The sequence below is a fragment of the Aythya marila genome (genome assembly GCF_965140915.1).
Source record: "Aythya marila genome assembly, chromosome: 2".
Taxonomy (NCBI): Eukaryota; Metazoa; Chordata; class Aves; order Anseriformes; family Anatidae; genus Aythya; species Aythya marila.
The window spans coordinates 106,138,381-106,382,418 of NC_139043.1; the positions used below are offsets into that span (position 1 = coordinate 106,138,381).

General features: G+C 40.6%; 5 protein-coding genes across 14 annotated transcripts; 2 read left to right on the top strand and 3 right to left on the bottom strand.

Moving 5' to 3' along the window:
• Positions 1-16,056: 16,056 nt before the first annotated feature.
• On the bottom strand, positions 16,057-22,637 carry LOC309874230 (myosin regulatory light chain 2, smooth muscle minor isoform-like). The gene is made up of 4 exons (XM_082752241.1): positions 22,459-22,637; positions 21,070-21,268; positions 20,745-20,906; positions 16,057-16,970 (listed from the first exon to the last, which is right to left on the bottom strand). Exons 2-4 carry the CDS (start codon positions 21,251-21,253, stop codon positions 16,798-16,800), a joined length of 519 nt encoding a protein of 172 aa, XP_082608367.1. The 5' UTR covers positions 21,254-21,268; positions 22,459-22,637; the 3' UTR covers positions 16,057-16,797.
• A 10,599-nt stretch (positions 22,638-33,236) lies between these two features.
• LOC309874680 (myosin regulatory light chain 2, smooth muscle minor isoform) lies at positions 33,237-39,387 on the bottom strand. Of its 2 annotated transcripts, none has more exons than XM_082753109.1 (4): positions 39,234-39,387; positions 35,042-35,239; positions 34,717-34,878; positions 33,237-33,732 (listed from the first exon to the last, which is right to left on the bottom strand). In XM_082753109.1, the coding sequence occupies exons 2-4, from the start codon at positions 35,223-35,225 to the stop codon at positions 33,560-33,562; spliced, it is 519 nt and encodes a 172-aa protein (XP_082609235.1). In that variant the 5' UTR covers positions 35,226-35,239; positions 39,234-39,387; the 3' UTR covers positions 33,237-33,559. The 2 variants fall into 2 exon arrangements, with proteins under 2 accessions (XP_082609235.1, XP_082609234.1); XM_082753108.1 differs by lacking the exon at positions 39,234-39,387 and adding an exon at positions 36,825-36,984.
• Positions 39,388-56,498: 17,111 nt separating this feature from the next.
• Positions 56,499-135,378, top strand: MYOM1 (myomesin 1). Of its 3 annotated transcripts, none has more exons than XM_082752242.1 (40): positions 56,499-56,630; positions 60,092-60,578; positions 68,818-68,955; positions 74,179-74,389; positions 76,096-76,253; positions 79,765-79,857; positions 80,826-80,914; positions 81,048-81,110; positions 82,659-82,823; positions 83,362-83,523; positions 86,969-87,110; positions 89,355-89,554; positions 91,037-91,093; positions 91,451-91,575; positions 93,074-93,257; positions 94,290-94,464; positions 96,293-96,414; positions 97,364-97,690; positions 99,294-99,490; positions 100,695-100,821; positions 101,564-101,748; positions 102,753-102,867; positions 108,190-108,346; positions 109,400-109,506; positions 109,625-109,669; positions 113,063-113,199; positions 114,187-114,331; positions 114,961-115,020; positions 115,293-115,360; positions 116,276-116,389; positions 117,069-117,156; positions 117,909-117,947; positions 118,041-118,146; positions 119,759-119,922; positions 121,119-121,155; positions 121,471-121,493; positions 122,723-122,778; positions 127,698-127,913; positions 130,746-130,890; positions 132,105-135,378. In XM_082752242.1, the coding sequence occupies exons 2-40, from the start codon at positions 60,151-60,153 to the stop codon at positions 132,260-132,262; spliced, it is 5,328 nt and encodes a 1,775-aa protein (XP_082608368.1). In that variant the 5' UTR covers positions 56,499-56,630; positions 60,092-60,150; the 3' UTR covers positions 132,263-135,378. The 3 variants fall into 3 exon arrangements, with proteins under 3 accessions (XP_082608368.1, XP_082608369.1, XP_082608370.1); XM_082752243.1 differs by having other exon boundaries at positions 132,144-135,378; XM_082752244.1 differs by having other exon boundaries at positions 97,364-97,381.
• A 3,253-nt stretch (positions 135,379-138,631) lies between these two features.
• Positions 138,632-184,619, top strand: LPIN2 (lipin 2). 6 transcript variants are annotated; one of them, XM_082755012.1, is made up of 20 exons: positions 138,632-138,766; positions 153,462-153,662; positions 156,151-156,246; positions 158,529-158,827; positions 162,590-162,697; positions 167,694-167,817; positions 168,479-168,800; positions 169,024-169,123; positions 170,247-170,434; positions 171,347-171,440; positions 171,797-171,866; positions 171,971-172,060; positions 172,781-172,863; positions 174,004-174,145; positions 174,996-175,144; positions 175,598-175,684; positions 177,410-177,562; positions 178,583-178,697; positions 179,297-179,469; positions 179,808-184,619. In XM_082755012.1, exons 2-20 carry the CDS (start codon positions 153,471-153,473, stop codon positions 179,950-179,952), a joined length of 2,730 nt encoding a protein of 909 aa, XP_082611138.1. In that variant the 5' UTR covers positions 138,632-138,766; positions 153,462-153,470; the 3' UTR covers positions 179,953-184,619. The 6 variants fall into 6 exon arrangements, with proteins under 6 accessions (XP_082611138.1, XP_082611137.1, XP_082611133.1 ...); XM_082755011.1 differs by lacking the exon at positions 138,632-138,766 and adding an exon at positions 139,006-139,144; XM_082755007.1 differs by lacking the exon at positions 138,632-138,766 and adding an exon at positions 147,588-147,911.
• Positions 180,138-224,705, bottom strand: EMILIN2 (elastin microfibril interfacer 2). 2 transcript variants are annotated; one of them, XM_082755006.1, is made up of 9 exons: positions 224,541-224,705; positions 224,268-224,390; positions 208,013-208,188; positions 203,996-205,930; positions 197,461-197,793; positions 196,873-196,911; positions 191,614-191,748; positions 190,525-190,887; positions 180,138-189,092 (listed from the first exon to the last, which is right to left on the bottom strand). In XM_082755006.1, exons 1-8 carry the CDS (start codon positions 224,666-224,668, stop codon positions 190,550-190,552), a joined length of 3,207 nt encoding a protein of 1,068 aa, XP_082611132.1. In that variant the 5' UTR covers positions 224,669-224,705; the 3' UTR covers positions 180,138-189,092; positions 190,525-190,549. The 2 variants fall into 2 exon arrangements, with proteins under 2 accessions (XP_082611132.1, XP_082611131.1); XM_082755005.1 differs by having other exon boundaries at positions 180,138-190,887.
• Positions 224,706-244,038: the final 19,333 nt, after the last annotated feature.

Below are 244,038 nucleotides of genomic sequence, written 5' to 3' on the forward strand. Positions count from 1 at the left end.
GACCTGCTAACTTCACAGGAACAAGACAGGTGTTACAGGCATGGTGCCGTATCTGCTCCTACATTCAGTGTTTGGTCTGGTGAGCGTGAAGGTCTCACCTTCCCTGGTTGGGATGCTTTGCATGCAGTAGTGATGTGGGATGTTCCACCAAAGCAACAAATCCAGCAGCACCCGCTTGAGATGTGTGTTCCCTATACCCAGCTCCACCAGTGGAAGCCGTCTTGTTGGCAGTGCAGTTTGTTACAAGCCCAGTATCATGGCACTGGAGCAGATTCAAGAACTCAATTGCCTTGAGTTTCCTGCTTTGTACTTGGGTCTTCCCCATCACTGGGGGCAGCAGCCTTCAGGGTGCCAGGTGAAGTTTGTGACCAAAGTATTTCACCGGACTGCAGAAGGGACTGTGGTTTTGGCACAACAGGCCCCTGAAGCAGCACCAAGGGAGAGCTCAGTTTCCTCACGGAGTACCCTTTCTAATTTGGTATACCCTGACACGATGGGTGTGGGGCTGTCCTGGTTTCAGTTAGCACAGAATTAATTTTCTTCCTAGTAGCTGGTGGAATGCTGTGTTTTGGCTTAGAATGAGAAGAGTGCTGATAACACCCCGATGCTTTAATTGTTGCAGAGCAGTGCTTATACTAAGCCAAGGACATCTCAGCCTTTGCTCTGTCCTGCCAACGGGCAGGCTGGGGGGTGCAGTAAGAGCTGGGAGGGGACAGACCCAGGACAGGTGACCCAAACTAGCCAAAGGGGTATTCCATACCATCTGACGTCATGCTAAACAATATATAGGGGTGGCTAGCCGGGGGGAGGGGGCCGGACTGCTCGGGGTTAGGCTGGGCATCGGTCAGCGGGTGGTGAGCAATTGCATTGTGCATCACTTGTTTGTACATACTATTATTACTTTCGTATTATCACCATTGTATCATCATTATTATTATTGTTATTATTATTATTTTTGTTATTTTTTTTCCTGTCTTATTAAACTGTCTTTATCTCAACTCACGGGCTTCACTTTCCATTTCTCTCCCCCGTCCCAGAGAGGGAGGGGGGAGGGTGAGCGAACGGCTGCGTGGTGTTTAGCTGCCGGTCGGGTTAAACCACGACAGGGGCATTTTCCAGACAGAAGAATGGCACTCAGAAAATATGGGTTCCAGTTTAATCAGATGTGCTGCCCACATGGGTACCAGATCGATGTGTCTGGTTTAGTTTCCAGTTCTATGTGAAGAACACCTGCCTTGTATATTATTTGCTCTGTTTTGGAAATGAAAATATGTGCTCATAGCTTTAAGATCATGTTAATAATTTGATCAGGAGATCCAGTTAGCCAAACTGTTCAATTGCACTAGTGCCGTAGTCATGACTTAAATTGAAAGCAGAGATTTTGGCAACACCATGAAATAGGACTCCAGTGGGACTGGCCAAATACATACGAGATGAGACCTTGTACTGAAGAGTGAGAAGTCGGAGTAATATGCTGACATGTGCTTTGCATGGTGCCCATAGAATATGACTAACATGGAAACTCCCCTCTGAGTGTACAAATAAAATGAGAGAGCTCTGCTCATATCCTGACCAAATCAGTCAGTCCAAGAACGGGCCAGGTCCAGTGTTTGAGATCCCATTACGCCAGTCTTTCTTCTGATGTTGAGAGGTCTGCACCAAAATCGGTGCTGTTCTAAGGAAGGGTCCCTTCTGGCATGGCCTCCACTATATCCATGGATGAAAGGATGGCAGGAACAGTGGCAACAATGGACTATTTCCAGTCTGAGATACAAATAATTTCTAAACAAAAGGAAGATATTTCTCCTTTGGGCTTAGATGACAAGTGGGATGTCTCGAGTACGTGAAGTTTAAAATGGAGGTCTGTAAATAACTTCAGCACACATTCCAACCAGAGCACTCAGTGTAGCAGTAGTGCTGAGCAATGATTACTTGCAAAAGGAACCTCTCCCTGCTCACATTCATCATTAAAGGACTTCTGTGACATTAAATACAATTCTGCTGTTAAAGTGGTGGTTGTAATGAGAAAAGATACTGGCTAAACAGTTCGAGTAGACAGGAAGAGATGAGCCATGAGTGACTGATCCAGATTATTTGCACCTATCATTATGTTAATGTGCAAGTCAAAAGTAAAGAGAGAGGAGCACTGGGAGATGACTAAACTAGTAGTGACATGTCATTTTAATACGTGGCTAAGCAGAACAGTCCTATTTTAAGTTTGGAAGGGGATAGGTTAAATAGCAAACTATTTTGCTGCTACTGCTACATTCAGGCAAACTTTCAAAGTGTAATCAAAACCATATCCATCACATAGCATGTCTTTTCACTGTTCTTGCCAGAAATATTTCTATGTAATTCCAATGTTTTTCTTTCTAATCAAAAAGAGCTCTATGACCTCCAAAGGGCATGGCGCCAGAAGCTTCAGTTTTAATCTCAGTCCCTGTGTGGCTTTTTAGCTTCTTTGCCTTTCTCTGAAGGGCAGCAGTAGCTGCCCAAGTAACTTCTAATCTCTTAGGATTAGTCCTCGTTCTTGTCTGCATTGTGGAAGGGAGCAGGGAGCCAACAGACCCCGTTCGATCCAATATTTGATCAGCCATAGGGAAGGGAGGAAGAGCTGTTCTGCTGAAGTCCCACTGCGTCAGGTCCATTGCAAACGAATGCTCATAGGCAGTGCCTAATTCTGATCTCGGTATTACTGCATTCTGGACTTCATGTATTTTGTGAATGGGGGAGGATTTCTACCCCAGTGTCTCTACTGGGTATACTTGTCATCTGGGCCCTCAGCCACCCTGAGCCTTCACAGTAACATTTGTCCTCTCCTGAGCTCTGCTCGTTCGCTCAGGAGCTGTAGGCAGCCATCTGCTGTAGGACCCTCCTGGAGGTAGAGGTTTTTCTGCCTCTGAAAGTCCACGCAGCACAGCAAAACAGTCCAAACCAGCCCAAGGTCCTGGTCTTAGTCACCCAGTCCACACAGCATTTAGCAACAAAATGCATATACAAGGAACTACTCTGTGTAGCAAACATTCATTCTGCACATTGTGTTTACCCTTAAAGGCTCTGTGTAACACATTTCTTGTCTGTACAGTTAACGTCTGAATTGAAATCCATAGGGTCACTTCCAAGGTAAGAAGGAATCTCTATGAGTAATGATGACAATTGGCTCCGAAAGTTGGAGGCAAAGAGAGAGGCGGTTAGAAATAGGACAGTGCAGTCCCTGCCTGGTAAGTTTGTCACCTTTTCTCACACCAGTTGCTGCATTTTCCAGCTAGTTCCCAGCCCTCCTGTGCTGGCCACAGCCCACGTGCCTTTCTTCATGGCTGTTCCCTCTCCAGGACCAGCCGCTGTGCAGCCACTGCTGTTAGGCAGCCCTCCCATCTACAACTCTTTTTCCTCATTTGGTGGCACCCCTCGGTTGACAACCCCTCCACACACACCCCTGAAAACTTTTGCTTTTAGTTTTCCCATTCTCCATCATCGGTCCTGAGGGTAGCAGATGAAGGAAGCATTCTGCTGATTGGAAAAGAGGAGACGTTATTTATACACCTATATTCTAGGTAGAAAAACGGGTTGGGGGAGCAGAAGACTTAATACAATTTTAACTCAGTGACGGTGTTCTGCTATTTTTTTTGTGCATGTCAGTTGTATACGCATCTGAATGGGTTGTGCTAGCTGTATGGACAGCAAGACTTCTGCTTTCCTGGAAGTTTCTGACTTTTGCTTTAAAATGGCTGTTGGAGTTCTGGGGCTACATTCTTAAAACTCACCACAGAGGAGCGGAGTAACTGCAAATTCTTGATTTCCATGTGAAATATTAAGTAAACTCTTCAGTGAAGCAAATCAGCTGAACTGGCGTGTGTTTTGATCTGACTTTTTCTTTGTGGTTTCTTTTGTCTCACTCGGATTATGCTCCGTATAGTTGGTTCTGTTCTTGCTCTCACTGGGCATGATTCTTGTGATTTCTTTTTTTCCCAAGACTGGTCTTGGGCTTACACTGCTTGATGCTCCTTTGTTCTGTGTGGGTACTTTGTCCATCGTTTCACCACTCAGAAAATAAACAGCTAGTGCCCTTCTAAGCATACTGTTCCTATTTAGCCAGACTTCACTATTTTGTTCATCTCTTGCTAACCTCTCTGCCCAAACTGTTATGAACATGAACAGTTATATTTGGCCCATTGGTATCTCCTTTCAAGACCAGGAACTTTTTCCAGGCCTCAAGATGTGGCAGTATAAAGAGTAATTTGGGATTCTCAAGTAGAAAAGACAAAAGAATAGCTTTCCTCATCTGTCAGATATACTGATGCCATGCTATCCTGCAGCGCTCGCAGCAGCACACTAATTTCTGTCATTGGCTGCTATCAGAAGACACTAAGAATCGTGGTTCCCTTTTAAATACCAGTAACGCTCATCTCTCCAGTTTGTCTTTCCCAATCAGTCTTCTTCCTAAGCCACATGCAAATAATTTTGATCCTTGTATTAATCTAATTTCTCTCCTTTCTTCGCCACCCCTCCCCAGCAACTTACACTACTAGTTAGCCTCTTCCTGACGCACACCAGTAGGTTCCTCCTATGCCTTCTGACCATGTAAGAACCCCCCCATAACATTTAGTTGGGGCTGTTCGTCATTATTATTGTTGCCTATCACACAGATTTCCTGAGCTAGCTCTTTTTGCAGGAGCCCCTCTGCACTCGCCTCTGATCAATCGTTCCTTTCATGTTGACACTCTAACTGCTTCCTGTTCAATCTCAAAAGCTCCTTTTTCAGCAAAGAACTCATGAAAGCACCTTTGTTTAATCTTTTTAGGTTTCTTCACCAGATACATTTGAAACTAATTTTAACTTTTATTAATCTTTCTCAGGAGGTAACTAATTGAAGTAATACTAATGTTTTCCTTTCTCTTGGTAGTTTTTGCATGTTCTTGAACTTGGTACTGCCTTGTGTACTGATTAGTGCTTACATGCCAGTTCTGCAGGCATCTGCTTTGTTTTCCTGTTCAGATAACATACCTACTTCCCACAGTCTCTAGTGATTCCCTTTCCGTACCATGGCTTCTTTTCCATGGTAGCCCAGAAACTTTGTACCATGCTATAATGTTTGGTCTTAGTTCTTTCTCCTCTGCGATCCTGTCAGCTTGCACCAAAAGGTATTTCAGTTACATATATTCTGACAGTTTGGACTGAATCAGGAACTGTGAACAGATTATCGTGTGCTATTTTGTGTATTCACAGAACAGAGATAAACTGGGATGAGAAAGGCTTGGAATATGGCACAGACATCACCAAAATTGGCTTAAGACTCTGAGAAGAGACAGGTTTGGAGTCTAGCATGGGAACATGCTTAGTGCACAGCACCAAAGCTGGTATCAGGGCGTCTTGGGACACAGCAGATAGGCAGAGGGCCGTCTGGGTTAGCTGAAAGCAGACGTATCTGGGCTGTGGAATAGGCTCCGAGTACTGACTCCAAGGAACTTGAGGAGAACTGAGAACAAGCCTGGCTGTTGCATAACACAGACATACATCAGAGAATAAAATGCTGGATCCATGCCTTGCCACCAATGGAATGACAAATCTGGAGCCAGAACTAGCTTACTTTCATGACTTGCCATACCCATGCTACTTCTGCCAGGATCTGGAGTGGGGACAGATGAGTTCTCCCACAGCAAGCTCTAAAAACACGGACGTTGCTCCACAACTTGCTCCAGTCTTACAAACCGTAAGCACCACATCTGAAAAGAACGAACAGCATGACTGCGTGACTTCACTCACGCAGCCACTCGTACATCCCCCTTCCCCTTACACCCTGTGCTCCACCGTTGCTCTCTCATTCTCCTCCTTGGTAGCCCTGCACAATGGGAGTGCACTGAAGGGCGCCCTGTGGTGCCTCAAATTTAATCCTCTAACTGAGGGGCGCACTGCTGGGGATGCTGAGGGCAGGGAAAACCCTTGCGTGGAGCAGCAGCACGATTTAAAGGCATGCGGCCCTGCACGTTGGTACGTTTGGGCTGTGGCATAACTTACTTTGACATTAACCTGAGCAGAAGCAGGGGTAATGATTTGGTGTGTCCCTACGTCCCCCACTGCCACCACCTTTTCAAGTTACTTAGGCTTGACAAATGCTAGTCCTCTAAGTTGAGCTTAGAGCTTGAAACATCGCTTCAGGTGCTTTGGCACTGGAGATCATTCTGGGAATCTGAGGAGCTCTTCCATAGTTTTCCTTCCACGTGTAGGCCTAGGCTATACCTCCTGTACAGGGCTCCGGCTAGCCTTCTGTTGAATATTTAAGGACTGTTTGAAGAGGTCAAGAGAAGGAAAGCATAATACCTGTACATTTCAGTTGCTCTACCAGGAATGGCAGGTCCAGATTTGCCCTGTAACTTTTCCTCAGCTGGGGGGATTTTTCATCTGCAGTTGCTTACTGAGTTCTGTGGTGAAGGAATCCTTCCCTTGACTGCACCACGCCTCAGCCTCATCAGCTCTCCCATGAACTTGTGATGGAAATTGCGTTTATGGTCCACTGGAGGTATAGTGGAAGAGAGTAGACGAGGCAGGAAAGATTAATGTGGTGTATGAAGTGTCATCATACAGCTTGGGTCTGAAATTCACTAGTGTTATATCCAGTAAAAAATAGAATTTTGTATGTAAAAATGAGACTGATGTCAGCCATCATGCTAGGAAGGGAAACCCTTTTACTTGAATTGACAAGAAGAAATGCCAATAATGAGTATATATAAAGTAGAAAAGGAGATGAAAAAAAAATCCAAACCCACTTTTACAAGGATACTTGCTAGGAGAGAAGGCAGACCTAGGTTGTTCTAAGGAAGTCTTTGCTTTGAAGAAAATGCTCAAAATGTCTTGGACCTCACACTGAGGAAGCCCAATGTCAAATTCTTCGTGAACTTCCAAGTTACAGAGCCAGGCATATATATTGTTCCTTCGTGTCTTCTCTTCCACAGCCATGAATCTTAGCCTCCTGTCCAACTTCTGTGAGTCCTGCATTTACCTAAATGGACATAGACTAGGATATGGCCAGTACAGTTTCTGCCCATCCCAGGTATTGTAAAGGGTAATAACACGCGGTACTCTGGCTAGCGGTTGATGCAAGGTTTAAGGATGTCGTGGCATTACAGTCAGTAAAGTGTAGTTGGACTCACTTCCTAGGCATCTAAACCCATGCTTGCTGACATTTCAGCACAGCTTTCACCTATGTGATTCACGCTTACATAGCCACCTGCAGCTGTAATTACCTGGGTTAAGCGTGAGGCTTTCTGGAAACCTCTCTGAGGGCTCTTAGTGGCGAGCTAATTTGTGCTGCTCTAGGAATTGCTTCAGACATTGTTTCCTCTTTCTCTGCGTAGAAGGTCGTAGCCTGCTGACACATTTATCCAAGTCACCTCCAGCTGCAGGCACACGTTGGTTCTGGCCATTCAAGCAAGACCCCACCATAAAATGGGCTACTTTTGCACATGCAGTAGCAAGATATAATAAATGCTGCATGAGATGAGCTCGTTTAAGCCACAGTTTCTGACATCCAAATACAACATGAGGTTTCTAAGGGAGCATTAAAGCTGCAGATAATATCAGAGCACAGAGTGGTGTGCTGGGCAGGACTCCCGAGGTTAGCGGCTAGATTACTTGTTCTTGCATGCCTGGAAGGGTCAGCAGAAACTTCAGCACTTCCACAAGGAAACAAAACCCTTCATGGTACTTTATAAGGGGGTCTTCCCCATTCTTTTAATTCCATAGCAAACAAATGTGGAAGCCTTACTGCTGCTAAATACATAGCTACCGAGACTGGATGCTGGCTCTCTCACCTGGCTGCCTGGAGGCTGTGGCCAGACGCATGAAGGCCACAGGGTGCCCAGATGATGTATAATAGCACCTTCTTAGTGGCTTGGAGATCTGGTGTGCCACTGGCTGGCAAAAGGAACAGCTTCCCTCTTAACATCAGCGATCAACAGGTGCCAACGCACGCGTTTGCTCTTTTATGATACATTCCCAGGTACCGCAGCCACGAACCGCGTGGAGGAGCTGTGCAGACAGTGTCACAGGGCGATGATAAGCGACTTGACAGTGTAAGCCAAAATGCAAGATAAAGCACTGTATATAGTTAGCAAATGGGGTACAATCGTCTCCTTGTGTCATTAGGCTGTGGGATAAGAAAAGAGGTGGCCTTGGAGTATTTTGTTTGCCACTTGTTATCTAGGCTAGTGCTAACAGAAAGCTGTTAAATCAGCCCTTGCAGAGACATAAGAGGAAATGATGTTCTGATGAATTAGAAGTAGAAGCTGTTCAAACATCACATTTCTCACCTCTACTGAGAAAGTGCTTATTGTATTATGGAAATGCCATAAGACATTGCATCTTCTAGAGCCCCCCCCTTCCCTGTTAGACACCGTACAAACACAGAGCGAGGCCAGTCACCTCACTGAGGAGCTCGGTCTGAGAGCGCTGTGAGCACTGGCGTGGAAGTTGCTCTTCAGCTGACTTTTCACAGCACAATAAGAGGAACTATGCTCAGCCCAAGAGCAAAATATCTCCTAAAGTCACCTCCTGAGTCTGCATCTCTCTCCCAACAAAGATGTAATTTATTTTGGGGATCCAAACTGCTTTTGAGTATGGAATACTGGCTTTGCCCAAAGTTTTTATCTTAACCCTGCTCTTATTTATTACTTGACTACAGTATAGCGTATTGTATAAAATTATATAAACCAAGATTGTACTGCACAAAAGGCCCCAACGTATTTAATAAATATGTCTCATGGTGTCTGGATTATTACATACAAAATGCCAGGGGCAAAAAAGCAATAAAAGCAACAAGACAGTAGAAGTATTGTTCAGATAGCTGTGTAACAATCTTAAGCAATTTAATTCTCCATGTTGAAACTTAATTACTTACTTTTCCGAAAGACCAATTTAATGTCTTTAGTCAACTAAGTGGCCAAGATTCATTAAAAGGAACCCATATTACAAATACCCTCATGCCACATTGCTTTTATTTCCAGGGATAAAACTTTTCACCCCACCACCCCATCCAGCTACTGTTCTGAACAGATTTTATAGAGTCCTTTTCTCTGTAGCTTCTAGGGACAAAAGCTTGAAACAAGCCTTTGTGGATTGTGTAAGAACATGCCCAGATACGTGTCTGACGTCAGCCACATACAGCAGATAAATGCAAAGAGATTCACCAAATAGAAATTTCAACTGCCACAGAGATAAAACGAAGCAAATTGTATAGGAAAGTTAATAATGTACTATTGATTAGAGGCTGAAACTCAATAAAAATTGTAAAAACATAAAAGTGTGAGAACGGTCAGAAAGTTAGACAGAATTATACATCAGCCTGTAAAGATAAATACTGGAATTTTGCATAATGTTGCTGAAATGGCCTCTTGAAGTGATCCTTACTAAATTCAGTACAATTTACCTGTTGAAAGAAAGCCCATGAATAGGTTTACAGAGGCATGGAGGGATTAGAAGGAGAAGAAATAACTAAAATAAACACACCCTGACCTGTTCATAATAGCATCTCCCAGATGCTTTCCTTGCTTTTATAGTCACTTTTAAAACCACCAGTAGGTAACAGCATTCCTGCCAAGGGTGTGTGCGAGCACTAAATCTATCACAGGTAAGAATAATCCAGAGTCAGTCACATAGGTGTGAAGTATCCTAGTATAGAAATCGGTTGTGAAAATAAGCAGCTAGCACCCCCTTGTTTGATATTTGTTCTTTGTTAGCAATTCTTGAGATTGTTGGTGGAAAAGGCAAAATTACCAACCTTGACAATCTGGCATAGGATGAGGTCTCCCAGGCCTCGCTAATGAGAACATCAGCCAGAAGAGTTTTCCTAGCACATTTACCTACTGCCCCCAAATGTCACGTGTTTTTTTTTTTTTTTTTTCATGTGTTGCCCTGTTGTTGTGCATCCTCAGATGTGCACAAGAATCTGATTTCATCTTTCAGCCAAGAGTCTTAGATGTCTGACACACCATTTAGATACTGCCAGCGTTTTCAAAGCTGCCATTAATTTACTTCTTAATCCTGGAAGTGCTTGAATTTTTATTCACCAAAATTTGCAAAGCCTGCCCTACAGCGAATTAACTGCTTTGAATCTTATCTCAAGGTGAGGCCCAAGGTGTGGTACACAAAGCAGGGAAGGGAATGCCTTTCTTGCTTGTGGGCCTCAACCCTTAGGCATGTGTAAAGCTTTTAACAGAAGGGATGCAGGTCGTTGACATAAGGCATTTAAGTGCTTGCAAGAAGGGCAGAAATGCCAGGGAAGAAGGGGAGAGAAGAGAGAGAGACTCTGACACAGAAGCCTTGAAGAGCTGCTTTAGGTTGCTGAACTAAGGGGCTACCTAAGCAGTTGACAAGGCATTGGTGTCCAGCTTTTAGAGAAGGCTGGCTACTGGGATTTGACTAGAGAGTCATCTCTCTGACCAGCTGCATGAGGAAATACTTCTATGCATTACCTCTTATCTCCTCTCCTCTGCATGGTATTTTAATCTTTAGTTTATTTAGACAGCTATTCACTTGCCTAAATTCTGCATCCAGAGCTTGGGGCAGAAAATTAAAAGGGCAGCAGGCTGCTTGTATTGCAACAGGAACAGAGTAAAGGCTAAGTAAGGACTTCCTCAAACTCATCACTGTCTTCTGATTACTGTTCCATCCATATTGCAGCTAGCTAATATGTACAGTTTCTGCTAATCACGCGCTTATAACTAGCGCTTCATTTGGGGAGTTTATCCTCCTCTTTTGAAGTGCAGGTTGCCCACAGTCATCCTGCAGTAAATGAATCAGAATTCTGTGTTTTTGCAGTGTATCCCTTACTCATCCTTTTGTATGAGTTTGATGAGTCCTCCTTCCTCTTAGGTCTGTGTGTGGTAAGTCATCCTCAAATACAGTTGTAAACAGTGCTGCTGCTGTCCTCTGCCTCACACAAAGAGGCCATCAACAGATGGATGTGCTAAAAAGCACCAATAACAAACTATAGAATCACGGAGTATCCTGAATTGGAAGGGACCCACAAGGACCATTGAGTCCAACTCCTGGCTCCACACAGGGACACCCAAAAATCAAAATTTATGTCTGAGGTATTATCCAAATGCTTCTGGAACTCTGGCAGGTTCAGTGTCGTGACCACTGCCCTGGGCAGCCTGTCCCAGTGCCCGAGCACCCTCTGGGTGCAGAACCTTTTCCTAACACCACACCTGACCCTCCCCTGCCCCAGCTCCATGCCATTCCCTTGGGTCCTAAACACCAGAAAGACATGCAGTTTGCTCACCTATGTTTGTTACAGCACAGAAACTAGTTATTGTAGTTCAATTCTAAGATTATGTCCAATTAGTTACAAAGAAAAGTCAGAGAAAGTCCAAAAGAAATGCTGTCTTCGGACAATTGAAAATAGCATTGCTACCTTTTTATTTTTCTTGTAATTAGCAGAGGAGGGCAACAGGCAAAGTACAAGGGTTTAGATTCAGGCCAAGTTCCCCTTTTTGCCAACAGAATAGCAATAACAGTTAATCTTACAAATTGTTTTGCACAACATATGGCTCAAGTTCTAATAGATATAAAATACCTTATCCATGAAATCAGTAAAAGGACCAGGCAAGCACTGACTACAAGTAACTCTATTCCACTTAATTCTCTTCCAAAAAAGTAGCACGAGGTTCACAATTTTATCTTGCTAACATGAAACTTGTCAACTCCCCTTTCACCTGACTCCAGTCCCAGGGCTCTGAAGCTTGCTATGAGGCATAAAGCTGTGCCGATTGCTCAAGGAACTATTGTATGTGTGTGTGTGTGTGTGTTGGGGGGGCACATGCAATGACTGTGGGCTCTTTGTAGCTTTTTGCAACCATTTCAAATGTCACAGTGACCTGCAGTTCTTTGAAAAGGAAGTTCCCAGCTGCAAGTATCTTTAATTTGCAGCTCTCATCTACTCACTGAAAGAAGCCTGCTGGGACTGGTATGCATCCCTGTTAAACTTGTGTGAATACTTTTTTTTTCCTCCTTTTTAATACAGTTTTACATACTCGTTTTCTGTGACACTTCTGATCTCATGAGGCTTGTGTGGGAATTCTGGTTAGGTTTGCCTTTCACAGCTAATGAGTGCTACTAAACCAATTTTTATGCTCAAGCAATGGGATGCAGAGAGTGGAACCAGAGATGAGTCAGCAGTCAGCTGAGGTGATTTGAATAGCACTCCGAGCCATGCCTACCCGTAGGAGATAGTCCGCAAAGGTCATCCCAAGTGCCTAGTGTTTAGATTCAATCACCCTGATGATGTGAATTCCCCTAGGACTCTCGTGCTTTTCAGGCCAGTCATCACTCTGTGTGACATTTGGATGTTGTCGTACTAAATACCCGCTGCTTGGTAGCTGGATGACAGGGAAGAACGCCTGACATCATTTGTACTTTGCCTGCCAGCCTGACAGATGCTTCTCTCTCCCCGTCTAGGGGCGTTAGGCACTAAAATTAGTACCTATTAAAACAAGCACACTGAGTAAGGATCTGCTGAGTCTCATCAAGAAATGCTGAAGGGAAGGGAAAGAGCCACCATTGCTCTTCCTAGAGGAGTTAGGGCTGTAATTCACAAGCAGGGACAGCACAGCTACGGACAGCTTACAGAATTACTGTCCCTGGTCCACAGGTAGTTGAGTTGCTCAGAGATAATCAGGGGCTGAGCCACAGCAGCTTGCAGTGCCCAAATTAAAGCAGAGTAAGGTCAGTGACAAGCTTTAGGAGCTGTTAGATTCGCGGGGAGTGTGTTGGGGGTGTTAGGCCAGATACAGGATGTGTGAGCCGGTTCCCTGGTGAGGCTCAGCTTCTCACAAACAGTCCTGGAGAGGAAACGGTTTATAAGCTTCAACTCATTTAAGGTTCAGCTCCGTTGCCTGTGCAACCACAGGAAACAAGCACACCAGCCCCACTTATGAATCATACCTTTTGGGAACTTCACCTTGGAGAGCAGGAAAAAAGTCTGTCTTCAGGTAGAACTGATCTCTGTAATCCCTTCCCTTCTGCTGGGATCATTGCCTAAACTCCTTCATTGCCAAAAAAAAAAAAAAAAAAAAGGCACAATAAGAAACACAGCTTGTGATGGTTCCACCCTCCCTTATTCAATTGTTCAGCGGTTTAACATTCAGCCTGAATGTTGTAGACCTAGTTTTAATTCTCTTCTAACTGAGAGGATTCAAGGCCACATTTTTCTAGCCTTCCTCTTAAGTGGCTTAAGTACAAGCCAATTGAATTAACAAAAAAGATGGAGAAAGACATAAACACCTTCATCTTCTCTTGATCCCTTTCAGCAAGAAAGAAGACTTTGAGATTCTGCCTGGCTCTTACTGAGACTGATTTTGCCAGGGCTGAACACTACAGGTACTCTATAAAACCACTTACTGGTTCCAGACAGACAGGGACTTCAGCATCAGGGATGAGTCGGGGGTTAAAATTTGCCAGAGAAACCCCAGGTGCCTGAATTGTCCACCAAAAGCTCGTTTTATCAGGCTCTGGGACATGTTTTATCAGCGCAGTTAAGTGCCATAAAACCTGAGAGGGTAAAAACGCAGACTCTTTTAAAGGCGAGGCTACAAACAATAGCACCGGTGATTTACGGTCCATCATCCCAAAACCAAGCGGAATATTGGTGTTGCTTTGCAGCAACCGAATCCTAGCCCCCTGAGCAAGATCCAGGGCTTAACTGTTGGTGCTTACTGCTATAGAGAAGTAGCAGCTGCCTCACTCTAAGTCTCAATAGCACGGTTTGTGTCACAGATTTTAGTCTTTCGTATGTAAACAATATTATGCACGCAAATAAATTTGATTTTGGGGTAAAGCTAATCTTGCAAAACAGCACGGGCACTTGCTGAGATGCTCAACCAAGCAATGTGCCTGGGTTTAGTTAGGAAAGGTGACCCTAACTACACACGAAAAGCAATCTTCTTCAAGCATACACCACGTGTGTGTTTGTACATACAACAACGGCTTGACAACATCTCATTTCGCTCATCTCTGTAATGAATGAATTTGATGAAAGAGCCGAAATTCAGCGCCTACAAAAGCTGTAACATGAAAAAGCCCAGCAGCATTAGTCCTGGCTGCGCTAGCTTCTGTGGGAACCGACGCTATTTTTCCTCCGCACGCTGCATCAAACGAGCTCTTCGGGACTCAACAAACAAAACCCCAAGAGATAAAAACCCCACAGTCGCATCGGGAGCCGTCTGCCCTGCAGCCAAGCCGGAGCTGGGGCTGCACTGCCACCTGCCGATGGCTGCGGCTCCTCGCCCCGAGTCCGGGAGGGATCCCGGCCGCATCCCTGGGGCAAAGGGGGCAGCTCCCAGCTGCTGGGCTGGGGTACATCAGCATATATATATATATATGATATATATTCTATTTAAGATCCGCCCCTTCCAAATATAAATATTTTTGCAGGAAAAAAAAAAACAGCAACTAAGAGAACATTTATTATCGAAGCATTTAGATTTTTTCTTACATCTTCCCTGAAAGCGTTTTGAGCCCTTTTCCCCCCCTCTGTTTTCGGTGTCTTCCATATTTTTTTCCTTATAGGCCTGCAGTTAGTGTCCTGCGGTGCTTTATGTGTCCAGACAGGTCCCATTCTTTTGTGAAGGCAGAGGAGATGCACCAGAGCTGCTTCTGACAGGCAGCAAGAGCCATTAAAAATAAAGAAATCTGGCAAAATGAGCGTACCTCTGTCATACCCACAGAGGAGGAGGCACTCTCATCTCCATACAGATCAATAAATACCAAAAAGCAGGGTTTGTCCCAAACAGAACACAGCACATTTCCTAATGCAGTACCACGATGAACACCACGCTACTTCCAGGTCATAGTTAAGAGATTGAAAGATGATAGAGTGATAATAAATTGTTTTAAACCCACCCATTTGCAAATTTACACAGTTACTATCCTAAAAATGACAAGAAGATCCCATATCATAGCATTTTGTATGCCCCTTTACACCCAAACCTGTGTCAAGGACATGGTAATTCTTACTTTTTAAACTATCTACAGAAAAAGTTTTAAACTGGGTGATGGTTTGTACAATGTTCTCCTTGTGTTACGGATCTGAGTACCACCATTTAACATGACCAAGAGCATTAGCAAAGAGCTATCATTTAAATCACCGTACCATCTAATCCCACTTAAAATTCCTGCTGGTTTGAAAGTTTTGACTAGCTCAAGAAGTATTTACTGCAAGAACACACGTACATAAACACACTTTCGTACGGCTTAATAATGCCAGAGACATTTCCTAACAGCACTTACTGTGCTGGAAATGTGTTTGGAACTGGACGAGTAAATATCCTTGGTAAGCCCTAATGTATCAGACGTGCTGTGGAACAGCATTTCCATCAAACCTTTTACATTCATGGTTTCCCCAGGATAAGCTAAAAGGTGAATGGCTTTTATGGCATCGCCCTTCTCAAGAGTGCTGGTAGGTTATTCATGAAGCACTGCGTACCTCTAACACAGTCATCGGCCTCTATTGAGATGCAGTTTACGAAAGCAGCCTACCCAGAAGGAGCAAAACACTCCTAGCCAAAAGCCAGTTCTGGATTTTGTAACCTGAATTCCTAAAGGAGAGCACTGTAATTCCTAGAAGTGATGGAAGCAACTCCGATCACCATTTCTCTCCACCAAAAAAAGGAAAACAGTACCAAAGGTATTCAAATTATGCTGAAGATGCTGGAAGTGTGTGGCAGATCTGCCACACATTTCATACCACGTAACTAGAGGATATAATGATGAGAAATGGAACAGAAAAAGATGCCTTCTCCTCACACACCCGAAGCACTATAGACAGCAGAAGCTCTCAAAATATATTGTATATAGCTTCATTTGGATGGCAAGAATAATGTATTTTCAGATAGAAAACAAACAGCATAGAGGCAGCACACTTTCCTTCTTCCTCCAGCCCCATCCTCACTGTGTTTTCAGAAAAGATAGGATGAAAGAAAAAAACCTGATTGCAATGAAAGACAATGAATTCTGTATTGTTAGCGCTGAGATCTGGTGAAAGGCATCAGTCAAACACTTGGCTCATACACAGATTTCTTTTATTGTTATTATTTTAAAGAAAGCACTAGAATTAACCATGTAAGGTTAAAAAGCAGTATTAATATTGTATTCAGTGTCAAGAAATGGAGGAGTTAAGATGGTAAAATATCTCCTCAATTACACCCATAGGATTTTAACATGTTAATGTGCAAGTCTAAGACAAAAATCATTAATTTACAATGGATTAAAATTTGAAGGATGGGAATTTCTTCATCATGTATGCTCACAGTAGGAAGTGAAGTACTCAGTCAGTGAAGTACAAAATCAATATGCTTAAGTGATTCATGACTCATTTTTAAGGCAAAAATAGATAACATGGTTGTATACAGCTGCAAAAATATTTACAGATATGATTAGATAAACAGTCCACTTCTGGCATGAAAATGTTTAATGCCATACTTAACACAGCAGTGTCTTGTTTGAAAAAAAAATTATCATAAACTGCAAAAATCTAGCTAGGATGAGTAACACTGACATTTTTATCTGTGCCTCCCAAATCACTGATCCCTGTTCCTAAGCCTCTGCCACTCTAAGCTTTCCTTTCTCCCTGCCCATTTCCAGTCTTACTGCAAAGGTACAGGTGTGCCTGAGCAGCCTCCGAGTACACAGAGGCAAAAGCTGAAATACTAAAATGTATGCAAAAGGTCCCAAAAAGAAAAGAGGAAAACAAGCAGATCCAGAGGAAAAGGAAAAAAGCGTTATCTGCAGGTATCAAGGATTTGCTCAGTCATCCTTGTCTTTTGCTCCGTGTTTAAGGATGCGCGTGAACTCGATGTAGTTGAAATTCCCCTTCTTGTCGATCGGTGCCTCTCTGTAGAGCTCATCTACCTCCTCGTCTGTGAACCTGTCTCCCATTGTCGTCAGCAGCTCTCGCAGGTAGTCCTCTTGAATAAACCCTACAGGGTGAGGTATAGGGAAACACAAAAGGAAGTTGTTTCTTAGCAAGCCTTCAAAAGCAGCAGGATGAATGTGCGATGGCCCGACGACAGACATGCAATCACCTAACACAACACGTAGGATGTGCATTTGTACCAAAAGCCTAAAGTACTTCCTTAAACGAGTTGTAAAGAAATTTTTTGAATGCAAAGGGGAGGGAGAGAACTTTGATGCTTTTCATACAAATATTTTTAGAAGGCCTGATCTGCTGTGATCTAATAATATCTATTTCCTTACATGGATCTTCAGCAGCTCGAAGTCGAAAGACACGATCCTGAGCTACGAATATGGTCACTGCTAACCTTCATTATGAAAGCACTTCTCTTGATTGAATTCTATTTTTCTTGACTTAATTAGATACATGTGTGCATCCTCTATAAACGAGTTTCCTGTGGGGACTAAATAACCACTGGTTGGCTTTTCACCGCTGCACAGCGCCGTTGCTGGAGGGTTTATGTGGATGCAGTGAACTGCTGGCACGCATCCAGGGGTAGAGTTTATAATAGATCAGACTCTCAGACAGGATAGAGCAAGTTAGGAAGGAGCAAGAATGTTTACCATGGAGAGGTAGAGGCAGAAAAACTAGTCAAAAGAGGTAGGATATACAATGAGGTGTTTTGTTTTTTCTTTTTTAAATGATAAAATGTTAGCAGATTTTAGAAGAAACTAACAAAGATATAAAAAGGACCAGCTGATGATTTTATTACTGCAAAGAAAGCTCTGTCAATTCAATTTCAGTAGGTGGGCAGAACCACCAGCTGCCAAATAATTCCAGGAAAGTTTAGAGATTAAAAAAGGAATGTGCAAAAGAGACACAGACCTGAGAATGCAGGAACTGCTTACTGCTGAAGTAAGACCTATCATGCCTTTACATGCACAATAGTTGCTTCCTTGGAGAAAGAAAGCTGTTACTGAACTCGAGTTGGAGAAATACCAGCAACAGAATGGAGGTAGAAGTAGGTTCCAAAAAGAAATTTTTTACTGGGCAGAACAGCTGGAAATCATAAGTAGACACCAACAGTGACTGATGTAGAATTAGTTAGGATGTGATTTTTACAAAAAAAAGAATTCTGCTTTGAAAAGAGAGCTGTATAACTTGAGCAAACAGAGTTCATTAGAGAGAAAGCCAAGAAGGAAATCAGGGAACCAAAAGGCAGTCAATGAGCATGACAAATTACCCTGGGGTTGGTCTATGCTGCAGGGAAGGGGGAAAAAAAAAACACCAAAAAACACAACAAACACATGTTACAACATATGCTAATTGAAACAGCATCATATCCTAGTGCAGGCAAGTCCATGATTAATGACTCCGAATGAAGAAGGCTAACAGCAATGTTATCATTTGAAATCAGGAGGGGAATGTTCAATTAGCCAGGCCCTACTTAATTGGGTCAAATTTTGCAGTTGTCTCTTCGCAGGTGTGAGCAAAGGGGGGAGGGGGTGACACGACAGGACATGACACAGACAAAACAAACTAAATACAGAAGGCTTTTTCCTTCTGTAGCACTACAGAGACCAAATAGTGATGAGAGATGACATAAGGATTAGTATTCAAAGAATGCAAGGCCTTTCGTGGTACAAGTTTAGCCTCGAGGACTTAATCTCTTTTGTCTGAGTCGGTAGGTGTTTAAGCACCGAACTGGGTTGCCAGACGAGGCATACGCTAAAAGTTTTAGCAGCACAGATTATATAAAGCATAAAGTCTACCCACTATCCCTAAACCAATCTCACACACAATTTCAACGTAGACAGGGAGTAATAAATTAATGAAGCAAAATTTAAGATGCAGCCTTTGGCAGGCAGCACAAAACAGATGACAGCGCAGGATCAAACAGCAGACAAAAGTTACACCGATTTAGAAGACAGATATAAGCTTTTATACTAATTTCATAGTACTACTGGTTTATGTGACAGTAATGCTGAAGTAATATACCCAACTAGATGGACCATATAGGAAAAGTAAGTAAAAACAAGTACAACTGCTTTATCCTCATCAAGAGGATCTGATTTGGATTTATTCTCCTTCAAAAGAACTACACTAATGCTGAGTAGAAAATCAGGTCCGTAACACAGACACATGGAGATTATTAAGTGAAAAGAAGGAAAAAGGAAAAGAAAGTTCAAATCTGAGTATAAGATGAATAACAGACAAAGACAACATGGGTTCTACCTTACACTTCATTTTTTAAAGTGCGTTTTGATGATCATCATTCAAAAATCAATAAAACAGCATAAATATCTTAACATGTTTCCTGGTTAAAACTTCAGGATGGCACAAGACATAAAAGGGACTGTGAAATCGTTACCTTCAAGTTATCCTGGGACTAAACTAAAACATTTATCACGGAGAGTTTAAAGATGATAAAAATCAATCTTATCAGTACATGGGGGCCTGAACTAGTAACTTATTATTTACAGAGACACAGAAGGTCACTGTTTAAAAGAACAGGTAGCACAATCATTTTCTTTATATCCTAATTCACAGGTTCTTGTTTTCGTGCACACAAAAAAACCCTGTAGCACACTGAGTCAGACTACCTGTGGAGAGAAAATAATTAACCTACTAACAAAACTTCCTTCTCTAGGAGATGGTAAAGAGATTTCCCTTGAGAGGGAGGAAGTCAATTAACATTTGAAAAGGCCTTACCACCAGAAAGCCTGTTTACCTACATCCCAGCAGGAAGGGGATGCACTTTGAAAAGGCAAAAGGTGCTAAAAATACACAGACAGAAAATAGCTGTTTGAAACGGAATAATATCCTTTGAAAGAATCTAGAGCACACATCCACAGATTAGATTGAAATATTTCGGTAGGCAGCTGTGAGAAGAGTTACAGGTGTTGCCTACGCTCTCGATGTGACTGCATGATTTCTGCACGCACTAGCAGGGCAGCCCTGACACTCTGTGACTGCACAGAATGCCCTCAGGATCCATCCCTGGTCACTACCCAGTTCTGCAAAACCTCAGCCTACATGAGTAAATAAATAAAAGCCCAAACTCTAGCTTCATGATTGCAGACACAACCTTGAAAGTCTGATAAAGCAAAACTGAGCTCTGCATTCTTTCCCTCCCCCTTCCTTGCTACGCAAGTCAATTCAATGTCATTTCTGCCTTCTGGCCCCACCCTGTTTTATCTCAGCAGATCACCACGGCTACAGCCCTTGCTATGCCTTTAAAAGGACTGAGCCGGGCGTGATGGCATGACACAGAGGATTTGTCATCAAAGCCTAACACACACTAGGCAAGAGGAGGGGTAAGAAGAAAGAGTTTATGTACTCTGGATGGTCTGTCTTCAAGTATTAAATACATCAAACAGTCAGATGTATCTACTGCAGAGGGAGGACAAACTCTTGTCATACAGATTTCACATCTACTCCCTTTTAAGTGCCATAGAAAAAAACACAGCTTACTGATTTGAATTTCTTAACTTCTCTGAGCACATACGTCGTATTTTGTACTTTGAGGAACATGCACGCTGCCTAATCAAAGCACTCTTCTTCAAAGCCCCACAGAAGAATGTTACTACTAGTCCTCAGCGTGCAGCCAGAGAAGCCTGACAGCTTTCACTCTCACTTATTACTAGAGTCAAGTTCTCATACGTGGCAGATGATGCCATCTAGCATTACTGTGGAATACTTCATTGACAAAGGTGCAAAAGTCAGCCTACTAATTAGAAATCCAAATAAACAACATGTAAATACAACACCCCAAAGGAGCTGACTATCACCCACATACCTGTTGCTTCTTCATCAAAGCAAGCAAAAGCATTCCTGATTACATCTTCCGGATCGGTGCCGTTTAACTTCTCACCAAACATTGTGAGGAACATCGTGAAGTTTATGGGTCCTGGGGCCTCGTTCATCATGGCATCTAGGTATTCGTCTGTTGGATTCTTTCCTACAAAGAAAAACATTCAGCTTTGTTTGAGCTTTCAAACTAAACCCAACAAAAGTCACCTGAATAGTGCAATACAAAGTGAGACACTTATAAGCTATCCCAAATGCACTGTTTTAATTATAATAAATTTGCTTGGCAACTGTAAAGAGAAAAGGCACATTACCAAGGGAGGCAAGCATGTCGTGCAGGTCTTCCTTGTCAATGAAGCCATCCCTGTTCTGATCGATCATGTTGAAGGCCTCCTTGAATTCCTGTATCTGCGACTGATCAAACATCGCAAATACATTGGAAGTGGCGCGCTGAGGGCGCTTCTTGGTGGTCTTCGTCTTTGCTTTTTTGCTAGACATCTTGGCTGTTGGATACTAGGAGAGAAGTAAACAGAATAAGGTCAGAGTTAGGACATTAAAATAAAATGTACTAAGCTTAAATCTTTAAAGTTAGTGTTCAGAAACAGAACACACCTCTAACACCCTTACATTTCCTCTCAGCAGAGCCTATTTCCCTAACCAGGAAGTGCAAAAGAGAAGCAGGAAATACAAACATCAGTCAGACTGTTAACTAATAAAAGTGACTAAAACGAGATGTAAATTGCACTTCATTTTCACTGTTAAAAGAAACAGTTTTCATCTTGGTTTCCTTCTTACAACATGCATCTGCAAGAACGGAACTTTGGTCTCACGTTTAAAGGAGGAAAGCGAGGTTTTGAGCCTGTGAAGTAGCTTTGTATGGATACAGTGTAAGTGTGTGCAATATTAGAGTAAGGGGAAGAGAAACAGAACTCAGTTCACCTGAACAAACCCCGAAGTGCCTGTGCTTGGCAGTATAGGCACATATATTACAGCAGTTGGTTTTGTATGACAACGGGTCTCCATCTCTGCCTTGCATTCCCTTGTTTAAAAAAACAACCCCCTGACATTAGGAGAACCGTGCCAGCTGCTTTTCTGCTGTTATCTGACTTCAATTTACTTTTATCCACTTAATTTCACCTGTACCACAGGTTCGGCCTACCTGACAGCTACCTGAAAGCTTCCTGCCTACTCCTTTAAGCAAAAGGGGGGGGGAAAAAAACAACACCTCAGGGCTTTTGCTCCTCTCCCTAGCACCGGGCACCTTCACCTGTGGCAGGCTGAGCCGCAGGGCAATGTCACCCTGCGGTGGCTTCATCCTTCGTGCCGTCATTTACCTGTTGCTACGGCTCCTTTAGGGCCTGACGCCTTTATCCCTCAGGGCGAGCGGGGCCGGCAGGGGGCTGACAGCGCCACAGGGGCTGCGCCACGCCCGGGGAGCCGCCAGCAGCCGGCCGGCCGCGGAGAAACCCGCTCGGGGACAGCGCCCGGAATCTAAAATCGCTCCCAAGGCCTCTCGACGAAGCTCTAAGCTGTATATTTGCGGGTTATTTGCAGGTTATTTGCGGGTTATTTGCCCCCACAGGCAGCCCGGCCGCCCCCCGCCGCCTCCCCTCAGCAGCAGCCGCCCCCCAACGGCCGCCCCGCAATGGCCACCGCCCAACGCCCCCCTCCGGGGACCCCCCCCCGGTGCCCAACGGCCTCACCCCAGCGGCTGCCGCAGCGGATCGGGGCTGTGGAGGAACCGGCGGCGGTGGCGGCGCTTCCTGGACAAAACCACCGCCCCGCCGGGGGCGGGCAGCGGGCCGGGCAGCCGCCGGGCGGCCCCCGCTGAGGCGGGCGGCGGCCCCGCTCCGCGCCCTCCCCGCCGCCGCCTGCCCTCCCTCACGGCGGAGGCTCCGCGGGGCGGCCCCGCAGCCGCTCTTCTCTCCCTCTCCCCCCCCCCCCCTCCGGGAGAGTTGGTGCAGCCCGGGGGCAGCGCCGCCGCCCCTCAGCGGGTGCCCGGCGGCGGGACCATTGGTGGAGGCGGGGGGGGGAGCCGGTGGCCGGCCGCCATCTCAGCGCCGCCCCCTCCAAGCGGAGCCACCTCAGGCTTCAGAAAAACGTTGTTTAGTCCATAAAGGGGTGTGAATTGTTGCAAGTTTGGAGAGCTGCGCTGTCAGCTTGCTGTTCTTTCATCCCCTTTCCGACCTGTCACCGGTTTTGCTGGTGTACAGCATATTTATGGTACAATTTAGTAACTCTCAATAATGAAAGAGGAAAAAAAATCATAATTCTGCCAAAATTACCGCTTTTGGTGCTTCAGTACAGACCTTTACAGAAGTGTAGGCACTGCAAAACTGAAGTTAACGTATCCTCTAGAAGCAGAGTTGAAGGGGGACACGTTAATGGCTAAAAGGCCCAAATTTCCTTCCCCTTCCCACCCTAACACAGAAAACAGGTGTGAGAATGTGGCCTAAGACTGAAGAATTTTAATACTTTCTCCAGCTTGCCTGAAAACACAATGGCAAAAAGTAGCTGAACTTTGATGACACAGGAGCATGGCCCTAGAAGAAGTACTGGGGAAAAATCCCCAGTACCTGGGGAAAAATCCCCGTGCTTACTGCATACGGCGCATGGTTTCGTAAGAATACATGCACAGTGTGAGTGGGTGGAAGAGTGGCAGGGACACCGAGACAATAACAGAGTCATTAAAATACCCTGTGATAATCTCAAACAACCAAATCATGTGTTGAAATTTAATTACGAAAATAGCAATTTCATGTCTTGATCTAAAACCCTTCCACCAGTTACTTAAAATGGAACCAGTGTTGCACACACACTACTCTGTATTGTACTTTTTGTTCTATTAAAAAGGTGTTATATGAAACCTGTCAGGCTGTATGTTGCTCCCAGTGTTTAACTTTCAAATAGGTGAGAAGAGATAGGGTAACATTGCTTGCTCTGCATGAGATCAGCTTAGTGATGAAATAATGTCTGCTCCTTGCTCTCTCAAAGCTTTTGTTCTCCAGTTTACCGTATCACAGTGAAGCAAGAACCACTTCTTAAATGCAGACCATTTTCTGTGTGATGTAAATGTATATAATCCTTTTCCAAATGGTTCAGTCTTACGATACACACACTCACAATACAGCTTAAGAAATTTAAGGGGGGCGAAAATGGATGTATATTACGCCTCATAAAAAAAAGGCCTTTTATGTGTCTGCATTAGCTGGTGGTACAGATCTTGATATCTGCTGTGATGATCCCTCAGGTGAGCAGGGCTCCATGCTGTATAAAGCTCCCTCTGGAGAGGATACAGGTAGGACGATGGTTCCTGTGAGCAGTACTGTGACTGTGAGTGCCTGGCTGGTGCTGGAGGAGCACGAGCGGCTGTGATCTCCCTACCTGCTGCCACACAGCCTGTTTCTGAGGGTACAGGGAAGTCTCTTGAGTATGCAGCTCCTTTGTGCTCCGATCGTGCTCCCAGGTTGCACAGGGAGCTGTTCTGGCAGGTGATTATCTGATGGGACAGAGGGCCTGGTCTTGACAGCGGCTGTCGGGCTCTTCCAGAAGAGCAGTCTGGGCACATCCTAGGGAAAGCATGCTCTGGGAAGCCCATGCTTGCAATGGGCAGCTCTGCTAAGAGGTTCCTCCACCACCACGTACAGAGTCCTCACGTCCTGGCACTGCAGTGGCAGCGAAGCATTTCTACAGCTGCTCTGCACACAATGTGTCCTTCGTGGCTCACAGGAAGGGCGTTTGGGTCAGGGGCTGCTCAAGCAAGGGTGAAGGATGCCAATGTAGCCCTCCGTACTGCACCAAGCAGTGGGGCCATCTAGTGACGAGCATTGCTTTTATACAGCATTTGCCCTGTGGGCTGGAGAAAAATGCTTCCACCACCGCATCCAAGAATGTCTGCCAAAGGCTTGTTTATTTCTCAGTACCGCCTAATTTCCTGGAGAAACCATACACAACAGGAATTAATTTATCTATTCTGAAAACATGAGCTTTTTTAAATGCTGAGTTTTCAACTCTTTATGTTTTCTTCTAACTCCTTTTCCTTCATTACTCCCACCTTCTTCCTCATTTGTCAGACGTATTTGAGAAAACAAGCCTTTAAGCAAAACATGTAAAATTTTCCCATCCTGTCCATCTAAAATATTTTATTACTTTGGTGGAGTCGAAAAGTTTTCTTAGAGTTACTTTCCTTAGATTGCAGAAAAGTCTTCAAAATTAACTATTTCAATCTTAAGTTCTAAGGCTGTCACAGACAACAAGCAGTTTACAGTAAACTTTTTCCCCACTTTCATTTAATTCTCTCAATTTCCTGACCACGGCAGAGTTGTAATGACTGGGTGAATATTTGTGATTAACTTGGTTGCTTAATGAAGCAGGGTCGATCTGGGTTATTTGATGTTATTTCATAAATCTACGGAATGCAAGAGGAACAGCTGTGCTGCTTCACAGTAAAAGCCTGCCTAGGCCATTCATCCCTAGCTGTAAAGAGCTGCATGAGCTGGATGTGGAGAGCAGGGAGCAAAGTCTTGGCCCTCCTTTGGAGAGCTGCTGTTCCCTTGGCCATGTGTGCCCTGCCTGCTCTTTTGGCAAGTATAAACTGGCACTTAAAGCAGAGAAGGGGAAACCCAGCAACTGTCCCCTCCTTCCACTTCTTCTTGTATCTCTAAGAGGAGCTCCACTGGGATGCACTGGCTCCTTGAATGTCTTCAGCAACCAGACCTGAGGTCTTCCCCTGCCAGACCCATGGAAGGTCTTTTTTTGATTTGTGATTTTCACATTGAAATAAGGATTAAAAATATGTGAAAGTTGGATGGATGTTTTTGTAAATTAAGAGATTTTTCTGTGCATATTATCATTGTTCAAGAAAAATTGCAAATGCTAATTACAGAGGTTAAGTATTGACAGCACAATTAAAATCATACATGTCCGAATTTTGATCTGAGGTAGTTTTAGGTCAAAACAGTCATTTAGCAAAAGCATGTTGACTGTCAGTTCCTTCACCTAGTATTTTGTCTCATTACTCTCTGCCTTTCTATGCTTTCCCATTCCAGCTGTTATCTGTTGTCTCTGTAAAGCTATCCTAAGTGCAGTGCTGTATCGGTCAGAGTGACAGTAATTCTTGTGATACTTGGGAGCCGGAATTGTTCGGAATTCCTCCAAAAATAGCCACAGTGCTGTGATCCAAAGGGACGACATCTGAGAAGTTTTAAACCCAAGAAGGGATTCTGAATGCGTATCTTTGCTTGGATCTCTCCGGGAGCCTCAGAGCAAGACTTCCAGCCAACTTTCTGGATGTTCACTGTTTTGAAAGGCCTCATGAATAAAAATGGTAAGTAACTGCTTTCCCAGGTGATCCCTGCTTCAGTGCAGATACTGAGGCATACAAAATAAAGGCTCTCAGAGAATATGCCGTAGCCTATAGAAGAAAGACGTGTGTTTCTCCAACACGTAAAAGACAAATAACCCTGTTTTGACTTTCTGGTAACTTCCATTGTGCCCAGCTGAGGAAAATGTAAGCTCTCTAGAGCATCGTATGACAATGATATTCCAAGGCTAAGGACAAAGCAGAGAAATGTAATGCAACATAAATAAAATACAGTCAGTCTTTTTGAAGTGTTGTAAAACAGGAAAAAAAAAAAAAGCAAACAAGCAAAAACAAACAAAAAACATAGTTATTTAAGTCTGCAGTTTGATCACTGTATGAGTGGGGACTGAAACTGGCTGATTGACTGTGAAGGGGCTGGAGTCAGCAGAAAAGGTGCTCCTTGCCAGTCTTACATTCCCAAGTCCAAAGTCCTTTGTATAGAAGCAACACGCACATGCACACAAACACACAGTTGAAATGTACATCTTGGGCTGCTGATTCCTGCTACCTGTTCTCTATGATAAAGAAATCACGCTACTGCCACTTCCCTGCTTCTGCTGGATGTCCATCACTTGTTTTTAATTCCAGCTGGCAAGTTGTGATACTTGTAGTCAAATCGTTGTGTTCCCTCCTACCTCCTTTGCGCACTACTTTTAAACAGAAGTATTGTCAGACACCATGATTCTTCAATGTTTATACATAAAATGCAAAAATAAACAAGTTTTAATGTATTCTTAGTCAGAAGAGACTGAGCCCTCCAGTTTTTCAAACACATGTAATTAATTCTGCTAAGCCAGAGCCCATAGCACATGCTGAATTAGCGTGTGTATCTCTTTGACAGTGTGCTTGTACAAATAAGGAAGAAAATGAAATTTGTTCAATGCTTGGCCAAAGGCCTAAAAATGGTATTTTAAAACATATCCAGAAAACAGGAAGGAGCGTATTTAGTCAGGTGGTTGGCACAAAAAGTAAGCTCTTATCAGTTTTCTTGTTAGCTGATGCTTACAAAAGGTTTGTTGGCTGGTGAACCAATTTCAAAATCAACATGTTTCTTGTGGGCTGGTGATATGTTGACAGTATAAAACGTGTTGCTTTAGAGATGATTAGCTCACAGCTAAGGAAGAGGAATTTGACAGAGGGAAAAAAAAGTCAGTGCCTGTTAGATACAATGCTAAGTCAAGGCTCAAGTTACTTGCGTCTGATGCCAGCTCTATTTTAGCAAGTACTAAGACAGCGCTTGCAGTCCTTATTTTACACCCAGTCAATTGGCTATGTTAGACAAAGGCTGTAAATTATTGTGAAACGCTGCCTTTCAACTCCCAAGGAGATATACACACAACACTCACAGGCAAAACAAAAGAAAACTAAACTACCAAAAATGTATTTCAATATTTAGATTGTGCCAATCTGTTCTCTCTGGTGACCAGCAATAGGACACAAGGGAATGGAGTCAAGCTGCAACAGGGGAGATTCAGGCTGGATATCAGGAAGAAGTTCTTCACCCAGAGGGTGGTCACACACTGGAACAGGCTCCCCAGGGACACAGTCACGGCACCAAGCCTGTCAGAGTTTAAGAAGTGTTTGGACTGTGCTCTTAGTCTTATGGTCTGAATTTTTGGGTAGACCTGTGTGGTGCCAGGAGTTGGACTCGATGATCCTTGTGGGTCACTTCCATTTTGGGACATTCTGTGGTTCTATGATTCAGTGATTCTATTTATGGAGGTTTTACTCACTGATACCTTAAAACAGTCAAAGTGAGGAAATCAGAGATTAAAGATTAAATAAGCCTTGCAAAATTGAGCAGTGACAGCTGACAAAAATGCTAAAGTGAATGCTGCTGTCATGCACCGTCTGCTTCTGTAGGTGCACATATTCAAGTTTAACTTTACCTGCCTAATTCTGTACTGTTTATAACTGCTTTTCAAGCTTTGTCAAAGGACAAGACTGGTTTACAAAGGGAATAAATCACCACTATATGGTAAAGGAAACTGCATGAGCAAACTGTTGGGATTTTCCAGGAGGCATTTTGATTTCCTGTTCTCCTGTTAATCATGTGCTTCCAAAGAACATGTAAACATCTTCTGTTAGTGTTATTAGAGACACAGAATATCCCGAGCTGGAAGGGACCCACAAGGATCACTGAGTCCAACTCCTGGCTCCACACAGGACCACCCAAAAGTCAGAGCACGTGTCTGAGAGCATTATCCGAGCACTTCTTGAACTCTCCTAAAGGCTCGGTGCCGTTACCACTGTCCTGGGGACCCTGTCGCAGTGCCCGACCCCCCTCTGGGTGCAGACCCTTTCCCTAACCCCCAGGCTGACCCTCCCCTGTCCCAGCTCCATGCCGTTCCCTCGGGTCCTGTCACTGTCCCCAGAGAGCAGAGCTCAGCGCCTGCCCCTCCGCTCCCCTCGTGAGGGAGCTGCAGGCCGCCATGAGGCCTCCCCTCAGCCTGCTCTGCTCGGGGCTGAGCAAACCAAAGGGCCTCAGCCGCTCCGAGTATGTCTTCCCCCTCCAGATCTTTTACCATCTTTGTAGCCCCCCTTTGCACACTCTCTAATATTTTTATGCCCTTCTTATACTGTGGCACCCCAAACTGCACACAGCACTGGAGGTGAGGCTGCACCAGCACAGAGCAGAGCAGGACAATCCCTTCCCTCAGCCAGCTAGTAGTGCTGTGCCTGATGCATCCCACATATGGCCCATGGTGTGCCAGGGCACACTAGTGGCTCGTGTTCAACTTGCCACCAACCAGAACCCCCAGATCCCTTCCTGTGGGGCTGCCCTCCAGCCTCTTGTCCCCCAGTCTGTACACGCAGCCAGGGTTGCCCCATCCCAGCTGCAGAATCCGGCACTTGCTCTTGTTAAGATTTCACACAGTTGGCGATGCACTCTCATTTGTCAAGATCTTTCTGCAGGGCCTCTCTACCCTCCAGGGAGTCAATCGCTCCTCCTAATTTGGTGTCATCTGCAAACTTAGTGTACATCTGAATCCTGCATCCAAGTCATTTATGAGAACATTAAAGAGAACTGGCCCCAAAACGGAGCCCTGCAGAACCCCACTAATGACTGTCCACTAGCCTGATGCAACCCCATTTACGATAACCCTTTAAGCCTGACCCGGGCTCAAAGTTTGAATGACATTCATTCAGACTGCTTGACCCCTTAAGCCCTGTGATGCAACACCTATTATGTACAATCTGTTTTCTAGGGAACATTACACATTTTGGCCTGAAAACTTCCCTTGGCAATAACCATTTCTGTATTGCCAAAATTTGTAAAGCTAATTATTTTTTAGAAGGCCTAGCGTGGGTATTGCCAAAGGATGTGGTACCCCAGCAGCCTGCGTGTTCTGTCTGCCCTCAGCAACCAAGTTTGCTCCTGCAGGAAACTCCTGGTCCCAGGGAACTCCACGTACAGGCCCACGAACTGGAGGGAGAAAACAGGAAGCTCAGCCATGTGCTCCCACTTTTAGTCTTCATAACAAGTTTCCTAATCTAATATATCAAAAGTTTAGGAAAACAGTGATCTCTGAGTCACCAGCCATGAGCTGCGTGGAGTTGTTTTCCAGTATTCCTTTTCGACATTTTGTAATAACTTATTTGCAAGCTGCGTTTGCCGATTTCTCTTTTTTTCTGCATTGTTCCTGGCATTCATAATCCTGTTTTTGAGTTCATAGAGTTTGCTCCTGTCATACTGAATCATTTCTCCGTGAACTAGAAGGGTATCTAATAGCGACAGCAGTGTTTGAAAAATCAAGGGAGCAGACCAAAATAGGAGGACGGGTACACAGACAGCACCAACGGCAGATTAACTGCTGCTATCCAAAACGTTTCTGCCTCTATTTTAATTGTTACTCACCTGTTATTTGGACTTCCATAGTCTGAATGCCTTCAGTGGAGTAAAAGCTACTCATTGCTAGTTGAAACTCCCCAGGAACGTATCAGATAATATATTAGCATTATTGCCAACAAGAAAAAGCCATGGACATGAGAAACATTTGACAAGATTCAAGATATTTTCCATCTTTCAGAACAAATACTATGGGCAGGATACTAAGGCCCTGATGTCCTGTTCCAGGATGGGGCCCATTTCATTCCCTAACATACGCTGGTGATCTTAGAAACAAGTATGCAATCTAAAGATAGTTCTCAGCTCAGTAGCGAAACAGATCCTTACTTCCACGTCTATGGACACCACCTCTGTGACAGCAGTTAGTTGCTATGCTAAGTGTATTTGGCTGACTCCATTTTGTGAAACGCTTGTTAGGGGATCACTGCGTGAGAATGTTTTACTTGCTTAGGTGCAGATTAAAAGAACAGAAACAAGCACATCCTGAACAGTCAAAATGCTGCGTATGACGAGCATCACCAGCAACAGAGGGGAAAAATAAAAAAAAAAGGGGGGCAAATATACACTGGCAGCACTTCACGCAGACAGATTCCTCTCTGGATTTTTCTCATGCAGCTGCAGTCAGGCTTTGGCTTGAGTTTGACCCTTGTGGATGTAGCCTTAGAAGAGGGTAAATGGGTCACATAGGATAAATCACTCCTTTTCAATGGCGCTTTGCAGGGTGTTATATATCACTGCAGATTTAAGGCTATTAAATGTGTGCATCAGCCTGTGAAAATAGTCTTTCATCATAAGCCTACTCTAGCACAGTTTGAAGACCCATTATACATGAACCCCAAGGGAGAACAGATTGATTCCAAAAATTTGACTGCAAAATGCTAAGATTAAGTCATCAGGATCTTAAACTGTTTCAAAGACCAAAGTTATTTTTATTTTTGGAAGTGGATTATTGATGACACATCCCTCCAGCCCTCAGCATGCAACCTCAGCTGTCTGAACATTCCTAGCTGCAAAATGCATCTGATGCTCTTATATGGTCTCTTGGCAGGGCTTGTTATTGACCTTCCAGTGGTTAAGGATAAATCCTTAAGGATAAATCCAGTGGTTAAGGATAAATAAGGATAAAACAACATGCCCACGGTCAAGTGGACTAGTCTTCTATATTACAATACGGATAACAGGGAGACCTGGCCACATGGAAGATCAGCATTATTTGCACTTGAACATACTTGGAAATTCTTCCTCAGTAACATATCTTCCTTTATAGGTATCTTTACACTTCATACAGTTCTCCATGACCATCCCCTAATCAGCAAAAGTGGCCAACAGCATAATGTCCACACACAGCAACAAGAAACAAAACTGCTATGTTCCCCATTTCAGCTGGCTCTTGAAAAATTAAGGGCAGCAGCACAGAAGATTTGGAAATAATCTTCCTCTCGAGGATACCAGATTCTCTTTAGCATGATATTCAATTTAATAATCACTAATTCTAAACTTATTTCCAACATGGAAAAAACAGATGGTTTATCTGCTAATTATTCAGTGTAACATACCAGCACCTAAAATTTATTGAGAAGATTTACTAATCAGGAAGAGAATAGTTCAGAGGCCCAGTGTTTGTAAGAGAATAAAAGCTTAACCTCCCAGTCTTAGTCCATTTAGTTGTTCAAAGAAAAAAAGACTTAATGTTTATCCTTAGTGCAGGCTGCTTGCATATCCACACACAATACTGAATTGCAAAAATGCTACGAGAACAGCAAAGAAGTAGAGTGGAATTGCTCCTCAACTTAATGGTACATAGCGACACTTCACCGATTTCATGTGTCCTAGATATCAACAGTTCTGTGACAAGGGTGTTGTAGGTAAAGATTTTGACATGACCTGCCTTCTCAGAGTCATCTGCAGGTATTCCAGGGAAAGACTACCCTAGTAACCATACTCAAGAGCATAGAGAGTTTAAAAGCAATCTTTTGAGAATAGGAAGAGGTGTGGCAGTCTGAAGTACTACTGTGAAGAACACAGTCTGGGTAGGAGGGAAAAAAAAAAAAGGAAGAAAAATTGAGACAAAACAAAAATAGGAAAGTAATGGTTGAAAACCAATTTTAATTAAGCCCAGAAGTAGAAGAAACCACCAAGGAATGAACAAAGGATGCTTACTGTGTGTAAAATCAACTGATTTATGAAGCTAAAGACAGAACATGTGAACACAGGCAAGATTAAGAAACCAAGCCTTCCATGACTCTACACAGGAAGTTAGACAAACACTACTTTTTTGTAGAGTATTTGCATCCTGGGGCATTTCATGCTGGCCCAATCTTCTCACACCCTTTAGCTAAAGTAAGATTCCTATCCTTTTGGGTCTCATGTGAAATAGCTCAGGGAATGGTTTCTGGTTAAGAGGTCATCGCTTGAACAGACAAATACGTAGGCAAGATGGATTTCCCTTTACTTTTTTAGCTTGTAGGAGCTAGGAGCAGGAGACACATGGAAGGATGTAGTCAGTCTGAGAACTGAGTAGGAACTTTCTCTTCTCTTGGTATTCAGGAGAACAGCATCAACACAGCTGTTTTTGTGTGAACGGATTTTGTTTGTGCAAAAGCTACTTCATTAATATCAGGTAGATTAATAAAACATATGATCATTGAAGTAGTGAGAGTGGTTTTACCACACACAGGGCTTACCATGTTAATTCTCCCAACTTTCTTGCTGTCATTCTCCCATGCAAATGCTATTAGCTGCAGAACAAAATTTATGGAGGTTTTCTGGACAAGTATTGCTATTAATCACCGCCAGCACAGACGCTTTTACCCCATAGATGCCTTTGCATGAGCTTCCTCCAACAGAAGGAAAAAATATGCCTAATTCCCACTTATTGCCAGTAGTAAAAACAGGAATGCAAACTTGGGAACATAAACATTGATATAAAAATATTGCTGAAAAACTATCAACAGAAAGAGGAAATAAAAACTAGGCAAGAATCATAAATGCTCCCTGCTGGCAATTAGGCAATTCTAAGTCTTCCCTAAAGATTTCTTGGGCTAAGTACTTACACCAGTCATATTCCACTTGGAAAACTGATGTAGCAGATTTATGCAGCTTCATTTTTAAAGACACTAGCATATACTGCTAGGAGCATTTCGTAACTATGCAACAGAGAACAATACATTATGAGAATGAGTTTGAGCTTGATTTGCAACTGCAAATAAAATACAGTTAAGACCCGCATTCGTAAATGCATAATAGAAATTCCCCTCTCCACAAAAGAATGAGATTTTAATCTATATAGCAAACTTTATTTCAAAATGGCATTTGTTACAAAAAAGTGTAAAAATCCAGCTAAACCAGAAATATTGAGATTATTTCCATGGACTTCAAAGTCCACTGATCTTTGTCCCCATATGCTTTTCCTCAATATGTTCCCCACTTCCAGTCTGATTACACAGGTGCAGATGTGCCTAAATGGCCTGGAATAGATAAATACGTAAAGAAAGGCAAAAGCTGTAAAGCTAAATGCATGCAACAACTTCTACCCTCAAAAACAAACATAAGTGTGAAGTAGACATTAATCTGCAGGTATCCAAAGATTTGCTCAGTCATCCTTGTCTTTTGCTCCATGTTTAAGGATGCGCGTGAACTCAATGTAGTTGAAATTCCCCTTCTTGTCGATCGGTGCCTCCCTGTAGAGCTCATCTACCTCCTCATCTGTGAACCTGTCTCCCATTGTTGTCAGCAGCTCTCGCAGGTAGTCCTCTTGAATAAACCCTACAGTAAGCGGACAAGAAAAAACCTTTTACATTTATCTGCTAACTGCTGGATAATAATTTTAATTCTTTAATAAAAGAGCTAATCTTTTTCAGCACATGAAAAAGCCTATTACCATAACATACAAATAATTACAAGCAATCAATCAAGTCAAGCTTCTTAGTTAATTTGCATGGTCTCACTACTTCAAGTAAAGGTCACTGCATGACCTGCCTTTGTAAGAAGTTTGTCAGTGTCCATATGCTGTCGTCTTAATAGGACTGAACTCCCAGTAGCACTGAGAGCCTTTTAACAACTATGTATTTTATACAAAAGGGATCCATTTTTCTTAAACATTCCTAATGAAAACAATCACTTAAAATGGAACTTTATCATTGGTCAACATCTGTGTTAAGCACTGGGAAGTTCAAAATATTTTAAAGACTCAGAATTCATCTTAAATCATTGGCAAAACTCACATTTACCAGACTCATTGGAAAGAACACATTTTTTACCATTGTTTTATTAAACAGCCTTAAATAACCTGAAATTCCTTTCTTCTATCAGCAATCTAATTACTAGCTTTTTCTTGTATAGATTTTCTTCTCCTATAAGTGCAGCTGAACAAGTTGCTAACAAAAAAGGTTCTTCAAAAAAGCACACCAGCTTTGTAAACAAGGAGGATTCCCCTTACATATGTTGCCCCGACACTGAATTTAAAGTTAGAAAACAAAAAATAAGGCCATGGCTCCCAGTCAGTATCTTGTTCTCTTTTCCTGCCTTGAAAAAATAAATGAAGAGCTAGAAGTTTGGGATTCCGTTTTTCATTGTTAAAAAAAAAAGCAACGCTATTTTCAGCTGCTGAGGAAATACAGCATGATTTTTACCTTCCAGAAATCAGAATTCTCAGAGGTAACATTCATCACTACTTCCATGAATAGAAGTATTTATGGTTACAAAACCAAGTAAGAGCAATACACATACACTGTTATTTTACCCACATACCTGTTGCTTCTTCGTCAAAGCAAGCAAAAGCATTCCTGATTACATCTTCCGGATCGGTTCCATTTAACTTCTCACCAAACATTGTGAGGAACATCGTGAAGTTTATGGGTCCTGGGGCCTCGTTCATCATGGCATCTAGGTATTCGTCTGTTGGATTCTTTCCTACAAAGAAAAACATTCAGCTTTGTTTGAGCTTTCAAACTAAACCCAACAAAAGTCACCTGAATAGTGCAATATAAAGTGAGACACTTATAATTAAAATAGTGCTTTTGGGATAGCTTACAATAAATTTGCTTGACAACCTTAAAGAGAGAAGGCACATTACCAAGGGAGGCAAGCATGTCATGCAGGTCCTCCTTGTCGATGAAGCCATCTCTGTTCTGATCGATCATGTTGAAGGCCTCCTTGAATTCCTGTATCTGCGACTGATCAAACATGGCAAATACATTGGAAGTGGCGCGCTGAGGGCGCTTCTTGGTGGTCTTCGTCTTTGCCCTTTTGCTAGACATGTTGGCTGTTGGCTCTAGGAAAACAGAAACATATCCAAAATTTAGACTTATTAAACCAAATTGCAAGTACTTAAGGGGAGAGATGGATACAAAATTATCAAATTTCATGTTGTAGTCAAACACAACATACAGAGTTACTTTGTTTTCTTTTATGCAGACTTAACTGACTACTAAGCATAATCTCCTGCATGATTCAGAGAGAGAGAGTGCTGAAGGTCAACAGCATGCTACATTATAAAAACAAAACAAATCACAGCTCCTGAAGTGAAGCTCGCTCAGTGCTTGTATTTCTGATTCAGAACCCCAACTGCCTCATCCGAAAACCAAAGACAACCTGTTTAGCAGATCAGGAAGCACTGGTGACCTGGCATGTAGAAGGTTATCATCTGCCAACCTGTACAGTATTTAGCTGTTAAATAAACTTTAGCTTACTGCTTGATAACATCTGGGAGAAAAAAATATGTATTTTAGACTCTGAATAACAATGCTGAAGTAGCTGCTGTTCAAGGAGCTGACCCTGACAGGATCCTCATGTTTTTCTGAAGGTTTTTGAACAGTGCTGGGCTGGGGTGCTGGGAGATGGAGAGATTGGCCAAGCCAGCCCCTACTGGAGTTCTTTCAAAGCCAACTAGGGGATTGTGTGTTGGAAAGTGGAAACTGACTCTTGGGCCAAAAGCACTGCATTGCTACTCTCTTACACAGCTGAACTATTAACAGAATACATATGCAAATGCCAGCATACTCCGTTTATTTTGCAAGTGAATTAAAGTCACATAAGTATTCTTAGAAGTTGATAACTTGAAAGAAACGATCTTCAGATCATAGAACTGCTATTGTCATAGGCTCTTTACATAGCACATGTATATGAATTGCATTGTTTCCCTTGAGCTGCCAAAGAAGCTAACAAGTGGTAGTTCCCGTGGAAACATTAATACAATCTGGGTATAAGTGAGACTTTCAAGTTAGTGGCTTGTGTTTAGCTGAGAAGACAGACTTAACATTCAACAAATATGAAAATCTGGTGCGCTGACATGCAAACACGAAGACCTCAGCATAAGGCAGGACTTGTTCACCACTGTTTCTAGAACACTGTTGTAGTACACATCTAGGCATTAGTTTTATTTAATGCAAATACATGTAATCCACACTGCTCTAATCCTTTTTTATGCCCAACCAAGTGTTACCCAACCCAGATTCCTTCTATCCTTGGTTTTGGGTTTTACATTAAGCACATGCAGTAAGCGCCCTGAAAGAGGAGGACTTCAAGCTTCACTTGTCACAAGAATGCCAACATGCTGAAATTGACAGTATTAATTGGCAGCTCCAAGTATTAATTTTCTAACTTAGTTTTGTTCAATGATCTCATCACCAATGCAATTCTAATTAGAGTCACAGGTCTAATGGCTTCTCAACAGTTTGTTCACAAGTTACTCTATTTTGTTAGGCTCCTGAACATCAAGACTGAAGTCACCAACTTGGATTCCTCCTTTAAAAAAAAAGGAAAAGGCAGAGTTGCTCCCATAGATGATCAACTGAATACACAGGCAAAAAGCAGTTACCTTTCTTCTTTTGTTTTTAATTAGAGGAAACGCATTTTACCTTGCTTTGTGTCAGATACGTGGCACGCTGTACCAAGCATCTGGATCATGAAAGGATATTCCATAGTTCTGTCCTTCTCCTCCCGTCTACAAGCAGCGTTACTGATCTCCCCTGCTAATTCCACGCTTTTATAGCTTACGTTCATATACAACGTTCGCCTGACGTATAAAACCAACCATTATGCCCTGAACTAAAAATAGCCCCCGAAATGCAACTGTGCATCATTCGGCAACGCTGAAGTTCTCATCGTTACATTCACTGACCACAAGCTATCTGAAACCTCTGGCCTCCAACAACACTTCAGCAAACAAACCTGAACTCCTGACGCCCAGAAACCCATGAAGGCAGCCGACAAAACAGGAGTTGGCTTTCAGGCTGCAGTCAGGAGCTGCGCGTGACTTCGGTCTTCTTCTTACCTCAGTAGAAACCTGTTCAACTCTGAATTGCTGGTTAAAAGTTCCACTGCTCAAAATACGGCCAAATCGTACCCACTAAGAATCGTTCACTGAGGTAGTTCATAGCTTGAAGGATATTGGCTATTCAAAGTAAACCAAAACAAGTTTCCTTTGGATGCAGCACAGGACAGTGCTCCCAGAAGGCCAGGGAGCTGCTACCTCCAATTCCCTAATGTACAATTCAGTCCTAACTGAGAAGGTAACAGAAGCAGACTGCTGCTCACTGCAGCTACGCATGGTGGGAAGAGAACCATTTGTTTTTAACTCTGTTCAAGAGATTGCCACATCAGAGTATCACACTACAAGAGACAAAAAAAATGCCAACGGAACAGTATCTGTACTTGCATGGCTGCTTTCTAATGTTTCTCTAAACCAGCTTTGGGAAGCAGCCATACAGAGCACAGAAGGCACGACTCCTGCACTCAGACCTCTTGAGCATCAGCATGGAGAGAGACAGGAGCATTTAACTAGACTGTACTGCCTTTCAGCACAAGCTGGTGCAAGTAAGCCTGAGGTAGGTTGCACCCTGGAAAACTCCATTAGAAGGAGAGTGATAAATTGGAACATCCTCAGAAAAAAAACACACAAGGACATCAATCCATCCAGCCAAAGAGACCAATTTGTGATGGATAGAAGATCCAAGTGTTTATACATAAGTTATCCTGGTGCATGCAGCAATGAGCAAGAACTAGCTTCACTTGAGTCAAATACAGGACTCACTGATTTTGGAGAAAAAAGGATTTCATCTGAGATATCCACCAGAGAGACCATTTTGTTACAGAAGTCATGGCACTGGAATTGAATACATGAAGTGCAGGGTGAACACAGAAGAGTATCAGTAGATAAGCAAATGGAAACACTTCACATTGGATGGCCCAAATCCTGACAGAGAGGCTGGGTTTCCACCTAACATTATGACTCACAGAAAGGCTGGGGCCTTATTTCAGAAACCGTTCAGGAACTCCTCCTGTAAGGCTCATAGTACACCTCAAGTCCCACAACGCCTCCCCACAGAACCCTGGGCTGGATCTAACGCTGCTGCCATTACGTTGACACATAACAGCCACCTCTCCACACACACAGAATCACAGAACCATCCAGGTTGGAAGAGACCTCAAGATCATCAAGTCCAACCTCTGACCTAACACTAACAAGTCCTCCTCTAAACCATATCACTAAGCTCTACATCTAAATGTCTTTTAAAGACCTCCAGGGATGGTGACTCCACCACTTCCCTGGGCAGCCTGTTCCAATGCCTCACAACCCTTTCAGTAAAGAAGTTCTTCCTAACATCCAACCTAAAACTCCCCTGGCGCAACTTTAGCCCATTCCCCCTCGTCCTGTCACCAGGCACGTGGGAGAACAGACCAACCCCCACCTTGCTACAGCCTCCCTTGAGGTACCTAAAAAGAGCGATAAGGTCGCCCCTGAGCCTCCTCTTCTCCAGGCTGAACAAGCCCAGCTCCCTCAGCCGCTCCTCGTAGGACTTGTTCTCCAGGCCCCTCACCAGCTTCGTCGCCCTTCTCTGCACCCGCTCAAGCACCTCGATGTCCTTCTTGTAGCGAGGGGCCCAAAACTGAACACAGTACTCGAGGTGCGGCCTCACCAGAGCCGAGTACAGGGGGACGATCACCTCCCTAGCCCTGCTGGTCACACTGTTCCTAATACAAGCCAGGATGCCGTTGGCCTTCTTGGCCACCTGAGCACACTGCTGGCTCATATTCAGCCGACTGTCCACCATCACTCCCAGGTCCTTCTCTGCCTGGCAGCTCTCCAACCATTCCTCTCCCAGCCTGTAGCTCTGCTTGGGGTTATTGCGCCCCAGGTGCAGGACCCGGCACTTGGCCTTGTGGAACCTCACACAGCTGGCCCCAGCCCACCGGCCCAGCTCACCCAGCCCCCCCTACAGAGCCTTCCAACGAAGCGGCCCCGGCCCTACCCCCCCGCCACTGACCGGGCGTCGGCGGAGCTCCGGCGGCGACACGGACACGGAGAGGGACCAACGGCACCAACGGCTACAGCAGCAGCGGCGGCACTTCCGGGCAGCGCGCGGCCGCCGCCCAACCAGCGCACGGGAAAGGAAGCGTGGGCGAGACCATTCCTGAAGAAAACCCGGGGGGGGAAGGGCACGCGGCTCATCGCTCCTGACGGCACACGCCGCGACCCGAGCCCAGCTGACGGCACTATGGCGGCGACCGGGTTTGACCCTCCTCTCGGCCTCTTCTTGCCCTTATCAGTGGTTCTGTGAGGGCCACGCGCCCTTTCTCAGCCCGCTCCCCCCCCCTTATCTCACTGTTGGTACATCCCGGCGCGCTCTCCGCATTCCAGGCAGCGCCTGCCCTTATAAGGCAACGGCGGGAGTTTCCTGCCCGTCGTCCCGCCAGGCCCCGCCCCCCAGCCCCGCGGAGCCCCGCCCCCCACCGCGCCCAACGCCCCCTCCCCGGAGGAAAATGGCGGCCGGGGCCTCGCCCGGCGCCCAGGACAACCTCGGGGGGCGTGGGGGCGCTTGTGGCTGCTTCACGTGCAAACACTGAAACACGCAGTTTATGGTCTTAATTCATCTCACTGAGCCACCCCAGTCCCTCCCGTGGTATCTCCAATAATTTCTCAGCCCTTTTGTTTCCATCCCCCGTTACGTCACGGCTGCCACAGAATTACCTTAATTAGAGCTGAAATTGACTCAGAAGCATCGCAAAGCTCAACTGTTGCCATTTCCTGACAGAAAAAAAGAAATATTCTGGATATTCAGGGTAATGGGGTGTTGTGGTACAGCTGGCAACTGACCCTACACCTACCGGGAGTAAATATCCTACCAGGAATATAAGCACATATCTATATTTTTATGGTACTGCCCCGCCTTCTTGGGAAGTGTTCTGTTATAACAACCAGAGGAGCTGATGTGTCTGGAAGATTGCTTTTTACACTTGCTGATTGCCTTATCTACGTAATAGTCTCAACTACATTTTTTTTTAATCTTCATTTTTTATGTTTCTAGAGCTGGATACTTCTCCTGCTGGCATCATCAGGAAAATTAACATATAATTTAATAATGGGAACCTTTGCCTGTGTTAGAGACTGTATTTTTATCCAACAATGAAATAAATAATATTTCATAACCACTATTTATATTTTTTCATTCAAAAAATGATACTATGTTAACTCAATGACCTATATGCATTTTTGTGACTTTTTCTAAAATAATGCTTTACCTTACCTAGATAACTAACGAACAATGAAAAATGTAAGTATAAATGAACAATCAAAGGCTAAAATATGTATAATGAATATGTAGGAAAGTCTATCAGAACAAGTCTTCATACCTGTTTCTGTGTCTAAAGTGGATATGAGTAGTACTTATACAATGTAGTACTCATATTAAATATTAACATAATGAGCAATATGTAATAGACTAGCCACAGAGGACTTTAGCCTATAGTTGAAATCACCAGGGCCAGGCTTATGTCACTGCCCACTGACCTTTCAGAAGACTTTTTTTTTTTTTTTTTTTTCTGAATCCTTTTCTTAATGGGGAAATGTGTGTAATCTGCTATTTTGGAAATTAGGGTGGAATTTAGAGATTCACTAGATCCCAGGCATCTATAAGAAATACAGATGACAGTACTATTGACTCATGAAGAGCAATACTGTTTCCACAAACACTAATTAACCAATTATAAACAAATACATGATTTGTTTGTAACATTTTTCTCATTAGCTCTCATTCAGCTTCTTCAGACTGTATAAAAGCATCACAGGTTCCACCTTACAGATGATGAAACTGAAGCACAGGTGGATTAGACAACCAGCAATGCGTGAAGGCTAAAGATGCAGCCAGGAATGTACAAAGTCTCTCAATAAGTTTCGGAGTCTACCTTCAGTGGGATTTAGAAACTTGCACACTTCCAAAAGTCCTACGAGCTTCTGGACTTTGGACACTTCTCAATAACTTTAAAATCTACCTAAAAGTGACATGCCTACTACTTTGTCAGAGGCCAGATGCCCCTAATGGAGAGTTTTCCAGGCTGCTTGTAAACTTAGTCTTGAATATACTCAAGCTATTCCTTCTGGGTTAGTGTCACCTCTGTGTAAGTGAATAGCTTCACTGCAGTAGGTATACTATTAATGGGGCAGCTGGGTGAGTGCCTCTCTTGGGTAGTGGGCAGTGCTTGGGAGGTCCTGTGGTGGTTTTTTTGGGGGGAAGGGTCTGGCTTCCTAGACTTGCTTGTTCACTGATATTGTGTTTTGCATCTGCCTTGTCTTTTCATGCTCCACTGTTACAAGGATCTCCACTGTTGCTTTATATACGCTCTGGGAACTTCTCACACTGAATTACGCCTTGCTTTCCGTATAAATTGGTATATTCCACGTACAGGCAATACAGTTCCCCTCCATGGAAATGATCATACTGCATACCAACCTGGCAATGACATTCTAAAATGAATTCCATAAATTTATCAAAATTAGTTTGCAGCCAGCAAAATCCTGGCCATGTGAAACAAAAGGGACAGAATGTCACATCTCTTTATCCATGTGTTGAGGACTTTACTGGGAGAAACATACTTTAATGAAGCTCATGTTTCATAAAAATAAAAATAATTCAGAGGGATTCAGGGCATTCAAAGGAAGAGAATCTGAGCACCCTCCTGAAGCAGATGATTTACCTGCTCTAAGCATTTACCAACTCATCTAATGCTTTTCAAATGCATTCCTCTTTGTTTGTCTAGAAACAAAACAATTCCCAAATTAGTCAACTCAAAAAAAAAATAGCTTAATACTTTTGCAACATAGGTCAGGCGAACACATTCTTTTACAGTATTCAGTTATGTAAACAGCAGTATTGTAGGACTATTGGTACACACAAGGAAAATAAATCAAGGAAGCAGGACTATTGTTCCACCAACATTATGTCACCAATACTGACAGTCGGGAAAGAAGGCATATGCTCCAACCTGCTACAAGTTTCAGCAGATTGTAATAAATAAAGAGAAGTCTCAAGGCACTGCTGTTTGCTTTGTGCAAGCCGAATTGCTTTATCCTTGTTGTCTGCTTATTTCTTGCACAACTCAATTAAATGTCCTGCTCTTGTCCTGCTGGGACATCCCAGCTACTGTTCCACAGCTGAAGTGAAGAAACATTTTGAAAATGCAAGATGACGTCAATGTACTTGAGAACAGACCAAACAAAAAGCGCTACTGAACCCGAGCCACTGTTCTTAGACAACATGAGGCCATGAACAATAGTGCAGAAAAGAAAGAGAAATGGCCAAAGTGTCTGACGTGTTAAAAAAGAGCATTTCAGTGGGCTGTCCATGCTGAACAGCTGTGTCTATGCAGTGAGTTAGTCCTCTGGTGCTGCTGAACAGAAATAACTACAAAATAACGGATAATAATACAGCAATGCTTGTTTATGGTACACTGCATGACACCAGCTCCTATATTTATCTTTCTTGTTCTCTCCAGAGACTATGTGATTAGTATTTTTCCAGCCATGATCAATATTACGGGAACATTTTTAGTTTGACTAAGTGTTTGTTTCTTTTTAATCTTTCAAATGCAGCTCTTTCTCCTTTTGTCTTTTGCATTACGTCAATGAGATTTGTCCTGGCTGGGGACAAAACCTGGTTCTAGTGTTGAACCTAAGGAGTCAAGCCACGTACTGGGAACTGCAGGTACCTGGAAGTAAAAGGAATACCAGTCCTTCTATCCTCTAGGCCCATTCTGCTCTGTGACAACTTGGTGTGTACCAAGCACGGTGCACACCAACTACCTGGGCTCGGAGGACCTGCTCCTGGCAGTCTCCTTCTCACCATCGTGCAAGAACCCTGCTGAGGAGCTCAGTGCTTGCCTGCTTTCAAGCTGCAGGCTCACTGTGACTTAGAATTCAGACCCTGAGATGTGGCTCAGGCTCAGCATCAGGCATGTTTGTGTCGTCTAAGTCTAAAAGCATCATCGCAGCCCAGCCGATGGGGAGCAGCAGGTCCTCCCAGCAGGGCTCTTGCCCGCCTTGCGGAGCCCTTGCGGCCGATACCAGCTGCAGCCAGCAAGGGGAGCTCGTAATTTGGTTAGAAAGCCCGGAGACAGGCTGGGCGTGCTGTGTGGCACACGGCAAGGGATGTTGTCAAATTAAATTGATGTTGGGCGACATGCTCTTGTGATTCTCTTTCTCAGGAAAGAAAGTGGAAGAGACCTTACGTGGGCAGTGGGCTCCTGGAGGTGACCCTTGGGATGCTTCTGGGTTCTTCAATGAAGACCCTTCTGGGACAGGCATCTTCCCTACCAGTAGAAACTGCTGGATGTTTTACACAGTGGGAATCCTGCTTTACTACAGCAGGGCCTCTTTGCTCTGCTTCTGTGCTATTAATTACGTCTTAGTAAGAAACTTAAGGAGGTCTCCAAGCCTTAAATACATCAGAAACTTCTCCAAGAGCTTTGTTTTCATAGCTATTAACGCTATGCGAAACGAGACATCACGTTTTCACCTGTGACGAAACATTGAGCAGTTTCTCTGGTTTCGGTACAGCCTGGATGAATCAATGCCCGTTCACTTTATGGACAGCTCAGTATTTATTTATTTATTTTCCTGGGATGGAAAGCATTCTGTTTTATGGTACTGCAATCAAAGTGACAAGTGCAGTAACAGCAGCAACATCACAGCAATTAACAACATCTATGGTAAATACATTTTCTACTTGTTTAGCAAAATGAGACTAATTGTTTTCAGCAGGGGCACTTGCAGGAGCGTGATGCACCAGAGCTAACCTACAACATGAACAAGGTTTGCAAATCTTCCTGTGAGCCTGGATTGAATTTAGAACAAGCCAGAAGGAAATTTTGAATAAATCTGGGTTGAATAAAACATCCAAGTGCTTGGAAGGTATATGAAAACAGATGGTCTAGAGTAAGCCAAGAGCTGGAAAAATTGAGATCTGGGGTGAGTTTCATTCAAACCTGAAAGCCAACAGAGAAGTCGTAGTTTATGAACCTTTTTCAGCAAGCACTGATGAAATGAACACATGGACAGCACTGAGCAAATGAACAAACCACAATGAAAAAAACGAGCAAATGAACACCACAAACTAAACCCTGCTTCACAAAGCTCTAGGTTCACCTTCGTTCTGTAGCCATGCTTGCTAGTTCAAGTCTACCTCAATATCCCAAAAGAACACGTGAATGTTGGTGTTAGGGTTAGGAATATCTGCTTCTCTCCCTTGTGTAGCTCCAGAAAAGTAACACAGACTGTTCACACGGGATCCACCATGGCTTCTTGCTGCTTAAGCTGGCAGTGCCTTCACAGCCACTGCACTCACTGAAAAAGCCCTGGTCAGAGAGAACAGGCTTCTCATGTTAGGTGTGCCAGAGAGCTAGGCTTCTGTCAATTCAGTGTCCAGGTTAGGTAACAAATATTCCTGGGAGACTCAGTGAAAAACTGATAGAAGACTTAAATGCATTTAAACCCAAATATTTTTAATTTTTCCTCTGTGTAAGTCTATCCCACTGAGCATTATCTGGATGTTCTGCCTGTGTCCAGGACACTGGGCTTCCTGTAGCCAGGTATTGAAGGAAATACAATTTTTCCACTGATGAGCTAAGAGAACATCTCAGAAGCCCTTGTTGAGAGAGCCAGCTTTTGTGCCTTTCCAAAGGAAATCTCACCTCACAACACGAAGTATTAAGTCTCTGGCCATTTTATGCATGAATGCGGCCCCGAGCCCAGAAGCCAAATGATAAGGTGAAATGGCACCTGTAACGTGACCTGACTACTCCAGCTGAAGGTGGGGATAAGGGAAAGCACGATCCTTTTCCAAACACCCCACCCCAAACCGTAACCTGACACAGTGTGCCACGGCTCCGGGGTGATAGTGGAGAATGGGAGCTGGTTGCAAATGGTGGGTGGAATCGAAAAAATTGTTTTGCAGTGACTGTGGAAACTAAAATGTGAAAAGTTAGCACTGAGACACAGAGATATGTGCTTCATATCTCTGAACGTGAGTCAGCAGCACATTTCTGCAGCAATTAAGGCAAATCAGATCTGGGGCTGCATCCCTAGGGGCTTTAGTAGCTGATAGAAATGTGTTCGTCCCACTCTACTCAGTGCTTGTCAGGCTGCACGTGGAGTGCTGTGTTCAGTTCTGGCCCCCACTATTCAAAAAGGCACAGACAGATTGAAGAGGGTCTCAAGGTGGTCCGTAAAGATTATCAAAGGGCTGTGAGGAAACCTTGAAGGAGTTAGGTCTTTCCACCCTGGAGAAGAGAGGACTAAGGGGGACCTCACCACAGCACTCTGATACTTAAAGGGTGGCTACAAAGAGGATGGGGACTCTCTCTTCATAAGGAGTCACACAGGATAAGTGACAAGGGCTACAAGTTGCACATGAGGTTTTGTCTTGATATAAGAAAAAAAATATATATATTTTTACAGTGAGATTAGTCACTGGAACAACTTCTGCAGGGAGGTGGTGGAGTCCCTGTTACTGGAGGTTTTCAAGAAGTGTTTGGGCAGGCTCCTAGATGATCTCAGCTGGGTTCCCTTGTGCACAAAAGGTTGGACCTGATGGTTTTCTGAGCTCCCTGCTGACCTGGGCTGTTTGATGATGCTCTGCTATTGCAGAACAGCTGATGTTCTATGATGTTCCATGACTGTGTTCCCCCCCAAAAAAGGCTTCCTAGGGGTATCTGACAGATGTAATGAAATCCCTTTTTTTCCCCCTTTTCGTCCCCCTGTAACCATTTTGAGGAATAACACAGGCCAAGTTCCTATTTTCCCCTTTGGAAGTTTTGAAGCCTTGCCCAGCTCTTCCCACCAGACTCTGCTTGCCCAGCCCTCACCGCACAGCATGGAGCAGCTACAAGGAGGAACAAGGAGCTCTGCTCCCTTGCTGAAGATCAAACAGGCTGGTTTTCCCACTGCTCCTGGGCTGGACTGGAGAGATGCTGCCTTGCTAGGACAGGTAGTGGGTTCAGGAGACCAGAGGCTGCTCACTTCAGCCGTGCTAGCACGCAGACACGCTCCCCTCTTTATTAACAACCCAGCAGCAAAAAAATGAATTGCTCCACCAGGCGTTTCTGGGACTGATCATCAGCTGCTAGGAACCCTCCAGCAGTCATCACACAGCTGCAAGTCCCCATAAGCATTAGGGGAGGGAACATTTCCCCTGCGTTTCCCCTGGCAGCCACCATACCGGTCCCCGGAGGACAATTACAGAAGAGTGAAATTTTAAGCAGATGCAGGAGGGTAGCGGAAAATCCGCCCTGAATTGGGAAGCCACTAATATCTTTTGCAGGGCTATTCTTGGACATAACCAGAGCTTGCAGCCCGTGGCTGAGGATCCAGCTGCCTGCCTGTGATCATAGCACACATCCCTATACGGAGAAACCTCAAACACGGGATTTTAGGCAGAGTTTTTTTCTTTTTTTCTTTTTTTTTTTTTTTTTTTTTTGGTGGAAAATGTAAAATGCTGTGGTGTGCTTAATAAATTAACATTTTTCCATACACAAAATCAGAGAAATTTGATATTAGCTGAAAAAATATGCATTGTGTATTTTATTTTAACGACACTTTGAGACCTGCAGAGATAATGGTAAATAAATGAATTCCAAGGTGCCTCTGTCAGGCTTGATGAAAATTGCTTCTTCATGAAACATAGATAAATACAAGAAAAAAATGACAAAAATCTTTAAGGATATTATGCTTCTAGTCCCAAAATATTGCTGCTTTTCCCCTGGTGTGGATTAACTGCAAAGATCTTTTGCAAAATCCCATCAGAAACTGAAACTTTCAAGAAGTGCAGCCTCTGCAAGTTAAGCAACCCCAAACTTTAATTCCTAAACCCACAGAAGATGGAAATAGCCTTGAACTATTCAGTTTGATCTCTCCATGTAGCTAGCTTTAATTTTCTTTGGCATTTGGCCAGAGCTGAAGTGACGTCTAAATAAAAGAAATCTTTTATTTTTGCGAAAGCAAATACAGTAACTGTGGCTGAGCTTCAAAGGAGTGGTAGTAGGTGATGAATGGCCAACAGATGGGCTCCAGTTTGGACCATCTCACAGAAAATAAAACACATTGAGTGGAAAAACGCTTCCTCTCTGATTTTCCATGCGGCTATAAATAGCAAACAAAGATACACCCTATATTTCCTGCTGCGCACATTCAGCCCAGGGGCTGGCATCAGCTGTATAAAGCAGTGGATCATCTGAACAAAACCAGACTCCACGTTCTTCTAACTTTATCTAATAACCTCGAGTGCTGTGGGTCCCTGTCACTGTTCTAATTATTCCTACAAAGATTATGCTTTTATCTGTAAGGGTGTTCCTAATTAAGCTAAAGAGTGCCTGCATATTGAGATAATAATTCGAGAGCCTATCTCCCCTCCATTGTTTTTCTTAGGGGAGATATAAAGATTAGGAATTGTATCTGCTGGAGTTAGCAGCCTAGCAGGCCACGCAGAGGGGCATCTCTGCTGATGAAGAGATTGTGTTGCAGTTATGTGAGCAGGCATTTGAGGACCGTGCACTGGGCATGCCTACCGACAAAAGATGCAGCCCTCTGTGTGCATTCTCTGGAAGGGAATTACTCATCCAGCCTGTTTTAATTCACAGGATACGAGTGCTGGGGGAACAGTTATTATAAGCAGTTCAAAAGCAGAAAGCACTTGGGCAAAAGAGACTTTTCTGCCCCATTGCCAGCTCACTTCCAGCAACAGAAAGATCAAACAGTAAGAGCATATTCAGACAAAGGTTTTTATAATACATTCATCAGAACAATTCTGGGACTCAGAGACAAAAATCACAATGCTGGTATCTCTCCAGCTTCTCGAACTTGACACAGCTAATGCTAATCACAAAAGAAGTGCATGAGGACAATAGAATCAAGGACATTTTTTGTCAGAAAGGCAAAAATGCTCTAGCTGAGCAAAAGAAACCTATGCAAAGCAAGGAGGGTCCCAGCCTTCCAGTTGTTGCAGATAATTGCAACAGCTGCCTTGGCCAGTAAGGGTAAAACATTGGCATTGAGTGGGGGCAGACCTGCTCTATTGAGCAAGGTAGCAGAAAAACCCCTTCCAGAAGAAGAATTAGCTCTGCATTAGGAAGATGATTGTGACTTGAAAGCTTTCAATACCAGTTTGCAAATGTACTTTGGAAACACCTCCTTTTAATTGTGTGACAGGGAAAGCAGAGACAGAAGAAAGGAAAGATTACAAAACCAGTTACGTTGAAGGATTTTAAGGTTTGAAAATTTGACCTAGGCCAGATGACTGGAGTTTGAAATACATTTTCATCATTATATTCTCTAGTCAATCTTGCACATACTCGCCTCTTGCATTACATCTTCTTACCACCTTCCACTTCCATCAGCAAAAATGAAAGACAGAGGTAACAGCACAGAAAATCAGGGAGAGGTTAGCTGCCCTGTGCCCAGGCCCTCCTGGTGCCATTCTCTGGGACTGTGTCCCTGCAGTGTTGATTTCCCTTTAGATTTTTCAGCCCTACACTTGGCTGCCCAGGTTGTGGCAAAGGTGGATGAACCTTTAGTTCCCTGTTAACTTCACATCCACTGTTATTAAAAGCTGGCTGTTAATTATGTGTACATGCAGTTCACCCAGTGAGCAGCATTCACAAACATCCTGAATACTACATCTCAAATAATAGCACACTGAGGTATAGTTTTTCTTACCTGAAGCATTTTGTGATTCTTAAGAGTTGTCTTTTCCAGGCAATTGCTTCTCCTAGGTAAAATGAGTTGAATTCCAAGACATTGCAAGCTTGTTGTAAGCTTGGTGTAAGCTTGTTGTAACCAGAGCTGAGAAAGGACTGAAACTAAATGTCTCTGTACAGTTGGTTTCTCTTTGCTCATTACTCTAAAGTTATTTTCAGTGAAATAATGTTATCCTTGTATCTGATACTTGGAAAGAAAAACTGAAAAACAAATATGCCATCACTATGTTTGCTAAAGATTGTGAGTATCAATGTTGCTGTCAGCAGTTTTCACTGAGCTATGGTAAAAAATGTGGGCTTGATTAGCTAGTCCTAGCTTACATTCAGAATACTGCTTTATTAATTATACACACAGTTTGGAGATGCAGTACTCTGAAAATTAATGTTATTCAACAATTTTAGTGAGCTGATTCAAACTCAAAATGGCTATCATGACCACAGCCCTGTCTTCTCCCAGCTTGCTGTATCTGTGCTTCCAATGATAAATCAGATAAATACAGATTTGCTTTTCCCTAGCATTGATGACCATTATCAGTGACCTTCCCTTGGCATCACCCAGCATGAAGCTTCCTTCCTGTGGGTCATTAAGCTCCTGAAACCACTCCAGCTTCTTTGGATTAGTATCGAGCTCTTTCAGAACCTGTGGAAAGGTCACTGCTGCCTTCTCGTGTCCACATCCTCTATCTGGGCACGCAGCTGAAGACCTACCCATGTTTCTGGACATCATGTGCCTGCTAATATTCAACATTTGTAGCTCTGTGAGCCCTCATGACAGCCTATCAGGGGAGCAGTTGTAACCCTCCCCAGAGCTATCTGTACCCAGAGGCAGCCCAGATGTCAATTTTTACATTTTAGGAGAAACCTCCTGTCTGGCACGAGCAGCCAGGCTGAACTTCTATATTCACGGAAATTGCCCATTTCATTAACCAAAGATACAGTCAGCTAACACCTAGGGATGCTGCTCCTGTGTCTCAGCTGTTAGAAGAGCCAGGGACAAAGAGAGGTTGTGCATGGAGGTCGTGCAGGCACCACCACTGGAGGTATTCAAGACCCAGCTCAACAAAGCCCTGGACAACCTTGCAGCTGGCACTGCTTTGGTTCGACACGAGACCTCCCAGGTCCCTTCCAACCTGAATTCTTTTCTCTTCCTGCATTTCTCATTGTAGACTGAAATTGCCATTTGGATGTACTTTACTGTATGCAGAAGTGATGGGACACTTGTCATCTGTCTATTACTAGTGATCCTATCATACTAAAAAATATGACCAATTTCTCAGTCCTTCACTTCTAAATAGGCTTATTTTTTTCCAAGAGAGATTTTCTCTGTTTAAGACAAGCAATGACTTTCTTGGCAGTTTAATATTGTTCCAAACATGTAATTACAGTCCAAAAAAAAAGTAATAACCACTCTTATTCACACTCTTATGCAGTTCAGACATGCAGACTAGGCAGATTAGCTTAAAAGACTGGTCTTATGCTGCACACAGTTCAGACTCATTAGAGGCAAGTGTGATTGAAAACCACAACTGAAGCAGAGCTAGAATTAGAAATTGTGCTGCTGCTGGTGTATTGTTTTAAATAGCAATTGCCTATGGTGTAGGAGAAATTTAGAAATCAGTGTTTTGTGCAGTAGAGCAATACTAAGATCCTGTGAAGAGCAAAATACTCAAAGGAAATAGGGGAAAAATAGAGAAGAAAAAAGAATAAAGGAAGAGCACAGGATAACAAAGCAAAAACCATTATAAGGAAAGAAGAAATACAAACCAAAGTGTTTTGATTATAATGATGAATTGTAATGTGGTGGGTAACATGCTGGAGTGATGGTTACAGACTGGGAAAGTTTCCCAAATTCCTATGGTTTGGTAATGGGAGCAGTACTGAATTACCAAGTGGGCCAGCAAATTGTGTGGGGAGGGGTTGCACAGTCACTAGGTGAGTTTGTTTTTTCAGAAACCAGGAAAGATCAGGAAGTTAATCACATCCTCAAGGGTCTATTTTATTTTATTTTATTTTATTTTATTTTATTTTATTTTATTTTATTTTATTTTATTTTATTTTATTTTATTTTATTTTTTAATCCACTGCTCAGAATGGTTTTGCTTCAGCCTACCAACGACACTAAGCAGAGCTACTCATCTGTGGGAGCTGCCAGCAGGGTTCCTCCAACCCATGTTTACTTAGTACTTTGGAAAAGCTGGTGGCTGCAAGAACAGGACCCACAAGCACGAAGAATATCAGTTTTTCCTGTCGCAAACCATTATGTTGCAGCTGGGTTCTCTTTTAGGTTCCACATGAAATTGTTTTCTTTGTCTGCAAGACTGATCTTTGATGTTTTTGAAGAAAAGACTCTTTAAAATAAAAATGATTTAAAAGAAATGTAGTTTATATCTGTAGTCTTCCTTTCTGATTTTCTCTGTGGAAAAACAAAAAATCTTTATGGCCCAATTTTCAGAAAATTTTTATTTAAAAATTTACAAAATAAGTTAAAAAAAAAAAAAAAAAAAACACAAAAACAATAACACAAAAAAGACCACAAATTCTTCAAATGCAAAAGTCTTCAATTTAAAATATACAGTGCAAAGATTTTTAGATTTAGATTTAGAAATATTTTTATCCCAACTGAACAACAATTTGTTGCACAACAAAAATGGCTGGCGTGTAACTTGCTTGTGCCATATCATGATATATCTCAGCCTTTTAAGATCTTATTTAGTGTTTCAGAAATTGAGCCCCTGGGATACCACTTGCCTGTTTGACAGCATGTACATTGATAGCTTTTAACATAAATTTCTAGAAACAAATAATGCACGCCAAATATCATGGTTAAATAGTTTGCTTCAATTTGCAACCAGAAGCATGAGCATGTAGAATGGTGTTTTGAGGTCAAAATGTGGAGACGGAAAATAAACAAGAGTGGGGATTTTAAGAACAGCCCGAGAAGAAGCAAGGAGCAGCAGACCTAAATAATATGGATGTGCTGTGATAGGAAGAATAAATGTGCAGTCAGATAAAAGGGACAGAGATAAGGCTGTATAAGCACAGTGTCTTCACTTAATAGCAGCACTCTTTGTGCTAGGTCAGTAATCTTTTTTGTTGTTTTCAGCATGTGCAGTTGCAATATGACTCATTGTATAGCATCATCTGGGGTGTAATAGAGTCTTGATGTCCTTACGTTCTTGCACTGAAGAAATAGTTAAGGATATGTCCACATGGCCATCACATAGAGATATATATGTGAGCACTTTAGACTAACTAGTTCATTTCTGCTAGCTGTACACCTGCAGCAGCACAGAGATCAGGGCTGACTGGAATACTCACCCCAAACTGATCAGCTGTAAAGTTTGTAAAGAGTAAATAGCAGGTAAAAAGGTGTTTTGCTGAGCATTGTGTTGCCAGTGCTATACCATCACTGGTGCTGTATGTAGCTAGTTAAATCTGCCTTGGATAAATCTACATTTTGTCACAGCTGTTATCAGGAAAAAGAAATGTTCTGTTTTCTAAGCCAGCTGCTGGTGGAGGCAGAGGAGAAGAGCTGATGCCCTCCTTTCCTAGAGGCTTCTTTTGGCATCCTCTCTTAATTTCCAGTTACAGAAATTTGTTTCTTTGCAGTGAATTCACGGTCTCTTTCCCGTGGGAGCAGACAGTGGGGTTTGGATATGTCTGTTGTCCATACAGTGCATGTCTCTCACTGAACCTTACTGCAGCTCAGATGCTGGGAATAGTGCAAAGACGTGTAGGTAAAACATCCAGAAATAATTATTTTTCATCACAAGCACCGTATTTTGGGAGAGCACATTGGAAATTTGGTGCAACTAAATGACTTGGAAGAGTTGCTTTTTCTAGATGAGGATTCCTGTTGTGTCACTGTTGGTGGTTGATCTTATGGCTTGTTTCAATTATCAAATACTGAGTTCTGAATCCCAGTTGTTAGAAATGATGAAATAAGACTTTGGTTCTCTGCTCCTTTCCAAACAATTTTGGGGGAAGACTGCTGTCACCTGGCTGCCATGCCTTGCTGGAGGATTTCAGAGGAACAGGCACGTACGTGCTAATAGGACATTGACAGCTTCTGGTAGGCAGCCAGGATCAAGCTATAGCAAGAAAAACACAGATGGGAACTAGTAACTTTTGACAGCTTATTAAATAACCAAATTCAAATTGATTTTCAGAGAGCTAGTAAAATTATACTCACTTTAGGATTAGCATTATACCAAATTCAGAAGTTTTACTCTAAGCCGTGGACAGGTATTCCAAATCTTAACTTTTTTTAAACTACAGGACTTCATTAAGCAACCACAACTTCTCCTATAAGACATAGAATCATAGAATCCTGTAATCATCTAGCTTGGAAAAGATCTTCAAGATCATCAAGTCCAACCATCAACATGACGTACCAAGTCCCATCACTAAACCACATCCCAGGGTTATAAGATTATAAAATATCTGATAAACTACAAATGCTAAGGGGAAACATCCTCTTGGAAAGGATGCTGCAAAACTCTCCACTGTGTGGTTTCTTGCATATTTTCCTGAACTATCTGCTGCTAGCTACTGGAATAATCTTGTCTAGCAAATTTATATATTTTCCAATCTTTGAAGTATCTTTAGCTGTTGCAGTTCCATTTTGTTGAGTCTCCAAACCTGAGCTTGCTTTAAATGTAGGAAACTTGTCCTACAGCACGGATTGAGAAACAAGAGCACCAGGTCATCACACAAGAAAGCAGAATAAAATGAAACCGAGATTGACTTTAGTTGGAGACTAAGACCTCCTTTTTGGGGGAGAGGGGAATCCATTCAGAAAATTGGACCCAGGTTTGAAAATAAATTCCAGAAGACAATATACATGCTCAAAATCTCTGCCTTTCAAAAAATATTTTGGTAGTTTTATTTAGGACCCTTTCCTGTTGGAAGGGTCCTGGGATTGTTCAGCCTGGAGAAAAGGAGGCTCAGGGGCGACCTTATCGCTCTCTACAGGTACCTCAAAGGAGGCTGTAGCGAGGTGGGGGTTGGTCTGTTCTCCCACGTGCCTGGTGACAGGACGAGGGGGAATGGGCTTAAGTTGAGCCAGGGGAGTTTTAGGCTGGAGCTTAGAAAGAACTTCTTTACCGAAAGGGTTGTTAGGCATTGGAACAGGCTGCCCAGGGAAGTGGTGGAGTCACCATCCCTGGAAGTCTTTTAGACATTTAGAGCTTAGGGATATGGTTTAGTGGGGACTGTTAGTGTTAGGTCAGAGGTTGGACTCGATGATCTTGGAGGTCTCTTCCAACCTAGAAATTCTGTGATTCTGTTGAAAGAGATGAATTTGGATGTTGTGCAATTCTACTAGCGCTCACAGCTACAGCGTCCTGTAGCTCTTAAAACTTAATCAGACAAACAGCCTGGAAAGCTATTTTTTCTGCTGTGTCAAGTTCTAAATTTATCCCCCAGCTTTCCCATTCAGAAAAGCAAACAGGTCCCTGGCACTATGTAATTCTAATTAGATGAAGACTGAACTATAATTTCTGGAGTCTCTCTCCTAGGACCAGTGCGACTAAATAGATGTGGATACACAGTGCTGCAGGGATTCTAAGATTTACAGAGCTCCAAGTGCTTTGAAACATGCACTTTGATATTCAAATGGGAGTTAAGTGGTTTAAAATTAGCTATGGATATTATCTCATTTTATAGGCATATAAAAGTGCATAAATTTAAGTGCCAAAGTATTTCAAGAACCTAAAAGATTTTGCTGCCATACTCTATCTCAATTTTATTTACATAATAAACAAAATCAGCACAGAATCTAAAAAATGGCACTCGGTAATGTTGTTATACCTGGAAAAACACTGAAAATGTTACTCAGATTTTCATATCCCACCTGTGATCTATACAAATTCTATTGCAATGAAAGGAAAAAAACAGGATGCTTAATTGGTTTAATTTCTCTACATCTCTCTCTGAAAATTTCAAAAGAAATTAGTATGTCATTAAGTCTTTTAATGTGCCTTTGCAAATGACCCGCTGTGAAGGTGTGGAGTCTGTAACGCAATTCAGGAATCTCTCACCTTCCCTAATTAAAAGTATATATTACAGCTCAAACTCTGTAGATCAGTGGAGCTGCCATTGGTGCAGAAAACTGGGGAAGAAGAGTTTATATTAGAGTTCTAGTTCTCCATTCAGCCAGTTGCCTGAGCCAAGACAAAGTTCGTATGGCTGTACATCTTTTTTTTTTTTTTCTTTTTTTTTTTTCTGTCCATACCTTCTTAGGCTTTACAGTTGATTTAGGTAAGCAGCTCCCATGCAGAAGATGAAGAAGTGTATGAACTTACTCCATGGCATAGCACAAGGCAGGAGGTAGCAGCTGCCCAAGGAACTACTAGCTAGTAAGTTAAACTAACAGGTTTCAGGTGGATTTATGGTAGGTGAGGTAAGGAAGAGGATACCAGTGAACCATGGTTCAGAAAAGCTTGGGGCAGCTGGTCTCATCCAGACCTTCTGCCTGTGGTTCCATGTAAGAGACCACAGCAGAAGAGGAATATCTGAAAAGCTTTCAGCTGTGTTGTATGGTAGGTGTGGTGGAAGTGGCTACAGCTGAACTTTGGGTTAACATTCCTGACAATGCAAATGTGCAAGATAAACGTGGAATAACCATTTGTATTGAAAGCTAAATGTACTCTGCAGAGCAAAATACTTATTTACAATGAAGTCACAGCATAGTTTCACAAATTAAACCCTCTTCCAAATGACAAAAAGTGTTCTCATGCAATATTTAGCTATTACATTGGGTCACGTGCATTTCTGTGCCAAAATGTTGTGACCAAAGTGAAAGAAAAGCCCATTTCATTATCCCTAGAAATAACACTATTTCATTCAGAAACAAAAAGTTGGGTCTTAGAGTTACATTGGTTATACATGTATCTACTTAAATACCTCATGAGGTCATGTTCTTAATTTAGTCATCTTATCTTATCATGTTCTTAATTTATCATCTTATTTAAATAAGATGATAAAAATGTAACATCTTGTCAACAGAGCAAGGAAAGTACATTTTTATTGAACTGTAATGTGTTGTATGGCTTTATAGAGTTTTGCTGCTAATTACTTCAATAGGTTGTCTGTCATTAAGCTGTGAAATATCTGTTACATGCACTGTGGCATGGCATAAAAAAATTAAAAGAATCCGTAAAACTTTAATATTCTTGTACCATGGCAAAGGTCAATACAGAGACTGATATTTCCTACTCTCTGGATCATGACATGACACATTGTTTTGTTTCCTAAAGCTGACTTAACTAAGGAAAAAATTCTATAAATAATTTAAAATTGGCATGCTGATTTTATGGAAGATATTTAAAAGGGAGAATGCTCAGCCTGACACTGCTGTCATCATGTGTTTGCACAGAGATAGCACAGGGTATCGGTATCTGTCTCTGTCTCTCTCACTCTTTGCTGCTATATTTATCACCCTCCTGGCCATAAAAGGTCTGGACTGGGGCTCTGACATTCCACTGACTGCAGGCATTATTTTTGTTCTGGACCTTCAAGTCCAGTCCCTACCCCTGGTCCTGACTACCTCTCCCTTTGCTGCATTCATAGCTGCTGTGTTTTTCTGTTGTTCATCCATTTCAGAGCTATTCCAATTGCTGTTGTTCTTCTGGGCCCTGGTAAGTGTTCCTTTATGATGTAAGATTTTATGTGTTCAACTATTTTTAATTAGAGTCTGTACTACCAGGTTGATAGTAGCTCTCTTTAATCTTCTCAGCTCAACAGTTATTTGAGGGAGTTGTAGATGGGAGCTGAAGAACTCTAAAGGCTCAGCTGTGAAACAAAGCATAGCACAAGGGTTCGCTTAGCAACTCAACTGTCCCAGCATATTCTTGTCATACTCTCAAATGAAGCATGGATTACTGAGATACAGAAGGAATTTGTTGTGCTACTTCCTTTGGGATTAGAGATTAGGTAAATAATCAAAATATTTTCTAATTTCATAGGATGTCTCATTATTTGTAAAGTATATAAAACACCATTGACTGAACTGAAAGAAATCTTATAATTTTTGTAAGCTTATGTGTTTCAGTATTTTTTTTCTATTTCACTATTTTCATTGATGAAGTAGATCTTCAAAGAATAACAGATAATAAATAATGCAAGAGGCAATTCTAATAAAATCACTTCCTTTAGTGTGCATTTACAACCTACAGACAAGTACAGAACTGCCTGTTTGCTCAGATGCCATTTTGAAAATTCAGTTCAGCAGCTGCTAACATATAGATCCCAAATCTGCATATTCATCTAACTGTGGCCACTATATTTTTAGGCCAGGCTCTGCAGTTATAAAATCCTACACAGATCTTGAGAGGGGTTTTACCCTCATAATATAAGGGGCTGTTGAATGGACTCAAACTAAGGAGGTGCAGGTAATATGGATTTTATAAAACTCCAGAGATGGGAGTCAGTCAGATAAGCAGACAGTGCCCCAAGTTGGAGTAAAAGCCTTGTAAGGTTCAGAATTTCTTGTCATCCCCTAAAACATAGCACTACTGGTCAGACTGGTGTAACTAACTGACCCTTAACCTGTGAGTAATGCTTGATGTTTCAGAGGGAAAACAAAATACAACTCACAGGGTGATAAAACACCTATAAAAGGAGTTTCCTCTTAGATTACATGAGTAAGAGTTGGCCTTTGATTTGAACCAAGAGAGGTGACTTGTTCAGCTTGCCTTACTTAGTTCTTATGCCTAACATATACTCCTCCTTGTACTCTTGAGGATAATGAGGCCCACAGCTTTTGTGTTTGGAAGAAAAAGTTGCCTTTGACACTTTTTATATATACTGACTTAAATGGTTAAGCTTGTTCTTTTGCTCTGATAAGATGTAAATTGAAATGCCTCACTTAACTCTTTAATGGGCAATACATAAAGTGCTCTATATTTTTGGATCACCTTCCTTGCTTTGAATCCTGGAGAGCTGTGCAAATCCCTGAGCAATAGAACTGAATGAGTGTTAACGTTGTGGCTGTTGTAACCATGACAAAACTCACTAATGCTGCAAATAAGGCTGGTGAAGATGAAGGGAGGCAAATGTAATGCTCTACAAAAGGTACACAGGATGCTCTCATGCTCTTTCCTTTTCAGTGTCTAAAACATGACTCATCTGTACACCTTAACTTTGCTCAACAAAAATCACAGTGGCTTGCAAACCCTAAACTAGCTCTGTGGAGCTGGGAGAGAAAATAATGAAGAAAAATGAAGAAGAAATCTCTGAAGCCAACAAAGTGAAATAATCACAACAAAAAATATTGATAGGTATTAGAAATAAAGATAGTAAACAGGCTAATTGTGTTCATTAAACTTACATGAAAAAAAATAGCCAGCAGGAGAAATAAGGAAGTTAGCAAGGAACGTGAGTTTTTAATGTAGAGGACAATGGGCTAACACTCTTTCCCATTTCTCCCTTCCTCAGGTAGAAATAAAGTAAATGGACAAACTGGTCTCCTGGAAGTCATAGTTTCACTATGGTTATGAAATCAATTTCTTCTACATACTTAAAGACTTCTGAATGACTTTCTTAGTTTATTGTTGAATTTCTGCAAGTGAGTGATCCCTTCTGATATCATGCAAAGAGCAGTTCCCAGACCTTGAGTGAGCCCTGAAATACAATTACGTTGAAACTTTTTTTTCTTCATAATTAGCCTTAGTCCAGTTGAGTACCTGAGCAGTGACCAAAGAGAATAGTTTGCAATTTGTTGGCTTGCTATCAGAATGAATACTAAAGAAAAAGCCAAAGGCTGAAATCTTGAAAGCAAAAAGATCAGTGAAAAAATAATGATTTTCATGGAATCAAAATTACATTCCAGATTTGTAAGTTTATTTTATACAAAAACATCAGAGAAGTAGTTTCATTAACATGAACAAAAACAGAAGCAGAACAAGTTCCCCGTTGCTGTGATTGGTATAAAAAACAATAGCAAACACCTCTCTTGGTTTTGGATCTTCAAATTTTTCTCAACATTTTCCCACTGTAGCTCATTTCTATTCATAATGATGTACCTCTTCAGTGACAATCCTAGGCACATTGTAAGCCTAATGACCAATGATAAGAAAAAGAAAGGTTATCATGAGGGATTGATTGGTAGAGGCAACTTTGCATGCCAGAGAAGAAAATGTCAGTTTTAATAATAACAGCAAAACAAAACAAGATTGTATTGCCAGCTGAAAAAACAAAGGGAAATCCTTTCTGCACTCAACCCTCATCCCATTTTGAGAGGGGAACTACCTCTCTCCTGATCAAATTTCATACTATGAAAAACTGCCAGATAATCTATTGATGACTGTGCAAAGCAAAACTTAGATAGGAATACCATCTGGAAGAATTTTCATGATGATTTTCTACACAATATTTCTAGATTAAGAAGAGAGGCCATTCAGACTGATGAACATTATGTTATTTTAATTATTGGATGCAGACTGTATTCCTTATTAAACTGTAAAACTGTGATAAGCCCCTTTAAATGAAACTCTGTTAACACACACAAAATAATCAATGTAATGCATGTTTACAGAAAAAAGTGGCATCCTTCACAATCTTACTGCTCTTAATTGAGTATTAAAGTCTTAAGCCATAAATTAAATTGAATTTGAAAATTGGATTATGAAAATGAATGAAATGTTCACATATTTTTATCTCATATTATAAACTGAATAGCCCTCTTGAAATCTCTCATGCTTTTTAAAATAACTTAATAATTTATTCTGTCTTTTGTAATTTAACAAAGTATTTACAGTATCTCTGAAGAAGCTGAACACAAGATTTCAGTAGCTGGCAGTAATGACTGGAAAAGTTGAATACGTGAAACTTCAACAGTTTGCAGTAAGAACAGGGAAATCAACTACAAATGATCAGGCACAATAATGTAAAGATTTCTGTTCCCAACGAATGACATATGCACTTCCTGAAACTTAAATATGAGCCTACCTTAAAGTCCAAGAAACATCATAAATGATAGCCCCAAATGTATTACATTTATTTTTTAAAGGTTTAAGTTTCATGTTAGTTTGTTCTTTACTAATTGTATGCTAGCTCTTAAGTTTCTTTGGTGTGAGTCTTTATGTTTGATCTTTTTCAGACAGTCCTGTTATATCTACATTCAGAAGAGTGCAGCAAAAAAAAAATTAGAAGGCACTCATGATGTCTTTACCATTCTATCAAAGACACCATGACCATTATGACCGTGCATATCGCCATAAAGCACTGCAGTCAACTGTAAGCCAGTACCAAAAAGAAACCAAAAGCAAATCTGCTCTCTATGCTCAAGGATCTACAGCTTATGCTAGGGGTTCTGCAGCCTATCGCCATGCCTCTGCAGCAGACTTCAGCCTTGAGTCTTCAGCAGCATACAGCCGTGGCTCTTCAGCCTATGACCTTGAGTCAGCAGCCTACAGCTATGGATCTACAGCCTATGATCACTCTGCTGCACAAAGCAAAAGATCTGCTGCCTATAGTCTTGACTCTGAAGCCCTCAGCAAGAGCTCAGCTGCCTATAGTCATGGATCTGAATCAATCAACAAGCTGGCTGCAGCCTACAGACTGGGATCTGAAGCCTACAGTCTTGGGTAAGGCAAAAAGTACATCTACCTTTGAAACAGTATTCCAGAACAAAAATGTCTAACTGTCTCTTATTGAAATCAATGGTAAAACTCTCCAGTTCTTCAACACAAACAAGTTCTGTAACTTGTGTTAACATATTTTCCAGTTTTTCCTTGGCTTTGAGACTGGGAAGATCAGCTTAGTTTGCTGGGCTAACTCATGTGTGATGGTTGGATTGGCATGAGAATAGCACTTGCAATGCTGACGTGGCTGAATGATGACAGATACAAGTTGTACCTTCATTCTCCAAACTGGCTGGGCATGAGCCACCCAAAGTTTTTGCCATACTAAGAGAGCTGAAGTTAATCCGCATTGTTGAGATAGCTTTTGGGTTGGGGCTGGCTCTTACTTGGCCACATTGGAGCAGTAAAAGAACTTGGAGCTGTTCTCCTAAGTTTGAGCTGACATGCCCATATATCATTATTCCTTGGAATAAATGTTTCATTTTTGTGCTGAGTGAAATTGAACAAGAATTGTTCAAATTATTCAAGAAATTGAACATTTCACTGTGGAAATAGGTTGAGGTATACTATTTTCAAAGAGTACCATTATTTTTTTTGTTTATGAAAGTAAATATTGCTCAATCAATGCATTAGCAGAATGTTTTAGATACCATAGCCTCACATTATTTTAATGTATCTCAGAAATTAACAGAAATTAGGGGAGCATTAAAGTAAGATTAGATCAGTTGTTAGCAGTGGAGGAAATAACAAACAAATTATAGACCAAAACATCTGCTCTCCATTATGTTAATATAAAATCAGAGTATTACTAGCAGAACCAATCATGGCTTGTTCACCGGAAAACTTGAATTACGAAAACTAAATGGCCTCCAGGGATTTTGGATAAAGATGGACTCCTGGCCAAAGCCACTGAAGGAAAGGCTATTGTACCATAGTAAATAAGGCCTTGCGATTGCAGCCTTCACTTGGCTTTCAGGAAGTTCAGGGTCATGTCTCTATTTGCCAGAGTTTGTTCATGAATTTGAACCTCAGGCAATTAGAGCCCAAATGAATGACTGGAGTGCCTGACTATCTTGGGCTAGATTATATCCTGTTTTTCCTGTTGAAACCATTTCTGTTGTGTAAATAATTAATCGCCAAATGGAGTAGCAAAAGAGTCTCATATGTAATCTGCTGAAGAAGGGATGCAGACTGGAGGTGATGGGACTATGTTTCTAGAGAGAGTCGGGTAGGGGGAGGTATCCCAAATGGCTCCTGCACTGTAGTGACGCAGCTATGTGTTGCTGCTCACCCTAACCCAAAGCCTCCCTATTCTCATAGAAAACTTTGAATATTCCAGTAAATGGGAACACTGTTTGAAGTTACAAAAAAATAAAAATGGTTGTAAAAATAATTGCTGCCTAGCTTCATTTACAATCTCTTCAGTGACACAGGTTTGTCAGATGTTTCTTCTGAAACACAAGTCTTCTCACCAAGAACTCTAATGTCAGCAAAGCAATACTACAGGAAACTGAATTGTTTAATGTACTGAAATCGTACTGGGAGAGAGCTTAAAACATTTCTAGATTTCCTATATGTTTGAATAATAATAGTAATAATAGCTTTTGTTTTGAAACAGTATATTTGTTGCTATTTGCAAGCTACTCTGTAGTACAAGAGTTGCCAACAGACCTCATACTATCCTGGCAACCAGAGATAAGAATGTCTCAGCTGCAATGTCTCTCTGTGATCCTGTCTTTGTATTGGAGAAACTCAGTGCTGCTATGGGAGACAAGGACTTGGGAGATTAGATTGACCAATTTAAACCTTTCTTGAATGAAATTTAATACACAGGAGAATATGGTTCTGAATGGCAATGTTTAACATAATTTAATGGTTAATATATCCTCAACGTTGGTATTTATTTAGTTTTGGAAGCAACTGCTTTGTGGCCATTTTGTTGCAATTTGCAAGTGGTACAAGTAGAAGAATACCATGACTATATTGTTAATTGTGGTCCAATTTAAAGTAATTTTCCCCAAGTTCATGCTATTTTCCCCTGAAAGCCCAAAACACTTCAAGAGATAATGAGGAGACAAAAAGCGTTACTCAAAGAAATTGAGCAAATCAAAGATGTTCTGATTTCATCATTATGAAAGAAACGGTGTAACAGAAAAAAATGAATGCTTCAAACACTTTAAATTTTCAAAAAGTTCAAAAGGCCTTGAATCCAAATGCTGCATCTAGGTGACCTGGAGCACTGGTGGTTGCTTGAAACCTGAATGTGCACACGAATCCAAAATCAGATTAAATTGTTCAAGTAACAGTTGATTATTGCATATCACTGGATTTTAGTATCACATCTACATTTATGTTTAATGTGTTTAAAACTTTTTATGTTTTGAGGATATATTGTTTTGAGGATAAACCTTGCTAAGCCCAAGAGGAAAAATATACAATTCAAATACTGAGCTTATATTCAAGACACCTCTTATTTTTATCTGAAGTAACTTCTGCTAAACTTTACTATTCCTGCAAAATGTGTCTCAACCCTTCCTGTAGCCACTTCACAGAAATGAGTGTCCATAAAGAGGCAATGTTGATATGCAGGTAGTGCAATGTGAGGAATTTATCACAGGAAAGCACTGGCAAAGGACTTGGGGCTGGGTAACCTGCAAGACCTTGACTTGATCCCAGTTCTCTGATGTTGGAGACTAGACTCGCTTGAGTGGAAAATATGGACAGCTTGAAGGAGCTGCAGTGACAAAAAAGGTTCCATTTGGAGACGGGCTGTCTGTTCTTTGCATTTCAAGCTTCCTTCAAACCCATGACAGCTTGAAGAAGAGGAGAGAAGTGAAAGCTGGCAAAACTAAGAGCAAGTGCGAAGGCTTTCAGCTCTGTTGGTAACCACTTGCCAAAGCTGTAAAATCCTGGGCTCATAAAAGAAAGCAAGCCTCATCATGCAAGGACTGCCACTTCACATCAAGCCCTGCACCAAGCCAGGAGGAGTACGGCCTGCTGCTACCCCATGGATCCTGATGGGCCTGCAGGCCCAGCTGCACGCTGGCAGCTCTGTCCCAAAGCTGTGGTAGTGGCCACCCATCCTGCAGGGGTGTGCAGTGAGGTTTGTGTGCCCCCTATGTGGTTCTTCTGTCCACTCCCACAGCAGAGCTAGGCACCAGCCTTCTTCCACAGCTTCTCCATGTGCTTCTGAGAAGCTGAGTCAGGTCTGACAAATCTTGTAGCTGTCAAATTGGAGTGCTGGATTAAGTCCCTTACCTCTTCTTCATCTTCATTTTTCTTCTTTCTTTCTTTCTTTCTTTGGAAGCTCCTTGTTCAAACTTCCATTGCTTTTCCATGTGTAATTTTCCTGGCTGAGAGCATCAGATAATCCCAAGCAAAGGTAATTGTGTCACAGAGTGGTTATCTGCCACCAAACTTGCAATTAATGCAAGTGCCAGATAGTAAGAGTGAATGCTCTTCTGAGCAATAACGTAACTGGGAACAGGATAGGGCTGAATAAATATTACACTTTAAGAAACATGAGAAGACCATGATCTTGACCTCCCTGCTGGCACTGCTCATCCTTTGGTTTATTATAGGTGAGGGTTAAGGAGCAGGCTTCCAAACATCACAGCCAAGCATGGAAATTGATTTAATGCAACTTGCCATGTGGAAACAATTCCCCTTTAAAAAAACTTGTGGAAGCTGTGTGAGGGAACAGCATGATTATTGCCAGCAATATTGCCTGAGCCCATGACAAATCTGTCAGCAACTTAAAATGAATTTAGTCACCAAAGAGTGCTTCTCAATTTTAGAAGCTGTTTTTAAAGAGCTTTCTTATGAAAAACTGAAAAACTTTCTATTTATTTTTTTCCTGCTGTAACTACACCTTGAGAGATTCCTTTTGGCTAATGGAGCTCCTCTGCTACAGCTATGGTGTATACCACATGCATCCCTTTCTGCTGGTGGAATTAAGTGAAAGAGAGAAACATTTAAAGAAGCATGCTAAGGACAAGGTGCATGATTTACTAATGGTGTAAATGAGCTTACCAATGCCTTTTCATGCTGGGGTGGAATAACTGTGAAATAGGGTGTTGTGGTCCACTCCTAGGAAACATTTCTACCTCCACTGGGCTCAGGATCATTTTGTGCAGGGTGGGAAGCTTGTACCTTCAGGTGCAGAAACAAGGGCAGTGCCAACATACTGAAGTATATTCATATCTTGAAGGTATGAGAATATATATGGGAATAGGACATCAAAAAAAAACCCTCTGTTTGTGAGTTTCACAGGCCCTGTACAGTGTTGTATTTAGTTCCTCTGGTGGGCTAGAGGGAGCACTGTTAGAGGCTGTGCAGGACTATACCTGTGCCTTTAGCATTTACAGTCATCCAGCTCCCATTTCATTCCATAAATTCAGTGACTCTACTGAGAAACTAAGAAAATGTTGGCATTGATATTTTAACATGCTGAAAACTTATCAAGAAATGAGGACACTAATCTTGGGTCACCAACCTTGATAAGGCAGTACAGATAGCATCTGACCTGGAAAAAAATATATGTATGCTAGCTGGGCAGATCAAATGAGGCTGAAAGCTGCTAAAAGGTCATGGTACTGTTCCTCCCTGCGAAACTAGAGAGCACTGATATCCTGCTCCTTCTCCTCTGGGGAGATTCTGTTCCACATATCAGGTAAAAGGTTGGAACACTTTAAAATAAAGGGCAAGATTTTAGAATCTGGTTCAAGAAAGTGGAGTCCTCCCTTAGGCTACCTAAATAATGGTTGTAAGGCAGGGTTTGTTTTTTGTATTGCACAGGAAGAAACAGTAATAACAAGGAAGGAAAACATAGAATCAAACCTCATGATAGAAGTAATGACCAATTTGTTTTCACATGCAAAGGGGCCATTTGAATAAGCATTTCCACTAGACTCCATACAGCTCATCCTGAATAGATGCTAACATAAGGAGGGTTTGGAAAGGAGAAACATTTTCTACCATTTCAAATTTATTCATCTCAGCTTTTAGTTTATGCACTCCAGTTCTGAAAGATTTTGGAGTTACTCTGGATACTCCTCTGAAAACACCAGCTGGGTTCTCTGATGTGGACACAAACCAATTAGAAACTTAGGAACAGCTGTGGGAGAAAGTGAGAACAAAACAGACAGCGTATTCTGTCAGTGTGTTAATCCAAGGTATGCTTGAAGCTGAAATACTGGGTTCAGATCCTACCATCCCATCCTAAGAAGTAAACAGGAAAAGATCAGAGATCAACAAGAACAGTAGTGGGAGGATACTTAGAGAAGGTATAGGAATTGGGGCTCTTACCTTGGGAAGGTGGTAAACATGAGCATGTAACATCAATGTATAAAATAATGAAAGATCTGCAGAGAATGAACAAGGAACATAAGGAACATTTTTTCCACTATTCTTCACACAGAGAAGCAGGTAAGCAGCAAATATATATATATATATAATGTCACAATTTAAAACAGGCTCAAAAAAAAAAAAAAAAAGTGCCATTTACCTATATTGCTACAGCAATGATTTCAGCTCACTCATGACATCCCCAGATCTTTGTTTGAAACCAAAAAGATATATCGGGGAAAGTATTTCTCTATATGAACTTAAAAAAAACAAAACACCTGTTGTTGACTATTGTTGGAGTAGAAAACTGGCATAAAAGCACCCTTGACATTATGCAGTGTAACACTGCTCAGAGGGGTCTTGCTTAGTCCAGATCGAGTTGTTGGAAGAACAGCATCTGAAGTAAATTGATTGGTGTCAGAGAGCCTGAGTCCAGCAGACAACTGCAGGACCAATGTGGATCTGTTATTCAGTTTGCAGCTATCACCTGTGGCTTTGATAGCGGAGTGGTCTGTACCACCACAAAGTACCTGGAGGCAGCTCTTAGAAGACAGCACAAAGACTCTCACTGCAGCTGCCCCTTCAAGCTGAAGAAGAAGAAAGGAAAAAATATCCAGAAAGGTGCTCTTCTGGTCCTGAGCACATACAAATGAGGACTGTTCACTATGCCAGCCAAAGCATGCAGTAATATGAAAGACCCAGGAGTACTAATCCAGAAAATAACCAAGTGTCTGCAGTGGAAGGTGCCTTGATCAAGAGACATGCAGCTTAGAAAACTCTGGAGTTACTGGGAATCAGCTGTCCATGTATAGTATTTTTATCCTATTCATCATACCTCTGAGAAAGTCCTAATTCCAGCCCAGTTTTCTCAGGTTGTGGTGGAGATCTCTGGCATTAATCTGAAGGATTTTGGGGGCATATTTTAATTAATGCCAGCTGTAGTAGGCAGAAAAAATGAAGATGAGTTATTCAGCTTCAGCTACTTGCAGTGTTTGATTAAAAACAAACAAACAAGCAACAACAACAAACAGAGCCTAAGAAAGAAAAAAAACATGCAGAGGAGATCTCAACAAAAGACCTGGCAGAAAGTGATGAGAACTGCTATGCATACTGCCTGATGATTCCCTATATAGGTGCAGGATCTAGACCTGAACTGAAAACCAAACTGATAAGATAGCCAAATTCTGCTTTATGAACAATGAGCAGGTTTGGATGTAACAACTCTGAAAAAAACTGAGCTGAGATTTTCACCATATTTCGTCTACTTTCATGAAAATCAAAACATATTGACTTTTAAACTAAAGTCCAAAAGATACTGTGATTTTTTTCAAATTATCAGAAGCCAAGTGGTCTCCTTAAGGGTTCAGCGTAAAGCCTCCAGGCAATCTGATGACAGATTCACAATTCCAGGTTTGCCCCATCTTGAAATAGGACAGCTATAAAAGTCACCCAATAGGTAAAGGACTGCAGCTCCCTACAGATCACAGTTCATTAAAAACATTAAAAAAAAATGATTAAAAAAAATCAACCTTGGCTTTGCTTTTTCTCACCATTTATTTGACAATGAGTTGCCTCCATGCATTTGTGGTTGGCCATAGTGGTTGTACCATATCATCGCCAAACCCAAGAGGGGGGCAACCTTTTGCTTTACTCTGCCTGGGCTGTTCCCAAGTGATTTCTGCTTGGATTTCTCTCCCTAGAGCTGTGTCTGCCTCCTTTGGAGTCCCTCCCCAGCTGTCTGGGGCAGGGAAAAATTTATCTTCAATGTTATGTTCTACGTGCTTTACATTCTCAGGGGCCCAGTGCTGCTATGAGGTTTGGTTATTAGCCTACCAGCCTTACCCTGGGGACTGGGAGCAGGTTAGCACTGTGAGAATGGTCCAGGTCTGGACGCAGGAGCCTTGCTGAGAAACAGTGGCCTTAATTCTGCTCCTCTGTCTTGTGCCATGCAAACAAAGCTCCAGTCCAAAAGCAGGTTCATCTATGATTTCCCTTGGCAATGTTGAGACAGAGATGAATAGGCAATTCAGGGATTTGTAAAAGTCTGAGAGCTAATGGGGATATTCCATCTCTAAGATATAAATCTGGCAGCTTAGGATGGAGTATTGTATTTGGAGAAAAGGAGGGAGGTATTTGGAGTTCTGTTAATATTATTTGTAACCATGTTAAATATAAACCCAAATATGACTGCTTCAAATATGCTTCATACTCATCAGAAGTCCTCCCCTCTAGCTGGGGAGTCTTTCCCAGGTTTTCCAGAAGTCTTTCTTTTGGTTTGCTTTTCTTTCTTCCCACTCACTCTCCACTTATCTGGGCAAAGTGAAATGACATTACTTCACTCAGATCTGTGCTTTCAGTAGTTTGGGGTGGTGTGGGAGGCCAGTGGGAATGGAAAGAGCAGTTACCGGACAATTCACTGCCCTATATTTTCTCTAAAAAGACCTAAAAGCATCACGACTTTGAATGTATTTGCCCACTGACAATATTTTGTTAGGGGATCACACAATTTGGGAACCATAAATTTTGGGAAAGTAGAGGCCATCAGTTCAGACACAATCTCTAGAATTACTTGGTGGTCTCAGTGACCTCAAGACCTACCAAAACTATGTATATAAACTCTCCAAGTCTCAAACCAATCAATGAAATATGCAGGTATATTGTTTATTCTCTGTATTTAGATTTAATATCAAGGGGCATCAGTGTTATATTTGTAATGGTCCCTTTGTCAAAAGTGCATTTAGTTATGTGTTTAATAACTCTGAAGCCATGGTTATTAAAGACAATATTTTCTTTCTTACCAAATAGAGAGCAAAAATGTGTAGTACTTTAATATTATGTTGGAGTGTTTCTTAACAGCTTTTTTCCCCTGATTTTAACAATATGATTTTTATTGCAGACTGAAAGATTCCAATTTAATGATTGAAGATCAATCCTATAAGATGAGTCCCAAAGCAAAAAGAGCAAAACAGAATTTGATATCTGAGGACAAAGAAAATGAAGCCATAGACTACTCAGTGCCTATATTCTCAGGACGGTATGTCCATTTTCCTTTTTTTATGGTACCTTACTTCTGTCATTTTATTAGCTAATTATAAAATAAGAAATCCATTGATCTTTTTTTTACACTCCTGGATCTCAAGGTGATTGTTTGCACTTCGTATGGGTGATAAAAAGACCAAGAGAAGTTAACTGACTGGCAGAAAATCCATCATGGAGGTCAGTCATCCAGAACCAGGACAAATGAATCCAGGTGTCTGGTCTTTGTTTCAAGCACGTCACCAGGGCCACTTTCTATGAAACTATGATATAATTATAACACTGCTTACTGGGAACTGGACAAACATGTTGTCCGCATAATTTAGCTTACTCTTGTGGTTTAAAGGCTTGTAATCCAATGTCCCCTACCACACATTAACCGTAGAAACAATGAACCAATGTGCTAATGTTTTGTCCTGGCACAGAGAAAACCTGGAATGAAACCAAGCAATTTCTCAAATCCGTCATAATGATTCATACTGATCTCACGTGTTGTTGGTATTTATTGCATGGTTACTACTGATGTAATATGTTTTACTGCAGCACTGTCCTCAGTAAAGCTGAATGTGAACTTTGTGTGGAAGCCAGAAACCACACAAGCAAGGAGGCTCCCTTGCCCTTTTCTGGGTATGGCATGATGATTTTATTAGGAGTCTGCAACAGGTCAGGTGTAGCCATTTGTTCAGGTTGATCCATACCAGGGTGTGGTGTGGAAAGCAGACATGATGGGAGCCTGGGAGAAAAATTTCTTGCCCACCTGCAGCTGAAGAGAAACCTTTCTCCAACTTGGCTTTCTTCTGCCCAACACATCTTTTATGGGGCACATCAAAGCTGTTTTTGGGAGTCAGTGTGCTTGTGCCTGCTGCTTGGTCAGCACTCAGGAAAAAATGTCACTTCTGCCTTCATGTGAGACTGAATTCCACCTTGTCATTGGGAGACATCACTGCTTTTGCCTTCTGAGCATTCTTCTTTTGTGATGAGACCAGCAGTTTTGGTTTTTATTCCCCCCCTTCCACTATCCTGGAGTAATATTTACTCCCCCCTTATAGATTTATGTGCCAGATTCACTGCTCTTTGACCCCACCAAGCTTCAGAAGCGCACAGTCTTGCATTTTTTAAAGGATTTCTTTGGAGCTCCAGCTGTATCTGCTGTGATAGAAATACATAAATACGTCTCACACAAAGCTTGCTGTAACATATTTTCAAGGTTTCGCACTACCTATGTGCTTTACCCAGTGTTTCTGCCATCTGTCTCCCATGCCCATAAACACAAATATGCTCCCTTTTTATTGTGTCTGGAGTCTACAAAAGTAAAATTTATAGAGTTAGTCAATAGCTGGAAATCCCAACCGATGGCCTGCACTCCTGGACAATTATTTTAGATTTTATACAGACTCCTGTGGTCTTAACAAATCATGGCTTTTTTTTTTTTTTCTCTCCTTTTTTTTTTTTTTTTCTTCATTTCACTTTTTGTTCAGTGAATACCGTAATATCTAATTCAGTGTGATGGTGTGTTGCATCATTGAGTTGTGTCTGTCTGATGCTTTGAGATACCACACTAAAGCACACTGACAGATTTTTACATCATAGTCACTATTCTTCATCTTATTACTGTTGTTGGTATCAGTATCATTTTTTGTGCATGATGACTCAGAAAGTTTTCTGTGCTTTTGTGCCACTGAAATTACCCAAACAGATCTTTTGTAACTAGTTTAAAAGTATATAAAAAAAAGTCATATGAGTCATGTCAGGGTGCCCAACTCAACATGGCATGAAGCATTTCAGAGTGCCTGTTTTAGTCTTTTTTCTGTTGGCATCATGTTAATCAGTGCATGCCGAGGCTGCAGAAGTTGCATGCCACATTCCTGTCAGATACTTATTTTTGTTTGAAAGATAACAGCTGAAGCCTATCGAATCATGTGCATGTTAGATGTCATTCCCAAATTCCCCTTGTGAAACTGATGTGTGGCTTCCCATACGCAGATAGCTTTTACAAGGAATAGTTATTTATAAAGGTCAGCTCTCTGTGTGTCCATCGGAGCTGTTGCCCATGCTGCTGGATGACCTTCAGCACAGGGTCACCCTTTCCATGATTTGATTCTATTTCAGACCCTTGGATTCTGCTGTATAAACTTTTTTTCACTCAGATTATTCAGCTCATAACTCTTCCCCTTAAGCACCTAGCCTAATCCTTACAAGATAAAATTAGGGAGAGACAGCCAGTATTCCAGATAATAAAAATATCTGGACCTAGATTTAACACCATAGGTGCTAAAGATACTGGATATCTCTCATGGGACTCTTTGCAGCCACTAATAAGTCTAAGACAAAGGACTGCAGATGGCAGATACTCTTTAAATAATTGTTTATGTGTGCCATTTGAAGGTTGATTCTCTTGTTTCTGTTTGAAAAGTATTTCCTATTGAAACCCCCGAGACTTGGCTGCAGAATCAATTCTTAAATGGTACTCTGTGCTGCTTCTGATACATTCATCATTTCAGGGGACTTGTTTCTCTTTGATCTTGGAAGATTATAACAGGAAAAAACGATTAATGAATCTAAATATTTAATACTGTTGATCAAAAGTGTCTAGGGACCACTGCTGCAGACAGTTAGGCTGAGTCCTGTATTAAACTGAGGATATTCATGAGCTCACAGATTATGCTTTATGCCTTGAGGATTGGGTCCATATTGTGAAGTTGCTTAACCACTGTAATCAAGGAGAAAATAACGTCAGCTTGCCTTTGAAAGAAAATGTCACTGATTCATTTAAACTGAATGTAGATAGCTACGTTCATATGCATTAAACTGAGTTTTCAAAGACGTCTTTAGAAATCTCTGTGGTATCTCTGAAGCTTAGATGATATTTGTGTGGGGAGCTGATATGCACAAGTGAAGGGTATCATCCCATTGATACTTTTAAGGATCATCCTGTTAAAGCAGCCTGAGACTCAGAAAGTTCAAGGCAGAGTTTGAACAGGAGGGAAGTCAAAGCTTGAAGCTTTTAAGTACATTTTTAGCCTTTTGAGGAATTTTTATGAGTAATTATATTTACATCATATTCTACCGTTTGATTGTCTTGCATCTCAATGAACTGACATCATTCTCCAAAGATTAGGAGTTGGATAGTTAGTTATGGGCTTGAATCCATATTTTCCTGAGTGATGAGATGTCCTATCAAATACATAATATTAGCAATCTTAGAGAAAACAGAGAAAAATATTTTGATTTGTAGCAGTATTGTTTTATGATAAAACAATGAGGTTGTGTTTGAGTGCCTTCTGGAAATAAGAGGCTACTTTATAGTGTTTGCAAGATGGCACTTAACTAGTACTTACTCAGAGCCTCTTTTCATTATGTCATCTAATGTTAATCTAAAGTAACTAAACTCAGCAAAAGGATATCAATGCTTCTAATTAGGTCAAGGAATTCTCATTATGTATGCACTACTATAGGAACTATAATGTCCTGACAGTGCCAAAACAATATGACTGCACTCGTACTTCCACATATGCCTCTCAAAATAGGATAGAATCCATTGAGAGTACCACTTTGCATCCTGTTTTGTAGAAATCCTGAAGGAGATACTTCAAGGAAATCCTTAATTGTTTTTGTGAAGACTATCTTTGTGAAGAAAGGACTTCTGTAAGACCTTTGACACGGTCCCACATGACATCTCCAAACTGGAGAGGAATGAATTTGAAGGGTGGCCAATTCAGTGGATAAGGAATTGGCTGAAGGTGCACCCAGAGAGTGGTGCTCAATGGCTCCATGTCCAGGTGGAGGCCAGTGATGTGTGGTGTCCCACAGGGGTCTGTCCTGGGACTGGTGCTGTTTAGTATCTTTATCAGTGACACAGACAGCAGGATCAAGTGCACCCTCAGCAAGTTTGCAGATGACACCAAGCTGAGTGGTGCAGGTGATACAGCAGAAGGAAGGGATGCCATCCAAAGGGACCTGGACAAATTAGAAAAGTGAGCCCATGTGAACCTAATGAGGTTCAGCAAGTCCAAGAGCAAGGTGCTGCACCAGGGTTGGGGCAATCCCAGGCATGAGCACAGACTGGGAGAAGAACTCATTGAGAGCTGCCCTGCAGAGAAGGACTTGGTGGTTCTGGTGGATTAAAGGCTCGATAAGAGCCAGCAATGCATGCTTGCAGCCCAGAAGCCAACTGCATCCTGGGCTATTTGAGGCCCTGCTTGGAGTCTTGCATCCAGGTCTGGGGCCCCCAGCACAAGAGGGAAATGGACCTGTTAGAGCAGGTCCAGAGGAGGGCCATGAGGATGATCAGAGGGCTGAAGCACCTCTCCTATGAAGACAGGCTGAGAGAGCTTGGGCTATTCAGCCTGAAAAAGAGGAGAGGTCTGGGGAGACCTCACTGCGGTTTTACTATAGTTAAAAGGGACTTATAAAAAGGATGGAAAAGGATTCTTTACTCAGGTAGATAAAGACAGGACAAAGGGGAATGGTCTTAAACTAAAAGAAAGTAGAATTAGATTAGAAATTAGGAGGAAATTACTCACTGTAAGGGTAGTGAGGCACTGCAACAGGCTGCCCAGAGAGGTTGTGGATGCCCTAAGGTGTTCAAGGTCAAGCTGGATGGGGCCTTGGCCTACCTGATTTAGTGGGTGGCATCCCTGCCTATGACTAGATGATCTTTAAGGTCCCTTCCAACCCAAGCCATTTTATGATTCTAAGAAAATACATGGAAGATCAACCACACATTGAAGGATGGAATTCTCTCTTAACAAAGAGACCTTGTGTGATATGCAGTGATATTCAGTTTTTGTATAAATCACAAATATACAAAATATATACAAAATACAGCAAATTACAGCTACAATTATTCCCTGTCCCTTTGGTATTGTTGCTACAAATGCTCTAACTGATACTTAAGCCTGGCAGATCTGTGGATGTGCTTGACACTCATCACTATGGCAATGGAGATACAGGACCACAGCAGGATAGATGTCAAGTGGAAAGTGTACATGATGTGATTATACAGAGAGACACTGAAAATAGCTACAGCTTCAGACAGTGAAGCTTCTTCTTTGAATACATGTGATGGTTACAGAGATAATGGTCCTCAAAGCAGAAATGTGTTATGAAAGGCTGTTGGACATTTTACATCCACTGTGGTTGGTTAACTTGATAGAAAATATAAGTGGAATATGTTCTCAGCATTTTCCAATGGCATTCTATTTTTTACACCTTCTTTCAGTGAAGTGAGCATCAGTGGGATCACAGACACAGAAGAAGAAAGAATTAAAGAGAGTGCTGCATATGTTGCCAGGAGGAACCTTTTTGCAACCGGTGAAGGAGTTAGTGTCAGCAAAGTGGCCAAGTCATCTTCTGAAGAGGAACATCATGAGAAAAAATCAAGGAAAGTAGCGATCCGGGAGTCTGCTGAACGTGTGGCCCTGAAGAAAACGGTAAAAGAACAGAGATGAACACAAAGCTGTAAACTGCATGGGTCTTCTTTGTTTGGTGTTTGTCAAGTGCTTCACACATCAGAGCCCTGATTTACACCGTGGGCAATCTCAATAACGGCAGTAAAGACCAAAGTATTTGCAATTAATGTATTTTCAGTGACTTAAAGTCTTGTTATCTTGGTGTCAGGTGGATAAGAAAAGAGGCACCAGGAACTCTGCAGTAATGCTGGGAGACAGGGAGGGCTAATGGAGCAGGGGAATTCTCTTTTTTTTTTTTTTTTTTTTTGTACCCACACCTATTTGAATGGTGCAGCATCCCTTACCTGAACCACGAGGCAGTCTCTAGGCAACACTTGCTGATAAGAAAGTGATGGGGTAAATCTGGCATTTTATGGCCTGGGAACAAGCTTGTCCAAAGTGTTTACTCCTGGGTTTTAATCACAATGTGTAAATGATGGAGGCAACTGTCAAAGCATCTGGAACTATTTTATATAGCTTTGATATTGTTGCGCAAATTGTTAAAAAACAATATTCAGAGGGTATTTACAAATACATTATGACCAGACTGGGAGAATATCAAAAGAAAATCAGTTTTGTTTAGCTGATTTATTAATGTTCTGAGCAGAAGAATTGGCAGTATGCTTCTAAAATATCCTCATGAGATGAGGTTGGAAAGGGTGTAAACACTTTGAAGGACAAGGTTAAAAATGCAAAATCATCTTGAAAAATTGAGAAATAGTGAAGGTGAAATTTTATAACAAATGGAAATTACTACACATAGAAGAGTACAGTGGGGAATGCCTGTCTCGGTAGAGGTACTGAAGGATCTGGAAGTTATAATATTTATAATATAATGTCAGTCAAAATCAGGATTCTGTTGTATAAAAACAAATGTCCTTCTAGAATGCATTAACAAAAGTATTTTTATTAAAACATAGGAGACAGTAACTTAATTATGTTGGAAACTGTTAGACCCCTGATAATGAATACTTAGCATTTAATGAATGTCGAGGACAAGTAGAACATATTCAGAAGTGAGAAACAACAAATGTAGGCAATATTGGTATTGCACATTTTATTAAAGATTGAGAGGATTATAAAAGCTGTCTTCTTTTAACCGCCTTAATACAGGGAGCTGTAATTCTCCATATACATGAAAGTTAGGGCAGAAAGTTTAATTTGCAGAAAGCGGGATTTATAGTATATTAATAGCCTTTTTTTCCAGCTCTGTGAATAGTCAAGCAGTTGAAACAGTTACCCTGGGAGGGTGAAAGATTCCCCTCAGCAGGAAAGGTTTGAGAGCACATCTGTCAGAGATGCTGTAGGCATACCTGATTTTGCATTAGAAGAGTAAAGAAGACATCTAAGTTTCAGGCCTATTTCACCATTCATCATGTACACCAAAAAAACAAACAAACAAACAAAAACCAAACAAACTTAAATGTGGAAAATTATTTTACCTGTGATCATTTTAAGAGGAAAAAAATAGGAAAACCAAATCTAACTATTTTGGAAGGAGAACCTCTTGAAGATGAAAACATTGTTTTCCATGTCCAAGTGAGATAAGTGCATTAAGTACATATCCGGATTTTAGAATGAAATTTCCATACTATTTTACTGCTTTTAATAAATACAAAAATTCTTTTGAGAATTAATAGTTTGCACTTATAACTGCAGAAACCGATGATGAATTGTTTCTTTTCCAGCTAGAAGAAACTCAGGCATTCCACAAAAAGCTGAATCAAGATAAACTTTTACATCCTCCTGAGTTTATTATTGAGCCTCGTTCTCACACTGTCTGGGAAAAGCAAAATGTCAAATTTCACTGTACGGTGGCTGGCTGGCCAGAACCCCGTGTTACATGGTAAGTTTGTATCACTGAAAGTCACCACTTAAACAACATCTAAACTCACCTCAGTGAGTGTGGATTTTTTTCAGTAAAAATACAAGATCGGTAAAAATACAGGTAGAGAGGACACCCTTTTTATAACAAACACATTTCAAGTCATTGCACAAGAACAAAGCAAAATACCAAAAGGGAAATAATTTGTGTAACAACAGTACAAATACATAGATCTTCAGTACTATCCTTAAGAGAATGTTTTCCAAGTACTTCTGTGTAGTCTATAAATGCCATTAACCAAAAGCATTAACAAGAACTACCTGCTTGCCTGCTGAGCAGTTATACTGCTGAATCTCCGTAAAACTTAAATCTCAGGATGCAGGACGTTCATAGAAGACACATCATAATTATTTGAAATCAAAAGCTGCAGGTAGATCTAGGATCATCCAAATCTGAAATCTTTGGAGTCTGTTGGAGTCTTTTTATACACATGGTCTTTGAACCAAGTCATTATTGTAAGAACACCAAAATATACTCTTAGTCATAGCTGAAGGTCTGATTTGATTTGAATTAAGGTTTAACCTGAATGGAATTTAATTTAGCTTAATTAACACTGACTTGTGAAACTTTACAGTCTCACTATCTATTATGCTGATATTTCTTAACTCTTTCATGCTACACAAACACAGTCAAGTTGTTAAGGTAATAGGTAATAACTTTTTCAAACAAAATGAGTTTTGATACTCACTTTTTAATTTAAAAGATTCTTATAGAATGTGTATATAGAATGTATGAATGTGTATACAAAATGAAAAAAAAAAAAGCTCATGTTCAGCATTAAGCATTAATTAGCAATGAGTTCAATAGATACTCTATTGGCGGAGCCAATATAAAGCATCTATTATACCATGATGTAATACTCATATTTTGTATTTTACTTCTACTTCCCAAAACTGGATGTACTTAAACCAAGCCTTTAGTTATTTGATTTTGTTTTCACTGTGAACTGGCCTTTCATCTACTTGCTAAATGTGGATGGTGGAAGTTAATGCATTATTTTACAGTACATTTGAATTCCAAAGGGATTTCTGTTTGCCACGGGCTACTAATGGAAAAGATGATTTCATAGCCATTTCAGCAGGTGTCTTTGCTCAGAATTAGGGAATAGTTCTGACCTGGATTTGTCAGCTTTCATTCAGCATTTCTAAGTAAATGTCAGTTGTGTATTCCAAACAGACATTCTTTGTATAAGCAATGAAGACTTGTTCATGCTGTGCATGATAAATTATAAAGCTTTGTGGACTTTCTGTAGAGAAAATCTTGCTATGTGATGCAGCTGTCCTGACTCCCTTGGAAAAAGCATATGGAAAACCCAGGACATTTGAAACCAGTAGCAGAAAGCATAAACTATCAGTGCATAATGACAGTGGGAGGTTGCAGTCCAACATTAACTAATGACTTGGCTCTTCTGGAATTTGCGTTTCCAGAAATAACAAGTAGTCTTTCTTACATGAGTCCTATTCTTGCCATAGATTAATATAAATAAGTGAAAACTGAATCAATTATTGTTTAATAACCTGATAATGAAGACAAAATAAGTCTTCTCAGTGCTGGCTTGACTCACTTAAAACTTGTTTCTGCACAGCACTGCATGCCGTGAAATACCTTTGCTACCAACAGGATCCAAGGGATGCCCAGCCTTTTGGAGGAAAATTAGAGATCAGAGTCAAGTCCTGTTCCGTAGGATTTCATATGCCCTGGAAAACATTGGGAGCAAGTAGCATTATTCTATTTTCTAAACCATTTGACACAGTATATGGAATATAAAGATGCCCAGATGTTGCCAGCCAGGGGGACACCATTGTGCAGATGAGGTGAAGAGTGGTGGTGAATGGATTTACTCTTAGTGGACCCAGGCTGTAGGTCAAGATAATGTAGTAGGAGATCTGTAATGAGTTCAAGAAGATCTGCAAAGGTCTGAAGCCCAGAATAGAGAGTACTGTTCTGCATTAAGTCCCTTTCCATAGACGTTTTAGTGAGAGGAAGATTGGGATGAAAAGCATTAGGGTTTATGATCCTTGCTCACTTTGGCACTTGGACAAATCCCAGTGTATTACTGTGTCCAAATATTTGCAGTCAGGGAAATATATGTTATTGTATAACACAAAAAGTGCTGAAAGGCAGTGTTCAGATTTATTGCAGATATAGCTCAGTCCTGATATATAGCAAACTCCTAATATTCTTGGTAAAAATAAAATTGGATATTACTGACTCTTTTGGTGAAGTGGGACACGCCACTGGCAACAGACCAATTCCCTTTCCAGACTGATAACCAGGAGGGAAACTGATTTTTAAATTCAGAAATGAAGAAGCAAAGCCCTTTGGCTGGCTATCTGCTATGATTTATGTAGAGAAAGGTTTGTTTGGGCTACATCAAAGTGTGAGATGAAGATATTTTTATCTATCACCATTTGCATTCCCACTTCCCTCATATACACAGCACAGGGAAAGCTATACTAAAGCATTACACTATCCTAGGGAACACTTCTTCTTTATATACCTCAAATCAAACCTAGAAGTACTTAATACAATTCAGTATTTCATTTTATTAGACTCCTATTGCCAGCTTGTTCCATACTGCTCACTCAAGACAGGATTCACTTGAACAGTTATGCAGTTACACCATGTATTTTCCAGGATGAGTGACTGTTTTAGTGATGATTGGTGAGAAAGAACCTACCACTAAATTGTCCCTCTGCAAGTCTCACATAAATATTAATTTAAATTCTGCAATCAGCAGTGCCAGCTCACTACTGATCAGTACTGGTTCATTCCTTCAAGCTACTTACTGGGAATTTTGAACACTAAAATTTCCTACCTGACTCCCACTATTGAGGGTAACGCTCATAGTACGAGAATCAAGAACATACTCATAGTATACACTTGTAAAAGCTTTTTGATAACACAGTTTTCGCCAGGTGCCTCACTGCAATGCACTTTCTGACCAAGACAATTTTTTACCAGTCTAGCTCTATCTGCTTTGTGGTTTCCACCAACTTAATTATGCAAGTAAAAATAAAAATAAAGATAATTTCCTACATGGCATTTCTGTGAATATGCAGGTTTTAAAATTACATCAAAAATGCAAAACAAAACAATACCTTACCAAAGTAGGTAAGAATGTGACAAAATTTTTATTGTTTGCCATTCAGAAAACCATGAAATGTTGCTCATGAGAATCTTCCATTCCTTAACAAGTAGCAAGTTGAAGTTCATGGTAGTATAAGCTTATTTTCATCATGTTCAAGACTATTTTTCCTTTAGCTAGAAAATAAAATTCACCCGGGGCAGGAAAAAAAAAGAGAGAAGTTGAGCTTCCAAACATATATAATGCTTTCCCAAGATAAACTATATTTTATCTAAGAGAAACATGCAGAAATTGGTTTTATGTTTCAAACACCAAGCATTTTACCTTTTAAAGTATATAATTATGCTTCCATTTGTGATGTATTGTTTCTTTGCTTTTCCATAGGTACAAAAACAATGTGCCCATCGATGTACAAACTCACCCTGGCAAGTACACCATTGAAAACCGATATGGGCTGCACTCACTGGAGATTAGCACGTAAGGGAATATTAGATAATTTAACAAATAACTTAAGCTGAAATGTTACTGTAGACTGAGACCTGCAAAGCATAAACATATCTCTTGGGGATATAAAGATAAGAGACATCAAGTTTATACATCTGAGATGTATGGTATCTTCTAAATGTTGAAGTAGCTCTGGTTTTCCTCAGCAGAGTATATGCCATTTACTTAAGTGAGTAATTTATCTTTAATATTAATATCTGCATTATTATTTTATTTATGGTTGACTCAGAAACATATAGAACACTTGTGACTATTTTTCCATTTGTCTCCTTCATGAGTACAGTTAAATACCGAGAAATACCTAGTTCAGGGTAACAACATTTGAGTTAACCATTTTTTCAATATAGCAAGGTCCTGATTCTTACTGAAATGAGGAACAGAATGGAGGAGTCCTCACTTATACACACACACACACACAAAAAAAGATCTTTAACAGCATTCATCCTCCAACTGGGAAATTTTTGCAGTAAAATTTTGTCAAAAACCACTGAAATCCTGAGATGTAATCAACTACTTCAACCTTCAGCAACAATCTAGTTTTGACAATCTACGTACTATTAGGTGCCTTTTGAAAATATTTTATAAGTACCATTTCGACAGTTTCCGCATTAGGCATCTCTCCATAGGAGAAAATAAATTAGAAATAACTTAAATATTATCAGACTTTTTTTTCCTACTTCTGCTGTACTGTCAATTTCAAATCTGCATGCAAATTTTGAAGAGACATTTTTTTCAAACATGGATTTTTAATATTGAGAAAAGCTTAATGGCTACAACCAGTCCAGTGTCCTGTATATCTCCCACACTTTTACTGATTTATAGGTTTTACCCTGATTTATGAGTTTTTGTTGTTGTTGTTTGTTTGTTTGTTTTTTTAAAACATAGGATCGGGTATGCCAAGGATTAATGGGTGCCCTACCTAATAATTTCTCTAATTTTAGGTGTGATTTTGATGACACTGCTCAGTACCGGGCATCTGCTATGAATGTTAAAGGAGAAATTTCAGCTTATGCTTCCCTTGTGGTAAAGAGTAGGTTTGCAAAATATTTCCTTGTTTTTTCGTTTGTAAAATGCATGTTACCAATTTAATTTCTGTAACTCAGAGGCCTTTTACCTCTTGGCGATAGTGACTGGACTTGCTCTTTTTCTGTGTGTGCATCTAGGGTACAAAGGAGACCTTGATGCAAGTCTTTTGCATGCTGGAACAGTTTCCCAGCCTCTGAGCTGTAAGTTGCAATATATGTTTGTTTGACACATCCATTTACAGTTGTGACATGATGACAAATGACTAAGCAGAATATTTTGTAACATTATATATATTAAAAAAAAAAAAAAGAAGGAAAAAGCTAGTCATCTTTCAAAGGTACTGAACTCTCCAATTTCAGATAGCATTTAGCCTAACCTGCAGGGGACCATGTCTTCGCCCTCTAGGTGCATGGCTACTTGCTTATACAAGAAGCATCATTTTAATATTGCTCCTGAACATGAAATAAAATCGTCAAAGAGAGAGACACTTCATATCTTGCAATATGTAAAACATATCCTGGAAAAAAGCTAGAGGGTGTGTGTGCTTCAGTAGACTGGCTGACTTAATAGTTTTTGTCTGCTATGTGATTTCATGTGGTGCAAGAAGGCATAGAAAAAATGAAATTGTCAGAAGCAAATCTGAATATGTTGGCTGTATCAAGATAAAAATCATAGTTTGTTTTACCTGAGACCCTCATATTTTGAAGTAATTTACAACAGTGTGCATACTTTCTTGATCAGAAATGTTAAGAAAATCCAGTAGCATATGAGTGCTGAGTACCCTAGGCACCCTGTGCATGGAAGGCTTGACAGATGAGAAACAAAGACATTTATTTTAGCAGCACAGATAAGTTGGGATATGATGCAAAGGCATATGATATGTCATTTATGTACTGAAGCTCTGAAATTACAGAAATACAATTACACACTATTACAAAATGAAAGGCCATAAGTTTTTCATGTCATTTGGGATCTATCATTTGGTGATGGAGAAGGAAGATGACAATCTGTATATATGCATTGAACACAGGAAGACTGTGAGCTACCAGCATAGGGCATTGTGGAAAAGGAAAACGTGACCCTAGCTTTTATCAGCTGAGCTCTTTTCAAAAGAATGATGGAAGGACCTGTGCCATGTATGTGCAGCACAGGTATAAAGCACATACAGTATTCTGTGAATACTGAATCATTCAGGAATTACAATATCATGTAAGGTAAGTTCAGGAGCAGGTACAGGCTGCACGAATGCCCGAGGGAGTGGAGAGCTCCCTTCAAAAAGACTTAGGGTTTAAAAATGAATTCTGAGTGGTCACGACTGCCTTAAGATGAAGCAAAGAGTTAAACAGGGGAAGAAAAGAGACATCTAAGGCAAAGAGCAGCTTGACCTGAACAAATCAGTAGTCATAAATAGAAGAATGCTTAAGTTATATGCATGATAATAAAATGACAAAACACTCAGTCTGAAACTTTGGAAATTCTGGAATGAAATTCTGAAGGAGCTTTTCCCTGATAAAATAAACTAGAGTTATATGAATAGAGAAATAATTGATTCCTGGTGATAGTAAGTGTTTGCATTATGTGACTCTACAATTACTTCTGAATACAATTATTGAATACATGTTGTTTCTATTTATACCTCACAGTTTACCAGAGCTTGTATTCTTAATTGTTGAGCACTTTCACTAACTACTCTTATCTCAAAATGAAAGAAAAGGTAAAAACAGCCAATATTTTTTCCCCTTATACAGTTGGGGTTACCCCGCATGGCTATGCTTCCAGGTTTGAAATCAGCTTTGTCGACAAGTTTGATGTAGCCTTTGGGAGGGAAGGCGAGACGATGAGTCTGGGCTGCACAGTTGTCATCAGTCCTGATATCAAGCGCTTCAAACCAGACATCGAATGGTACAGAAATGGTGAGCTACACTTGTTGATGTAGATCTTTACTTCTTTCAGCATCTGTGAATGTCATGATTTGGTCAGTATTTTCTCAGCTTTCTAAGCAGTAATATTTCCTCTTTTTGATTCAAAGTTTTTCAAAATTTAGCATTCTGAACTGAAACCATGGTTAGAAAACAGAGGAATTGCTGTGAAAATGTCTTTTATCTTTCTTAAACAAATTTAAATACTAAAAGTTCTAACATCTCTGTGGCCCATCTACATAGCCCGCATAGCTTTTCCTACATATTACATTTTAAAAGTAATTACACAAAGCTGTAGTGCAATAGCTGACAAGAAGCTGTTCTTTTCTGAATGTAAACCTTGAAGATGAAGATAAAACTGACATGAGAGCAGAATTAGCTGTAATTTACGATTGTCTTTGAAGATAGAAAATTGTACAGCAGGAATGGTCTCTTATGCATTTCCAATCTTTTTCAAACTATTCACTGTATTCTCAATGCATTCCTTTAATGTTTTTGCCTAGTTCTCATCATGAAATTCTCTAATTTCTAGGTGTTCTTATTACACCATCCAAATGGGTCCAGATGCACTGGACTGGGGAGCGAGCTTCATTAACACTGACTCATGCAAACAAGGAAGATGAAGGTCTTTACACTCTACGTGTGGTGATGGGAGAATACTACGAAGAGTACAGTGGTTATGTCTTCGTTCGAGGTAGGATAATGGTTTATGAACTGAACTCATTGCAGAAATGAGGAAAATCTGCTGGCAAAATCCGTCTCTGTTTTAGGTGCTTTTGTCCAATAAAAAGATAAATATTTTTATAAATAATATAGTAATTTTTATATAAAATGAATTAAATTCATTTATGATAATACTTTATATTAATATATTCCAGCATTGTTGCTTCCAACTTTTATCTTTGGAAAAATTGAATGCGTACCTCAAGCTTTGGTGTCACATGCTAGAAAACTTCTAAACCACACTGGCATTCCAAGGAAAAAATTTGGGTTATTGATGTAAATTCCCAACTCCTTCTCAGTTTCAGCCTGTGAACAGCACCAAATGTAAAACATAAAGAGGAAAACTCTATAATTCAACTTAAAAATGTATTTTTGTAACTAACTCATGCTACCTAAACCACATTGTTTAGATCAAGATTTTTTTTTTATGCACCATTTGAGGAGTTCTCTCTAATGCACGATACAAAAAGAAAAAATATGATAAAAGGGAAACACAAAGATCTACACGTACACCTGGGGAAAAACAACCTCATGCATCAGTATGTGCTGGTGGCTGACTGGCTGGAAAGCAGCTTTGCAGAAAAGGCCATAAGGATCTAGGGGAACACAGGGTGAAGAGGAGCCAGCAACATGTCCTTGTGGCAAAAGTTAGGGACATCCTGGGCTGCATTAGGAAGAGGGTCACCAGCAGGTGGAGGGAGGTTAGCCTTCCTTTCTACTCAGCACAGGTGAGACACATCTGGAGTGCTGGCTCCAGTTCTGGGCTCCTCAGTGGTTCTGTAACGTAAAGCAGTAAAGCTGACACCATAATTTAAACAAAGAATTTAAATGTTGTTTTTCTGGATGTTATTTGCTTGTACCACTAAAAACTTCCTTGAGTTTCTATTAGAGTAAATATTTCTTTAAGAAGATCCATGACTATCAGGTTACGTGCTGAGTCTATATCTGTCCCAGCTGCTAAAAGCAGCTGAAGCATGTAATGCTAATTCAAAAGGCTCTGGAAATTTTTGGCTCTGAGAACATGCTTGGAGTGTCACTGCTTTCTCAACTGTAGCAAAGCTGTGTGAGATAACGTAACAGTCTGCTCAGAAAATATGACTGAAGTCAGATGTTTTCATCACCTGAAGAAAGAGTGGACTGAAATGTGAGTCTGTGACCAAGCAGCAAGGAGAATCAGTACTTGTTTTCTTGTTTAAAATTGGGTTGCCATACAAATAAATGATCTTGTTCCTGTTACGTCTTCTAGCACTTCCAGCAAGGCAGGTATGACCTGACAGTGAACCAGCTACCCCTTTCACAAGAGTATCTTACTAGCCAACTGGTGAGCTTGTCAAATTCAAATTAGTTTAATTATTTTCTACTTAAATGCTCCCCATGGTCCCCTTTGGCTAGTGTGTTTCTCACCACTCCTCCTAATTTGTGGCCAGGTTACTCCAAACTCTTAAATAATTGTTTAAGCACAAATAGATGTCCTGTGTCACATGTAGAAATACCCATGTGTATTGCTGGAAGTGAGTAGGGTGCCCATCAGGCTCATAACATCAGCTCTGTAGACAGGCTTAGAGAGAAGGGGTTACTCTTCTGCCATGGCTACAGGTCAGTATTTGTCAGCGAGCTGTCAAGGGTGAAATCCTAGCCCCACGGAGGCTGATGAGCAATGCTGATTGTCTCAGCTATTTCCCAGTCTGTCTTGGAAAGAAATTGTGGTGGCTCATGTTTTGTCAAGCAGGAGATACGGGCAATTAAACCTCTCATAGGCAGGTCATTGAAGATATCTTGTCTTTACCCTTAGTGTTGTTATTATTTTGCTATGTTAAATGGATTGCTTACCCTGTACATTATAGTTTCAAAAACTGGATCTAGTTAGCTGTAGTTAGAGCCTGCACTCAGTAACTTTGGCACAGCTTCAAAGCTTCCATATGATGCTACTGTGTCTAAAAGGGAAGATACAGAGTAAAGTTTTTTTTTTTTTTTTTTTTTTTTTTTTTTTTTTTAAGAATACCATTTTATTTAATGAAGAATATTAAATACTCTTATAAGGCTTTTTTTCTTTCTTTCTTTCTTTTTTTCTGAAAAACAAAAGCATAAAAATGGGAAACGACATACATTGTAATACAAAACCTTGTAATGCCCTGAAGCACCAAACATTTTAAAAAGTCTGTGTTTTAGATGGAATTCAAGAATAATATTTGTTAGCCAAACTTTGTTTTTCTTCAGGTATGTACAACTTAAGTCTTAAGTCAGGTCTTCCTTAGTAGTAGCTCACAACAGGGCCTGAAAAATGCTATATGTAATTGTACAAACTGATGCTGTTCCTGCAGAGAAACAGCCTCTTTTCTTTGAAAGTCTTCTAAATAATCTTCTTGCAAGAGTTATTTTTCCCTACAAGAAAATCACTCCATCTCAAAATTTGAACTCTGACTGTGTAAACAGTGTAATTCTCCAGTGCCCAGCACTGTGCATTACTATTTAAAGCTTTAGATAAAATTTGCCCAGAATCTGATGTTATTCAAGGCCCTTTGACACCAATAATCTCATATTTGTGATGAACACTTGAAAGGAACAATATGCTCATCCTTATAAAGGTTATATTCCAAAACGTGATATCATTAAACTTCAAAATGTTTTGGTACCTTTTCAGCTCATATCTAACCAAAATCAAACAATGAAGTACTATGTGTGAAGCTAAGACATTTAATTCATTTTAGAAACAGAACCATGTTCAGACTGGCATTTTCTTCAGCAGAGGTCTTTGTTCTGCGGCTGCATATCCAGCAAACAGTAGTTCAACAAAGTTGATCATTCCAGAGGATGACCTTGTAAGAAAGCAAAACAAAACAAAATAACAACAACAAAACAAGTATTTGAATAGAAGAGGTTTTGCCTCACAGCTCTCACTGTGGGGTCAGATGAGATCTGGTCAGGGAGCTATATGTAGCAGTATTGACCCCATCAGTGTTAGAGGTATGTGGCAGAAATCACAAAAGTGAAAAATGTGTTTCTTTTTAGACTGCAGTGTTGTGTATTCAGTAACTGAATCCTTTTGATTGAGCTATTGCCTGGCTGCAAGGCAAAATGTCAGCCTTATCTAAGTAACATAAGAGGTAAATAGAGAGTCTGCCAAGCTTTCACTTGTCTTGCCAGTGTCTCTGGCAGCTACCTCATCAGAATTCACGATACTAATATTTATTTAAAATGCCTAGATCTGTTATATTTACATTATGTTGTAACATGTTAAGTATTTGTAAATGTTGCGAAAAGCAAAACCTGGAAAGACACTGCCAATATAAAAGCAAATGATTTTTGAAGCCAGTAGTATAACTTTTTGGCTGAGAAAGAACAGAGTTTGGTCCTTAAAGATTAATTGTGAAAGAACTGTGGTTCACATTAGGAAATGTGTGTCTCCATCCTTGCAGATGCTGATGCTGAAATCCCAGGAGCCCCTGGAGCACCGCTGGATGTGCAGTGCTTAGATGCCAACAAAGATTATGTCATTGTTTCCTGGAAACAGCCAGCTGTTGATGGAGGAAACCCCATCCTTGGGTACTTCATTGACAGGTCAGCAAGCACACCAGTGTGAAAAACTGCTATGCATTCTAACTCAAAAACTTAAAAGCACGTTTAAATGACTGAGATAAAGTGGTCATTGTTATTTTCATTCTTCGTGCTTGCCAGAAAAAAAACAACTTTTTGTCTTAGGTTAGATTGGCTGGGCCTGATCTAAATTTCAGGGAAATAATTATGCCTTGGTTTGTTTCAATACACAGAAATGATCCTGCAAATCACTGCTGAGCTCTCACTGATTCTTGTGAGGCTCAAAAGGCCTCAGGATTTTACAGTGCTGGTACCTCACAGGGTCAGTTCCTTCAAGATCAGAGCTCTCCCTCCTGTTTCCAAATAGTTACCATGCCCCAGAAAGCAAAATCTTATTCCAAAGGGAGTTGGATTTCTTTATGTGCTGTTGTTTTTCAAGTTCTCATGTTCACAAGCAAATTGCATTTATGTGTTTTTCAATTCAATTATAAGAATTGGAGATAATTTCTAAAAATATGAAAGGTGAATATGTCATACCATGACAGGATTCCAGAAGCTTGGGATTTAAGAAATTCAGTCACTATTTTGAGACTTACAGTGAAGTTTTCAGAGTTGGTAATATTTTTTTGAATTTCAGTAATAGAATAATACATCATCAGTGACATGGAGTTCCTGTTCAATTCAAAGCTATGTTACTGTTCTCCAGCACATCACCATAAATCAACTGCCGTGCTTTGGTATAAACTGCCCAGCAGCAAATGCCCATTTTCTGTCATGTTAATACGTGGATATAGCATGGCCTGTGGTGCATATTCCCCCACGTGGCCAAGTTTACTTTCCACCTCGCGATGTTGCCTTGTCATACCCTTCAGCCCCAAAGACACAGCAGCATGTCCTTTTGTGGGCCCTGTGGGGTGAAGCAGTCTCTTTATTTCTGCAATACCAAAAACAGCTTCCTTTGGGTTGTTTGAGCAGCAGCACACACCCAGGTCCACCTAATGAAATTGGTATATTTCTAGCATAGGATTCTAGAAGATGTGGTCAGATACTAAGCTCAGGACTGTTAGAAATGTTCCCTGCTGTGCTTTGGCAAATCGCAAATTCTGCCTGTGGATCAGTTACTGAGAAAACAGTGTTGAAAGCACTCAGCTTCCTCACAGAACCTTGCAGAGGAGAAATCCATTAAAGAGCATACATTTGCATGTCTTTGGTAGTGTTTGATTTCAGGGTAGGTATTTAGACACCCAGATATTCAGCCAGGCTAGCCCTTGCAGCATGAGCAAGCCACCTAAAGCAGCACGAACAGTCTGTGCTAAAGCTAAAACTAGGGCATCCTTCACGCTGAGCAGAAACCTGGACCACAAAACCACCCTGAGTAAGACCGTAACACTTGCCAGAAAACAGAAGTTTGCATGTACTGAGAAATCTAGGCTTCCCCCTAACATTTACTTCAGCAGGTATCAATAAAAAATCAGCAGCGATAAAATGCATCTCCTGAGCTGCTGGTTCCTTTTCCTGCTGCCCATGTGGCTGGATGCTGGGAAGCCACCTACAAGGGCTCCTGGGGTGATGGCTCCTGCTAGCTCCCTGAGCAGGAGTCGTTGCTCTCCCTGCTGCTGGTTCTCTTCTTTCTGCCAAAAAAACTGTGTCTTACCAGGGTGTGAGGCTTAGCAGTGGAATGAGCACCACACTGCTGGGTCTCATCGTTACAACATTTGCAACCACAGCAGCATCCAAAGCAGGGCTTCAAATTCTTCAAATTTGAAGCTGGGTTTCTGACTTCAGTCATATTTACAGCTCTCTGTGTTCTGGGTTGGTCACAGATGAAATCTGAACAGAGGCTTCCACACACCATGAAGCCTCTTGCTGTACAGTAGGGCAAATGCATGCAGGATGAGCTCTGCTCCTGGCAACTGCCAAGGATACATGTATTTCATGTCCCTTCAAGTATGCTGAAGCTGACACTCCCCGAGCCTCCCAGAGCATACTTTGAAGGGTTGAACAGTGGAGTGAGTTCTGTCTGTGTCCCCTCCCCAGTTCGGGAAAGATGGAGCACAGCTGCAGGGGATTCAGTGCACAGGCAGGTGGCACTTCGACCCTGACCCCTTCTGCAGCTGCTTTGGTTTCACCAGCAGACACCAGTGCTGGGGAAGCTGGCTTGCTTCAGGCAATGAACGTGAACGGATGGTGAAACTAAAGGTCTGGGTGCCTGGAGTCTGCGTTTTTCCCTTCCCAGCACTACTCCTTCCTGCTGTTTGTATGTTTCAGGTGTGAGGTTGGCACCACCCACTGGACCCAGTGCAATGAGACTCCTGTGAAGTTCGCCCGTTTTCCTGTCACTGGTCTGATTGAGGGCCGCTCCTACATCTTCCGAGTCCGAGCGGTGAATAAAGTTGGCATTAGCCTACCGTCACGGGTGTCCGAGCCCGTGGCTGCCCTGGATCCTGCTGACAGAGCCAGGCTTAGAAGTAAGACATGCTTTTTGTAGCTTGCCTGAAAGGCTTAAGAAGCTGTATGAAAAATAAATAAATAAAAAGTCTCACTATTTACTCTTAAGCCTTCAAAATCCCACTAGAGGGAGCAATGCAAAAACAAAATATTTTTTGGAGACGTTTGCCAAGAAGGATTCATCTCAGTGCTCTTTGCACAAATCGCTCCAACAGCTTGAATGGCTTTGCTGGCTACAGTGCTGCACTCTGGACTTGCAGAAAGCAGGGAAAAGGCACAGGAGAGTAAATTGCCTGAAGAGACTTGCTTTTGTTCCACCAGCAAAATAGCTGAGTGGATCCTGTGAATAGTCACCCTCTGTGCTGCAGGCAAGGGCGGCTGATTCTGCACTCATGTGATGACCAAAGTCTTTCAATAACATCAGCAAAATATCAGGGCAGCCCAACAGATTATTGATCTCAAGCCCTCTGCTTAACAGTTAACTTTTTACAAGTCAGGCATATTTCTCCTGTAGCCTGGAGACGTCCTAGACACAAAGGCCTGGGTGATGAATTTAACTAAAAGTTTGCTTCAAATTCCCCTTCTCCACCCACATCCCAAAATCACATGCCTGAAATCCAGGTATTTCTACTCATCACTGAAGTTTTACTATTTAAAATGGCCAGGTATGACACTACTAGGAAATACTGTGGTCACACGTGAAACCTGAAATCTGGGAGGGCTTTTGCTTTTCACTGGGAAGTGTGGAAGCTGTCTCAGGAGAGGGAGTCTGATTTTGGTGACCTGTTGCATCTCCTTTTCTCCCTCATGATCCACTTTTCTTCCCATCTGCTCCATCTCTAGTCTAATTTCCAAAACAAATCAGCCAATGTAAGGTGAAGCACATGGAGGTGGAGAACAGCAGTTGCAAAAATTATCTCTGAAAATGCATTGACCTGGCTGACAGCATTGAGCTACATAGCTGTGATAATATGATAATGCAAAGGCACGGAGAGAGCCACCCAAAGCATATCAAGTTGGTGTGTTGAGTCAGGCTGAGTAATTTCTGTCTGTGACTATGACCCTTGTTCTGAAAGCTGGAAATGTGAGGGAAAGTGGGTTAAAAAGAGACGAAGAGCAGCCTTGCCTCTTCCTTTAATGAGTGAGCTTATAAACCAAATGAACAGAGTATGGAAAATGAAGTTAATTCTCTAAAAACAAGTGAGCTTAATACCTCTGAGTGAGCTAAATACCTCTGCTTGTCACTTAAGTGACTTCAGAGAAATTTCAGCAAGGAATATGTGCCTCTGTTGATTAATTTTTTCCTGATGTATTGGTTACAGAACTGCTTTAAACTAGGTTTGAGTATCCCTACACGAGTAACAGTCACAGCAGTCACCAAGAACTGAGCTCACGTGAATCCTGCAAACGTTAGTTTTGAACCACAAAGGACTCAGTTTGCTCAATATTTCAAAAGTTTGTGAAAGTTCTCATTTCCATCCTCTCTATGACATCTGTTTCAGGTCACCCTTCCGCTCCCTGGACAGGACAGATTATTGTCACTGAGGAAGAACCTGCAGGTAAACACAGCCCTTTTGCCTACAAAAGTCTGGCTGAGTAACTAGGAAAACTTCCATTGAGTTCAATGGACTTTGGCACACACCCAAAGTTCGTTGTTCTGAAGAGTCACTCAACCTTGAACAACTCTGGCTTTAGCTTTCGTTATTGAGGACTTAATAAATAAACATGTTTAACATTATAACAATGACATTTAAAACCAGTACATAGATTGCTTTAAATACTATGTTTTCTAAAAATATCAGGTGCCAAGATATGTTAATACCTGTCCTATACTTTAATCACAGCACTGATTCTGATACAAATATGAAGGAATTCATACTCATTTCCATTTCCTACTCTTCTCCCCTGTACTTCAGAGGGTGTTGTTCCTGGTCCACCTACAGACCTCCAAGTTATTGAAGCCACAAAGAACTATGTTGTGCTTAGCTGGAAACCTCCTGGACAGCGGGGCCATGAGGGTATCATGTACTTTGTGGAAAAGGTAAAACCAGAGAAAATCAGAATCATGTTGTGGCAATCTTTTTTAAAGTTTTCTTTGCCGGCTTTTCTGGAATTTCATTTCCACTTTCAAACTCAGGCTAGGACTAGATGTTTATTGACATAATTGTTGATGTAGATTAAGATAAAGTAGGAGAAAAAAAAAATAAAATGATACATGTAATTACAAAAATGGATGTAGAATGTGTCACACACTGTAATAGCCTTTCATGAACTGTGTCATTGACCGACCATAGGGTAGATAGGCTGGCAAACCCACTCTATAATGAGAAAGCACAGGGCAAAATCAGAGCTGTATATATATCATTCGTATAAAATAAGCTTGTCTTGAGGGACGGACTGTTAACATTTTGGAGGGAGGCATTCTGTGAGAGAGTTTCTTGGCATCAGCACTTTCTTCTCCAGCTGCCTTTTCATATTTATTGTCTTCGTTAGCTTTCCATTTGCTTCACCAACTCAACAAAGGTGACAATTTTTATTTTTCTAGAACAGAATCACTTTTAATTTCAATGTCCTGCTTTTCTGAGCTGTTTTTCACATGGCTGATAGCCTAGAAAGATCTTTACCACCACCATTTTAATAGTGTCTCATGGTTTCCACTAACTTTTTTATCTGTGCTTTTCCCTATCACTCTAGAGCTGTCATCATGGGAGATATAAATATCTTCCCATTATGTGTTTTTCATCTCTTATGAAATCTAGTCTAAATAAATGAGTTTCACTTAGCAACAGTCTCAGAGAGGATGAATATATGAATTTTGAGTTTCCATATAAGAAAGCTTTTTGATAACCTATTGCATTTTGAGTACCGAACATTAGTGTCACGTATTGAGATAATGTTCTCTTGAGAATTTGAAATCCCTCAGAAACAGGACCTATTATTTGAAATTATCTTTAATGTAAGGCAAAAGTTGATTGTTAATATTAGCAGTATAAGTGACCATGGTATGTAGAGCTTCTAGCAGCAGAGATAAAAACAATTCACAAATAAAATGCACATGCCTTTATTTTGTATTTTCTCCTCTGGGAAATGGAAGTCAGACTAATTAATTCTGATTAATTCTGGAAGTCACCCAAAAACATCCTCAGGAGTGGCATAATGGCATCTAGAAGCAACGTGGTAATATTAGAGTTTTGTTCTCTGGATGATGTTGAATGACTACAGAACTTCTTTTGAGGGTGGTCTATAGGGTTAGGTATGGAACTGAATACAGTTGATAGCAACATCACTTCCTTGCTGTGGAGAAGTGTTTAGCTTTGATATATTACAAGCAGTAAGCTTGTATGTGTGACTTCTGGAGTAGGTGGGCAGATTCATAAGCTTTGAAATACACCTTATTCTGTGGAATGGCTGAAACCAGGAACATGACTCCTTGTTTTCCATGTCAGATGTGCATTTGATGGTGCATGTAGAAAGCCTTGTCAGGTTAGATTCTCATTGGTCAAAGACTTCTGCTGCAAAAGTTGTTTCTGGGTTTGCAGTGCGTTGCTGGCACTGAGGAGTGGCAAAGGGTGAACACTGAGATTCCTGTGAAGTCTCCTCGCTTTGCAGTTTTTGATTTGGCTGAAGGCAAATCCTACTGCTTCCGGGTTCGCTGTTGCAATTCAGCAGGAATTGGTGAGCCTTCAGAAGCAACTGAAGCCACTGTGGTGGATGACAAACTTGGTAAGTGTGTGGTCATAAGTATTAAGTTACCTTCATGATTCTTTTTAAGTTTATGATGTAATTGTTTTGCTTGAAGATAGCTGTCCAGCTGCTAAATCAAATATGAAGAGTCAGTGATATATTCCCTTTATTTAACATAATTTTGGATTAGGTCATTGAACCTCTAACATATAGTCAAATGGCAGATAGAAACCAAGGGAACTGAGCTGCAAATAATAACGCCAAGAACTGTAAAGATTCAAACAATGGAAGAAAATGAAAACTTAAGAAAGGACAAAACCATTCTGTTTTACTTAGTCTGCATTGAAAATAAGCACAGACATTAGTAGAGTTTAACCTTCCTTGTTTGCCAAATCAAACAAAAGTGAAGAAGTTAATACTTATATGGATGCAGAAACTATTTCTACTGGAAGAAAGTCCCAGATGTTCACCGCAGTAAAGTATTAGTAGCTTGTCTACTAGCTACATAGTAGCTTCGTCTACATGAGCATTTTCTTTTTCAGAACAACAATACAGATTTAAGTCCCAGGTCATCTCTGTTTACTGCATACTGGTTCAGCTCACAGAACAGTTTGACACACATGAACTACAATTCCTTAAGAAGAAGAGTAAAACAGCTCTCTTCAAAAACCACTTAGATGCATTTTGCTATTTAATAGGGGCATTGGTTTCTGACTCCTGTGGCCTGTACAGAATCCTTCAAAGTGCACCTGACACTTTTTCCTTTTTAGAAAGCTCCACATGACATTTCTGGTGCAGATGTTCAGCACAGAGAAATAACCTAAATGTAATCTGAAGGAAATGTCCCAAACTGTATGCAATGGAGACATGAGGAATATCATCACCAAAACCTTGAACTTACTGATCCTGTCATGTTGTACAAAATTACTTGTTTGAGATCACTGTGGATTTTAGAGGGGTTAAAAGAGCATTCATTGTGTTAATACAGTCAAGAATAAGATGTCACCCTTATTTTTTATTTGTTAAATTTGACTGGCTAGTCATTAATTTATTTCTGTTTCTCTCCCAAAGATATCCCCAAACCTCCTGGCCGTATTATGCCAACTAGGAATACAGACACATCCGTTGTTGTCACTTGGACTGAACCCCCAGATGCCAAGGAGCTGGTTGGGTACTACATTGAGTCAAGTGTGGTTGGGTCTGGTCATTGGGAACCATGCAACAACAATCCAGTGAAAGGCACGAGGTAATGGATTTGAAAGCATGGAAATTATGGTCACCAGTTTTTGTTTGTTTGGTTGGTTTTGATTGATTGATTGATTGTGTTTATGTGATTCCCAGCCACCAAGAGAAACAGCTCACTAGTTCTAACTATTGTACAACCTATCAGCTTGATGAAAAACAGTACAGTGAGGAATGAGGGAACTTACAAATATGGAAAACTAAACTGCATAATGTTTGGAAGAAAAGTCCTTCATTTGGAAGACTGCTGTAAACATTTATAGGACTGTATATCTAGCATGTCAGGAGGAAATGTGGATTATATCATGCTAACAATATTACTTTCTAACTACTCTTTCACTTGCAATTATCAAGATATTAATGAACACTCTTAAGCCGTGTGTGATAGTAAGATCTTAGAGGTCTTCTCCAACCTAAACAATTCTATGATTCTATGAATATTATGTGCTTTCACATAGTGTTTCATGCAAGTGTTGGTGAAGTTTTGTGCTATTTGCTTATTTCAGAATATAAAATTATTATTATATTATTTCAGAATAATATTATTGTATTATTTCAGAATATAAAATGTGATATTTATTCACCTTAGAAATAAAAATGTTGTTTTGAATTACAGTATCTTGCTATGTAATTGCACTGTTTAAATTTCTACCACTGCATTTATATTCTACACAATATAATTTATGATACAGACAGGCGCAGGCTGTCTGTTAACTGTTGGTTTTCTGGCTGAGTCAATTTCAAAGCATTAAATGTAGCTCATAGATTGCTTGCCACAGTATATTTTGATGTTTTGAATTGTTTTCTTCACAAATCCAAGTGAAAGCAAATGATTCGGAAAAGTCTAGTAGAATGGGTAGTGAAAATTCTGTTCTGAAAATTTTGATTCAGGTTTTATTTTTCTCCCCATAGTAAAATTTTAATTTTTTGAATATATTTTATGTTTTCCACACTTTTTTTTTTGCTGCTGGACATCGTTGTATGATGCCAGCATTGTAAATGCAGAATATAAAATTATGAAGTAGGGCAAAATAAAAGGAATGTGAAGTAAAATACACTTAAAATACACGTGGAAAAATAAATGTATTTTTGGAGTAAAATATTGAAACTTCCAAAACACATTTTTTTCCAAATTAAACATTTTCTGTGTTGGGATTTTTTTTTTTCTTTTTTCTTTTATTTTTTCAGGGTTTGTGCCAGAAGAAAAAATACATTTTTTCAATGCATTCATTATGCAATAAAGCAGAAAAACTATTCTAATACAAGAGTCTGTCTGACTTAGATTATAGAACCAAAAAAATTCAATAAAAATTTGGGTACTTTTTTTTAGCTCTTATACAATGCCCTATAATATCTGTGAATGCTAAAATTTTTCACTTCTGATTGGAAGTAAACGATGGGAACTTGTGATACAGCTGTCTTTTGCATATGTCATGAAGGTATCCCACATGCAAATATAAACTAAATCTTGTCTCTGAAGATTTTTGCATTGTTCCCATTAAGAAGTATGGATTTTATACATCATCAAAGGTAAGATAAGTAGGCCCTTTGGTAACAGGAGAACTTGTATAGTCTTAGGGGGGCAAGAGTATTGGTAAAAAGGGATATATCTAAAGATACATGAATTCGACATTATTTTATATGCGTGAATGAGGTGCTTAGACACATTCTGCATTCTCTGACCTTCACAGAAGTCTCTGGCTTCATGTTTTATCCTCAGTTTTCAGAAAGCAGAATAAATTTTACAGAAGAAATGCTTCCCCATTCTCATTTTTTTTTTTTTTTTTTAATATTACTTTCTTCATAATATTCCTTCATTGGTTTGTTTTTAGATTCATTTGCCATGGGCTCACCAATGGCGAGAAGTACATTTTCAGGGTCAGAGCTGTTAATGCAGCTGGACTCAGCGAATTTTCCCAGGATTCAGAGCCTATAGAGGTGCAAGCAGCGATTGGTAAGTTATTTCCCATTACTCTGTTCAATGGTAAATATATATATATATATAATATATACCTTAGAAGTAAAGATGGTCTCAGCATTTATTTGTAATTGATTGTTTTGGTTTACAATGCTCTCCACAAATAATGCTTTCTCTATAGAGTCTATCTATTGCCTCACAGTCACACTTTCACTGTTACTGCACTCTTGTAGACAGTTCACCTTCACCATTCAGCCTTCTCCAGCTGTTTCTTGTGAACCACTGTAGGAGAGCACTACTAAGTTCACTTCATAGCCATCCTGGAAAAAGGAATGTCGTTTGGACCCTCTAAAGTGGTATTTATCACCTCTAATGCACACCATCTCATAAACAGGCAGCTCCTAAGAAACATGCTTCCACACCTAAACCTAATAATAAATGTGGTATGCTTTTTGCAAACCTTCTATAACCCTGTGTGTTCTCCCTTTGTTAATGAATTATTTCTGTTTGCCACTGCCTGAACTAATCCATAAGGATTAATGAGATCATTGTACTAGAACAAATTGTGTGTCTGCAACACACTCACTCTCATTTGTATTGAAATTGCATAACTCTCAGTCATAGAGCAGAGAGATGTGGCCCCAGGCAATTTTATGAGATCATGTTAAAAGGATAAAAATATGAGTTGGAAGATCTAATACTAAAATAATTATAGCAAGTGAAGATTACCATTAACGTTTCATTTTTCTTCTGCTCTGAAAATTAGACATTATTAAAAGAACATAATTTGTGAGGAGGTTGAGAGGTATTCTATGCATTTCAAATTTCTGTGAGTCTGTGCTTAGCTTTTTGTCCATAAAAACTGTGATTTGTCATATTTTGGCTGTATTGTTCACTGTTTGCATTTCTTCACTCTGTTGAGTAAATGAAGAAAAAATAATGTACTCTAATTAAAAATGTCTTTGCTGTTTTCTGGTGATTATAGGGGGAGGACTGCTTCATGGTGTGTGTCCTGAACTGAGTGGTAAAGCTGGCGGACTAACAGACTGCACTACCAGCTGGGAAGGCATGCATGAGTCCTCCCAGCCTATATTTGACACAGATGCTTTGCTAAAATGCAATGCTAAATTTAATAGAGACCCGCTACCCAGTAGCTCTGACAAACTGGGCAGTACAGGAGACAATAACATGAGAGAAATGGTTAAGGACGCTGTCAAATCTGCACCACAAAAAGTTGCTGCTGAGCAGGCAAGTAAGTCTCAACCCGGGGATCCTTTGACACTGGAAAAAGTGACAAAGAAGAAAGATGTAGGTGAGAGTTAATAAATAAATAGCTTTCACAGCTCTGGTACATCCCCTTTGAATGGGTGCAACCTGTACTCTTCCACGCCGCAAGTGAACGTTCTCTCCAGTGATGCATCTTCCAGCAGACCTATTAATTATGTGCTCGACTCTCTGTTAAGGTCATTATGCATGTAATGTTATCAGAGACCGCTTCGCAAACTTAGAAACTATTGAAAGTGAAATATATACACCCATTTACTAATTTAATAGCTCGTCTGAGTACATATTAATGTATCCAATACTGTATGACTTCCATATCACATCCGTAATTTGTTCTCTGTTAGGAGTCTTCTTACCTAGTCTCTGGGTTATGTGTGTGTGAAGGAAATAAAATCTGGTTATGATGGTAAGCATGAAAATCTATGTTGTGTTAAGATACATGAAGATCCTTTGTGAATTTATGCCTAAGCTACAGCTTATCCTCTGAGATGCAGTGCTAATGAATGTTGTGTTCTATTTCTGACTGATGATAATACATAATGAGGGATACCTATTAAGTTGAAGACACATGGACAAAATCACATTTTATGTTGTCAACGCCTAAACACCCATCATGCCTAAGAAATATGGAGCTTGAATTTCATTCAAGTCCTGGTACCTGGCCAGTGAACTAATTTAGTTCACCTCCCATGCCATGGGAGATTTATGAAGTGAGATCCAAAAAGCTTGTAGCCAACAAACTACAGGCACCTGGGGCTAGCTGACTGCATGATAAAACTCCAAAGACAAAGGGAAATATATATGATGAAGGATTTCCATCAAAATTAGAACTTGAAGGTCACAAACAGTGCTCTTAACTGGTACGTGATGTACTGAGTGTGGGCAAATATTACCCCAATAGATATAGAAAAAGCATTATAAGAAAATGGATTGGGATGAAGTTAATGATTTCTGTATTTTTGAAAAGTATTTATAAAAAAAAGAGGATAATGCTGCAAATTTTCTAAAGTAAGTTCCAGTAACAGACGTGTTCCATTTCTGGTCAGTCTACAGTGCCTGTGATCATGCTTCCTTCCATTAAGGTAAGATGACATGAAGGGTGCAATGATAAAATTTGCACAGTGTGTAAATTTAATAATAAAAATAAAACACAGATAAGCTACATTCTGTGAAGAGAAGAATGCGAGCCTATTAAACAAATGAGCTACAATAAATATGTGTGTGAAAAAAAGGTTCACTTTCAGCAAAAGAAAACAAATCATTGCATCTCCAACTTTTAACTTTTCTTGTAATGTTAGTTTTAGTTCCTCATTTTTCACGGTTTTAAAGCAATTCCTCATCACTTACATCAGAGCTGCAATTGCAACACATTCTTTCACTATGTCTCAGCTTGCTTCTCAAAAAACAAATGATTTTGAAAATTAATTCCTATGCAGTTTGGATGTTTACATTTGGTTTATGGAAGCTTTTATTCTGCATTTCTCATTCCAGTGAAGCCCCCTCCCCCCAGCTAAGCAAATATTCTCCTAACCTGGAAATGCACGATGGGGGCCACCTGAATATGATAACCAAACACCTGTCTGCCTATTGAAACATTACTTCCTACTTATGTGTTGTTCATGTTAAAACAGCTGCTCCATCTCCTCCTTATGACATCACGGTACTTGAGAGTGTTCGTGACTCAATGGCACTAGGATGGAAACAACCCAAAGTCACCGGTGGAACTGAAATTACCGGCTACTACGTGAACTATCGTGAAGTGATTGGTGGAGTCCCTGGGAAATGGATGGAGGCCAACATTAAGGCCATCAGTGAGAGGGCATACAGGGTAAGAGGTCAACTTCTGCTATTGCTGGGGGTGCAAACAATATTTCCAAAAGACATCTTAAAGATTAAGATGAATTATGATTCAGTGTGCAGATTGCTGTTCAGAGGCTTTTACATCCATGGCACATGTTTCTGTTGTGTCTTCTCATGCAAACATACCTTAAGTATATTAAGAATCATATTAAATTATTTGTTTTATTTCCTCTAGGGTTTTTAAGAGTCTTTGCTTGAAAGGTGGTACACAAATAATGGACATTATTACACTAGTAAGGGTGACCTCAGAAAACTAACAGATGGTATTAAAGCAGTGGTTTTATGTAGGATAGTTAATGTGTTACGGAAACTGTAGCTTCTTGTACTACAGAAATTCCATAGTGCAGTGAAATACTCTTATCATTCTACTAACTTTCTTGTTAGTGTTTGTTCAAGGTGATAAAAATTGTCTGTTCACAGAAGTTTTATGTATACATTTAGTGCAATGTCCACATTGTTAACCTTATTGCATTAATCCTCTTGTTTAACAAGTAATTCGGTAAAGAATAGAGAAGCATATGGATGATAAAATTTAATTAATTTTGTTAAACTTCTCAGCAAAATTATTTGCAAACTTATCTGTTACTCTGGCACAGAATTCATCTGTGAATTCATTCCTCTGGACATAGCCTAAACTTTTGTTAGTCAGGCCCTCAGAACAACTGGCATTCCTAGTGGACTTGGTGGACCTACCCCAGTGCTTAGTGGTGGTGGAACTAGCTCTGTGCCAGCTGGCTTTTGTGATTAGTTTTTGACCCAATTTAGAGGTACATTGCTAGCTACAACTTAGCTGAGCTGCTTTACAATTGTAAAGTAATGCTGGGACTGGGTTTCACCCTGCTGCAAGGACAACTCTTGCCTGAAGTGAACTTGCTCTGTATCACAAGACATATCAGTATACCTGTTGAGCAATACCCTGCTCCCTCCCTGACAACCAAAATGTCTTCAATAGGAACAGGGTTTTAGAGTTTGAGCATGCTAAGAACACTCATGTATGCTCTACCACCGAAAAAGGAAAGGCAGGAGAGTTATCCCCTTAATGTATGATGTCAATAAAGCTTTCATCTCTTTGGGCACTTAAAAGCATGCTCGTGTGCTGAATAATTGTCATTGTGACTTTCTCCTAAAACCTTAACCCAAAGTTAATAAGTACCATTTTATTGGTTCTGCAGATACAAAACCTGAAGGAAAACATGGTGTACCAGTTCCAGGTGGCTGCAGCAAACCTGGCTGGGGTTGGGACACCCTCCCTACCCAGCCAGCCCTTCAAATGTGAAGAATGGACCATTGCTGTACCTGGTAGGATCCTGAGTGGGATGTTGAGGTTACTGCCTGCCACAAGGTGCTCTTGGACAACTAATCTAAATTGTCAATGTCCTTAGTTCCAGGGGAGTCAATGGGCTCTGAAGTTCATATCCAGGCCTAAATCTCCATCACTTTGGTTTGATGCACTGATACATTAAGCAATCCCCATGTAACAAGTAACAATTTACAAGCAGCTTGTATTTTCTTTATCTTTCCTGTTTGGTTTCTCTACTGTGTCTTCCACTGTGCTTCCTGGTTTAAGTGGTAGACATAAGCACCTGTCTAAGGGACAAGGCAAAGAAGAATGAAGTCCTGTAGCCTGTGTGTAAACATATCGCCTCAAGGCCAGATCTCTAACCTTTTAACACCCATTGAAATTAATGAAAACAATCTCCATTGATATCAGTGGACTTTAGAACAGTCCTTGAAGCAGCATGTCAGCTTAATAATTAACTTATTTCCCCGACTTTGGAGATTATTTGTCATTTTTGTTTGTTCATGGATATTTGATCAAGATACCAAATCTCAAAAATTTGGATTGTTTTTGGGGCTAGTCTTTTTATTAGGTAGAGGTCATATTCATATCTGGTCTACATCTGACAATGGAACTGCACGTGTTGTGTCAGGTCTGGGTGTGCAATGTGGTGTCTGGTTTTGTATTGTTGAAAAATTATGCATTAGTCCCTTTGGGCTTTCTTTTGATACCACAACTCCAATTTTCACTCTTACCTTTCAGGGCCACCTCATGATGTCACATACACAGAAGTCAGGAAGGATTCTTTGGTTTTATTGTGGAAAGAGCCAGTTTATACGGGTCGTAGTCCTATAGCTGGTTATTACATTGACATGAAGGAAACTGAAGCAAAGGAGGAACATTGGAGAAGTGTCAATGAGAAGCCACTTCAAAAGAAATTCTTGAAGGTAAAATAGTTTAAGATTCAAATAGAAGTATGACAGTACAATCTTGAAGAATTCATTCATAGATAGTATCATCTTTCATGGTTCCATTTAATGAAACACTAGGATACACATGTATAATGAACGTGTAGTCATACATGGCAGTGACTTGCAAGAGGATACGGTATGAGAAGCCTAAAAGCAAAAGGAAACACTCCTAAAACTACTTATCATTCTTATAACACAGGAGACTTCCCTAGCATTTGCTTGCCTAAAGGGTAAGGTAGGCATCACTACACAGAACAGATGACACGAAAACAGATTTTGTGATAATGTGGTAGGTGATTTTTTCCAACACAAAGTACCCTCTCTACACATTTAATGGCAAGTAAAGCCCAAGCTTTTTCCACTATACCATTTTGTGGAATGACTTTTAAATAAGTGATCAGCTGTACCTCAATTCCAGAGATATATCTGAAGTGGCTTCACTACTTTTGTGTTTTTCAGAACATTTGGAAAATATTACCTGTTTTAAAGGAGCATTTGCAGGTGTTAGAATATTATTAAGATTGCTCAAGTCACTACAAAGCATAGAAGCATAGGGTTAAGTGCCATTCTGGTTCTAGATGGGTGTGACTGGGATATTTTGCCCTGATAATTTTGTTTTTAAGAGCCAGAATTTACCTGCAGTAAGACTGTCCTGTTCCAGAGGTCAACGGACGTGAGTTAAAAACATCCTGTTCCAATAATAATACAACAATGCTCCTTTTATAAATAAATCAATGACAGTTATGACACTGGCTAAAATGTTAGCTATGCATACAAGGAAGGAGCAAAACAAACAGATTAGTCATGTCACTCAAACTGAGAAAAAAAAATGAGGAAGAAATATCTGTCAACTAGAAAAGGAGCAAAACAAAAAAGAAAGGAAATATAATTGTCAAGCATCAAGACTAGAACTGTAAGAAATGTGAAATGGAAATCAGTATTTTGTAATAAATCATGCACGTATTGTTTGCTTCCTGCAGATAGGTGGCCTAACAGAAGGTGTGAGCTATGTGTTCCGTGTGCGGGCGACAAACCAGGCTGGGGTTGGGAAACCATCAAATACCACTGATCCTGTTGTAGCTGAGACACGACCAGGTTTGTTAGAAATGTTTCCTCTTTTTTGTTTTGTTTAAAGAGGTTCCTGTTTGTGGTATGTTTGCACACAGGCTGTATGCGAACAATCTGACCCCCCTCAAGTCAAACATTTTTACTATGCAGGAAACAAGTTGAGGGTCATATCTTTTTTTTTTTTTTCGGATGTATTTTAAGGTCAGAACAGATTTCCTTACCATAACTACCTGTTCAGGAATATAGAAATACAATAAAGTTGTAATACTTGTATATAGCAAAAAAAAAAGATGCACTAAAATCAGCCCAACCAAACAATTGTGCAGGTGTAGGTTTTGCCCTTCCTATCATAAACCATTTATTTATCTCTCTCTTTTCTTTAATTTATGCAATGTGCCTGAGGAAAGGGTAAAAGAAATTACTATTTTCCCTTGGCATTTAAAGTAAAGGTTTTAAAAATTGTCAAGTCATTTTGGAGACCATCTTCAGGAAGAATTCAAGTGCAGCTGTTCACTGGAGTCATCCTTGATACCTGGCACCAGCATGTCTATAATGCCAGAAGAAAAACAGGAACTGGTACAGAGACAGAATCTCTGTACCTGGAACTTCAGAAACCCCCTGAACTTTATTACAATAGATAGGTATCATGGGTGACTTGGGTGACCAGCTTTTTGTCACCATTCCCTAAGAGGAAACACAAGCATGGGCATGTATCTCTGAGAGCCTTCCTTTCTTTGTCCTTGTTTGTGGTCAAAAGGTTACCGAGTAACAGATTTTTGTCTCCTCATAAGAGATGGGACTTCAGATACAAAACTAAAAATAAACAAAACCCTAGAGCAAGCTAATTTTAAAGCTCTCTGGCCTACTAATCCATAGACTGTGTTAGAAGTGGAGGGGCTGGACCCACCATACCCCTGTTTTTCCTCAGACAAGTTCCTTTCCTCTGCTGGGAGATTCCCATGCCTCATCCCACCTGGGAAGGTTTCTCAGAGACCTAAGGGCACAGGAAAGGAGGCAGGGGTGTGCAGGGACACTGACGGCTGGCACAAGCCAAGGAGGTGATGACCTGGGCAGGCCTACACCTGAGCCCTGGCTGTTGTGTTGGACTCCCAGTGAGTCAAGAAAGCCTGAAAAAGGAGGTTTGAATCTGGGGGTATAAAAGAACTGGAAAACTTGGAATGGGGAGACTGGAGAGACTTAATGAAGCTGGGATGGGAAGAAGGGGCTGGAAGTAGTGGATGGCAGGTTGAGAGGGGGCAAGATTGTGGTATGGAGACTAAAGAGGATACACCATGTGGGCAAAAAGGGCTTGGGGCATGAGAGCAAGGCATAAGCTGTGAAAGGACTAAGAACACTTAGCTGAGAATAGGTTTGGGCTAGATTAGGAGGCAGGTGTGGTTGTAGTGGAGATGTGGATTGCTCTCTGATGAGAAGATCAGCAGCCTTAAAATGGTCACAGATTGAAGCGGGAGGATTATGGAGCTGGGAGCCCTAAGGACTGGAGGCTTGGGAAGTAGAGGCCGTGAGATATTTGGGAGGAATAACGACAAAATCGGGAGTCTGGTAACTCTGTGGTGCTCTGCTGTACCGGATGAGATGAAAGAGGGCACCACAGGGTAACTCTTACCATATTGACAGCAATATCTGAAATAACAGGACATGCAGGATTGTTAGTCCCTCTGCTCATCTGCCATACATCCCTTGACTTCATCTCTCACAGCTGTTGCATCTTCTTTTCTCTTTCAAAAAAACAGTAACCCTAATTTTAGATCTACAAACCACTGAAGCATTAGGCTTATTTCCATCACCTGCAAGTGGAGCAAGGCAAGGCTAAGGAGCTTGTTCTTGAAAACAGCTTAATACTGCAACGACAACCACTCTTAAAACAAAAATCAAGCCAATATTAGTATTAAAATTTTGGTTTTATTAATACATTTTCCTTCAAGGTTAATATCTGTCAGATTTTTGATAAAAACTTGTTATGATAATAACCTTCAAGTGTACTAGGAAAAGGATTGGTCATGCCATTAGAATTCCAAAAATACAAGAATGTAAACTCTTGCAAAGATGATAATCATGAAAAAAATAAAAATAAAAATAAAATAATGATAATAATAAAAAAAGCACAGCAATTTTGACATTTTTTATACATTTACTTGTACAAATCTGGTTGACCCATATTTTGAGCTGAGGTCTGCGGATACAGTATTCACCAAACTAAGCTTCTTAAAAGTGTTAAGAAGGAACAAAAGGCTTATTAAAAAAATATTTTGGAAAGCAGTCACTTGGGTAGGCTTTCAGCTTTCTCACTCAAACCTCACAAATCTCAAGAACAATGACACCATTTTAAAAAACTGCCACAAATCATTTGGTGTTGCCCAATGAATGCTGCTTTTATTAACATCTTAGATGGAGACAAAATATTGTAAGGTCTCTGTAGACAATTCCTGCTGGAATGTGGCTGGAATGTTGCTTTTGGCAAATGTCTAAAATCACCAGGAGACTGAGCTGTCCAACCAAAGAATGTAAGTAAATAACATCCTGAATGAAAATATTTGTTTTAGTATGAGTGGTAGCAGTTTTCTTTATCCAGTAACATATGTTAATATAATGGTGTAATAGTTTGCATCCACCTTCTGTTTGAAAACCATATTCAACTTTTACAGTTATCTCTTAAAACTAAATGAAAAGCCCATACACATTAAAATAAATAAATAAATAAAAGTCCAGGCTAGTTTTGAGCTGTAACTTTGTCTTCAGGCAAAATCACTTTGGTGTGTATGGATCTCACAGGAGGCAGAGGAAGTCCAAGAGCAGACTGCAGCTCTTCCCTATTACTTCCCAGGTTTGCCTTAGTCCTTGTGCACTTTGGTGCAAAGTGAAGTTAGCTTCTGATCCTGCATCAGGCGCTTCAGGAGGGCTTGGCACAGGAATATTATCTGCCCTGGGGGTCAGACTATGGGGTCTGACCTTCACCCTCACCTGAAGAGCTTCACTGAGGGATTTTGTGAAAGGAGCCTTTTTACAGGAGGGCTCCTGTACATTTCTGTGAATCCTTGGCTATAAGAGCATGCACTTGTTTCTGCCAGAGCAACCTGCTCTCAGTTACATCTGCGAGGCTCACCTTGTGAGGCCACTCTCACACCAGAATCAGGAACACACTAAGATGGTGTAAAATAAGTTATCTGCTTTTCTTACACTACCTTAGGTGCTGCTATGACTGAAGCCACAGCAGACCTCAAAATTTAACCCTATGGCTGCCACAGCCTACATCAATTGTTTCACTTTAATCACACACCCATTTATCCATCAAAATCCCTTCAGCTACCCAATAGCCAATGCCCATCTTGAGAAGAGAGGCTTTGGGCAGTGTGTTTTGAAAGTTTTAAGGCCGCATCTCAGAAATTAATGAAAAAATGTCCCATTGAATTTTTTTTTTTTTTTTTTTTGTAGACAAGATGATGCCAGTAACTCTAGAGTTTTATGTTATCTCTTTCCTTTCAGTGCAGTGAAACCCTGGAGATAATCAGTATTTGTTCTGACATCTAAGTATTTTATTTCTTATGATAACTTTATGAGTGACTTTGGATGCCCTGTAGAAACCACCAAGCTATCTAGAGAAGGCAAATTAGACTGCTACTGTTATGGCAGCCTCTTCAGTTTCACATTGTAGGACAGGTGGAGCCCTCTGCTCAGTAATTAAAAAATTTTTTTTTGTCTTACTTCCACATAAATATTAGAAGTAAAAACCATCATCACTTCTGGAGATACATGCTATGCATTGTTATCATAATGTCAGTGCTTTAAAACAAATATAACAGATGTTGTCCCCGTAGGGAACTTCTGGCTGTGATTCTTTGCACATTGCATAAGCTGCCATCCAAAGATTCACGTGCTAATGATCTACAGGAAACTAAATACTAATGAAATATAAAGTGATGAATTTGCATATAATAAATTACATTATAACATTCTTGAAAAATGTGCATCTGCCTAGAAAAATACTTGTAGACCAAATCACCTGTTGGTACTCATTGTGCTTCATTCCTGGGAGGGCTAGTAAATAATAGGACCAAAACAGGAATATTAATCTAATCTTTCATTAAACAGTTATGGCAAATTATAAAGAATAAGAAGGCTGCACGTACACCTATTGTCATTACAGGAGCTACTCACAGTGCTGGAACAGGACACATACAATACTAGGGTGACGAAACACAGAAATCTCCTTGCATACTTGAGGCTCATTAAGAATTATGATGAAAACAAAGCTCTTAATTTCAATGTCAGGAATAGGGCTCTTGTCTTAAAGATACAATATGTTGTGGAGAAAGCATGTCATTAGCATTCTGGGCAGCCTGAAATTGCCTTAGACTGAGTAATACACCACGAGTGCCCCATTCAGATGTAAGACCAAGCTCGGAGCTGTTCAGAGGAGGAAGCTGGATGTCCTCCAGCACATCTCAGTTCTCTGTGGTATTCTCAGACAAGCTGTTGAAATGAAATTTAACGCCACAGATGACGAGATGCCCAGATGAAATTCCCTCGGCTTCACCAGTGTGCAAGGGAGCAGGCAGGAGGTACATTCAGGTTCCTGACCTGGGCCTCACTCTCAGGGCCCTGTAAGGACAAACTGGGTCACCTTATTCAGCTCAAGGAGGTACTGGCAAAACAGGGTGGGCGACTTAGCCGCTAATTGCAAATATTCACTCCCTTTGTGGGTCCAGGATTAATGCTGCAGACGGTGGCAGGGCCAGATGCCAAGCATAGCAATTAAACCAACCTCCTGGAGTGAACCCAGAGTCCCTGAAAATGTGCCTCGGTTGCACAAATGAGCACTGCTTGGGCGGCTCGGTTGTTTCCTCTTTTGCCTCCTGCACCTTTTGAAACATCTGCATTTGTACCCAGTATTCCCTTCAGAGCTCTTATTTGACTAGGGAATGAGAAATTCATACTACATAATGAAAGCGCTGACTACCCCTTAGCTGGAAAAATATTGCTATTTAATATTTCAAGCATTTAGTGGATTTAGAGACTTGCTTCCTCCCCCTCTTCTCCCCCCACCCCCTTAGGTTTTTCCAGAGCAAATATCATAAATCTCTTGTGTGCTTAGGCATGTTCAAATAAATCTATTGATTTATGATGCTCTTTAATCTGTTCCTTAATTTTACGGCCTAGAATGACAATTCTAATCATGAATCAAGGACTGAGGATGCCAGTGTTTTCAGTGATTTATGTGCCACTTGAGAAAATGGCAAGGATCTTCTTAATCCACACTATGAATCATACCTATACATTTGTTTGCTGGTATCTCTAAGAAAGTGGGATTGTCTTGTTCTGATCTTTCAGGAACTAAGGAAGTGGTGGTCGATGTGGATGACAATGGAGTAATTTCCTTGAACTTTGAATGCGATCAGATGTCTCCAAACTCTAAGTTTGTTTGGTCCAAGAATTATGAACCAATTGAGGACGACTCTCGACTGGCCATCGATACCAAAGGCGGAAAGTAAGAGCCCTCAGTAGTAACAGTCATCCCATGTTTGATAAACCTAGGCTGGTCACAGAAATTGATCTTTCTGGATGTATGATCTCAGTAAGAATTGTATCTGCCTTTGTTACCAAAAGGCTCTGGATGAGTATTTTGTTCTCCAAGAAGTCCCTGTGCAGACCATTGGGAAATTGTAGTTTGCACAGGATGAGTCAGGCCTCCTGATTAAGCAATTAAGTTACATTCAGGCATAGGGTGAGAAAATTGGTGCTCTGTCCTCTTATAACCTGCCAATCAGGACAGGTGATTATTATTCCTGTTGCTGTCACTGTAAAAGTCCAAAAGCTAAAATTGTCTGCTTGCAAAATGCTTTTACCATGTAACACTGTCACAATCTTCTGAGAAGGCCTCTGTTTTGATCATGTCACCATAGCCTGATCTGTTAACTTCCACAATGCTCCAGGAGCCTAATATGTTTCTTCAGGCGTTTTTCAGAAAGGAAAAAATAACAAATGCACAGGTGGAGCCTATGAAGCTATGTGCTCTTACAGCTATAGAAACCATATAGGAAGAAAGGGTGGCTCATACCACTCTTGGTATTGCATATGAAAATTGAATCAACCTGCACTTACAGTATCCTTCCACAGTCACTGAAGACCTGACAAATGCATTTAAGCATGTGTGAGCTAGCTTTGGCTAGCTCCAGTACTGTTGGCACTACCTGAGAGCTTATGCAGCTTCCTGGAGAGGTTGTGCAAGTTGTACAGAGGTTGTGCAGCAGAGGCAATTGGTCAACTTTTACTCTTATGGTCTCATGGATGCTCCTGGATCTCCCTTCATTCTTTGCTTTAGTAACTGAATCCTCTTAGTCCCGTTGTACTGGCTGTGCCGTCTCCACTTGTACCACATGTGATAGGGCTCACCCTGGTTAATATTGGTCAGGACACCTGTCTTTGCCTTTTAGTCAGAGCAAAAGCTAAAAAAAGAATTATTTTTATCTGGTGTTATAAGAAGGAGCTTGGTTCAGACTGACCTCACCTTTTAATCAAAATGTTTCATTTTTTTCTAAAGGTCCAAAGCAACCTTTAAGGATCTTGGAGAAGATGACTTGGGAATTTACTCTTGTATTGTTACAGACACTGATGGAGTTTCATCAAGCTACACAATTGATGAAGAAGGTAGATACACAATGTCTATTAAGCATGCCTGTTTTGCTTTCACTTCTGTTTTTTCCTGCTGCTGTGTCTCTCATATCCATAAGGTATGTACGCCTATCTTGTTTCATGTCTTTTGCAGAAATGAAACGGCTGCTTGCTCTGAGCCATGAACACAAATTCCCAAGTAAGTGAATCAAGCATGTCTGTAGGGGAGAGATTTGCATGCGCATGGGTATGTATCACAAAGCTCCTGCCAGCATCAGATTTTGAACCTGCTACATGCATTTCAAGTGAAAGTGGTTTTGAACTGAAAATCTAAGATTTTTTTTTTTTTTTTCCCCTAGTAAGTTTGTGTATTGCTTTTGTTCTTCCTCTTCTTTTGCAGGCTGCTGGTCTAAGCATATATTAAGTCTCTATATTAGATTGAAAATAAGTATCCCAATGGCTTTACTTCTTCTGCCAGGAAGCTTTCTTTACTTACTCATAATGCCTAAGCTGATTTGAAAATTCTCTGCCCCTCTAACTTTACCCCAGCTGAAGTTAACAGAAGTTAAAAGTAAGGCTAAGAGAACATGCAACTGTAGTAAATTCAGCTGTAATTTTATATACATATATACACAAAGAATTTTTCAGCTGAAATTCATTCCCTCCCTCTTTTTTTGTAATACTTGATAACAAGAGCACCTTTCTTTTTGCTTGGAAGGATATTTTTTTCAAGTCCACAGAACTCTTATACCTTTATGATATCCTGGCAGTAGTACAACCCTGTTATTTTCAGTGGAATGTGACTTGAATACTTGAAGAAAATAATAAATTGAATTGTAGAAAGAATCCTATTACACACAATGTGATGAGATCTAAGCCTTGTCTTATCTCCTGCCACTACCATCTCTTGTGCTCTGTTCCAGGCTCTACTGTTCTTGCCTGGTTTTAATACCTTCAGCTTTGTGCGTCTGCTGCTGGCACCTCTGCCAGCTCAGCCCATGTTGTGTCTCCCAGGCCAGTCAAAGCTTGGCTGCAGACATTGCCTGTCTTTCTGCCCACATCATCTCTCTTTCTCATTTCCCTCTCTGCCTTTTCCGTATCAGCTCTGCTCTTCCCAACATATTGTACCAACTTCTGACAGCCTAATGACAGCCCAAGCACCCCCTTCTTTACTCCTGTTCCTCCCAGACATTTCCTCTTAATCAGGTCTTCACAGCGAGCGTTAGTCATCACAACCCCTTATTGCTGCCACTCGCCCCAACCCTTCTTCACTGAGTGCTCTTCCACACTCTGTGTTAATAACTAATGTCACAAAATAAGTTTCTCAGCTCAGGACACACAGACTGAGGGTTTGCGTTTTTAACATGTTTTTGTGTTTCAGTATGCTCCAAGCTGTGTATGAACTTCATGGAAAAACAGACCAAAAAAAAAAAAAAAGAGATCACTGCAGAATTTATTGTAATGTTTCAAGGAGAAAACTGCTTTTCTTGCTTTGGCCATCCTAGGCCCTGTGGACCCCACAAAAAAAAAACAAAAACAAAAACAAACAAACAAAAAAAACCACACAGATTATCTAACTTCAGTCTAGTTGCACATGGTAATTTGTGATGCTATACAAATAAGATCTAAAACCTTGTAAGCATGATGACTGGAAAATCCCTGAAGTCATCAGTTGGTGTTTAGTAAAATGGATTTTTTTTTTTAAAATAAGTCTTTTGCTTGTGGAATACTCTTACATGGATCTCTCTGATTCGTTTGGACTGTGGAGTGAATGGCCTTTTCCCAAAATACAAACCTTTTACATCCTTTCAGCCCCTTCTTGAACAGTTTCTGAGATATTTTCCTCTCTCCCATTTTAGACTAAGATATTAATAGTTAATTACATGCAAATCAACTGGGAGTTTAACATTGCCATGGAGCTGACAGTGAAACAAAAGCAGTGCGGGCTGATATCTATTCTCATCCTCATCCTGTTGCTTCTGAGACTCCTGTAGCATTTCAGGCTCTTTGTTCTGAGAAACCATGCAGCATCTGAGATTCCTTTTGTTTCTCACAAGCAATGCAGGAGGGAAGGAAGCTTCACAAGTACCATTTCCACTGCTGGGGCACGCTCATAACCCGGTCCCTTTTGGTACCTCTTTCCCTCCAGAACTCCTTTTTAACCATTTTTTTTTTCTCTTCCATGTTATGTCCATGTCTTTTTCATAATTCTTTTTATTTTTTTTTCCCCTGGGACTGTTGCCTCACCTCCCAGAAGCTTTATTTTCACCAAAGATATGTTCTGTACCACCAAAATGTACATAAGTGTGGAAAAGTATAGGTGCACAGAAGAGGTACCCTTATGAAAGGAAGACACAAGGAGGCTTCCTCACACATGGCCACTACCTGGGATTGACAGCAGGGCGGAATGGCAGTCCTGCTCCAGAAGGCACCCTGTTGTTTAGGGTGGTGAAAACAGGAAGATGAGAGATGCCAGAAAACTACCCCAGCCCCAGTCCTCTCCTGCTGCAGCTAGGCTTTTCACACATGAAGTTAAATAAACAACCCTGTCCTGTGATTTGTCTGGGAGAAGGTGTAGGTTGACACCCATCACCACACCACATAATCAAGTATTTTGCAATGTGTTTGCACGCTCTCCTCAGTTACACCCTTGCAATGCAGACTTTACATTGCTGTGAAAGTGGAGGTTGGGGCAGAGTTCATATATAGCATACGTGCTCCTAGGAGTATAAGGTTTTGGAAACTTGAGCACCCACTAAGACAGCTAAAATGATGGTAATGAAAAAAAAAAAAAAAAAAAAGAGCAATGTGCCCAAATATCAGAGTCTAAATGCCTGTATTTAACATTGCTGATTAAAATCTCTTAACAAGAAGTTAAAGTGAAGGCACACTGAGGACTTTTACTAACAAGAACAAGGAAAAGTTAAAAACAAAACAAAACAAAAAAAGTTAGCAACAGTAGAGTACTCTTTACAGGATTTTTTTTTTCCTGCTTACACAAGGAATTGTTCTATATGTGGGGATTTCCATTATTCATATGTAAACAAAATGTACTGGGGAGATTTATTTGGGGTATGTTGTGATACTTTGTGTATTCTGGAGATAAAGTTTCCACTCAGTGAAGATCAAAGTACTTATAAAAGTCTCCCAACCTGCAGTCCACCAGCTGACTTTCTGATCTGCCTTTGTGCTTGTTTGTTGTTGTTGTTTTCCACTGAGTCAATTCCCTGCCTTACAATAACATTGCTAAGCGACTCATTAAAGATGTGTCTGCCCTATACAGGCTCACATCATGCTGCAGAGATGCTTACAGTTTACCTTTAGCCTTGTATTACAATGGAGGAGCCCCAGTGCAACTCAAATCATAATTTCTGCTCTGTTCAGACCTAGTGATAGAAAGATCAAATGATTCAATCTCGCCTGTCACCCTGTGTACATGTGGGTGGAGAGGTATTCCAACTATATGAAGAGCTGTCACAAGCTAGTCACCTTGCATACATTAGCTGAAAGAAAGACGTGGCTTTTACAGAAGAAAATAGTTGTTGGGGCACGGGCAATGTATATACTTCATTCCTGTCTTTCTTCTTTGTAGCTGTTCCACTTGTCTCTGAGCTGGCAGTGGAAATTTTGGAAAAAGGAGAAGTGAGGTTCTGGTTGCAAGCTGAAAAACTGTCTGGCAATGCAAAGGTCAACTTTGTATTTAATGATAAGGAGATTTTTAATGGAGAGGTAAGGCTTTTCATTGCTTACAGATGTTTGCATGTTTATAACAAATGAGTATTAGTGTATCCAATATTCTTCCAACTAGTGTTCCATGCTAGTGCATTTTTGTCAGAAATAACATATGTCATCGAAAACATCACTAGGAAGATTTTGTCCATAGTTTTCAGCTCCAGCTGAATTCTACTGGATGCAGTTTATAAAGTGGAATTAAATGACTTCCTACCATGTGGTCTGTTAACTAATGGAGACCATAAGAGTTTCTGCAGTGAGGTAGTCACAGGTAAGTAACTCCTGTGGTCTTCAAGGAGTCACTGCAGTTGCCCAGATTCATCCCATGTCTTTTATCTGTGGCTTATCTACGGCCCCTGTGGTCACTTCACACATTACTATGCTGTTTGGAGGAATTTCGTACACCAAGGGCAAATTCCCAAGTGGTTGTTTCCAGTAGCAGAGCTTGTTATTTATGAAGACAGGATGTATCATGCTTTTGTTGCAATACTGATAGCAGCTAGAAGGCAGGGATAGAGCTTTTCTAGACTCCCCAGGGAAGTGGTCATGGCACTGAGCCTGCCAGTTCAAGGGGGTTTGGACAATGCTCTCATAAGTGTGTTCTGATTTTTGGGTGGTCCTTTGGGGACCCAGGAGTTGGACTTGATGATCCTTGTTGGTCCCTTCCAACTCGGGATATTCTATGATGCTTCATTCTACACAAAAAATTATATAAATATTGTCTCAGAGATGATAGTGTTCTGAAGAGATGCAAATCTAAACCTCAGTAATAAAAAAGGACACAACACTCACCATTGAACAGGATGTTCACATGCTTCCATCCTTATCAGATTTCTTATTTATTTGGTTACATCTAGCTGGAGCTAGAAATAGTAGGAATTTGACTGAAGAAAACAATCTCACCTAAAGATATGAAGCAATGTTTGCCAAATACTCTCTGATTCTGATATCTGTTAATTGTTGCTTTACTTTCCATTCCTGAAGAAATATAAAATGAAGGTGGACCAGAAGACTGGCCTTGTTGAAATGATTATGGATAAACTTGAGGACAAGGATGAAGGGACTTACACTTTCCAGCTGCAGGATGGAAAAGCAACCAATCAATCCAGCCTGGTGCTCATTGGTGATGGTAAGCTAATCTATGCTATGCAGAAGGCTGGAAAAAATTACATCAGGGTTGGTTGTCATTTTCACTTTCCACTGTTTTCTCAATGTATTTCTAAAAATTTTCATGTCACAGCACTTCCCTGCCTCAGATAAAACAGACCATGTGTGTGAACTGATAAATTTTAAGTGCCCAGAGGAAAGGGAAAGGTTTTAGAAATGTAAAATATTGCAGGCTATCATGGCTTGCTTTTCTATGGATTTTCTATGAAAATTTCCCTTGTAAAATGCCTCTTCAGCGAGGAATACACACCTGTACCTCTTTGCATTGCCACTGCTTGCCAGTTCGGCTGCCGCTCCTGTTTGCCTTCCTCCTAGGAGTGGAAAGTGGTTGCATGACAGGGGATTACACTTCTTCAGAGTGATGCGTTAAACCCCTGATGGCTGCAAGCAGCTTGGGAAGTTGGGTTAGCTGTAATCAGCTTCTGACCCTTGGAACTGTTCAGTATTAAGTTGCTGAGAGAAAATTTGACCATATCACAGGGTTCTTATTGGCCTCCAAGGGACAGAGCTGTGCCTGTACAGTACTGTACAGTACTGGACAAATAACACATGTTGTTTAACCTCATATATGTTGCTGGTTTTAATTTCTAGTATTCAAGAAGCTGCAGGATGAAGCAGAATTCCAGAGGAAAGAGTGGCACAGAAAACAAGGTGATAATAAGAACATTCATAAGAATCACATATGTGTTAGTTTGTTAAGTATGAGAATTTGTTTATATTAATATATGCTAAGTTAAAATACATGGTTTTATTCTGTTGTGTAGTTGCTTGCCTTTTGAAGGAGAAATGGAAAAAAAAAAAAACAAAACAAAACTTTAAAATATAACAGTATTCTTGTCAAGAAAAACACATTAGCCTTTGTTTTTGTATCTTGCATACCACTGATGTAATTTTTTAAATAAAATATCTGTAATTTCAAACAGGTCCTCATTTTGTGGATAAGCTGGGATGGGAAGTTACCGATGACTGTAACGTGATGTTGAAATGTAAGGTAAGGGACAAGGAAAAGACTAAGTGCAATGTTCAGAGAAGCACTTTGTCCTACTGCTGCTTAGATGCTGAGGGAGGAAAAGGACTAAAGACAAGTCTTTGGTTTTGTATTCCCAACTGCATATTGAGTTGTGGAAGAGACTGAAAACACATGGGCTAATCATGCTGGAGTGATTGTAGATAGTCAGAGACTTGGGCAAAACTCCTTCCTGTCCAGCAAAAAGCAGCTCAAAAACTGATGAAGGAGAAGATGGTGGTGAAAAACAAATAGATTGTCCTCCTGCAGTATGATTAATAAACTCTGCTTTCTTTACAGAAATACTGTATCTGAACAAACAGCAATGTGTCGGTTACTGTGCTGGAAATAGAAAGAGAGGCCATCTGCAAAAAATCATTCAAGAAGGGAACTCTTTATAACACACTTCTTGTGTATCACCACTGGTATTCAGGGACTTGTTAGATGTGCCCGTACAGCTTCCCAGTTCAGGCATTTAAGATAGAGACTGGCACAGGAGCAGGGTAGGAGGAAGGTAACATTTGTTCTGAAGGGATAAAGAGCACCTGCCTCTGGACCGTAAATTTGTTATCCCCTGACAGCTCTCTGGTCACGTCTCTGCAGTGAGCTAGGGCTGCCGTTCAGTCCTCTGTGTCCCCCCCTTATCACAAGCAGAGGTAAAACAAATCATCCTGTGCTCTTGCTGTTTTTTTTTCACACAAAACACTTTGGAAAATAGCTTAAATATTTTTCTTCAGGTCTGCCATCCGTCTGTCCGTCCATCCGTCCGTCCGTCCATTCATCCATCCATCCATCCACCCATTCAGGAAAACAGACCTTAATAGGAATGACGGATCCTTGTGAACTCGGGGACTGTCTGCAATGTGAGAATAATTGCAATGTGGTTTTCATCCATTTTAGGTGGCTAATATTAAGAAGGAAACACACATTGTATGGTACAAAGATGACAGGGAGATAATGGTAGATGAAGAACATGACTTTAAAGATGGTGTGTGCACTCTGCTGATATCGGAGGTGAGTGACTGTCTTTGCTAACCCTAATCTGAAGTCAGTGTTATGAATTCAAGTGAAAGATATGATCTGATATTTCAACAGAACAATCAAAATAGGAAGTGGGTTTTAAAAACGGAAAAACTCATGAGGCGTCTATATTTTAGCTAAAATAAATTTCTATCTATAACTGCTCACTCAGATTTTCAGGAAATGATGACAGTAGAGATAATAAGCATGTCGCTTCCTTTGCATGTCAGTTAACAACCGAATGAGACCACATCTCTGTTGTGACTTGCACTTAGGAAGTGCTTGTCACTTGGGCTTCCAGAGGACCGCCCTCTCAAAGTCACCCAAGAGACACACTTGAGATTTGTGGTCCCTGCCCAGCTCTGCTGCAGACACAGGGTGTGACCTGCATTAACCACTAAATCTCTTTGCTTTCCATTCCTCTGGCTGAAAAAGGGCAGAAGCCCTGTGGTGGATGGGGGCCATGATGGGGCTGTCAGGGCAGGACCTCCCAGCCAGGTCCTGACCCACCACCCCAGCCAGGAGCTGGGCACAGGGGGCACCAGGGTAACCCCAGCCCTGGGCATCGGGCACCTCCTGTAGGACAGGGATTGGGATGGTATGAGATGAGGCCGGGCTGGGCCACAAAATCTGGATTTTTCTACCATAACTGCTCTGAATACTGTTTTTACAGTTTTCTAAGAAAGACACTGGCACTTACGAAGTCATACTGAAGGATGACAGAGGAAAGGACACCAGTGAGCTCAAGCTTACGGACACAGGTCAGAGCCCCTTTCTGCATGCTCTAAGCCATGCAGCCGACAGCCTGCAAGCAAGATCGAGGCAATAAAGATAACTGCATAAGTCTCCTTCCTGTGGTTTCGTTCCTCCTGTATATAAGATCATCTCATTAGAAAAGCAGAGATTGTTTAGCACAAGTAACATTTGAATATGCCTCACTGCATGAGGATCTTGTATAATTTTGCGAGAATGTGATGACTGGTGCTGAGCAAAATGATAACACATTTCCTCAGGGGCTCACCAGTAGTTTAAGTCTGCAATTATAGAAAGAAATTACAGAGCTAGATACTTTTAAAAGATCTCACTTTTTAAAATGTTTTGTCATTACTATATTTAGAGGCTTTTCCATTCCTTGTGACCACTGCGTTTTTAAAATTTCAGTTATAGTTAAAGTTCCAAGCAAGTGGGAAAAAATCATATCCATTGCAATGTACACAGATGGGTCAGCAGTCCTACTGAATACGGTCATTTACAGGGTAAAAAAAAAAAAAAAAAAAAAAAAAAAAAGAATACAGTTCAGCTGCAGCAGTATTCATAAAGGTTAAAGTCTGGAAACTGTGGAATAACAGGTTACATTTTGGCATTACTTAGCTTTCTAATACTCTTTTTAAGGTAGGTCTCATTTCTTGTTGGACCCTACTGGGGAGAATATTTCAGAATCGGTGCTTGGCCTATGATTGACTGTGCTTGAGATGCAGACACTGAGTTTAGTCTATGGATTTTGTTTCCACAGCTTTTGCAGATCTGATGAATGAAGTATGCAGAAGGATTGGTAAGCTTTTAATTCTCTTCTGAGATGAATGACTCATTGTGACACTCAATGAATGCCTGCATGGCTGCATAAAAACATGTGGTCTTCTTGCAGCTTTATCTGCAACAGACCTGAAAATCCAGAGCACAGCTGAGGGTATCAGACTGTACTCCTTTGTCACCTATTATGTGGAGGATCTGAGAGTAGGCTGGGTACACAAGTAAGTATGCAAAAGCTTTGCAAATATCAGTGTGGTTTGTTTTTTATAGACTCAGAAAGAACCTGGGTATATGAAACAGACTAGGCACAGCTGTCTTGTCATCATCTTTCAGGGGTCTTTCTCTCATGTGAGTTAGTTTCAGTGAACTTCACCCACGAGGAACCAGTAGGAGAGTTAGGTCTTGGTGGCACGGGGCCTTCCTGCTGTTTTCATGTGAGACCGACAGTCCCACGCCATGTGCTGCTGTCAGGGCTGTGCTGCTTCAGAGGGCTTCCCACCTCCCGAATGGGATCTGCATCTTCCTCTGAACTGGTTTTGAGGGGCAACACGAGTATGATCTATGGCACTGACAAGCTCTGTTAGAGGCCTGCACATCTGGTTCAGAGATACCTGGCCTGGAGGCCTGCTTGTCTAGGAGCCATAATTCACAGGAACTGGGGCAAACGGGCACATCCTCTTCATGCATGGGTTCATGTTTTGGAGGCAAAACAAGATTGATTCAACACGTGCCTGAGGCAGTAAAATCCAGACAGGCCCTCCTGTGAGCGCTCAGAGCCTAACAAGGACAGACAGGAGAACTGAGACTCTTACAAAGCAGTTGAATACCCAGCTCCCCATAAAATTAATGGGAGTTGTGTATCCAAGTCCATGAGACAGCTTTGAATTTTCACTCAGCATAAACAGCTTGTACTGAAAAACTCAGAAAAGTAAACAACTTAGTTTATTTTAAATCTATTATTAATGTTCTTGCTGTTTCACTTCCTGTGTATATGGTAGCAGTTTGAGGTCTTCCTCTTTCTTGGCATACATTTTGATCTGGTAAAACCAGGAGACCCGAGCATTACCAAACTAGATGTGAATACGAATTGCCCTGGATTTTTTCTCTCCCTTCATTTTGTCTCTTTTTCTATACTTCTTGCTTGTCTCTCTCTTTTCTCTATTTAATTTTTAGAAGCTAATTTCATCTTGAAGCACATCAAATTGCTCTTTGACCCTCTAGCATATTCAAAGCTATCAATTGAAAGATAAAAAGAAAATGAGCAGCTTATTTGACAAATATCTTCTGCATTTTCCAGAGCAATTAACTGCTTAGCTAAGAAGCTGAAAATTGGTATTTTTCATGTGAGATGTATTTGTGTCAAGATACATTTAACTGTAAAAGCCAAGGCATAGCAGAACATGAGAAAACTTTCAAACTAGGCAAAAACCATTTGTAACAAAAGTGTTTTTCTTCAGGTACAGCCCTATGTAGTTTTGCTTTGCTCAAGCAGAAATAAACTTGTGCTAGAGAGAACACAGAAACGTTTGAGGTATTACCATCAGATATCTGGGTCTTAAGTCTGTGTAATATTTCTATGACTCAGGTTCATAACCTGTCTGCAAGCTTTGAGGAGAGCTGGAAATTGAACAAAAGAAGACTGTCATGATAAGTCTGTCCCTTTGGTCTCCAGTTTAGCAATGAATTGGCTTCAAAAGCTTCAAAATATGATGGCATACTATTGCACCTTGGAAATCATTTAGTAACTGCAGGTGTTCTGAGTGACACAACAGGAACAAATCCTGTTTATATTCCAGTAAAAATGAAGGGGTGACATTGTTTTGTATTTTTCAGTGACACCCAGATTAGGTTTACAGACAGAGTGAAGACTGGTGTCACCGGGGAGCAGATCTGGCTGCAGATCAATGAGCCAACTCCTCAGGACAAAGGCAAATACACCATGGAACTCTTTGATGGTAAAACCGCACACAAAAAGACAGTGGATCTGTCTGGACAAGGTAGGCCATCCATGCTGTTAATATCACCTGCACATGGGTATGACGCTGTGGTAGGGCAGGAGCATCTCTAGCAGGATCAATCTGATACTATTTGGGTATCAGGTTAATTTTTCCCATTCCAAATATCAGCTTGCAGTTTGCCCTGGAGTTGCCTATGGAGATGTCAGCCCAGTTTCTGGGTTATCTTACAAAACCCTTGGGTTGCTGGCATTGATTGACAATTTTAGACACAAGTTGTTGCACTGAATGCCTTCTGTATCTTCCCCTTCCAAGTAATAATACTCAGAGAAGGAAGTGAGGGACAAGTTTGTTCTGTTACTTTCCTACTGTATTTCTTTGATGGATATAATAGGGCTCCTTATTCTTCAGAGATGTCAAGACTGGTCCCTTTCATCAGCACAATGAGGGAATGTTACGGGAACAGCTAAAATTAATTCAACTGACTGATGGAAGCTCTTACTCTGAGAGAGCTCTCAGAACCTACGAAGCACATTAACTACTTCTGAGTTTCTGCTTTCCATCCCCAGCATTTCCCATCCCTAACGCTTTGCTTTGGGCCTATAAGACCTGTGTAAGGATGATATACTTACAAGCATCTCTGGTTGCTCCTTCTTTACTCTATCCTCATTTTTTGAGAAAAAGTGTGAAAAGCACTTAGGAAAAATAAATCTCTGTATCATAAGCAAGTGGTCTGCAAATTGGAGTATATATGACAATCCACTGGGGTACAGGAAAAAAAACAACACAAGAACTTCAGTAGCATGTGTATATAATTTATAAAGAATTGCGTATACACATATGGAGGGTACTCAAAATTGTATTACTAATAGGGGGTTGTGATCAAAAAAAGTTTGGATGACTTTAGTGTGGTATATTTTGGGTTTCCTCCTCTGTTTTGTGAGGTAATTTCAGCCTATCATTCTCCTATCACACTGTGTGAATTTTTGACCTTTAGTAGAAAAAAGAATTGTGTTTATGTATGCATATGTACATATAATAGTTACCATATACAATACTGCCTTTATTAGTTGAACCACTCAGCATTTTAGGGCTTATACAGTATCACAGCATGTATCCATACTTGAATATTTCTTTAATGATGTCTACATTTTAAATTAATTTCTGCATTTTAAATGAACGCTTGTGGTGGCCTATCTTTGAACCTACCTTTAAAATCAACTTTTCTCTTTACAAAGCATTTGATGAAGCCTTTGCTGAGTTCCAGAGACTAAAGTAAGTATTATGCAATTCAAATACAGCAATGGCACCCATAAAATAATAATGGTATTTGTTTGTTTTGTGCTAGAGCTAAAAATATCGTATGAAACAAATCCTAGTCCTACAGAAGCCTGTAGGAGTTTTGCATGTGACTGCTTTGGTATAACTCTTATGTAACAGTTAGGTAATGAAGAAAAAGCAGTATTGCCAAATGACAAGAGGCATTTTCTTTTAACTGATTAAGGCAATTTAAAAGACGAGCTATTTTTCCATCACTCTAAGTAAACCTTAAATAAAATTGGATTTTCTTTTTGTTTCTTTCAACTCCAGGCAAGCTGCGATTGCAGAGAAAAGTAAGTGGGCCTTCTTTGACAGTAATCACAATAAGCTGTTTATGAGGGTTTTCTTCCTATACAGGAAAGTTGTGTGTTGGGAGAGAGAGAGGGGGCATGTATGCACATGTACATACCTGTGCGCATCCTAAAACTAGTTGACCTTACACCAAGGGAAGCAAGGAGCATGATTTAACATTTTGCACATTGCCGCTAATTTAACAATTTAATTTTACAATTTAAGAAGGGGTTACGTGGACTTTTCCAGAATAAGCTCCTGTTCCCATCATAGGGCATAACCAGAGTGAGAAAATTTGGGGGAGAAAAATATGGAGAGGGATCTGAGTTAACTCCTCACTGGATATAGACTCCAAATGGAAAGGGTTTGGGCTATGTACAGCAATGCCTGCTAGTTCCAGCTGAGGTAGCAGGAAAGGAGCAGGAACAGCCCTGCCCTGGGCAATTCATTTCTAACTCTGCATGATTCATAGAGGGCTGGCACAGGCAACATAGTCGTGCTCATTACTTCATCAAGTTGCCATTTACTCCAGAGTGTATATTTTACAGAGTATATTAGATGAGAACATGCTCTATAGTCACGTCCTTCCTCTGCCAGGCTCCACCAGGACTTACAACTAAAAAAATCCATGTTCCAGAATAGGTACCTGAAAGCCTGCATGTGATCAGCTTATTTGTTTTTATGTAAGATTCCTATGGGACTTTGAGCTTAACCTGTAGAGCAGATACCGACCTTGTTTACGTCCAGGTGCACACAAAGGGGTGGCATTTCACTGCTGTCACCAAGACTGAAGCCTGTTGTTGTTTTTAGATCAAAACCAAATCTTCAGCACTGTCTTAGCTGCCATTCATTCCTTATCAGAAACACGTTTCTGGTTTATGACACTAAAAATTTAGAGCACCAGATCTCAAAAATTCAAAATTTTTTTGTGTGTGCATGTGTAATCACAAGCAACACTGAATCAGTGGCTAAATCTGCAGGACACAGCACATGGACTTTAATTCCCTCCTGTAAGTGACTGATGCCAGCTGTTAACACTTCTTTTGCTGTGAATCAAACGTTTCTAAAGTCCAAATGGTGTGCTAAGAATGCTGAGTAATTCTGTCCTAGCGCAGATATCAGAGACAAGTTGTACATAAATAAGATAAGAAGAAAGAACTAGAGGGGAAACAGAATCTGGGACAGAGTTGATTTTGAGAGACTAAAGAAAATTATGTTCATTTCTTTTCAGACCGTGCACGGGTGCTTGGAGGTTTGCCCGATGTTGTCACCATCCAGGAAGGCAAGGTACAGTGAATTCACCAAAGCTTTACACAACAGCTGAACAGCTTGAATGCCTTTCAATGACAGCAAAATATTCACCTTTTTTTTTTAAAAAAAAGATTCCATCTTTAAAATCTGCCACATTATTTATTCATTCCCTGTCTTCTGTACATAATGCAATGGTCTTGCACAGATGGGTTTATTTATTTAGGGCAGTGTCTTTTCTTAAGCATTAGATAAAAGTGAGATGACAATGTGAGCTGAGACTAAAATTCCTTATGTAACCAGCTCTTTAAAAATTCATGCGCAGGTTTCACTGTTAGGTTTATCTATCTATCTATCTATCTATCTATCTATCTATCTATCTATCTATCTGTTTATTGTAACAGGGTACCATGGAAGATTTTGATTCCCTTTTTTTCATAGGATAGTTACACATTTTGTGTCTTATGGAGTTAACTGATAGTCAGATCTGTCAAAGCTGCCTTTTAAACAGGCTAAAAGCAGTAAACCTTTCTAACTCAATTCTCTTTCAGACCAAAGGAGAAATTTTTCTCTATTTCATTGGGGTTAGTGGGAAGGAAGTCAGAGGAAGTCACTGGTATTACATCGGACTATATTAGTGGAGTTTGGCTAAAAGTTTTTTGTAAGGCAGTCACAGGGGAACACAGCCATGTCACTGCTCAAGCACAGGACAGACATCCCAGGAAGTCAGTTCATAATCTTGTAACCTTTTCCCAGCACTCTGCTTCTACAAGCCGCAGCAAAGTAGCACTGAGACCAAAAGCATCTGCTCTTCACCTCCCTCTGGTCAGCCATAAGCCACTTCCTTTTCAAAGTGTGGGCGAACACTGAAATGAGACATTTGAATGTAGTTGAAAAGCTGTAACAGGATAACTACAGTAAGACAGCTTCTTGATATTTCCATTTTTTTTCTGGTAGTGGGTCAGCTGGGTTAGAGGTACTTGGTTATAAACTGAGCAGAAGCATTAAAAATCTAAAAGCTTGACAATGCAAGACAACAAACATAGCCACCAGATAGTGGGTTGCAGCAGTTCAGGGAAAATTAAGCATCTTGACATTACAAAATGGAATAACATTTGATTAAACTTTTCATTAAAGGATTTAGTGGCTCATGGAATGATGTAAAAATAAGCAGCATTCATACAAGTATTGTAACTGTAGGCAGAGGACAGAAAGAAATAGAATGAATTTGCAGAATTTCAGACAATATCATTTCTGCTTGAATATGAGATTCTCATACAGGTTTGGCAGGGGATAAATTTGGGTGATTATTATCAGGTTAAAGCTGACAAAAGAGAGTTGAAGTCGAGTATAAGCTCACTAAAGCAAATTGTGTAGTTTACAACAAAAGCAGTTCATAAAAAAAAATGAGTTGCAAAATCTTACCCAGACACACATTGTCCTTGACAGCAAGGACATTTGTGATGTTTGAATAAGCGACTGGAAAACTCCCAGAACTTGAGACAAATATCGTTGACCTTATGTGTCTGGATTCTGTAGATGATCTTTTTGAGAAACAGAGTAGGGCAGAGAGCATTTAGGGAAAGCACTGTGTGTTTGGGTGTTGTTGGCTCATCTGCCTACTGCTTGCATATATGCTGGAGAGAGGGGGAGGGTGGTTTTCTGTACCTGGTGTGTAATCCATGCAAATTGCACAATCAGCAAGGATTTTGAATATGAGTAAATGAGGTAGTCGAGAACTGGCAATTGCAAGTTTTGGTTCTGAATACAAGTGCAGCCATAACTGGATCTCAAACTTAAACTTAACACTGCGATTGCGATGCTATTGACTGGCTTTTTACACATGAGCTGAAGGATATGTGTGGGAATACATGAGCCAGCACTTACCTAGTGTTAATCAAACAGTGCTACAGATGGCCTAAGAGGCTTCCACTGATAGACATAAAAGCTCTTCAGCATTGGGTTATAATTGGAAAAGGCTAAGTGTCAGTTCATATTAGGGAAGTTCATATCAGACAAAACTAGCATAAGTTTTGCATACAGATGGCCAATTTAACCTAAGTAGTTGTTTTAACAAAAGTAAGGGGTTTTATTTTTCAAAGGAGACATTGGATCCTGGCAGACAGGCACTTTCAGACCTAGAAGCGACATGTTACATCCTCCTGCCCACCAGCTCCCCCTGTTCTCCCCTTCTGCCAGGGTTGGTGCCCTTATAGGTAGGCTGGAAGAAGGAGCATGTTCCCATAACTTAGCTGCTTTAATTAATACCCTGGCATCAGTCCAAACTGCCCATAAATGTGAGTATGTGATAATATGCAGGTGAAATGGCAATACTTGAAATACAACACATTTTCCTCTCCCATCTGCAATACCCTACTCATGCTAATCTGCAGTGAAACGCAGAGAAGTCAAGCAGAGACACAAAGGGTCTGGACTTGCAGCACCTGGTTGCTCCAAGTGCACGGGCATCAGTGTCCCAGCTGCAGATTTATGATGTGAACTTCTGTATGGAGCTTTGAAATACAGAGATGTGGTTGAAAGAAGTGAGGTTTACTCATGCAGGGTTTTTCAGATAGATCAGATTTCCTGATAGATGCCATTTACTCACTGTAACATCTAGACATGTTTCTAGTCCACCCTCCACCCCCTTCTTTTTTTCCCCACTGGACAATCATTAGAGCCAGACAACTACTGGAAAAGATGGATTACTTTGGAGGGGAAAAGTGCCTCTTACCCTTAGCAGGACAGAACACACTTTGTTACTGGGATAGGTATTTCAGGATAAATACTGCATTATAATCAGGGTTTTCTGCGAGTAGTACAGGCATGAATACATGAGCAAGAACTATAACCTGCCCAAAGAACAGAAAATCTGAAGCAGACAGGTACAGTCACAGAGGGTAACCACTTCTGCTTGGCTAAGGCTCCATAATCATGGAACTGTCTTCCAGAAAACTTTGGCATGACCAGAGATCTTGCCATCAACATAGTGGATTAGAAGATACATCTCTACACACTAATAGCCGGAAAATTAACAAGAGTTGGGAACATAAAGAGGAGCACAGATGTCAAGCCGGAGCTAGTGATGCAAGGTTAAGCCAAATGTGGCTATTTTGATGAATGATTTAGAAGAAAAAAGTCATTGTTGATGCTGTATTCCTTTGAATTAAGGAGTACTGCACCACTTCAAACACCTGAGGTTTGAATGATGCCCCTATTAGAGCAGCCCAGACAAGGACATGAGCTTATTATCATCTTGGAGTGGTAGATGAGGTAATTTAGTGATGACCTCTTGCTTGCTAGAAAACCAGAACACATTAAAGAAATACTGAATGCCATAAGGGACACGTGCAATTCTTGGCTGAGACCAAGGCAGAGGACATGTTTGCACTGATAGTGTTAAGGAAAAGGGGGAAATGTAAAACCACTTGTTTTCCCCATCTTTTTGAAAAGATGAACTGATATGGTCAAAACCACATTCTTACCAGTGGGCTACAGGAGAAGGCATCCATAATCCCCAAGTTGTCATCAACTGTAGGTGCTGCAGGAAATCAGATAGGGGCCATTTCCACCAGGCTTTCACCACCCCACACCCAGTATGTGTCTTTCCTTCAGTACCAAGATATATGTGTTGGTGGTGGTTGGGGGGGAAACTTCACCCTCCCTTTTGTTTTCATTCTGTTCTTTAGGATTTGGGATTTCTGTGATTATGATTTTTGTTCTCAGAAGTACAATGCCTTTCTGACATGACAATATATAGGGTCACAATGTGATTCTCCTCAGTTGCCTCTATTTTTGATGTATTTTTATCAAAAGCCTTTAAAAAATGGACAAGAAACTTGATTTCAGTCAAGCAGAACCTTGTCCATTCCTTATGTACCACTGAAGACCATTTTCTCTGTAGTATATTTTTCAAATTTTGCTAGAGAAAAAGTTAGATTTCTCTCTGAGGAATATTTTCAGTTTGGAGCAATGTACTATTTAGTACTTAGACATAAATCAATTCCTTACTAAATAAAGGTCAGAGAAAGGTGTATGTACACTAAAGATTCATGTGAATATGTTTTACATTTGACTTTCTATGTGATGTTCACTGTTGCAAACTCTTTGAGAAGATTCCTACAGCATTGTGAGTGGAGGAAGGGATAACAGCATCCCTTGTGATGTCCATATGTAACACATATACCTCAGTTGACAACAGCAAAAAAAAAAAAAAAAAAAGAGACCCAAACATTGTATGCACCTTAGATGTGCCAGCCTGCAGAATCTATTCAATGGCTAGTGATCTCTCCAACAACTGACTTGATAATGAAGATGCTTCCTTCAGTCTGTTTGGACTTAGGAAGCTTACTAACATCGAAGGGATATACTTACATGAGCACTGAAGAAACAGTAAAGTCTGTTTTGATTTCAGTTAAAAATAGTTTTATAGGACTGCATAAAACAAATTAAGGTAGTTGAAAGAGCTGTCAGGGCATGGTTTAAAAAGATCCTAAATTAAACAAAATATTCCAGGGACACTTCGCCCTTAGTCATTATTTCCAAAAGGAAGACAGGCTTTATTTGCTTCTGTGGCAAATACGTAGTGAGCTTAACCTGAACAAATCCATCTAATAGATCCTCAAATTCATATTTTGGGTCTAACACAAAAATGCAGCTGATATCTGGTTTTGTATTAAACATGGAGAAAATCCCAGTAATCATTATTAGAGCAGAGAAGAAGGTCCATAAAATATTGAAAAGGTCGTAATGGAGTTTTTGAATTAACTGAGTTCTTTTTCTTTACGATACAGAAGACTGTGACAAAAACTATTGATCACTGATGATGACATGTATCCATTTCCTAAAAGCAGGAAGCTAAATGGGAGGAGGTGGAACATTTGGAGAATTGTGCATCAGAAAACACAGCAAGTATTTATTGACTCTTACATATAATCCTTTCATACTTTTTTCTGTAGGCACTCAATCTGTCTTGCACTGTCTGGGGAGATCCTACCCCAGAGGTCTCATGGCTGAAGAATGAAAAATCATTTGTATCGGATGCTAACTGCATCCTGAAATTTGAATCTGGAAAGAACGTCAACTTCACCATTTCTTCTGTGTCCACACTCGACTCTGGGAAGTACAGCCTCGTGGTGAAGAACAAGTATGGCACAGAGACCAGTGATGTCACTGTAAGTGTGTTCATACCAGAGGAAGAGCAAGAAAATAAGAAGGAAGATAAGAAAACGAAAGCATGAATTTAAGACTAGGAAACAGAAGTATGGGGGAGGTTTTGGATGACAATGCTGACATAATGTGTGTGTGTAAATGGCTTACTGTTTTAGCAGGTAGCCTTAAATTTTTCCATTCATTTCATTTGTGTTTCTAAAGCCCTTAATTGTGCCAGGGAAAATAGTGCATCTCCTAAGTATTTTCTCACTGCTAACTTCACAGAACCTTGTTGTGCCATCCTCTCACCCCAGCCAAATGCATGCTGGCTGTAAACACTGGTCTGCAATTTGACCCCCTTCCTGGGGCACTTGACCACACAACACAAAAGAAAAGGGTGACAAAGGATTTGAGTGGAGGCAACTGATGAGGCAGATGGAAAGATAAAAAAAGATCAAGGCATTTCTCAGCTGCAGTTTAGATTTGTTCCAACTTTGGTAAAGTAGCATAGATGGAATGTGTTAAGAGAATTCAAACCTTGGAGAAGTTAGTGCTGGTTTTCGTCTACATTAAGGCCCCCTTGTATTGCTGTGTTACTTTAGAGAGGCCTTAATATGGGTGTAATTTACATCCATAAATATTGTTTAATCTGCCCAATTGGGGTAAAAGTACTGTAATATAAATGAAAACGAAGACTTAGGAGGCTAGAATACTACTAATGTCTGCATGTGTCTACAAATATGAATGAACTCTCCTCTATGTTCACAAATAAATGGGATTCACTTCTTTCATTCTGTCACGAGTTTGTTTCACTGTGTCATGTTTTACTGGTCACGGCTCTCCTGGTTGTTCACATTATCTTATTATCTTAACCTTTTCACCACTTTATTTACCTCTAGCTTCACTTTAGATCCATGTTAATCTTCACTTTACTTGTCACTGCAAAATCCCTGATGGCATCACTTCACGTTTCTCAGTCCAGACCTTCACTGCTTCACATCTCAGCTCACAAAGGTATTTTTGCCAGTTGAGGCACAGGAGTAGTCTCATGCAGTTCAAAGGGCCTGATCGTGAATTTTGACTGAAGGGTGGTAGGTAAGTATGTTGTTAGACTGAGACCCTAGTTAATTTCATCCACATTTAACACTGAAGATCAGAAATAACATATTTCTTTAAGATCCTTTGAGGGTACAAAAATAATCTTTACTGGAACTGAGAAAAAAAAATATATATTTTTTTTCAGATAAAAATATTTAAGAACCTTTCATCCAGATCCAAAAATATTTCAGAACCATTTGTCCAGATCCTGAACACACTTCTATAGATTAAAAAATCCTTGTCAGCCATTTTACAACAATGCCACTGATTATTACCTGAGGAATAGCAACAGAATGCATATATATTTCCATCCTGTTGGACATATTTGATATGATATTATGCCATACTAATAATTCTTTTCAGAACTGATCTCGCAGCAGCACAGTGATTTTTCACATCAAAATCTAAAGAACAATTGTATATATTTCCAGTGTTCTGTGTAAGGATGATCTGTGTGCATCCTTTACATACTTCCTCATCATTTTTAACCATGGTGGCTGCAGAAACAGTGCTGTTTCCCAGGCACTCATTTTGCTGCAGTATTGGCATTTCTGTGAGGAATACACAGTGCTGTGTAAGTGCTGTGCAGCTAATGCTGACTTAAATCCTTGCCATCTGAGGTTTACTGTCAACTACAGCTAATGTTAAAGGCCAAGTGGGTGCATGAGGGAATTCTTAATGTCTAGTACGTGGAGAATTAAGTGCTGGTTTGCTGGCATTGTGTTTAAAGGTCTTTGTCTTCAAAAAAAAAAATTGGAGTATAGAAACTAATAACAATATTAATAATTCAAAAAAATATATCCAGATTTAATTCAGATTTATAACATATCAAAACATTTTAGCATGTGCTTAATGTTATCCATGAAAAGTACCACTGGGACATGGTAGGTTTATCTGGTATACATCTTTTTTCTTCCAGAATGGTTTTCACATCAGTTATTTTTAACATGAAATTACATAAAGCTACCATGTTTTCAGCATCTCACATAAACAGTAAATGTGTTCAGTCATCACATGGCCTTATCTACTAAAATATTTTAAACTCAAATATTTAATTTTATTTAATAATGTTTATTGGGATTACTGCAATCTTAAGTGTGCAATTATGGACAGTAATCAATCACAATCTCAGTTAAAAAAAATCAGACTATTTAGTTACACAGCTGTGTTTCAGACAACGTAAAATAGTTTGATTATTATATTTCAAAATATTAGCAGGAGAATATCTGTAATTTGAGATACATCAAGCTTCCTGAGTTTAGAGAAGAAATGTCAAATTATTTGATAATTTCTCTTAGTATAATATGAGGCCAGCCCAGGGGTGATAAGCAGGTCATTTCATCCTCGACTCAGAACATTATGCTATGTAAAAGCAACAACATTACATCTCTTGTCCATCTTCCCAAGTGAAAACAAGAATCTAACTTGCTCCTTGCAAGTCCTGGTAGCTGATGTTTATTACTTAGCGTTAGCATAATTTAAATGATAATTGCATTTTGGCAGCAGCTTATTTCTACTATTGCATCTTCAAAAATCTGTCCTGCTGCCTCCATCCATTTGGCAGAATGGCAAATTCCATTTGACAAGGGAATATAAGAAGTGGGTCATCTCCCAGATAAGAATCAGGATTCTGCTTCTCTTTGGTTCAGAAGACGTATGTGCCCTGAAAATTCAAGGAGTAGTTTCTAAACATATTGCTGCCAGGGACTCAGTCCCCATCTCTCGCTTGTGCATTTTCTGTTCTTGCTTTGCTTCAGGTGATTGTGATTTCTGTGTCAGGCCAGACTGACATGGCTAAGCATGCTGCTAGTGTCCAAGGACAAAGTCAGAATAACGTAACTCTATCTAAAAAGAAAAAGGCAACTACAGCAAGCAAACAACATAAGGAAGGGGAGAAGAAAGGTAAGAGTGCTTTCACCTTTATGACAGCTGCTCCAATGGAAAAAAAATGTTGAACATTATGCAGATAGTAGTCTGTACTGATCATCACCTCACAGGTCCCAAAGAAACAAATTTACTGTATGCATGTGACAACAAATGCAAAGTATGAATTGCCAGGTTAAACCTCAGTGAGATTTAAGTCCCCATCCCACCGAGCTACCAGTTCTCACCTTGGCTCACTTGACTGATAGAAGTTTTTTAAGCCATAATGTTACTGCCCAATTGCTGAATGCAGAGGAAATATTTCCTAAGCATATGTACATATACAGATTGAATTATTTTTGCCAGCTAGACATTTGACACTTGCAAAAAAAAAAAAATAAATAAAATAAATATATATATATATATAGGCTAGGTAAATGCCAAAGTGTTTTAGAAAACTCTGACCATATGGGTATTTGAGATCAATAAATTATTCTCTCTTCATTTTAAGTCCATATTGAATGTTGAAGTCGGAATTATAATCAACCATATTTCCATCCAGTCTAGAGAAAGGGTGGAAAATGAAAAGCCCTCTGGTGATTCAGCATTCTTGTGTATTACAGATTTTTTCTCTTTGGTTAGACTCTTTTTTTATATAATTGCTACTTGGACATTGATTTATTCTTCACAGCTACATTTCCCTTATGTAGGGCATTTTAGATCCAAATAAGCCTTAAATTCCAACATTATCAGAATATATATTTTATATGCTTTTGCCCAAGTATTTTTTGTTTTTATACATTTGTACAAACAAAATGTTTGTAAAAATGTTATATCATTGCTGACAGACCATTTTATAATCTTACTCCTCCTGTTTTGGTTCCTAAGGCAAGAAGTAGTAATTAACAGCATTTCTTTCCTCTCTTGCCTTGCTGCTATGGGTAACTTGGACATTTCTGAGCAGTTGTGTAAATGAGATGCCTTACGTAAGAAACAATTATTTGTGCATGTAAATGTTTTGCAGGCTCTATCCCTTAACTTATTTAATTAGAGATCATAAATATTTGGCCTTGTTGTTGGTTCTGTGAAAAGTAGTAGCGTCTGTGATACTGAATCTCTTTGAATGGGTATAAGAAGAGGAAAATAACATAATAAGGTCATAACCAGTGCTAAATGAAAATCTAGCTCTGCATTCCTCCATGTTGCCAACTATAGTAAATACAAAGGAAATTTTATTACTTCTCCTAAATCAGATTTTATTAAGCCACATGTAGATGAAATTATTGCCACAGAAGAGACACCTGACCCAAAAGGAATCCCCACAGTGGAGAAAAAAAAGGATGCAAAGAGCAACCAGCACCCAGCAAAGAAGACTGATGAAAAGGCTGCAGCAGCAGAAACGGTTCCTTAGCCCACAGAAGGCCTGGAAACAGGGAAAGAAACCACTGGGAAAAAAAAAAAAAAAAAAAAAAAGCCTCGAGTTAAATCCAATGTTCTTGAATGAAAAGTATGATCTTGCTGTGATCTTACTATGTACTAATACATTTTAGCTGAGTTTTCATGGGTGGTAGGCTAGCCATAGTACTTTAACACCAAAGTTTGTGTTTATTTTTATATGATTTGTGATACTTCGTAACTTTAAATGCACAGTAGGCATCCACTTAGGTCTCAGTATCAGAGTGGTTGTATTGCAGACCTTTCTAAGCACCTTGATAATGCCCCATGTACTGGCAAGGTGATTCTAATTGCTAGAAAATGTCCATGATAAACAGAGGTTGTTAGAATGAATCCTGTCCAGTAAATAACTGACTTTACTGCCCTGTAAAAGAATGTCGATATCAGTTTTGTGGATCTGTTAATACTCGTAGGCCAACATAGCTTGAGGTAGGCCCCATTTCCTTTCTCAAAGAAACCGTACATATGGTTCTTTTCATGACACGTGGGCTGCACTTTTCACCGTGACCACTGAAGCCACAGGGGAAGATCTTCAGAAGCAGAACCATCTCCTACAGCCACAGGGAGGCCACAGGTAGGTTTTCATTCAGTTCAGGTTTCTCCCATCCACATCTCTTTCATCAGATGGACGATGTTTGGTATTTCTTACCACTGAGATTCACATGACTGCTTTCCAGTCCTTTCCACTTCCTTAATTCCCTCCCTGCCTTGGTGAAGTACTGTGGGTATAGCACTAACCCATAAAGCATCAACTGCCCCAAATGCACATTTCTCTACACCATTTTTGCTACTGAAATCATATTTCTGCTTCCAAAGCCTGCCAGACCCACTGTCCTCCTTCCCCCCAGTGACTCAGCCCAACACCAAAGCAGTTAACCACCTCTTCTTCTCCTCCCTGGGGTCAGGCCCAGTGGCTTCCTATGAACCACAGGAGTCAGCTACATTTAAGCCTACATATATATAGCCCACACAGCCTTTGTGTGTGGCTACGTATAAGCCAAGAATCTCTGCTTTAAGTCATTACTGTGTTCATGCACACATTTATTTAGTGAGGATGTAAGAAAATGCAGCCTGTGGATGCTCAGATATGTTGGAGGACAGAGTTCGAGCTGAAAGATCAATAAAGCAAAGGCCAGAATTTCTTTTGTTAATATGCAACCTGAATTCAACTTCTAAGTCACCAGAAGTTATTAAGTACAAGAAATAAAACTATTGTAATTAATAGGAAAATATTTTTATTGATTTCAATTCTTGGAAGGCTCAGTCATATTATATTGGCTATCTCCAGATGTATTGCTGATGGAAGGTTGCTAAACCCTGGTGATACTTCTAGGGTGTTAGATCTACGACAGAAGTGGATATACTGAAAACATGAGAAATACCAGTTCCTAGTCCATTTTTATCGAATTGTTAGTGTGAAAAACAAAGAATCTTATATTGGCTTATATTGGCTAAATCTTATATTGGCTAAATATTGACTGCTACACCCTCCCCCCCCCAAAAAAAAAAAAAACAACAAAAAAAAGCAAAAAACAAACAAAACCAAACAAACAAAAAAAAAGTAGTAGAAACTTAAAATCCAGTACAATTAAAATGATCCTATTAGACTTGGCTACTGTTTAACACAGAGCTTTCTTCGCTATTACATTGCATCTTGTTCTTCATCTATGTATCATAGTTTAAATTAGCAAAAGACTGGAGCAGCATGGCAGGGAACTACCCAAGTGTAGGTCTCGTACAGGAAGGCGCATTTCCAAGCTAGGAGACATTTTAAATGAGAACCTTACGTGCATGTAGGTGCTCATGCAGTTGTTACAGAAGTTGATAAATATCTACAGATGTATGATTACATCACGCTGCCAGAGAGTTACAGTCTGGCCTTTCAAAATGTTTCCCAGCTGCAGGTTGTTTCACATGACTCTTAACTTTCTTTGCCATGGTTATTATTTCAACTTGATTTACCTAACTAAGAATCCATCACTTCTTACAGTCCTTTTGGGTTGCAAGTCTGTCTCTCTCTCACACAGCCATCAATGGCAGTGTATAAGTTATAAATAGAACAGATTCTACCACTCAGAGCCTGATGCAATTCCTGTAGAATTCCTGCCAGGGCTTTTTTCATGTGTTTTAATGGAAAACAAGCCAGAACTTAGAAGAACACTCAAACAGTCCCAAACCTCAGATAATGAAGCCCACTTTACTCCCTGTGAAGCCAAGGGTGGATCCTTTTGCTCTTATTTTAGCAGAATCAGGTCTTAGCTTTTTGTTGAAAGAAAAGTCAGAATTCTCCTGATATTTCAATTCATTTTTTTTTTACTCTAAATAAAAAGGGATCAGAAGGTGGTTTGATTTTTTTTTTTTTTTTTTTTTTAATTTGGATGGTTCCTCAAAAAGCTGGAAATGCAGTCACAATAATATTGTTCTACTGGAAAATATTTTCTAGGCAGAAGTATAGTGCTGTTATGCATGGTAATTGAAATACATAAATAAATATTGCAAAGATAAAAAAAAAAAACTTTAAAATTTTCATGTTTATTATTTAAGCTGTAGATGTTCACAAGTGTAAACAAAACATTGATATTAAATATTCATATTAAATATTAACAGAATTGTTGAATATATGCTTGATGAAATTTTTCTTGCAACCTAAGTGTAAAATTTACATTCTATTCTCCTTGATAATTATGAAAATTGTTTCGATCTGTGTCCCTTACATACCAATAGAATGCAAATAATTTCTGAAGAAACAGAATTGCCTATCAAACACACAGAACCATTTGACTATATTTAAAATCAGACACTGGCTGCAATATTTAACTGAAATCCCACTTCTGGATCAAGTATTGTCACCAGTATATTCCATTCCAGAACTCTGGAACATACTGGAATACCAGAATATACTGCAATGCTCTGGAATACCCTTTATATTCCAATTGAGGAGTGTATTATAAATTCATATTTTTTCATTATTTAAGTGTGGGAAAGTGTTGCATATGAGCTATATTATCTAATCACCTTCCAAAATTATAAAGTGTGTATTTCAAAGATTAAAGATGTGAAAGACAGGCTTTGTGTAGCACCAAAGTAAAGGCATTGTGTTTCCATGTGTTCCTGACTTCTTCTGAGAATTATCTCTGGATTTGTTGCCAGTTATTGAGGAAGATCTGTCAGTGGCCTGAGACTGATAAACCATATTTTGATAACATGTAAAGCAGTAATATTTGAGGCAGCTAACTGCAAAATGAGATCATCCTTAAACTAATTAGTCTAGGGTGGACCTCCGCTCTGTATCTTTGGAAACAAATATAAAGGGAATGCATGAACAATATTTCATTTAAACTGCGCTTGCACTGACTGACACCTGAAACAAATCTTTCCATGCAGCAAGTTTTCCAGTGTTGCTAAAAGGAGAGTAAGTTTTAAGAACTGAAGCAAAATGTTGGCCAGAGGAAAGGGCAACAGAAGCTGTAAAGTGAAAAACATTAGAGAAACTCTGTTCCACAAGGGCTTCTGGAGATGAAGGTGAGAGGGACAGTGAGGGGAAGAGACTGATAGCAAGGGGAGGAAGGAAAACACCAGATTCATCTGCAACTACATTCTGCTGACTTTTCTCCTTGTCTCACTTCCTATTTCATTTTGTGGGATGCCTTTCCTGTAATCTTCCTCCTTCTGCACATTTTCAAATGCAACATCTTTTCTCTTTCCCCAGCCTTCATCTCCTGCCACCCATCCTATCTGCTACAGTCAGTTCCATTTACTGTGCATCACTCACACTAACAATAGTAGAATACAAACTCCTACTTAATTAGGCTGTGATTTTGGCACAGATAAGGATTTCTATCATGTCCATATCAGAAGATGGTTTGTGAAACACCTGCCAATGATTGACAAAGAATGGAGAAATGTTGCTCACGTGAGACTTGAGCTGAGTGTGCTGACAGCCAAATAGCCCAAACCAGCAAACAAGCCCATCAAGTACAGTGGGACTGTTGGTGTGATTAAATATTCCAGTGGCTCAGGTGGCTGGTAGAGCCCTGATGGGGAAAAACAAGAGCAACGTTTGTGGTGAAATGGCAAAATAAGCATAAATGACATGGCCTGGAGGCCTTGGTTTAACTACCGGTGAGTTATGGTTCAACAAGGACTGCAAATCACACACAGATACAGATATAGCGAGATCCTATCTACACCAGTACGTGTGGAGCCCCATGCAGCTAGAACGGAAACAAATCTCACTTAATACAGCTGCAGAAAACGAAAGCCATCTTTACAGCTTGATTTTAATTTTCTGTGTTTAAGTGCAAAAGAGTAGAGAACATAAAAGGAAAATAATGAAGGCTGTCTACTCCAGACCTTCTGGTTGTCTGGAGATGATGATTTTGGAATGGAAAAGATTACCTAAGGGGAAAACGTTGTGTTTTCGAATGAATACCCCTTTAATCAGAAGCTCCTTCTCCAGGTCTGAAATACAAAAGCATGACTTACCAATTTGCTACCCCTTTTCAAGTTAAGATTTTTCTGTCAGCTAAGAAGCTGGCCTGCTTTTGGATTAGGCTTAATTTTATAATAGGATCTGGCTTAAATTTGATATTTGAGGACATGCCATAAATTTAGCCTCCTACCTCTTACCTCCCTGCAAACTGTTCTGGCTGGTGTTGGAAAGGAGAACCCCCTCAGCTGAGAAATCACTTGCTGTTATGACTGGCAAAGATAAGATCACGGAAACAAAAATGAAAATATTGTTAGAGCAACTTCTGATGCAGTTACCCTCAGAAACTGAGGAACTAGCACGCAAAATAAGGAACACAGTAAAGATTGGAAATGCCCTATTATGGATGCTTTGCCTTTTTAGCTGAAGCACAGACTATGTGTTTGTGGCAGATGTTATGCTAAGATGGCTAGGTTATTATGACTCCATTATAAAATGGGAGGCATCTTTAGAAAACTGCTGCAGCTGAAGCATGCTTGCACTGAAGGGTGGAAAATTGCTCCATTAATCTGTGTTGCGTCCTCATACCCAGCGCCCTAGAAAGTGTTCCAAAGCTGGCTCTGAATTTACAACATAATCAAAACGGACAGGTGCGAAATCTGCCCTTTCGTTCTTTTTACCTATGTGTATATAATATATTGTCACTCTACCCATGTAATTCAGTGTTTGTGTCCTCTTCCAAGGACTGCTTGCTTTGCAAAAACACACCGCATGTCTTGCAGGGATAGACATTTAGTTCCATGCACGAAGGGATTTAAATACATTATTTGCAAATAAGCAAACTCTCTATAAATTTTTTACACAGCTTGCACCAGGAGGTACAGATGAACACAAGGATCGTCTTATCTGTTTGTAGGACTGGTACAAAAGATTTTCAAGGAGGCTCTCTCAGCTGCACTGAGTGGTTTGTTAATCAGCCTGTTTGCTTATGTGACAGCCATGCAGAATGGGTGTGAGAGCACGGAACGGCTCCAACACCAAGGTGGGAGCAAAGCAAACACCTAGTCAACAGACTGGCAGGTGAAAAAGTCACTGGTAAGCAAATAAAAGTACACTAAAATAAAGAGGCAACAACGGATAGTGATAACACTAAAATCATGTTTGGAAGACCTGAGCTTTATTTCCAACCATGCTGCTTCTCTCTTCTCTTGTTTATACTGCAGATTGTTTGGGGTGAGATTACCCTGTTTTAGTACAGTTTGGGGTGAGATTATCCTGTTTTAGTGTATGTATCAGTACCAAGTGGGCCTCTGGGCTATACTTGGAATCAAATAATCATAATCAAGGCAAACTCCCTCAACAGCAGCGTAAATGACAAAACACATGGGCCAAGCAGCTGCGGACCTGAAATACCCACTTGACCTGCTGGACACATTTGGATTTGGCAATTTTTGGCAACTAAATAAGCCACCTGCAGCCCTCCCCGTGTACCACGCCGCCTTTCCACAGAGGGGTGCAGCGGGAGATGCGCGAAGCTACCAACACCCCCCTCCACCCCAAAAAGCCGTGTTTCTCGTGAAAACCCCCCGTCACGAGGGGCTAGCAGCGGGATATAGCAGTAAAAGAGCCTAGGGAACGGGTGCGAGGAACTGTGGCTGTAGGACACGCCGAGTTAGGGACCCTGCCCGCTACAACGCCCCGGCCACACAACATGGCGGCCGCCCCACTACACTTGGGGCAAAAGCCACCACGCACCCGCCGCCGGCCCCGCCCACCCCCCGTGCGGTCACGTGGCGAGGCGGGGCCGCGCCGCGCCGCTGAGGTGGCGCGCGCGCCCACGTCCGCCTTGCCCACAGCGAGCGGAGCGGGCGGGCGGGTGCACGCGCACGCGATCCAGCGTGCACGCGCTGCGCCAACCGCCTCAACCGCCGCCTGGCGCAGCTCGCGGCCAGCCCGGCGCCGCTTCCATCCCCCCCCCCTCAACGTCCTTCCTCCTCCTCCTCCTCCTCCTCCTTTGCCGGCCCCGTTGAGGTAAGCGATGGGGAGGGGGTGGGGAGGGCGTTCTGCTCCCTCTTTTGAATTTATTATTGTTATTTTTTAAATAAGGGGCGTGTGGGTGAAGTTGTAACGGCTGGGGGGGGGGGGGGGTAGGCTGCCGGCTCGGGGGTGCCCGCTGGAGTTTCAGCCCGGTGGCTGTGTGCTGTGGGGGCTGTGTGGGGGCTGAGCGCCTTCCTCCCCTGAAGCGGTGCCCGGCTGCCTGCCGGTGGCTGGGCGAGGCGCTGTGCCGCCCGGGCGCAGGGCGCTGCCATCCCGAAGAGCGGTGTGGTGGATGCAATTCTCTCCTGTATCAGCGTCTGATCTTTCGGGGACGGTGTTCCAGAGTGAGGAAGGATTTGTTAGCCCGTAACGGTATGTGGTGTTATTTAGGGTCGTGTCGGGGGGGAGGAGGATGATGGACAGTCCTACAAATCACAGGATCAGTGAGTTGGAGAAGACCTCCAAGATATCTGGTCCAACCATCCCCCTACCACCAATCTCTCTCTCTTTCCAATTTTGAATACTGAGCACCTAATGTTTGAAAAATATGTTGGAAAGGCAGTCGTGGGGAGCTGGGGGTCGGCCTCTTCTCACATAACTAGTGATAGGACAAGAGGGAATGGCCTCGAGGTGTACCAGGGGAGGTTCAGGTTGGAAATGAGGAGACATTTCTGCTCAGAAAGAGCAGTCAGGCACTGGGACGGGTTGCCCAGGGAGGTGGTGGAGTCACTGTCCCTGGGGGTGTTCAAGGAAAGGTGGAACATGGCGCTTGGGAACATGGGTTACATTGGTGGTAGGTTGGTGGTTGGACCAGGTGATCTTGGAGATCTTTTCCTACCTTAATGATTCTATGTTTCTAAGAGGGAAAATGAGTGGGTTTATATGTGTTTGAAGGATGTACAGGTATCCATTAGTTAAAATGAAAAAATCCTAAGTCCCTGTGTGACTTCACTTTGTGTCACTGGAAGTGTGGGCATGGCAATCCTGCACATATGTATGTGTGTACATGACCGTGGCCTGTATGCATGCTAGGCAGCTAGCTCCAGCCACAGCTGTCAGTTCTCTCCTAGCCCCTGCTCTAGGCTTTTTGCATCCCAGAACATACAGGAATGTAAACAATTCTACTATCTCTTAAAGAAAACATCAAGGAAATCCTGTTTTATTGAAGTAAGCAAATGTTTGGTGAGATGTCCTTTAAAAACATCGCTCTTATATGGTAGAATAACAGAACTGAGAAGCTGATGTTAAGTCTCTGAATAAAGTCAGGACGTTGGGGAGTTTGAAATGCTCCATTGTGTGGCAATATTCATACTACAGTAAGAAGAGGCAGTGCTGAAAGGCTGTAGTAAGCAATTACAGTATTAATCGTTAAGCTCATAGCTTAACTTTTCAGTTATCAAAATATTTGTGTTTTTTGTTTGTTTTGCTTTGTTTTTTAATGGCCTATAATAGAAGTGGTGTTTGAACTTGTCTTATTCCTGGAACTTGATGTTTTGGGTTGTTAGAAAATGAAGTTACTTGTTTGTTATTGTGCACTAGGCAAACATACATCTGAAATGTTCTTGCATTGCAGTGCAGAGAACTTTGCCCTTTCTCCCTACCTGCAGCATTTCTTGCCACTTGTGTAAGGCCGTGATCAGTTATGGGGAAATGTAAGCTGTGCTTTTTGCACTTCACACCTCCTTATGTATCTGAAGCCCAGAGGCTGCACACAGGAGCCATTCTTTGTGCTACATGCTTTTTTAATGTCTCCGTCTCTAAGAAATTGCCGTCTAGCTCAGATAAAGCTGAAAAGATTTTGTTCCAAGTCACACTGGGAACTTTGATAAAAGCTAAAGATTAAATTAGTTGCATTTGGTATTGTGTTTTTTTCTCCTCAAAGATCCTTACATAGCTAAGACTCCAGAATTTTCTTCTTTTTCATTTTTTTGGAAGTTAAGTGCAAGGTTGCAATGTGTAGGAGACCAGGGAGTCAGTTCTTCAGTGTCTTTGTGTGTGAGCATCGAGTATCTGAGCTGAATTAGATCACTGCTATTTCCACTTTTAGCAAAATAGATTTGGCTTCTACATGGAATAACTTCTAATCACTGCTTATATCGTGAATTGCAAACACCTGAAAACTGTCTGAAAGAGATGAAAGGATAGCTTCTGGTGTGAGATCTGGTGCTGCAAGTTAAATATATCACAGCAAAAAAGCTTTCAGGTTTATACAAACCAGTGAGTGGTACATTTGTGATCAAATTTCACTCTAAAATACATGCTTTAGATGTGTTCCTGCAATACTGGGCAAATTGTAAGAACGGAACAAAGTAGCATGCTGTATCCCAATGACTTTTGGATCTCACAGTGCTGATGAGAAGTACTTGCTTGAACTTCTGATCTCACTGCTCTCTGCAACTTCCTGGGGAGGGGACATGCAGAGGAAGGTCTGTCTGCTCCTGGTAACCGATGTCAGGACGCACAGGAACAGCACAGAGCTGTGCCCAGGGAGGTCCAGACTGGACATCAGGAAACATTTAGTTACCTTAGGGGGTTGGTCAGACTCTGGAACACGCTTCCTAGCAAGGTGGTTGGTGCCACATGCCAGTCAGTGTTCAAGAGGCATTTGGACAGTGCTTTCAGCAACATGCTTTTTAACTTTTGGTTGGCCATGAGAGGTCAGGCAGTTGGACTGGCTGATCGCCCCCATCCCTGGAGCTGTTCAAGGCTGGGTTGGATGAACCTGATCTAGTGGGTGGCATCCCTGCCCATGGCAGGGGGCTGGAACCAGGTGATCTTTAAGGCCCTTTCCAACCCAAGCCGCCCTATGATCTCTGAAGGTCCGTTCCAACTGAACTACTCTATCTAACAAGTTGCTAAATGTATATTTTAAAGCTCTACAGTAACACAGAAGTGTCATTTCTGTAAATACCTCTGTAGGCGAGCAGAGTTTAGAGAATTATAAATGAAATTATCTACTTCAAGCATAGAAAAATACTGCTGCTGCAAATGATGTTTTGCTTTCAAATGAGCTTTTACTCTGCCTAGCTGCCCCCTCTCCTTTGTCACAAGCATTCAGGTGTATCGTAACTTCAGGGCTTGTGTTTCTCTTGGTGTTGCCAGGCTGCTTTGAGACGCAGCTCTGGTGCCAAGTCAGGCCTGAACATAAAGACATTGGAGGACAGAGCTTACCCATGCTTTGGGGGGTTAACATTTCTTCTTTCTTTAATAAGAATTTAATGTTTTATTGTGCTTATGTTTCAAGGGAATTTCAAATAAAGGATGCTAGCTTGCTCTTGCTAAGTATTTTGTTGTTATCAGTGTCTTTCAGCTTTGCGATAATGTCACTTGACAACATGCAACCACAAGTTGTCCCAAGTCGTTCAGTGCTTTTCCCAAAACCAAGGGAGATCTCATCACTGTAGTCTTAACAGAGTGAACAGATAAGAATTTTAGCTGAGCAATTAGGCCATTTCTTTATCCAAAATGCTGAAGTTCAATACCAGAAATCCAAATACTCTAAATAATAATAGAAGAGTCTCCAGTTTACCATGTGGCATTTCTGTGTTGGTCACTGTGGCTGAAGTGAACACGTGCTAAACCAGTCGTAGGCCATGTCTTTAGACGTACTAGTGTTTTTCAACTGCGTAACTGTCTCCTCAGGAAATACAGGTTTTTTGGCTTGATGGTTATGACAGGCCTTTTAAAGGATACATGTAGAGGACTCTTTGCAAATCTCTTGTAAGGAAGAGCTTTGAATAATGAACTGTAGCTGAGATCCCATTACAGATGGAAGAAATTCTCTCTCACTTGCTTAACTGTAGAATTTATTGTGTTCTGTGACCTAAAATAGTGATACTTTTTTAAAATGAATTCTTAGCCTTAAAGACTTTTATTCCTCAAATGCAGTGTGTATGTTAACAGAAACAAGAAATCTGTAGGGCTGCTTTGCAGGTTCGTCATGTCTCGTATATATGGTACAGGCTTGCTGTTAAATGCTAAGGGTGAAGAGAAGTATCCTTCAGACTGATGTGTGATCTCTGCTCATTAAAACTTAATAATGCTGGTAGATTGCATTGGGTGAATGAGTAAGCATATGCTGCTTTGCTCAGCTATGTTGAGTTTTCCCCTTCCCAACATCTCATGCTGTGCATACCTTTGGGTAGGAATTCAGCGTTTTTTACCTATTTTTCTAATAAAATAGCAGTCTTATGTACAAATTGAATGTATAGATGTCTTTCTGTTTTGATATGAGTGCATCAACTCAAGCAAGGCTATGGAGAGTTTAGCAAATAAGAGGTTTCTTGTTTGCTTATGTATACTATATTTTGAACTTGGGTATTTCAGGGATTTGTTTCTCAGAATAAGTACATTTCTGTTTGTTCCTGTCAACCTAAAGATACGTGCTAGTCTCAGATCTTATACTCATGTATCCATCCTAAATGTAGCTAAGTAATTTACTGTTAATAGATAGGATGCTTTTCTTGCTTAAATACACATGCTTTGATTTTGAGGTAGGGTAGGTTGGAGGAAAGTGTAAATACACCTGAGGTAGATCAGTGTATGGAGAGATTTCTTGGGCAGTGGAAAAAGTAGACAGGTAATGGGTTGCTTGTAGTGCTTTCTAGAAAGGAAATTCAGGAAAAGCTTCATCTGGCTGCTTCTCTCGTGTCATGCAAAATGAGATTCAGACATTTTGGTTACTGTGGCATGTATCTAGAGATAAGTGCGACCAAGGGTGATGTGGCAGTGGAACAGTCTGTGCTGCTGGAAATAGATTGTCTGCCAAGTGGGGCAGACACTTGGGTGCGATATGCCCGTGCAGATTTTGAAAGGGTGAAGTCTGCACTAGCCAGTTATTTCTTTTCAGTACCTTGAAAGAAGCTAATGTCTTCATGTACGTTGCTTTTTTGGTGAATGTAACAAGTTTTCAGTTGAACTGATCAATTCATCAATATTTTTTATTTATTTTTTTATTTATTTTAACAATACATTTTTATTTATTTTAAACTTGCTTTATAAGCTCTTGAAGTATTCTTTCTTCTTCCTCTGAAATTCCTCTGTAAACAGAAAAAAAAATTAAGAAAATTGAAGATAGGGCTCAAGTTAATGAAGGAAAGATGCCATAGTACTGGAATCAGATGATTCATAGTAAGTCATTCAGATATAAGTGGTGACACATCACAAAAGGGACATGCCTATGCAAAGTGGATTTTCTTGATACCTTTTTCCTGAAATCAAAAAAATACTTAAGCTGCACTGACGAATCATTGATTGATTGATTCAATCAATCCTTTGAATGCCTAACTGCCAGGAGATCTGGCAGAAACTGTTTGCTATCTTGCATTCCAGATGGAAAACTAGACATTTGATTTTATTTTTAATCACTGGTTTAGGGGACAGTGCATTGCTTGTTGCTTTTGTATCACTGGTGTTTCTCTACAGTCTGTTAACTGCTTGGATTCTTGTACCATCCTATTATTACTTGTGATAAGTGCTTTATTTTCATTACTTTAATACTTACATTTTGGCCAGCTGGAAATTTTTAGGTAAATCAGGTAACACTGCCTTTTATTTTTTGTGGCATTTTTGAGCAGAACTTGAATTTTATTCACAACAAAATTCACCTAAGTGGAAAATATCATTCTCACTAGATGCTAGGCATGTTTAGCCTTTATATGGAAAACTGTAGCAGGTATTTTAATTTTGTATAAGAATTGAAACTAGGTAATATCTTTCCCTGCTAGGTAATGTCTTTCCCCTAGAGGAAAATCTCCAGCTGTTTTCTCTGGGAAAAATTCTCTTTCAGAAGGGACTACAGGCAGATGGTCTTCATTCAGTATGTCTTCTGTAATTCATGCGCAAATAGATTTTCACTTGGCATACTTATTAGTCTATATATTAGGTTTAAAAGTCCATAACAAGAATGGATAGACTTCTGCAGTTAAAAGTAACAATGATGCTGCACTGAATGTATTTTACCTCAAACAGGAATGAGCAGAGCTTAATATCCAGGTTTGGTAAGCAACTGCTTCAGTGCAGGGCTGCAGGCGAGATCTCAGGTGCTGGAAAGCATTGTCAGTCACAGTCTGATTTTTGTAATACCTATGGAAGAATTGGGAAGTCTTCCACTTTGTTTGCACCCTATAGCCAAAGCATTGCCAGTACATGAAAATGAAGTGGGCTGGAATTTAGGATTCAGAGTTGGGCCTTAGGGAGAAAGGACCTTTTCCAACATCAGGATGAGGTGTGGTGCTTAAGACTTGGCTAATGGTAAGTAAAAGGGTTTGGGGGCAGGATGGAGACCTGTGGGACATGGACAAAGACAGGTTGTCCCGTACTTGCTGTATGTATAATGATTTCTTAGAGAAGGATACACTTGTCTCAATCGCTTGTCTCAGCAAATTTCCCCAGATCTGTGAGTGACTTGTGATTGTGTTCTCACAGAAGCTCCTGCCAGCAGGATTTCTGCTTGCTTCCTTCTCTCTAGACCTTAGAACAACATGTACTGAGGAGAGCTGGAGAAGAGTCCTGGAGCTGTGTTCTGGCCTTGCTGCTTCTACAGTTCATGTGCAGTGCAATCGAATGACTGAGATGTAACTTCCACTGGCAATCAGCCTTGTTTGTTTGTTTGGGAATCATTACCTGGGATATGTCAATATAGCATATGGAATAAATGTTTTGAATATACCTCTTCGAGGTAAATAAAGTTGTAGGGGAACTCTGCACAGTCAAGTCTTAACTTAAAAAAAAATAAAATAAAAAATAAAAAAAATCTGTGGTTTTAATTCCTAAACTCCTGGACTTAGTTTTCCATTGCATAGGTTAAAAAAAAATAAGCCTCCATCTCTGGGATGCTTTAAAACTAAATTAATAGAGCCAAATGTGTTATGACGCATACTACAAAAAAAAGTACCATTTAAAAATGGATTTATATTTCCATCAGGAAGCATGCATGAGCAATGGGGTAAGATGTGGAGATCCACAAAGAGAAGGGAAGAAAAAGAATACAGTGTGCTGACTGATCTTTGTCAGCCGTATTTGCTTGCATGAGTCTAATTAAAAAACTTACGTATGCTTTCTGAGGCTAAACCGCAACAAAATCTACCCCATAGCAAAGAGCTGGTTTAAGGCTGCGTGGCAAATACTGCTTCTAATGCTTTCCAAATTTTGTCTATTTGCTTTTCAAAACTGAAGCTAATTTTCTTGTATGAATGGTAAGTAAATAGCATTGTAGTTAAAAACAAACTTACTCAGAGGGAATTACATTGAATTTAACTTATTAATATTGTGAAATAAAAGACAGGGAGGCTTCTTAAACATGCAGAGCTTATTACCTAAGCCTTACCTTACTACCTGTATTCAAAAAAATAAAGCAGTGACTGCAGTGTGATCTGCATTCTGGAAAAGCTGTTTTCTAAAACACTTCTAAAAGCTTTGAAGAAAATTAATGCTAATCTGAAATACTGAGCAGTTCTAAAATAAAGCAGATATAACAAAAAAGCTTTGGTTTTTGTGTGTCCAAAGTCAAAAGTGTTTTAAGAGAAGCACTGTCTTAGAAAGCTGGCTTTTGTTCTGCTCACGAACTTGTTTCTTAATGTATTTAAATGGAACACGTGATGAAGGAGTGATGAACAAGCAGATGAAAACTGAGTGTATCCTAGTAATTCCTAATGTCCTTTGAAAACCCTCTTCAGATCTGCTAACAAAACCAGTAATCTTTCTTGTGAAGTTCCATTAAATGTGAGTTTATTCAGTATGTAGAAAAGGACCCTTTTGGGAGCAGCTTATTGCAACCTTACTGCAGTTGTAGTGATCCCACCACTCAATGCATGAGTATGTCATCAAGCCTGATTTAATTTTGGCCTTGGGTGTAGTTCTTGAATTCTTCTAGAAATGCAGAAGTGATTTGGTTGCATCCAGTGTAGTTAACGCATCAGAGTTTAACACATCAATTTAAAAAACATAGAGGAGGAGAGAGTGCAGATGGTAGTAGAATTGGAGATGGTCTTTGAGTTTGTAATCCAAGTAGTCCTACACAGCTTTATGTAGTAGGCACAGGGTAACAACGTGGGGGTTGAGGGGTGGCAGAAGAACATTAATGGTCCCCAGGAATGTGTCTCCCATCCCCGGATCACAGGGATAGAATTGTTTCCTTGTCCTTCTCCACTTCCTCACCTAGCCAGGGTATGATTTAGAGAAGAAATGACACTTCAAAATTCCTCAGAACAAAAAAATCTTTTTCTTAGTCATGGAGCATACAGCAAGCTTTGTATGTGTTGTCCACGCATCCAGTTCACACTGCTTTAACAATTCTGTTTCAACAAAGTAGGAATACTTCCACAGGAGGAAATAACGTTTATTCTGACGTACCTTTTTTTGTATGGTTTGGTATAAGCTTGATACCACGTCAGTAGTCTATTTGGTATTACAATGCTATTTCAAAAAGGGGGAAAACGTTCCACAAATCTCAGCTGTCATCATAGTTGTCCTATAACCTTGAATACGCAACCCGGTGAAACCATCAGCAAAGGGAACAGGCCCTTGGAGGGGCAACTGGTGTTCTTGAACACGGTGTGCAGCAGCCTGGGCTCGCACTTGGAATGCTGCCACAGGGGAGTAAAGTCATAACAGTGGGCAAAAAGTCTCCAAGTGAGCCAATGTAGACTTTACTTAAGAATCATTAACCAAATCCCTGTTCCTTTGCGTGGGAGCTTCAGCTACAGCCACGTGACCAAACGTAACGCAAGATCATTACCTATCAGAGCAAACATATGGCAAAGTCTGTCTGTGTTAGTGCTTATCTCAAAGAGTGCAAGGGGGCTGTGACATTTCAAGCAAAGCCTATTGGTGAGGGAGTTTCTATGTGAGGTTTCTTAAAGAAGTGCTTCCTTTTTAATCTTTGGTCTTGCGTGGGAAAGTACACCGAGCGTTTTCCTCTAAGAGACCAAAAGTTTTGCATAGCTCTTCTACCCCTCTGTGGAAGGAGAAGAAATGCTGATCCAACGTTCTGCTATGGCTGTGATCTTTGCATTTACTTGTACTGTGGAAAGTTAGTTTGTTGTTTTCTGAGATGAATTTCTCAGAAGAGTATGATTTTGAAGATAACTTCAATAGAAATGTTGCTGCTGCCCATGGAAGGGTTCCTTCTGGAATCTTGGTGAGTGTGACATGTATTGGTAATTACAGGCTCCTATAGCGTAATTAGCTACTAAATCACCTGCTTACATCTTTCTGTGTGGAAGAAGACTTAAGGTGGTCAACAGATTTGCTTGGTTTCCCCATTTTTGTTCCGTAAGTGCTCTGTGCGGTACTGGGAACAATCCTAAACCACAATTAAAATCTTACTCAGGAGGGAAGTTGGGTTTGTTCTGGTTGTTTGCTTGTTTTTTGCCAAGTAGACCTTGTGCTACAGTGGTTGTTTTGTATGGTCTCAAAAAGCTTTTCCTCTGGTTAGGTAAAGCACCTGCCTCGTAAATATATATGCATGCAAACATAGGCAAGGTGAGATAAACCGGGGGAAGCCAATGCTACGCTTGATTTTATTTTGCTTTTCTACATCATCTCTTGAAATACATGCAACTTCTTTACTGTTTATATCATTGCAATCTTTTAATCCTCTAGCTGCAGCTCAAAATAAATGGGATAGAAGAATATATACTCTGTTTTAGGCTAAGATCTACATTTAACTAACTTTTTTTTTTTTCTATAATAGTTAAAATTCATAACCTCTAAAGCCGCGTCTCTCTAGAGCAGTCTGATAACTTGCATGCTTATTTTTCTGCTGTTGAACCAGGCAGTTGTAGTGTTCAGTCCGGGTGTGCCTGCATGAGAGGTGGCGCCTTTAAGAACACCAGAACAAACAAACAAGCAAAAAAATGGTTTGTCTTTGGACTATATCATGTGTTTGTATTTCTTGAAGGACATAAGTTATTCAGGAAGACTTGTTGGTTTTGTAGCAGCCAAAATAACATCTATGCTAATGGTACATGGATATAACTCTCCCACTCAGGTTATACAAACATAAGCATTTCCTGGATCTTGAGTTCTTAAAACTTGGATATCTATTGCGTAGAGAATGTTAAATTCTTAATCTGAGGTGTAGTACAGTTTAATCATTTTTGAAAGCCATTTTATTTCTCATTCCTGTAGCATGAGGTGTTCAACCAACATATGCAGGGTTAGTTTAGCTGATTGGAGTATTTTATAGATGAGGGTAGGCGAATTTTATTTTTAGTTCTTGAACTTCCGAGGCAGATATTTTCCTTTGCTTTTATGTGTCTTCCCTTCCTCTCTTACCCTTCCTGCCAGACGCAGTTTCAGTTTCTGCCTATTTCTGTGTGAAGGCTTCTTGCTGCGAAAACAATCTTTTTATGTTTTAGGACAGCGTCTTTCAGACCCTTTCCTCCATTCCATTTTCAGTTCATTTCACTTAGTAATGTTAATATATTCAGCTGGATGAGTTCATGCAAGCTAGGTAGAATTGCTTAAACGTTCAAAAATCAATCTCTCTGGAGCCCCAGAGTCACAAAAAAATGATTTTCTGCTGTGAGATCTTAGATATTGGTAGGCTTTTAAATCTTCTATCCTAGAAGAATGTGTAGTAGTGAGCCCTAACAACTTCATCTTTGTGCAGAGTTCAGGAATTTGGCTGCCTCAGGTAATATGTATGCTCCGGATAGCAAAACAAATTTGAAAGCTAAACAGGATTGTGAAGTGTTACTGCTTTGCCCTTTCTGAACTTGTCTTGTCCATCAAACGGCTTGAATTGCAGAACTGGAAATTGTTTTTCGGTTGTTGTGGCAGGTTATGAAGGCATATTGCGCTTGGAGTCATGCTGCTTTCAGGGCAATGACACTTGAAAAATGTTTACTAAGCTTGATATAACTAAGAATGTTATCTAGGAAGTTCTTTATCTTGCTTCCTATTCTGTAATCTGAGGTACTTCTATACATTTGCAAGAATTATCACAGGAACGTTTTGCATTGTTGCTATCTGTAGTCAGATTCAGTGCTGCTCACCACAAATTTTCTAGCCAGGAAAAATCTAGCCAGGGTTCTCTTGGCATTTGAGATAAATGAAACACCTCATGTTTCTCAGGTATGTGGTCACACTTCTTCTAATCAATCTGTTGTTTGCTTTAGTTTGAACCTTCTTAAATAACATGTTTATCTTGCAGAGTGAACTGTTATGTTAGAAGCTGAACTTGTAAATTATGACCATCTTTTCTTCTTGCCTTTTTTTTTTTCCCTTTAAAAATATGTAACAATAAAGGTAGATTAGTCTTGTAAGTTCTGATACAGATGTGTGTTTTTTTTCCCTTCATGGCTTTGCTTTTTGCAGCTGATGTCTTTCAGTAATAAGTGCTCTGTGGTGAGGAAGTTGTTACTGTAAGGGTAGCAAATGACTTATCCCTGGAAGGTGCTTTGTAATCCTTATTTTACAAAAAGTGTCTCTCTAGGTATCTCTTGGATGACTTCCATCCCAAAGCTACCAAAGTGCAGCTGCTTCTGAGGTATGCAGCACATATCTGGACTCTTTTTCTGGGTGGTCTTTAGGTCCCTTCCAGTCTGATCCTTTCTATGGTTAAGACTTGGACCATAAAAAGCTTCTTTGTAAACATTTTTGATACTCATTAGGTTTGAAAGCTCTTTTTTTTTTTTTTTTCACACATGAGGGGTTATTCTGTTTGTGCAATCCAAAAAGTCATGCTGTGAGCTACAGAGCTCTCAGTGAGATGTGTAGAAGAGGTAACCTTCCCTGCAGGAAACGAGGTATGTGGTTGTAGTCTTAGGGGATTTGGGAGTGGTTTTCTGTGGTTAGGTGAGATCACTTACATGTCTGTGAGGACAACTAGAATGCCTACCACCTCAACTCAATTCTTAACAGCTGGAAATTCTGAGCTTTTAAATAGCCAGTACGTAAATAATAAAGAATTCCTCATTGAGGCCTGCTTTGTTGAAATGAAACATATGGGATGGATACTCTGTAAAGGATGGCTGTTCCTGATTGTGTCAAATATCTAACAAATTCAGTCATCCTGGCATCATGAAATCACTTTTCTTGTGTAAGCCAGTACCAGAGTCCCCTTGGAAGTGGCCAACATCTGGATGTGAATGACAACATTTGTCTGAGAATTTCCCCTGTAGCTTAAGTAAGGATTGACTGTCAGCATAGGGCAGGATTAATTGCTTAAAGAATTAAAAAATAAAAATATTGCAGCCTTTCTTTCTTGGGTTGCAGCTCCATGGGACGCAGCAAATATCTCCCCTGCCAAAAGGAAGATGTTCAGTTCCCTGCTGCAGCCTTTTCTTGTAGCGCTCTGGTGTCTGCCTGGTGTTTGTCATGTTCTTGTGTGCTGATCAAACTTCCTGACTGAAGCACCCAGACAAAAACTGGGTGTGCTTCTTGCAAGCTGCAGGCAGCTCACTGAGAGGGGCTGCTGAGGAAGCGTAGAAGTGTGGCCTCCCAGTCTTGCAAGTGAGCTGCTATTTGGTTAGGAAGCAATTTTACAGTTGCACGTGAAACTAATTGGAGGTGAAACTGATTTTTATTAATTGCTAATTTTAATAAGGAGGCCGTTCTGCTAATTTCATTAGTCGCTCAATGACAATTTCTTCTCATCTTTGTCAGCCACGTTGTGCAAAAGCTGTGGGAGAAAATTCTCTAGCATGTTATTTAGCGTGGTAATCCTGTGGTTTATACCAAAACAGTTTTCAATCTAGACTGTCAAGCCTCTATCTTTGCTTGTTAGCGTTGCTATCCTTTTAAGTTTTCTGGAGAAGAATGGTGTTTTGTAATTTTAAATCTCAATATGATTAGCTAACGTGCATGTGTTGGACTTGAAAAGCCCAGAAAGTGGAAAAATACTTATATAGCTGTGCTCTCTCTGAAAGTAGTTTGAGATTTCTTGCACGTTTACAGTTATATTGGTCCTGTTAGATGCCTACAGAATCAGTTCCTTTTGAATGAATGCAGTGCACCCTGTGTGACTCTAAAGCAGGCTTTGAAGGCTCAGAATGGAAGTACTTGATGAATTACCCAGCCAAGGAAAGCAATATCAGGAGGAAGAATTCTTGTAGTGTAATAGAGTTTTGTTTAGAGGCATTAAGGAAAATCTTAAACGTTATCGTGAATAGAACTTGAAACCCTGTTTGGAGGCTAATAAAAACAGATAAGCAAATCGACAAATTAACTTTGGATCTCTTTGAACAAATATTATTCCCAAATAGGTTTTTATAGTTTAAGCCCAGTTATAGGTTGCATTTGTGTGCTTTGCTTGTTTGCAGTGGCTCTTTGTTCTCCCAATAGTGGCTTCAGCTTCTGAGTTGTGCATTCCCTTGGATGCCCTTGAAATGGGTTTGTAGCAACCTTTTGGGTGGGAGACAGGAGAGGGCAGAATGAGGAAGGATTGCACTTAGTTCTCCATTAGAACATTTTTTCCTCCTCTTTCGATTAAAGCTGAGATGTTTTTTGGACTTTGCTTCATAGTTCATGTTGTGTTCTTAGTCTGAAAGACTTAGTCATTCAGAAGGTTGCTTAAGTATTTTAATGGACTACAATAATTGATAAGTGATTGTATGTGTTCTTTGTTTATCTTTGCATTTTGCATTTCTTTTCAGTTTGACCAGAGAATAACCTTAATGTTCATCTTCTTTTCCTTTCTTTTTCTGTCCTAAGCTCCCCCATTCTCATCTAGCAAGGGTTTCTTAACCTACACTAAAATTGGTCTTTTCAGTTTCGTGATGTCAGGAGTGTAAACAACTGCAAAAACTAAGAAACTTGTTTTCTCTTGACTGAAACTTTGTGAAACCTCCGTTGTTTCCTAAGATAGCTTTTTGCACTTAAAATAAGTTGTTGCATGACTGCGTAAACTTGGTTAGGACTTGCTTTTACATATGAGAATGTATGTATCATTTAGTGTTTACTCTTTGGATATAATTTCTGTGGAAATAATGGTTGTTAACTGGTAGGTTGTACTCTAGTTCCTGTAGATGAGGGGAATGCTCAAGACAAGACAATGTCCATGCTTTTCAAAAAAGTTTTTACAAGCCCATAACGTTGTTGCAAGAGTTTTTAGCATTTGTTTCATGACAGAACAAATTCACTGGGGTTGTGCTTCACTTATATAAGAAAAAAAAAAGGATTCCTTTCCCATTTATTTTTTCCAAACTCCTTTGGGCAGCTTGTGTCTCTCAGTTAATCTTTTGATAACTTGAGGTGACTTAGGCATTTTTAAAATACAGCACGGTGAAGGAAGAGTTGCATGTTGTGATTCTATATAACTTACTCTGATGCTTAAGGTTTTCTGCATCCTTGCGTATAGTTATTTCTATTTTCAATAAAGAATCAGTTGTATTAAATAGGCAATCTTCAGAGAACAAATTTCTCTGAGCTTACCTGAGTAATTAAGCACTATTTGAATCTAGGCCTTTCAGGTTTTAAAATGACATAATTCAAGATTTACCTTGAACATACATTTATTTAGTATTTTAAGTTAACCATAAGCTAATAAGAATGGTCTGGAGACTGGCAAGAATTGGCTCAAAATTCCATTGACTCTTCAAGGCATTTTTGTAAAGCTTGTTAATTTAAGCAGAGTAATTGATAAATGATATAGCATATGTATTTTGATTTTTAAAAGAACTTAACTTTAAAAAAAACCCTTCTTTTTACTTTATTTAATTACTTTTTTTCTTCTCTTTCTTAGTCTCAGACTATGAACTACGTAGGACAACTTGCGGGACAAGTCCTGGTTACTGTGAAGGAACTGTACAAAGGCATTAATCAGGCTACCCTTTCAGGATGCATCGATGTCATTGTGGTCCGGCAGCAGGATGGCACATACCAGTGTTCTCCTTTTCATGTCCGATTTGGGAAGCTTGGTGTCTTGCGCTCCAAAGAGAAAGTGGTAAGTCCAGAAAGTGGGCCAAAACAAAGCTTTGAATACCAATGCATTCGCTTTTTTACTCCTCTTTCTTCCTTTCCCAGCCCCCCACATATCCAGTTAGCAGCTTCATTAAGTGTAGAGCAGTTTCTTGTTACGGAGTGATAATTAAGGAATGCAAAACAGGACTTCCTGTGGTAATCTAAGAATTCTGCAAGAAAAAAATGTTGTTTTAAAAACAGTTCTGACAGCTCTTGAAGTTATCAAGTAAAGAATTATACTACAAGCACAGACACTTCAGTCTTAAAATATTTATGTGGTTATTTATTTATCTATTCAAGTATGCTGGGAAATAAATGCTAAATGCATTTAATGCATCCCTGATGCCGAAAGCAACTATTTTTGGGATGTCTGAGGGATAAATAGAGTATATCTTAAGGGTTGGTGACCTGTCATAAATATTACCAGGGCTGCATTAATACGGGCATGGCCAGCAGGCAGAGGGAGGTGATTGTTGCCCTCTGCTCTTCCCTTGTGAGGCCCTGCTAGGAGCCCTGCATCCAGGTCTGGAGCCCCTAGTACAAGAAGGCTGAGAGCCTGTTAGAGCGGGTCCAGAGGAGGGCCATGAGGATGATTAGAGGGCTGGAGCACCTCTTCCATGAAGGAAGGCTGAGAGGGCTGCAGTTGATCAGCCTGGGAAAGAGAAGGCTCGGGGAAGACCTCATTGCAGCTTTTCAATACTTAAAGGGGCCTTATAAAAAAGGTGGAGAGTGACTTTTTGCTCAGGCAGACAATGACAGAACAAGGGGGAATGGTCTTAAACTAAAAGAGGGGAGACTGAGATTAGATATTAGGAGGAAATTCTTCACTGGAGTGGTGAGGCAGTGGCACAAGTTGCCCAAGGAAGCTGTGGATGCCCCATCCCTGGAATTGTTCAAGGCCAGGCTGGATGGGGCTTTGGGCAACCTGGTCTGGTGGGATGTGTCCCTGCCCAGGGCAGGGGAGTTGGAACTAACTTTCTTTAGTTATTTTCCTTCTTTTCTAACTCATCTTTTAAGGTCCCTTCCAGCCCAAGCCATTCTGTGGTTATCTTTGTTTAATGCTGATACTCAGTAGAAAATGCAATTGTTAGTATCTACAAGCAAATAAAAATTGGGGATTAAACTTTGTTCATTGTTGGGCGTGTTAGATAGGGAATTGTACTGGGTACAACTCTGTCTGGCAGGTCTGAGACTGTGGTGCTGCAATCCCCTTGCCCAGGCTTTAGTAATCCTGTACTTAGGGAGTGGGCTGGATTGGGTTATTAATTTGATTTAAAATGAATCTATTGTGGTGGGGAGTTTACATCCTTGTAAGAATTCTAAGTACTCCCAGGAGGGAGTACTGTGTATGACAATATTCCCTGGGGGTTTGTTACTGAAGGGCGGATTGATTTAAACAGATCATAAAACTTCAGGACTATATACAGCTATTCTACGAAGTGAAGTGGCACTGCAGGAAACTACCCTTATCTTTATATTTTTGTCGTAAAAGGAGAAAGAAGAAAGGAGAAATGTTTTGGGCAGCTTTTTGTTAAGGGTGTGGTCATACTCCAAGTTGCATGCATTAAGATTTTGTGCTTCTCATAACACAGGCTATCAGCAGTTTTCCTCTTTCTTTTTTTGTTTTGTTTTGTTTTCCCACTTGCTAGTGTTCTCTTAATGAGCACACTGCTGAAAAAAAGTTGATTTTATTGTTTTCCTTAACAGTTCTGCAGTAAATTACATCATGAATGCTTTTTCAGCAAGGTATAAGAGAGGAGATACAGATGAACTTTAAATGCCTAACGTCTGTAGAGCAAGTGAGATACACATACAGCAGAAGTGATTTGAAACTGAGCTTGATAAATGTCATAAGGTATCTTTTAATGAGTCTAAAAACGTTTTCCCTCTTGCAAAAGCACTATGGTTGCAGAAGAGTTGAGGTACCATGTCATATTCTCATAAACTCATGAGAAGGAAAATCTGAAACAGTATCTGAGTTGCAGAAAGAATTGTGCGAAATCTGTCCTATTTGGAAGCATGAGGTTAAGGTTCCTTCTCCGAAAAAATACTGCCTTCAGTGGTCTTCCAGTTTTCTGTCTTGAACTTCTGGTCTTTGTGACTGGTTTGTGCTAGGCCCCAATTCAGTCTGAGCTTAAGTATGTGAATACTCTGTCGTTTATCATTCTTCCAGGAAAGAAAGACTAGAGCAGTGCTTATTAATGCTTCTAGCTCTCTAAATCAGGTGAGCAAGATTTAGTCATCAGATGTTTTCAGTTTTTCTTGTAGGTTTTAGGATCTCTACTAACAGTCTGATGTATTTTCAGTTAACAAAATAAAGACCATTATAACAAGCTTCTTTCAGAAAGCAGAGGAGGGAGAGAGTGATGATTATGCAATGGATCAAAGTTTATCATCAGAGATGAGCAAGACTCCTGGTCAGTGCTTTCCCCTGTGATGAATTAATCATGTTAAATTGTCTCTTTCCACAGATCGATATAGAAATTAATGGTGATGCTGTTGATCTTCATATGAAACTGGGTGACAATGGAGAAGCTTTCTTTGTACAGGAAACTGAGGAGGAAAATGTAAGAGCTTTGTGCATTATGATGGCTACGATGCTGTGTTAACAGAGTGATGTGTTGAAAATGCTTAATGTAGTATTGTCAATATGGTAACTCCTGAAAGCTAGATTTTTGTGACCGACTCTTACATCATTTTCATGTACTACTAAGGTGCTTGGTGTTTCATAGAGTTATGTTACCAGTGATAATAAAGTAACTAGTTGATTATTATCATTAGACCATTATTTGAAGGTTACCTTGTTCTATTACATTCATTCTGGTTATACAGATTATAACTACAGTTATACAGATTGCAGTCTTATTATCACGTTTTGTCATATGTTCTTATAGCTTACATTACAATCTCTGTACTAATGAAAGTGGATTAATTTGGCATATTTTTTCTTACAATTTTTAGCATACTTTTTCATGATTTTATTTATGAAATTTTCACTAGTTAGCAATAGCTGCTTTAACTTGAGAATTCTTATTGTATTAGAAAGCAGGAAATAATGTCCCAAGACATTTTTCAGCGGGAAGATAACAAGCTTCTGAGAAAACAGGAATAGTTCATTTTTAGTCAGGTTTTCTAAGGACATGGAACCTGTGTTATTGCAGTATTTTTCAGTATAGAGCTTTGGTTTTGATCGCTTCTGTTTCAGGAAGGATATTCAGCAGCATAAAAGGAAAGGAATTTTAAATATAAAAATCCAGAATGTTTAATGAAACTAGAGGAGAAAGGGAAAAAAATCTGTCTCAGCAAAGTAAAGGATGAAGTGTGTGTATTCACTGTTGCTATTAGGAATCAGTCTTTCAAGGAAATGAGCTTGATCCTCTTACTAGCTTATGACAGTGCTTGTTTACTGTGAGGGAATGGAGGAAGCTCTCCTTTCAAAAGGAGATATATTACTTAAAGTGGAAGAAGAAAATAAACATCTAGACTAGTGACCTAAATGATAAGTTGGGGTAGGAATTCATAATATTTAAGAGAAAGCAAGTATGAGTTCTGTTGTAACATTCACCATGAATAAAATCAAAACTGAAAGTGCTTCTTTATAGCTGCAAGTTGTTAGCCATTGATGGGAACTGATCAGTCTTAAGATTATTTTCAGAAAGCAAGGGTGATTACCACTAACTTTGTATATTAACTTAGAGCAGAAGTTTTATATTAACTTAGAAGTCCCTTACCTGTTCTTAATGTCTTCTGGAAAGCTGGTAGTTCATGCTGAAAATAGATTGAGTTAGGTAAGAAGCAGCTGATTGAGTTATTTCTAGTGCTCACAGATGCTTTTTTCTCTGCATTTCTGCTACTGGTCAACATTTCCTTGTGGTAACTTCTTGAAGCTGTGTTTAATGCTAAAGCTCTCATCAGAGGTCTCAATGAATTTGGAAAGGCTCTTTCAAGTGGTCAGTCTTTGCTGTTTTCAGAACTTGATATTCAGAAGAAAGATCACACACAGGCATTGAATATTTAGTTCTATTGCTACCATTAATTTGAGCCCATAACTTTTTCCCCTCCATGGAAATTCAGTTATCTTCTCTTTCTGTTCACTTCATATTTGTTCCTTCACAGTGTATTTCTTTCAGGTCTTGATATGTTTCAGTTTGTTGTTGTGATGTAAACAAACACTGAGTGGTTATTGGTAAAGCTTTTTCTTCATCTGTATTGTTGCTTCTGTAATTAATTGAGGGTTGGTGCTGGTTTTATTTTTGCTCTTTGTTTTAACCTGAGTAAATTATAGTTCAGTTTATCTTTTTGGAAGATACTTTCTGTAAATGGTGTCTGACATGAATGACAAGACTTGAAAGCATCTTCAGTTTTGTGGATAACACAGAACTGGGAGGAGGCTCCAACTTGACATGGCCGTGGATATCCTAACCTAAGGCCCTACTTTCAACAGAAGATTGAACCAGATAACGTCCAGATACCAATTCCAACCTTTCTGTGAATCCAACTTTTCAACGCCTTTCTATGAATCTGTTTCAAAACAGATAACATTGGGTTTAATTAGTCTGTTTTTAGTAATGCATTTGCTAAGTATGGATGGAACTGTTGTGACTGTTTTGCTATCAAAATCAAGTGTGTGTGTGCCTTAAAACTGTAATAATATTAACGTTCATTTATCTGAACTTTCTGTAATCCTTCCAGTGAACTTCCGTTTTGGACATCAGCCTCTTATATCGCTGGGCTATTGTATGGTTTCATGTCTAAAAATAGATGCAAAGATCAGTAATTATCCTGTATGCACATAACAAGTTCTGTTTTTTTAAAAGAAGTTTGTGCTTTATTTTCTTTTTTTGTTTAGGAAAAAGTTCCTGCATATTTGGCAACATCTCCAATACCCACTGAAGACCAGTTTTTTAAAGACAGTGACAATCATTTGAAATCAGGTGAAAATGAGAGGACATGTGCAAACTCAGAAATTCCACATTCTGTGGAACCAGAGACTGTATTCACCCCAGGTTCTGTGAAAAAGAAAAAAAGAAGAAGAAAGAAATACAAGCAAGATACGAGGAAGGAAGATCAGATGTCTTCTACTGGGACAGAAGAGATTTTTGAAATGGAAATAAGCTCAGATGATGAGAAAAGTGTTCAACCCCTAAGGTAAACTATCAAATATTCGCTGAGTGCTTTTACTGGTATTACTGAGCTTTTTATAAGTGACTTGCAACTTTCCTCTATGCAAGTAATGTCTAAGTTTCAATAAGCTTGTAGGTAGGCTCTTCTTAAACAAAATTCCAAACTGTTGCCTTCTATATTCTTACAGAGTCATTCAAGTTTGGCCATTTTGTTGTAAACATGAAATCCATTTAAGTCCATTCTCATAAAGAAAAATGTCCTGATCTGTTGTGTAACTTCTTTGAGGCAGGGTGGTCCAGTAGTGTTTGGAAACCTGTAAGTAAACTCTGATGTGGAATGTCTCTAGTACACTGCATCTGACTCCTCTTGTAACTTGAAGTTTACTTCAGTAACTACATACTACAAAAATTAACACTCCTTTACGTTAATAAAGAGAGCTCTCTACATATGTGTAGTTGTGGTGGGGAATAACCAGCCCTGTATGCTGAAGTGGATAAACTATTAGTAAACTGGAGCTTGCAGTAAAGTTGTAACACGTACTGAGAAATGTTAGGAGAACAATCGGAAGGATTATGGACATAAAGCTATCAAGCATTTAAACATTTAAAATCCAGGGAAAGCCTACTCAACAGGGTTTCATGGAAATTTCTTAGGCTGTGGAATGAAAGAAGTGAAGTTAGTTTTTAAACAGAGCTCAGTGTTTTATTGGACAACTTTACTGCTAAATGTAGTATGAATAAATTCTATATCTGCTCTGGGAAATGGAAGAATGCTTTGGTACAAGAATAAAATGTAACTGAAAAATCTCTCCTTCAGTATGGGTCTTCAGGGGAGTCACAAGCTTAATAATAAGTAGCAGTCAAAAGGATGAGTGCAACAGAAGAACATGAATCTAAGTGATATCACACCTATGCCCAGTAAAACACAACAAAATTTGGAATTTTAGGTGTCTTCTAGAATATTTGTGGTATTACTATTTCATTTGTTTTCATTGTCATGCTTATGTCAAAGAATTTTCATTTAGATACTGCTCTCTTGAAGATGAAGATTTGGTATTTCATTTGGCTTGATTTTTTTCTGCCTTTTTTTTTCCAGTTTAAGAAAATTTTTAATCAGGCTTCAGTGCAAGAGCATTAAGACAACAGTATCTTGTCGTAGTGAAAACAACAAAAATCAACCATCAAGTATAGGAAGAAAGCAAATACACCCTGTAATGATTTAGTCTTCATTCAATAAGTCATTGCAAAATTCATTTTCTGTCATTGCAAATTTAAGATGTTACATCAATAGTAGTTGATTTCAACAAGTGTTCAGAATTCAAATTAATATTCTAGCAATTATCTTAATATGATAAGAGATGAGTAAAAATTTGTAGGTTTGACTGAAATGTCTGGTCTAGTTGTAGCTGAACAAGCAATAGTGTTTCCATAAAGGTTACCCCAGTTTTATTTTTGTACTGTCTAGAACAAAGGATTGAGAAGGCTTTTTATTTGTAAACCATAATACTTTTAATAACAAAAACGGCAGTAGAAATGCCTTGTCAGTGTTGTGATGCGAAAGGAAGGTGACCTTATGAAAAAGGAATGCAGTTTTCATGTGAATGATCATTAAGTGCAGGACTGAAAAATTAAATTGTAGTAATTGAAACCCAGAGACAGTAAGTTCATGGCTATGTATCTATTAGTGGAGTTCATGGATGATCATTCCAGTGGCTTACCAAGGCAGGAAATAAAATGCTTTGTGATAAGCTTATACAGTTTCTTTTCCAGTTGAAGATACTGTTGTAGAAAAACATTCGTAAGGTTTCTGTGCACATCCCGTGGGGATGTAAGGTGCTATCAGTAGGTTTGAAGTGTTTTTATAGCCCTGTGTGATATCCATAAATGCCTGGTACTGAAAAAAAAACTCTCTATAAAGAAATAAAACCTTACACTGCTATTAGACATATCTTCAGATTGCAGAGTGACACTGAGAAAGGAAAACAGAGGGTGGAGTTCCAACAGGAAGGTCAAAAATTCAGCCATAGGTACCAGCACGTCATGTCTTACCTAGTTCTTTCCTTACAGAGTGCTAAACAAGCTGTTTCCTGTTCCTTGGGAAAATTCAAAATCTATTTCCAAATGTTTATGGAGTTTTTTTTTTAAATGGCCTTTGTGTCTTCTAGCTATGATGGCATGCTGTAGATCTAGTTATGTTACAAATGCTTCAATAATCTAAAATACCAGCAGGACTGAAATTAGTGCATGCGCTCAGAAACAGAGGGCGTTTTTTTTTCCTAGTGCTAGGGGTGTTGCATAGTGTCAGTCCTGGGTCATGCTTCACGACTCCTCCCAGCCCTGTAAAATGGAAATGATTTTCACTTTCAATCCACACAATTCATCCGTGCTTTCAGGAAGGCATTAAATGTATATTAACCTTCTGAAGCGTTCTAACATAATGCCTTTAAATGATTCATTGGTTTCTTAAACCAGCCATGCAGTGCATCAACTGGAAGAAGTTACCTGTCTCCAAAATCTTCAGTATTTTGATTCAATATAAAATGGATATGTATGAGAGGAAGTGGTAGCAGTCTTTATGAACATTACAAAATTAGTAATTTGGAATGAATAGTGAACTCATGTTATAAATTGGTATACACTGATTAATTCTCCACTCTTATTTTCAGTGATCTTTGACTGTGTTTGTATTTTTAATCTTAGAGATGAGATTTATTCACTTATATTTTTGTGGGATTTTTTTTTTGGTGCTTCATGTAAACTCATTTGGTGGCTAGTTTTTGGTGAATAAAATCTGTTTAGAACCCCACCTACTTGTCATCTTGCCCACCCTCTAAAGTCAAAATATTGAGGACCCCTCTGTAATAGTTTTCTAGTGTGCTTTTGTTAATCTTTTGATAAAATCTTTTGCCTGTTTTTTAGATACTTAGCACTGAATAAAATAGTATGAAACTTTTCTATCACAGCTTGGTTTGAGTGCAAAGGTGTGTACAAAAGTCTTTGCAGCTATAATATCAAGCCAAGCTTTCATCATCAGGATTCTCATTTCATAAGAATAATAATACCCAGTATTAAATACTGAGCTTAGAAATGTATCTTAACAGAGTCTAGACTCTTCCAAATGAAAGACTTGCTCAAATGAGAGATCATTGTAACTGCTTACAGCCTAAGTAAACTGCAGTATTAAATAAGTGTGTAAAATCTAAGTATTCATGTATTTTAATATATAGTGTTAATTTTTTTCTATGTCCATAAGATAATTTAGCATTAGCATTCCAAAAGAGGTTCAGCACAAGCATGCTGCTAATGGAGGACATATTTCTTCTTTCTTTCATAATAATGTCTTAAAATAACTTTTCACATTTTACGCTGAAGTTACAGACTCATCTTTTTTTGTATTATTTGCACTGTGCATTGTGCATCCATGATGCAAACATGGATGAATTGTGTGGCCAGCAGCAAGTCTAAGTGAGGGTTTGGGGTTCAGCTTTGGGTTTTGGCAGTATTAGCTGGCTGTAGAGAGTGGTATCACTTAAGTTATCGTGAATTCCTTGTTCAGTATTAACTTACATGATATCAGAGACCTTTTAAACTTGCAATATTTCAAAGCATTTGTTTCTATAATAATTAACTTGTTTACAGGTGTGCTGCAAACAATGAATTCTTTAAGCTCTACACTTCTTCCTTTAGATCTTGGATTTTTAATAGCATGTAAAGTCACTTTTCTAACTGAATTAGTAATGCAGATTTCTTACAGTGACTTATTAAATGTCTCATGTTATTTCTGCAGAGGATCCTCAAATTCATCACCAAAAGGCGAAGAACAAAAAGAATCTTTGATTTATCACTCAACAGATCATTACCCCTTATCTGATGGAGACTGGTCTCCTCTGGATAAGTAAGTCACTTTGTAATGTCATTGTGCATATAAAGATGAATGATTGTAATAAAAGTGCCTTTTTATTATTATTTTTTAATTCTTGATCTGTAATACTATCCAACTCGTCTAAGTTCTGTGATACCCAATGTAGCATAAGCTGCTTATTTGGAACTTTGGGGAATTTTCCACTCTATGTATTAAACCAAATTTTTGTCTTTTTCCTCAAATGAACAAAATGTTCTTGCTCAAATTCACTATCAAAGAAAGAAAATACCTTTCTCAACAAAATCTTATTAATTGTACAAAAAGTTCCTGTGTTCCCATGACTCACACTAGCATAAGTAACACTTGATATGCCATAAGGCAGAAGCACTGGGTATGTAAGTTCGAACTTGTCAGGTGCAAATTACTTGAGGTAAAGCGAGGTCCTTAGCTTGGATCATTGCAGCACAGAACAGAGGATTTGCTAGGTACCAGAACGCTAGCCCAGAGATGCCAGAAGCACCATCTGTTGATTGTGGATTCTTACAGATGGCATGATAAGGCTCACCAGTCAATTTTCAGTTAGTGACTGGGGCATTTATGAGCTTTTTCAAGACTCATTCTTCAGAAGTTTGGCTTTACCACTCTAACACTAATCTCTATTAGTGTAAGTAGATGCAAACCTTGAGGTGAATTTTACCTGAACACTGAGCATAGGGAAGGGCGTGTATGTAACAGAAGATGCTGATCAGCATGCTGTGATTCATGTCAACTCTGGTGAGTGTCTAGTTTTACTGCTTTTCAGTTTGAGGAGTCTACCTCACAGCAGATACTTTCATGGTGTCATTTGTGGTGACCATTACTGGTCAGCCCTGTGTGATGGTCATTGTTGCATGTTGCTGCTCAGTGTACCAGGTGCCTGTTTTTCTTTACTCATACAGCAGAATAGATTAAGCTTCAGAAAATACTTAAAAATAATCTCCCTGCTTTGGGTGTTTTCCAGGGCCATGGCCTCAGTAAGTCTGAATGCACCACACCATGCTTGGTGCCTGCTAATTCTCCAATTCCCCCAGTCATAGCTTGTTAATGAACAGAAGCCTCTCAGAAGCAGTTGGACAGGAAATCCCATTATTGTTCCTTTTTATGTTTTGGGCTGACATCCACATCCTCAATTGTGCTTAATAAGTGTAGTGTTCAAATGTTCCCTAAAGGTTTGTGGTTGAAAAGCATCCACAGTGTTTGACCCTGAATGATACAGTGCCACATGGATTATATCATCTAGTTAATTGTAACATCAAGTCCTTCATCAAGACAGGCTGGTACTTCTTTTCAGTTTATTGAACTCTAGCTAACATAGGCTAGCAGATTATATCTAGGAGACAAGATCCTTTCAGTGCTAATCTCCTTTCTTCTTTACATGTTTATTGAGGTAGTCTTCTATAGCAATTTGTTTGTGAATCTTGTGAGATGCCTGGACCGTCTGTTTTTCATTTTCTTTTTTTTAACAAGAAGCTTTCCAGTAATAAAGAAATTGCCAATTTTTATTTCCCTTTTTTTTGGGGGGTGGGGAAAATCTATCTGGGAAAAGGGAAGTTTTACATTGAATTATTTCTCCTGAGCCACCAAAGAAAGATTCTTTAATGCATATATCATACAGTGAAAGAAATTAGAGGTTATAATAACCTCTTTTTTTTGGGAGACCTGGAACAGCTAATAGTCTTTTTTTTTTTTTTTTTTTTTTTTTTAAATTAATATGGTAACTTTAGCTGTTACCATATCTCAAAAAGAGGATTACTTCACAACTTAATCTTTGAGATGTTTTCATATGAAAGTTTCACAAGGCATAGATACGTTTGATTGTGAATATAGTGTTTGTGATTTCTGGTCTTGTCTTTTAATTAATGCAGCCTTGAAAACTTTTTACTGCAGGTACTGCCTATCACAGTAGTTCATCTCCGGTGGTATCTGGGTGACTGGTTGGTAAATTGCCACTTAAGAGAGTAGGTTCTCCATTTCTTGGTTAGCCTGTGTCAGTGTTTGGATGTCAGTGTTCTTCCTATCCAAGTACACAGCATTAACTGAAGTGACTCAAATCTGGCAGCTAGATACATCTCTCGCTTCTGCAGTTGTAGTTAGTTGCAGCTGAGAAATCTAATCCCTTATTTGTCCTTTTTTTCTATATACAACAGCGTACATGGGTATATTTTCTTTTGAACAGAACGGTATGTCCAGCTGTACCCATCCTAATGCTTAGGTACCATCTGAGGGATAAATTCACTTGAGTCCCAAAGCAAATCTGCCTCTGGTTGCTCAAAGTCCCATCTAGCTTTGGCCTTGAACACTTCCAGGGATGGGGCACCCACAACTTCTCTGAGCAGAAGTCCATCCCCAAATGGAAACTTCATGGCTAGTGTGAGTCTATATTTGGACTGTACACGTTGAAGAATTTTAGCTACTAATCCACACTTTACAAATGTGGGAGAAAGTTGAGTCATTTAAGGTAACAGAAGTCTAGGGGAAAGATACTAAGTAAATCATTCACATTTTTAGTCATAGGATTTCTTTCCTAAATCCAAAAAGCTTTACTCCTACTTCAGAGAGCAATCTCTTTGATAAAAGCTTAAGAGACAGGAGGCTTGCTTACCCTTGGGACAAGATAGGATGCTAATTATTTGGGATGCTAATTGTTTGCACTAAAGGCTGTGTATATGTGTAGTGGGGCCATGCCTGTGTTCAAATGTGCTAGGTATTTTATTTAAGGAGCAGTATTTAGCTTTGAACAGGCACTGCATTGTTGCCTACTCAAAATAAATAGAAACAGCCACTACAGATGCACAGATATATGGTGGTAAATTATGTTGTGTTTTGAAATTGATACTTTATTCATTAGGGTGGTATCAACAGATCTACTTAGTAGTTTTGTGTTTGAGAGTGGGGCCACATTCATTTTGAAGCAGAGGAAGGCCTTAGGATGTGGTTTCATTTTTTCCATCACAAGAGGCAAGCATGGAATGATACTTCACATTAAGAAAAAGTGGAAGGTGGTCACAGGTCTTTTGGCTCTCTGGTCTAATTTCTTCTAATAAAAGGCTAGAAGTTCCTCCATGTATGTTATGTGTTCAAACGTGAATCTTCCAAGACTTCCATTTTAACCATTGTGGTAGGTAATCATGACTTTCTCAAAATGGGGAAGGTTTTTTTTGTTGGACAAGTTGAAAGGCTGGTTGGGATTTTTTGCCTCTTTTTTTTTTTTTTTCCTGGAGATTGGCCCTCTTGCTCTTCAGAACCTTTGCAGGGAGCTGAGTGAATGTAACAGCCCAAGTCTTTCAGGGAGACGCTACAGTTTCTTTCAAACCACTGTCCTCTTCACTAGAATAAAACCAAAGGAATAACCATCAGCTATTTGTTACCTGATACCATCGATGATTTTCCTGTTTTAACAAGCAATGTTAGCATGACTGGATCACTGTTACAAGCATGAGCCTTTCGAGTAGACTTCTTTCTGAGAATGATAATGGAAAACTTGCACTTCAGGGGAAATGGAACAGATTTTGCCCTGAAGTGCTCAGTCTTTTGCAGGTACTGCTGATTATTAAGAATTAGGCTAAGAAACAGGTTAATAGGTCTGCTTGGCTTCCAGTTGACTTGTGATGTAGGCAGAACAAATTATTTGACACCAAAGGAAAATGAGTTTATATTCCTCCTCGTAACAAATACGTGCATGTATTTTCATCAACGTATTACTTTAAGTTGTTCTAACAGTGTAGAAAGTGCAAACTTTTAGTAGGAAACTTTTCTTTTGTGTCCTTGGATAATGAAGACTGGAAAAGAGCAATGTTGTTAAATCACATGTAGACTTGCTTAAATGTACTGCTACCTTGGATTTTCTGGTGTCCCTTAGAATGTTATTAAGGACACTTACTGTTTGGATTGTGATCAAGTGATCAGATTTGCTTGCTTCCAATGTCTGTTCCTTATTGTGGAACCCTGGTTCCACAAACCTCCAGAAAGTTTCAAATAAGATACTTGCATTAATTAATTCTTGAAAGAACTTTATATGTTTATATATATATATGTATGTATATACACATGCACACATAAGTGATATACCTGTAGGATTTACTATAAAATTTTCAGTATTCGATATCAAGGTTTATATTTAAATAAAAAAACAATCCCCAAACATTGTGAATGTCAAAGTGTAAAAAGAGCAGAATTTCCATAATCTGAATTATAAATGCCTTATTTGAGAGTGGACAGACTTGGACCTTTCCCAACCCCTAAATACTGTGTCAAAACAACATCATGTGTTTCCCTTCTTCCCTAAGACCTGAAGAGCAAAATAATTTCGAAACTTTTGAAATCACACCTTTCTTACATTTTGTAGAGTGAGTTCTAACTACTTTTAAGCCAAAAGAAGTAAATTTCAAAGGGTCTTTTTCTGATTTATGGATAGTAAATGTTGTGGGAGGAATAAGATAGAACTTTAATAAGTCATGTAGCCTGAAAGAAGTTTTCAAATAATCTCCCTTGCCTCTCCTAAATTACCTTGCTAATGTTGTTTTTCCCACCTGTAGACCAGGATTTGGTGTTGCTTCATTCACATGTGAGTTAGGTTTGTAAAACTGCTGTTACTCAGGTCTTGGCATAGCAAGTTTAAATGCTGTATCTTTATAGAACAAAGAAACTCAAAGCAGACTTCTGCTGTACTTTTGGATAATCAACTTTTTTTTTTTTTTCTGTTTGTTTTTTAATTGAATGTGGGCTTAGGAGAGAGCTATACCTACACTGCAGATAAAGTGAAGGAATCTGTTTAGGGTGATCACCAAGGAAGTCCTTTAATGTGATTTTGGTTTTAACCTAATTTCTTGCTGTCTGAAAACTGCTGGGCTTCTTGCCATGTTGCAGAATAAGTGAACCTCTGTTAAGCTGTAGAAAATTCTACCAACAGTAGCTGCACAACAAATGCATTTTAAACACTGTAGCTTTCTTGCTTTTTTTTTTTTTGTTGTTGTTCCTGTTGATTTGCTAGCCCTTACGCTGAGCCAGTCTGCCCTAAAAGTGATTCAGAACTAGAAGTTAAACCTGCTGAGAGCTTGCTCAGATCTGAATCTCACATGGAATGGACATGGGGAGGATTCCCAGAATCAACCAAGGTATAGTTATTTACCGTCGCAAATTTTTGAACCGAATTTTGGCATATTTAAAATTGTGCACTGCAAGTGGTTTGTAAATCTGCTGCTGTTCTTCAGAATAATTCAGCTGAAGTAGGAAAGTAGCACCCCCTTGTGGCTGCCTGATAGTCGATGTTACTGAGTTCAAAAGCTGATCAGCAAAGTAATTCTTGAAAGCTTTGCAGTGATGTAAAATTTTTGAATTTCTAGATAGAAACTGACAAAAGCAACTCTGGAAACAGATTTCCTTTATTTTAGGATAAACTATAGTTTATCCTAAAGAGGAAGGGTAGCCTTAATAGATGGAATATGTTTTTTTCTAACAGGACAGCTGATGGCATAAGCCCTATCACATCGATGCTTACGCGTTTTTCTTGCTGTTGTGTCATCATGTCAAGACTTGCCAGTTTTTTTTATGGAACTTGCTAATAAGCTAGTATAAAGTTTTTCTTATAGGGAACTTTGCCAATACAGTAGGCCATGTTTTATGTTGCTAAAATACATGTTTAAATTCTTACCCAGTTTACTTGTGATCAGGGCACCAAGTTTACTGACAAAATTACCCCGAGTACAGGTTTAATGTTCAGACCAGAATAAAACAAATATGTGAAGTGAAAGGATTGACTGGAGTCTTGTTTTTCAGATAAGCAAGAAAGAAAAACTGGAACAGCCCAGAACAGCTACCATTACACCATCAGAAAAGACTCATTTTAGGGTCATCCTCAGCTCTGATGAAGTTGAAGATGATGATGTAGTGAAAGATTCTGTCTGTACGGTACTAAAACCTGAGCCAAGAACTCATCCTCTTCTTAAGCAAATGGATGTTAAAGATTCTCTTGCTTCTGCAATCATAGAACCACAGGATTCCTTAACATTAGATGCTGACCATCATTCCAGACTATTGGTAGACCCTCTACCAGAAACAAAACCAACAGCAAAAACTGACTCTCCTTCAAAAAAGAAAGGTATAAAACTGATTATTTCCTTCAGCTTGATCTACCAGATAGAGGCAGTAATGGAAAAAGCACAAATGTGCCTTTTCATTTTTTTCTTAAAACTCTTTGAAGTCTTGATTAAAACCATAATTAAATTCTTCAATTTATAAATGCTGTAAGTCTGAATCTTCCAGAATTATGTTTGTCTTTAATGCCTTTGGATCTCATTAACCTTAATTGTTAAAATTAACAGGGGTGCACAAGCGAAGTCATCATCAGGGGCCTGATGATATTTACTTGGAGGACCTAAAGGCTTTGGAACCTGAAGTTGCAGCACTCTACTTTCCCAAAAGGTAACTTTAAACTAAAATTCCATGAACCTAGGCTTATACTGCAGTTGCACTATGTAAACAACTACACGTATGATGTGTCTCTAAGAAGAGAATGGGACTTCAGGTTTCTAGGTGTTCGTGAAGAAGCTGGTCCTAATCTCATTGTGGAAATTGGTTTCTGATTTGGCAAGAAACACGATGAAAGATCATGTGAGAGTTTTACTGAGAGATTTTCATCTTTGTATAAACTGTATGTTCTGAAAATATTGTTAGCTCTAGATAAACACACATCAGTTTATTTTTTACATGCCCTGTACATTCTTTCCAGCTAGTTTTTAAATATCAAAACAGACAAAAACAATCACTTACAATCTTTGTGCAAGGATCAGTCTCAAAATTCCCTCGTTTTGTATTTTATGAAATCTAAGCCTTCTAGGTACTCTTAAAATACTCTACAAAATTCTTCCAGGACAGTCATTCTGGAAAAATACAGCCTAATAAGGAAGAAATGTCTAACTTCTGTTGACCTGTGAACTTTTCAGTTTGTGGGTCTGGGGGCAGGATTGATAGCAACAGGAGAACATAACTGTAAAAAGTTTTAGTTTTATTTTGATAGTTACTAATAATCATAATGTTAGATGTCAGTATGGTATTTTTCTTATTTAAAAGACAACCTATTGCAGTTCTTTTTCCAAACAGTGTTCTAAAAAATATAAAGCAATGTCCTTTTTCCTTCTTATTCTTATTCTACAACGTTCTGGTAAAGACTGAGGAGCATGGTATTGTTCTGTGGCTATAGCATGTAGAGGAATTTTCCTCATTTAAATCCAGTTTTGTTGCAGGCAAAAGAAATGTAATTACTTCCCAATTTAGATGGATGTTGGGAGGAGAACTGGACACTATCGATAGAGATTAATAAAGGGTTTGCGTGTATGTGTCTGATTTCTCTTTATTATTAAATTTATGTATTTATGTTGTAAAATGATGCAGGACATTAGAAAAATGCAACAGCAAGATCATTTTTGATTAATCGTACAGCTCATTCCATAATCTAAAATCTATACATCTGCTTGCAAGAGAAATAATTATGGAAAATGTGATTCTTTTTTCCTTTTTTTCCTTTTTTTTTTTCCCTTCCCTGTAGTGATTCCGATCCAGGCTTCAGGCAGTGGGCTGAGTCAGATACCCTTTCTGGTTCTCAGTCACCCCAGTCAGTAGGAAGCGCTGCTGCCGATAGTGGCACAGAGTGCATGTCTGATTCTGCTATGGACTTGCCTGATGTTACTCTCTCACTTTGTGGAGGTCTCAATGAAAACGGGGAGATTTCTAAAGGTATGTGAGAAACTAAATCATAAATGGTAGTAAAGCTCAGGCAGTTAAATGAAGTGGTGTGTGTGTGCGTGCATATATATGGTAGAAATAGAAATTATTTCTACCTTATGAAGCTTTGGCCTATAATTAGGCTTATGTTGAGAAGCATATTCCATTTTCTAAAATTCTTAAGCATTTGCCAAGCAGAGATTGTGGAATTTAGCCTGAAGTTAGTCAAGAGCACGTAGAGTCTTGAGAAATGCTTTTCTCCTTTTTCATGCTACACATTACGCGTCTGACTAGCCAGTCTTATTTCTGTTTGCAGTTCCTTGTTTACTCCACTATAAATCTTCACAAACCGTATTCTTCCTAATTGCTTGGTGTTTTCCCTTGGTGGTGTTTTTTAGCCATTGCGAGACTAATTTATTATCTTATCTCCTGTTCTACTTTTCCTATCCTAAATGTTTTTTAACCCTTAGCTTTCTTACCTGTTGATTCTTCTGTCTTTGTACTAACTTCAGTGCTAACAATGTTAACTTCAGCATTTAACTTCAGTTTTATGTATTCTGAGTAAGCTTCTAGTAGTGCATAATTTTCATCAGTGTTTTTAGTATTACTTTTTTTTTTTTAATGATCATCCCATCTCTTAAGTCATCAAGTGAAAATTGTATGAATATTATAAGGGCTCAGAACAAATCCTTCTTCTAGTTTCTTATTTCTTACTTCCTGTGACTGTTAAAGTGTTATGAGGGTTTCCTTGCTACTGAGAAGGCAGTCAGGTTCTTGACAGGTAGGCCATATTAGCATATCTTAAGTGATGCTGCAAAATTAGCAAAGACTCTGAAGTGACAAAGCATTTTCCTAGACACAGACTAATCAGACATTTTAGGATTCCGTATTACTAATTTTAATCCAAATCTGCTTCTATTGCAGAAAAGTTCATGGAACATATTATTACTTATCATGAATTTGCTGAGAACCCCGGACTCATAGACAATCCTAATTTGGTAATAAGGATTTACAACAGGTAAGTCCTCTGTATCATAAAATCAGTTCGTAGAGAACCTTATTTAAAATGTACCCTATCAAGCGAGTGCATTTCTCAGCTTCCATTTTGACTTATTTTTTGATGGATCTGCTGCTTGGTCATAAAGAAAAATGCTTAAAGCTAGATTTAGTGCAAGCTTTTAGTTCAAAATCAAAGTGAGATTTCATTTCAGCACTGATGTTGGTGTGTATATTAAAATAATTCCACTTGCAACAAACTTTAGTTGTTGGCAGGAAACACATCTTTTCATCAACAAAAGGACAGTTTGCACACTGGTATTTATTTACCTCTATTCGGGTTTTGCAATAACTTATCAATAATGTGTTTTTAAACAGGTATTATAACTGGGCGTTGGCTGCTCCAATGATTCTGAGTTTGCAAGTGTTTCAGAAAAGTTTGCCTAAGGTAAATGAGATGTATACTTCTTAAAGATTTTGCATGTAGTAATACACTTACCTTTTTATTCTGTTTTTTTCTACACAAACTTAAAAACATACCTATTTTTTCAGGCTACTGTTGAGTCTTGGGTCAAAGAAAAGATGCCAAAGAAGTCTGGAAGGTGGTGGTTCTGGCGCAAGAGAGAAAGCATGACTAAACAGGTAATCAATTTTATATTTTCCTCATCTATTAAAAGATTTTAGAAGTCCATTTGTCAAAAGTGCCTCAGAACACTTCTCATACAGCTCTGTCACTGACTGCCAGCTGGGAGTTACTCACTGTTGCAGTACCTATTGCTACTTCTGAATATTTTATCTGAAATACTACATAATTTTTCATTGCTCCTAGTTGCTTCAACAACTTATTCAGCTTTTGCACATTATTCTTCAAACCCTTTCTTCTAAGCCATAAGCTTAGTCAAGTCAAAGCTACTCTTCAGTCATTGCAATATATTTCAGGAATTTATACACAAATTAAGTAGGTGCACAGTAGATGTTATGCTGAGACACTCCATTTTAGACTGTTATCTAAACCTTGAATATGTCCTAAATCTTCCCTTTTTTAAAAACCTGATTTTTACAAGCTTAGAGATCGACTTTCCTTTAATGCTAAATTCATCATTTCAAACTAGTATTTCTCAGTTTCGGGTGCGCGGAGTGTTTTTTGTTTTTTTTTTCTTGGTAGACTGAAAAGCTTTAACAGATCACTCCTTCATAGGGAACCTTTTTGTTAAATAATTCTCAGAATGAGTGATTCTCAGACTTGATGTAGCGTATGTACTATACTGATAGCTATTTGCTTACGTATGAACTGTTGAGTTCACTTGGATCATTTTAAAATGCTTAAATATCAATGTGTTCTTTATTGTCATGTTGCTTTAGATACCAGAAGCAAAAGAGGGGAAGTCTGAGACGCAAAGAGCAAATGAACTGCCAGCAACTATAAAAGAGCAAGTTAATAGTAGGTGTGTTCCTGCCTGAAGAATATTTTGTGTACTGAATAGTCTCTCCCTCTTTCTCTCTCTCCTTCTCTCCCTCCCTCCTTCCCTGCCTCCCTCCCTCTCTCGAGGAAGAATTCAGTAGGAGTTCACTGTGGGAGAAATGTTTTCCTCTAAGCTATTGAAGAGAAGCCAGATGTGTTTGGTAAACAACTCAACAAAATTAATGTGGCAGTAAACATTGTAGCAACTACAAATACACTACAGTTATGTCCTGAATCCTATTGTTTTTACTTCTTAAATTCCAATGTAACTGACAGAACAACAAAGACATATATGGTAACCTTTAGCAATGGGCCACCACCCTATAATTTACTAGTGGGATTGTTTGAGATATCATTTGATGTTCTTTTGTATAATCATAATAGGCTTTGAATAACTTAAACCATATGCATTTTTTGTAACATGAAATAACTGAAACAATAAAATGGCATTAGTTACAGTACACAAGTTGCCCAAGATTGTAATGGGAAACTAGCAGTATTTAGCACAAAACTGTTTCAGTCTAAATATGTACACTCATATTTTCCCATGATTTCATGAAGATACTTGTAAATGTTTTTGTTTTTAAAATTTAAGAAACTGAATATACTGTGAAATTAAGATAAATTAAATGCTACTTTTAATCTTGAAATCTCTAATTAGCAGAAAAACAAATCTGAATAACCTTAAAAGGTGAGCTACTCTGCTAATTTATCACATAGTTTAAAAAAAAATATAGTGACTGTGACAGCTTTTCTTTAAAAACAGGACACTATTACTCTCTTAGTATCCCTTTTCATCTGCAGTATACTTAATTAATCAACACAGTATTAGTGACCAATTGACAATGTCTTTACTAATTTCATCATGTGTGGAGCCAGCTAGACTGTGCATAGTAATACTTAGAGCTTCATCAGTAGTAGCATGCTTTACAAGTCTTATTTGCTTATAGGCATGTACTGACTTTTTCTGGGCACAAACTAGACTTTGGACTTTGTTAATCTCTGCTATCAGGCTAGTAGTGAATCCTTGGCATAACCAGAAATTAATCTTGTGTAGGAGTCTTTCATCATTAAAGAAAGATTTTTCTGGCGCTTACAATTATTCTGTTTGATGTCATGTTAGACCTCCAGAAGATGATTCTTCTAGTGATGAAGCATCACAAGAGTTGAAGGAATCCTTGAAAATAGATTCTACAGTAGAGCATCCGACCCATGGGAACATTCCATCTTACAAGAAGTCACTTAGACTCTCTTCGGACCAAATAGTAAGTGGCATGCCTTCATTGCACATAGAATGCGTCATAGTTATACTCTTTGTTTGACTGTAGAAGTTGGATTTTTTTTCTCATTGTTACAAGGTAAGTGTAAACACATTTCACAAAGGCAAAAATGCTATTGGGTTGCTCTTTCAGCAGTAGAAAAAAGGAATGGGGAAACTTAAAATGCAATATTTAGTTTTATTTTTAAATTTAAATGAAGTATTTTCCATTGCTGGTGTGGGCAGCTGCATTATTATTTTTCCTTTTTTTAAGGATCGTGATTCTGTATTTTGATTTAAAAAAAAAAAAAAAATTGTTAAGAAAGTGACATAGTCACTTCCTGCAATTTGGATATCCTGGGATATTAACTGTACATCTAGGTTGGTGTGCTGTTTATTAGTTTCAATCTAACTTACAAGTTCCTTCTGCTGTCTAAATATATGATCTCCATCATGGAAGAATTTTGAGGAAAGCACCCACTAGGTAGAAAATACCATTGCATGCTTGGTTGTTTACACATTTACTAAACAGAGTTATTTATATATATGCTAATATATTAGCAAATAGTATTTGCTAATAACATAAGCCTATGGTAATAGCAAGAATTAAAATAGGAAGGAGTCAAACACTTTCTGTTACTGCTGTGGTCAGTGCTGCTGTAATCAGATAAAGAACTTAGAGGCAAATACATGTACCCAGTGCAAAGCAGGCTTTGCCAGTGAAATTGTGCCATTGTTAAACTATGGTTCACTTTTTTTGACGAGTTGATCAAAGCTGAAGAGGAAAATTTATAGGAGCCTTTTTCTGTGAGTTTATTTTTGATTCTAAAAATTCTATATTTCAATTTATTCTAAAGGCGAAGTTGAAACTCAGAGATGGCCCTAATGATGTTGTATTTAGTATTACAACCCAGTACCAAGGGACTTGCCGTTGTGCAGGAACAATATATCTCTGGAACTGGAATGACAAAATCATCATATCAGACATTGATGGAACAATAACCAAGTAAATATTTTTTCTTTTTTTGTATTTGATGCATTATCTTGCTTTATTGATGCTATCCTGCTTTTCAAGATCAGATAAAGAGGCTTGATTTAAGGTGACTTGACATTTTTAACAGCTGTAAGAAATATGTGTTGCTTTGATGTTGATTTGTACAGCAAACTAGAAGAGCCTTTTAAGAGACTAGTGTGACTAGCATGTGGCAACTGCCCTTTCCAGTCAGACTTCCTTCGGTTTAGCAACCATGGGTTAACTTGGAAACTGACTTGTGCTTTATGGCCTATCTAGTATTAACTAGTAGATATTAACTAGTACTATATCTAGTACTAATTCTCTTTTGAAATGGTTAGGACCTTCTGCAGAGGTATTTCTGTAAATACTCATAAATTGTTTATTCATTAGTAGTTGTCTTTAACGAACTTGTACAATTCCACCTATCTCCAATTTTCTTTTTAGGTCTGATGCTTTAGGACATATTCTCCCTCAGTTTGGCAAGGACTGGACTCATCAGGGCATTGCAAAACTCTATCATTCCATAAATGAGTGAGTATGTAATCTATGAGCAGCTAGGGCTTTCTGGAATTTGGGAATTAATGGGCAGGTAATTGAATTGCTGTTAATAATTTTGCAATTCAGTACGATGTGTTGGTCTAAATGATGGAAGGGAGCTACTTCTGTCATATACAAACAAAACTAAGTTTTTTTCCCTCAGATACTTCAATAGGAATGAAAGCCAACACTTTTACTAGTTCCTTTTTCAAATGTTTGATTCTGCATTTGAGTTCTTAAAAACTGTGTAATATCATTGTGACTATGAGAGAGAACCATAATAGAAATAGCTTCTCAAACAGTCATGCATATGTTTATCTTCACCAACTCAGGTTAATCACAAAGTCTTTACAAGCATAGCACCCTGTAAATTCAAACCTAAACAGTGCCCTCCCAATATCTAAATATTCTGTGTTTTAATGTTTGCTATCAAAGTCAAGTGAACTCTCCTTAGGATACATTTTTGTGTCCTGAAATGAACCTAATTAATAACTTGCCACTGACACAAAGGTTGGCAGCCTGGTTCAAGTTCTCTGTCACTCACTTTGCTGTGTTTCTGAAATAAGCTAACACCATCCAGCAAATCAGCAATTTTGCCATCTGCTCTCTGGGTTAGTCACCTGAATGTGCTCACCTTGTCTGCAAGAGCCATCAGAGGCAGCTCATGTGACTAGAAAAGGGGAGGAAGGAGATGGAAGATGATTTCACTGTTGTTGCAGTGGTGAGGTGTTCAGTTCAGAAGTATTGTGAACCACAGCCTTACAAATGTAGTGTGCAGTTAAGAGGAATATAGCCTTATTGTATTTATGTCCAACAACTTTATGCAGAATAAACCTGCATTGTTTCTCTTCCTTAGATTTGGTCATTTAACAAACTTTCAAACAAACCATACCAAAAAAACATGTGCGTTGATGATAGAAATAATAATTTGGTATTGAGGATAATGGGATGGCTAACTGTTAAAGCACTTCGTGATCCACTTAAAATAATCCATTTTTCTTTGGCTTAACATTTAGTAGTTTTTCTTTCCACTAAAATAAGTTTGGGGTCTTGGCAATCCATTTTTTGTGTGTGTGGTATTACATAGAGCTAAATTTTGTCTCTGGCCCCATGCAGTCTATGGAAGATAACCAGAACTTTGTTTTGTGCTCAGTGTATAATAGAAGAGTAATTTTGGGATTATTTGCCAAATTGAATCTTGTCTTTGAAAATGCACATAAACACTCAAGCCTTTTGTGTATGCAGTAACTGTGTACAAATCTGTTTAACAGATGGATCTACGAAGTCTTTAGGAAAAAAATTAGGGGCCGGATGAATGCTGGTTGTGCTTCCTTTGCTATGAGCTGCAAATTCTGGTAACAATATGGAGGAAAAATAAAAGACAGGAGATCTGGTATTCAATATTATGGAAACTGGGTGAAGCCAGTGTGACGTTTATCTAAACAGAGCTGAGTCCATCTAAATACATAATCTTAGTATTACCATCCTTGTTCTTCTTGCATTTCCTGTTTTTCAGTTTTGATTGAGTCGTTTTCAAACTATTACATGCTGTTCTGATTTAATAACAGCAGAACAGTCTTTTCACTAGGAGTTTGTGAAGCTCACTGCAGCAAGCCAGTACCTAAACTGGTGCCTCTGGATGCTGCTGGTACAGGATGCCTGTGTTGACAAAGAATATCTTCAGCAGGAAAAGGAACTAAGTTGGTATTTCTTTTCCAGAAATGGTTACAAGTTTCTATACTGTTCTGCCCGTGCCATTGGAATGGCAGATATAACTAGAGGATACCTACACTGGGTGAATGACAAAGGAACAATTCTTCCCAGGGGACCTCTCATGTTGTCCCCCAGCAGTTTATTTTCTGCATTTCATAGGTAAGCACATGGGATTTCATATATCCATTCCCTCCTCATCTCAGACCAGGAAGCGAATTAAAAAGACTTGGGATGCTGATCATTATAACTGTGTATCCAAACATTCTGCTCTCTGCTTGGCTTGCTACTGAGACTCAGTGCCCCTCTAGTGATCACTTATAGGCGATTTGCATGAATTTCACTTGAAAGAAGTATACTTTTGTTTCTACGGACATGTTAGATGTGGCTACTAAACACAAAATGCCTGTCACAGTGCAGCTTGTTTTCTGCTTTCTATGTTCTTCCAATCTGTGAGTGATTACTATTAGGTTCTGCTTTCATCAGTGCTCTGATGCAAGATAAATTTAAAAACAAACAACAAAACAAAAACAAAACAAACAAAAAAAAAAACACGACATACCACTTACTGTTAACAGTCTATCTTGCAATACTGGGAGTGTTCCGTACGTGACTGCTTACAGCTGGGTATGGAATTTAGCTGTGGCTCAGCCCAGCCAATCTTTTGAACCAGCTACAGTCTGCCTCATTTTTGATTGGAAGAGCTAATAGTGTAAAAGTATTTTTGTTCATTTTGTTGTTGTTGTTATTATTAAAATCAAATAACTGAGTCATGGCTAACAATGACAGCAGTTTCTGTTGTGGTCTCCTATTAGTCCTGCAGATTTTTTCAGAGGCAGGAATGGTAACAAGCTTATGTGTAATTGATTCAGTCTTCTGCTTTTGTTCTAGATGGTAATGTACGATAAAAGCAGTTCATAAACTGCAACCATGGGCTGTGAACTTCATCACAGTTAGTTAGCCTAGCTTAGTGAGTTTATTCACCTGTTTTTACTGTGAGTGTTGTTTTTATTCTTCTATTGTTTCTTGCATCATCCTTGGAAAAGTATTTGCCAGTATCTGTGTAACTAGCCACACTATGAACAGGAAATAATGAGAATATAAATATCAGATAAATTGGTGAAGGAGAGTACCCACTGCTTGGTCATGATTTAGAATTTGACTATTAATTTTCTATTTTAGGGAAGTCATAGAAAAGAAGCCTGAAAAATTCAAAATTGAATGTTTGAATGATATCAAGAACTTGTTTGCTCCCAGTAAACAGCCTTTCTATGCTGCTTTTGGAAACAGGCCCAATGTAAGTCTGAGACTTTCTCTTTGAAGGGTTAAAATGCATGAAGCACTTGGGAGGGAAGGGAAATAGGCTTTTCTTTTTGTGTCTGTTAAAGTTTGAATGTGGGAATGGGACACTGATATTTCTATAGATTTGGCCATGCAGATTCTTAAATAAAAACTATAGCTTTAGAATTCCTTTACAAAAAAGATTACACAGATGTATTAGTGTTCCCGGGGTCTTACTAAATACGTAACACCTTTCTATATTTTTTTCAGCAGTTACGACAGCATTATAATTTAGGGGAATTCCATACTCCTCAAGCTTGAATCTTTTTTCCTATCATAGTTCCTGTACTTTCTCTGTAGCTCAGTGCTATTGTAAGAGAGCTTGAGAGAAGGGGTATTCCGAAGAGGAATGTTGTCACAGGGAGTAGTACGAGTCGTACCGTGTGGTAGAGATTTTGTGGTGCATATTTGTGGTCCAAGGCTTGAGAACAGACTTACGGGTTGTGGGTGGGGGAGATGCTTTGTTACAACGTATGCTTGTTGTTTATTTGTTTTAAGGAGTTTTTCTATATACTGTTGGATCAGCTTTTAAATCTCTTTTCTTATTCCTTCAAGAATTTGTTCGGTATATCACATTCAATAAGAAAGTGTCAAAGCATGTGCGTTTGTTCATGCTTTTCACAGGATGTCTATGCCTACATGCAAGTGGGAGTTCCAGACTGCAGAATATTTACTGTGAATCCAAAGGGTGAACTGATCCAAGAACGGACTAAAGGAAACAAGTCTTCGTAAGAGCATTTTTATTATTTCAGTTAAAGAAGGTTCTCGGCAATGAGATTACAAAATAATTACAGTTGTGACCATGATGATTCCTTATGATCTTCTGTTGCATGTGATACATTAAAAAAAAAAAAAAAAAATGCCAGAGACTTACCACTTTGGATGCTTAACTTAAAACTTCTTGAAAAGAAAAGTAAGCTGGCAAAATAAAATTGAAAATTGCTTCTGCAGTAGTTGTACCTTATTTGACTATAGTTTTCTGGTCTAGACTTCTAAAGCTCTTTTTTGGCTACAGTTAACAGTAACTAGACTGTTAAATAATGGTCTTTCTTCTTCTTTAATATAGGTATTACAGACTAAGTGAGCTTGTGGAATATGTGTTCCCACTGCTTAATAAAGAACAGAGTTCTGCGTTTCCATGCCCAGAATTCAGCTCCTTTTGCTATTGGAGAGAACCTCTTCCTGACCTTAACATGGAAGATCTGGCTTGAAAAATACTTCTCACCTAGAAACGGACTTTCATGTTCAGCTACTCAACTTCAGTTTAAATGTGAAGAACTTTCTTAATGAAGATGCTAATTTATATACTGGTACCATAAGTCTTACTAAAGAAATCACTTTAACTCCGTTGGTGTAAGACGAAGAAAATGCAAAGCTACTGTCCATTTTTATGTTCTTTTTTTTTAATGATATTGTTTGTCTTTATTGCTTGTCTTTATATACCTGTACTAAGGCACTTGAAATTGGCCTGCCATTGATGGCCGTGGTACTCAAGTGCTTCATGGCAACTAAATGCTGAGTGACTTTGCATTTTCATCAATCAGACCTTATTGTAAGCATAGATATTTTTTTTTTGTGTATTAGTCTTAATAGTATATTTTCTAAAACGAAGCCAAAAAGTGTATGGAAACTGCCAAATAGAATGTCAGACCTATTAATAGAAAACGTGGTCTAATGTTCAGGTGAGCAATTAGGCCATTTTGCAGAGGAGCCAGAACCTAAGACCCAGTGTGCTCTTTCTCAGCTAAAATACAGAAAGGTGTAGATATTATTAGCCTGACAGATTCTGAAGACATAAAATTCATCTTTAAATGTAAATATGCCTTTTGTCACATGTACGAGACTGTGCTTGTACAATTAATGCTCAGACTAATTCTGCTTTTTTTATATGCAACGCTTAAACTATTTCATTATCTTGTTAAAGTGAAAGTTGTCTTCAGATACTTGTATGGCTTTTGTTGCTTTCAGGCTGCACTATTTCATGTTGAATTTCCATCAAGAGAAATCTTGAACGTTTCTGTAAGAGTTGGAGAGCTGGCATTTTAATTTTTTTTTTTTCATCATGGAGATTCATATGTGTGTGTATGCTGTGTAGGCCAGTAAAAAGTATGTACAGATTATATTCAGGGAATTGTTATACTAAAAAAAAAAAAAAAATGATGTATTTAATTTTTTAATTATCTACTGCAGGTCTTTCCAGAATTCTGTATTACAGGTTTTCACTAGCTGGAAGGAAATGCAGCTCAGTAGTGGGATTCCAGGTATGAGAATGGTTAAATGCTGCAGAGCAGAATAAAACCTTTTTTTCTTTTTCTTTTTTTTTTTTTTCTTTTTCCTTTTGGTTTATTTGTAAGCATCATGCTGGTCATTCCTCAGGTTCAGATCAAGAGCCTGTGAACAAATTGCATTCCAAGTCTAGTGTTTATCAGCTGTGAAAGCAGCTAGTATTTCTCTCTCCAAAAATACTTGAAAACAAAAGTAGCTCTGCTTTTTAAGTTGGGTTGGTACATTTAAACTCCTTAGGACAGGTCCGTGGTGAGAATTGTATGTTTCCAACCCAGACAGCTTAAGGCCTACAGTCATTTAAATTTCAGTCCCAGGCTTTCCGTGGTGCACAGTCTTTCCTGTCACTCCTTAAGCAAGTTCCTGAGGCTGTGCGTTAACAATCCCACCAGGGCGGCCATGTCCAGAATTTCCACCAGGCTCTGGGGCCAGGCTCTCTCCCTACACAGCTCCCAGTGGCCACACACTCCTGCGCAGGGAAGTGTGAGTGATTTTGAGCAGGCACTTGTACAGCTACTGCTGCGGTGCTTAGCCAGAGCTGCTTTTGATAGAAACATGGCTTGGGCAGGCCCCTCTGCTTCAGCTTACATGGCCTGAAAGCAGGAGAGGATCTCTACCTTTCTTTCACTACCCATAAAAGAGCATGCTCAGAGGATTTTGCCCCACCCACACAAATATTTTCTTTATCAGGCCTTAACCTTAATAGGTTAGAGTCTTAACCCTATGTTCTGAAATAACACCAGCCTAATGCTAGACAACTGGTGGACTGCTTGGGGGCAATAATTTTGGGACTATTTGTTTTCTTATAAAATTCTGGTGTATTCCTGTGACTATAAAACATCAGAAAAGAAGGGGAGAGGGAGAGGGTCAACATGAAACCTCCCTTTCAAAGCAGGAGTATGAGGGTGGGAAAGAAAATGCACCTGCCTGTCACTGTGTGCCATACATGTAAAGTGACTTGAAAGGCATCCTTCTTGTTCTTACACAGTGAGGACGAGACATTGCGACTGTTTCAGCAAATTCTTGCTCCTGTCACCAAACTACTTAGTGTTTAAGTAGATTTCATGGATTCAATTCAAGGCATGTTTTGCTGTACTGCATTTTTTTTGCACTTTCAGAAGCTTGCAAACATCATTCCATATATTTTGCTTTATTTTTTTTCAAATTAATTTAAATTCCATAGAAACTGAAATTCTCATGATCACTAAGTGCTTTGAAAATTGACAGAATTTGAGCTTTTAAGTCACTTAAATACTTCAAAACTTACAAGAACCCAACATATTTTAATTCCATTCCTCATGAAGGGAGTGAAGCTGCCTCTCCTAAAACAGTCCTCTGTGGATGACAAAATTTTCTTTACCATCCTTAATGTAGTCTTGGTGGCCTTGGTATTACACAGATTTTTGGAAAAAATAAAAGAACAAAAACCCACTTCCAGCAAAATAACTACCAGAGATGGGATTCCAAATTGTGATGATTGTTACTAAAGTTTGGCCATGTTTTGCTAACTTTTACTGAGTAAATTTTTTTCACTTAAATCCTATTCATCTTTTTGGATTGTCATAAAGACAAGCTGTGGATTGTAAGGTGGGGACTTGGATAAATGGGCAGGGTGGAGACATGGTATCAGGTCTGTCTCCAAATCCATGTAATTTAAGCTGGTGTGGTATGGGCGTGGCTGCAAAGAGCTCCCCATTCTGCTGACCTCTTACTTTGCAGTATAGGGATGTCCGAAAAGTTGCTTAGTTAACAATTCTGCTTTTCAATCTCTCTAACAGTTTTGATATTTGGGTTTTGATAAAATGTAAAAGATTTCTTGAGTATTTCTGATACAAGTCAGTTGTGGTGGGTTTGTTTGTTTGTTTTTCTTTTTAATTGACTTGTATTTGAAGCTTTGTTCCAGACTGTTTGTTAACCCTGCGTAGGGACAGAATTTGGGGTACTGTACCTGTAATTGTGTACCTACATGATTTGGATTCTTGGGCACTTTATTGACTAGAAAAGACATCTCATTACTATCAAACCGTAGGCTTGTGCTGCAATATTAATATGAAGTGGGGTGTATAAAAACTACGCATTTGCCTATCCGTTGTTACTTTAGTTAAGAGAAGTGGCCTGAAGTTAATGTCTGAGAACAAGTTGTGCTATATGTATTCAAAACTAGCGCAAGTGAAATCATTCTTTCTATGAAAGAGGAACTTCTAAGTGTGTGTGTCTGCAGGCGCACGCGCATCCCTGTTAAGACTGTGTTGTTGAAGATGCAGATCCTCTTAATGTTGGAAGCATGTCAAAAGCTGAGTCAACGATACCTGTCTGGGAATTAATAAAGGAACATTGCAATTCAGAACTTGTTAGTGACTTGGACGTTTCCCATTTCTATAATGATTTTAAGATCAGTAACTTAAGTGGTGCACATTTCTGGATTCATCTTTTTACACTGTACAAAACATGCTTGTACTTCAAAAGGTTGGGCTTTAACCCCTAATGTTATACAGTTGCATGTGCAATATGGCTCGCGTATCCTCAGCTTCTTGTCATCAGTGTATTCCTTAAAATATTTTTTTTTTTCAGCTGGAAAAGTTTTAACACTTGTATTGACTCAGTTATGGAACTTCTGAAGCAAACTCTGAATCCACTTATGGTAAAGACAAAAATAAGATTTCATGTTAATATTTCATACAAGTCTTCCAGAAGATGCTGTCATACGAATGAATTGTTTAAATGACTGTAATGCGAATTCATAATGAAACATCAAAAATAGATAATGGATTTGAGATGCCTTTAAAGTGTCACTTTTGCCTAAAGAAGTTTGTTTCCAAAGTTGAATCCTGCTGAATAGAATGGAATTGTTTGGATTTTTTTATTGCAGTGTTAATTATTTCCAGATGAAAGTTACATTTTGGTTGAGTTTGAGGATAGGAAAACTCTCTTCATTAGTTTGTTTCATTTTTTATGTTGAAGATGTGAAATAACTGATTATTCAAGCAACCCAATCACTAATAAGGTAGAGTGTTTAAAACTGTCAAATCTGTGACCATACCAATATAGTGGTTTTTGTTAAGACTGGACTATCTTGGGTACAGTAACCCACACTTCAGTGCAATGTTTATTGATGTTCAGAACAATGTTATCACAATAAACAAACTTAAACTAATTTTTTCTTCAATTTGTGTTTACGAGTTCCATTCTTGTATTGCTAATCTAGTAAATGTGGATTTATTTAAATTGTGTTCATATCTTATATTTCAAGTTGCTCTAAGGACTGTGACATTTGCTTTCTTTCACACTTGGTTTACTCCTAGAGTATTTATACAGATGACAAGTAATTGCTGTTATCAAATTTACATTGTCTTCCAATACCATTATTAGGTTATAATTTAATGAAAGCTAAGCATACATTCATAATGTAGAATCTGAGGTAACATACACTGTAGTCATAGACACATCTCAGGAATACACAAGCTGCCTTGAATAAAATACTGCAGCTACAGGGTGTGAACACTTGTACACCTGCCCTAGTTTGGAGTTTCATCCTAATTAAATCCAAGCAACATGTTCATTTCAAAGCAAAAAAAAAAAAAAAAAAAAAACAAAACAAACAAACAAAAAAAAACACCAATCATTTCAATCACACAAATGTATGATAGATCTGCATGGATGTGTAAATCATGTGGTGCAATGCAGGTGTACCACTTGTACTGCTGCTCCCACTGCACAGCAGCTCTCTTCTGTCCAGATACAGAGCCTGGTGCTAGAATTTTATCTCCTGCTGCAGAAGCAGAGTTTCCATTTCTATTTAGTTTCCCCTGTGACTCTGCTCATACCCTGTGCCCTTCACACCCGGGTCTCTTCAGTCTTCATACCATGCTTCTGTCGCTGCCCATCTTTCACACCTAGGTTTCAGCACTTGTCTGTGGTGTGCAGTGAGCAACAAAGGGCAGGCAAGTCCTGTGCATGCCAAATGCTCAAAGGTGTTAGAGGAATATTGTCTGTGCTCAAATTGTTCCTCCTGTATCCCTCCTATCCCGTTCTTGGTGGGTGGATAGTTTTGTCTTGGAGGAGTTGTCTTAGATCTAGGGCCCTCTCTGACCTACAGATGTGCCATGAGCTCCCTTAGACTGCTGGAGGACCGGTCACCTTTCTCTGAGGGTCCCAGGTGCCAGCAGGGACTTTCATCTATGGCTTGCAGAATTCCTACTGCCCTTCACAGGCCCTGGCACCCATCCCCTTGAGAGCCCTGGTATGCTGCAACTCCTCCCAGCGCGTGGGCTTTGGGGCAGGGAGGTGGTGAGAGGCAGGGAGGCCCCTGTAGGTTTGTGTCCCTTGCATCCCACTACTGCACTGGGATTAAATCCCACATACTGCAGTGACATCTCTGCGTGAGGGCCCGGTGTTATGCCATACATCCTGCTCCCAGTAATAGACACTGTGTGTGTGCAGGGCACCCTCTCTAGTGTCACCTCCTGGGAGGATGGGGCTGATTCGTGCCTTGCATTCACACAGAGATCCTCGAACAAGGTATGGTTAATGGTGCATTGGGGTAACTACAAGCAATGCTGAGCCACCTCCTCGTGAGTGCTATGAGTGCAGGTCTTCACTTGTAAGGGCGTAAGGCCAGAAAGAGTTTAGTCATCTTTCACCTTGTACTGCTCCAGTCCTCGTGAAGGAGCAGGTAGCTGCAGGTCCTGCTTACCCCAGCACTGAGAATCAAGGCACTTCGTGGTTCTTCCCAATCCCTCCTTCTTCATTCCTCCCCTGCCTTTTCCTCCTTCCTAACCTCTGTTCTCTGCCCTAATATTTTGTCTGATACTACTTCATCCCCAGATGTTTCAGGGAGTGAAATAGTCAGGAATCAGGACACTGAATGAAGAAGTGTGTTGGCAGAACTTCTATGCTGTCTATCCCAAAACCTATATAACAATGCCTGAGACTGAATTAAACACCTAACCCACACATGCAGGCTTGGCTACGAAGCCAGAAACTGAACTTTTAAAGGTGGTGGAGGAAAAAGCCAAGGTTTTGGCTTACGGTACTGCTGTACTCACTGGAAAGCAAAGGGGCATCAAGACATCACAAAACAGGCAGGCTTTATTTGGACATGTCAGCAGCTGGCTTCCTTCCATCAAACAGTTTTCTCCATGCTCTCAGGTATCAGACCCTGTACACCCGCGTATACATGCACACAAAGCATATGCTCAAATGCACTTCTTTGAAAAAATCAGTAACTTTTTTTTACAATCAAGATAGCAAAATGGATAAATGCCAAGACCTGCTTACGTATGAACACATTATAAGATGCTCTTTGAAGTCTCCACGTACAAAGCATTGGCAGAGCAGTTCTGCATCGCGCCTGAAGTCTGCAGGGTGCCTTGCAGGAGGTTCGGTGCGTGCAGGTCTGCCGTGTGATGACAGGACGCGGCCCCAGGTGTTCCTGGCAGCTCGACAACTGGAACTCTGCACCTTTCTCTGGGAGCAACTGGGAGCCAAAGTGTACCTGCAGCAAGTGTCTCAGTGAAGCAAATATCCCTCGCATCGCTAAGATGATGCTGCGTGTGAGCATTTGTGGTTTTGGTGGCCCATTCGTATCCACCACTGTGCCACACCATAAGGACTGACTGACTGCAGCTGTAACTTGCTTCCAAATGCAGGATGCAGCCTTGGAACCACTGCACTCCTGAGGCTAATCTGCTTCTGGTTAAGGAGCCCTTTACCTTGCATTCCCAGCACATTTGAGCCTTTTAAAGCCATACAGGGTGCTCACTTACGCTTTGGGCCAAGTTGCCTTCCCATGCCTTCCTCTTACAGGTGCACTTCTTTGATCGTAATGCTCCTGGAGTGGCTGGCTGTCTCCACCAAGTTAGCTACATCCTCTGGCTGCTGAATTGCACAAAGTTGCTGCAAGTAACCTGGCGTACATTGAGAGGCGACGTGGTGGAGGTTGGTGGAGACATCTGTGGCACACAGCCACTGCTTTAAGTGCTCAGCATAGCAATGTCTCCACTGTCTCCGAAGTCTAAATAGCAAATGAAAATAATGAGGTAGTTTCACACGTGTTGCGATGGAAATTTGCATTCTCACTTTGCTCCAAGCTTTCCTGTGGTTTCCTCTGATATTATTGATTTTTATGGCTCTTTGCTGCCTTTCCCATCTGCTCTAGGATGCACTGTTTGTGTCAGGCCAGGGCAGTGTGTCTCTGGCTGGCACCACTGGTTTGTAAAACATGCAGGGTACCCGCCTTACAGCTTCAACCTACTGCATGTTGTTTTTTAAGGCATTGTTATTTCCAGATGCTTCCTATTTGAGGTGGGGAACACTTTCCTATGTGGTTGCTGAATGAACCAAGAGTGTGAAAAGGTTCTTTCAGTGCAGGTTATTTCCTTGGGCTGTTGCTGATTGCCACTGAAGATGTGAATGCCTGTCAGCGGGTTTGGGGTATTCTGAGCAGTGCTCTCACCCTTTCCTTTGAAGCTGAGCTGTTTCATACAGCACGAATCCTCAGTAGGCCCATGAATTCATCTGTGCCTGAGTCTCTGCCAGCTGCTGCTAAATTTAAGGAATATTTTACCCAAGCACTGACTGAGGCGGCGATTAGGACCCTGATTGCTCCTCCCTGTGCTGTTCAGGGGCTGCAGCACAGCAGTCTGCCCAGCAGGGTGAATATTCCACCTTGAAGGCTCCAGTAGGGTAACTTCATTAAGAGAAAATGAGCCACTTACCCTGATTACAGCAATTACTAAAGCAAGGTGGTGGTTCCTCACCAAAGCTGATAGCTTCAGCCACTGTGCTGCTACAGATGGTGGATGGGGAGCTAGCTCTAAAAGGTGTTCTCAAAATATGCCTCAGACTCAGTCCTGTTGTGACGTAGCTTAGAGAGTGCTTTACAACCGGGTATAAATCCTGGTTAGGTCGCGTTATGTGGGATCAAACAATCCCAGCACCGTCAGCAGCAGATCCTGGGCATGGGGAGAAGCTTTCTGTCAGAAGAGAGCCCTGTCCGACAGCACAACTGGGCTCCTGAGGACGTGTGGGCTGGGCTTAGAAATTTACCAGATCAGTCAGGTAAGAATTAGGTGATGAAATATTTGTACTTCTAGCACTAAACTTGCACTGCTGATTCTTAAAAATGTCTCACTTGGAGGTAGGGGGGTGGAGAAAAAGGAGGTGGTGGTTGCCAGCGAGGTCTCCCTAAGCGCTCAGGCTCACTTTGTTTGTTTCCATGAGTCATTTTTAGCACAGGCAACAATAATGTAACAATACTTGAGTCACACACAGTCTGGAGCCAACTTCTTAGAGAACACAGCTTTCTTGCGAGTGAAAAATATCCTAAAAGGAAAAGAGCCTCTATGGCTTTCGTACATAACAAGAACTTGGTTAATATATACATATATATATATGGTTGATGTAGTTGGCTTTCAAAAGAAAAAGTTTCCTGTTTTTCCCTTCATCTCTGAGATGTAGAAAGGCATGGGAGAGCAGTGGGCTGTTGCTTTGGGACAAAAGAAAACCGGGCCCCTCTTGAACGAGGGGTGGTCCAGCCCAGATCAAGTCAAATGTGCAGGGAAATGAGGGGGGTGGCTCCCTTCACCGGGCTCTGCAAGTTCACCGCATCCCTTAAGCAGCTGCTCCTACACAAGCAGCCTTCCTGCTCCACAACACATCCAGCCCTGGCTGTTGCTTATCAGCAACACCCCAATTTCTGAAAACCAGGTGCCAGGAGCTCTTCCTAAGCCATGTGCTTTAAAAAAATCCGCTTGCAATTTCCTTCCTGTGCTCACCCCACCACCCCCGCCCGGCACAACCCTAGCTGCAGAGAGCCTGATGCGGAGCTCCTCTGGGGCCAGGGAGCTTTTTCTGTCTGCTTCTCTCCGAGGCAGCTCAGCTTCCAGGATGCGATGGTTTGTTGTGGGAAGGCCCCCTCTCATCGCCTGGAAACAGGGTTATTAGGGAGTATCAATTCCAAAACTATGCGGCAAAGAAGGCGTGAAGTCTGCATTTGACCTCCTCGGATGGGGAAAGGCTTCAGCTGAGCGTACGGGGCTGCTTCCAGCGCGGGGAGTTCTTCCTTCACCTAAAGGATTTATTTGTTCTGAGGCTGTAACAGCTGTTCTGGATCCGTAAGAAGGAAAATACACTACACAACCCACTATGATAAATACAATGCTATGTGTGAAGAATAGACTATGAAAAAGATGACCAGTTTATGTATGTGAGATACAGATGACAGTGGAAAAGTCCTGCTCTTACTAAAATACGGTTAAGATTTTTTTCCACCCATGAAAGAGCTCAAAATGTTAACTCCAAGGAGCCAGAACATGATTTTTGTTACCTCAATTGAGAAGTGGCTACTATAAGAAATAAAACATTGTTGCACCAAATGCCTTTAAGCTTCTAAGCAAGTTGTTCCATCCATAGAGACAGATGCTGGGTGTTAAAACCCCACTGAAAAGTGCTGATGCAGGAGGCTGCTAAAACAAAGACTCAGTGCAGGTGCTTGGTTTGTACATTTGACAGCATTGGCTAAAAAGACTGTTTTCCTATAATATTTTTTAGCCATTTTTTCCTCTGGTTTATCTTTTACAATGCAACAAAGAAGAGAACTACTTCTCTAATGCAAATACTGTAGGAATTCCAGACACCAGCACTGTAAAATTTTTCAAAAGCTTTTCAAAATGATCATTGTTCTAGCTAAGAACAGGTGATTCAGATCTCTCTGACCTGGCTCGTTATTTTCAAGCTCTAAGCCTGAATCCCAAGAGCATCACGCTACACTGGTTGTCTTTTTTACTGCACCAGTTGGAAATTACTGTTTAAATCCTTCAGTAGCAGCAACTGTGCCTTACACTCACGCTTGCCCATTGAAAAGCTGAGGCAAGGCAAAGTTCTCCTTGCACTGCTGCTTCCACTTGACTGGGCTGAGAGTCACTCGTCTCTTAGCACTGGGTTTGGCCCTTAGGGGAAAGAGAAAACTGATGCAGACTAACATTATTTTGTTTTGCACCACCATGGTTAGCACTTGCTTTGAACAAGTTATGTGAATGCACTTGGCCCACCACATTATTTTAATAAAGCAAGGACTAAGTCATCAACAGTGTCCAACGTGGTCTCATTTTCTTGCTCCTGCTTTACCAAAAACGTGATGGAAGCTGGCTGCAACTGGAAACTGCAGCAAAGATGTAAACTTTGATACACCACGGACAGTGGAAGAGATAAACTGGAGAGCAGACTGCAAAGGCTATTTAATAGGGAGTAGCAAGAGCACAGTGGAGAAGTATTTACTGAGAATGTATTTGTTGTTTAACAGCTGTTGTGTTTGTACAGGTAAACTAGGACTTGGGGAAGGAGTTACTTTAGCTACAGAAACAGGTCTTTTGTAGCTGTCTCTGAAAACTGGGGACAAGGTTTCAATACAGACAATAAACCCATCACTGAAATCAAATATATAAACTGAATATATTAAAGCTTTGAATTTTATTACATTTAATTTCTTCGGAATATCTTACCCTTCTCTCCTGTTCCACGATGGACCTAAACATGGGAAATGGAAGGATAAAGCAGAACCCCACTAAACGTGGAATACATTTCATCGGAGTCCGTGTAGGCTAGTTTGCCTCCTGTCACGACGACGTTGACTTCATCTCCCGCTTTGAGGTGAAGAACGAGGTGGAACGTCCCAGGACCACCACAGGTCCGTTTCCCCGAGTAGGGTTTGTGATACTCCAGCAGTTCCCTCCTGTACCCGGCCGTGTGGAGCTGAGCAACGCTGGCATTGGAGACGGACAGCACTGCCTCTACGTACTCATCGCGCTCCGGCGCCAGCACGGCGGTGATCAGGTAGCGCCCCTCGTACGGTGACGTGAAGATGCCTGCAGAAGAGAGATGGGGATGGCTTTTCTGAGGTACTCAGAAATAACTAAGCACAAGGCCCTAAGCACAAAGACAAACATAGCACAGCACGCACTGTGCACTGCTGTGTAGAGGTGACTGTGATGAGGTCAGACTGGGCAGCTGACCAACTGAGAGCGGTCACAAAGGCAACGGGGTGTGAGAAGCTATAAGCCAGACTCTTCCCATACAAGTCAGTTTAAAAACTTTCCAGGCTTGCGATGCAGAAAGCACCACCACCACAGGTACTTACCACTTCAGTCATGACCGCTCTACATAATTCTGCAGAGCCCTGAGTTTTAAAGAGCCAGCTCATGGAGGTGTTTCGGGGTGTGTGAGGGGGCTGAGGTGGTTCACACAAAAGCAGGGAGCCCTCCTCTCCTCAGGCTGCAGTGAAATGGGTCAGTAAGGAGCCTCCCTGCTGCTACTAGTGTCCCTAGTTGCCTGGGAAGGATGAGGAGCACACAGTGCTTGTGGTGAGTCAGGGAGGTGAGTCAGGCCTCAGTGTAACTGGTAGCTGTGGAAAACCAGCATGGCCAAAGTGTGTGACTGTCTCCATCCTTAGGAATGTGAGCTCCTGCCCTAGCTTAGATGGACTTGTGTAATTTGTTCATTTCGATGCACCACAGTGCCTGAGATGTCATCGACCACTTGTAATGTGTGTTACTGCCCACCTGGCAGCTCTGTGGGTCCGCTCTTTGCCTTACCTGTGTTGGGGTTGTAATAGTCCCCATCATTCACCAGCACTTTGTTGAAGTGAACCACGCCGACGTCGCTGGAGAAAGGCTTCTGCGTGAGCCCAGCAGAGAAGGACACCAGCGAGGCCGCAGCAGCAGCAGGTCCTAAAATGGGTAAGAACATGACTGAGGTCACTTTGGGATGACAGCACAGCCTTTCCCTGCGATGGTTTATAGCCCAGCGTCTCTGCTCCTGCAGATACTCCACTCAGCCTAACCCTGCCACTTGAGGGGTGCCAGAATTAGCAGAATACATACTGCTGGCCCAGCTTTCTTGCCATAAAAAAATTGACTGAGGACCATAAAATTTCCCCATTTGCTACAGCCTCCCAGCTCTGGCAGGGGAGCCAGAAAACTGGCATCACCCACGAGCTGCTTTTTGTCCCTCTAAGGAAAAGATTACGCGTGGCTTGTAACTGCTGGAAGTAGCCATCCTGCCACACCTGAATTCAACAATGCTCTGCCATGGAGCAGCTCCAGGCTTCAGGCTGCCCCGCACATCTCTGCTCTGTATCACCATCAAACTGGCAGCAGAAGTGCGGAAGGTTGGTAGCTCGTGCCAGCCCTCTGAGGGGAGAGGCTGTGCACAGCTTAATTTCCTGCCTTCTCTGCCAAAGGCTATCGAAAACATCTATACAAGTAACATTTTTCGGTATTCCAACAAAAAGAATCACATCTGGGGCTTTTCTCTCTTTTGCACTTCTCTTTCAGGAAATTTTTCACTTCGATTTTTTTTCTTTTCTCAGCAGCTCAGACAGACACTTAAGTATTTCATAGTGTTTATCTGCTTCCTAGCTAACACCACTTGATGAAATACAATTTGGACTATTAGGACAAGTTTTTACTTTTGAACAGACTGACATAAAGGCAAGTCTTGGTAATCAACCATGTGTTAGTCTTGTTTCAGCTCCCTTCCTTCTAAACGTTTCCCTTAAGGCAGGAACACTGCTAGAAGCAGTCAACTCTTGCTGCTTTGATCCGGCAATTAGGTAAACAATGAATACACTTAAAGTTGTCCTCGGCTGCTCCTTCTGTTCAACAGCATTCAGGGTTCAGGTTAGGATCCAAGTCTCTCTGTGCTGTGTCAGCCCTGCTCCTTGTTCTGCTGCCTTTAAAATACACGTCTGGTTTCTCTCCCTCCCAATCTGACATGCCATCAGCAAGCAGTGATACAAACATTCAATTCTTTGATATAGAAGTTTAAAAGTGACAAAACTTTATCTAAAATTTGAATATTCCAATGTTATTTTAGATTTTTTTTTTTTTTCCTGAATAACTTGGCACAGAGGCAGGGGGACCATAAGATGCCAGCAGCTTCAGAAATGGCAAATACCCACCATGAGCTCCCTTGGGGTCTAGCAAACAAATACTTCATAAATCTTTGGGTATCTCCTCATTCAATATTTTGTCTCACACTCACAAAGCAGACAGAACCCTTTTACCTGGCGGTGCACATGTAAGAGCTCCCGTGAGCTAAGATGAGGCTATTCAAAAGGACCAAATTGAATTTCAGGAAGTCTGCTTGCTCCAGGAGGGAGCTTCTGCAAAGCTCCAGCCCCTTAACATTACTCCACTTACAGGAAGCGTCTTTGTAGTCGCAGCTTTCCCTGAGACTCAAGTCAAATGATGATGTACATCAACTCATTTCGTGCTGGCTGACTCAGAGAGGTTCCTGCAGTCTGCCCAGAAATGCTCTGCTCTCCGTTTGCAACAGCTACAGCTCACAGTAGCTAAGGATATGTGAGGAAGTGACTCCTGTCCTGCCTCCCCTCAGCTTCCTTTAGATTTTCCTGCACTGACACTGATTGCTTTGATAGTTGTTAAGAGTTTGCTGCTGAGATTTCCTTCAGATCTGCAGCCTTGTTTTTTGAGCCACCAGTTCAGTTTTATGCGTACTTGTCTGAAGAAGAGATCTTAACTGCCTCTAAATATCCTGTAGGATAGTTCAGCAGGCAAACACAGAGGTGCAGGAAAGTCACGATGTTCCCATGTTCTCCTCTCCTTGTTTCTAGACAGAGCTGCGCCTGTTTGAAGTTTGCCCAAGTCCTACCAATAGCTCTCAGCAATGCTTTTGCAGATCCTTACAGAGGTGAATCGCCTTCCTTTACATGTCCCCACTTGCAAATGCTTTTCTTCACCCCAAGATCAAAGTTCAGTTTCTCTACGCAAGGTCCAGGCTTGGAAACTCCAGACTTTCACTTCAGGAGCTAGTGCTGTGACATTTTACAAATAGGAAGAAAAGTTTCAAAGCATTTGAAAGCCAGGAGCTATAAATGCACTCCTCGTGAAGGAACTGCGGGGCAGAGGAAAAGCTTCACCTTCATTGAGAAGGAATGGGCTGAAAATACCAGCAATTTACCACTACCACCTTTCTTTTTTTTTTTTTTAAATTCTTCAGTTTGACCCCAGCACATCTCATTTCCAGGAACATTCCCTCTGCACATGGGATGGCCATGCCGAACAGTGCTCTGTATTACACTGCAGAAGTTCCTTTGAGAGAGGAGCAATCACCCTCCGTTGGAGCTGCAGGGTTGGGGACACCAATGAAGGGGGAGGGAGGGAAAGGCAATTTGTGCTTTCTTTATTTTTTTTTCCCTGTGACCCTCTGTATGGTGATCAGAGCATCCAATTCCTCTTCTTGGCTCTGTCCTTGCCTAGCTGTGTGACCTGGGGATCTAACAAGCATTTTCTCACCAGTTCCCAGAGCAGTTCATCAGCTAATTCATGACCTCTGCCGCTGCAATTGTCAGCAAAGGAAAATTCTCACGACTGTAAAATTGCCGTGCTTTGATAACATTCGCTGATGATGCTTCTTTAAATATCTACTGCTTCAACTCTTTTTGTAGCAAAAGGCATTAGATGAAGCCACTTGGGTCCTGATGCTTAATTCACCCCTGTCATAAACTCCTTGCCTGTGAAAACAGAGCTAATGCCTATTATTGTACCTCACGTCCTCTCATTAACTCTTGCGAATCCCTGAAGATCTTTACCTACAAAGTTATATTGTAAGATGCATCCAAACAGATGGCTAATGCATCTGGAAAGCTCAGAAGTGCTATTGAAAATATGCAAAGTAGGCCTTAGCATTCAAGACAAGCACTGATGTGGGCTAGTTTATACCAGAGGACAGAGCTGGAGCCCTCAGCTTCTTCCTGAGTAATGCCTTCACGTAACATGCTAGTCAGAAACAGAAATGAAAGGGAAAGAGAAATGAAAGGGAGCACTCAGAAGGCCAATTTAACAATCCATGCTCCTGGTTTTAGGAATCATAGTACAAGAAGGTCTGATCTTCTTTCAGATTACAATTTCAGTACCACAAAATGTTCTGGGCGAAGACTGACAAAGGCATAAACTGTGGTCTTGCTTGAATTAGGTCTTAAAGGTTCCTCAGTGCCTTACCTAAGCATTAAGTTCCTCCTCCAACAAACCAAAGACCTTCCCTTTCCCAGCTGTTAATTTCTACAACACTGCTGAATTCTTCCCCAAAAGGCTCTCTTTCATTGCTGTTTATAAGCAGCTACCACCTATATGATCAGGGACAGTGGGTGTAAATGCTCTGACTCCACCAAGTCCAACAGCTATTTGTACCATACCGCATTTGTACCATGCCTTACCCTCTGCTTTCTATCACCTCACCTGGCCTCAGGGCTTGCGAGGCATTTTGGGTGAAGCACGACAGGCTGGCAGGTGTATCTTCTATTGAGACAGGCCTACAGGGGCACAGATTGGGAAAAGGAACTCCTTGGCTGAGCTCACCTCTCTGTAGATGTCGGAGTGCTACCACACCATCTGTAGCAACATGTTCCACCAAGCAGCCCTCGCACACACTGGCTGCCACACCTTGCCCTTTCAACACGTTTAACGTGCAGAGTTCACAGTTTTAGCATAAACTTATTAAAATACTGTCTACGAACTGCAGTAGTATGCATAAAGTGGAATAAGTCCCCGAGGAAATCCATTTATCACAGAGATCTAGACATTTATATTGGCTTTTCTGGCAGCAAGATAAATGAGCATTTCCTTACTTCTCATCCCTTTCCAGAAGCCTAATCTATAGCTCCTTGTTCTTCCTCTGCTGCAATCCTCAAACACAAAAATATTGCTTTAAGGCTATGAAGGATTTTTAATTAGAAAGTATATATATATCAGGGTTACAGTATCAACTCTTTACAACTCTTCTTGTCAGTCCCCAGCCCAGTCTTCGGGATGTGCATCTGTGATTTTGTTAAGGCTAAAACCCAGGGGTAAGATTTTGGGTGTCTTAAAGCCCCTCTGTTCTATCTATTTCTGATATTTCCTTCAACACACTTAGATGAAATCATTCTTTCTGCAGAAAGTGTGGGAATATTCACTTTGACACAGGATACCACTCCCCAGGGTTTGATACTATCTGGAGTATGAGGCTGTAGGGCAGGCAGCAACCAATCAACACATTTATTGAGGCCAACTAGCATGGCCCACACAAGCTATATACCTCCTTATCATACAAATCTGTCAGTGAATTATGATATTAGCAATTATAATAAAACCGCATCAAGCCTAGAAAATTGTATTTTAAGTCTTTCTAAATGAAGGCTGACAGTGGGAACACTCCTGCTTTCACTGAAGTCAGGAACATGAGTCCTCATTGTTCTAACAATGGTAGAAACTCTCCCATGAGGAGCACCAACTCACACACTCAGTTACTAACAGTGCTTCAAAAATCATAGCATTGGCCTTAGTGTTAATTTCTTACTAAAGGAATATTACATTCATTGGAAAGAAATAGATCACAGAATCACAGAATCATCTAGGCTGGAAGAGACCTCCAAGATCACTGAGTCCATCCTCTGACCTAACACTAACAAGTCCTCCACTAAACCATATCCCTAAGCTCTACATCTAAACGTCTTTTGAAGATCTCCAGGGATGGTGACTCAACCACCTCCCTGGGCAGCCTATTCCAATGCCTAACAACCCTGTCCATAAAGAAGTTCTTTTCATTTAAAAGGAAAATAAATAAATAAATAGACAAATAAAGCACAAAGTAAGTAACAATATCAGCAAATGAATTATTTTTAAAAACCTTAAAACACACACATTTTCAAAGGATGCAGACTATGTTTTAATGCTAAGGTGTAGCAAACGCATTAGATTTTCCTTAATGTCACTTTGTTCTCTTAGCCACAGCTCTCCAGGGACTGATATTAAGTACCTGTGTAAAGCATTTCTGCAAAACAATTGCCTTACCCTGTGAGTCCGTGGTTGGAGGAGATAACTTCGGATATCCTACAAAGCAAAAGTAATGTGTGTTACACAGTACGTAATTGAGAACATTATGACAAAATATCACTGCATTCTTCTAAAAAATATCCTTTGTTACCAAAAAAGCTACCTACCAAAATTGCTACCAAATAACATCTCCTATGAATACTCAGATTCTCGTTAAACCGGGGCAGTCACAGCAAAGAAGACCAAATTCTTACTACAGGGCATTAAATCCACGGCAAGCACTACAGCAAGAAAAAATTGATTTAGGTTTCCCTAGGGGCAAAGGCTGCTGTAGTTACCAAGGACTTTACATCAGCCCCATTGACCTCATGCTCTGTGCAGCGCTGACACAAGCAACAAAGCTGGCACTGACCAAGTTTCCCCTACTTCTGCAGCCAGCTGGAGGCTGCCAAGCCCAATTTGCAAACCACCTCTGCCCTCACTCCAGACTCTAATAGCTCTAACGGCTGAAAGGCATCTGGTAAAGCTCAGTTTCACCCCCCTAGCGAAGGCCTGGCGTGTCTGTAGGTCTCACAGGGTGATTCACTGCTGGTCTGCTTCCCTCACCTGGTGCTCCAGCGTAGCCTTCAGCAATGGGCATGGTGCTTTGCCCAGCCTGGCCATCAACGCTTCGCAGCCGCCCTCTTCCCGACATCAAGACGGTGCCCGGCGGCCCTGCCTCTCCAGCCTCCAGGATGATCCCGGTTGTTCCAGGCAGGAATGGGGCGACTCCTGATCCCGGCAGAGCCGGCCGTGGAGGAGGTCTGGGCAGAGGAGGCTGGAGGGGAGGCCTGTGCCGTGGGGGTTGAATCCTTGGCCGGGACGGCAGCAGGGATATGCCTGGCTGGGGCTGCAGCGGCGGTCTCGGTGGCACCACCTGCCGTGGTGCTTCTGGTCGCCCTTGGAAAGGTTTGAAGAAAAGGGAAATGCAGAATTATTCACTTAAAACAGTCTGTGAAATCGGCGTATGCATATTCATGGGAAACAAAAACTTCAACATAAAACCGAGACTTTCTGCACCGAGCTGGCTGCACGTTACAGCTACCTCCCACCGATGGCCTCCACCTCCCCTTCATGCTCTCTTCTTCTTCTGCTTTACTCCCTCCTGCCCACAGCTCTTCCCTTCTACACCGTACTCAGACAACACCCAGCACAAGGCAGTCTTGTTCTTATCCAACCCTTTAGCACTATCACCAAAAACAAAAAAATCCACAGGAAAAAAAGAGTAAATGGACACTGACTTGGGGATTTTTTCCCCTCCTTTGAAAAGCAATGAATTTAAAATTCCCAATACTCCCATTACTAATATGTTCTGACAACAAAGGCAGAACCCCAGGATATAATTTAGCTGAAAAGCCCTTATTGTTTAAAGGCAAGAGATCCCATTAAGAGACTTTTCCAGCAGGGCAGCCAACACATACGACATCGGGGTTGAACAGTGCTGACACAGTAACATTTGGGTTATCAGCTGGTACGGTTCTGCATCCTTTACAGGAATTAAAATGTGTTCTTATAAGTGGAGTCCTGGATGAAATTTAAAGATGCTATGTCCTCCTAAGTGTGAAGCTGACTTATGCCATATTTATAACAGGAATTTACAACTGTGTAGATTTCAGCAGAGGCAACGACACAGCTTTTACAATGAATTACCAAAAAGAGTTCCTAAATTCACATTTTAGACAGCAGAGTAAAAAAAATCTAACTATACTGACATTATACATTAGCATTGGTTGTATTCATTGCAGTGTATGTCCAAAGCATGGCTTTAGGCACAGGGATGGGAGTGAAAGTTTCTGGGGAAATGAACAAACATCCCCTTGCAAATTTATCTGATGCAACTTGTCATGCCAAAGGCAATTGCCATGGTCCACAGCAGGAGACCTCTGCCCCAGGCTCTTGGTGGTGAAAACAAAGCACATTATCCCTTATATCAGCCTGGGTAAGCTCACCAGTGGCTAAGGCTAAACCAAATGCCTGTGCTTCACAGCAGCTGGAGAGGCTTGGCCATGGCAGCAGTGGCTGCCCTTCAGAAGAGGGCTTACAACCAGATCCTGCAGGTATGGACCATGACGGTGTTGCTGGCAACCCCTGTGCTGCTCCATCACTACCTGGTGCTTTTTGTCTGTGTTCCCAATGCCACGTGTGATTAAAGGTGACAAACTCTGCATCTGCACTTCACCCCTGCGAATCTTATTTCTTGTTTCCAGTCTCGTAAAAACTCCTCCTAAGCGCTCCGAAGTACTGCGAGGCTATCTGAAGGCATGGTTCCACACCACCTGCGTTCATTTGCTATACGTATGTCCTTTAAAAGAAAGTCTTCAGGAGCTCTGCTGGCTGATTTTAACTGCTGTGAGAATTGAAAGTTATACTGGCAATGCACCACAAGGTTGGACTGAAGCTTACTCGGTAATTCCTTCCACAAGGCAGAGGGAATAAAAGGTGAAATGTTCACTTTGCACAAGTTAGATTGATCTTCATAAAAAAAAATCACAGATTCACACCTTCAACTAAGATCTTCAGACTAACCTCATTCAAAACAGAAACTGGCAAAATATTTTATATTGATATATAAATATAACTATTTGTCATTTCTCTAGTCACTTAAACTGAGCTTTATTGAGCCAACAATTTGGGCTGACACAGGGAAAACGACTATGCTTTTGTGCTTGTTTTTCTAGAGCTTTAAACAATAATCAGCAGCTCAAGTCCTGCATCCTGTGCCAGCAGCTTCCTTGTGTGCAGCACCAATATTCCAGCATTTAGAATTACCCAGCTACATTCCTGTAAATGAAAACTACCTGGCTAAATCTCAACTTAAAGTGCCAGTTATAAGATAATGTGAGGACTAAGAGGGATTGTGGTCTGCCATCTTTGCCAAGCTTTTTAGCATTTTTGACTGAGAAGCACCATACCATGACAAAGTATCAATAAATCATCAGATAGAGATAACGCTGGAGCCATCTTATCTCGATGCTGGATTACCCAACACGTGTTTTCAATTCAGTAAGTGATGAGAAAATGAATCCCCAACAAAGGCTGAGGTGAATTTCGCTGGACCTGCTTAAGCTTTGCTGGGCAGCTGACAAAACAGACATGTTCCTTGTTGTCTATGAAATATCCGGGAAGGCAGTGAGCAGAGCTGAGATGGTTAAACAGCTGAAAATGGTGATGCTGTCCTCGCAGAGGAGGTGTCACTGCTTGGTTTGTTGCCACCAGACCAAGTGACAACTCGGTTACCAGGTCAGACAGCAGCACTGCCTCACTTCTGCTCTCAGATGCCCATCTGCAGCTGAAACTGAAAAGGCTTCCCTTGTACAATTAAAACAAGAATGCTTTCATTCCCAGCTCCCCTTAAAGCATTTTATTTTATTCAGTTTGATTAGCCAGGCAGCGTTAACTTCCATTTTGCTTCACTGAAGAAAGAATAATTTTGCAGGAAGGAGGAAGAGCCGTGACCTGGATGCACAGCTCAAGTGTTTCTTTGCAGTTCGGCTGATTCTAATGAGGTTCTGCCCTGGCCACGTGCTCATCAGACCCCAAAACACACAGTAAGCACATAAAAGAAATTATCAAGTAAAGGAATTAGTGGCTGCACCCACAAGAAGCCACAAAGACATAACCTGTATTTTCTTATTGATATCAAAGGGATTCAGAAATTAAGCACCCTCTTGTAAGGGAGGCTACAGGAACCGACCCCATGAGTCCTTTGTGATATAACACTTGTGGTTTATGCCCCTTTTAGATGTAGCACAGAGCATACATTTAGCTTCTTAGCCCGTAACTTCAGCAGACAATGTTTAGCTGTTACTTTTGAAACCCTGATATAGCGACAATTAGCAGGGGAATTGCAGTTCTGGTTAAATAACCATAACCAGAGCAAACTACAATCCCAGCACACTTCTAACTACCGAAAATCTTCACGAATCTGTACAAAGAGGCAGTAACAAAAAAGAAACAGCTGACTTTAACTTTTAGTTTCACATGATTTGAAGAGCACTTGCATCTGCAGAGAGGCACGGACCGCAATGAGCAGCTCCTCTGCACGAACTCCTCTCTCAGCAGGAGATCTGGGGCAGTGGCCATTTAATTTGGACAAACAGAAGCTGGAAAACATAACCTTGGTGAGTACATTGTATGTGGTTATCTACGTCCTTGGAGCAGAGCACCACCTGTCACCACCCTGTTTAATGCTGACATTAAGTTGCATTATCTTCACCAGAAATCCAAACTAATACAATGCTGTCCTAGCCTCTGGGTTTACATCTGCTGTTGTCTGCAATCCTTCACTAACCTGGTGTCTTAGTTTGGACTCAGGCACTCAAAACCCTAGATCCAAAATATCTTACGAATTTCTTAATAAGACACAGCCACACTCCTGAGTTCAGCCCCAGGCCTGCACCTCTCAGTAAGACTTTATATTGGATTCCTTCTGACATATCCTTGCCTTACCGCCCTCAACAGCTCTATTAGTAACAAGTTGTTCCTGTTATGGTCCTTCTGAAGTCAGATGACATCACTTGAATGCTACGATATGCTGGCAAGTGGTGCAGAAGACACTCGGCACTGATCTATGGCCAGAACTGAAAGTCTTCTTTCAGCTAACGCAGGTACCAGAGAGGCCACTGCAGCCACACCGCCTGCGAACACAAAACCAGCTAAAGCTGTGCCCAGCTCATATAACAGGGCTCCCAAACTGCTTCCCAAAAAGGCTCTTTTGCCAAAATCTTTCTGGAACTCCGACTGTCCAAATTTACCCAGACTGCTGCGATAGACAGCGTTATTTTAATTGGAAACATTTGGGGATCCAGGCATTGCTTCACAAATCCTGCAAAGGCTGGAGGTTGCCGAAAGCAGAGAGGGCCGTCCAAGGTACCTGCGTGTCTGGGCTCCAACAGCAGAGCCTTTCCCCAGGTGCTAAAAACCTGACGGTGGATGGAGAAACAGCTCTGCTCCGAAACTGAATTACGCTATGGAAACCCAGGCACGCTTTAGGCTTTTTAATGCCTTACAATGTTGTAATAGAGGTTGACAAATACAGCCCATGAGGCCGCCCGAACACCTGCGTTAAATAGCAGGAGAAAGATTACTCTGCGTGTCTTAGATCTTTCTCCAGTGTCAGTTCCCAGTGCAAATTTATTTTTGGTGAGGCAGATGAGAAATAGGATAACACAGATACATCATACTGCATTTTAATGGGAACTGGGTTTCTTCTGAGAGACTCTGGGATTAAGGTCTTAACCCCGTTGAATTTAACAGGAGATTTCACTAAAAGAAGTATCTGAGAATTACAGACCTCCTCTGTTCCTCTGCACTTCTTTCTTTAAATTAAGATATATATATATATATTTATTTTATTTAATACAAGAGCTTCTCACCTCAGAATTTCCCCTCTCTTTCCCTTTGAGGAGGGGCAGTGAGCGGCTGTGGTGGAGCTCTGCAGTGTAGCAGGGTAACATCACTGCAACAATACTTTTGTTTTCAAATGGTTCTGCGCTCAAAATAAACACGTCTACAGCAGGCTGTCAAGTCTTTGCCTCAGACTGAGAGGGGTATCCTTCCCCACAGGAATTAGTTTTGGATCCTCCATCAGTTACAACTTTTCCACTCAAGCGAGTGCTCTCTCAGTCAGGCACCAGATCTCCCCCACCCACCACCAGCTCCAGCAGCCCACAGGGCTTCCCCTCAGCACCTCTTCTTCAGATTTGGGGCCAGCCACAGAAACTGGCCTCTTCCCCACTGCTCTCTCACCAACTGAACGCATTCTGTCCTTTGAAAGCACAGCCTCACCCACTGCATCCAGGAATCAATACTCCAGCTGGGCTGGCCAGCCCCGAACACCCCATCTCCAACAGACCTTTCACAGGCCTATCTCCACGTCAGTACTGGTGTCAGTATCTGTACTTCCCCTGAATTATCCTTCTCTAAAATGAATAAAATGTCAAAGAAAAACAAACAAACAAACAAACAAACAAAAAAGTCCAGAAAAGTTTTTTCTGACAAAGTGTGCCTATCTCAGTTTTGACACAATAATTTGTGCTGTGTCAAATTTATCTCATGTGTGCACAGAACTAAAACCAGAAGCATCTCCTGAGCTTCACAGCCAACTGAAAAGTGCAATTTCAAAATAGCCTACACTTCCTATGTTTTTTCCTCACAGGAACAGGAACAGGAAACCAGCTTCCTTCTGTACACTGACTCTTTCAAAAGAAAACAACTAATTGCTGAAATTTTGGGGAAAAACTGCAGAGGGACTGACTGGCATTTGGCAAGCCCTCTAAACCATTATGGCAGGGTTCACCGACACACAGAGGTTACCATTTCATAGCATTTTGAGCCAAAGGGGTTGTGTTTCTGCTTCTCAACCACTCACGCAAACTTTAAACTCACTGTGAAGTTAGATTTGAGCCAACAGGTTGGATGGCTAACAGAAGTGGCTGAGGTGTGAAAGCATTGCCAGCTGTGGTGTGAATGTATTGCCAACTTGCCACCTAAGTTGTGGGAACACAAACTTCTGGCAGGGCTATGAAACAAAAAGTGTTAAATTACCACACCAAGATATGCCAGAGCTTGTTTGTGAAAGTCCTAAATCAAAGAGTCAGTGCTGAATTATAATCATTAACTCACACTATGAACAAAACTTACAGAGAATCTTTCTTATCATAAATTTGAATTCCTTTGTCTTCGGTTTTCTCAATTTACTTTTCAATTCCCCTCGAGGAATCAGCTGGAAGGATTCTCACACATAATCTCATACACACAAGAAAAAGTTGAATAAAATAACTGGAATAATACCTACAGATAAATATTAATTAAAACTTGCTTTAAAGTCACTATCTAAAATATTAGTTTTACTACTATCTTTATTCTGGCTCAAAGTGAGCATGAAAGCATAAAAGACTTTTTTTTTTTTAAGAATGCTTTTAAAAGCAAAGTCCTCTATGGTGTCTTAGAGGAAAGCCAAAATTATAGTCATTGTAAAAACAAAGCAGAAACTGTGTAATATTAAATTTTTCCTCCCTTGTTTAGTTCCTCTATAAGTGATTCAGGAAAGAAAGCCTTTTGAAAAACAAATAAAAAAGCATTAAAAATGCATGAAACTTACTTGTGTCAGACTGAGATTTCAGCATGCCTTCCATGTCTGTGGTGATTTTAGAGACTTGACTATAAAACTGCTGGACAGAATTTTTGAGGCCAGAAATATCTTTGGAATGAGATGATATAGTTCCATTCATTTCACGTATGCAGTTCCACAAGCTGCTCACGTGCTTATTCAGACCTTCTTTTATCTTCTGCAAGCTACCCGAGACAGAGTCCAGCTTGCCGCAAACTTTTTCAACATTCGCGACTCGGCTCTCAACATCTGAAACACCATCCTGGACACCTTGGGTCTTTTCTTTACACTTGTTGAGATCAGTCAGGACATGGTCATTTAATTGTTCTAGTCTCTCTTTCACTTCACTGCAGCAGTTATCACTAGGGTGAATGGTTTGATTTGCAAATGTCCTCTGCATTTGATCAATTTTTCGGTAGACACCTCGTTGTGTTTTTCTACAGGTAGAATTGACACCCAGAAGTTGCTCCCTGCAACTATTCAAGCCATCTTGGAGATTTTTCATATCTTTATCCATGACATTTAGACTATACCGGAATACACGCAAATCTCTCTGCATTTTCTGGTTGTCACGTTGGTTATCCTTAATTAAGTTAAGTTTCTCATTAAGAGAGCTATTTAAAGACTGCAGAAGAACAGAGTTGTTCTCTGTTTTCAAAAGCAAGTGATTGTATTTGTTATTACAATTTTCTAGCTCTTTCTGAAGGTCCTCTGTCCCTTGTGGTGCTGACAGACATTTCTGGCCACAGAGGTGTTCGAGGGACAGTAATTTGTTCTTGACAAGATTTATCTCCGTTGTAAACTGCTCGTTTGCAAATCCAGTGTCACTAGGCATAATAGGCCCAGGATTAATAAACATTCCATCCGGGTCTGTGGTATTAGCAATCTCTAAAATAGTGCCACCTAGCCTATCTTCTAGTGACCGGAGCTTTTGGTCAAACAAGTCTCTCAGCTCATCTACCTCAGCAGCTATAGCACCTCGGAGAGTTTCCTCGACGTAAAAGCAATGTTCTTCAGCATTTCGTTCTGTAATGTTCATCCTTGCATCTAGCTCCTCCAGCCTCTCACCAAACATGTCTTCCAAATCCGGAGTTGACAACCGACTGATTTCATTGTCTATTCTGACATTCAGAATCCTGTGTGCTTCCACAACTCTGTCAAGCTTCTTGTCTAGATCTTTTATCTGCTGGTCAAAGTCATTTCTCTCACCCTCCTTGCAACAACTGGACTGGTTTGATGGAATCTGAGTTCGGAGAGTATTTATTTCTTTCCTCAAATCATTCTCTTTTCCTCTTATAACATCAATTATACCTAAACAGTTATTGTCATTGTCATCACACTGCTGCTGGATATCCTGTAGTTTGTATTCACAAGAGTTCTTCAGATCTGCCATTTTCTTTTCAAATCCTTCCAGTATTTCCTGTCTGAGGGACTCAAATTTTGAGTCTATGTATTCCTGATACACATTGCCACTAGGCATTGTTAACGTAGGTCCCTGTGCTGCCTCCTGCAGTTGTTTTAGTTGTCCTTCATAGCCTTTTACTTTTCCATTCAGTTCCTCCAGTTGGTCATTCCTGATCTTCAATGCTTCTTTGACCTCGGCTAGCTCAGACTTTATATCTTCCATTTCAAAATCAAGAAAAGGGTCTTTCTGATCTTTATTGCTGAGGAGTCCAGGTAGATGGATAGTGTCTGTTTCACCACCGACTGCACTGTCAGGCTCTGGGCGGTCATAAAGGTTGTTCAGCCAAGTGACCAACATCTTACTTGCATCTTCTTGGACAGTCAGCTTTAGGTTTTCATTCACACCTGCCAAGGAGGACTGAAGTTCAAGCACTGATCGTGTAAGTCTAAACAATTCTTCCTCAAGAAACTGCATTTTCTTCTCATATGGCGGAGGTTCTGGCGCTTCTGTTGGTTCTGCATCTGTTTCAAAGAAATAATAGACTAAGTCTGGAAATCAGCATTCTTAAGGGTATCCGTTTTGGTCAACAGAGGCCAATTTTACTTTTGCTGAAATCCAAAAAATACTTCAAAATGCGTAATGCTTGTTCCCTTTTCTATTCTTGCTTTCAGTAGTTTATGATTAAAAAACCTTATCAAATAATTCCAAACTAAACATTTTAGAACATTGACCAATTCTTGCTCAAACAGCTGTACAGAAAAGACATTGACCACACAAGCAGCAGAATTCCTGCCACTGGAAGCTGGACAAGCATAGCTGATCCTGCCTAAGGGGACAGATAAGTGGAATCCCTAAGATCCCTCCAGTCTTAGTTCCTAGGATTCTCAGCAACAAGGCACTAGCAAGTCAAGACACTGAGTGTGATCCCAAATAATGATTTAATATAATGCAAACCTTCAGCTAGATCACCAATTGTTTTAACAACCATTTAAATATCATTTTAATGTGTAGATCTGTATGACCATATTTATTTACATATTCCTATGTATCTTTGCCATTATGCACTGAGGGATAAACTCTATAAAGACATCGTGTATAAACCCTACTGTGATGTTGCATTACATCCTTTAGGCAATTCATAATTCAAGGACCTTTGTGCAGTTAAGGCATGCTATCACAGGCACAAGTAAAAGTAAAATGAAGTTAAGAAGCGGAAGTGAAGAAGAAAATATACTTTATAGAAAATACATACACAAGTTGTTAGCATCAGAAAAACTCTTTCAGATGACAAGTAAACAGCTAACAATAAGAAAATTTCCCTGTCAAATTGTGACTCTATTGTAATGGAGTGTTGTTAACAGTTAAATCTTCAGACAAAAGAATTTTAGCACTGATTCCAAGCTACGAATGCTAGATATACTTTGGAAAGCAACACTGAGATTGAGTTTGAAGGACATGCAGTTATAATTGTTCTTAGTTTTAAAACGGATTTCAGCTAAAAGACAGTACAAAGAAGGTAGGAAATCATAAAGTATTCAAGACAGGCAGAATGGCTGCTTCCTTTAGTAATGAAAAAGTATGAACACACACAGTGTAGCTATTACATACACACTGGTCTATTTTTGCTTTGAAACATAGGTTTTTTAGGGAGTTTTGTCAGAGCAAAAAGAAAATCTCTAGATATAAGCAGCATGCCAGTTAATAAAGAGATTATCATGTTTTATTGTCAGTTTGTTGAAGAAATAGTTTAGGCGGGCTAACAAAATATTTAAGCGCTTTATTTTTAAAGCATGTATATAATGTATAGGAGTAGTTTAAAACTATGTATTTAGTCCCACTTGATTCCACTACACAAAAACACCAGTGGAAATCTGACTAAGTGAACAGCTAGTATGACATTAATCTCTGATGCTGCTGTGAAGAAGTCCTTCAAAAACAAGCATCTGTTTACCATTTCTTATTGATGGAGGAAAGGCATAATCCTGCAGCAACAGCACTTTCAGAAGGCAGTATCTAATACAACATTATTCATTCTTTATAGTATTTTTTTTTTTTTTTAGCATTTGAGGCTTATCATTCCCTTAACCTTAGTATTAAGGCAGGTAATCTAATATTAATCTGTAAAACCTGCTCAGGTCCTTGAACAAACAACACACTGTGAAATGCTAAGAAGCACCGTCTATCATTAAAACTAGTACCTGTTCTTTGTTCATTTTAATAATAGTTTCTCTCAAATATATCCTTTTTTTTTTTTTTTTTTTTTTTTTTTTTTTTTTCCTGAACATTGAAGAAACCACCAAAAAAAAAAATCTCCGTTTTTACAAAAAACGACCTTAAGACAAAGATTTTCCTGAACCATGAGAAGACAGATGGCATTTATGGCCAGTGTTTCACACACACCCCTTCATTATTCTTCAGGAAATTCTCTGTATCAAGACTGTTATTGCCTGGCTATTATTTTCCCACCACACAGTGTCTTCCATATGGATTTTGTACCTGCCAGTAGTTGAGTTTAATAGAAACCATAACGGTTATTATACGTAAAAGGACAAAGCAAGAAACCAGACGTGATCATGCATACCAAAACTCAAACAAAAAGTTACCCAAGCCTTTCTTCACAACAGCTTTCACCGGTGCTGTGGGACGACGAGCTGCCTTTGGCTGTTCTGCTGGCCCTTCTCTGCAGTCTTCACCTTTATATCCAGGACAACATCTCCATTCTAGCTCTGTTACTGTCTTGTATGCAACTGTATACCGAGGTCTGAAACTCGTTCGGTATCTGCCAAAACAGAAAGTATTGTAAACGATCTGTAACATCAGCTTTTACTTAGACTAAGCCTAAAACTAAAACTGTTTTTCTTTTAAGTGAGATTCAATTAACTTCAGACATGCTTTATTTTTTTCCTCCAAACATTAATTAAACAAACTTTTTTGTTGAGGTCTAAAAGTTACATGCACTTAGCTCAGTCGTGTCAGGAAGAGCAAACATGGCCCAGGCATGAAGGACTTTCTTCTATGAGCTGAGGGACACTGCTCTGGGGGAAGTGAAGGTTCATTTCGTCAGGCATTGCTGAGAGTAACAGTGACTGCCAGTGTATCACTATGAATTCAAAACCTTTCTCCTCTAACTACTTTTCATCACAAATCCACCCACAGGGCTCCTCCAGCAGCAATTCTTCACAGCATCAGAACTGCTTCTGCCTGCTTTGTCCCACTTGTTCCAATATCATTGTCCCTTAAAACACTCCCCAGAATCTGTATGCACAGAGCAGTCAAAGCCAGGAAGGCTGTTCCAGGAAAAGACAGGATGCTGACAGCATGAGTCAGATAAGGACATGAAAGAAGGGGTCAGATGAAAGGCTAAGACCAATGAGGGAATCGACTCTTTCCTACTTCGCTGTCCCTGTTAAGCTCAAGAGTTCTTGAGGACAAACCTATGCACCTTATGTACACACAGACTTAAGGTTCCCTGATTAATCACTCAAAAAGTTAATAAATGGCAACCTGATTCTGAATGTGCAACTGTCTTCAACCAAGACTTTTTCCACAATTTTTTTAACTGCATATATCATAAGTTCATCTACAGTCATATCCTAAGGGATCCCCCCATAGGATATTCAGAGGCTGTTTTATTTTATAAAAACTGTTACCAGTTTAAGGTATAGCTCATGTAGGGTGGAGAGATGAGGAAATGAAATAAAACAGGAATTTGTCACCTAAGTTCTGTAAAGTGGTATGCTTGGAACACAAACTTCAATATGAATGAACATCTTACCCCGATTCCTCATGAGAATTTCTTTCTGTGAATAAAATTATCATGACACCACCCTCTCTGTTGCACGTTCAGGTCTTTTTTCATAGAGTATTTCACATTAGAACAACACTTTGCATCCTTTACTCGCTTCACAACTGAAGTGCCCCTAAAGTAGTAATACTGGCAGAAAAAATTGGGAACAAATGCAATGGACTTAACAATAGCTCTACAACACATCTCATTCATTCAGAGGGTATTTTGGGACAGGGAGAAGGCAGTATGTAACGAGCACCCAATGCTATCACAAAAAATCAACTCCACGTCTCGTTAAATGTTTACTTGTATTAATACACAAAATCTCCTTTTGTTTAAAAATAATCAGTGATCTGCTACCAGATGGAAAGAATTAAATCTTACAGCAACTGTGAAACAGTTTCTATTGAAAGTCACCGAGTTTAACTGTTAATCTCCAAGGCTTGTGTGCAAATAACTGCAGAAATAATTCTGCATTTTTCATGCATCTCCCACTCCACTGACATAATTCTAGGATGTCCTACATCCGACAGCCATTTGCCGTCTGTGTTTTGATAAACTGCTTAGAAAACTCGGGGCGGGGGGCTTCAAAGTGTTAACCACTAAGTAGGAATTTGTTTCTTTTCCAAACATATCTTTCCGAGTTCTGTAACAATATATTCCACTTTTGGCACTGAGGAAATACTCAATGTTCTTTTTTGCGTTACTACTCTATGTACAACCTCTCATTTAAGGGAAAAAAGTTATTTTGACTAGAGACAGTGTCATACTTTTCCAAGCCATTTTGGGGCTAAACAGTAGGTTATTCTAACAAGCCTCTCCGGATTCTCTTTTCCCGTGAATCTTCAGAGAAAGGCAAGGGCGGGACTAGCCTGTAAATCTGTCCATCAGCCACTCCCAGCTGAATGGTTTGCTCTGGTTATCAGGTTTTCAGATTCTGCCTCGATGAACATTAACTCAGAGGGGTTTCCGATCCTTTTTAACCTTCACTATAGCACACAGTGAAACTGCTGTGGGCTGCGCTCAAGCTCATAATTTCTTTTACTGTGTTCACAAAAACATCTGCTGAATCCTGTTTACAAATGTAAAGAGCAGCCATCCCAAGGTCAAGTGCTTCAAAATTAAGCGAGTGCAACGTAGAGGGCACCATTGGAAAGGACAACATCCTGACCACCCAGGAACTTCCTTTTCCTTCTCCCTTATCTGAACATTAAACCACATCTCATGTAGGTAATTTGGGTAGGATCCCCTTCCTTTGAACTAGCTGCTAGAGGCAGAGGAGTGACAGGATTAGCTAAATGTTTTAGTGGTTTGAAGTGGTTTAAGAGTCATTACCATCTCTCTCACAAACACCACATTACTGAAGTACAAACTTTGAACTTCCAGATCCATTTTCATATGCTGGAAATGGCAGTACAGACTTTTCTCTGATTGCCATAAAGCACTTGACTGCTCTCAGCTTTGTGTGTGTTCCTCTCTATACTGTCAGGGACAAACTCCTCCCTGAAAATCAAAGTATTTTGACTATCTTCAGATCACTAAGTTATATTTCTCTTTTTTTTTTTTTTTCAGTAAAAAAAAAAAAAAAAAAAAAAAAAGTAGCTAAAAGCAATTTTATAAAAGGGAATAAGAACAATGTTTATGCAAAACATGCATTTGTTTACTCAAATAAATTATAAAATGAGGATTTTCCTTGTACCGTTTCTGCCATTTCTCTCATATCTTAGATGAGTTTCTCTTTCCATACTTCCTCTATAGTCATGTTCATCAATATAGACAGCTTCAGACTTACTTTAGTATGATTTATTACAAAAATTATTTGAAATGCAGAAGAATCCTCCTGCCTTAAATTAAAGAACAAAAACACCGTGTAAGTCTTAGCAGTCTATTCCTTACAAATTCTCATAACTGTCTTAGAGCTCAAGCAAATACACAAATTGGATCTGTTTTGATTTCAACTATGACCTGTCAAGTGCTGACTAACCTGAATCTTAAACCACAATTCTCCTAGGGCAAAAAGTGTGCTAGAATGAAAATGCTTCAAAATCTGGACACGCCACAGCTTTCACATTTTACAACCTAAACTGCCGTACCAAGACAGTAATGCTCATGTGGAGCTCAGAAATTAAACAGTGATTTTCTTAGCAAGAGCTACTGCTTCTCTATGTTGCCAGTCCAGTTCATTTCATCACACAGCCAGTGCCATCGACTGCAGCAAGACTAGTCATGTTGAGGCAGGGAAACGGGAACTTACCCTAAAACTTTTCTAATTGGAATTCGGTCATATACAAGTTTCTTAAAATCATAGCTTAATTGCTACAGCTTCACTCCTTCGTGCAGACTTGTGGAAGTTGCCCATGCAAGGAATGTGTCGCCATTCCAGGACTATCCAGATGCACTGATGAATGAATGACCTTCACCAACAAGCGGCCAGCCTAAGCATGATTCCCAGTCATGTAAGTTTTTTATAGCCAGAACTTTGCTTGCACAGTGGGTTTCAGTGGAGGAGCTGCAGACTTCCAGGGTTTTGGCAGGCTGCAACAGCACTGAACACAATTATATTCTTGGTTATGGTTCTGACAAAACTAAGGAAAACGTACCTTTCTGCTAGGGAGCACAGCCAGAAAATTATTTCTGATTCTACACAGTTTAATGATGTAGGCTTGGGAGCTAGTAGAATACAAAAATCAGATGTCTCTGTTTATATTTGCAGTATTTGGAATTAAGCTGCTCACACATTAGAGCATACACAATGTACTCAGTGTGGCAGGAGAGACAAAATGTCATTATAACGTTGCTTCTCTATGCAGCTGGGTCGTGTTAAACAGTTAGAACACAACATGCCTGAGTTTCTCATATTTTGTCTTGTAGTTGTGAATCTCTGCAGTTACCTAATGAGGCAATTTAGTCAAATTCAGGAAAGTTTCATAAGTCTCTTAAAGAATTGCGGCTCCACTTTAATGCCTGTGTATGTTGGAACATAATTAAAAACATAATAATCATAATAATTTATTAAATCATCCCCCCATGACCTTGGATTTCTGCTATTCAAGTGTTAATAATCATAATTATTTTTTACAACTGTCTCACAGACTGAAAAATTTTTCTTTTCTTATATGACTAAAACTTGCATCATCAGCATTTATTGTGCCTTGTCACCTAATCTTCACGAGGACTTCCAGCTAAAGGAGATGGCCACATCCTCTCGGAGAATTGAGCTAAAATAATATTAATGAGGTCATTCTTTTAGACAGCAGGAACAAAGAGGGCCTTCAACAGTCTCTAATCTTCCCTTGCAAGAGAGAAAATAAGAACAGCTGGTATTTACATTACTGGTAACAGCAGACATGGAGAAGGTTAACATCCTCAACAACTTTTTTGCCTCAGCCTTCACAGCAAGTCAGGCTTTACCACATCTCTTGAATCCCTGAACTTCTAAGCAGGGGCCAGGGGAGCAAGGTCCTTCCCACTGTAAGTGGAGAACAGGTTTGAGACCACCTGATGACACTGAACAAGTACAAGTCTATGGGGCCTGATGCCATACATACCAGGGGCCTGAGGGAAATGGCTGAGGGAGTTGCCAAGCCTCCCCCCATCATATCTGAAAAATCCTTACAGTCAGGCCATGTGGTGACTGGAAACAAGCAAACATCACTCGCATTTTTAGAAAGGGTAGGAAGGAGGACCTAGGGAACTATAGACCAGTGAGCCTCACCTCTGTGCTTGGGAAGATCATGGAAAAAATCCTGAAAGCAATGTCAAGGCACATGAAGGAGAAGGAGGTGATCTGAGACAGCCAGCATAGCTGCACCAAGGGCAAATCATGCCTGACCAGTCTGGTGACAAGTGGTGTCCCTTAGGGGCCTGTTCTGGGACTGGTGCTTTGTCATTTTATCAGTGACATAGACAGTGGATCAAGTGCACCCTCAGCAAGTTTGCAAATGACACCAAGCTGAGTGGTGCAGTTGATATAGCAGAAGGAAGGGATGCCATCCATAGGGACCTGGACAAGCTGGAGAAGTGGGCCCACATGAACCTAATGAGGTTCAACAAGTCCAAGTGCAAGGTGCTGTACCTGGGTTGGGACAATCCCAGACATGAGCACAGACTGGGAGAAGAACTCACTGAGAGCAGCCCTGCAGAGAAGGACTTGGGGGCTCTGGTAGATGAAAGGCTCAACAAGAGCCAGCAGTGTGTGCTTGCAGCCCAGAAGGCCAACTGTGTCCTGGGCTGCATCACCAGAAGAGTGGCCAGCAGGGCAAGGGAGGTGATTGTGCCCCTGCCCCTCTGCTCTGCCCTTGTGAGGGCCCTCCTGGAGTGCTGTGTCCAGGTCTGGGGCACCCAGCACAAGAAGGATATGGGGCTGTTAGAGCGGGTCCAGAGGAGGGCCACAAAGGTGGTCAGAGGGCTGGAGATCCTCTCCTATGAAGAAAGGCTGAGAGAGATGGGGATGTTCAGCCTGGAGAAGAGAAAGCTCTGGGGAGACCTCATTGTGGCCTTTCAGTACTTAAAGTGGGCTTATAACAAAGATGGAAAATGACTTTTTACTAGGGCAGATAATGGTAGGACAAGCGGAATGGTTTTGAACTAAAAGATTTAGATTAGAGGTTAGGAGGAAAATTTTCACCCAGAGGTTGGTGAGGCACCTACTGCCTTCACCATGAATTCAATATGATCAAATGATACAACACGTTCAGAACAGCAACGCAAATTTATATTTTTAATATCTAAAAACTTCACAGTTGAAATAAAGTTGTACAGTGTGGCAATAACATTAAAAGATTCTTCCTCTCTGAGAGAAAAGTATTTTCTTTGGAAAGCGTTTAATTAAAAATACATGTTTGCTGCAAATGCTAGACATTTTGACTACGGAACGAGCTCTAATTTTCTCATGGTGCTAAACCACAGAAGGAAGCAGTTAGCACTGATATTTGGAATGTCACCTAATAGCGATAAAACAAATCAGAAACATTTGGATGAAATCGGTGGGAAAACATATGGCTCCGTTCTGTAACTAGATATTAACATTCGACCTTTGGGGAAATGCAAGGAGATAACTGCCACCACATCCTCATTGTGAGCGAGGGACTGCAGAATCAGCATATGTTTCTACATAAGCAGTGTGTAAAATGTTTATTCTGAGCACAAAACTTCAAGGTCAGTCCAAAATTCTGTAGTCATTGGAACAGGTCCCATAACTTCTGCAGTCTGCAAATCGTGATCCTATTGGATATAAGATAACTAATCTTCATTGTTTAATGCCTTTATTGAATGTAGATCTGCTCTTTCTAAATGATATAGCATGCTCTGGCATGTCCCAGTCATCCAAATCTCCAATGGGAGTGCTGGAGTAGTACACACACACAAAAAAAAGCAAACACCAACTATGACATACAACTGCAATCATATCTGACCAAGGTTTTTTATTTATTTTTTTAATTATTTTTGCAGGCTGAAAAGGCTTCTGCTGAATATATACCTAAACTGGCCATTCTTCCCACACAGTTACTAAGCTAGTACCAGTTAATCCCACATTTCTAATTTCCCGAGAGCCTTGGCCTATTTGTAGCCCCTACAAAAGCTGGTAGAAATCCTAGTTCCAGTGAAATCAGGGAGACTTGATTTCTGACAGAAATCAGATAGTCATTGACTGCAACAGTGAGATTCAGCACATCTGAATTTCAGGTGCCCATAATGTGGGTATCGATGGGCATCAGCTCTATGTATTTCCCTTAAGCCAACAGAACAGCTAGTAGAGTCTAAATAGGATTTCATCTCATCCTAAATCCTTATTTACATCTGATTACTTAAGCACTGTGTTGGACACTACTGACCTGCATTTGAGTCACTACTACTGCAGATGTCTAAGCTCCTGTGCTCACATGCACATCCCTGTATGGTCGACAAGTGAAGTTAGGCTGAGCTGAATCCCATCTCTGGATTTTGTTCATGTATAACCTTGCTACTGCAGAGGCACACTGGCAGCTCTCTGCTGTTCTAGGCCACAAGTGAGCTTAATTTAAGAAAAAAAAATATGTCTTTAATAGGAGTTTACCCTAAGGCACTTATGACAACCAGTGAAAAGATGTGTTGACAGGAACAGATGAGAATCACAGAACGGTTTGAGTTAGAAGGGACCTTAAAGCTCATCTAGTTCCACCCTCCCTGTCATGGGCAGGGACACCTCCACTAGACCAGGTTGCCCAAAGCCCCATCCAGCCTCTGAGTGAAGAATTTCTTCCTTACAGCTAATCCAAATATACCCTATTTAGTTTAAAATTATTTCTTCTTGTCCTATCACTACATTCCCTGACAAAGACTCCCTCCCCAGCTTTCCTGTAGGCCCTCTTTAGTTACTGGAAGGCCTCTATATGGTTTCCCCAGAACCTCTTCTTCTCCAGGCTGAACAACTCCAACTCTCTCAGCCACTCTTCATAGAAGAGGTGCTCCACCCCTTGGATCATCCTCATGGCCCTCCTCTGGGCTTACTCCAACAGATCCACATCCTTCTTATGCTGAGGACCTCAGAGCTGAACGCAGCACTCCAGGTGGGGATCTCAAGAGAGCAGAGCAGAGGGGGAGAATCACCTCCCTCGCTCTGCTGGCCACGCTGCTTTTGATGCAGCCCAGGATACGGTTGGCTTTCTGGGCTACGAGTGCACACTGCTGCCTCATGTTGAGATTCTCATCAACCACCACCCCCAGGTCCTTCTCAGGGCTGCTCTCCATCCATTCTCCACCCAGCCTGTATTTGTGCCTGGGACTGCCCTGGCGCAAATGCAAGACCTTGCACTTGGCCTTGTTGAATCTCATGAGGTTTGCACAGGCCCACCTCTCCAGCCTGTCCAGCTGTGTGTCGACTGCACCACAGAGCTTGCTGAGGGTGCACTTAATGCAACTGTCCACATCACCAACAAAGATATTAAATAGTGCCAGTCCCGATAATGACCCTGAGGAACACTTCATCACTGGTCATTGAGCCACTGACAGCAACTCTTTCAGTACAACCATCCACCCAATTCCTTACCCACCAAGTGGTTCATCCATCAAATCCACATCTCTCCAATTTAGAGACAAGGATGTTGTGCAGCACAGCATCAAATGCTCTGCACAAGTCCAGGTAGATGACGTCAGTCACTCCTCCCTTATCCACCAACACCGTAACCCCATTGTAGAAAGCCACCACATCCATCAGGCATGATTTTCCCTCAGTGAAGCTTTATTGGCTGCCACCAATCACCTCCTTATTTTCCATGTGCCCTAGCTGTACTAAAAATCTATTTAAAAGGAATTCCAGTGAACCTAGAAATATTTACTGATTTTGACTTGGCATTGGAGACACAAAGTCGCCTCTTACAGACTTATGAAATTCTCATCTTTGCACTGGCCCTCTTCCTTTAGCTGGCAGTTTTACTTTCCAAAATTTGTATAAAGAAGACGGTACATGTATTTGCAGGAGTTGATGTCTGGGGTCTTATCCTCCAAAAACCTGCCACGGACAATACCCACCATCCCAATATCTAGCCCAGTCGTAGCTATCTCAACTGAAGTTCCCTAAAAGGTCATGGTCAGATCTCTATGTAATTTAATAATCAGCCCCTAATATACATCATTAAGCTCTTATTAATAAACTTTGAACTACAGTAAAGCATTAGCCACAACTGATATTACAGAATTAGCACCAAATCGATTCTGAGCTAAATCCTGAATAAAAAACTGCTGCTGGCTGAGAGCACTAACAGGGACCGAAACTGAAGCACTTGTTCTCTGAAGAGAAGAAGTTAAAGCACTGCACATCTGCATCATGGAGTTCAGCTACACTTTGCATGTAAAACAAATAAATCACCCATCCAAGTCACTCCAAAAAAAAAAAAAAAAAAAAAAAAAAAAAGCTTTAATATTTGACTATGAAAACCCTGTAATTTTACTAAATACAACATAAAACAAGAATGAGGGTTAGAGACTAAGCAGCTTTTCCAGTGTTTGCTGTCTGCTCTGCCCCTTCGCACCACCTGAGAAGCACAGTGAGAACAGAGATTGCTTTCTGTCTGGAGGAAACTGTTAGCAGGCAGAAACATGGCACAGGTGACTTGTATCCCCCCTCTCACTCCACTACCAGAGTATCAGCATGTCAGGACAGAGGCAGAAACGTTGCTGTCCTCCATCCCCTAATCTACTCATAACAAGGAAGGAGCAAAGAATCATGCTGCCAAAATCAGCTCTCTACAACCTAACCTCTCAGATGGTTCTCTTTAATGCTGAGTGTTAGTTCAATGCATCCAAGAGAATCTGGCTGAATTTTACTGAGGTATGCTTTTTTCTTTTTCTTTTTCTTTTTCTTTTTCTTTTTCTTTTTCTTTTTCTTTTTCTTTTTCTTTTTAATAAGTAAGGCAGAAGATCACAGAAACTGGTGGAAGACAAAAATGTTTCTCAGACAGAAGATTCTCATTTGTAGTTCCATTAATCCCCATAAATTCCATAATCTCCATAAGTGCCATCATTCATTACCTATATGGTGAATTTTGATGTCACTCATCTCAGTTAGGACTTTTTCTTCAAAAAAAAAAATCTTTTTTTTTCATCTTTTTCATCAAAAGAAAATGAGACTCAAAATATTTATTTTCTCTAGATGTGCAATTAAACAGAGAGTGGAGAGAAAGTGAACAAACAACTAGGGGATTGCATGCTCTGAAGGAAGTCCCCCCATGCCTCCTATTAGTGGTTTAGTTTCCCAGTGGTGTATTTGTATGGATACATAAGGATATATCCATACATATGTGTATCCATACATATCTATATCCATACACATAGAGGCAGTGAGATTGATATGTATCTCAATCACCAAGGATTTTATTTTTCAAAAGCTGACCACTGAATTCCAGTGGGGAATGCCCAAAAAGTAAGTTTCAGGTTTAGATTTTAATAGTCCTAATGTTGTTGAATTATTATTCCTTAAAGCTAGGCAGGCACATGTTTCTTGTGAACAGAGAAACTAAGATATAGGATGCATTTAAGTAACTTACAGCCACAGTCTGTGGCAACACTCAAAGCAGAGCTTTGTTCTTGGGGTCTGCAATCTTGTAACTCTTACATGGTTGCTTCCTTCCATTTTGTCACAAGATAAACATACGTCAGTCAACCACATGCTGACAGACCCAGAATAAGCTACTAAGAAAACACTAAATAAAATAGGATATTAGAACCTTGAAAAGACAGTCCTTCCAAAAGAGTTTCAGAAAAAAAAAGTGTAGAACAGCACTGTGATGTAGTCCAACAATGATGGAACAGAAAGGGACTTAGCATCAGCTTACATGTTTACAACATCCTCACCTGCTTCTCCCTGAAGCAGGGACCGAATTTCTCCCCTTACGCCAGTGGACAGGTTAAGTGAGGATTCAGAGTACTGCTTCTGATAAAGCTGCCTGAGAAACAGAGTTCCAGTTCTTTTCTGCTTCCCCAATCCACAAGATAACTTAATTTATAAGAAAGAGCAACTGCTAAGAGATTATTTGAAAGATAACCAATATCTTTATGAATCCAAGAGCTAACCAGTGGGATTAGCTGGGATCCAACTTTCAGAATAAAACACAGCATTGTTTTGAGACCTGATACTTTTCAAGACACCGGGTCAAAGTGAATCAGAGGGGAGACGAAAGATGAAATCTGACTGCAAAAAAGAGGTCAGATGTCCTTAGGACAATGGGAGAAAGGTAGTAAAAATCTGCAATGTGTAAAACTGGAACAGCTCACTTTCTAGTGGTACAGAACGTTCCCTGTTTTTTGGAGGTGAATTATGACAAAATAGGCCTTCAACAGGTCAGCAGCTCCCAAAAATTAACAATCTGTTATTTTGGCAACGGTTTGCTGCTTAACAGAAGAGGCCCCAGGCCTCCGGGTCATACACATCTCAACCCAGAAAAACATGAAAAGTGTAATTATTTGTATTAATGAAAACTGAGGAACAGCTTGTGATTTCTGAATTATTGCAACAAACCATGAATGATGTATGAGAATTAAAATTCCCTGTCCGATTCACAGAGAAGAAAGACACTGTTGCATTCAGCATGTGGAGGCAGAGATGCACAATTGCAAGCTCAGGGAGATGGCCAGCAAAGTTTACCACGCCCAGCAGGCCCTCAAAGATTACCAAACAAGCACTCCAGGAAACTCAAGTATGCTCTGAAGTTGTTTAAGTTTCCTTACTGTTTTCAATGCACAATCCCTTAGGCTAAACTCCCTATGTAGCCAGCTAGCTGGAGCCTGTACAAAGAAATCCTGCTTCATACGAAATACCTAAGTAGGGGGGAAAAAAAAACTTTAAAGGCTTTTCGAGATATTTCGAGGGGAAACATGAAATAGCCCTCACTTTCCCTTCAACTCCTTGTGCATCCTGAAAGTTTTTCTTATGAGATATGCGTTGCTAGAAGCCAGAGGCAAGCACAGCCTCTGATCCTGTCCTGACCTGGGTGTCTTAGGTTTGAGCCTGCCCGGTGCTGAGCACTCTGGCTCTGGTCTGTGCACTTAACTTCCATCAGCTGAGTATGCTCAGCAAAAACAATACTGAGGCTGTTCAAGGGCTGAAAACTACATGTGGCTTTACTACATGTTCCTAGACCAGTTCTGCTGTGCTCCACCCAGGACGCTCTGAGGTTGCCAGAAAACAATAAATCAATACGGCCACGTGAATTGAACTGAAGTCTGACATGCAGCTTCCCAGTAGGAAAATTTCCACTTTTACTCAAAATATTATTATTAATAAGCATCGTATACTGCCTATTAAAAGCTGTGCGTTGCTAGTAAGTATAGTCATCTATCCTGACATTTATGATTACAGAAAACCAGCAGTAACAGTCTGTAAAGTTACTTCAGCCTTTTTGCCTTAAATCTTCTTCTTGGCAATGGCTGGGCTTTGAAACTGTGCTTTGGATTGGGAGCGGGCTTATTTATGGTCATTTAATACAAGAAAGTTGGAAAATATTGCTCAATGAGAGATCTGGAGAGGCTTGCTGATTTAGCTCCTGATGCATTTCTAACTTTCTTGACTGTTTTCTAAGTACGTGCAACCTGGTGAAGTAATTGGTTTGCTTCATGTGTTAATCATTAGCGTTAAGATAAGAAGCTGACACTAAATCATGAAATCGGCTCCCCACAAGCTAGAGACAGGTGACCTGACTCATTATACTCCTGAGCACAAGCATATCTTTACACACGAGCAGAATTAATGAGAACTGTTATCTGAATTAGGGGATCTGATAAACATCCTCTCTTTAATTCCCCGAGCAACCTGACCTAACTTTGAAGCCAACTCTGCCGTGAGCTGGGGGCTGCAGGGTGATTACATGACCTCCAGAGGTTCCTCCCAGTGTAAGTTTTTTCTATTTGATTTACTACCTCTCCCTCCATGGGACGGGGGAGTCCTGTTTGCCAGTTCTGTGGTAAGGATGGAAAAAAAGCAAACATTCCCCTGCTTCAGTTCACAGGCTTATTGTTAATTAAACTCCTCTAGTGAACACAGATTTACCCTAAAATGCTGGGCCATAAATTGGGGCATCTAAGATACAGCGAAGTGTCCCAATGTACTCTACTCCACAAAGGGAAAAAAATAAAATAAAACAAAACAACAAAAAAAATGGTATAGTAACATCCTGTAACAACATCCTACCCTGAAGCACCTACAGTGACCAGAGGATGTCCAATAGATTCAACAGCCCTCAAGAGCTTGCAGGACCTAGCCAGGAAGACAACACATTTGGCTTTTAGAAACAGATAATGCCATTAAACCAGTTAAGTTTCTAAACTACTCAGAAGAAAGCCAGGAAAGGAAATTCCTAACAGAAGAAGTGGAGAGGGAGCAGTTATTTAAGAAACAATGCTAAATTTCAAAACATAGGAGTTACTTTTTAGCAAGTAACACCACTAACATTTTTGTCTAAGTACCCTTCATTCCTACCACTCATTAATAACAAAGTTTCTCTCTCCTTCGCCAGTCACAGTTTTAAGTAAAATAAATCAGAAGCCCCCCAAACTTCAAAGGGCACATACTTCAAAGGGCATGTCTGCTTTTTCTTTTTCCTCCTTCTCTTCGTATCTCTTAAGCAGCCACACTTTAACTCACATTTATCCTTGACACCTTCATCAGCCAAAGCTTTCACTAACTGTTCAGTGAGGAAATCATTATCGAGCCCAAATACCTGTAGAACAATGAAGTGTAACAATTTCCTCAATTTAAGCATAACATTTTAGGAAATCAACCCTGTAACCAAACTTAAATTACAGTTGACACTCCCAGATGCGCAGTCATTCCAACAGTGTGGGATTTTTTTTTATTTTTTATTTTACAGACAATATTTGAATGGGCCTAAAGGGCAGACATAAAGGGTTCAGGCACATATATCATTTAGGTTTAATCACCAGAGCTTTCTATTTCAATCAAAGGAAAAAAAATGGTGGTAACTATAATCCATATCCACAATACCTAACACTCTTGTACGTGAAGAACAGTTGGAATTCAGGAGCACACTCTGTGTTTAAGGCAGTGAAATGCTCAGAGCCCTAAATGCAGAGAACTATTTCAGTAATCGCTGTGCAGAACCTGGACTGCACCTAAAGAGTGCACTGTAGAAGGAGTCTTAAACTAACTTAAATAAATAGTAAATCCACTGACTGAACACCAAAAAAAAAAACAACCTCAAGTACTAATAAAAGCCATAAATCTATGGTACAGTTAACAAGTTCTTTGTTTGACTTGGATCTCACTGTACCCACTGTCTGTAAGAGAATGAGGCCTTAGATAAATCAAGGGTATCAGAAGGAGACTACACAGGGACTGTAGTTTATTCCAATGAATATCTACTATTTAGTTCATTTTTAACTTCTCTATCCAAGTGTATAAAGGAAAAAGAGAATAACTCCAGAAGAGTCCTCACAATCTTTTCTTTGTTTCTTTTATAGCTCTTTCCTGTCCTATTTTTGTCAACGTTAGGCTCTGAGCTAGCAAACATATACAAACACATTTTGTTATTCAGACCACTATTCCTCCTGAATTAAGGAACACTTTTCATGTGAAAAGTGTGTTCAGTGCACAGGGCTTTGCACGATTTGAACCATGAACTTCCAACACTTCTGATTAATTCCTTTCATACACTGCTCCTAAGAAAATGTGCATACTAGCAACAGACAGAAAAAATAAGTCATTGTCTATAAAAAGGTAGAACAGAATAAAACTTCAAGATTTTGATATGACCTGCTTCAGGGATATTCCAGATGCTTTCAGTGTTCATCAGCTGTTGCTGTAATAGGTACTTAAAATATTTTGAGTTAAGAATGAGGAATTATTTAGCAGTTTCCACTCAGGTTATGAATAAAACAAGACTTATGTTCACCAAAAAAAAAGCAAATTCAGGAAACAAAGGCTTATGATAAGTATCTAATTCCGTTCTCAAAGAACAAAAAAACCCCATGAGGTTGGCCACAGCAGGCGAGCCCAAATGTCTGTTCAGCCCCATATTCTATCTCTGACAACAGCCAGCTCCAGATGTGTAGGAGAAGCAGAAGGACAGACAATGCCATTTCATAGAACCACAGCATAATTTGGAAGGGCTGTGACTTCTGGAGGTCATCCAGTCCAGTCCCCCACTAAAGCAGGGCTTCCCCTTCTAACTACTGCCAAGGTTTCTAACAGCTCAACCAGCTCTTGGTTCAGGAATTTCCTGAGCTAGAAGCAATGCCTTTGCACTTTCTTCATTATCTACTAGCAGATAGTCCAATAAAACCCTAATTTACCACCGCAGAAATTCCTTACCTCTATTGCTGCTGATGGATGTGTTCACAGAGTACAGTTTCAACCCTTCCTCACTCCTCCACAGCTCTACTACTGAGCCTCTGTACAACAGAGGGTACACCCCATTACAAAGCCCCAAACCTCAACCAGAAATCCAAAGCGGACAATTCAATTCTCCAGAGAGAAATGAGGGAAATTACACAAGACTGTGTTGCTCAGCTGCCTGCTGCCTTTGTTATTTGCCTCCAATTCCGGTGCTCATATATCCCAGTAGAGAAAAACTATTTTTCCAAACCGAACTAAAACCAGAGCATTCAAAAGCCAAAACCCATTGCCACGGGCCCCTGGGTGGCACCATCAGTGTACGCAGCCCATTTCAGAAGCACCTAGGACACAGCAGTACAAGCTGCCTCCTCACTTTCTCATGTCAAAATAAAAGCTAGTTATTTGTCCTCACCATCAGGTCTGTCAAAGCGTAAACCTGATCCCACCAGTATCTGTGGGCATCCAACCCCTGACTTCTGGAGGTGAGAGAGTTTCACAAAGCTTATCCCGTACAGCTTTCCAATAAGAAGTGCAACTATTTCTGTTTTTCAGGTGGGGAAAGCGGGGAAAGGGGATGAGCCAGCGGGTGAGCGTGATGCAGCTGTCCCAGCTGCTGCTCTACCAGCGAGATCACGCAGCCTTGCCACAGCACAACGTGCTGGTCACCCTGTGGGCTTCCGTGCAGTCGCTCTCAGCCACACGAAGCTGAAACCAAACTTTGCATCTCTGCATTGCCTACTCCCAGTACGGCACAACCCATGAGGATACAGAAGCAGTGAACGCGTCGGATCATGCTCCTGCCTCTCCCTTTCTGCTACCCACAGATCCAGCCGCGGGGCACCCAGGAGAGCTGCTGTGAGCACCGCTCACCCCGCCGAGCCCGGGGCAGGGTGCATGGGTGTGCTCCCAGCAGGTGCTGCTGCTCATGCCACCCATGGCAGCGGCGTCGGGCAGCGGGCTGCTGTGCCAGGGCAGCTCCCCAGCCCTTCACCCGTGCACAACGTACTCAATCTGGCTCTAATTAGCCCCGGCAGCTTTCTGCTTGTAATAAAAGCTTTGTGCGGGGCGTGTGCTTGGGGGCCAGGAGAGCGGTACGGGGTGCAGCGAGCCCCTGGGGCGCAGCCACCGCTTTCCCGCGGGGCTCTCGCTCGGGAGGGCTTCGGGCCACCGAGCTCGTCCCCTCCCGGGGTCGCCTCCTCCTCCTCCTCTTCTTCTTCCTCCTCCTCCTCCTTCTCGGCTTACTTACACCGGGGTCGGCCGGCAGGGAAACTCGTTCCAGGCGCACTTGTACTGGGCCTGGACGTAGCTCTCCGTCCCGTCCAGCACCGAGCAGCTGACGTTCCTGTTCACGATGTAGGCGCACCAGTTCCTAGCGGGGAAGGGGAGACGGGACAAGCGGCATCAGCCCGGGGCGGAGGCGACATGGAGCGGAGGGAAAGGGGAGGGAAGGGGGGACCCATCCCCATCCCCATCCCCATCCGCATCCCGCACGCCCCCGGGGGGGCTCGGCGCTACTCACTTGCTGCGGGAGCCCGGCCGCGAGTACCGCAGGTGCGGGGTGGCTCGGCTGAGCCCGGCGCCCAGGGCGAGCAGCAGCGGCAGCGCCCAGCCCGAGGGCGCCGCGGGGCCGGGGCACAGCAGCTCCATGGGGCCGGCCGCTGCCTCTCCGCCGGCTCCCCGCGGCCGTCTGTCCGGCCGGCCCTCCGCCCGCCCGCCCGCAGCTCCCCGACTGACGCAAATCCCCCCCTTCTCCACCCCGGTGCCGCCCCTCCGCGGTGGCTCCGCGCCCCTCCGGCCCCGCTGCCGCCGCTCCCCTCCACCCCTGCCGGGCCGCGGCCGGCCGGCCCCGCTCGCCCGCAGCCCCCCTCGCTCCCCCAGCGATGTCTAAATCCTTCCAAAAGCCTGCTAAGCTCTTTGGTGTGAGGGGGAGCTTGCAACGGTGAGACGGTTGCTCCCTCGCATCCTGCATCGAGCATCGCAACAGCAGTAAGACATTGTTTTAAACTACCCCATGCAGGTACAAAATATCATAACACATTTAAATGTTAGTTCAGAAATTCTGCTTTTAGACAAGTGACGTGGTGTAGGCCATTAATCATGAGGTGAATCCTGTGCTGAGCAGAGAAAGTTATTGAAATTCATTCATGTTGCACTCTTCTTCAGGCACCTGGACTGGGTTACCTGCCCGTGCCAGGCAGCCTGCGTTGGGTCCCACCAGCCTCCAGACCACAGGGAGGCCCCTCTGTCCTCATCAGCTCCCGTTCTTCTGAAGTGCTTCCTTTTGATGGCCACAGGCACATTGTGCCGTGGTTTTAGAGGCAGAGCCTGTGCTGTGCTTGTGCAGCATGTGGGAGGCCCAGAGCCATCCTCTGGATGCGGATGTGATGTGGGCACTGGTGTCCACGGAGGCTCGTACACGGCCACTGCGTGTCCTGCTATGGATCCTGCTTGTTCAATGCTCCCTTCAGCAGCACCGGTAGCTTGATGGGCTTCTGCATCAACCCTCAGACACAACTGCTCGTGGGACCATGCAGTCAGCTGCAGCATGAAGCTGAGGTGTTACAGAACAAGTGTTTCTTCTGCATTTTTTTTTGACCCAGGAGCATTTTTTTCTGACTCAGGAGCAAGAGCTGTAGGGGTGCTTCAGGGCTTCATGACGGATACAGGGTAGGGGCTTGGGAGCCCTGTGTTGAGGGGTAAAATCTTGAAAGCCACCAAGCCTGGACTCAGCACAACCGAATAAAGCTGCGGGGCTGGGGCAGCACAGGCTGCTCCTGCCAGAGGGAAAGGAAGGGAAGGGAAGGAGGGAACAGTGCTTGGGTGGAGAGCCGAGAGGTCAGGCAGCTACCATGGGGTCGATGGAAGATTTGGAAGAGATGACTGCTGCTGCTGAGTGTGATCCCAGCCCAGCCACGTGCTCCAAAGCCTCCCTTAGACACAGCTGCCTCTCTGGCTTTCTAGGTCTCAAACAAAGCAGGCAGCAGGGCTGGGCCCTTTCTTCTGCTCTAGGCAATGGCCTGCTTTCAGCTGTAGACCTGGTTGTCTGCCTAGACTTGCCCAAACAGGTAGATTTCATCTGCTGGTCTTACAGTTGGCCTCATCCAACTATTTCACTTGCTCACCCTCTGGGTATGACAGGAAAATAAGCTTTACACACAGAGGTCAAAATTATGCTTTCAGAGAGTTTTTTAATAATTGTCTCACTGGGAACATACATGAAAGCTTTCTGCCCACAACCCCCAAGAAAAACTTGTCCAACTACAGGTGCACAACAATACTTTACTGGTGACAAGCAGAAATGGGAAAACCTGAGGTTATTGCTGTCATTTCAGTGCATCCTGTTTCACCTGAAAAAAATGGCATCCTCCTAACAGCTCTGCAGCTCCTTTGGAGAGGGCAACATGTCACTGTCTAAGAAACTACACCTCAGGCAAAGGTTAAGCAATTTACCGTGCCACTGTTTGCATTTGCAATAGCATGACATTTAGGCATCATGATTTCTGCTGGCAGAAATTATTTGGAGCTTCTCCAGCCCAAAGAAAGCAAGACTACATTTCAGTCCCTAAAAAGTAACAATGAAGGCCCTTCTTCCTTTTTCCCCTCCTCATCCAGTCAAGGAGCTCTTGAAGTTGGTCCTTTTCCAGAAGTGATGAGCAACATGGAAGAGCTGTATGTCTTCCCACAAAGGGAAAGTCATGAAATAATGAAAGGCTGAGGTCATGCCCATCTTGAGAACGACTCCACAGGACAAAAATTAACAGGCTGATTTAAACAAAACGAGCAGGAAACAACAGCATGTTGCCATACACAAAGCACAGAGTTTATGTCTTGGTGCAGGAAGATAAAGCAGGTGTGGCTTGATTTGCCATGAGAGCACTCTTCTGACCTGCAAACTGAAGACTTGACTGGTTATAGGATCAATGTAATCAAGGATTAATGTAATCAGGATCAATGTAATACAGGACACAATTGGAATGGAGAATCCCTGTAGCCTTCTGCTTACCTCTTGGATGTGCAGGTAATGAGCCAGGAGTTGCCTGTAACTGCAGGACCCTGTCCTTGGAAAAATATTTGTTTACTCAGGAACCATGCAAGAAAGTCTCTCCTGTTTTCTGATGTAGAGGGGTTGTCCCTTTGCTGTCTGGATCAATCAGTTTGTAAATATTATGGAAGTGGACTTTGATAGTATTTACTGCATTTACTTTGCCATTACTTTAAAAGGACATGTGAAGCTTCTTCTGCTACAAAGGATGGTGTATCTTTGAGTTTGTTTCATTTCAAATAAACCATAACAATGGAAGCCAAAATCCTGCAGGACCCTTCACTGCTCCTCAGTGACACCAGAGATCTGTGGGAACTTGGATGCGAACGCTATGGCAGAGAGTGAAGTTTTGTGTGTGGCTGTGTGGTGGCTCAGTAAGGCAGTGACAGCAGAGGATGACTTGTTCTGAGAAGTATTGAGCTGAATGGAAATGGATGAATTTGGGCAGATGTTTAGAATTTACTTCAACGCCTATGATATTCACACTGGGCCTATGATATCAGCTGATACAACAGCAACCAGAACACAAATTTGGCTTTGCCAGGAGAATTTTCAACTCAGGTGCACGCTGAACATGTGCTTCAAGCTCTGCTCATGGCTGCATTTTTTCTATGGGTGTAACTAGCTTTATTTCAGAGTGCAAGTATTAATGTTAATATTGCTTTCAAGGAGACAGCAACGTTCACACTATATTTTTCTGTGCTGCATCCTCTCATCTCTGAAATTCGCAGAAATCCCAAGACAGATGTTTCTTACAGTACATGGAAAGCATCCTGCACCCCTCCCTCCAAAAGGAGTGTGTAATCTGCAAGTGCACCGAGAAGGGCTTTGGTGACTGGAGAGGTCATAGCATGGGTCCCTGGAACACAGAGATCACAGATGTGAGTCCATAAATCCCTTAAAATTATTTTGAAGTGCATCTCCCTTTACTGAGCTGCCTGGGTGTGTTTACAGCACCAAGATCAACTGCACTTTCATGCTTCGTAACAGGATAATGATGAGAAAGCAGCTAGGGCCATGTGCAAGGGCCTGCCAAAGAGGGAAAAGTGCATAGAGTGGGAGGGCAGAATAAATAGCAAAAACATTATCAGAGTATTTACTACAGAAATCCAAAAGATAAATGTGTCTTTAATAGCATGCTGCATGGACAGGCTGCCTGTTCTCCCTTTTGTGACATATTCATCTTAACATCAATATTAACATTAACAATTATAATTGGAGTCTATGATTGGTGCCCTTCAACTTTTCTCAGCTCAGATAATGAGCTGCTTTTTTTTTTTTTTTTTTTTTTTTTTTTTTTTTCCCAATATATTTTTTTAAATGATTCCCCACTGCAAGATTTGGGTTTCAATTTTGAAATTTCTAGCTGTAGTCACCTGGCTGAAATCAGCCAGATGCATATTTAGTTGTAAATATTTAATGAAAATTAATGACCAAATGAAAAGTTGACAGATGTTAATGGCAGATGTTAATGAAATTACTGTGTGTAAAGGCTTAAACTCTGGAGTGTGCAGAGAAAAAACAACCAAACAACAACAAACAAACACAACACACACACAAACAAACCCAAACATTTGTGCTAGGTTAACTTCTTTAGACAGAAAAACAAATTAGTGTTTTACAAACAGCCCAAACATTGCCTGGTTGTGTCCATGTGTTTGTATTAAAAATGACACCAATTAAAAATGGTCAAAATTATTGTTTTGGCTAGAGAACGAACTAAACAACTGCTCATCCCTGGGAACAGCTACCTGAGCACACCTTTACAGTCTGCTGAAGGCTTCAGGCCCGGGACAGCAGAGATCAATATCCATTATCCTGCACCCAGAAGAGGGTTGGTGAATTGCAAGCCACAAGTATTTCACGCTTGAGAAATGTTGTATCTGCTTTGTACTGTATAGGCGTGATTACTAAAGACAGGAGAAATAATGATTAAAGTCTCCACTAAAATACTCTCCTGTGTTACAGCATGCAAGGGCTGAACCTACTGTTACCGTGGAGCTCCTGGTACAGCAAGGCTGGAGCCTATGCAGAGAGAAGACATCCGACTGCAAGACAACAATCAGAAGGAAATATTTTAATGCTTCACAACACCTCTCAGTGAAGAGCCCTGAGGCTGGCTGACACGTGAACAAAGGTGTAAGAAGTTAAAGGCACTGGAAAGAAGATCAGAGGAGATTGGCATTTCTTGGCAGACGGCCTGGGGGTTGGAGAATAGAGGAGGTATGGGGAAGAGATTTCTTTTTGTGTCTGCTTATCTTATGCTTATTGAAATTGGCAAGTGACTTCAGTGGAGAAGATGCACAGTGCTTTTTGGTTCTTTCCACAGCTGTGACCACTCTAACCTGCATGTGCAGCGGGGCAAAGCTGGTTCCTACAAAGCTACACCTGCTGCCTGCACACAGACCCTTCAAAAAAACCTGCTGACAACTAGCTGAAACATACTTAAAGACCAAGTCCAAAACAGCATGCATTGTTTACCCTTGCTGTAAGGAGTTTCTTCCAGTCTTGCTCATTATCAAATCAAGAATTGTCATATGTGGTTATAGACGTACTGGTTACTTTGGTTTGGATACCTCACCTCTGATGGTAGTGCAATATTTCAGTAAAAAGAATAAGAATCTCTTCCTGAAAACAAGAGGCAGAAATTATTCACCTAGATAAGACCTAAAATTATAATTCATAACATCTTTCTTGCTTCCTTGGAGAAAAGAACTCCCAGCCTAATAATTATTTTCCAATTAAGAAAAAAAAAAGGCTGCTATTTTTAAGGAGACACCCTGCATGTTTCTTCTGATTCCTTTATTTTTATTTATTTTTTTCTTTTTCACTTGGAATCAAGATTAAATTTAACTTCTTTTCAAGTTGCACACTGTAAAGATTTAGGGTTCTTAAGGAAAGTTCGTGTTTTAAAATGAACTAACCAAACACAAAAATGCCAGGAATATTTTAAGTAAGACCTCATTAGGTAAAGACCATGACTGCAAATATTTGTCGCCTCTCTGCAGGCACATCATGTTTTTAGAAGAGGATTTATATAGACTAACTCATTTTTCTGCTTCAGCCATTTGGACACTCAGCAAATTTCTTCAGCTTCTCTGGTTTCTCCCTGTTTGCTCCCTCACACCACTCATTCTTTATCCTGTGAAATTTCACTGAGGTTATAGCGGCTCTTAGATGCAAAAAGCAAAATAAATAAAGGCAAGAACAAAACCCCAACCCCTTTTTTCTTCTGCCTTCTCCGGTCTTAGATTTTCACTGCATGCCGATGGTATGTGGCTGTTCTTAATCTCGAAAGCCATGACGCAAAACATATGAGGACAGCTTCTGGTGAACAAAGCCAAATGACAGCTCCAGGCCCCCAGTGCCTGCCGCTGGTGGTACTGCTCACAAGAAACAAAGCTATGGGGAGGAAGGGGGAGGAGAATCCCTTTTGGGGATCACTCTCATTATCCTTCCCCATGGCAGACTTCTGCTGAATCATTCGCCCTACTCAGTCCCTGGAGGTTCATTCTCATGGGTTGATATTGGCAGCCTCCTACAAATACAGGATGAGGCTATCATGCTTTTATCTGCAAACAGACTCACTAAATGAGCACGACTCCCTCTACAATAGTAAAGCTATCACAATTCAATTCATAAAAATGAACACATAGATTCTACCCAAAGGAGTTTACAGTCAGACCAGAAGGCAGCAAATCCTATACTGCCTGTTTTCCAACACACCTGTAAGCTCCAGTACTGTCTTGTGACAAATCATATCCTGTTTTAATGTAATGTGAAATGCAAAGAAAAGTATCTGACAACTTTTCTTGCAGTTGCTTGTTATCATTTGAGAATTTCAAAGGAAGTGGCAATTCAAAAAAATAAGTTGAGAAAAAGGAAAGAAGATGTAGGGAAATGTAAGTGGCTGCACAACAGTGTAATGGGATGAGGTGCAAAAAGGTATTGGAGGTAAGAAGGTGTGGAAAGAGGAGGTGGCGAGTACAGCAGGGTCTTGCTCTGTTCATAGCTCAAATGTTATGAAACGTTGTTATTCACACTTTTGCCTTAGTGTATTGCACTTTCTTTCTAACATGAATTTCTGTTCTTTTGGACTGAGAGGAAAGTGTTTGTCTTTCCTCAGCCCCCCTGCCTGTTGGGGAGCAGTGAGTTGCAAATGTTGCATTGCGGAATCCTAATTGCCTTCTGTACCAATGTGTGGTGGCAAAGACAAATGTATCAAGAAGCATATTAAACTGGGAAAAAAAATGAAAGTTTGTATTTATTTTGCTCATAATTAAATATATATATATCTGTGTTTATTCTAGAGATAATTATAGAAATTAATATTGAGAAATGTTTCTCATTGTGTCAAAATTACGTGTTTAATCGTGCGCTAATCGGACTGCAAGACCCATTTGTATTTAATTTCTCAAGGCTGCAATTAAATAAGCTGGCGATAGCAGTGCTCTGTTTGGATCAGTTAAGCACTCCAAATCAGCCAAGGGCAACCTCCTTAAAGCAGGTAATTACTTCACTCCCACCAATTTTGATGGGAGTTAAAAGCCTGCATCTCCATGAGAACTAGAGATTAACCACCCAAGATTTGTTTCAATCAAACCTCTGTCAGATAACATCACTGGATGCATTCATTTTGTCCGTGGGCGTTTTGTGCCTCACTGTCAGCTTCTGCTGGAAACGTAGTTTATTTAAACAAAACCAAATATTCTCCTGTTCAGGCATGCTAGGTTAAAACAGTGAGTGCAGTGTCTTGGTCAGCGAGGTGCATTGAGAACGGAGGAGTACAGAAGTGTTGTCCCCATAAAATGGCCTAGATTATTTCTTTCCAGTGGTGAGAGGGGGGTAGGTAGGTTTTAAACACCTGCCCCATAGCAAGCAGTAAGCCATGGAGGTAACTGCAAGTTACATGAGGAATACTGAAATATGTATTTAAACTCTTTCATCTTTAACCACTGAAGTTTCCATTCTTGCCCATAAATATATCAACACATTTTGGAACATCTCAGAGATTTCAGTAGTAGCTACTTAAGATATTTAAGTAGATACTTAGGTGGTAAGTTTTCTGGGAGCTTAGTTTTCAATTCCATTTTTCCCACTTGAGATCAAAACCTCCGGTGACATCAGTTCCTCTTGAGTCTCTCAGACACATCTTACACTGTTGTCCCAATGATCATTCTTGATCAGCCGCTGACTTGTATTTGTCTTTTACTGTTCAAAGGAAATCCCCGTTGCCAAAAGAGGGTGTGTCTTTTATATAATTTCAGAAGAGCAATGGCTACAGGAATGACGACTGATGGAAAATAAGTTATAAATGATGGACGCTGCTGGTGTGCTTCCTGTGTGGCGGAATGAAAAACGATGGATCAAATGACTGTAACACTTCCACTGCACAACAAGACTGTATGCAGTAGTGGTGAAACGAACTCATGATTTTAGAAAACTTGAAAGGACACAAGATATGAAGAATTTATGTATAGCAGTGTGTGTTCAAGAATGAACTCAGTCGTGGACTCAATTCAGGGCATCTGGCATTATTTACAACATTCGCTTCTACTTTTAGGAACACAAAAATTTCAGGCCTTTAACTTTTATGACAGTTAAAAGTTAACCCAAGCATTAGGATGAACTCTGTCAGGGATTGTTAATCCTCTCTGTGCCTGTTGGTGTTAGGCTTTTCTGTTTATTCCCTTCAGCAATTTACAGAACAACACAATGGGTCATTACTGTGCTAGGATAAGAAATGGTCAGGGAAGGAATCCTGTTGTTTTATATGTACCTGGCAGCAATGCTGGAGGATCTGAACAAAATCAGAGCTCCACTGTCTTCAGTGTTTTACAGCCACAAGCTTTGTGCCAAGGCCAGGTCTCTACAGAAAGTTTTGCCACTTCAGTTATAATAACAGAGTCAAAGCCAGAAAAAAAATCTGTAGATTACTGATGTGGTTAATGTGCATAAACCAGTGCAATGTACTTCAGTTTGGGAAGTGGTTAAACTCTGTGCCAGATGAAATTCCCCGTATTCCAGTGTAACAGCACCTCTGCTGAGGGTTGGGATCTAGGGGGAGGCAGCGGGAAGGAAGCAGAGGAGAACAGGCAGGGAGTTTTGGTCGCTTCTTTCACATTGTGTACCTGTTTCTGAAAGAAATTTAAAGTTTGCTCATCGTTGCCATTTAAACATGCATTGTCTATCCTTTCTCTCCTTTCAGTTTTAAGTTGTGGAGCTAGAAGATCGTCTCTTCTGTGAGATGTTGCCTTTATGCCAACCTACACATTCATTCTGAACTGTTTGCTGATGTTCCTAACAATAGGGCACTTTAAGGCAAACATTCGGTTAATAAATTGTACCAGCTCATTCCTACCTTTTCCCTGAAATCTGTCATTAACAATTAATAATAAAGAAATAATGTAGCAGAGGCTGAAGCTATAGAGATATTTTCAAACTATGCTAGGGGAGAATAAATCCTCTGAGGTACGTGAGGATACTTCCAAATCAGAGTGCAAAGAAGTCACTGCAAACTATTACAAGGTAATTTTACTGCAAGTAGTGCACGGCAGAAGATTATAGGGACAGTTCTCTTTTGTATAAGAAGATATCTGTATCAAGGAAGCCAAATGTCTAGAAACATCAGTTATTTACAATTGAAAATGTTTAGATTAATTTTAGATAACTTGCAAGAACCACTTCAGTGACTGCATCCAGAGAGAGCCAAACGTTCACTGCCTCTTATGTGAGTTGTCCTGCTTTGCTCTGAAAAAGTGGGAATGCTCCCAAGACCTTTATTCTTTGAGGAGTCTGACTAGTTCAACGGACTTGATAAGATACAACAGTGAGATCCTGATGGAGAGCAGCCTTATCTTTGTTGGAATATGGGATATATATTATTATATCAATCTTCTCTTCAAAAACGTGGCAGAAAAAGTAGTTCCTATGACTATTGAGCTTTGTTTGTCTTTACAGTTCTTTTTAGTACTGCAGCATCTCATGCATTTTGCGTTTTCATTCAAGCTCCAGTTCCTGGAATTCCAGCGTGACTTGAGCACTTCAGATTGTATTGCAAGGAAAAGTTAGTTCTGGCATTCCCTTGCAGACAGTGATTTGAAAACCTGACTCACAACCATCCTACAGTCTCAGAAACAAGGCGGCAAGTACCAAGAATTATACATTTTTTTAAATCTGATGACTTTTAAGCCAATCTCCTGATTCATTTTATTGCAAGGGCTTTGCAGTAACAATGTCTTTATCCAGCTGCTTCAGACTTCCAACTCCCCTCTTGTCTGTTCTGGACTTGGCAATGCAGATTATTCTAAAGCACTATGTCCTATGTGGCATCCTAAGAGGCAGCTCAGGCTTTAACTAACTTCTATAACCAGTTATGGAATTGCAGTTCTTCATACTGCTATCTCACAGTTCACCCTTCATTTACAATTAGTTTATTCCATTTTCCTTGTGTGTGAGATTTTTCTGGTAAACATCAGTTATCTGGGTTGAGTTACTCGTCTGAAACTTATTGAACAATACTTATGGTAGTGTAAAATAAAAGACACTTCCCCTTCTTTTTCCATCAATTCAATCTGTGGTGACCGGGTATCTATATTTCAGCTGCCATCTAAATCTACAGACAGCACTTCATGTATGAATCATTTGTTGGTGACTTGCAAAACTCTTCTGAGATGAGTAAGCGTTCAGTTTTTATAATTGCTTCCAGGTTTTCAGGTTTTAGTGATTCTAAGCGTGAGGAGCCCAGCTTAAGATTCAAGCCTAAATCTTTTGCATAGATATACCCTTTTGTTTTTAGAGAGTTACCAACATTTTAAAATAATAATTAAAAAAAAAAAAAAAGCTCACAGCCAAACATTGCAACATAGGTTGGACACACATCCAGGGGCGGAAACAAAACAAGCCTTTTCTACAAACTGTGTCTCTGGGGTCTGGTCCTGTTTTGCAACTGGCAAGAATATGGTTATAAAAGATATTATACTGACAACAAACTTAATTAGCTGCTGTTACGGACAGGGTTGTCTTGGGCCTTTTGGAGGCTAGGGGCCTCTCAGTGGTCAAGTCTACTTGATATCATCATCATGTACACAAATGGGAACCAAAAGAGCCACCTGATTGTATTCATTGGATAGAAATCCAGTGGGTTGATTTTCAAAAGTGTAGAATAACCAGGAACCCCCACAGGAGTCCTCTGCATTAGTACCTACAGGAATGAATCTTATTTAATCACATTTAATTTCTGTCCTAGGTGAAAAGACCATCCAGGGTCTTAAACAGAAGTTTAAGAAAGAAAAAAAATAATCAAGTGAAGTGACATCCAGTACTTCATCTTCAAAGCCTTTCTGATCCTTTGGCAGAGATAATCTGATAGTTCTTTTTCATCCTAAAGACTCTAGTTTCCATTTTACCTTTTGAGGGAACATTTATGTTTACCACTCACAAAGTCCTTTCTTAATCTTTACTAAATAAATATATATCTACAGAGAAACAGCAAGAATTAGAAAACAGTTCTTTTTAAAAAGGTCTGCAGACAGAGAAGATTATGCAGATGGAAGATCTAGATGTTATGAACTCTGAGATGGGATTATTCATTTTTCACCTAAGTGAATGTTAACTAGGTTTGACTACTGCTCTCTCTCCTTTTCTCTCTCTCTCTATAGTTGATTTGTTAAAGTATTCCAAGACCAATAATGGGCATTGCCTAAAAACTGAGGAATGTTCTCACAAGTTTCCTTCTTTCCCAGGAATCAGGAACACTGCTTTAAGGAGGAAATGGAGATGTACAGTCAGTGTGCACAAAAGACAGGGCAAGTAGGCTCCAAAGACAGAGTAGACTTAAAAGTGAGAGCTGTGATTTTGAAATTCATGAACATTTGGAAAGCTGAGAACAAAAAAAAAAAAAAAAAAAAAGCAAAAATTAATAAGCTTGCTGATTTCAAAAGTCTTAACTGCATTGTGAATGTTTTGCAAAAGATCATTTTAATGCAGAACACTGAACTTTCTGCTTTGCCAACCCAGAAAAAAAGAGCCCAGATTTCTTTCCAGTTCTCACCCCCCAGGAAGATGGCATATTTTTCATTACTATTTTTCACAAGCAATCTCTGCGCATGCAGGAACGCTTTTCAACAAAGGAAAGGCTCACATTTCAAATAGTACCGTGGAAAATGTTCCATATAGTCAGCTCCTTGACACACCGCACTGATGTGTCAGCATGTCTTTGTAAGGCTCTGGAACAGTCTTGGCAACAAAGCTAACCAGCAAACTCTTTGACCCCAAATTCCTCTATTCCGATAATGTTATCATGCATTTGACACGGGGTCACTGTTACTCACTTACATAAAGGAAACTTTCAGGAGAGAAACCGGGTAACACTTATTCATGAGAAATCCAGTTTAAAATGATAAAGTGGACTCATATAGGTCATAAATATCCTTTGTTTTACAGCTATGCTAGTTTTCTTAGGGCAAGAGGATCTAAATTTTCTTTTTGAAAAACTTCTGACAGACTACTTAAAAACATGATTTTGCTATTGAGAAGATCCATCTGAGAAAGCAAAAAAAAAAAAAAAAGTGTTAAAAAAATACTATTTTGTTCAATACCATGAAGCATGAATGAGGTTTGAATTGCCTTAGTAGCATCCCCTCGTGGAAGCTGGAACAAAACCAAATCTGAATAAATTGTGCTAATTCCAGATAATTCTATTTGCCAGCAGTCTAACAAAAGCATCCATGTTCTGCTCTTTCTCCGAACCTGGCAGAGACCCCTCCAGACCCTCTGAGAATGCAAGAGTTCATAAGTTCACTTGCTATTTGCACTTCAACACATTTTGTTGAAATAATGTTTCCAATCCTTCCTTACAGCAGAAGTCACACATATCACCATTGAAAGATAAGAGTAGACAGAGCACAACTTCAGAAAATAAAAGTTCAACATTAACTTTTAAAATGTACTTGTGGGGTTTAAGAATCAGCGCATCAATATTTAATGAGTAACTCTTCTCCAGAATACCTGACTTTCTGTTTGTAAGGTACGTGAAGTATATCTGCTTATATCTGTAATTCTCCTTTTCCAAGCCCACTGAATGTTTCTTAGAAATTACTGCTTACACTTCTGAAATATTAACATAAAAATGACTCAGGCTTGTAGAGCCTAGAATACACGTTCTCACACCGTGATTCAGGGAAGAGCAATTGGATAGCTGAGGATTAGAAGGCTCTGGCTCTGAGTCACACACACACACGAAAGGAAGATACGAAATTTGAAGAATCGGAGTGTTTGGCTTCCCACAAGAAAATGACTTCTTGTACCTCCAAACCATGGTTTAAAATTGATACTTCCCCTGTGACCATTTGGTGACTCAGGAAAGTTGCGTGATCATAAATGAAGAAAAGTGGCCCATGAAGTCTTCTGGGACGTTATTCAGCCTGAATAATTTGAAAATCCACTGCACAGAGGTGTTGCAATGTATAATCTCCAGAATCCTCAGTCCAAGCCTATCTGTAAGTGTGGAAGCAGAACTAGGCTGTTAGGAGTCTCACTGACAGGGTAGTTCATAGACTTACCACAGCAATTCTGTGTAATGTTAATAGATGTGACCTTCTCTCAGTCCAGTATTAACATTATTTCTTGCATACATATGAGGGTTTCGATTTGTAGGAACTCCAGCAGTTTCTGCTTTTCTGCTTGTCTTCTCTGTGCGTTCATCTATTTCTAGAAAAAATGGAGCTGGGACTTTTGAGGATACTCGAAGTCATCTGTTGGTAGCCTCCATGGTTAGCTCATCTGTAACCCCAAGCCACCTGGATCTTGGAAATGCATCTTGCAACCAGCACTGAACAGAGGCCTAACAATGTCATGTCTCCTTTTGGGATATGTGGAACTTCAAACCCAATTTTCAAAGCTACAGGTATCTTCCTTAAGCCTTCTCCATCGCTTACACACCCTTCCCCACTCCTGGCACACACTCCTCCATTCAAAGTCCTCTGAAGGCTCTTGTTTATGTTTGAAATATCTGAGCACATGTGGGACACACAGTTTGGTAGAGGAGACTCCAGCGATGTCACAAGTTTATGCTCAAACACACAGGTGATAGTTAAGTGGAAAAAGTAAAAACTATATAGGCTTTGTGTAGTGTCAGACAAGTATACGCTTTTTCCAGCACTGCCACTGGCCTCACAGCATTTGCAGAGTAGGAGGACGAGAAAGGTCAAATCTCATGCAGGTTGGATGCTCTGATGATGACTCTCAGGCAGGGTCAATTCTGTAGCTAGATAAAATCTCTCTCCAGAGCCCAACTGGATAAGTCACAGTCTTGGCCTGACCACCCACTTTTAGAGGGACTTTTTTTCTTTCAAGCTGTGCATGACAATAAACTGCCTTTGGCATCTGGAAGGCTCTCCTCTCAGAATATAATTACAAACTTCAAAATGGTGGTTAAAATGTCAATAAAGGACATGATTAGTTGCAAGTTTCCACATGTCTGTGTAACAACACTCCAACAGCAACTCACCACTGTTTAGTAGCTGATCTAACCCATCCCCATTTTTACCATACCCTTACAGCAGCTGGGCTCAACCAGCCCTGCTGTATACCTTCAAGCCAATTCAGGGGTGGATGGTGGTGGATGACAGAAGATAAGAAAGTTGCTGTGCTGAAGACAGCTCTCTGCAGTTAATCTATCTGTCAAAACTACCTTTTGCCACAAAAGCAGGCTCAATTTCAGCGTATGTGGCTTCTTGCATGTCTACCTGTCCTGATTATGCTTCCACTTCAGCAACTGTGCTTTGATTTCCCTCACTGAACTGTTAAAAATTGCTAAAATTACTCTCCTGCTTGCTTCTGCTAAAAGTCCCTAACAACACAAGGACTTCTAACCATCCCTTCTCGCTATTCACAGGACACCCTCTGCACTAGAATTGCCCCGGGACTCTGCTGAAGAAAAGAAGCTCTTGAGCAACTTGCAGAATCGCCTCTTCCATTGTTTCTGAAGAATTCTTTTCACTGCATTCCTCGGGCTGTCAGGAATTGCACAACCACCTCTTCCAGCTCGAGCAGAGCTGAACCTGCGATGGGTATCTTCCGACAGAACAGTCATTAAACTTAGGTCGTTTCTATGCACACGTACACGTGTGCTAAAAGATCCTTAAAGATCCTTAGAGTTAGGAAAACTCGAAAGTCTTGAAAGTAAGACAAAGTGGGAACACACCAATGCACCTTGCCTGTTTATTATGGCTTTAATTCCATACTAATTTTATGCTATATTGTCATTTCATTTCTCTAATGTATTTTGAAACCAGTTATAAGAATGCAACGAAAGCAGGAGCTATATGTAATACAAAATATTTGTTTTCACTACCCCCCTTCAGCTGCATCATGGAGAAAGCTAAGGTCTGGAGCTTTTTGGGATCATTGCCATTAAACTAAGTAGCAGTGACTTTTAATTCAATAAACCATTTTTTTTTTTAATTCAGCAACTTTTAAACCTACCGGGTTCTTGTGAAAAAATGCTGAATGAGAGGTTCCCACAGTCGTTCCAAACATGTAGGTCAATTGGGGGAAAAATTAATTTTCCTGTTCTCAAAATCAGGCTTGAATGCAACAATTTGTGTATTTCTTGCATGACAGGGTCTAGTTGGTTTGCCAGAGTTATACGATGAGGGATAAAAAATGAGTGAATAACAGGAAAGTAGGGCCAACTAAATGTCCTCCACACAACTAGTATGTAACATTCCTTTGCTAAAAAAAGTTAGCGTTATATATAGTTTAGGCAAAATTCTTGAACTGTGTTATTAGATGTAAAAAGTAAAAAAATAACCTAACATGATTTGTTCTTGTATACAACTTTATCAAACTATTAGTGTGTGTGTTCAAAGATGGTGAAAGGTCTGTGGGGGGAAGACGTATGAGGAGCAGCTGAGGCCCCTTGGTTTGCTCAGCCCTGAGCAGAGCAGGCTGAGGGGAGGCCTCATGGCGGCCTGCAGGTCCCTCACGAGGGGAGCGGAGGGGCAGGCGCTGAGCTCTGCTCTCTGGGGACAGCGACAGGACCCGAGGGAATGGCATGGAGCTGGGACAGGGGAGGGTCAGGCTGGGGGTTAGGGAAAGGGTCTGCACCCAGAGGGGGCTTGGGTACTGGGACAGGCTCCCCAGGGCAGTGGTCAGGGCAACGAGCCCACAGAGTTCAAGAAGTGTTTGGACAACGTTCTCAGACATCTAGGGTGATTTTTGGGTGGTCCAATGTGGAGCCAGGAGTTGGACTCGATGATCCTTGTGGGTCCCTTCCAGCTCAGGATATTCTGTGATTCTAACATTGTGTAAGTCAGGAAAAGAAATAGCTCTGATGTAGTAAAATATTTAAAATTTTTACAAATAGAAGGAAGATCTATTCTTTATGGCCCATTTATGTTGCAAATGACTTTCATGTTTGGTTGTGTGCTTAAACACGGCCTAGATATCGTACTCATAAACAGCTAGCCACTAGCATAGCTTAAAATAATTATACACAAAGTAATGAGTGAGGGTTTCTTTAGAGCCCATGCAGTCCATTAAAAAACGTTGAGAATTGAAGAACCAACACATTAAACATATAGTAAAAATTGTGGACTTATATTTTTGTGCAAATAGAAGGTACTTACTGTTTTTCAGTAACAACTGAAAATTTGCCCTAGCTTTATATATGGTTTGGTTTAAGATAAAATCTCCTTCAATTAGTGTACGCGCACACGTATCTGTAAGTTTTGTTTGCTCAAACTGAGGCTGCTCCTATTAGAAATATTTCATTGCGGAGGAAACATGCTGCATGGATGGAAATAGAGGGGCCGTGCAGTTCAAGTACATCCAGTCAACAGAACAGCTCTGCTGCAAGTCTGTGCATCTCTGTAGGGGTAGTGGGTGTGGGAGAGCCTCTTTATGGAAATATCATATAATGGAGTAACTGTATGTATACATATATATAAATCTTTGTGTATGCACATATGCAAGTGCATGCTTTTTATGAAGGAGAAATGATCACTGTTGCAGAAGCCTGGGGAGATGATCTGGTGTGACAGGAATGTCAAAATCACTGGATACACCCTCTCCAGCAACAGGCGGAAAGGGAGGCTAAGAGTTACTTCATGCTGAAAGACAGCGTTACTGCTACCATCAGTAAAATGCCTGTGATTCCTAGAGGATAAGCAAACTGACTTTGAAAAAAAGAAAACACTATAATTAATTTGGGCTTCTATACTGGATTGCATCCTGGCAGGTGAAGACTAATTGACTGAAGATCTGTTCAGTAGTAGTTGCCTTGGTGAAAATAATTAGTTGCTGTGCTAACGACAAGCAATCTCACACAGCTTTTTTTTTTTTTTTTTTTTTTTTTTTAATATGAAAATAATGGAGCAAACTCATTAGGAGAAAATAATGATAAAAATGCAAACAGCATTTTAATGACAGTTCCTTACCAATGCTTTATTAAATACCCATACAATGACACCAGCACAACCTCAAACAAATACTGTTATCCTGAGTACTACAAATACTATGTTCATATATGTTTGATTAGGGACCCCTGTTTGACTGCCCAGGAAAACAGATGAAAAAGGCCTTTAAAAACAATGACAAGTCCTTTGTTGCTATCATATGGAAAAAAGTAAGTAAAAGAAAAGTACGCTCAAGGAGTCAGAAAATACAGAGAGCTGTGATGAAGGAGGATGAAGATATTGAATATATCTCTTAAAAAAAAAAAAAAAAAAAAACAAAAAAAAAAAACAGATTGCTAGGATTGGAAGATTGAAGGGTGGTACGGGTGGTGAGGTGCTGGCACAGGCTGCCCAGAGAAGCTGTGGCTGCCCCATCCCTGGAGGTGTTGAAGGCCAGGCTGGATGGGGCTTTGAGCAACCTGGTCTGGTGGGAGGTGACCCTGCCCATGGCAGGGGGCTGGAACTGGGTGATCCTTGAGGTCCCTTCCAACCCAAGCCACTCTGATTCTATGATTAAGAACAACAACAAAGAGAATGGAGAGTCTGAAACAAAAGGACTCCTGGAATGGTATAGAATTTGCCTGAACACTAAGTATTAATTTGTAATGAACATTCAGAGATACGAGCAGTGTCACAGAAGATAGAGCTTTTTGATTTCTGTACCTGTACCTGTATCTGAATACACACAACTTAATGAGCTAGACCTGCTTTGACTGCCCACACCTGGAGTTGTGCTTCATTCACCAAGAAGGATAAATGAGTCTTTTTTTTTTTTTCCCAACCAAATTACTGGACACCAGATATTTAGAACCACACAGCAAAAGGGATGGAGGAATAACTGCAAAATGCAGCTATAGTCACTGCATCTCTCAAAAACAAAACAAAACAAAACAACACTATGGCAAGCAACTTCTTTTCCCATTGTAATTGACAGTTTTGACCCTTCATCAATGGTGACTTCAAATCTCTTGACCAGCTCAGCTGAAATGGAGCTCTGAAGAATAGCAGTATAAACATACCTCAGTAACATGCTTTAACTTGTGGTTAAACCTGAAGCGGTACGGCCTTGATGCACTCTGTAACTCCCTTCCAGCAGAGCTATTTTATTCTTCCCTCGTCCACGGCTGCTCTTGCCCTGATGTGGAGCCCTGGCTGATGACGGGACTCGAAGAGGCTCTGAAGAAGTCAGAAGGAAGTCACAGATGGCAGTTGCATGAGGCTAGAAAAGAACTGGAGGAGGTGATGCTGGAAAAGTAGCATTGTGGAGCCAGGGCCATGGTGGGACTGGGACACCATAACAGTGTCATTTGGGAAGGACGGACTTGTCCCTGACCAACATCGCTGGGTTAGAACAATGTTTCCTCACCCAACTGATGTAGGCAACCTCTGAAACCCTGCTTGTGAGAGGAGGTAGAGCAAAGGGCACACAAGAAACACAAGCCTACGGGAAGCAGAGCTTAAGCAGTGAGTCAACCTATCGTCCTTTTGGTGGGGGCGGAGGGCAGGGAAAGAAATGAAGCCTTGCCATTGATGCCTTCACCTCTACTGAAGGTAGGGAAACTGGGAAGAAGGCAAGTGTGTTTGCTGACAGAAGCCCAGGAACAAGACTCCCAGGAGGTTTTCTCTTGACATACTTGTGCCAGAGCTTCCCTATCCTACAGGAAAACCCATCAGCAGCTTGCATTGCAGAGGTGTAGTCTCCCATCTCTCCTGGTTGAAGTTTTGTGCTCAAACTTCCACCTTCACTGCTGAGCCCCCACATAACAGGGTGATGATGGGCTTGGTAGGGCTGGTGAGCAGTGAAAGCTGAGGCAAGGGCAAGGACTCAGGGCTTTCAGTGGAGGAAATCCTGTCTTCTGAGCAGGAAAACTGGTGGGGATGCAGGACCTGCTGTATGGAGTGGGGTCACCTGGCACAGCAACGGGCCTCCTGCTCAGCCCTCTGTCAGGACACAGCAGTAGGCCCTGCGCACCACTGCCCCCACTACCCACGCAGGGGCAGCCCAGCCCTGCTGAGAGGTGGCTCCATCTCCCCGTCCTCGTGAGGCAGGCTGCGGCCCTTCCCCACCCACGGCTGCTTCTGGCGTGACTCAGAAACCACCTCCTCACCCCTCAGCCACTTCCTCTTGTTTCTTGCATGGCTCTCCACCAGTCTCACATGAAATCGAGTAGTACAACATAGGCACCCCAGTAGCTTTTACTCTCTGGTTAGGTCTGCTACAGAGTAAAGAATGGGTAAGGATTGAAGTGACACTTACCTTCAGAGCTTGAAGGCTCTGTCAAGACCAGATCGCTTGTCCTAAACAGCTACGCGAAGCAGTAATGTGTGCTGTAATTAACTTTCAATCATTCTGCTGAAAAACCCTGAAAATTCCCCTGGTGAAATTCACTGAAATCTTTGACAACCGTTACACAACGCCGGAAACCATCCTTAATTTCCTGTTGGCTTCTTCCACCAGGGAGATGCACCAAACTACACCAGCAGTGTACATACTGTTCTGACCATTGAAGCCAAGA

What these genes read in the sequence shown, in the direction of transcription:
- LOC309874230 (XM_082752241.1), bottom strand. Translation starts at nt 21,253, where the DNA reads ATGTCTAGCAAAAAAGCAAAGACGAAGACCACCAAGAAGCGCCCTCAG. An exon ending in CGACATGCTTGCCTCCCTTG is followed by an intron (nt 20,907 to 21,069) that starts GTAATGTGCCTT and finishes TTTTCTTTGTAG; the next exon opens with GAAAGAATCCAACAGACGAA. An exon ending in CTTTGATGAAGAAGCAACAG is followed by an intron (nt 16,971 to 20,744) that starts GTATGTGGGTGA and finishes CTCACCCTGTAG; the next exon opens with GGTTTATTCAAGAGGACTAC.
- LOC309874680 (XM_082753108.1), bottom strand. Translation starts at nt 36,969, where the DNA reads ATGAACGTAAGCTATAAAAGCGTGGAATTAGCAGGGGAGATCAGTAAC. An exon ending in TGACATGCTTGCCTCCCTTG is followed by an intron (nt 34,879 to 35,041) that starts GTAATGTGCCTT and finishes TTTTCTTTGTAG; the next exon opens with GAAAGAATCCAACAGACGAA. An exon ending in CTTTGACGAAGAAGCAACAG is followed by an intron (nt 33,733 to 34,716) that starts GTATGTGGGTAA and finishes CGCTTACTGTAG; the next exon opens with GGTTTATTCAAGAGGACTAC.
- MYOM1 (XM_082752242.1), top strand. Translation starts at nt 60,151, where the DNA reads ATGATGTCTTTACCATTCTATCAAAGACACCATGACCATTATGACCGT. An exon ending in CCAGAACCCCGTGTTACATG is followed by an intron (nt 76,254 to 79,764) that starts GTAAGTTTGTAT and finishes GCTTTTCCATAG; the next exon opens with GTACAAAAACAATGTGCCCA. An exon ending in CTTGGGTACTTCATTGACAG is followed by an intron (nt 87,111 to 89,354) that starts GTCAGCAAGCAC and finishes TGTATGTTTCAG; the next exon opens with GTGTGAGGTTGGCACCACCC.
- LPIN2 (XM_082755007.1), top strand. Translation starts at nt 147,825, where the DNA reads ATGAATTTCTCAGAAGAGTATGATTTTGAAGATAACTTCAATAGAAAT. An exon ending in GACTCTCTTCGGACCAAATA is followed by an intron (nt 174,146 to 174,995) that starts GTAAGTGGCATG and finishes TTTATTCTAAAG; the next exon opens with GCGAAGTTGAAACTCAGAGA. An exon ending in CTTTTGGAAACAGGCCCAAT is followed by an intron (nt 178,698 to 179,296) that starts GTAAGTCTGAGA and finishes TATTCCTTCAAG; the next exon opens with AATTTGTTCGGTATATCACA.
- EMILIN2 (XM_082755006.1), bottom strand. Translation starts at nt 224,668, where the DNA reads ATGGAGCTGCTGTGCCCCGGCCCCGCGGCGCCCTCGGGCTGGGCGCTG. An exon ending in CGGCCGGGCTCCCGCAGCAA is followed by an intron (nt 224,391 to 224,540) that starts GTGAGTAGCGCC and finishes CTTCCCCGCTAG; the next exon opens with GAACTGGTGCGCCTACATCG. An exon ending in CTATTACAACCCCAACACAG is followed by an intron (nt 190,888 to 191,613) that starts GTAAGGCAAAGA and finishes TCTCTTCTGCAG; the next exon opens with GCATCTTCACGTCACCGTAC.